The sequence below is a fragment of the Channa argus genome, chromosome 22, assembly GCF_033026475.1.
Source record: "Channa argus isolate prfri chromosome 22, Channa argus male v1.0, whole genome shotgun sequence".
Lineage (NCBI taxonomy): Eukaryota > Metazoa > Chordata > Actinopteri > Anabantiformes > Channidae > Channa > Channa argus.
In genome coordinates this window covers 1329505-1593911 of record NC_090218.1, presented here as the reverse complement: position 1 = coordinate 1593911, position 264407 = coordinate 1329505, and the positions used below count along the sequence as shown (strand labels likewise).

At 39.2% G+C, this 264407-nt stretch overlaps 19 protein-coding genes across 40 annotated transcripts; 11 read left to right on the top strand and 8 right to left on the bottom strand.

Moving 5' to 3' along the window:
- The first annotated feature begins 2863 nt into the window (after positions 1–2863).
- LOC137107636 (transcriptional regulator ATRX-like) lies at positions 2864–24439 on the top strand. Of its 3 annotated transcripts, none has more exons than XM_067491397.1 (35): positions 2864–3055; positions 4731–4837; positions 4933–4988; positions 5792–5820; positions 6328–6449; positions 6792–6908; positions 7124–7233; positions 8060–8127; positions 8590–10355; positions 11103–11169; positions 15189–15337; positions 15544–15702; positions 15790–15892; positions 16749–16836; positions 16944–17129; positions 17363–17507; positions 17685–17794; positions 17959–18102; positions 18214–18391; positions 18485–18622; positions 19006–19181; positions 19273–19390; positions 19764–19894; positions 19976–20049; positions 20435–20529; positions 20614–20770; positions 20881–20972; positions 21053–21158; positions 21244–21421; positions 22243–22434; positions 22564–22707; positions 22797–22868; positions 22954–23049; positions 23747–23875; positions 23958–24439. In XM_067491397.1, the coding sequence occupies exons 1-35, from the start codon at positions 3036–3038 to the stop codon at positions 24048–24050; spliced, it is 5715 nt and encodes a 1904-aa protein (XP_067347498.1). In that variant the 5' UTR covers positions 2864–3035; the 3' UTR covers positions 24051–24439. The 3 variants fall into 3 exon arrangements, with proteins under 3 accessions (XP_067347498.1, XP_067347499.1, XP_067347497.1); XM_067491398.1 differs by having other exon boundaries at positions 20432–20529; positions 21056–21158; XM_067491396.1 differs by having other exon boundaries at positions 20432–20529.
- A 382-nt stretch (positions 24440–24821) lies between these two features.
- On the bottom strand, positions 24822–31328 carry ccdc61 (coiled-coil domain containing 61). 5 transcript variants are annotated; one of them, XM_067491405.1, is made up of 13 exons: positions 31109–31328; positions 29936–30093; positions 29759–29841; positions 29081–29241; positions 28814–28966; positions 28523–28730; positions 28319–28419; positions 27980–28200; positions 27757–27835; positions 27468–27614; positions 27331–27376; positions 26163–26229; positions 24822–26065 (listed from the first exon to the last, which is right to left on the bottom strand). In XM_067491405.1, exons 2-13 carry the CDS (start codon positions 30081–30083, stop codon positions 25971–25973), a joined length of 1509 nt encoding a protein of 502 aa, XP_067347506.1. In that variant the 5' UTR covers positions 30084–30093; positions 31109–31328; the 3' UTR covers positions 24822–25970. The 5 variants fall into 5 exon arrangements, with proteins under 5 accessions (XP_067347506.1, XP_067347502.1, XP_067347503.1 ...); XM_067491401.1 differs by having other exon boundaries at positions 27468–27665; positions 31109–31327; XM_067491402.1 differs by having other exon boundaries at positions 27343–27376; positions 27468–27665; positions 31109–31325.
- Positions 30119–37265, top strand: itpkca (inositol-trisphosphate 3-kinase Ca). Its single transcript, XM_067491406.1, has 7 exons — positions 30119–30677; positions 31766–32032; positions 32150–32363; positions 32601–32805; positions 32970–33071; positions 33143–33214; positions 33492–37265. Exons 2-7 carry the CDS (start codon positions 31984–31986, stop codon positions 33696–33698), a joined length of 849 nt encoding a protein of 282 aa, XP_067347507.1. The 5' UTR covers positions 30119–30677; positions 31766–31983; the 3' UTR covers positions 33699–37265.
- Positions 37266–38511: 1246 nt separating this feature from the next.
- On the top strand, positions 38512–40993 carry kcnk12l (potassium channel, subfamily K, member 12 like). The gene is made up of 2 exons (XM_067492481.1): positions 38512–38990; positions 39133–40993. The coding sequence occupies exons 1-2, from the start codon at positions 38645–38647 to the stop codon at positions 40140–40142; spliced, it is 1356 nt and encodes a 451-aa protein (XP_067348582.1). The 5' UTR covers positions 38512–38644; the 3' UTR covers positions 40143–40993.
- A 135-nt stretch (positions 40994–41128) lies between these two features.
- On the bottom strand, positions 41129–46141 carry ppm1nb (protein phosphatase, Mg2+/Mn2+ dependent, 1Nb (putative)). Its single transcript, XM_067492482.1, has 6 exons — positions 45366–46141; positions 44495–45066; positions 42917–43034; positions 42374–42488; positions 42225–42288; positions 41129–42132 (listed from the first exon to the last, which is right to left on the bottom strand). The coding sequence occupies exons 1-6, from the start codon at positions 45769–45771 to the stop codon at positions 42115–42117; spliced, it is 1293 nt and encodes a 430-aa protein (XP_067348583.1). The 5' UTR covers positions 45772–46141; the 3' UTR covers positions 41129–42114.
- Positions 46142–47971: 1830 nt separating this feature from the next.
- On the top strand, positions 47972–53262 carry rtn2b (reticulon 2b). The gene is made up of 7 exons (XM_067492301.1): positions 47972–48101; positions 49181–49388; positions 49569–49707; positions 49944–50013; positions 50326–50372; positions 50539–50597; positions 50736–53262. The coding sequence occupies exons 1-7, from the start codon at positions 48089–48091 to the stop codon at positions 50839–50841; spliced, it is 642 nt and encodes a 213-aa protein (XP_067348402.1). The 5' UTR covers positions 47972–48088; the 3' UTR covers positions 50842–53262.
- Positions 53263–54377: 1115 nt separating this feature from the next.
- Positions 54378–75060, bottom strand: nectin3b (nectin cell adhesion molecule 3b). 2 transcript variants are annotated; one of them, XM_067492300.1, is made up of 8 exons: positions 74769–75060; positions 69088–69435; positions 67619–67918; positions 66909–67026; positions 66619–66770; positions 57094–57238; positions 55774–55876; positions 54378–55478 (listed from the first exon to the last, which is right to left on the bottom strand). In XM_067492300.1, exons 1-8 carry the CDS (start codon positions 74845–74847, stop codon positions 55326–55328), a joined length of 1398 nt encoding a protein of 465 aa, XP_067348401.1. In that variant the 5' UTR covers positions 74848–75060; the 3' UTR covers positions 54378–55325. The 2 variants fall into 2 exon arrangements, with proteins under 2 accessions (XP_067348401.1, XP_067348400.1); XM_067492299.1 differs by lacking the exons at positions 54378–55478; positions 55774–55876; positions 57094–57238 and adding an exon at positions 60581–64665 and having other exon boundaries at positions 74769–75053.
- Positions 75061–78779: 3719 nt separating this feature from the next.
- ppme1 (protein phosphatase methylesterase 1) lies at positions 78780–84146 on the bottom strand. The gene is made up of 14 exons (XM_067491433.1): positions 83878–84146; positions 82852–82945; positions 82624–82716; positions 82422–82479; positions 81730–81781; positions 81158–81312; positions 80711–80801; positions 80429–80494; positions 80220–80346; positions 79985–80114; positions 79729–79773; positions 79533–79597; positions 79338–79405; positions 78780–79124 (listed from the first exon to the last, which is right to left on the bottom strand). Exons 1-14 carry the CDS (start codon positions 83961–83963, stop codon positions 79121–79123), a joined length of 1134 nt encoding a protein of 377 aa, XP_067347534.1. The 5' UTR covers positions 83964–84146; the 3' UTR covers positions 78780–79120.
- A 183-nt stretch (positions 84147–84329) lies between these two features.
- Positions 84330–90311, top strand: LOC137107652 (dicarboxylate carrier UCP2-like). Its single transcript, XM_067491434.1, has 8 exons — positions 84330–87807; positions 87914–88045; positions 88192–88381; positions 88477–88684; positions 88760–88957; positions 89068–89169; positions 89245–89425; positions 89515–90311. Exons 3-8 carry the CDS (start codon positions 88256–88258, stop codon positions 89627–89629), a joined length of 930 nt encoding a protein of 309 aa, XP_067347535.1. The 5' UTR covers positions 84330–87807; positions 87914–88045; positions 88192–88255; the 3' UTR covers positions 89630–90311.
- A 767-nt stretch (positions 90312–91078) lies between these two features.
- LOC137107650 (dicarboxylate carrier UCP2-like) lies at positions 91079–97650 on the top strand. 4 transcript variants are annotated; one of them, XR_010912074.1, is made up of 11 exons: positions 91079–91798; positions 92048–92252; positions 92394–92610; positions 92689–92892; positions 92984–93085; positions 93185–93365; positions 93518–93628; positions 95156–95250; positions 95610–95695; positions 95795–95946; positions 97133–97216. XR_010912074.1 is itself a non-coding variant. In XM_067491432.1 (11 exons), exons 2-10 carry the CDS (start codon positions 92127–92129, stop codon positions 95864–95866), a joined length of 1194 nt encoding a protein of 397 aa, XP_067347533.1. In that variant the 5' UTR covers positions 91079–91798; positions 92048–92126; the 3' UTR covers positions 95867–95906; positions 97133–97220. The 4 variants fall into 4 exon arrangements, 3 of the variants coding, with proteins under 3 accessions (XP_067347533.1, XP_067347531.1, XP_067347532.1); XM_067491432.1 differs by having other exon boundaries at positions 95795–95906; positions 97133–97220; XM_067491430.1 differs by lacking the exon at positions 95795–95946 and having other exon boundaries at positions 95610–95733; positions 97133–97650.
- A 576-nt stretch (positions 97651–98226) lies between these two features.
- Positions 98227–106654, bottom strand: LOC137107653 (ras-related protein Rab-6A). Of its 4 annotated transcripts, none has more exons than XM_067491438.1 (9): positions 106281–106653; positions 105671–105819; positions 104648–104706; positions 104474–104527; positions 103737–103842; positions 103320–103431; positions 101846–101939; positions 101024–101090; positions 98227–99790 (listed from the first exon to the last, which is right to left on the bottom strand). In XM_067491438.1, exons 3-9 carry the CDS (start codon positions 104675–104677, stop codon positions 99726–99728), a joined length of 528 nt encoding a protein of 175 aa, XP_067347539.1. In that variant the 5' UTR covers positions 104678–104706; positions 105671–105819; positions 106281–106653; the 3' UTR covers positions 98227–99725. The 4 variants fall into 4 exon arrangements, with proteins under 4 accessions (XP_067347539.1, XP_067347538.1, XP_067347537.1 ...); XM_067491437.1 differs by having other exon boundaries at positions 105671–105816; XM_067491436.1 differs by lacking the exons at positions 101846–101939; positions 105671–105819 and adding an exon at positions 102514–102607 and having other exon boundaries at positions 106281–106654.
- A 2659-nt stretch (positions 106655–109313) lies between these two features.
- Positions 109314–143433, top strand: LOC137108179 (gap junction delta-2 protein-like). Its single transcript, XM_067492539.1, has 8 exons — positions 109314–110475; positions 112035–112091; positions 125926–126784; positions 137678–137883; positions 141484–141670; positions 141772–141943; positions 142109–142211; positions 142338–143433. Exons 1-8 carry the CDS (start codon positions 110405–110407, stop codon positions 142486–142488), a joined length of 1806 nt encoding a protein of 601 aa, XP_067348640.1. The 5' UTR covers positions 109314–110404; the 3' UTR covers positions 142489–143433.
- A 6689-nt stretch (positions 143434–150122) lies between these two features.
- On the bottom strand, positions 150123–156779 carry pafah1b2 (platelet-activating factor acetylhydrolase 1b, catalytic subunit 2). Its single transcript, XM_067492240.1, has 6 exons — positions 155960–156779; positions 155461–155542; positions 154096–154185; positions 153833–153949; positions 153499–153621; positions 150123–153071 (listed from the first exon to the last, which is right to left on the bottom strand). The coding sequence occupies exons 2-6, from the start codon at positions 155539–155541 to the stop codon at positions 152793–152795; spliced, it is 690 nt and encodes a 229-aa protein (XP_067348341.1). The 5' UTR covers position 155542; positions 155960–156779; the 3' UTR covers positions 150123–152792.
- Positions 156780–162757: 5978 nt separating this feature from the next.
- On the top strand, positions 162758–167696 carry mpzl2b (myelin protein zero-like 2b). The gene is made up of 4 exons (XM_067492342.1): positions 162758–162980; positions 164287–164456; positions 165269–165476; positions 165718–167696. Exons 1-4 carry the CDS (start codon positions 162923–162925, stop codon positions 165879–165881), a joined length of 600 nt encoding a protein of 199 aa, XP_067348443.1. The 5' UTR covers positions 162758–162922; the 3' UTR covers positions 165882–167696.
- Positions 167697–171031: 3335 nt separating this feature from the next.
- scn4bb (sodium channel, voltage-gated, type IV, beta b) lies at positions 171032–178918 on the top strand. Of its 3 annotated transcripts, XM_067492471.1 has the most exons (7): positions 171032–171371; positions 171616–171727; positions 171812–171907; positions 175724–175887; positions 175977–176196; positions 177083–177212; positions 177439–178918. In XM_067492471.1, exons 3-7 carry the CDS (start codon positions 171823–171825, stop codon positions 177533–177535), a joined length of 696 nt encoding a protein of 231 aa, XP_067348572.1. In that variant the 5' UTR covers positions 171032–171371; positions 171616–171727; positions 171812–171822; the 3' UTR covers positions 177536–178918. The 3 variants fall into 3 exon arrangements, with proteins under 3 accessions (XP_067348572.1, XP_067348571.1, XP_067348570.1); XM_067492470.1 differs by having other exon boundaries at positions 171721–171907; XM_067492469.1 differs by having other exon boundaries at positions 171616–171907.
- Positions 178919–183212: 4294 nt separating this feature from the next.
- Positions 183213–231786, top strand: LOC137107606 (cell adhesion molecule DSCAML1-like). Of its 6 annotated transcripts, none has more exons than XM_067491330.1 (34): positions 183289–183968; positions 191970–192290; positions 194854–195000; positions 210170–210316; positions 210408–210686; positions 211718–211993; positions 212111–212407; positions 212818–213090; positions 213877–214161; positions 214335–214454; positions 214550–214726; positions 215271–215470; positions 215763–215859; positions 216000–216128; positions 216215–216382; positions 216510–216580; positions 216774–217014; positions 219080–219226; positions 219726–219881; positions 221493–221632; positions 224830–224983; positions 225559–225676; positions 225824–225987; positions 226093–226191; positions 226526–226714; positions 227022–227309; positions 227407–227562; positions 227701–227731; positions 227876–227994; positions 228119–228271; positions 228508–228708; positions 229067–229378; positions 229473–229490; positions 229751–231786. In XM_067491330.1, the coding sequence occupies exons 1-34, from the start codon at positions 183758–183760 to the stop codon at positions 230182–230184; spliced, it is 6318 nt and encodes a 2105-aa protein (XP_067347431.1). In that variant the 5' UTR covers positions 183289–183757; the 3' UTR covers positions 230185–231786. The 6 variants fall into 6 exon arrangements, with proteins under 6 accessions (XP_067347434.1, XP_067347433.1, XP_067347431.1 ...); XM_067491328.1 differs by having other exon boundaries at positions 219080–219265; XM_067491331.1 differs by lacking the exon at positions 229473–229490 and having other exon boundaries at positions 183292–183968.
- Positions 231787–234725: 2939 nt separating this feature from the next.
- Positions 234726–245431, bottom strand: arhgap35b (Rho GTPase activating protein 35b). Its single transcript, XM_067491335.1, has 8 exons — positions 245037–245431; positions 244228–244306; positions 239107–243017; positions 238697–238838; positions 238199–238276; positions 237882–238013; positions 237555–237660; positions 234726–237433 (listed from the first exon to the last, which is right to left on the bottom strand). The coding sequence occupies exons 3-8, from the start codon at positions 242824–242826 to the stop codon at positions 237022–237024; spliced, it is 4590 nt and encodes a 1529-aa protein (XP_067347436.1). The 5' UTR covers positions 242827–243017; positions 244228–244306; positions 245037–245431; the 3' UTR covers positions 234726–237021.
- Positions 245432–245593: 162 nt separating this feature from the next.
- On the top strand, positions 245594–261647 carry myo1ca (myosin Ic, paralog a). Of its 2 annotated transcripts, none has more exons than XM_067491337.1 (33): positions 245594–245727; positions 250580–250808; positions 253638–253796; positions 253896–254011; positions 254120–254318; positions 254522–254602; positions 254711–254890; positions 254991–255089; positions 255708–255821; positions 255917–255988; positions 256085–256204; positions 256316–256398; positions 256519–256624; positions 256741–256821; positions 256917–257008; positions 257129–257223; positions 257388–257434; positions 257576–257656; positions 257782–257887; positions 258143–258260; positions 258358–258471; positions 258644–258720; positions 259013–259081; positions 259181–259265; positions 259353–259512; positions 259627–259710; positions 259814–259907; positions 260019–260074; positions 260195–260330; positions 260723–260793; positions 260872–260969; positions 261064–261163; positions 261273–261647. In XM_067491337.1, the coding sequence occupies exons 2-33, from the start codon at positions 250791–250793 to the stop codon at positions 261297–261299; spliced, it is 3138 nt and encodes a 1045-aa protein (XP_067347438.1). In that variant the 5' UTR covers positions 245594–245727; positions 250580–250790; the 3' UTR covers positions 261300–261647. The 2 variants fall into 2 exon arrangements, with proteins under 2 accessions (XP_067347438.1, XP_067347437.1); XM_067491336.1 differs by lacking the exon at positions 245594–245727 and adding an exon at positions 246925–247075.
- A 10-nt stretch (positions 261648–261657) lies between these two features.
- Positions 261658–264006, bottom strand: LOC137107610 (uncharacterized). Its single transcript, XM_067491339.1, has 5 exons — positions 263952–264006; positions 263037–263189; positions 262817–262918; positions 262335–262517; positions 261658–262231 (listed from the first exon to the last, which is right to left on the bottom strand). The coding sequence occupies exons 2-5, from the start codon at positions 263187–263189 to the stop codon at positions 262043–262045; spliced, it is 627 nt and encodes a 208-aa protein (XP_067347440.1). The 5' UTR covers positions 263952–264006; the 3' UTR covers positions 261658–262042.
- Positions 264007–264407: the final 401 nt, after the last annotated feature.

The window sequence follows — 264407 nt, the reverse complement described above, 5'->3', positions numbered from 1 at the left end:
ATTGTACCATCCAAATTTCTTTGCACCTAAATCTATTACTTACCATTCATAGTTTGACAGCTTGGTTAGACACAGATTTCAGCTCCCCTTACCACTTTCTTGCTTTTTTTTCTACTCTTCCTCTTGTTTTTCTTTTATTTCTCTCCCAGATTGATAAATCCTCTTCATTTTCATTTGCGGGTTTTTGTTGTTACATTGGACCTGTTTGTTTACACTAGGTTAGAAAGGATCCAGTTTGAATGGGACAATAGGAAAGGACAAATTAAAATCTTTACAAATTTCAGTATTTTATAATTGTTTTATAGTCATTTGTAAGTAATGTTTCAGCTGTACATATAGAAATATACCTGTGTCACATGGTTAGTAGTGCAAATATGCCACCTATTGGTAGGAAAAGACTCTGGATGGCGGTGTGCATTCTTGTCTTGTAAGTATTTTCTTGTAGTCTCTTCACTATAGTGTGTATGTGTAGTGTAAATTTTGTTTTAAAAGAAATGTGTTAGAAAATTTCTCAGATTTGATCTTTTTATTTGCTTACTTTTCATTTAATTCCACTTTTCATCATAGTAGTCACCATAACAATATCAGATGTATTGGTAATATCATTATGTTAAACTACCAGTGATTTCAGTTTGTTCTTTTTATTCATTGTTTTCCTTTCTATTTGCCTCTGTAGAACCGCACGTATATAAACACCACACAACCTCCCAAAGTTTTACAAGTTCATCTGTCCTCTTCATCATCATCCTCCGACACTCAGCGGCGAGCATCAATATTAATCATGCGCTCCTTGCAACCGACTGAGACTCGGGGCCCTCTTCGGGAGGTCTCCGACTGGTAGTGTCATTGCAAACTTCGCACACAGCCAATGCTGTATGTAGTTTAACTTTTGTCAGTCCTCTCGTGCCCCCAACTGGCCTGGTGCCCCAAGCTGTTGCCTGCCTTACTGCTGGTAAGAATCACCCCATGTGGTTGCCACAATTATCACATTCACACCAAAATTCCCTCCACATTCATGTGCATGTGTAATTGGTTTCGAAATATTTACTACCTCTGACAAATTGACCCGCCTTTCTTTGCATCACCACTGTGTCTGCTGTCACTCTGTCAGTCTGCCCACCCCTAAAAAAATGGTCAAGAACTTCCACTGCTCCACAGTAAAAACATATAAATTCTAAATAGAATTCATAGTCAGGATGTTTGAATATGTGACCTTCTAGCTATGATGCAGGAGGGCTAATGACTTCTCCTCTGTGTCACCCTGCGGCTCCATATTTTGCATAATACATGTCTATGGTGGTAGTGTTATTGTTGTATATATATAATTATTTAAATTTCAATTCACAAAGGTGTCATCTCAGGGCACTTTACATAATAAAGTCAAAACTATACAGATATGGTAAATGGCCAGTAGCTGCACACTGGAAACACACACATGCAAAGCCAGGGATACTTGCACAAAGGTACAGAGAGAGAGAGAGAGAGAGAGAGAGAGAGAGAGAGAGAGAGAGACAAAGAAAAGGGGAAGGACAACTGCGGGACAAACAAAGCACAAAGTTAATGTCATGCAGCCTGGTTCACATGGAGGTTACTTCCCTTAAAGGAAGTTTTTCCTCTTTACTGTTGCCTAGGGCTTGCTCAAGGGGGATTTGTTGGGTTTTCTCTACGTATCTGTATAGTCTTGACTTCATGATGTAAAGTGCCTTGAGATGACTTTGTTGTGAGTTGTAAATAAAGTTGAATTGAATATAAATGGAGAAGTGGGAGAGGGGAGGAGCTCACTGCACTTGAGGGGGTCTCCAGAAGTCTAATCCTATAGCAGCATAACTGAAAACTACTCCATAGTGGCTGAGCAACTCTAATGATAAGCTTAATCAAAAAGAAAAATTTCAAAGTAAAAAGGGTGTATGTATATGTAATATATCAACAAGATACATTTGTTCTATTTAAATATTGGTTTAACAATAATAATAATAATAAAGACAACAGAGAGCCAAAGTTGACCATTTTCAAGTTAGTTTTTTTGTTGTTGCATGCTCTGTGTTGCTTTTATAGTCTTCAAGCTCTTCAAGGTTACTTCCAAGTCCAAAAAGGCTGTAAATTCATATATACAGCCATAGTCAGACAAGTTCATCAAAAGCTGTGTTGGGTTAGTTTACCTAAACCGGGTCAACAATAACAAAAAATAAATAAATAAAAATCAACAAAAACTACTGATATCTTTTTTCCACCTGATTATCGGGGGAAAAATTGCTGCTGGAACTTCAGAGTCAAACGTCCCACTTGTCTTCCTACCATACTGTATCCTGCAAGAACAAACAAGCAAAGCACACTCACCCAGCAAACCCCATAAAGGAAAACTACATGCAATTTATCAGACCAAGTCACCTTTATTGGTGCTTTTGGTGGTAGACACAGCCCATGGGGACACAGCATGCGGACCCTGACTCAAGTCTTCTAACCATCACAATTGGCTCAAAACCATGAAATGATTGGAGAGAGTATTCTCTATTACACTGCCTTCCTTAATCGACCACCACCAGTTTGCTTATAGACCAAACCTATCCATGGAGGACGCCATTACACTTCACAGTATGCTGAGTCATTTGGAGAACATGACATTGAAACGTCACGTGAGGAATAAATAAACAAAGGGGACTGCTGCTCTCTGGATGATAGTTTCAGAGGTCGTGAAAAGCAGTTTGTACTTTTTTATGTTTGTTTATCTTATGCTACCTTTTCTTTGGTTTCAGCAGCTCTTAGTTTTACGTCCGGTGCGAGGCACAGTTGGCAGGGAGGGGAAAACAAATCCGATCCATACTCCAGGGCAGCAGGTGGCGGCAAAGCGCGATATGTTAACGTTGAGGAAAACGTGCATTAAAAATACTGAAAAAGAGACAAGGCGAAGTCACTGGTTGTCATCTTTACTGTTTCTTATATCTTTGCTAATGGGATGCGGAGCGCATGTTGACCGCCATATTTCTGACAGACTAATGTGTTATCATGAGACGATAAGCATTTGAGATCTTCGCGATATGTGTGCAGCGATGCTCAGGTAAAAACAGCAGACTGAAATGTGTTCGTTTGCTAGCGATTCTAACGAATTAGCCTAGCAACAGGCTAGCCGGGTTAGCTAACAGCTAAGTTACGGGATAATAGACAAAGATAAGCCTATGCCGTTTCTCAATCAAACAATCGTAAGTGCTAGTTTAGCTTTAGGTAACATTAGCCACTAACTAGAATTAAGTAACGTGGGTATTAAGGGTGTAGAGTACGCGAAGTCATGTATTTGTTTTCAATACGTGCGTTTATGGCTTTTTTTTTTTCTTAAAGCAAATTAGCGTTATTTGTGGATCTAGCTAAATAAAAAGATGTATAGGCGCTGAACTGTTAAATAACGTTAGCGTTGCGCGCTACCAAGTTGCCAGTTACGTTAACTTTATGTTTAGTTTAACTAATCAGCCATCTAACGTTACCTTTGGGAAGATTACTTTGATGATGCAATGAACATAAACATCATTTCTAACTATTTTTAAATGACCCCAAAAGAGAATGAGCACGAAGTAAAGATTGAGCCAGTACCTATTTTGTCGTGACATGCTGCATAGTTTTTTCTTCAAATTTTAAGTCAGGTACGGCAAAGGTTGCCCTAAAATGCAAACAAAGCGCTACCACTTATTATGTCTGAGTTTATACTATAATCTGGTATAGTTTAATGCACCCCATGATTGATTGCGGGTAAGACTGTTCTAGTATTAATGGTAAACAAATACATAAAACTCTTAGTTTCCCTAATGTCCAGTGATTAACACATTCAGGTTAATTATAAGGAAAAACATTAAAGTTAATGCCTGGCTTCTGTTTTTGTCTGCTGTAATGGCTCTTATAAATCATGGGATCTGTAAATGTAAGGACAGATTAAATGAAACACAAAAATGTGGTACTCATATATTTTGAGAAACTGTTAACAAACTTATAGTTGCTTGTTTTCTGTAAATTAGGTCAAATCTGCACTGTTTGGCTGCATATGTAAAAGCTTTTGAAATGTAACAATCTTATCAGTGACTGCATTTACATGGACTTTTGTAAGCAAAGTTACAGTCGGCTGTCTTGGGAAAGCTGGTTTCCGAAATTGGGGCATTAGGGAAACCTGGTTTGCCCAGTTACTTTTCTGCCGTAGAACGCCCATTACTTTGCCATGTATATGCATAACCAGGTCAGCTTTACCAACTGCACATGTGCCAAACACATGCAGAGAGGGGGGGAGAAAAGTGAAAAAGCAGCATTTTCTGTCATTATACAGTTGAAATCTGAGGCCAGGCTTCTAAATAAAGTCAGAGTTCGAGGGGAAATCAGGTTAATCTCTGCTGCATGTATACATGGATTTTCCTTAACCAGGTTACTTAAGTGCAAACACCGTTTCCTGATTATCTGAGAAAGCTAGGTACCCCGGTACCTAGAGAACTTGAACAGTAGAGAACTAGAGAACTTCCTTCTAAAGAGAAGAAGTGCTATGACTGCCGCTCTTATGGTGCAATTGCAGATGTAATTGAGCAACTTTTGGCCCACTCACCTGTGGGTGTGGACTCTACTGCTTAAGTAGGAGCAATAAGCACAGGGATTAGTCCATTATGCTGCAGCCAGAGGCCCAGCAACAATGGAAATACAAACATTAATCAACTAGCTATTTGTAACACGTTTACTATAATGCTTTTCTGTCTTTACTGTAGCAATGCCCCTAGCAAGTTAAATGTTCTGGTCAACAAGCTGCACGAGTACATAGCTCACTCCAGTATTGAGGACAGCAGTGGGCCCCCAACCTCACGGGATGTTGATGGTACAGCTTTTCATTAATCTAATCATGGTTGCTGGGAAGTGGTGGGGATCTTGTCATGTGTACATGCTTAACAAACATTTATCTTCTGATAACAGGTCTGGCAAAGAGGCGCTGTTCTGTGGGAAACGTCACTGCTCAAACCACGACAGAGGTGTGTAAACATCTTGGTGTTTATTGTTTTAATAAGTATCAACCCTTTTTAATAAATGAGCTATTTGTTGCCAACAACACCAGTGAATAACATTATTTTCAGTTGCTGCAGATTTAATCCAGTGTTTACAAGGCTGAAATTTATTACCACGTTAAGAGTCTTTCTAAACTTGTTTTTAAGTTTGACAACTTGATACATAGAGAGCCTAAAGGAGTTGGGGCATTAATGTGGAAACAATTCAGAGAAGTGTAAAGATTGTTATCTATATACATAGCAGTCCAGTTTATGCAGAGTGAGTGTTGGAAACAATGACACCCTTGACCTGTAGCTGTGGTGAATGACATGATTTTTGTTTTCTTAACTTTCTGGGGTGCATCCATCCATAAAAAAATATTCCAAAAGTGCACTGCAAATACCTCTAAAGATTATTTAGCCACTTTAGCCTCACGCCACATTTTTTAGTTGGTGGGATTCCAATCCAACATGGTCTTTTGATGCTGCAAACTCTTTCTTAAAGAACCATATGAGCTCCATCTGCATGTCACTGTTGTATTTTTACATATCGTCTGACATCTGTCTTGTCAGTGTTCAATAGTCTCCTCCATCTACTCAGCGATTAGTGTTTGCTTTCTGAATTATTATATATTATATATAGATTATATTTTTGATCCCTAATGTTTTATTTACATGACTCATGGTCTCCTAGGAAGCAGTTTACATATCAAATTAGGTACTAGCTGCTGAGTATGCATTGCAAATTATTACCAGTTACACCTTAACTAACACACAGTCTTGCTTTGCAGGTAGGAGTGGATACTAAAAACTCAAGGAGGTGAGTTGTGAGTATGCTGCAAGCTTGAATTAAAAGCTACGGAATTGCACAGGGAAAAACACAAATGTAAACCTTCTGTAGATGTGCTACATAGTACATGAAATTTAGATATTTTTTGATACATAATATTTTGCTTCAAGTTGTATTCGTCTACAGCATGTAGGAATCAGAGGTGTGAGAAAAAACTTGAATGTTAACATTGTCATTATAATGGATCTCTGTGGAAAGCATACATCACCAGCAGCATGCTTACCTCACAGATTCACCTTAAAACGAGGAGCAAACAAATTACGCACATACACTGTAATTTAACTTTCAAACTATACCGCAGAACTGTGTCCTCCATATTGGGAGTTTCTTAAACAGTAACCAAAACGAGAGGAGGCTGACAAATTGTACCTACGTCCATATGCACAGAGCTGGTTGTCTCAAGGATGCATTGCTGTTTCCCATCATGCAGTAGCATTCCAAGTATTGTTGTCCATTTCCTATTCATTGATATTTCAGAAAACCATCTGTTGTTATAAAGCACTCTGGACTGGATGAATCTGGGGACTCAAATGCAAGTGAGGACATAGATTTACCAGTTAATGCAAATGGTCACCTTGATATCTCGAGACTGCCGAAAGGTAGGCTGCAACTTTTCTCAGCACAATAAATTACAATTACGTGTAAATTTTGTACAAGTTGAGGTGCATATAATGTAAATTGGAGGTTGGTTTTTGTTTATTTATGTACAGTGTTGCATGCTAGAACACTTATCGTCTACCCTTAGTCAAGTTTAATGTTAATTTATCTTTCCTTAGTTCTTCAAACCCTGTATGTGCTACATTCTGATTGCAAGTTAAAAAATACATTAACGGTTGATACAGTTCAGTCAATATGAATGAGTTGTTACAATTTATTATATCAGTGTAATTATATACTTATTATTGTTGTTTTAATTAAATATTGGTCTTTTTTTTATGCAGGCACTGTATTGGTCAGACCTGAACCTGTTGATAATGGAAGAGATGAATTTAGGGGCCCTGAGTTTCGCAGTCGTAAAGCGAATGTACTGCGGAAAGAGTTCTCAAGAAGACGTGGAGGTTAGTCGCTACTGGTTTGTCGTGAAGTTTAAGTTTAAGCTGCCTCAAAAGCTTCGGTTCCATTCTGCCCTGCTAACAGCAAGTTTCATTGGTCTTGTTTAGGGCCATCTTACAGGAAACATTTAAGTAGAGTTTAAACCAGATCTGTGGTAATCAGTCCCTCAAACCATATTTATAACTAAGTCATTGTAATGAAAAGTGCTGTGCTTTTGTAGGAGCTGAACACATGGGAATCGTCAGTTGCACCGCTTGCGGCCGACAAGTCAACCACTTTCAGAGAGATTCCTTCTATCGACATCCAGTTCTAAAAGTACTTATTTGTAAGGTCAGTTTGCTTGCTGATGCATCGGGAACATATTTTTGACATTTTATTCTGATTAATTTGTATTGAATTCTCATCGTTCCATTGGTACTTATGAAGATTTACAATTTTTCAAAATTCAGAAACCTTGAAAAACTGCCTGAATGTTTAGTGTCAGATGTAGAAGTGTGGCGTTTTTATTGAATTTATTGAATTTTGTTGAATAAAATGATAGTGACAACATTTTTGCACCCAGGAAAAAGTATCCATGCATTATGAGTAGAGCAGCTCCATAGCCACATAAATGGAATCACCAATTAATACTATACTTCTCTGTTTTGGACTTGGAGGGATGTTATTATTTTGACAAGAAGGGATATGAACTGTAGGTTAAAGAGTACATTATCTGGCTTCCCTTTTCAAAAATGATATTGTTAAAAATAGGGAAGTTACATAACTGAATGACTAAGGTGCATGCCCACTAGTTTAAGCTGTTTTCTTCCGAACCATTCAGTGGATAATTTAATTTAAACTAAAAAAATTAACATTAACAACCATGGTGGTTCAGTGTTTAGCCCTACTGCCAAACTTGTGACTTGTCCAGAGTGTACCCCATCTCTCACCCAATGGCAGCTGAGATTCCAGCCCCCCGCAACCCTGAACAGGATAAGTGGTTAAGATAATGGATGGATAGAATATTAACAAAAGGCAAAACATTTAAAAATGTGATTTCTGCATTGGAAATGTATGGAATTTAAAGTAAATTAGTAGTGATTTGCAAAGATTCCTTGCATTGCTCTTATTATAATTGTTTTCATCCAGACTGTAATTTGATGTTTTGTTTTGTCAGTCTTGCTACAAATATTATCTAAGTGATGACATCAGTAAGGATGGAGATGGAATGGATGAGCAATGCAGGTAAGTTTGTTATAGACCAATCAGGCATAACATTGTAACCACCTTTGAAATTTAATACAATCCAATACAGGGGCTCTCCCATGAATTCCACTTTTACAAGGTTATAATTTCTTATTTTTTAGGTTGAAACTGTCAGTAAGGTGATAATTCTACTGGGTTTATTATTGATGTCAAAGTGGGTAGTGGAGTCGAATTGGAGTGCATTATAAGAATCAGTGGTTCTAAAGTTTTGACTACCTTATTCATTTTAGAGTATCCAAAACATTATTATAATGCATATATATTTTTTAAAAGTAGAATTCATGGCAGATCCACTGTATAGGATTATATTAAATTGCACTAGTGGTCATAATGTTATGCCTGATTGGTTGAAGTGGAATTTAAACATGTTTTTACTTTATGAATTTCTTTGTCTGGAGCTTTTGCTGACTTTTACAACTGGTATATTTTTCTCTCATGCAGATGGTGTGCTGAAGGAGGCAACTTGATCTGTTGTGACTACTGTAGTAATGCCTTCTGCAAGAAGTGTATCCTTAGAAATTTGGGAAGGAAAGAGCTGTCTGGCATCTTGGAGAGCAAATGGTACTGCTATGTTTGTAGCCCGGAACCACTTTTTGACCTTGTGATGGCCTGCAATAATGTGCTCCAGAACATGGAGCAACTGTGGCAGCAACAGCGCAAGAGGAATCGAGGGGAGCTGGATAAATCTGGACTTTATGATTCACTGCCACACTTACCACAAAACATTCCTTTGGATAAATGGGATCACACTGGCATGGATGGCAGCGTGGTCTTTAATTATAACACTCTGCAGATTTCCAAAGACATTACCAAAAAGGCCAAACATTTAGTGGACTCCACAAACTCCTTAAACAAAACATTTGTCAATTTTATTCATACAGTGACAACAAGCAAGCAAACCACTGGTGTTCGCCAGCTGTATCTGAAGTCTTTTCTGGCGGTAGTTAAAGGCCTGCGAAAATCACTTATCGCACTCGAGGAAAGCCTTAAGGAGGAATTTAGTGACTTGGATGTTTTCAGCTTTTGGGAAAGGTTCTTCAATGATGACTTTGATACACAGGCAGTAACAGGAGCAGACACTGAGCTGGATGTATCTGATGAAAGATGCTTGAAAGACCTGCAGAAACTGGCAGGTGAACATTTTGAAGATGAGGACTCAGACTCAAAGGGCTTTACAGAGAGGATAACATCACACATCTGCCCTAGGGATGAAATGGATTCAGATTCACATGAAGAGAGAGAGGGGACACAAAAGACTGGCCTGAAGCTCTCTCAAAGTGGAGTCAACATGACAAAAAAATTAGTAGTGAAACTTACACCAGTACCTATGGAGCAGGAGCCTTTTTCTCATGCCTTGAAGATAGAGGAGGACATCCCCATAAAGCATACAAAGTCAGATGGAAAAGATATACCAAAAGAAAGAGAGAGTATATGTGCTAAAGCTGACAGAAAAAGCAACAATAACTCTAGTGCATGTCTACACTTAGAAGAAGAACAAGGCAATAGACGGTCTCCTCGTGTGAAAACGACACCTTTGCGTCGACCGAGTGATGTCAAAGTGAAGATGTCTTCTTCAGTAGCAGACAGCGACTGTGACTCTGACCCAGAGGAAACTCCCACTACAGTTCCAGCCAAAAAAAATGAAGAAAAAAGTCTGACCAGAGCAAGAGACGACTCGGACTCGGACGAAGTCCCTTCTGCTCTGCTTGAGCGAGCAGCTATGACACATAGCTCTGATGAACCCCAGAGTGATGAGGATGATGGAAAAGCATCAACTAATGTGGCCAAGAAATGTCTCTTTTGGCTAAATAAGAACACGCCCTTACGCTGCAAACGTAAGATTTTAGACTGCTCTCCCACGTCTGACTCAAGTGAAAGAAGAGTCAAACCTCGAAGGGAAAGTGGGACCGATTCCTCTAGTGATGATCAAGACTCACAGAAAAAAATACAACACTCTCATATGGTGAGGTCAATAGGGAAGCCTCACCTTGTCAAACGAAAAGAGAAAAGTGGGGCTAGAAAGCAGGGTAGGATACAGGCTGGGAAGTCAAAGACTAAGTCTAGTCAGGAAAAGATGGAGTCATCATACTCTTCAAGCGAAGATGAACGTGATGATGATTTGGGAAGTGACGGAAGTGAACAGAAGATGAAGCCCATCACTGAAGATGTGGCCTTACTGGGGGCAGCAGCATTCCATCACTCATCGGGTGAGATTTCCATTTAGAATTATCTTTCAAGGTCCATGACAATGGTTCTTTTGAATGTGGAGTGAAAATTTGATTTTTTTCCATCTTATTCATCACATGCAATTGTTACACATACTATAATCACTATTTTCAATGGTATCAATAAGTATCAATGAAAATGGGGCACTTTTTATAGATTTTCCGTTCAGTGTTGTTCATTGGCCTGAAATTTTTTTTGTTCACTGAAAAAAAATACGAAAGCTTAAAAACTCCACTACAAACTACCTGCTCAGCACCAAACAGCAGATAAACACAGAGCAACAAACTGGTGAAAATCATGGTGTATTCAGCAGCTGAAGAGCCAGGCATTAACCTCAGGTTTTGGTGGCCACCAAAGACAGCTACAAGAGTTAATCAAGGAACCGTTGTCTTACGCACAGTGTGTCTGTGGGGAATTTGTCTGCACAAAATGTTTTTCTTAAGTTAGACAGAGGCTACACTGTGAATATGCTGTATATACAGTAACAATTCAATTCAATTTTATTTATATAGTGCCAATTCACAACAAAGTCATCTCAAAGCACTTTACAGAATAAAGTCAAGACCATAAAGATGTATAGAGAGAACCCAACAATTCCCCCCTTGAGCAAGCCCTAGGCAACAGTGGAGAGGAAAAAACCCCTTTAACTACTACCAGCAATATACATTTTTATGAGGTAGTTTGTCTTTGTCCTTTAATAATTTTAATAACATCTTTTGTTTTTGCAGGAGATGAGGAGCAATCTGGGCCCTCATGGGCAGCAGCAGCAGAAGAAGATGATGATCCAGAAAATAGGTATGGTTCAAAAAGCCCAGATGTAGAGTTTGTAAAACACCCTAGATGTGGACGAAAGGCTGCAACTTCAAATCCTGACCTCTGTGCAAAAACTAGCAACACCCATGTCATTAAAACTCAGTTGCAGTCTATTCAGACACGACCAAAACGTAGCTGCAGTAGAACCCCAACAATCAAATACACATTTTAAGAGGCACAGTGTGAAGCAGTGAGACTGACGCTTGTTTAGAAAAAGCTGTTGAAGGAAAAGCAACACACTGCTCTCTGTGTTTTACGGAGAACTCAGTATACATGTAAATGCCAGACATATGTGTTCAACAAGTTGAAATCTAATTTGTATTATTATTTCTTATACTTGCATTCTATACTTGGCAATTAAGCTTGTATTGTATGGAAACTTGGCAAACGACCGACTTTTGCTTGCACAGGTCCCATCATACATTTCAACGATGACGCTTATTTTGCCTCACAGCTAATTTTAATGTATTACAGGCATGTTTTCAGTGGTAGTCCTTCATATTTGAAGAGTTTTGAATTGCATTGTACGTTGTTGTTATTACAGAATGTACAAGTACCTCCACTGAGCAGGAGTGTTAACTTAAATATTCTTATTTACTGGTGAAGTATAAAGTTTGAAGCTTTGCCTGCCAGAGAAATTACGCACATGTACTTACCAAATACATTTAAAACAAGTGTTTTTGTTTTGTTTTCCATGGACTGTTCAATTTTGAGCAATGTTTTGTGTTAATATACTGGAGGCAAGGCTGACTAAGTTGTGTAAACATGTGCATAAGATTTGTCACCTCGAAAATCCTTTTTGTGATTTTCTGCTCTAAAATTATTCCTAAATTGATCACATATATGGCTGTGCAAATGTACTCTATTCCCATTTTTATGCTTTTTTGGTGGGGGTGGGTGGCACAAAGGTAAACTTTAAAGTCTAATTTGATGTCACAAAATATATTTAATAATGATTTTATTATTATTATTATTATATTACAGTTATGTCAGTTTCACAAATGTTCCTGCGTTAGATACTGGTGTTCATGCATTATATCAGTCTGCTGAATAACTGTACTTTGAAAAAATTAAATATAAATATATTTAAATCTCAGGATTTGTTATAACCTGGCATGTACTTTCTTTTCTTGAAAGATTGGGAGGACATGCAAGCTACTAATGGAGTAGATAATATTAAAAAAAAGTTTATTACTGAAGCTCCAGAATCTGGTACTATATAACAACACTGCTGGGTCACTGACACTCTACAGTCACACCCCAAATCAGGCTTTACAGCAGGGTGACACTCATTAGATGTGAGTGCTCTGTTGTAGGACTGAATAAAGCTAGAGCATGTGATCGATGTATTCATCTGGCACTCAAAGTATTTTACTGGCTTACTGGCTTATCATATCAAAACTCTGATTTCCCTAAATCATCTCAATGCCAGTATAGTCTATTGGACTACGATAGGTGGAGCTGTCATTCAGCTTTCCTGTCTGTTTATTTGTATTATCATTTTGCTGTTAGTGTATAAACACACACTTATGCAGCACTGACCTTAGATCTTGTCTGAATATTAAGTGTCTGGTCAGTGCTGCTATCACATGTGAACATATATGTTTGCATACAGAAATATGTTGTATTATATAAATAAGTTTACATTTATTTTTCAGATTTCTTTTATTTTTTAATATTCATGTCATTTACCAAAATCTTTTCTCACTGACATTGGTGCTTTCACAGAGATTCTTTTAATGTCTTGGCACATTCAAATTATAAAGCTTTTTCACTACTGTATCTCTAGTAGTATGTCTCCATACACACAGTTTTATATTTTGGGCTCTGAGATTTGTGACTCAACCCCAGTATAGTGGAGGATAATACAATTCTGTTATTACTGCTTGGGGCCTGGGTCTGAAGAACAAATTAAGGTGTGTTTAGAGACCTCAGTGTTGAAATTGAAGGTTATGTGATTTCCTCTGACCCAGAAAGCCTCTACAAAAGGTTACACAAGATACACCTGTAAAACGGAAACAACTAAAGAAGAAAATCCACCAATTACCTGCATTCAGAAATTCCATTGTTTCCTTACATTGAGGCTATTGGTGGCAAAAAGTTTTGAAAAGCTGCATCAACATGCAGTTTGTTTTCTTATAGATCATGTTTGAGCAACTGACCAGCTGAGAAAGAAAAACCTTGATTGTATTTTTGCTATAATGTATGTATGTGTCCAGTGAGATGCTTTAATTGGTAATTGTGTGTCCTGTCCTCCCTGGGCATCCATACTCAAAGCACATTTGATAAACATTTCTGTCAAAGACACAAGTGTCTTGGTAATTTTGCAGACCTTACCGTAAGCATTGTTCTTCAGAACCATCACAGTATTTCAGTATGATTTACCCCACTTTCTATGCACAAAGTACACATATCTGCTGACCATTTTCTAAAGCACACTGTAGCTTCATAAACTTAAACTGATCAATGAATTTGCTGAGACTTAGACCGCACTTGACAGAAACTAGCTTGTTAACGAGGCTCCCAGTTCAGTGCTCCTTAATGTTAATGTAGACATTGTATATCTGAGATTTAATGGTGGACTTTAGAACTACATCAGTATAATGAAAAAGTGACCAAATTTACATTACGCCTTTAAATGATACCCATGTGTGTTTCTGATATTTTTTTCCAGGTCGGATTTTCTGACAGTACAACAATGAATGCAGTGCTTTTAGACTGCAGTCACTTAAATCTCGGACATTGTCACCTCCTATTGGTGCTAAGTTTTTTTTTTTTTCTTCCCCCTTTGTAAAGGTTAAACTGCAGCGACATCACAAATTTGTCTTTAGGTAAATGGTCAGCAGAAATGTAAAGTTTACACTTTTTATAGTTAGTGCGCTGCAATACACAAATGACTGTTACTTTGTTTTGAAAACCTCACAATCTGATTACTGATGGCAGCAAAGCCAAATTCCTATGTGACCCTATATTCGTTGAAACCTGGTAAATTACATCGTAGACTCATACTGATCGGTTACTGCTGCTGTCTTAAAGCACCTTCATAAATTATAATGCAACAAAGCCTCACAAGATGTTGCATTTAATTTCAGTAAAAATGACCTAAGTTCAGTGACCTGTACTATAGGATCAGTCCTGTATGTGCAGCCCTTATGTCCCATATAAGTCTTTTTATCCTCAATTATCTTAGGATGTTACAGGTCAGCCTGCACTAGGAACTGTGCATTGAGCATAGGTAGATGTAGAAAAGGCATATATATAAATATTATATTTAATATTGAGTGACTGATAGACAAAACTTTAGGTGCTCTTTTTTTTTTTTAAGTGTTTTCATGAACTATCGTTATGTGCAGCATATTTATTTACACACTTTTTTTTTAGTAATTTGTTGTTTCTGTAAGCATATTATTCTCCATCTTTAAGACAAGCATGTATATCTTTACTGCTAACTGCCATGATTGGATGAACTACGCAACAGTATATATATATATTTTTTTTTACGAACAAATGCCTGTTGGACATGAGGAAGCAAAAATCTATGTAGGAAAAAAGTAATCCGTCCCTGTTCCCAAAAGAAGAAAAACATTTAGAATGTCCCTCTGTTTTGATTTTTGTGAAGAATACATGTTTGTTGTAATAAATTCTTACTCAAAAAGTCTCCGTCTCCTTGTTATCTCATTTCCCCCCCCCCTGCGGTTATAGTAAATATGACTTTGAGACCGTTTATTTTAATTGGTCCGTGACTTGACTAGTAGAGGTTTAGGTTTTGACACAAAATGTTTGACAAGAAGTGACTCACTACAAAGATTTCAACAGCTCATAGATTTTTGGCACCTAATCAGCACTTCAAGAATTATTTTTGTTAAATATTATATTCAACTGTCATTAAAGAGATTTTGATCTTGCCTTGTAACAAGTATAACAATATCAAGCTGAAGATAATGTAACTGATGATTAAATGAACTTCAGGCACCTTTTCCTTCTTTTCTACCTTTTGAAAGAATCGCTAAGAAAATGCTATTGGCCCAAATCAAAGCCAACTACTCCAGTGATGATATCTCGTCGGATGAGGAAACACAAGATGAGTCTGAGTCGGAGGGTGACAGGGAGTTCAATCAAGACAATGAAGATAATGGAACAGATGACAGCGGTAAGTAATTTTATTTTTTTTAAATTAGCACTATTTAGATTTAACACTTTTTTTTTCTTGTGCATCTTTTTTTTATAAGCACAAGTGTTAATTTCTGATTTTAGTCTTAATAAGTCAACAACTGAATTGGATCTTTGTACTTTTAATCAGTTGTATTTTGTGGATAACACAAGGAGAGATGATAATATAACATATTTTTGCTGCAGAAGAAGATGTTGCTTCAAATTCGTCTGACGCCATGTCTGATGGTCCCAACTTGAGGCACCATCTTCTTCGTCTCAAACTAACCTTAGAAGAGAAAACATCGCAGAATGAAGTAGGAAAGTGCAAGAGTAAGACAAGAGCCAGCAGCAAACACCTGAACTGTAAGGACACCTCTAACATTATACACCTAGTCTGCCTGAACAGGGAATACCTACCTTTCTCTAATGTCTGTTTTGATTTTTGTCAAGCTGACCATGAGAGTGAGAGTGTTGAGTCTGCGCTGGATAACCTTGGGATGAGTGAGGAGCTAAGTCAGTCAGAGGATGAGGCTAGTGAAAAAAAGAGCCAAAGGTACACTATATTTCAACAACAGCAAAGTAGTACAATTTGAATTCTTTCAAATTTTGATTTTGATTTTGATTTTGTTATACATGCTACAAGTAGCAGCGATTGAATAATGGCAACTAATGAAACTGCGTAATAATAGCACAAGTAAGCGAGGTTTACAACCTCAGCAAAGGGACTTGGTCATGTCTGTTAGCAATATCTCACAAAATGCTTGACAAGACGGTATACCAGCAAATCCCCCCTTAGTTTACTGAGTCAAGATGCAGGTGGGTTTTAATTGATACAAATTTAGGGTTTCATTCATGAATGCCATCTTTTTTAAGATGTAATATAACTAACTAACTAACTAAATTGATATGTATATATATGAGAAAATAATTTGAAAAAAAGAGGTGGACGTACTGAATTGTCGAGACCTGATCCAGATTTTAATTTAAATTATGGCACAATATGAGGTTGCTTTAGACTGTAGGGTGTTGATTATAGAGTTAAATGCATCCTCCTATTTGAAATAAAAAGAGTAAAACAAAAACATTTTTTCCATCAACACAAAAGTATAAATGGAATGCAAACTTTTGCATTGATATAGTTATTTTTGCATCAACTTACATTGGAATGGCTATAATGGGATGCAGACTAGAACCTTAACATAATATTATTGATAAATGTCTAAAAATTAGGTTTAATTTGTTTCCGATAAAATAATTTGCATTTGCATTGTTAACATCCAAGTTCAGAGTTATGAATACTCTGTATACACAACTTACTGTTGTGTACATATACTGTTCTTTATACAGACTTCAGTGTATACTGAGTAGGTGTAATACATGAAATTTAATTTCTCTTTCCTCCTTTCTAGCTCCAGCTTACTTAACAAATCACAAGATGGTTATGAACAGACAAAACAAGTGCCCTGTATTTGGTTGTCTGATTCCAGCAATGAAAAGGTAGTTGTTTACCAACCCGATCTGTATCTGCCCTTCTCTAATAATTTAAAAATTGAGTTGTCTTTGATGTATAATTGTCATATTGCTTGATGGAACTTTTTGTGAAGAGTGACCAAGAGTTGGAAGATGAGAGCATCAGTGATAGCAAGGGAACTCCCAAAGGACGCAAAAAGATCCGCAAAATACTGGACGATGTGAGTCTTTGTGCTGAGACCCAGGAAGCTCTGAGAGAGGAGGAGGAGAGATGCAAACGGTTGGCAACCAGGGAGCAGCAGATGGAGGACAGGCGAGAGGTACTGCATACACCGCAAGCCAAACAGGCTAATCAACTCTTAAACTTAAACTTTACAGTAGATTAATGTTCAGCTTTCTACTGCTAGGCCTGCTCTTAAGATACTCTGTGCCTAATGATGAATACACAATACATAAAGGTTTTATTGCACAATGGCACTTCTGATAGGATGTTTTCTAAAAGAAGGAGCAAAAGGACAAAATGCTGACTCTCGTTATCGGCTTCACTTTTCAGATAAAAGTTATAGAGGATGAGCTGTCTCAAGTAGTGTGTCCAATCACCACCAAGCTGATCCTAGATCAGGATGAGGAGACCAAGGAGCCTCTTGTTCAGGTGCACAGTAACCTGGTGACGAGGCTGAAGCCTCACCAGGTGGATGGTTAGTTTGTGCTCTTTTTACTAATGTTGCTTTAATATTATACACAGTAAAGGTATGTAAATGGAAAAACTAACATTATTTAATTAGTTACCTGTAGCCTGTGCTATTAGTGGTGCATTTCCACACTTCAGTACATTTTTGTGTTCAGCCAAAGCTTTACTCTTTATTCTCCTACAGGTGTTCAATTTATTTGGGACAGTTGTTGTGAATCTGTGAAGAAGGCCAACTCTTCTTCTGGTTCAGGGTGTATACTGGCACACTGCATGGGCCTGGGGAAGACTCTGCAGGTGAAGACATACACATGCACCAGTAGTATTATTGTTTGCTTTTATTAGACAATGAATACCCAACCATTTAGAGTTACTTTACTTTCTTATAAGTCACATCAAAATTGGACATGATGATCACATAAGAGATGGACAGTGTCCTTAACTTTCTTGATCATCTATAGGTGGTAACGTTCCTCCACACGGTGCTGCTTTCAACAAACTTGAAATTTAAAACTGCCCTAGTTGTGTGTCCACTTAACACCATCCTCAATTGGATCAGCGAGTTCAAGAAATGGCAGGACAACATGGGAGAGGATAAAGTCAAGGTATTCAACACACGCAATGTGGTAAATCATAAATAAACGATAGTACATTTTTATGCTTCAGATGTGCTCAAACACATGTCCATTTGTCGTTATTGGCTCAACATGTTACAGGTTACGGAACTGGCTACAAAAAAGAACTTTTCCGAAAGACTAAGAGCTCTGCAGAGGTGGCAGAGAGATGGAGGTGTTATGATAATGGGTTATGAGATGTACCGCATGCTGTCCCTAGGGCAGAAAATCAATGATGAGGGGTGCAAGAAAGAGTTACAGAGCATACTGGTGGATCCAGGTACAGTAACTTTGTAGAATAATCATTTGTAAAACTTTTGTGTCATTCCTTTCCTCAGCTAATTGATTGTGATCTGTAACTGATTTTCTTTAGGTGCGGACTTTGTGGTTTGTGATGAGGGGCACATCCTGCGCAACGTCTCATCAAATATCTCCAAAGCTATGAATGCCATTAAGACCCAACGTAGAGTGATCCTGACTGGCACACCATTGCAAAATAACCTGGTTGAGTGTAAGTCTGCACTGCAACATCATATTTGATGTATCAAAGGAGGGCAGATTTTTTTGTTGTTGAACCAATGTGATTTTTTTTTCAATTAGCTGTTGACAGATTTTTTTATGCATTTCTTTTTTCTACTTCCTGAGTATTTGTTGAAAATGCAGCACAGCTGAATCTTGGTTCACTGTTAGTCATATTTACATATAAAATGGCCTATTGGCATTTGGAGAAAGCTTTGTTCACTGAAATATGTTAACCTACATAATGAATGTTTAAGTGAGACCAGTAACAAACTGTTACATTTACTAACATTGCAAATCTTATAGAGTAAAAAATGAATGTGTGTATGTATATTTCATTTAAAAATATTTATGTAGCATATCGTGTTCACACAGATCACTGCATGGTCAGTTTCATCAAGAGAAATCTTTTGGGCTCACTGAGTGAGTTTCGAAACCGCTTTATCAACCCTATAGCAAATGGCCAGTGTGCGGACTCCACGCTGAAAGACGTCCGAATCATGAAGAACCGAGCTCATGTACTTCATGCTATGTTGGCTGGTTGTGTGCAGGTAAACAAACAATATTGCCAGATGCACAGTTTCAGTACAGTGTGGTTTTCTATTCCAACTCTTACAACAGTTTGTTTATCTTTCTTTCCAGAGAAGAGATTACTCAGAGTTGACCCAGTTTCTTCCTCGCAAACATGAGTATGTGCTGGCTGTGAGGGTTTCCCCTCTTCAGTATAAGTTGTACCAGTACTACCTAAACCATGTCACTGGTAAGATGTAAAGAAACTCAAACTAAATAAGAGACCACACCTATCTTTTGTGATTTCCATTAAGAAGTATTAAATGATTTATTTGCTGTGACAACTTAACTGAAATCTATGTATTTAGTGACTACTTTCCTCCATGTTGTAGTTAATTTATAGAAAAATATAGGAGTCCCTAGATATGTACTATAAGGAACTATGTATAGAGATAATTCTAATAAAATTAAGACTTAATGAAGTCACTCGTTTCACTGATTCATCAAGGCATGTATTTATGTTCCTTCTCAAGAATTATAAATACATCGTGTCATTTTGTTTTGGTGATTTCATTCAAATTTGCGTTCAACCATCTAAAGTATAATCATGCTTGTTTTACCAGGTGTGGGTTTCATGAAGACCAGAGCAGCGCACAGGACTGGAGCAAATCTGTTTAAGGACTTTCAGGTACTGAGCCGAATTTGGACTCATCCTTGGTGCCTTGAGCTAAACTACATCAGGAAAAAAAACAAGGTACCTCGAGCACACATTCATGCCTGAGATAATGTTGAATGTTAAAAATTTTATTTCACACTTCAGTGGATTTTTATACAGGGACATTTTGAAAAGAAGAATCAAGTGAAAGGAGCTGCTCTGCTGAGAAATGAAGAAAATATTCTGTCTGAGAAGTAAGGTCTACTACGATAATTTCACACTCAACATGTTACTGTCAGATCATTTGTTTCTCATCTGCACCAATCCTGGTTTATTAAAACAGACTTTGGGACCTTTACTGTCTGTTTGGAAGCTATGTTCAGTTAGGTCGGGGTTTCTCTAGTGATATCAAAGGAAATTCATGTACTGTAAACAGCTTTATATACAGTTTAACTGCAACTCTGCAATAAATATGGAAAACATGTCATAGACTAGGTATTGTATACAGACTAATGGCAGTAAATACTTTTTTTAATAATTAAATTATAAAAGTTAAACAAACAGAGAGTAGCAGGTACTTCTACCCACTTCTCAACCTGATTTTATAATTTACATTTCTTTCTTTTCTGCCGGGAGAAGTAGACTGAGATCCAACAATGAAAAAGACGGGAATAACCCCAATGACTGCACATTGCTTACTGTTGATGTATCCAAAGATGTCCCGGCAGTGGAAGGTATATAAGCACCATGGGTCACTAATATGCTAACTCGGCAACCTGGATGCTAATATAGTTTGTTTTGTGTTATATTATGTGTAGGAGAGAAAGCAACCCACAGCCCCAGGCCTCAGAGTCCATATGAAGACTGGTACAAGCATTTTCTGACTGAAGCGGACACCAAGATCCCTGAACACTCAGGGAAGATGGTGCTGTTGTTTGAGATCCTCAGAATGGCTGAAGACCTGGGGGATAAAGTGTCAGTTATCATCTGGACTGAAACAAATTTAAACACAAATACACTGTAAGGGGTTCTGTCAGTATTCTGACTGGTGATCATATCTAATCAAATCCATTTTTATGTTTTAGGCTTGTGTTCAGTCAGTCCTTGATCTCATTAGACCTGATTGAGGATTTTCTTGAGGCATCTCACCGTGCCAGAGACCAATTATCATGCAAAGGTATTATTCCGTTTATAATATTGCATTTAAAAATGTCTGACTTCGTGGTGCTCAAATTTTGTTCTTTTTTGGTCTAAAAGCAGGCAGCTGGATTAAAGATGTTGATTATTATCGTCTTGATGGCTCCACCAGTGCCGTGTTAAGGAAGAAATGGGCAGATGAGTTTAACAATGCTGACAATATCCGGTACGGCTCCTCTCACTTGTTACAGATGGTGAGATCAAAGCAGAATGTTTCACAGTTTGAACCACATATTATCGACTTATTTCAGTGGGCGATTGTTTATCATCTCAACAAGAGCTGGATCGCTCGGCATCAACCTCGTGTCTGCCAACAGAGTCATCATCTTTGACGCCTCATGGAATCCTTCGTATGACATACAGAGCATTTACAGGGTGTACCGCTTCGGTCAGCTAAAACATGTGTTTGTTTACCGCTTCTTGGCTCAGGTAAGCTCACTGGTTACTTTGATTTAGAGTATAATGTGTTCAGTCAGATAATTTGATAATGTTGAACATCAAACAAAATCACTGTAACGTGGACAATCTTCAGTTTGGAAGGCACTGGCTGCATGGTTTCAGAAAAATGTTATTATGTTTTAGTGTTGTCCATCCTTCCCATTGTTGTTAACATGGTATCACACAAATGCCTTGATAGAACTTCTAAATATTAAGTACAAGCATCCACTAAGGGTGAACTGGTAAGAGTTTGGTGGTCAAAGGTCAGGGTCATTATAACCTCACATCCATCACATTCTCGTGAAAGCAATATAACAATTGTATTACATCTGGCACAAACTTTCATTTTTACTCATGAATGAGCTCATTAGACTATGACTCTGGACACGCATGCATATAAACTGCAACTTGACTGATTTGCAGCACATTATACTGGGATGCTGTATTTCTAGTTTATTTTGTTATATTTAAATATACAGTGATTTCAATCAATATATTATCTATTGTCCAAATTCCCAGTAAACAAGACTTCATGGTAGCATTTTGTCTTTTGGGACAAAATGTAAGGCTTGTTGCTGGGCTGCATTATAAATGGGAAAATATAAATATAAAATGGAAAGAAGGTTGCAGATTGAGAGGATTTTTTTATTTTGTTGTTTTGATGCTAAATTGCCTTTAAATTGAAATGAACAAACATTAGTTTAGTAGGCACAGCCAAAAAAGTGCTGTGTATGGATTTCCTGGGGGTGCTATATTTTCACTTAAAAAGCATTTTGTCTTGCTTATTAATGCTGTAATATTTTTATCTCTAGGGGACCATGGAGGAGAAGATCTACGATCGTCAGGTGACCAAGCAGTCTTTGTCCTATCGAGTGGTGGATCAACAGCAGATTGAGCGGCACTTCACCCTTTCTGAACTAACTGAGCTTTACAATTTTGAGCCAGACCTGCTGGATGACCCAAACTCAAAGACAAGCAAGAGAACAACTTCTGTTTTGCCAAAAGTGATGCCACTGTCTTTATTTTCCAGTTTCTGTTTTAATGTCCTGAAAATATGACACACAGTTCTCTGACAAACACAACAAATTGAGGCCTAAAATTATTGATTTATTTTTTGTTTCTTTCTTTGTCAGGATACAGTCCTGGCACGGTTATTAGAAACCTGTAAAAAACATATAGTATCGTACCACGAGCACGAATCTCTGCTGGACCATAAACAAGAGGAGGAGCTCAGTGAAGCAGAACGCAAAGCTGCCTGGGCTGAATACGAGGCTGAGGTAAATAGCTGCACACTGCTAAGCATAAACTGTCATGAGCGGGAGCACGAAGGGCTTACTTTGTCTACATAAATGTGTCTTTTCCTCAGTCAAATACAGCAAACACTTCAGGCAGCTTGAGCCACGACACCTTGAATATGAAGACCAATGAGCAGCTATTGGTATAAATATAATCTTCTAAAACCTTTCAATAGATATTACTGCTGGTTATTTTGTATAAGATGTGACTTAAAAATGTGTTGGCAGGAATTACTCAACAAGGCCAGAGCCAATGTATCACTGGCCTTCCATTCACTGCAGGGAATGATGTCTTACACGATTCAGGACTACATGTTAAAAGTGGTAAGTGACCTTGGCATTAAAATGGTATATTTAATATTATAAAATAAGGCTCCATTTAACTAATGAAGTTTCATTTTATGACATTACGTTTTAGCTTTAATGCAAATTTGATACACTAACTTCAAATTCAGGATACATTAATGAATAAATTCCAGTATTTACATAAATCGTTGAATTGCAGCACACCCACAAAGGTCTAATATATCCATAGATGCTAATGCTAGGATAACTGTATATCATCTTACAGTACCATCTAATTCCCCAAATCTGCCTTCTGCAATGACGAAAATCAGAAAAGAATCACCAGATTTTCAGAACATAGAACAAGCAAAGCATTCTTAAATAAATGTGTCACACATTAAGTACCCTTTTTATAAAAAAAAATAAAAAAAGCTGGTAAAGTCTAAATGTTTTTAATGTTGTTAAAAAAAGATAATAGAATTATGTTTAAAGATAATAAAACCTGTGTTGAGTATTTTTTCTCCGTTGAAGTCCAAGGCGTGCTGTTACCTGCAGATTAGCTTGGTTTACCTGTGCACCGACACACAAAGCCGAATTTAAAATAATGTATGACATAAGAAGATGGCTGATAACAGGATGCAAATTGCACATAATACAAAACCCTAGGTTCACATAAGTTGTTTGGAATAGTCTTTTATAGCTAATGTGTATGAGCACTTATTTGTTTATGTTGCAGCGACAACAGTACCCTGACCTCTCTGACGACCACATTAAGATCAAGGCTCAGCTTTGGAATATGTATGATGAGAAGGAGCAGGAACGTAGACAGGCCCTTTATCGAGATGCTCTTGCACAGCAACAATCGGTAAATCATTTTACACGTATGTCTTTACATACTGTCTACATAAAAGTAGCAAATTTCAGTTTTCTATTATGTCTCTCTTTAGCTCACACTCAGCATTCAGACCATACTGAGCAGTCGAAGAAATCCAGCTTTGCAGATGATTGTGGACTCTGTGAACCAGCTTGGACAGACTTAAACCTAAATATTGTAGTAGCGGGAAAAAAGTGGTGCCTTTGTTATCCATCATATCACAGAGACCTTTTTAAACATTGCTTTGCCAGTGAACTGAATGTATGTTTTTAATATATTTTTTGAAAAGAATTAAAATTTAAGTGTTGGATTTTACAATAACATTGCTCAGGTACACTGACAGTATAGTTTGCAACATTTTGGGCACTTTAACTTATGCGTATCAATAAATTATATAAATGTGCTTTATAATTGACAGAAACTTGGTTATTCTTCAGCTGCTTTATACCAGAAAAATACCAAAAACTTTTTTGCTGTTTATCCTTAAGGGATTATCTGTTGACTTATGTTTATTACAATCTTTCTGCTGTAAGATTAATAAACAAAATTAGCTCTTATTGTGTTACTATTTATATTTTTTGTGAATCTAGAATGCCATCTCACATCAGCAGCTTGATAAAAACCTCTTGATAAAACCACAACATAAGGCAATCATATCGCTCTGCTTAAGAAGAAACCAGAAGAAACAGAGCAGCTGTTCACTGAGTAGGTCCCAAGAGAGTAAGGCTCCTCACTCTGAAGTTTATTTGTTAATTACTGATTCTTAGCCAGCTGCAGTGTTGAAAAAGCTTCAAAGTTCCCCTCAGGCTCCACCTCAGCTGATGCCAGTGCAAAGAGCAGTGTATATAAAAACCTGTACAGGCCTGGAAAAGAATGTTTTGAAAAACTTATTTACACACTTTTTTTTAATCATCTATATTTTAGATGGTATAAAATGTTTACTAGGAAATAAAGTAACACTCTTTGCAAATGCACATTCCATCCAAGATTAGGCAGTTTCAGTTCTTAAACAATGTCCGTTTTGTCAACTTGCATGCACTACTGCCATAAAAGGCATAGATTTGTGTAGATGTAAATAGCATACCCAGTCTGTGCACGACAAATACACAAATGTATGAAAGACATTTTAGTTTGGGATTTCACATCAAAGGAAGATTAGGCTTAGGTTTAAAATGCTACATTTTAATTCACTATGGATTAACAAGCTAAAGGTCTTGTCAACTAGAATGATGTGAAATACAGCGTGCAGTCACACAGTTCATCTGCTTGATTATGTTTCAGGGTACAGCAGCTGCTGTGTAGCCCAGCATGTGCTGGGAGGAAGAAACAATGGTGTATCAAACGTTTAACAGTCCGCTCTTAACATTTTCACTATTACACAATTGCATTTGCACCCATTGATATCTTAAGTAAAATGTGTTTCTAAAGGTTCTGATTATGTGTATACACTCACACACTGAAAGCTAAAACAATTCAACATAGGTTTTCAACTTAAAACTGACAATCTTGTTTTTTTTTGTTTTGCGTTGTCTATTAGTTTTTCCAAAATCACAAATATTGTTTTACCTTAATAATGAAAACACCTTTTAGCTTTAATCCAGAAAATGTCACCAGAAATGAACATAGATGTGCTATTAGATAAAAAAAGTCGACCGACTTTACTTACCCCATGTTAAGAAATGCTTTACTAAAAAGTTTAAATAATGCAATATATATTAAAAAAATATGAGCAAAGGATGATAGTAAATGATTTATAAATTGTCAAAATTAACTTGCTGGTACTACAACATTTAGCTACTAGTTGGCAGTTGGTTTGATGCGGTGTAAAAGGAAAGAATAAGATTACACTCAGCACAGTTGTCTTTTCACTCAATTGAAACAAGTATATAAAAATAATTTAATCCACAAAAAGGTAGTCCTTCACAGTGATGGCAATAGTTTCCTGAAGTCTTGGACCCTCCAACGAGAGTTTTAGTGTCTTAGATCAACACATATACACTGCAAAACTCATCATGCATGCTTGGAGCTTTATGTGGTCCTCAAGTCTTTGCACAATTAAAATAAAGAGTCTGGAGCTCATGCTAAATCAGTGTCCTGTATCCAGGTCCCTCATGTATTCCTGAAGTGCCTGCAGCCTGGCATCAATCTCAGACAGCTCAGCACCTGAATCTAAAGAGCTCTCTTAGAGATGGAGATGAAGAAATGATTAGAACTTGTATGGTCCTTAGATATATTCTCTGGTTATTTTACACACTGCAGCAAGAATTTTATGAATCACCTTTGTCTTTCATTCTATGTGATGGAGTACTGCATAATGGCTTCCTGGTTACAAGGCCTCCTCTTGACTAGAAACAAATACCACATTAAACAGAATTAAGGTGCTGTATTCTCTTATTGTCACCAAATCCAATAAAAATACAAAAACAAGTAAAGCCTGTGTAGTCAAAGCTTGAGAAAGACTATCATATTACTCATATTGCACCATAAAGCCCCATTGCTGTGCATAAACATAATTCTTAACTCAATCCTGCACATGCTGTAAATATTCACTATTGCACAAACTATGTGTAAATCCACAGCTGAAAACAATCTAATATTGCACTGTTTAGCCTTTTTTTAAAATTCTGCTGACAATACAGTGTCATCAGTCAAGCCATTTTAGAAAATTATTGAAGTTCGTTAAAAAATCTGTTTTAAAGATTTAGATCTTCAGAAGGAAGAAACTGAGTTGGCCAGATGGAAGCTTTAACGTTTTGAGGCAAAGTTGTAATTTTAAAATGCCTTTTAAAGGCTATTTTGGCTGTTAGATATGAATCTGTTTGATATTTTACTCTTCAAGTTCACTAGGATAGGTTCTCATCCCTGATCCTCAAATACTCCAGTTCTGCTTGTTTTCCAACTACCCAGTGCTGAGTACCTGCATCAGGTGTTTTCAGTAAATCAGAAGCTGGAAGATGCCATCCTAGATTAGGACTAAGTAGGGAAACACAAAGCGAATTGGTATCTTCCAGTTTCTATTTGGCTGAACTAACCCAGAGTTGGCTGGAAAACTGGGTCTCTGAGGACCAGGATTGAGAAATCGTTGAGACAGGAGTCATCATTCCAACTAAAAGAATGCTACAGATAGCTCCTTTGTTCTCATTTGAAGTAGAAGATGAGAAATACTAGCACTGTGCATTTTTGTACACACAGCATATTATTTTACAATTAATTCAGTACACATAGGTAAAACTAATGTAGTATTATACATCAACCCTGCAATAAACCCTTCCAACTTTGAGGATTATGTTTTCTTTTCTTTTGGAATTACACACCAATTGGTCTGACACTAAGTGTTGTTTTTTTGGTCTTTTCAGGGGATTTGTTGAAAGTAAAGAAAATATAGAAAAACCCCAAGCTTATAGAAATGGCAGAACAGCAATAAACAGTGCAGAACATTGAATTACCCTGTCACTCACCATGCCAGGTCCATTGTAGGCTGGTTTTCTTCCTCTATAAGCAAAAAAAAAAAATTATACATAGATGTTAAAATAGCCACCCGAAGCAACAGATTTCACAAAACCTAGGAAGGTGATCCTGGCACCTGAATAGAGTTTTGGCCATTTCATCTATATCCACTAATGAGCCTTCAGATGAGTTCCTGCTCCCTCTCCGCTCCAAAGATAAACTTCTCCCTCTACTGCCAGACCGGGCCATCTGAGGATAGGCCTCTCTGGAACGCGAACGCCCCCTTTCAGGGACAATGGGAGATGTCAACATGTCCCTTCGTGCCTTCCTCAGTCTGACACAGAAAACAGGATTAAAACTACAGACACAAGCAGCCACAAAAGTAAATAATGTACTGTTTAAAAGGAAAATGTACATAAACCTACTTTTTAAGTTCTGCCTCTTTCTGTCTGCGCTGCCTGTCCTGGATATAAGCAGTTGGGTCAAAGCGTGGTACCCGTAACCCTGTAATATAATGCGTGGGAAAAAAAAAAAAAAAGTCCGCTCAGTTTTATCAGTGTGGCTTTAAAATCACTCAAAAAATAAGAGATGCCATGAGTATATAAATGAATAAATAAATTCAAGAACAAATAAACAATTTGCCATTACCAGTAGGAGAAGGTGATGGCCTGGGTATGCGAGCACGTTGTCCTGTAGAGTCTGCTCTCCTTCCTCTTTCCTCTGACCTTTGGCCTCTGTTCTCTCTTCGTTCTCTGGATCCTGAGCGAGCTCTTACCGTCCCATAACCTGGCTTCCTCTCGTGCGACAGAGAACGATAGACTTCCCCATCAGTTTGAGAGCTGATGTGACCAGACACAGGAGTAATTCTTCTGCAGACACACATAAAGGGGGTGAATGCTAAGAAGATAAACAGAAGTTTAATTTCAAATCGTTCAGTCCAGAATGTAAGTCGATTAATGAAAGAGAGAGAAAGTAAAGATATAGTACGCGCTTAGATTGTCTAACCCTCTCCGTAGTAACGCCAGCTCATTCGTGAGACTCTTGACACGAACACGGAGAGCACACTCTGATGCCCTCAACTCCTCCAACTAGCCAGGACAGGGGAAAACAAGATCAAATCAGATTTGAATAACAAAGTAAACAACATTGATGTTTTTCTGTTGACTATTTTGAGAAGCAGAAAAGGTTCACCTGCTCCATTAAGAGCTGCTGCTCATGGCATCTCTTGCTTGCCGAGCGTTGACTTTTCACCCTCTCCTTGACAAGCTGTTCCTCTAGTGCCCTCACCACATCTCGGACCCCCCAGTCCCCTCGCCCAGGAGTAGATTCACTTGCACGGATCTGTAGTTGCTCCAGAACTTTAGCCATGGCCTCCTTCTCCTCCTTCACCCGAGCCAGACTTACAGTAGAAAACATAAAACAAAATGTTCCACTTCCATTCATACTATGTACAATCTGTGACGAAGAATAAATGCAACATACTCTGCTCGTAGCCGCTGTATTTCTAGTTCTGCAGATTTGTTAACTCCATGAGAGGTGAGGGCGCTGAGCTCGGCCCTGAGGGATCTGACTTCTTTCTGCAGGGCAGCCGGATCAGGTTTACCCACATAGGGCAAAGGTAAAGGGTAATGTATCCTATAAACACAACTTAATATATAATACTCCGCCTGGACCTGTTACCATTTGATGTCATTAGGAAATACAATTATGTGATGTGAATATGAAAATGATTCATAGAAAGACACAAACCTATCAAACTCCACAGTGTATATAAGGATTAGATATCTTTTGGAAGTGAGAGCAGATGACTGCTGATGGCCACGAGGACGACTGACCACTCCTGCTTTTCTGTTGCGCAGCAACTCCAGGTCAGCATATGTCAGGAGGTCGAGGGTAACAGAATCACTTGTCTGAGGGAAAGAAAAGCCTCAGTTTTTATGTAACATCAGAAATGCATCCAGTTATATCATTTAAATACACAAAAATAACAATGGGTCATTTTCTTCTAAGCATTATGAATTAAAGAGATAGCATGGTGATACAACATGCAGCACATGTTTGTTTCACTGTCTTTGCACAACTTTGACTGGCTGCTTGTTTGTATTGTGCATGTATAAAACCTTCAGATGAAAGCAATTTCTAAATGTCCCTAATATTCCCACTCTTACTTTCTTGCAGCGCTTCTCTTTTGGGCCCTTGTGCCTGCACATTAATGAAAAGCAGAGAGGGTATGAGACAGCTCGGGATAACAGTGTATTTTTCGGTCAAGTGGAAATACTGAACTCAACTGACTGACTCTCGCCTCAGCTCACACTGCCTCCAGCCAATGTGTGTCGGTTCACATCTTTCTATTGACTTTGTATGCATATTAAATGTTTTGCATCTCTGTATTTTTTCCATTCTTTCTAAGTTAAACTTCAAACATACCTTTCTAACAGCTGATTCCAGCATATTGCAGAAAATGGGAAACTGTTTGAAATTGCCAGTTTTGCGAGTTAGATCCTCAATGTCTGGGGGGAGAATAAATAAATAAATACAAAATGTAATATGAGTGGCACTATTTGTGTCTATAATAACAATCTATGATAAATGTCTGCAACTTACATGCTGGATCAAATTCTCCTCTCCACTGATCTGCCGTTGTGGAGTCTGAGATTTCGACTATGAGCAAACCTTTGTCCACCTCTATCTTCACAGAAAACGCTGCCCCTCGAAATACAACATCCTCCATCACCTCAGAGCCTTCCTCCATTGCTCTGGGTCTGGGCAGAAGAAATACATTTCTCAAAATTAAAAGCAACTGGGGCTAACACGTGATGTTAATGGTCATTTTACAAGATTGTGGTTTGTTGCCATGACACAAAGCTACAAATATCTGATGCCAGAGACTACAGGATCTAAATAGTTATCATAACACAAAGCTAACTATAAACTTTAACAAGGAAACTTGGAAAGCCAGAGACAACTGCAACCGTGGCTTCGTAGAAAATACGCAAATGCTACAAAGGAGAAAGTCTGTCTTGTCCTGTTTACTAATCAGCAGATTGTGGAAACTTTGCAGAATTGCTTTAACTTTGAGATAAACTAAAAACACTAACATTATATTAAATATTTGTTGGGCTGTGCTAAACTTACATAATTGTAGTTATTTTAAACGTATACACATTATTACTGTGGCTCGGACATCCACACTTGCTTACACAGTCCGTTTTCTTCACAAAACACCGCAAGGGACGGTAGAGAGCCGAGCGATTCTATTTTAAAACGTGTCATTTAATTTTAAAAAAGTTCTGGTTGGTGGACATTTCAATTGTCGAGCACAATGTCTTAAGTCATGTTTTATGAGGTAAGTTACTGCGTATCTAGCTACTTTACAACACTGTTGGTAAAACTGTGTTAACGTTATATAAACACAAAACATCATAGACAGTAGAGCAATTGGTTGTTTCGCGAAATTACAACAATGATGTTATTTTCAGCGTTGGGTGAATGAAATGAATGGCTGAGGACCTCTAGATTAATAACAATAAGCTAACTTACGCCGAATACGATTCTGACAATGACTCAGTTAACGAGGGTTAACATCTCCGCACGGTTACGGCAACTGACCTACGTTAGCTATGGTTATCTAGCCTGAAAAGTGTGGTTAGTTAACACTAGATAGCTGTGTAAGCGCCGAGTTAATTTAATATTGACTCGCTGTTAGCTAAAGTTAAACGAACTACCTGACGCTATCTGTATTGTTATCAAGTGTGCTAACAAACAAAGTAATATTACCTTTGGTTACACTAACGCAGTGATCCTTTATTGGACTGTTGTCAACACATAACTGCGTGTTGGGGGGAAAAAAAACAGCGGTAATCAGCTAGTTGAAACACGACTGGCCGCTTAACAGCATTTGTACTCGGGTCCAAAACAAACTAAACCACCGTGGAGCCTGAAGCGGTTCAACAACCGGGAACCGTTAAATTCTTCTTCGTCACTCTGCTCTATCCTCGCCGCCTCTTCCTCTGCCTAAAATCAGACAGATGGTAGACGCCCCTCGGGCGGAGCACTGCCCTCCACAGGCGATGAATAGTCACTACAATGACGGTACTGCAAAAGAGGATACTGGTATATACTTCAATGCTACTTCAGCTTTAGTCTAAAACCAGTAGGTAAGGTAGAGATACACGTTTCATGGCTTATCAGTTAAGTTAATGATTAATGTGCTCTTAAGCTCGTGTAGACTGTGGTGAAGTGGTGAATCTGTTTTTAAATTTTGTAACTGCCTACCAAGTTTTTTTTGATGATAATTGTTAACATTTGTGTGTATTCCCCTTTCCCACCTGATTAGGACATTAATTGCAAGCAGTACCTCTTGTAAATGTTTGATTACCTGTTGCAAAACATCAGAGCTGACTCTGCCTTCTTCATGTCTTCATTCAATCTTAGTAAAGTGGAGACATTATCCATAAGGCAAAAAGTCAAGTGACCTGAGTCTAAAGTCTGAGATCCTTGTAGCCTGTCTTCAAAGACGATTGAAATACACATGACACAGGCAACACAGCAGAGACCTGCAGACTGTGTGTGCTGAAATTACCAACTGAGGTGCTGTATGCAGAACTCTGCATGGAAGAAACAAACATTTTAGGACTTAATATCTCATTCCCATGACACCTAAGAAACACCAACAGTGGCTGCAAGTGGTCGGACATGCAGGTTTGTTTATCTGGCCTCAGTTGTCTTTCATTTTGCTCCATAGTGAGTCTAATGCCAGTCCACAATGGAAATGAAGAAACCTCTTTTGTGCCTTCTTTTCTTTGCTTGTCTTCACAGGGAACTTTCATGTTGGAGATTATGGTACATTGCTGAAGAGGTTTTGTAAAGAGGAGCAACAATGCTATCTGAGGCTGATGGAGGACAATTTAAAGCCTTTTGTTCCAGCCTACCATGGGGTGGTACAGCAGGACAAGCAGGACTACAATGTGATAGATAACTTGCTGCCCCATTTCGACTCACCTGCGATCATGGACTGCAAATTGGGCAGTCGGTAAGCAGCACTAATCACTATAAGGCCTTAAGGTTTTTGATATATCCCATATATACCAACAGTAATTTATGGAGAATAACAGTTTATTTATAAAAGCACATTTCCTTTTATTAGGTTTATATTATTTCGTTTATATGTGAATGGAGTTTTGTGTATGTAGTTACTGTGTAAAATAAGACCTTTATACAATAAAATGCTTCAGTCATTATAAAGACAGAGAGGCACTGTCTCTAACAGCACATACCTTGAGGAGGAGCTGTTGGTGGCTCGAGAACGGCCCCAGCCTAGAAAAGACATGTATGAAAAGATGATAACTTTGGACCCAGAGGCCCCAACTAACCAGGAACGAGCCCAGAAGGCAGTGCTAAAAACAAGGTACATGCAGTGGAGGGAGACGCTGAGCTCCACGACAACTCTGGGTTTCCGCATAGAAGGGTTCACGGTAAGTTCTTGTTGTAGATGGTTGTGTCAAGTTATTTGTTCCTCTCAATAGATACTGAGAAAATGTTGTCAATCTTACAAAAATTACAGATTACAAAATGTATATTTTTGTTGTCTAATTGCCTCATTGCACTATAATGCTGTGATTCTATGTTTCCTGGACAGAAGGCAAATGGAGAATGTCTTACAAACTTCAAAAGGACGAAAAGTAGAGAACAAGTAATGGAAGCACTTGATAACTTTGTTGGGTCCAGTACTCAAATTGTGGTGAGTGTGACTTTCATTTATTTGATCAGTTTTTCTTTCCACCCTTGTAAATCTTGTATCTTTGCTATCAGTGGGGCTATCTGACACGTTTGAAACAGTTGAGGGAGGCGCTGGAAACATCAGACTTCTTCAGAACACATGAGGTTTGCTGTTTTATGGTTTTGTTGAACAAAGTGGTACTATAGTTGTATATGTACGGTGTGTTTTAACATATACATGGATCAGCCACAACAATAATACCCGAATAGTGTCATGGAGGACAAGGTTCAGCATAGCCACTCAAAGCAGTCTGCTACCACCAGGTGGTATTATTGTTGTGGCTAATTGGTGTATTTCTTGGCTTTTGTTGGCGGCTCAGGTTGATAATACACACTATACTTAGTATATTTGTCAGTTTCCTTAAGAGCTGTGTCCTTGTAGGTTGTAGGCAGTTCCTTGTTGTTTGTGCATGACTGGAAAGGCAGAACAGGAGTCTGGATGATCGACTTTGGAAAGGCAGCACCTTTGCCACCGCACCTCACCTGTGACCACCGCGCTCCCTGGGTAGAAGGCAATCGAGAAGATGGTTATCTGTGGGGTCTGGACAACCTCATTGATACACTACTCAACATGCTGCAACTGACCTGAATGTCAGTCTAAAATGTGTAAACCTTACTCTCAAACCTCACCACTCAGAGACAGAGGTTGTTAGAACTGCGAGAATAATACAGTAAAAAACATGACTATGATAACTATGTGGCTGATCACAATAATAACAATTTCTCCACTAGTCATTTACATTATCAGGCAAACACTCTTCACTACGGATTGAAAGGATCATGGGTGATGAATAGCATCCCTGCACAACCTAAGCCACGTAAAGTCAATAGAAACAGATTGGATTCTGAGGACTACATTTTCACGTATCTGTACCTATATAGATTTAATTATTAAATCTACTATAACCTTTACTCCACTACATCTAAAAGCAAGTATCCACTATTTACTCAACTACATTTAAAGTTATGGTACATGTTACAACCACATTACTTTACACATTTACACATTTCATAATATACCACTTTTTTATGAAAACAAATCCAGATTGTGAGAGGCGCATCTTAATTAAAAGACATTTTGACATAGGCAGTGCACAAACTGAGCCGGTATGCAGTAATTTTACTCTTTGGCGTGTTGTGCTGAATTTGACCTGTCTGCTGAGATCTGCATTCACTGCACAGCAGCGCACAGAGCCCCTGGACTTAAGGTCTATTTTTAGACATAAAGCCTACAGAATTCATGGTAGAACGTGCTTTCACTTGTCAAAGCTCAAACACTATAATGACCAGCGTGCCAAAGATTTCCTGAATGTGAACTGTTGCTGACCTGACTCCTGATAAGGAGTTAATTGTGTTACTGCGCTAGGAACTGGGATAGAGCAATCCCTGCAGATTCATACATTAACATGATTTAGTGACTGAAGTGATTTTTTGTTCTATTTCCTAAGTTGCTTGCCCTCTGGCTGTAGCATAATCAACCAATCTCTGTGCGCACTGTGCCAACTGAAGCTTCATAGTCCACATAGTTCATAGTTTGAGTGGGTCAAAAGTAGCTACTTTATCACTCTCATGGTGCGCTCAACAAGCCAGCTAACTCAAGGCTCCAGTTTCCACCTTTGCCCTCATGACTAAGGTGAAGGATCTCACTGAAGACAGCTTTCCACCAGTCCCAACCCTAGAACTGAGCCTCGCTGCTCTCTTCGGCATAAAATGCATCCTCGGAGCTGGCCGACGCCCTACTCCATCCTCTCCTAAGGATGTTTGGACAACCCACCTCACTGACCGCTCACATCAGTGTGCATTTCAGTCTGCGGCAGCAGCTAACACCATCTTTGCTTTAGCCAATGGCATCTCCGAGCTGGCTCTGCTACCTGACCTGACGCTGAAGACATCAGCAACCTCTCCAGCACGATCCTTGCCATGTGTACCCCAGGATGATCTACAGTCCAATTCTGCTTCAGCGCCTGTGGATCTGGCCCCTGAGAGGGAGTGCCTAGGTGACCAGTGTTTTTTACCCCGGGTGGAAGCTACCATTCAGGGGGCAAGAGCAGCTTCCACCACTTCCTCTTATGTTGCCAAGTAGTCATCATTTAAGCAATAGTGCTTGGATAGGTTTGTGTCTACCCCAAGACCTCTTCCTCAGGTTCTTTCCTTACTTCAGTCCCTCGTGGACAAGGGCTTACTGTTTAGCATGGTAAAGACATACGCTGCTGTGATCTCCTCCTGCTATGAGGGATTTGCAGACAGGTCTGTTTTTAGTCATCCCCTATTCGAACGTTCCTTACGGGGTGTGAAGCGACAGCGTCCTCTTTCATGTACCCTGGCCCCTCCCTGGGATCTTTCTCTGGTCCTTGGTGTCGTGGTGGCACCCCTCTTCTGGATCAGGTCTCTCTTAGGCTCCTGTCATGGAAGACAGTCATGAAGACAATTGAAGAAGTGAAAGGCTTAGTGCAGCTGTGGAGGCACACGGTTTCTTAACAAGTTCTGTGGATTCAGACATAGTTTGAAAAACGGGTTCTGTGGGTTTAGCCATACTTTGAGAAACTTGTTTAATGAAACTGTTCGTGAACGTGTTTGTGAGATTACTGTTCCCAAACTTGTACATACAATTAATCAGTTGTCAGCTAAGTTGAGAAACAAATACTTCACAGAGTGAAGTAATTGCTGGACAATCAGATACGAGTAAGATCGCCCCAATAACGATAAAGTGGTAACTTTTGGCTCATTCACCAGTGGGCATGGAGAATGCTGCTTCAGTTGGCGGAACACGCACAGGGATTGGTTCATTATGCTACTGCAAGAGGGCTGCCCAACATAGTCATAGAAGCTAGGGGTTACAATATGTAACCATCCTTCCGCTCTCCTTCTGAAAAAAGACAGCCACATGTGCTAGTGCACAGTGGGGTTCCTCCTGACCATGCACTGTGCTAACTAATAATGCTACAAGATAACCACAAACCTTTACACTTATATTTTCTCCTTGTAATATCATTCTTATCTAATATGGTTTCAATGCTTTGTTTGAAGACATTATACGCAGTGCTGCTGCCACACAGAACCTCAGTTCCAGACATAATGTACAGTAGTGATAACATCCTAATAAAAGTGAACACATAAAAGTCTCTGAGTTTGTAAAGTGAATAAATTCCATTGTTAAGAAAATGTTTCAACCTTTGCACATAGTGGTTTATGGGGTTGATGTTGTTTAATAGGTTATGGAGTTTGTAACTTTTACATTTTAGAGGATATTATTTTTAGTAATTTTGCTTTTAAAATTGATTGGATAAAGATCTGGAAAATGGCTTTACCATGCTGACAGTGGGGTCGTCCATATAAGGATGGCAGTATCTCTTGGTCAGTCCATCAGAGTGAAACACTGAAACACTGACACATGGTATGAAATTTAGTAGAAATCCAAGGTCCCTTGAGAATAATTGCTTGCGACATTGTATTCCCTGACTTATCCTCCTGCACCACCATGCGGATAACCTTCTTCTTTTTCTTTCGGCTGTTCCCTTTCAGTGGGGGCCACAGTGAATCCTCTGCTTCATCTAACCCTATCCTCTGTTTCCTCTTCTCTCACACCAACTAACTTCGTGTCCTCTCTCACTACATCCATAAATCTCCTCTTTGGTCTTCCTCTAGACCTCCTGCCTGGCAGCTACAACCTCAGCATCCTTCCAATGATATATTCACAATCTCTACTCTCTACCAAACCTCAATCTGGCCTCTCTGATTTTATCTCCAAAACCTCTAACATGAGCTGTCCCTCTGATGTACTCATTCCTGTTCCTGTCCATCCTCATCACTCCCAAAGAGAACCTCAACATCTTAAGCTCTGCTACCTCCAGCTCTGCCTCCTGTCTTTTCTTCAGTGCCACTTTCTCTAAGCCGAACAATCCACGAACAATCTCCAATAATTTAAACCCGCAGAATGAAAATCAACCTCAACTGCACGTAGTATTTACTGCAAATTATCTATGCTAAGTTAACATTGTGAAAACGGTAAACATTACACATCCTAAATATTAAATAATAGCTGATACCAGCAGCTCTGGTTAAATGTTATACCGGTTTTTGGTCCTGGTAAATGCAGAATTCTCAGCTGCACTCTATTTAACACCATCTGAGGGACAATGGTTGATAGACGTTTTTACTGTCCACTGAAAACCAATGTAAATCTGGATTTTTTTTTTCATTTCAGCTTGCAAACATGTCAGCTTATATTTGACAGTCAAAATAAAAACTAACCAGAAAAATAAATAAATAAATAAATATGGAGATTATTATGTTTTAAGATTGGCTGAGAGTATTTGAAAACAAAAGTGATTATTTTGATAAAAGTATAAAAGTAATAATTTTGTAGCAGTGTCATGTGGTAATGTAATGCATTGATGAATTCATGGAAATTGTTGTGCTTACCCATATACAGTTTTAAAAACATCACATAAAGGTGAATGATAAGCAGCACTATAAACCTGATAAGATCAGAATATGAATCAAACTCTAAGGTTCAACACCTGATACTGGCCAACGGATGAGATGAAGGCAGATGTGCTCTCTCTCATCCACACCTGTCCACTACTGCAGACAGCAGGCAGAGAAAACCCCTGCCCTTACCTGCGGCACCAAACAAGATTAAAGGGATGAACAGATAGAAACTGAGTCACTTTTAACGCATCCTCCCACACAGTCTGCAGCAACCAGAACACTCTCAGATGGACTGGAAGCTGCACTATACAGACACAGACTGATGTAGTGGCTACAAAGCAGTTTGGAATTCAGTGGCTTGCTCAAGGGCACCCCAATGGGGGTAAGGACAGAGACTGAAACTTCCCATATCCGGTTTCTGCCAAGTTCCTGTTGATTGTGCTCTTTGTACTTTGAACTATCAGGTCTTAATATTCCTTAAGTCTGTTCTTGGTAGATGTTACTAGTTAAAGGTCCAATTAGAAAAAGCAAAGACGTTGTTAATTGAACCTGTATCAGGACAAGTGGACCTGTGATGAAGGATGGTGCTTTTAAAATGAGGAGATGACTGCACCAATCAGTGCTTGATGATAGAGAGGTAGGGCAAGCCAGTGATGATGTCACTGTCAGATGTAACATCAGACAGCCACTCTGTTTTAAAAAAAACTTAAGGAGCCTGCTGTCACTGTTCATTGTTCAGCAGATTCCTGGAACAACCAGAGCAGACCAGCAACGCTCAGGAAAAAGCCATTGCCATCAGCGAGATCAGGTATTTTTTTAATCTTTTGAATGTATCTAGTGCTGAATAAAATAATGATTTTCATTTCACTAAACATACTACTAACATATATGTGTATATATATATATATATATATATATATATATATATATATAGTAATGTGGTTTTGTTTTGTTACAGCTAACTCTCTTCAGTTGAATTATTATCTCATAAACGATCAAAGCAACCCTCATTAATCTCCTCCAAAAGATGTTTTTTCATCCTGTGCAACGTTAACGCAGGGGGAGGCGTTGCATGTTTTGCAGTGGTGTATCTGTGTTGTGCTCATGGCTCAGAGGAGGGCTGCTGGTAGCTGCTGCTGTCCCAGGGCACCTTTGAATGAAGACAATGCCCGTTTCTGCCTGTTGGCCGGGCTCATCCTGCTCTACTTATTGTGTGGAGCGGCTATCTTCTCAGCCCTGGAACATCCCTTTGAGCTGCGTGCCCGTCGCCTCTGGAAACAGCAGCTGCAAAATTTCACCCACAGATATAGGGTCAACCTGGGTGCCCTGCACACTCTGCTGCGGCAATACGAAGAGGCAAATGGTGCTGGGATCCGAGTGGATACGTTGAGGCCCCGTTGGGATTTTTCTGGAGCTTTCTACTTTGTCGGCACAGTGGTCTCTACTATCGGTAAGTCTGAAGTTTTATGTCAAACTTAATCCTTCTTAACATTTCTTCAGAAGTTTCTGCATGTTGCTTATTAGATACCAACTGCACCAAACTGTACTGTTTGTGTACCATGGCCTTTGAATCTTTAATTTTATATTTCTAGGCTTTGGTATGACCACACCAGCAACCATAGCTGGAAAAATATTTTTAATCTTTTATGGTCTCATTGGCTGTGCTGCCACCATCCTCTTCTTTAACCTTTTCCTGGAGAGGATTATCACCATGTTAGCCTACATCATGCGCTGGTGCCATGAGCGGCGACTAAGGTGTGCAGGGGATGGGGTAATGTCAAGCAGGGAGGAGACGTCAGTTGAGGAAGACAGCCTGGAAGGCTGGAAACCATCAGTCTATTATGTGATGCTGATCCTAGGAATGGCATCGATTGTGATTGCATGCAGTGCCTCTACTCTATACAGCTCTATGGAGAACTGGAGCTATGTGGACTCCCTCTATTTCTGCTTCGTGGCCTTCAGCACAATTGGCTTTGGGGATTTGGTGAGCAGTCAGAGACAGCATTATGAGTCTCAGGAGGCCTACCGGCTCGGGAACTGCCTTTTCATCTTAATGGGAGTGTGTTGTATCTACTCACTTTTCAATGTTATTTCTATTGTCATCAAGCAAACTCTCAACTGGATCCTGGGTAAGCTGGTCTGCTCAGGGAAGCATCAGCTCCGCTCATGCTCCACGCGTGGGTGCTGGGGACTCTGCTGCCCCTGTCTCCAAAACAAAAATAACAACCAGAGGCACCTACCTGCTCACCTCAGGCAGAAACGTTTAAAACGCAACACTGTGCAACCCATGCCATCCCACTGCTCCACAGGAAAACACCGCTACACGGACGGCTCAGTGGAGACAGTGTGTGACAGTGAGACGGAAGTAGGGGCAGTGCATGATGGGGTACATGGAGGACGGCGTCTGTCAGAAGAGATGATCTGTGTCAATGAATTTATGGTGTCCAATAAGGTGTCTCTGGCACTGCTGCAGAAGCAGCTGAGTGAAACAGCTCATCTTGGCCCACGGCAGAGCTACGGCCATCAGAATGGATTCTCTGGTGGTGTGGGGGCCTTGGCCATTATGAATAATCGCCTGCAAGAAACCAGTCTGGATAGGTAGCACCACAAATTACATTCTTATGTGCATTAATTGACCTTCTTGAGTGATGCCAAGGAAGAGAATAATTTGTCCTCTCAGTGTGGCAAAACCAAATTGTGAGAGTGGAATAATTTAATTAACACCTTTTCAGTGTCTCTCTGAGCAATTTCAGTGGCGGTCTATTCAGATAATTGCAAACCTCCGGCACTGTTTCTGGACAAATAATTGTTAACACATTGCCCTGTGAGTACAAAGACAGCAACAGGCTGATTTTAAAGAACTCAACATCACTGTGAAGAGGGGTCTGATATCCTGAAGTGATTGGCTCAAAGAAAAAGCAATCAGATGAAAGAAACAGTGAAGGACCACTTAAAGCAGGCTGCTGATTTAAAGTGCTGCACATGTCCCCATGAACGCTTTTACTGACATGGGCATATGTGAGGCAATAGTCAGTGTTAGTTAACATACAAAGATGAAGAGAATATCTACTCTCTCCTCTTGGATACATAATTGTATCTGTTTTGACTTAAACAGAGTTTCTCTAGCACACTGCAGGATCAGTTAAAAATAAGCTTTTTAATTTGTTGATTGCTTACAAGTCACCTATCCTGTTTCATCAACACGTCATTAAAATTCATAGGAATCGAGAAGGAGCAGTAAGATCCAAGCTTTTCAATAGAGCACATCTAATCAAACATGGCCTGTAGAGGACATCCTTGTGTCAATAAGTGCTGCACAGATAGTCACAGGATCACATTAAAAGAGCTGAGAGCAGGCTCTCCTTGGCATGCTGGAGGAGATCCTTTCCTATGCAAGCAAACCCAGTTTATTTCTGTGTCAGTCTGCATCATCTGTGCGACAGAGTTTCGTCAGTGTTTAAAGAGATTAATGTGAGAGGAGAAAAGCTTATTCCTTAGAAAGAGGTATGAATCCCCCTTTTTCCTGTAGTGGTCACATTCAGTGATATGTCTTTCCTGTTGTTAATTTTAGAACAATAAGAAAAAGGATGTAAGTCAAATATTCTTTATTTAAGTTTTAAACAATCATGAGTCTTTAATATGTTATGTCTATACATAGATAACTTCTCACTGAAATAATTTAATAACGCAATATGTTGCAGATAAAATGATCCATCCTGAGACTGACTCAATCTGTTGCTGTTTCCTTTATCAGTACAAATTATGAATAAGGCAGGGAAATACATATAATCAGAATTATGAAATATTTCACAAACACTAAACTAAAGAATGTATTTAGAAAGAGAATACAATGTACTGATGTAGAATTTATCCTTGTAAAATACACATTTTATTGATTGGTCACCAAATATAGATTTTAGGAGATTTGGCCAATTGTACTGTTTTAGTCCAGTTTTAAACACGTGTTTGATTGTAATCTGCATTGAGATTTCATGAGTAAAATGAAACATTTAATCGCTGATAATATGTCTGTCACTGTCAGTCGTAAAGGCAAAAGACATTTGTGCATTTCCACCAGCTGCCCAGCTGTTAGCAGCTGAATTTACAGTGTTAGCTGCATGTTAGCTTTGACCAGCACTCAGAGGAAATGTAAACCGAATTTCTTTTATTAGAGTAATTCTTAAACCACCCTCTTAAAAACACAATCCTTCATGTACTGACATTACGCATTTGATCCAATGACCATGTACAGATTTACGGTTTCATCGTTTTACAGGCTGTTCATCTGCACTTTCTTTTCACTGAATAGGAGGCAGAGATTCGTTACTGGGTCCGTGTCTCTGACTAACTTTTACAAAATGTCCTTCTTCATGTAGAACAATATCATGTATCAGGCTTTGTTAAATAAATTTTTGCATTACTTGTCATAACAAGTTGCTGCTTATGATGTAAACAAACATCCCTGTCTATTCCTTGTTTCTCATTTTGTGAAACTGCACACATAAAGAACAGTTGAATATTGATTTTTATTACAGTCCCTCCATGGATCTAAAGGCCAGGTCCAGCTGAGCTTCTCAGGAATCTCCCGGGCCCTGGACATGTGATGGAGGGAATAGGAGTGGATTTAGTGTCCACGGTGAAGGTCTAATGATAAGACTGGGACAAATATCATGTATTTACTCACATATGGAACTGTGGGCTTGTGTGTCTCTCTCTGTTGATAGTAAGCAGAAATAATACAGTTCCTCCTGTAACACACAAAAGTAACATTTTATACATTTCCAAGTAACCTGGGCGTCCACACAGCCACAGAAATATTTTGTGCTGCCTTACTTGCTCTGTATGCCTCCACCTGGTGGTAATCCAGGGATGACAGTGGATGCAAGGACTGTGAGGACAGAGAGTAGGTCAGGTTCCTCCCCTCTTGCACATATTTCAGCATAAATCTCTGTCAGGTAACAAAGACAAGAAAAAAAGAAAGAAAAAGAGACAGGGCATTTCAAAACTGTAAGGCTGTTGTCAACAATTTGCCAAATATTTAACGAACAAAACCAACATTTGCTACTCCAATTCTGACAATTTCTGACTTATTTTGTGGCACGCAGTCCCAACCCTGATGGTATAAAAAAGTTACACTTGTTTATTTATTTTTTACCTTTTAAATGCTACAACACAGTAATAAGTAATTTGCCTGAACATCTAGCTTTTAGAAAACGTTAATCTTGTTCATCAGGTGGGGATTACTTTCAGATGTGGATCAATACACATTTGTTGTGCTGGTGAGTGGAGTATGGAACATGACACCCAGTGCTATAGGTCTCCATATGACAGTACATTGCCCACAGCATCCTTTGCATATGATTTATACTGACAGACCTGCTACTTTGGACTCCAACAGGTCCTCCAGTTCAGCCTCCTGGTGTAACGCCTCTGCTGACAGCTGGGGGGCTCCAGGGAAGCACAGCAGGATGATGCTGATGTTGTCCAGACTGCCCTGTGAAGCATCAGCTGATGTTAGTATTGATGGATGACCTCATAAACATCAACATGTTAAGCAGGATTTCATCCTGGGTGAACAATTTTAGAGAAAGATTATTTTCACTTCAGGGTCAGACAGGAGCAGTGGAGCTGGAGAAATGTGGAGTCTGAAAGAAGCTGTGACACTTTGAGGTCATTGGCCAAATGTAAACTGAAACCCTATTACATAACACAGTGGCATGATGGACAAGATTGATGAAGATGCTGTTAGGATGTGGATGTGTGGCCCACATATATCCTGATGCAAACTCAATGAAAATACAATAAAATATGCATCTACTTCAATTAAGTTTACAGCATCATGCAATAAAGCTTTTCAGCTAGAAAGCCTTCTCTTAACCAGCTTTTTTTCTTTGTTTACAGATTAGTTATTTAATTATTCATGAAACATATTCTTCATTAATCACCCTTAAATCTAGTAGCTATAATGTGAGTAGAGCTGGCTGTAGTGGAATAATTACCCTCCTTGAAAGTACTCTTAATGTACAAGAACAGTACAATAGGCCATTCTTTGCTCTTGAACATCAACCTTCAAATGTCCACACTCTTGCGGTGTGAGAGTGGTTGAAATGAGCCCTCAGAGGAACCAACAATAGTCCCACGTAACCGGTTCTGACACTGCTGCAGTCTATTTTAAGGTGGTATGTCACAGTATTGTACCAACAGCAGCCACAGCGTAAAAGAGACAGAACCAAAGCATGAGTCAGTGTTGTTTTTTTGTTTTTTCTGAATGAATGCTATTAGAACTAAGTGTTATTCTCTGTGTCATTTTTAGATCTCCCCCTCTATATGGGAATAGCTAGGTTTATGTGCTATATTTTAACCAATCTTAAGAGGGCCAGTTTTTGGATTTTTTAAAATCTTAGAATCATTTGCGAATGGTATTTATAGAAATTACCATTTTTAAAAGTTTTAAATGTATGTGCAGATTCAGCACATTTTCTTTTGAAAGTTCAACCCCACCCAGCAGTACTCCAAACAATAAGTATTCGTTTAAGCAGAAAATTACAGTGATCAGCATCTGCCCATCAATTTACCTGTTTAAAGCTTCTGGACAGAAAGATTAAATATGAGAAAAGTAGAAACTAGAGTGTGTTGTTGCAAAGATTGGTTGCAACTGATTACATGTAAAGTATTAAATACAAACTGTTCCCAAGTAACCCGTAAAATGATAATCGCTTGTACCGCCAAAATGGAAAGACATTATCACCCATCAGATTATGCTGAATCAATTCAGCACAGTTTAAGGGATTATGCTATTACATAAAACCACCCATTAAAATTGTGTAACTCGGTTTAAACCTGAAACTGTGTTTACAATCGGTTAAAGGGATTTGACAATTAAACTGCGGAACATGCAGCAAAAGGAGCTGGATCACAGTGTAATTACTATAGACTCAAGCATCAGGTTCTGACCTTATAGAGACAGAGGTCAATGACTTGAGAGCAGACGTCCCTCAGGTCATTGCAGACATGCAGCCGGTTGTGGATGAAGGCGCACAGGTCCTCGTTGCTGATAGTGTCCCACACACCGTCGCAGGCGAGCACCAGAAACTCATCCGCTAGTGAGCGCTCCACCACACACACCTCTGGCTCTGGTGACACCATCTGCTCGCTGGGTGTCCGGTTTTCTGCCCCCTTGTAGCTGAAGTCCCCCAGAGCACGAGACACTGCCAGGGAACCATTGATCCGTTGGACGGACACAGTGCCACCTGCACTCTCAATGCGCTCTTTCTCAAGAGGGTTGTAAGGTTTATGGTCCTCAGTGGAGAAGCAAACCTGGCCAGACCGGCACAGCATGGCCCTTGAGTCACCACAGTTAGCAAAATATATGCAATAGGGTGAGATGAGAGTGGCCACCACAGTGGTGCCTCCCCTCTCCCAGCCTTCTCGGCGCGCCACAGAGTGTAAGTGCTTGTCTGTCTGCAGGAAGCCCTGGATGATGGCTCCTTTTACCCTTTGAGGGTCATCCTCTGGTCCAATTCCACCTGTGTGCACACAGAGTTGCAGCATTTAGAGATTTCTGACACAAACATCTCATAAAAAAAAAACACCATTACATAGAATGGAATGGATGTTTGCAGAACACAGTGAGAAATGATCATACTTATAATACAGATGTTTGATGTCTTACACTCTTAACAGAAACTTTTCAGTTTAATCATTAACACCTGAGTAAATCACTCCAGTAAATCATTAATTTGGATTCCTTTAGAAAGTTGGTAACACTTCAGAATATATTTTAAATTGCTATATTCATTTCATGATTTTTATTTAATTCTTTCACCTGTGGCCAGGATGTGACCCAGAAGGTGCTGAGAGCAGTACTGTGCCACCGTGCTGCCCGCATGACCATCAAACACAGCGAAGAAGCTCCATCCAGCCAGATGTACACTCAGCTGTGGCACACAGTTGTGGAAGTCTTCCATGTTGGCCCTCCAGCCTTGCATGCTTCCAAGGGCATAGGTCATACCCCAACGGGTGCAGCCTTCCTCTGTTAGCTTGTCCAGGACTGGACGGTCTAGGTAAGGGCTGGGGATGACCTCCTCGTTCTCCCCCTCCCCTTGCTGCTCTCCTTCTGCTGATCCTCCACGGCCCCCCTTAAAAAAAGAGCTGACTCTCCTCTCCGTCTCTTTCACCAGCTGCCGCACAAATGCTGGTATCTCCACGCTGCCTTTCCTGGCTGTCCTCATAGCTCCTATGCACAGCTGATGTGTGGGGAATCTTCTCTTACGGTGCCTGTGGCTGGAACGGAAGACTGAGCTGGGCTTGACGCTGGGCCCGCGTAGTGTGTGCTTAGCCCTGCTGCTCCAGGGCTGATGGATGTTCTCCGTACTGGCTGCTCACCCCCGTTTCCCTGCTCATCTCCTTCCTCTTTTCTCTCCTTTTCCTCTTGGGAGACCTCACTGATCAGTGCTCTGTGCTCCACTAATCCTTCCTCTCCTTGTTTTGTGTCTCCTCTTTGCTGCTGTCTTTCACCTTCTCCCTCGCTTTTTCATAGCTCTTCCGTCTTTCACCAACTCTCCCCTTGCATTGTTATTTTCCCTGCCTCTGCTGTGATTGGCTTGCTATTTGTATGCACCAATCCTGGCTTGGCTTCCATCCCCACTGTCATGTTTGAGCTCACTCTGTGTCACTGTCCTCACAAGTGCAGCTCTGTCCCTCCCACATCTTTGGTAATCTCAACCTTTGCACAGGGATTATGGGCTTCGACTGCTGTGGATTACGGGACTATCGGGCATTTATTACACAGTGTGACTGACTTCGTGAAGAAGCGACACGGGGGAAAACATAGGCTTTTTCATTCTGCACACTGATCCTTTTAAAACCATCACTTTTATACATCCAGTGTAGTGCGTGAACTGTACCTATCGGAAAGGATTCATAACCGATCATTCACTTTTAAAGATGAAATCTGAGCTGCTTTCTTGCTCTATTTCTGAGTTGATTTGATGTTTTGTAGGCAAACACAAACCAAGTATCCCATCCCTACTGATTGTTTATATATTTCTCTTGTCTTGAATATGTTGGCTGGTATTTAGTTCATACTCTTGACTCATACTACTCATACGCATGACTATTTATTCTAAATATAAAATATATATCTTTGGCTTTGTATGTTTATGTAGTCCCTAAACCACAGCTTTCATCTGGAAAGTAAGCCAGGATGAAATTGCAACGTTTCAAAATTCCCAATGCACTTTGATTCCAGGATAGACTCTGTACTACTGCAGCCAGACAGCAAAGGGTGGTCAGCCTGTTTAGGTGTTTAATCATAAACTCATTGAAGTAGTGTTTAACTAAACAAACCTCTTACTTTGTGTGTGCTTCAAATACTACTTGTTTTACCTAAGTGTTTTACTTATTTTACTCAAGTGTAGTGGCAAATATGCAAATTAATATTTCTATTTATAACTCCAAAATAAAACTTTAAGGAGCATAAAAATAAAAGATCTGGAGGAATTTTAGCAAATAAATGTGAAAGACATGACATGTTCATACACTTAGTGCTCTGTCTGCCTCATGCTGTAGCCTACTTAATGCCCATAGATTGAAATTATAATAATTTGGATATAATTATAACAAACAGTAGGCAAATCAGTATCAATATTTGCTCGTAAATTAATTGATACATTAACCTTAATGCTGCACATATGTTGCACTGAATACTAGTTACAGTAGTTACATACCCATACATTGCTTTAAATAATGTATTACACTATATAATAATGCTGTTCAATAAAAAATATTGATATATTGTGTAGTAAATGTGTAATGCATATATTGCTCAGTACATTGTAAGCAAAATGTTAAATTTTTATGTTCTTATTATTATTTTGATCTTAAAAACAGAAGACCTTTATAACTATAAAGTGTATTATATTTTATATAGTCTCCAGATTTTTAAATGGCTTCAGACTTTTGTCAGACTACCTCTAACAATGTTATCAGAGACACTTATCTAAATATAATATAGTATGTGTCTTAGTATGATTCAGACTGAATCATAAATTAATTAGTTTTAGGACTTGGTATTCCCAATGCTACCCATGCTCTAAAAATAGATAGATAGATAGATAGATAGATAGATAGATAGATAGATAGATAGATAGATAGATAGATAGATAGACAGATAGACAGACAGACAGGCAGACAGGCAGGCAGGCAGACAGACAGATAGATCGGTGTGCAAGACAGCCACCAACTAGCTAAGGAACCATGACAGCCACCGAAAGCTGAGGGGACATGTACATACTGATGTCTCAGGTTCCTGATTTCAGTGTGTGTGTGTGTGTGTGTGTGTGTGTGTATGTGTGTGTGTGTGTGTGTGTGTGTGTGTGGGTGTGTTTGTGTGTGTGAATCCAAACAGGGGTTATCCAATACAGGATAAAATTAGGCCAGCCAGGCCTTATATTGCTGACTGAGATGGTGTAGCCAAAAAAAGCCTGGAGTGAAAGGCAACAGTTGAAGCGCAAGGAAAAGAGGAAAGCAAGCAGGATCGCAGCTGAAATGGCCACCAAACGTAAGGAAATACACTGTGACAGCTTTAAGTAAAGTGAATCAGAGCAGACAGGGACTGATTAGAGTCCAGATGGAAGAGGAAGAGAGAATTTATTTTTTTCTCCTATGTTGGGCAGGTGTGAATACAGACAGGATGGCAAGTTGAATACTGAGACCAGCGTGTCTTTCATTTGGTGGACAGATGGACTGATGGGACACCATTAAATGAGACTCTGTTGTTGATTGAATGTTTTTGTTTGTTCCATTCCAAGGTCCAAGTTGTCCCCTAAGAAAAAACGATTAATGCGTTTTCTTGTCAGGCTTTGTTACTTTAGTTAATATTAATATTATAACTATCAGTAGTTTCAGTCCTAATAATAATGAATTGAAGTTATGGCTGTGTGTAGCTTGAAAAACCCTTCATAGATATAACAGCATACGTGTCTCTGCCTTTATAACTTTGATATTAAATACAAAAATCTGAAATGTGCACACTTATAAGCTTCTCTGGAACCTGATTATAAAAATGGCAGCTGGTTGTTGGTATCGTGATCATATATTAATATGCTGTCACACACTGTGTTACTCCCACAAACTGTATGCACTGCAAGAGATAATATGTTTCATCTGTATCAAGTATGCTGCTGCCATATTTATTGAGTTGCTTGCTCATCTTTAGCCTTTTCCACTTTCCTACAAATATTGAACCTTTGATTTGGCTGTCATATAATTAAAGAGAGGGAGAGACTGATTTGTTACATTCCCATATATACAGAATATATATATATATATATATATATATATATATATGTATATGTATAGACAATAGATAAACTGGGATGTTTGAAATTGTGTCTCTTTCACAGAATAAAAAAATAAACAAAATTTAATCTAAAATCACAAAAAAGTCAGTCCACAGGCTTCACCTGTGCCTCAGGGCACTTTACCCTGCTCAAGGAATCTTTACTTTTTATCTCCACTGATTCTGTTTTTGTCAAGTAGTCATCAGTGTGTGTGTGTATGCGTGTATGTGTGTGTTTGAAACAGGTGATTTATAACCAGTATCAAAACTAGGAAATTACTGCTTCTGCCGTTTTTCAGTTGTAGATCTGGTGTATTGGCGGAACATGACGAGGACCGGAGTGGTGTTCACGGGGCTGGTGATCAGTCTGGTCAGCTTGTTTCAGCTCAGTGCCATCACCGTGCTCTCCCACATCTGTCTGGGTATCATGTGTATCACCTTTCCCCTCCGCCTCTATTATAAGCTGCTGGAACTGCTGCGCTGGAACCCAGGGGTCCACCCCTTCCAGTGAGTCTGTCCATTAAAACATTCGATTTTTGATTTTCCACTTTCCTACACACACACACACACACACACACACACACTGGTTCATCTGTGGCAGAAAGATGCTGCTGCTGCTGCACTACTCTCTCTTGATTAAAACATTCACTTAACTTGGACTTTTCCTAATTGTGAGTTTATTCCCAGGTCATGTCTGGATTATGACAGCTCTCTGACAGACAAGGAGACAGTGATGCTGGTAGAGGAGGTGGTGCTACTGATTGCGTTTGCTGTCACAGAGATCAAACGCCTCCTCTTTATTGACAGCATGATCGACTCCATTAAGGTCTGACTGAAGTTAATGTGTAAACAGCAATTGATACATGAAACTTTTCTTTGAGAATGAGAAGAGACACTATTAGAGATTGTTTGCGAGGACAGTCAAAATCAAAACTATGACCTGAATGCAGCCACATTAGGCAGTTGACTCTCAGTTGGATGGGTGGTATCAACCCTGTCACAATACAGGGACTAATCACTGTAAATCACCAAATCACACACTTTCTCTGCTCTTTCTCTCAGTTTGTGGCGCTTCTGTATATGCTGACATATGTAGGTGTCCTAACCAATGGACTGACTCTGGTGATAACGGGTGAGTTGGACCCATTCTCACATTCACTCAGGTTGCTAAGGGTTCTCCATGTTGAGTGGTCTTAATGCCAAAAGTTTGTGCTGCAATCTGTCCAATCCTTAACCTTTTCACATGATGAAGAGTCTGAATGTGATGTGGCATCCAAACTGATCAAAAACGTCACAGTACCAATTATGATTTCTTACTAAATAACTTACTTAGAAAAGCCTTTTATTGTAATGGAAATAACATTTTTAACTTATTTTAGGCTTGTTTTTAAAGTGGTAAATGCAAAGCATTTTCAATTATTCCACTTTTGTCCTTGTTTTACAGCTGTGATTGCTGTTTTCTCCCTTCCTCTGTTGTACAAAAAGCAGCAGGTGAGACTATGTGCAGTAATCCAAGTTTAATTTTTTATTACAATATAAATTAGGTTACATACATTACAAAATTTCACATCTTTGCTCAAGCAAGGGAGCTGTACTGTATGTGGATATTGGGTGTGAGAAAAAAAAGTGATTAAACACTGTCCAATGTTGACGACAGGTGCGGATACGGAAAGTGGTGAGAGCAGTCAGGGCTTTCGTAAAGAGAATCAAAAAGCTGTAAGTAACCTGCTCTTTCTGTAATGCTCATTCACATTCACTCAATTCTTTGAATTGTACAAAAAACAGCCTTCAGTGGACATTTCATTGCTTAAAACTAGAATCTTCAATGTAATGTGGTGCTTCTGTTTGCTGCAGGTGCCTCGGTGTTTATGAGTCAGTGAGGCCTCCTCCTTCAGCAAATGCTCCCAAACCTGCGCTTGCAGCAGCACCTGCACTCAGACAGAAAGCCAAGTCGAAGTAACTTTTCAGTCGCGTGTTGGAAGCACCCTGGTTTTGAAAAATTTTGGAATGGCACATACTCTGTGGGGCCACCGGAGGGGCTCACTTCCATTCCTGCACCATGATGTTTGTTTATGGGAGCAAGATTTAATTGATCCTGACAGCTGATACAAAGATGCCATTCATTAGAGGAAGTTTATGAGAAAAAGAATTGTATTTACAAAGATAAGTTCTGTGGGTGGTGTTTAATATAACCAGTTCACACAGTCATCTACTCCAAGTGGGGACAGCAGAGAATGTCACAGCTTGTTTTTTATTGAGGACGTCTATTTTTACTTAACTAGTGAGCAGAGTGTTCCTGTTGAGTTGCAGAATTATTCATTATAGAGCAATGAAGCATTATTGATGCTATTATTATTTATTGTCATTTATTTTAAGTAGGATACAGTTGACATAAACCCACCTTGCCATTAATTACCATTCTGGATATGTGCTTGCTTTTAGCAGAAGCTGTTGCTTCTGCTACAACTTTTATAAAACTTATGTGAGAACTAACTCACATAAGAACTGTTTTTCGTGCTAATTGCATATAATCAGGTACAAACGATGACTGTTTTGCTCACAGGACAGTTTAGTCGCCCTGAACTGCGCTGTGGTAAATGTAACTGAATTTAGATTTAATAATGGTACAAAACTCAAGAGCTTTCCAGCAAAGAAACTGCTTTTATTACTTAAAAGACAAATCTGCAATAGCTGATTATTAGAAAGAACTTGAGAGCACAACACTGACCTGCTTTGTTGTGTTATCACCTTTCAAGGTGGTTGAATTCTTAGCAAATAAATGTTTACACTTTCTTCACACATCCTGCAGACTTTGAGCAGTAATATTAATTTGGCTTAATTTGTTTCTGGAAAACTACTGAATACTTACTCTTCATTAGCTCTTTATTATCTACCAACAGGGAAACCTCTGGCTCTGCAGCTGCTTAATGCTCCTCTGATTTCATGAGCTAACTGTTAACTTTGTCTGAACTATGTGTGACTGCTTCCACAAACAAGAAATAATGTGATCTGTGTAAAAATACAGATTCCTTATTCTGAAGATTCAAGGAGCTGATGTACCTTAAATTTAGCTTTTTGTTTTTCACATGTGTTTTCTATTGCCAACCTTCTAATGAGTTGTACACCATACTGATTTACTAAATCCAACAAGTAACTGTATCTTCACAAGGAAACAGCTCTAAGCTGTTTCAGTTGCATGATTGTGTGAACTGGTTATACGAAAAAACAAAAAAACAAAAACAACATTTCACTTCTTAAAACTAGAATCTACAAATTTTATACTGTTTGTAAAATACTCATCCTCATGAAAAAAAAGTGAGTTACTTAAGTGAGGGACTGAGACCCAAAATAGACTGTAAGGACCTCACACCTGTCAGACAATGTCTCACTTCCAAAAAGCAAATTAACGAATTAACCATCATTAGGCAGATGCCCCCGGCAGCTTGAGAAAGAAAATGTGCTTGAAAGGGTGGTTTGACAAGAAAGGGAAGGCAAACACCAAAATGTATATTCATTTTAGGAAGTCATTAAATTTCATACTCGTACCTCCTCCAGTGTTTTACGTAGTTCAATACACAGTTGAAAATGTGTACTTGCTTCAAAATATTTCTAGTACACAATTTTACTTCCAAGGAGGAGCTGATGATTGTCTGTCCATTTAGTTGACTGCATGTCAACATTTTCCAAATCTACCAATGTATTTTAGAATTTGTTCATTTGTACTAAGTTTGTGTTGATTTGGAGAGTTACAGTGGTTACTGTAAATCAGAAACCTGACGGGAAATGTTGCACTTGTTTGTGTAAATTGAGGACATGTGAAACTTCACATCCCTTAAGATGATAAGGCCAACAAATTGGGCTGGATTAAAAAGTTATTAAAACATTCTACAGTTCTTTAATTGACATAATGGAGGATGAAAATGATCAAAATTGTCAAATTTTGGCTGTACATCTCCTTTAGCCTAACAGCTGCATGGTTTAAGCTGCAAAACCTGAGCCGGTAATGTGTAAGCAGTTTTTCAGTGTAGCTGTTTTCAATCTACCATTAGCATTTTAAGTTAAGGCTCATGCTAATGGTCTGTGTATCAGAAGTTAGAAATGAAGCTCCACACACACTAACATGTCTTAATGAAGGTGAGCAAATTAGTTTCCTGTTTTGACCCTGCTAATATGATGGAGGTCAAAGAGGACAGAGAGTAGAGAGTAGCTGCTTAAAAAACATAAAGCTCTATTGATGTGCCTGACTAACATTAACTTTCATGTTTCATGATTTACCTTCATGTTATAGAAGTGTAACTGTGGTCTAAAAAAGCCTGTTGACTAAAGATAGGCATGACTTCTTATGATCTTGTTTACTTTATTTTTACACAATATGTAATTTTTTAATTTACTGTTATTTTGCTCCCCAATAAAAAAAGTTACTGTATTTATTGAAATAAAGGTGAGTCTAGCATCTCTGCAGTCTCAAATTAAATGTTAAACACTTTGTTTTTACCTGCACTGACTTTGGTCACAATGATTACACATCTATATTTACTGTATTGCTGTCTTTTTTTTTAATCGTGACATATTGTTTGCACTACAAAGCTTTTATTATCAGATATCTCTGATGGTATCTTAAATGCCACCTGGCAGTAATGCTCCATATAATCCCTGCAGCCCAGTGTGACAGGTATCAACTACTGTAGAACCAAGTAGCAAAGGGTCATATTCACTTTGATGTCATTGAGTGATGTTGCGCTGACAAATGTGACCACTAGGTGTTGCTCTTGTAAAGTGTCAGCTACGCCTCTTCTTAAGTCAGCACAGAAACCTGGAGGAGTGACTGAATAAAACACATAAAGGAACCCTGACAAAGATTTTCACCTTCAGTGATGTGTAGTGTTAATTCTATGTGCACTTAGTCTCCACAAACACAAACGTCATCAACACAAAAGGTCCATGGTAATAAAAAGACGTTTTTTTCCCCACTGCAACTAGAATCACAGAGGATACAATGTGACTGTGACCTTGAGATGATTTTTTTTTCAAAACCCCCACACGTCCATTCAAACTGTTGAATGAATTCTTCTCTCGTTTTTATATGTAATGACTCAGAGCTTCCATCTCATAAACTGTTGGACAGTTACTGAAGATTGGTTTCTCTGTTTTCTTTCTTCTCGTCTCTTCTGCAAAAAATGTCATGTTATTTTTACAGTGGATTTTGGTGGTTCGATGGCAGTTTTATACACTTGCATTTTAATTTAGAAAATCAAACGATACAACAATCAAATATCAACTATACAAGAGCTCATGACAATCTAGTCAGAATACTAAATGGGAAATATTCCTAAATGTCAATATGGCACTAAAACTGCTCTCCAGATCTTTACAAAAGGTCAGACACATTTTACAGGAGTCTGAACTTTTGAGATATTCCTTAATTTACACATGCGTGCATGTCTTTTTCTGCAGTACATATAAAAATCACTAATCTTAATATTCTGTTACCTTGTACCTTATTAACAGGAGGTTACAACCCTACATAATTATCCTGACAGAGAGGCTCCTCTTACAAATCTACATTTTCTATTTCCAGAAAACAATGTCATAACGTTAAACCAGCAAATCACAGAACTGAGACAGGAAAACACCCTAATTAATCCCTTTATGGTCTGTGTTGCAGTTAGTACATTTGGTCTCAATGGACCTCAGCTGTTTGGATCCAGTGTGGTTTGGTCTTGTGGAGTATCTGACAATACAGAGTATCAGACTGGTGCTTTGTGGTAGCCTCTCTGACAGATGAAAAATTAAAATAGTGTTGGTGAATGACTACGACATTCAGCTAATATTTATCCAAATCTACTTGTGTGTATGTGCACAAGTTGATTAGGGGACAGATATTGTGTGTTTTGCTAAAGCATCATCTTGAATTCAATGGTATGGTGAATATTAAACAATGATGATAAAATATAATAATTTGCAAAATACAAATAACAAACAACAACTATATTAACAGTTTCACAATAAGGTAAATGCACCTATTCGTTATATTATGAAGAGTTAGATGACATTAAGATCACCTTCATGTTAGTGCACTAATTGTCTAATTGAAAGACTGGAAGCCCAGGGAAAGTTGAGAAAAGTGATCATATTGATTGACTGATTCAAAGGTGGTGATGGAGACTTTTGATTCAGTAGGACAGTTTGTCGTCAGATTGAGCAGATTGAACAACAAATAAAAGAAAAGCGCTCCAGAAAAATGCTAAAGTTTTCCTTTAAGTCGTGGCATTTTTAAGGCAAGGAGTACTAGTTAAGTGGGATGACTATGGCCTGTCTGAAAAGAGGAAATTTCCCCTCCGATGCTGCCAGCAGTTTCCTCTTCTGAACCTCATTGAATCAAGGGAAGCTGGTACCCTCAGTGTTGTTCAGACACAGTGACTAAATACCAGGTGCAGATGACTGTCACACATAGTGCTCACGGTGGTTGATGTACACCCGGTCTGTCCCAGTCTGATGGCAAACCCACTCCAGATGAGACTGCTGTTGAGTGGGGCTTCGTGTTGTGGGTCGGTGCTGCCTGTCAGCGGCCACGTTCCTGCGCTCCGCCCTGCGAGTCTACAGATTTAGGAAATTATCACAAATACTGTGGCGTCCTTCATATTAAGCTGCTGCCTTTTATGACACACAAAAAAAAAAAAATTATGAAAGTTATGAAAATTTGAGCTGGGATGAGAGCACAAATTAAAATGTCTTACATGTTAAATAACTACAGCTATTAGGCCTCTGGTTTAATTAAAAAGAGATGATGTTATTACTTCCTGTTATGAATCAGTGCTTGTTATCACAGCTAACCAACTCTTGATACGTGATGATTCAGCTACAGCTTCTGGCATGAGGTGGTGGCGTTTACCTGACAGAGCCAGGCCACTTGTGACGCATGGACACCGAGAGGAACAGCCGGTGCTCTCTCAGAGTAGGGGGGAGGCGGCTTGTGTGTCGGAGGAAGATCAATCCTTCAGACAAAAGAGAAAGAAAAAAGAAGAAAAAAAATTTCATTTTCCAACATCGTTTATAACCTGATGCTGCATTTCCTTTTCATACTGCAATGAGAAACAGGGAGAGACACATTTAGTGACCTGCTGCTCTACACTTATGTGTGTGCATAATAAAGGACGGGGCCTGCGTCCATCTGCCCTCACATCATTCCACTGGGACTTCAGGCCACGGTCATGCTTAAGATGCTAAGTTTATCGTGGCATTGACCTCACTCAAGATACACAGTCCTGAAGTGTAAGTAGTTTGATGCAGGGCCCACTCTATGGTGCAAATCTTGAGCATTTTATCCTAATTTTAGTGCAGTTTCCTGCTGACAGTCAGCAGTTATTGTAGGTGAGTTATTTTCACCCATGTTATGCAATCAGAGTCAGTTTGAAACCCTGAAGCATGCTCAGTAAGTGCCTTTCAAATCTCCCTGAAGAGGGCACTGTCTCTGAAATTAGGATGCTACATTTTAAACAGGTGAACACGTTTTGAGTAAATGATCAAATTCACTGCAATTGATGAGGTGAATTTGCTTGTACTTAGTACAATAAAAAAGAGGAAAAAATAAATATAATTAATGAAACAATTTGAAGCAATATTAATCAGTGGATTAAATATTATTATTAACAGGTGTGGATGAGGCCATCAAAAAGCTGCTCCAAAGATTCACAATAAAGGATAGTATGTAGATATGTACTAGACACATAAAGTGTGTTTGCTTTAATAAACCTATCTTTGTCCACTATGAACACATAATATCCTGTAATTCTGTCCCACAAAGTTATTTAGATTATACACAACAAAGGGTGCACACACGCACGCACGCACACACACACACACACACACAAATGTTTTGTCAGTCACAGGACCCTGGCAGAGCGTGACCTGCTTTCTGGGTAAATAATTTAACCTCTAAGTCATAGCTCTTGCTTTAGCATGCGGGCTAGTGCACTATAGGAACAGAATGAACAAAATAGAACAAGGGCTTCCTGCCAAGACAGCAATTATCTGCCACCCCTCAACCTTGTCCCTCAGCCTCCCTCCTCCAGGGTGTGCACCACAGCAGCACTCTCCACAGGAATAAGGAGCAACTCCCTGAACCTGCTGATGGACTTCAGTTAACCTGGCAAGGCACTACATCATTTAATAACAGCCAAGCATGTTATGCAGCATGAATTATTAGACTTACACTTTGTCAGTGAAGGCTCGTGGTGGGGCCTTGCGAGCAGTGAGGATCACAGTGATGAAGACGGCAATGAGGAAGAGAGCCAGTACTGCACCCATCACAGCGCCGGCCACAGCGATGGAGTTTGACCTCTCTGCTTGAGACTGGACTGAAACAGAACAGTCTTTCAGTACAACACAAACATAATACATGCAACATCAAAATGAGGAAGGACAAGGGAAGAGCTGCTGTAAATCAGATGAAGCTAATAATGTTGAGTTTAGGGTCAGATGTGTTTATTTAGTTATTCCATTAACAAGGACGTACAAGGCAAGTTCAAGTTCAGCTTGTGCCAATTACTGGTAAAAAACGTTGCGACTGATAACCTGAAATAACTTCTGGACCATTCTGCTTTACTAAGTAGACATCCACCCTGGTACTGCACCTGAAAATGTATCTTCCTAGTCCATAGGCAGCAAAGCAGACCCACATCATGGCATCACATGGTGAAATGTGAGGGCGTTCATATACAGTAAGCATATAAAGTGCCTATTCAACCTTACTTCTATTTGTCTACGAAAAATAGTGGCAGAACGTGCTGTGATGTTGTTTTGGAGAGCAGAAGCTTTCTCCATGATATCCTGTCGTGGGCACCACGCTCCAAACAAATGCTCCTAATTATTTCATACTTGTTACTACTCTGGATTTTTTTAAAATCTCACTGAGCATTCTGTGTTATGCCTCAGCTCCATTTATAGATTGATGAGTATTTAAACCCTTTGAGGTGGCTTTGTCGTTGCCTTCCATGATCTCCGTTTATCGCGAGGCATGGCTCACATCAGCAGATGAATCCTGTGGATTGTAAACTCACACCATTAGACTAGTTCACATACTTTCTTCATCCTGTACTATAAATGTTAGATAACAGCAATATCATTTGTGTGCTATATGTTTATTCATAATTGTAAGTTCCTTAAAGATTAACTCACTTTTTTGCTACTCCATGTTTGGTTAAAATTAGATTTATATAATAGGGATAAAGTGACTGCAGTTTTTCTAAGCTTATTTTGGGCTCATGCAGCAGCTTTAAACTTTAAAACTATTTCATTCTTTTTGTTATTTGCATAGAGTTCTAGACGCTGTTCTATTGTCCGTTGAATTAGCTTTGTTAGGCCATATGCTTGTCTGTCCCCCATGTTGTCCGCTGAGGGGATTAGGCTTAATTGTGATTATGATGCATTAAACTCACAGAACAGCAAGCTTTGGTCAATCAGCATGTGTCAAACTGATTGTGAGACACTGAAGGAACTGGAGCACAAAAGGTGACAGTAGAGTTGAACTGTTTAGGTGAGAAACAATCAATAATGTTCTGAGATGAGAATCCTAAATAACAGTTCAATTATAATTCAGATTAAACAAGTGGGACTTTTTAACTCGCCCCTGAAAGCCACTTCTTCCTCCTCTGTTTCACCTCCCCTTCCCTCCCCCCTGCTGTCTTCATGCTGTCCTCCATCAGTTATTAACCATTCAATTATCTTTGATGGCTGCTGAACTATGACAAGAACCTTCTGAGTTAATCAAAATGCCTTTAAAAATGTAGTTGACCTAGCTGCCTGCTTTAATGCCTGTGACAGACATTTTCTGTGTCATTCATAATGTAACAAGGAAGAAAAACTGCTTTAAACAAACTTTACCTGAACAACCTTCAGGAGTCTGTAAAGTTTAATCTAACATGAGTATAATTTGATGTGTTTACGATATGAATGTCTTGTGCATCAACAAAACCCAGATATGCAGCTTGTAAAAATACATTATAAATCATTTACAGACTTCTAACATTTAGAAGTCATTCAGCTAAATATAATATTTTGGGGAATTATATGCATGAATACATTATGAATGTTCTAACTTTTATTAATCTCTAAAAACATTTCATTGGTTCAAATACCATCCATTCTTGAGGGGTTTGGACTAGTTGTGTTAGTGGTGGATCAACTGTCCCCATACTGGGATCTGGCTCCAGTGCAAGTCTCTTTTTTTGTCTCCTTCATTTTAGCACTTTATCTCTCTCTGTCATGTGGGCGTGTGCGCGCACACACACAGACACACCAACACGCACACAAGCTATGATGCTAGGCAATGTGCAAAGTGATGATCGTTGAGGTCATTTTAGTGGAGAGGCTCATCCTGAATTAAGAACAGCAGACCTTGGTGGCCTAAGAAGAGAGTGATTGATGGCAAGGCAAACACTCGTCCTAAAACCTTAAAGGTGGGGTCATGCTATTTCCCAGGCAAGAGATTTTGCTGAGAGCAGATCACAATCTAGAAGAAGAGGGAGGTAAAAGGTGGGAAGAGTAAGCGGAGGGTTTCTCTCTAAGATGTCTATTTCAATATTTTAAGCTCAATGATGGTGGCAATTTGATATGACCTCTACTATTGAAGTTAATATCAAAGAGTGTCGCATATACAGGCATCAATGTTGCATCCATCTATAATGCCTGAGACATTGTAAAAGTATGGGAACTGTTTTGTCCCACAGCTAAAACTCAAATTCACTGATCTTCTTCAGAAGCATTTCAAACTAAACTCAAGCATTGGTGGTTGACAATGTTAGTGCTCTTCAGCTACTCCACAAAGCATTTTCAGACCGAGCATGTTAGCTTCAAGGTCAGAATGACAACTGCTGTGACCATAAAAAGGTCTGCACAAGACGAAGAGGTCAGCTGTAATGACTTTTGGGGCAAATGCAGCCATCAGGTAGACTTGGGGTCTAGACTTAATCTCAACATCACATTTACATCTCTACACTTACAGGAGCTATTTGTGGTGCAATGGGGTGTAGTGGTTAATTTTATTTGTAGTATCTAATTCTCTTTTGCTGATCTTGCCTTTTGCAGCACCACAGTTAACCTCTCAGCTCCATGCAGTGCCCTGCATCCCTTCTCTTTTCATTTTTTGTGACCAGGTAGAGCTTTCAGCAAGACTGCCTCCATCAGTAGCTCCAGATGAGCTTGTTGCCATGGGGACAGTCAATGGGCTGAAGAGTGGGGTCTTTTGGGCCAGACACAAACACTCTGCGGTTAATTTTACCAGCTGGTAGACAGTGGGAGAAAGACACAGGGTGGTGAATCCACAAAGGAGAGGAGCTGTAAGGGAGAGAGAGGGCCTTTCTCTACAGAAACAAAGCAAACTAGGACTAGTGAAGAATGAACAGAGAGAGGGAAGGACTGGATCTCCCACCTATGAAACATTAATTGAGTAACAAAAGCAATAAATTAACCTCCTAAAGCATCCCTGGATAGTAATGAGTAATAGAGAGAAGGTGAAGTGAGGACATGATTTTGAATTACGTCATGTGCGGCGTCCCACGTGTGCATACTGGATTTGGGGGCTGGTTGATGCAGCATTATGTGTTAGGGAGCTAGAGATGATGTCATTTATAGAAACACAAAAGGAGCTAAGAAGAGCTGTTTGAATGATGGCAACCTCAAAACCCTCCAGAGAAAATAACTCACAGGTGCTAAGGTGCTTTATTGAACTGAAGTATTTTAAAAAGATTTGACAAAATAATGGTCCACTGTTGTCACTAACATATTTTTCCTTCTTCCAGAAACTTACATTTTCCTTTGTATAAACAAAACATGACCACAAGGTGCATTTCATTGACAATGCAAGATTATTTCTTTAGTCTTTTGAACAACAGTGATTCTACAAAACACAAGTCCCAAATATCGGTGAAGCAGAAATTATTTTTACAACAAAAGTCATTCAAGCTTTTGTGTGCATTGTAATGCCTCAAGGTTCACAAGTGTACTGTGTCATTAACGGTCATAGTGACAAGGGCAGAAAAGTGAATATGGCACTACAGACTCCTCTTAACTCACAGTATGGAGTGATAATATTTTAAAAAAGGCCATAAATAAAACTCAGCAAGAAATTAGGTTTTTACACCCACATGTAAACAATAAGAAAACATTTCTTCTTCTAGGTATCTAAGGCACTAGTCATATTTCTCAACCAAAACTGATGATTTGTTTAGGTAAACAAAACTCATGACTGAATATATAAAATGTCACAGTACAAAATAAATTCATTATTCCAGGTGCAAGGCTCCAAACTAAAGAGTCAACCCAAAATATTCTATTGATTAGTGGAATTTTACATCTTTGTGCATAGAAGCAAGCGGAAGATGGGGTTTAGGCTGCTGTGCTTCCAGCGGTATTCGGCATTCACGTAAAGGTGATCAGAAATGCACAGAGTACAACTCAAACCAGTAATTTCCAACAACATACTTTTCTTCGTTGAACTACATAAGATGCCATTATTCACAAACTGCCAAATAAACTTTTCAGTCAGCTCACCCAAATTACAAGTATTGGTATCTAAAAACTCATATCTTTGAACTTATATACACAGATTTTGAGATCTCTGAGGTTTCAATCGGCATCATAAATGGTGGATTTCATTTTGTTTGTGGTGCTCATAGTTTTGGAAAATTGCATTTAAGGAAAGAGCAACATACTTTTACAGAAACATTGCCCCTGATACTTTTATTTATCCACACTGTTTTTTTTTTGTTTTTTTTTAAAGTGGGAACTAGACTCTACCAAAGCCCATATGAAAATATTTGACAGTGTTCTGTAGTTAATGCAGTGTTTTTTGGCAAGAAACATGTAATCTCAAAATCAATGCAAATCAAACCTTTCTGTATAGCCTTGATAAGTGAAGAACTATACTGATTTGAAAGGGAGTGAACGGGAACCTAAAGTAGTTATTGGGATGCTAACCTTGGAGTCTACTGTACTGCGGTGTTGCAAACAAATGATTTGCAGTGTAGGGGTCCAAGTGTCTGCTTTCAAATTACAGTGGCACATTATCTAATCTCACAATGAGAACTGCAGCCCATTTACTCCACAGAATTTATACCCTGGCAATATGTATTAGTAAAGGTTCATAACGATCTAACAATTCCCACTGTGACCACTCTGGAGTATTACAGTGGCTCAAAGCATATTTTCATTTCTATGTCAAGCTACACAACCCAGTATATAACAGTGATATGTTCGTCATTTACTGCATATTAGCTAATCATCCATTGCTATCTATTCAATACTTATGTGAGACACAGTCATCATCATATCTATATACACATGTTCAACAAATATTTGGCATCTGGCAGCAAATATTGTAAAAGTAACCATACTTGTTGGTATGTATTCACAAACACTAGTGTACAGGAAGATACTGTTGGATCTCTTCCATGCAGTCTGGTAAACCGATGCAAAAACACTTTACATTTTGTCTGTACCTGATCATATACAAATACTGAAACGTATCTTTAAATCCATGATAAATGTATCTAGGTTTTCTAATTATTAGTCTTCTATAGCCCAATGGCACTGAATTAATCACAGTATTTATGATATCCTGCAATGCTTGACCTTCTCCATTAGCAAGAAATGTGGCTGGTTACAAATGAATACAGATTTAATTGTGAATCCAGGATGAAATCCTTATTACACTGCATTATTTTAAATGTAAAATGTAATAATCAGGATGCTTTGAATGAAATGCTGAGTCCACATTTTGATATATGTGAATAAATTACCCAAATTATCCACATATGTATGTTTTACTGTGAAAGTACATGTAATAACAACAGCAATATATGCCTATGTTAAAAATAATAGGTTAGCATTATTAGAGTGGGCTGTTGCATACATGGGTAAGCTTCACTAAGCCTGTTTGTGGCTCAGATTTTAACTGTCTTGTTTCTACAGATTAGGCAAGCAGTGAAATTAGACCATGACTGGTTACTTGGGGTGACTGGTTAATACTTTGTGACAGAGGCCAGTACATGGTGGCTGCCATAATATTGCCTGCTGATAGCATTCATGAATTGAACAGAGCTCTGGTTTGGTTGAATGAGATATTTTGTTTGTTTAGGCTAATTGAAAAGTGCAACTCATCTGAAAACAATAAAAGTCAATCTACACAAATGTTACATTTAGGTAAGGAATTTTCAAACTTATTTAAAAGGGACGACAATTTTACATATCCTTGATAGAATGACAGACCCAGACTCTTTTTACATTGGAGAATGCTTCACTCATGCGATCCTCCCTGCCTACTCTCTTTGTCTTTATCCCAGGTAAGATAAAGCAGAGCAGAAGACATACTAAAAAAGTGCTCTGAAGTTTCTGATTTTAAGTGATTCATTTTAGAGGATAATGCAAGACAAACAGTAAACAAGACCTCAAGCTTGGAAGTCTGTGATTATGGCAATGAAGGTAGTTATTTAAGAGGACAACAAGCTGATGATCTGGTTGTCTTTTAGATTTTGCAAGACCGTGTAATACTATTTATGACCACGAGTATGAGGAGATCAGAGCGGGATCGGCTGCTGCATCCTACAGAATTTACAGAAAAGGAGCTGTCACCATCAGACTTTCAGGGATTTACTTTTTACTTGGGTTATGAGCTCTGTATCATTCTTGAATCAGCCAATTATATTTAGAGACCCGAGGTCATTTAAACTAATAAATGAAAGAGTCATATAGTCCAAGAAGGCGGATTTTGTAGAAACAAACAAAATAACTGAGCCAACCATGTCTTCTTGAAGCCACCAGGGCTTCCACCTAACTAAGTGATTACATTAGTAATGCTACATCAATTGGCAGTACATGGAGTAAGGCAGAGGCAGCACATGCATCATGATATCTCATCTCTACACAAACAAACTAGTGCTGTCCACATCAAGAAAAATCATGTCAAGTGTCAACAAGGACACGTGAACAAACTGAGGCAGTTACAGAACTGAGATTAATAGGAGTATGCATGTGTGTACATCATATACAAAGTGTTTTTCCTTAAATGAAAAAAATATTTCTGTTGCATTTTTGCTCCTTCACAACTAGGTAGCCTGTCAAACATACCACTCCCTACGTGAGATGACTGAGCCGTCTGTATGGGAGACATAGTCACCCTCAGGCCCACTATCATAGCAGTCATCTGACATGTAGGGGGAACCATTTCCATGTGGTTTAGGTGAACGAGGGTATCTGGCACATCTGGCCTGCTGTGGACTAGAATACTGTGTGTGTTCACGGTGCTGATTCTGCTGATGGCTGTGGAGAGTGCTCTCCCTCATTGCCCTAGTGTAGCCATTAGATGGATACTCCTCTCTGTTATAGGAGGTATGGTGACTGTGGTCACGCTCATGTTTGAGCTGGCGGTCGCCCCACTCCTCTCGGTCGTGGTCCCGATGGTAGGAATTGTTGCCAGCTTTGGTGGGTTGGAGCTCATGCTGTGTGGGGGCTTTCTGGAGGTCATTGGGACCCAGGCACTGCTTGGTGTAGTAGTTCCCGTGGAAGGTCTGGTGTTTCCGTAGATAATACACACCAACCACAGTTAGCAGCAGTAGCAGGAACAAGGCACCGCCCACAGCCCCACCCACTATGGAACCAAGATTACTCTCAGGTAGGGCTTCAAGAGTTGGGGAGCTGAGGAGCACGTGACCATTATCACCCACAAAGGTGGAGGAGGCAGAGCCAGATAGGACAGGAGCAGTGATGGTGGAAGGCAGGGTGGGTGGATCTAATGGAGGGAAGGAGGGTGAGAGGGGAGTGGAGGGTGGAAGGGTAGGATGAATAGACAGAGAGAGAATGTCAAACTACATCAGCAATTTACTAAGTGGGGACAGGTTAACAACATCATCTACTAAACTACCACATATACTAAACAATGGAGTACATGCATGCATCAGTGTCATATTTGCACTGCTTTTTTAATGGACCTTGAGGGTGCAGTCTAATTAGTAAACAATGATTAGTAAGTAAACCATATGGATATATTAGAAGATGGGCAAATGACAAAGTTTGTCATGAGATTCGAAACACTGCATTCATTATAATAAAGAACACTAAATACATTTATAAGAAACAGCACCACATGTCTAGAAGTGTTTTTTTCCAAGCGTCTAATAGATTCTTAAAAATTATAGCAACCAGTTGCAGTAATTTAAGATTGAGAAAGGCTCAAGCTGGTATTTCTTTAAAATGCTAACAAAAGGTATTTTTTCATTTTAATGTATGACATCTTTTACACAGTTGCAGAAATGTTTTAATACAGGTGCAGATTTTAAAGAGTTGGGGGGCCTGGTGCTCAGTGGTAGAGCATTGGGTTGGGATGCAGAAGGCAGCCAGTTCGAATCCCACCCCACCAGGCATGGCCCTGCCCACCAAGAAGGAAAATAGGAGGGTGCGGAACATGTCTCGCTGTGGCAAAAGCTGAAAGCCATTGATTTTAGGTGTAAAAGTCAGGACACACTGGAAAAGACAAATACACCAACACATTGAGTAAACCCATGCAATACAATTTAAGGTTTATATATAAACAGGTTTACAGCCAATTAATTGTTTATCGATTGGAAGAAGTTTGGATTTGCTCCAATTTCTTTTATAAGTAGAAATTCCAAAAAGTATCAGGGATCTCCCTATATTTACTGACCATGGTGTTACCAATTTGCATAGGAGTGAATAACTAAATTATGTTGTATTCTGCATGCCTGCTACATGTGGAGAACCGATCTTCCCCAAGCATAACACTATGCCTAATTTCACATCGCCACTGGTATTACGCCAACTTTAAAACAAAAATCAAAACAAAAGTTAGAAAACAAAAAAGCCAAAATCAGTAGGAGCTGAAGTAATGGAGTAGTGTAAAAGCTTTAATACTGCTGTAATACTCAGTGTTAACATAGATGTGAGGCAAAGATTAAAATCTTAGAGAGGAGCAACATTAAAACAAAGGTTTGTAGTCTCCAAGTGTATGAGTAGTCCAACTCCATGCAGAAGCAGCAAACTGACATATGTGAGCATAGTTACAGCAGGACACAACCAAGGGTACACGAACATGTGTAAGCTTGAGCACACCCGTACAGGTCCTCTCAAAGGAAAATTAAATATGGATGATTAATAATAAATAGGAGTTGAAAAGAACTAGTTAATGTTTTATGAATCTGGGACATCTCACAGTCAGACTGCAGACTTCTGCCTTTTACTGCATGGCACATGCAGAAAAAAGAGAAACACAGAAAAGAAGTAAAAGAGACATAAAAGAAAAAAACACATAATCAGAACTTCATTCAGAAAGAGTACTACAGACAAGATGGATTTTAAGAAACCAGAGGAACATGCTCATGATACATAACAAACACACTAAGATGCCAAGCTTACATGACAGAGCAGAGGCAATGTCTGAAGAGGCCTTAAATATATGCAGCGGTTTGGCACAAAGCCTTTTTTTGAACATTTGGAGACATAACGTTAAAGTCATTGAGTATACAATTAGGACTAAATCTTATATTACAGTGCCAACATACTGTTGTGTACCATGGGTGATTGCTTGACCGTCAGTATGTACAGAAAGGGTAAAAGTGATAGTGTCACATTTCAGCTTGAAGGGCAACATCACAGGCAGCTATATTCTATGACACGGTTCCTAAGGGAAGAGAAGTCAGCTATATTCTGGTGTGTATGCTCTACTTACCTTGTATGAGAATGCGCACATCCCGACTGCGGAGGTTGATGTCATTGGCAACTTCACACCTGTAAACGCCCGAGTCATTCCGCTGGAGGGGACGCAGGAAGAGCAAAGTGCTGTTGATTATTTCCACCCCTTCTGGCATTTCACTGTCCAATCTGGTATGTACAAGAGATACAAACATTTGGACAAACTTACAATGAATTCTAATGTAATATTACATGTGAAATTTTATTTCAAACACCATTTCTCAGTAACCTACAAAAGACTGGAAAGGGATAATACATTACACATACCTGATCCATCGAAAATGATGAGCTGGTGGGTTTGCATTGGCTTTGCATGTCATTTGAACATTTTCCCGGCCCACATACCAGTCTCCATCATAGCCCACTACAGAGATATCAGGAGCAACTACAGAATGACAAAAAATAACAATTGAGAAATCACAATAACCTAATTTACAAAACAAAAAGACCCATCTGTACTTTGTGGGGCATAAAGTACAGATATATGCTGTACCATCTATGGGTGTTTATTGATACCCATCTATCTATATATTTTAACATATTTACAGTAGGATTCTCTCAGCTGTTAAAGGGCAACTTCATCAATTTTCAACTTGCTCACTATGGCTTCAGTGGAGGGTGTAAATGTACTTTAATGATTTTAAACTTGCCTCTGACTTTCCTACATTAAAATATTTCTCTGTTTCTAGACAAATATCTCTTCTTAGTAGAAGTTCAGATGATGTGATCTGGAGGCAGGCTGACCATCATTACAAAATTAACAATATGAGCAACAAGATGACATAATCTAAACTGAAGGTTCCTTTCAAGTGATGTCATCTGGAGGCATTTTTCAGCTGGAAGTAGAGGTATTTTAATGTAGGGAAGTCAGAGGTGAGTTTAATGGCATTTATATACATGTACTACCAGAACTAGAACCAAAAGAAGCAAGTTCAACTTCAGTCCTTTAATATAATTGCCCATCATAAGGCACCCACACTGCACATTGAGTTGGTAGGGGATCCTGAAGTCATTCTGCAAAGCTGGATGGCGGACCACACAGGTGAGCGCTTGGCCTTGGACATGACGTGTGGGTTGCCAGAGGTAGCGCACTTGTGTGCTGGTGGTGCCGTTGACTTCATCAAATAGTTGAACCTCTGACTGGCCAAAAACATTGGACTCCCAAGACACCTCAGCAGGGGGGCGGGCTCGCTCAGCAATACAGGTGGCTACCACAGTTTCGTTGCCCCCATCGATTAGGGCAGTTGAACCTGCAGACACGTAGACCTTTGGCTCGACTGCGATTAAGAGAAGAAACACATAAGAAAAGACTTCACACACAAAAAAGAAACCTTTCTGAGGTTATATAATGGCAATGAGTACTTTCAGAGTCTACAATCATGTTAACAGAAATGCAAACTGGCCTACACAATATGAATACAGCATTAGAAACATGTGCTGACCAATAACTGTATATTATCAGTACCCCATAATGACAAAGTGAAAGCTGAATTTTAGAAATGTCTGTAAATTTATTTAGCCAATTATTAATCTTACATGATTCTGTAAATTCTTACATTCAAGACAAAAAAAAAAAACTCTTGTTAAGTACATGAGTGATTAATTTCCAGATAGTTTAGTCACTTACAGTATTCTTAAATGTAGGAAAATAAAGTAAAATGTAGATTAATAAGAAATATTCAAAAAAATGTTTGTCTAAACATCTCGTTCTGTCCAACTAACAGTCTAAAAGCCAAAATATTCAATTTAACATTGGGACAACATATTTTTCTGATTTTCATGTAAACAATACTGAAATGACTTACAGGAACAGATATTCAGAAATAGCTGGACTAGTTACACACTGGTGAAGTTATGTTCAACAATACTGTTCTTTTCAGGCTTGTGGGTGGGAAAGAAGCAATCCAAGTCCTATTTAAGAGCTGTTCTTTTTTAAGTTGTGCCCAAATTTCAATACTATAATTAATATTTTGATATTTTTGCACAGCTGTTATGTTCTAAAACAATACTAAACAGACCACCAAACTATCTTGCAGGACAGATATTGTCTGAATGCAACTGAAATGCATCCTTCTATCTGCACCTCTGTGACCTCTTTGCTCTGTGTAGCTCAAGGTCATACAGACAGACAGACTTGAAGATGACATTAGGTCTTGTTAAAGGTTAAACAGATCTAAATTACTCCAAGTCAACACATATGCAAAATTAAATTGTATCGATGGGAGGTTAAGTTTGACACTTATAAAACGTTTACTCAGCATATCAATTGTCTTAGTGATCATCTAGATAGGTCCAATAACCCCCTGCCCCACAATAAGAAAATGGGCATTATATTTTTTAAACAGCTCTTGGAAAGACACTGAATCCTAAAAAGGCTTTACCACTAAAAGAGCTATGAGCCCCATCTCTATTACACAGAAACACATTTTTAAATTTAAATACTTACCAAGAACATTGACAGTGGTTGAAGCTTGAGTGTTTCCCAGAGGAAATGTAGCAACCTTACAGGTATAGATCCCAACATCAGCAAAACCCACGTTTTCCAGTATGATGGTGGCATCATGAGAGGAGGGTGACCGAAAATGCAAGCGGTGACCAAATTCTGGCGGGATGGAGATGCCAAACTGTGGGTTGTAGACAGCCACAGTAACAGAACCCGAAGGCAGACGGCGCTCCCAGGAACTCTGAGTAAGAGTAAGGTTTGAGCCAACTTCTACCCTGCACTCCAGTGACACATTCTTCCCCAGCACAGCACTCACCCTCTGAGGCACCACCACCTGACTGCCCCACACACCTGCCAAATGAGAAACAAAACACACACACACACACACACACACCTGTAATCACATATTCCTTTGTCAGTTTGAAACATTAATTTAACACCATTTATCAACAGCTGGATAAATAAAAAAATAAAATTAAAATAAACTTTACTTTTAAATGATACCAACATCAATACCTACTTTGATTATTTTACATTTAAAAACCTTTTGAGTTCTAGGCCAATCTGACTAAAGACAGTCTCGAAGAACTTGTGACAGAGCTCTTTCATAGACTAAACTATGATGAACAGATACAACTATAGTGCTTCATTACACACAATGGCACAGATATAATTTTATATAAAAAAATTATTTTTAGACAAAATGATTAGACCGGACAAGTCATTCTAACTTAAAAAAAAAAAACACACAATAGAATTAATGGCTATTACTGGTTTTGTCTAATGTCAATTATGCCTTTCAACAAATAATACACTACTAACTGTAACAGTGATCCACAGGAAAAAAAATGCTTTCTCTCTATAGCTTTCCTCCTTCTGACCTGAATTGAGGAATTAAAGAAGGCTGTCTCTATGCCCTTTGTCCAAATATAGCTAAACCCCGTAGTCTGTCACCTACACTTGTCAAAAATTTGGTATGTTAAAGTCAAAGGCACATGAAAAGAACAGAGTGTGACTGACACAAAAGGGGAAGAGTTATGCTAACACACGATGACATCATTGCTAAGAGAAAAAGGAGTCTGAGTGAGGATAGTCGAGAGTCGCATAGAAAAATTAAGTGAGAGGAAATGTATCACCAGGATGCCAGTAAACAAAAAGAAAAAAAAATTTAATTACTGATTTTGAAAAGAAAATATAACACTGCTAAAGCCTTCAACTAGATCACTAATTGCAACAAGCTGCCAGCAGGAAGAAATCATATATCGCAACCTGCTGCACTGCTTGGCAACTGACTTGTTCTTTGGCCAAAAATTAAGCTGTTTTTGGCCAATCTCCCTCTGAAACAACAATGACCTCACATATTAATACTGTAGAGGGAAATGTCTGCTAAAGTATGACACACAAATGTCTATTTTCTTTTGTCTTTAATTTTACTGCCACTGGAATAGGGTGAGAATTTATAAGAACACCAGTTAGTTATTTGACAATACTTTTCAGCAGATTGCACCAGATAATTTGCTAAACCAATTACAATGTGATTAATTTGCCAAATTTGGGAATAAATATTTAAGACAGCAAGTCCATTCAGCACTTCACACATTTTCTGTTGGATCAGAAAGTAATATCAATAAATATCTAAAATATAGTCTATAGAGAATGTTAGACTGGAAAACTTTTTTTTTTTTGACAGAGCAGTGATGAGTCACTGTATTGCTTGTATGGAGAAAGGGCAGCAGATATGTTCAAAAGCTACTGCTTTCTAGAACAATGCATCTTGTTTTTCAGATGGGCGTTATTAAAATACCGGAATTATGAAAATGTAATTTTGTTGTCATCTACAGTACACAGCTTTAAATTGAGTTTTTAAAAAAATACTATGCGTCAAAAAGAATTTGGAAAAATATTAGGGTCCTTTTGAAAGCCACAAGCAAAGCTGTTTTATTAGTAACTGGTCAGCGCTTTTGTACCTTATTGACAATTAAAGCATTTCTTTCACCAATTCATACCCACAATCAAACATATACACTGACGGAGGAGGAACTGTCATTCCAGCTGGCCTAACACATGTAGCGCACCTAGCCTGAGGTTAAGTGCCCAAGAAAACATTGACATATGACAGGAGGAGTTGGGAATCCAATCACCAACCCTGCGATTGGTGGACAACTGCTCTTCCTCTTGAGCCACACTCACCCCTGATTGTGCATGTATAAACCAAACTATTTCTAGAATTGAAATTTTGTAAAGCTATGACTTAATCCACAACACAAGTCTATCTGGTTAAGCAATGATCAATTTCACGTCCACTACCGAATCCAAAAGTAAGCACACTTAAAGTAAGGCATAGTAGGGATTACTCTTTTTGAAACAGACTGAAATTGCTAAAGATGTGTTAAATACTGCACAAGGCGCTTAAGAGAAAACCTAAATGCTTGATTGCTTGCATCACTGAATATTAATCAACTATTAGAGATAGGCAAATTTACTCTCACATTAGTGGGGGTGCACCATTGGTGTTATGGTGCAACCCCAGCTACTATCTGAGGTGTACTTGACAGGTCAAACAAGACAAGGCTGCACCTTGTTGTGGCTGAACTAAGCTGTATCTACTTTAATTAATCAAAAGTGGGGCCACTTGGTATAGAAGTGGAAATAATTACACGTTTCATTTTGTTTTTCATTCTCTTGAATAGAAAACAAACATACCTTTTTAAACATATAGAATCCTATATTCCCAAATCCCAAAATTTCACAATGTATGCAGCTTAATTTACTCCAGGGAGTACTGAAGTTGTTCTGATCATACGAGAATAAAAAAGAAACAAAAGGGAGGTAAGGAGACAGGGAGAACCAATTAAACATTCTGGTAGTTGACTACACAAAGTGTGTATGTCCGCACTTATGTCCCGCAGCAAATTACCCTCTTAAAAATATAAACCACAAAAAGTAGAAACATCTGAATATTCTTAAGAAGAATCCAGAATCCTTCTCCTTACCTAAATTTAAGTAGTTTGTATATAATTTGCTATGAAAAATATGAAACCTTAATTTAGATAGCTACTGTACACTAAACTCTGTTGTCCACAAGCAGAAAACCAATTTACAATGCATTACTGCATTTAATAGGTAATCGATAAAACTACACTGAAATAATAACTGTCCAGTTCAGAGAAAATCATGCACTGAATACGTAATAAAAGGAGGTATAGCAACTGTATAAAATTTTTAGTGGCTACATGAAAACAACCTTACATAAGCTTGTCCTCATTTTCTCCAACTCTGTATAAAAAGTGATGGGAATAAGAGCAAATCCTGCTCAATCTTATATTCAGCCCATCATATTTCTTCGTGTTCTCCACAGAGACAACAAAAATAGAAATCTTTAATTTCCTGCTATCCTTATATCCTCAAAAAGAACAACTACGCTAGAAACTGAAACTGGTTTGCAAATTGAAGTAACTCTCTCTCCCCCTCTGTCACACACACACGCGCGCACACACACACGCGCGCACACACGTGCACACGCACACACAAACACACACACACTAGATATGCTGGCATCAAGGACACTTTGCTCTCTGGGGACACCCTGCAGCTCATTCTCACTTTAGTCAATATTACCTTCTCATGCACCACATATGTGGCAGCAAGTGTATTAATATGTGTGTTTTGCCAGAGGGCGGTGTTTCTTGTTAAAAGTAAAAATCTGAACATAAATGGTGATGATGTTAGGAAGTGGCACAGCCAGCTGCGCAAACCTGGACAGGAAAAAATTGAATTTGACATTTTCATTCGTCAGATTGATTTTATCTGACCTTCAATATATGGAAAAGCTTTTAAATCAATAGAAACTGAACAAAGAGTAATAAACTGCACAAAATTAACTGAAAATGAGTAACAATTATGATTTTAAGTGCAAAAACTTGATTATGTTCTGTATTTATCTTTCATTCATTCTGCCTTTTTACCAATGTTCTCCCATTTTTATTGCTCCACGACTTCACACAAAGGCTGCAGGGGGATTCCAACCAAAGACCACCTAGCTGTAAAGCAGGACTAACCCCTCCACCACTGTGCTTTCCAATTTAAATATATTAAAAAAAAAAAAGTGATTATAACAATCACATCATATTTTTAGCATTAACAAACATGTTGCAGCTCACATACACCAGATAAATCTTATACTATACTCAAATTAGTAGATCTTGCCCAAAGCCACTAGAAAAACAGTATTTGTAGTTATTAGTTTTTCCAAATGCTGTTCCTTGCTTTTGCGATTAGATTTATCAGGGTGGAGTTTCTTTTCTTCCTCTTCCTCTTTGCCCATTTCTATCCAATTTGAATATTTTAAACAACTTTTTAACTAAACAAAATATATGCTGCCACAGTAGCAGACACAGGTAAACAGACAACATAGATCACAAGATGACACCCTTGTCGCCCCATCAGTAAACGCAGTGTGACATAACTTCACGTTCTATATTATTTGCTAACATGTTATCTATGTCAACTCCAGAAGGTCCCCCACCTTCTGGAGTGGGAGGGTAGCTGTGGGAGGGTAGCTGACTCAAAACTACAGTGATGTTTGCATGCAGTTTGCAGTGGTGTTGGATTGAACACCCATACATTTATATGTTCATTCAGCAAAAGTGTGTAGGAGAAACAGATGATGTACCATTTGGTCTGCTTCGCTACCAAATCAGTTAGAATTTATGCTTAGTAGCCAAGCTGGGACAATAAAGTATGGGCACAGTTAGTTTGGTATGGCGTTCATTTTAATAAAAGATATTTTGTTCACCGAATTTGATTTCGATTAAAGCTAGTTGTCGCATTGTATTCAAGTTCATAATAATTAGCCACATTTTATTTTTATAAAACGCCTTACGTTGGATTATGGTTATTACACATCATGTGACATATTCACCCCTGCACCTTTATTGTAAACACATAGTGTACCAATCGGAGAGCAGGTATGTGGACACTTTGTAAATAGTACTGACCTTTTGATTTTTGAATACAGCACTACTACAGAAGTGGGCATAAAGTTAGCCTATATCAGGGTGGAGTTAGGAAATGTCCCACCCCTTAATTAAACCATAATAAGCTCCACTGATGGCACATGCGTGATGTGGCTGACCCCCATTCCAACCTACGGAGACAATGAGCATTGTCTTCTCTGGTGACACAAATGTAACGTTAAGTTGCGGAGCATTTTTGCAAAAGCAGCCGCGGTGACATAGCATAGCATCGTTCAACTTTACCAGAAAATATTTCAGGAGCTAATATAGCTTCCACTTACTACAATGACAAAGTGTAGGTTGGGTGAGGGTATATACAGCTGAATATCACTGCCTATGCTCCTCGACGGTTTCTATGGCAGCCTCGGGTCGCACAGTCACCCGCGTTGGTGGCGCTGGCTCACTACCTCTCCGAAATGTTTAAGTGAAGTTGTAGCCAAGTTTCCTTTAATTTTAAGATGACACCTGCTAAACTTGCTAAACTCATAACTTTAAATATTTTTTGTATTTAGGCACATGGTAGTCTCCAGTTTCGTAGACTCGTTCGCTGAGATTTCTGCATTAACGTTATGCGCGAGGCAGTCGGCTCGCTCAGAAAACTTATGTGTTACCTTTAAGTAAAACAAACAAACCACAAAAAAAAACTACCACGATAAATTCGGGACTCACCTGTAATGCCGCACAAAAGGTGAAATAATGCAACCCTGCACTGCTGACCAGTGTAACTCCGGTGAAGAAACGGTAACATTGTTAGAAAACGGCAGCTTCCTGCTGTAGGACCCCAGCGTAGGCTGACTGCCAATTTAACGGTATGTGCTTAACGGAGGAACCTCCTCAGCAACAACTCCGAACTGCATGTGGACTGTACCATCTCCACAGCACCGAGCGGTGGGACCGGGAGCTCACCTGATGGTGGGAGTAAACCATCATTTGTCGCCGTTCCACAGCAACATCCCTCTGGAGGAAGGATCCATTAGTATACACATTACGTCACCTCTGTTGATAACCCGACAACCACTGATTCATTTTATGACTTTATTCTTTGCATTGTTTGTACGATACTTAATGAAGACTCATTTAGCTATGTATTTTAAACGGCGTATGTGATGAAAGTTCCTCTGTTTTTCAGTCATCATGATATTATCAAATTACTGTACGGATTTTATAAAAATGTCGAAAGTTATGCCAGTTATTTGAAAATTGACCAATAATGATGCAACAACGTTCTTGCGTTTAACCTTTAACTATTCAATAAACCAGATCGTGTTCTACATGTGATTGTTTTTCTCCATTTTAAATCTTTCGCAAAAATGCTTTTCTTCACCACTGGATTGATTGATCCTGTGTTTGTTACACCATCTGTGCATAACAAATTTGACTGACTCTTTAAAAATTACTCATGTATTTTTTTTTTTTTTTTTTTTGGCGGATTTAATTCTGTGCATTTTTCTACCAAAAAGAGGTTTTGAAGTGACACTTTTGGTTTATTAAGTTTTTAAGACTGTTTTTTGTCGTTTGTTATGACTGTATGGCTCCATCGTATGCAGATATATACTCATCAGCTATAAAATTAAATCCACCTGGTCGTTTTTGTTGTCGTGGACATGGGTCACTATTGGCTTGTCTTTGGCTTCCGACCTCATATGCAGCAAGCAGTGATTTAGTGTGTGTTATGACACCTGTCGATCATGACCATCATTACAACCACCATGTGGATTTATTGTTGTGGCTGCTCAGTGTACATAGTTTTCCCCATTGTTCGTTTAGTCAACAAGTTCATTTTTGCAAAATGGGTGGGAATTGCATCGAGCACCCCCTCCTGCCGACAGCTAACCAGGTCAGCGCTTTAATTTCAATTTCAGTGCTATTCTCTGGAGAGCCACCAGGGATACAATTACTCTTCTACTGCCTCATTCATCTGCAACTTCACAGTGCAAATGTTTGTGCATGTGCCACTCTTTTTAAAAATCTATTTTAAAGTGGATGAAATGGGTGCATTAATATTTCCCATTCTTATGTTCAGTCAGCATGAAAGCTGTATGTTACTTTAACAAAGAATCTGTGTTGAGGGACAGAGAAATACAGTCTGCAGCTCTACACAACTTATTGTAGGGCTTCACAGCTTTTTTATGTAATAAAGGTTCGCAGTGATTTTTTTCCCACAATGCTTACTCACAGAGCAGTAGACATATTCATTATTCTACTGCATTTGTTAAAGGTCAAGTTTTATCTAATCTTATTAATAGGCTGTGGTCTTATTGTGCACCCAGGTATATTACAGTACCCAGAGGAAACACCAACACTACTACAGTGAAGAGACATTTAACCAGTGTGATCAATATGAAAACTGCGCCTGGTTTAATCAAACTAGGCGGTATTAAACAAATGCCAGGCAATCCATGTTCTTAGAGGAGGATGTGGAGGATTTCTTGATCGTTTTAACAACCTCTTCCTTGCTGCTCTCCCTCTAAACTAAAGCTGTTCTCGGTCACCCGGTACTTTCTCTCTCTGGAATGTTTTTCAACCCTTCAAGTGCTCTTTCAGGGAGGCCAGAGAGGTATTGAGAGGGCTTTAGGATTGTGGCAGAGTAAAGATCGCTTAAAGAAGTCCACCTCCCGCTCAGATGCTTCTTTTATTCTGGGGATCGGTACTTCCCTCCATCTTTATATACAGAAATTGGTCTCTCTGTGTCCTGCCTCTTCTTACTCCTATACAAGTGTCCATCTGGACTGTGAGAAACAGGTGGCTGCAGGAATGTTCTCTATATCAGCAGTACCTAACTTATTTTTCATTACATCATAGAAATTTGATTGTATGGCATATGCTTCTAACTTCTGTCTACAATTAAAGGGCTGCAGGTGGAGCCACAGTAGCTGTGGAACCATGTACAAAGCAAAGGTGACATCTGCTGGCTTATAGATGAGGTGCTTACAAGCAGATTCACACAATTTTATGGTATCACTCTTTTGAGCCAAACATAAAAGCAATAACTTTTTTAAATTACTGACTGATGAAATGTTTTTATATTTAGAACATTTTCTACAAGACAAAATACACACGTTTAAAGAACCCATTTGTTTTTATTCTCAATAGGGCTATATGATAAAAGCTGGACTGGACAGCTTTGGCTGGTTTGCTGGATTCACATTGTTCAAGTTGAAAATTTTTTATAGACATATATAATTTGTGTATATACAATACTACTAAAATGTAGGGTTAATCGACTTTCGTGTGAAATTTCAGAATGCACCTAAAATATACTATAATCTTTACATGGGAACTTTGTCATTGTTCTTCTATAAAGGCTTGAATGCACATGTCTAACTGTTCAATGTTTCAGCACTTATTGCATAACATGCTGTTTTCTAACAAGGTGATTAACCACAAAAACGGATCATGTCTGAACCTGGAATCCACCACTAAATGTTCTGGTTCAATGACAGTCCTCTTCATCAAGCTGTTCACATTTTCACATCATGAGACCAAGATGACACCTAACAATTGACAAGTTATTGAGACATTAAATTTTTTTTTTGTGGTATTCCCACCACTGTTGTTAGCTTTTGTTTAAATAAATTGTTTGAAATGAAATTACCATTGCATGCTTCTACTTAAATGTCCTACTTTTATGATACAATATCACTGTATCATAAACTTAACATTGACATGACATTTTCCATAAATTTCAGCCAAAAGTCTTATCCTGAACTTTTTGTGAGTAGTGTAATTCTGTGTGGAGTTGTAAATGCATATAGCTACCGCATCAGAAATGACAGTAAGACATTGTGGGTTGCAGTGCACAAAGACAAAAATATATGTAAATATACATTGATTCTTGTTTTATCTTTTTTATTTATTTATTTTTTACATTTTTCAACCTGTTATCTGTTATGTAAAAGCATTTCCAGAAACAGGGGCTGCAAATTAGCTTCTGCTATATGCCCTATTTGCATGGCATTGATTGTTTAGTTGTACTATATGTAAGTGCAGACCATTTATTATTCTTGTAAGAATAAATAAAACAAAAATATGTTTATTATAAACACAGGTATTTCTAATTAACTTTATGGCCCGAAACAACCCTTTGTAAAACAAAGTTTTTATACCATCATATATTTTAGCTCATTTTAAGTCTTGACCAATTTTTTCACAAATTATCAAAAATAAAATGTGGTTATTAATTTTGCAAACATATATAAGAATTCTAGTGGCTATATACTGAAGAAGTATTAAGTTGCTAAATTATCTTTGGAAACAATTTCTAAGGTCATACTGGGCCAACATTTCCCTCATTCCTACTTCACTTTTCCACCAATGGGACGTGAGGAGTATAACTCAAATACAGTACGTGCTGCCATCCTACCATCAGACAAGAAGTTTAGGCTTGGGTTTTAGCTCTTTCTTCAGACATATAAATGGTGTTTTTCCCACCCAAGTGTGATCAGGAGAGTTTCATTCTGTATTGCTTAATTTCTTGTGTAGCAAATATGAATTTTATCACTATACAGTGATACAATTAAATTTGAATTCATTCTCATAGCATTCTCACCATGGATGTGCCACTTATTCTAAATACCAGTTACATTTATATTGAGACCTGATGACCTGATGCCTCATGCTAATGAAACAAACACATCTAAAGTTATGTCCTTGTGTTTTAAGGCACAGGCATGGGTGACATTGTTTTCTGCATCCATCTTTATTTATTGTTTGAATTCAAATATTACAAACACATTAACAAGGATGCAATCACTCAAAACATGAAACAAGGAGGGCATTACAATTCTGAAATTAAAAAAGTACTGTAAAGGAAAAGTACAATCAAACCTCAGTGTTTTAAAAATAAAAATAAGGCAAAGCTGGAAGGCAAAGTATCTACATACCAAAACCAACATAATAATAACAATAATAATAATGCTTGTTCTGTTTTCTTTAATTTGCTGTTAAACTGTACGATGATGCAGATGAATGTTGAAACATTTCTTCTATGGTTGCTGGCTACTTGGACTGAAAACTGTAAATTAGCTGTAGGCAAAAAAGAGTGAAAACCAGGGATTGTTCAAAGACAATGTAAACAATAACTTTTTTCCTTTTGTGCAACATTTGATTTTTCTTTATTCAACCAAAAAAAAACTTTGGCAGCATGCTTGTTAAGCTAGATACAATCAATCACCTATCTAATTCTAATGCTCTAATGTGTATATGAGTATAACATACTTTGGTACGAGATTCACTTACCACAGGTATCCCTCTTTAAACTCAGTGAATTTGTGCCGGACCATAAACGTTGCAAGAGCATCTGCTACCTAAAAACAGATCAAGGAAAAAACAAAAGAAAACATAGAAATTGCCTGAATCTGCAGTGAACCGAAGATGCAAAGGTATACATGCAAACAGAACCAAACAATTGCAGGACAACATGTTACTGCTTACTTTTTCAGGTGCATCCTCATGAACAGCATGGCCACACTGAGGGAGGACCTGCATCTGAAACTTCCCTGTGGACAAACAGTGACATCATGAATATGACAAGCAGTCTGTGTGCTATGTATTCACAGAGTATATGACAACTGTCGAACATGAATTAAACTGGAAACTATGCATAAAAATCACCATTTGTCTTCCTTACCTTGCATCTGTCCAATAGTAAGGTCTTTGTCAAGTCTGTCCACCCCTGTACAATGGAATAAGTCAGGGGTGAAATTGTGCAGTCAATGGCAAAATAGCTGAGAAAGAAACCCTTGAATTATTTGTACTCATTTAAACCAGTGAAACAGCCCTGAATATCCTGCAACTCTCTCTCCACTGTAGACTTGGATACTTTTTATGTTTAGAGAGACAAATAATAATCCAAGTCCATTCAGAGAAACTGTGAGAGGTCTAACCTGCAAGCAGAAGCAGTTTTGGCACAGGGCAGGTGAGAAAGAGAGCAGACAGGCCTCTGAACCAACCATCCCAGTATTTTTCTGTCTTTGACAGCTCCACTCGCCAAGTGAAGATTCTTTCTTTTTTTATCTGTATGAAAGAAATCAATCATTTTAAATCCTTTGCAACACACTCACACACATGCTGTAAATACATACTGAAAAAAAAAAAAAAAACAGGACAGAGAGAATAAACCTCTTGATCTTCCTTCATTCTTTTCTTGTTAGCTACTACTTCTGCTTCTTCTTCCTCATCCTCTTCTATTATACCTTCCTCAATGCTATTAGAAACACCTGCTGGTGTGCTGGTAGGTTCCTCACATCTGTAAATATCAGTAACAGTTGGAAATAAATCTTGCAAACTGGTATCTCACTCAACATACAGACGAGAGAAAGCAGACTTACCCTTTCACTTGGCCTCCCATTGACACCCGTGCGGATTCAATGTTTCGGATCTGACCACTCTTCACACTGCCAGCACAGGAAAAGTTTTAGTTTTAGTTTTAGGCAGAAGGAGACCAGTCTGAGTGGAAGGAGGGTCTTAAAGTAAAGCTCAAAATATGTTAACTTATTTTAACAAGGCTCCTACTGGTTTTAGTAAATTATGTTTATGACATCAGTTGATCTCAGTAACTAGAGTGCTAAATAATATTATGTCATGGACATCACTAACGGTTTCAGGTTTACCTCCACTCAATGGCATTCTCCAGTGATTTAAACGTCTTTGGCCGACTTCTGAGGAAATTCTGCATACTGTTCAGAGCATCCATTGCTGTACCTGAATGCAATAACAATCTGTATTAGGTGTTGAGACAGTATGGCTGGTAAAACTGTACTGAACTTGTAATTATTTTTAATTCAATTTATTATGAATAAGGGTGAGGCTTTGGATCAGCTGGTATAGCATTCCACAAAACAATAGGTCAGTAGTTCAACTCCTCTCTCCTTTTGGCTACATGTCCTTGGGAAGGACCTTAAACCTTAAGTTAATTGTAAGTCGAGTAGGATACAAGCAACTGTTAAACGACTAATTGTAATTGTATCAGATTATTGCTAAGTGTTCCAGAATCAGCATGCATTTTTCTCTAAATAAAAAATATCTATCTATGAATCTCCTTTTTGAGAAAGACTTACCTTCCACAACATCAATGACACAGAGGCCGAGCAGGGATGGTATATGATTGGCATTGGCTGTGTGAACTGCAATTGCCCCACCCATACTGTGTCCAATAATCATGATTGGAGGAGGGCTCTCTCCATAGAGTGCCTCCACCACTTTGCCGATATCCCTTTTGGAAGATAAATGTGGATAATTGGTTAACAGTGAAAATCACACTAACACCACACTTTGATATCTTTCTATTAAAAAAAATTCAAAAGATTAATAAAATGAACAGAGGTGGTGTGCAGAGCAGTGAACAGTAATCGTAAAAATGCACAACTAATTATAATGATGAACAAAAGCTGGATGTAAGCATGTGAGGATGATGACAATAGTAAGTTAACAATGAAACAACCAGAATAAACTGCAGTTGCAATGTTATACAATGAGGGAAAAGAAAAGAAAACACACAGACGTGGTTTTGTTATTTAACTTCCCAAGCTTGTAGGATCATTGCTACTCTCTTTGTTTCCCATGTTTATCTGTGATTCAATGCCAAGTTGTTTAAAATATGTCTGCCCTCAATCCACACACAGAAACATACTTAGCCATTGTGTCTGCAGACAGATCATCAGGATTTTTCACTCTGGTGTCCCCTGCAGATTAAGAAAAAAGAAAATTGAATCTAAACCGAATATCAATACAAATAAATCAATTCACAGAGGACCAGGAACGTGATCAAGCTACTCTGATGAAGCAGTTTGATGGTTTAATGACTTCTGGTACTGGAGTTACATTTCAACATGCTAGCTAAATCTAGTAACCCTCCATCTGACGCTATTTCGTTGTACACCTTATATGTATAATAATAAATAAAGCACTTTACCTTTATCATACTTTACCCTTTTTATTATTTTGTGACTACTGCTAAATTTAAACTACATTCTTGCATTTTTAAAGAAAAATTAAGTCAACTGTTAATCATATATAACATTATGCCATAATGCAATTAATAAGCCAAATAGTGATGTGCAAAACCAACATTTTTTATGTTTTTTTTCTCGCCAAAATGAGAGGTACCATAGATTTTTCTATTTAATTACAATCCACTGCATTTTATGAATAAAAAGACAATATCATTGGATGTCGACACATACATATTTCCCATACATATTTATGTAAACCATTAAGAATTACTACTTCACAGTACTCTCTGACTAAACTGATGAAATCTCAACAAAGACTTTCTAAATTATGACAAAAATATCTAACTAATGTCCTAAAACTACTGTTTACCATGAGCTCTAAGGTCCATAGCCACCACCCTGCAGTTGATCCTGCTGCATATCACAGCCTGCAAAAACACATTCGTAACACCATTCTCATCAATAGTGCATATTAAATACACTGAAATAAAAGAACTTGAATATTTTGACTATGTGCACTTTTCTGCAGAGTTAGTAAGCTACAGATCCTTTGTAATAGTTTTAAAGCTCACAGTGAACACTGCCCAGGAAAGTGCAGAGTGGCCTCCTCCATGAAGCAGGAGCAGAACAGGACCATGGGAACCGCTGCAGTAAATTCTGAAAATGTTCAAAGCAGTCAAGGAAACACATCATAACTCAAAGAGAGCAGATGCTGCTCAAATGAGACACAAACATTAACTCTTTTAACCATTCTTAAAATGGTCTATTTTACAGTGAGATTACAGATCGACCAAGGATATATCTTTGCCATTCTCACTTTCCACCTCAACGTCTTCCATGGTCTCAAAGTAATGACTCCAGGGCAGGGGGGAGAAATCCTTCTTTCGTCCAGGCCTGTAAAAAGTTAATGTGTGTCTGACATGACTGTACACAACTGCAGGGTTGTTGATATGCATAGGAAAACAAACATGCAATTGCATGAGATAGACATAGCTCTTTGTTTGCTTTTTATACCTAGTCACATATTTACACATTAAAAAGAAAAATAAATGCTTTTAAAAAATAAAAAAAGATTACAGGCAACATATGAAACCTGTGTTGCTAAGGCTGAAAGCTATTGAAATTGACAATGGACGATCAGTGCTCAGACTCTAAACAAAGCAAGTATATTCTACTGTACTGCAGTAAATGAATTTAATTAGTAAACTTTGCAACAAGACACATGAAATAAGGCAGCAATGCCATGCCATGCCAAATCCAAATACTTGTTTATACAATTAGTGTAACACTGTAATGTAAACAGTCTGCTCACTTTTACCCTAACATAACATAGCTGATGATAATTAGGATGCTGCAAGATTGAACTAGATTTTACCTAACACATATAGAACAATTGAGCAACTAGCTATAACAAAAATTGTCATACAAGGAAATTAAGACAGCTGACTTACAGCCCGTCAACAGATAATAAGCAACAAATCTGTTATGACTATCTTATCATTGCACAAGAGCAGATAACCTCTAATCACCCATCATGCAATCCCTCTTTCACTGCCGTCTGGATGAGATGTAGGGTGGGTGATCCTACAACCTATATGTTTTAGCGATGTTAGGGGTACAGGTCGGGTCGGGTCCAATTTATTTTTCAGAGATATTCATAGCTAAGGTTCATAGCTAAAACTGGAGCCAGTAGAACTGCCTCGTCAGACTCTTAATTTAAGGACTTTAATAACGGAGGAAAACGAAAGGATAGCAGACCGTATTGCAATTAACGTTAATAAGCAAACACGTCTAACAGCATGCTAATAAGTTGTTAGCTAACTCACCCCATTTTCATCTTGGAGCTGGACTGAAAACCACCTGCCATCGGAGGTCTGGAAGCTAACAAATTCAAATGCAACTGTTTCTCCATGTTGTCGAAAGCGGGGTCGGTCTGTGTCAGGGACTGTTTAATATGGCCTCCCCTCTCTTTCGCAGCATATGATTTTCTTCGATACCTGTACCGCACTAGCCAGGCATTGGATAAATTTCAGCTTACGGTAACTACGTTTGTATGACAAGCTAAGTAAAGCTAACACCTAGCGCTGCTCTTCTTCTTCGGCTGCTGCTGCTGTGATTATTGTCATTTTGAGACTCTTTTCTTCTTTATTTTTTTCTAACAAGTTAAAATGTTGTACACTTTAGAGCATTACCGCCCTCTACTGAGCACCAGCTCACTTACAATAGCAGTTCATAATTTTCAAGATTTCCATAGTTCAGTCACGTTTTTCATCTGATATTTTTTATCTGGAGGATTTTTAAAGTAATTGTTTAGACACAGTTTAGGAAAAGTGGAAAAGTGAAAATTATTTTATGAAAATGAGACCTGTTTCTTTTTTCTTTTTCTTTTTTGAATTGGGCTTTAATTTGAAAACCTATATTTGTTTTGAAGCACTTGGCATTAGCCAGGAACAGTTTTTTCCTCATGTTTTGATGTTAATAGTGCTTCAGTTCCATCATTACAGACCCAAAGTCTCACAAGCTGGCACATATCAGCAAATGTATCAAGTTTAAATTTGAATCAAAATCTTTACTCAAAATTTAGAAAAGAAAAAACTAATAAAGGCACAAATAAAACTGTACGTTTGACAAAAAGTTTAATTCAAAAAATGGTTAGTTTGACATATTTTAATAACATTTTGTCAACCGATAGCTGGAAATTGCACGTAATTGTCTAAGAAACAAATTTACATAAGAACATAAGACGTTATGCGGAAAGAGATTGTACATCCTTTAAAAAGTTTTTTTTTTCATCTGATGCTCTCTGAATTAACTAAATGACAGCACAACTTCATGTTACATCTTCTAGCCTGCAATATCTTTGAGGAAAAGTGGTAGCAAAGTATACTTTACCCAAGAATTAGAAAGAAGTGGTTGTAAAAGCTGGAAAGATGTCGGTGGCCAACAAAGCAACGCAGGTGATGAAAGACACCATTAAACCACATCATGGGAAATGTATTTTTGTAAAATGGTCTAAATAGTCTGCACTTATATACCATTCGGCACTTAAAGAGCTTCACACTGCTTCTTATTCACCCATTCGCACGCACACTCACCAATGGGGGAGCAGGAACAACTAAGTTGGGGGGTTGTCTTGCTCAAGGAACCCTTGCCATGTAATTGGGGGAGCTGGGGATTGAACCAACAACTAGGGGATTAGTGGACAACCATTTTACCTTCCTGTGCTACAGTAGAACTTAATCATGAAATAAGCAAAAATTCGGGATGTCTTAGCCTCTGCTGCTTTTAGTTAATCACAAAATCAATAAAACCTGTTCGGACTGATAACAAACCATCTGCAGGCATTAAAGTATGAGTCAGTGTTAATGAGACATATTTGAATCTTAAATACAGTTACATAAAGTATAGGCCATGCTATGCCAGCTGATTTGAGAAGACTAGATGAGGTGAAAGTGAATAAACATATATACTAGCTTCATACAGTTTTCATTTAAAAATTGTGTCTTCTTATTTGCTTACAGTATATTATTTAGAAGATGCTTTTATCCGAAGCGACTTACAACTAAGTAGCAGACGCTAGGGACAACTTTAGCGTTTAGTGTCTTGCAAAGAGACACTTTGACATGTAGCCAGGACAACTGCTCTACCAACTGAGCTACAGCCACCCAGAAATTACTGACAATTCTATGAGAAAGTCTAATTAATTATCAAACAGCTTTGTCATCACAGTGACATAGTTATCTTTTCGTGTTTATATGGCAAAATTATTTTCCAAAAGCTTTTGACAAGCTCAATTACAGGTCTTATAAATAGCTTGAGTCACCAATGGCTCAATTTTGTATCTATGTAGTACATTTTTATGAAACTCACCCACCTGTCTTATTGCTTCACAGTAAAAGAAATGACTATGTTCATTGCAGTTATTATTCATAACCCATTACATATTAAAATCTACAGCCCACAGGCATTTGAAAGATAATTAGCAATTAGTTCAAATGAAGTTTACCAGCAAGCAGATGTGTGAATGAAGAAAACATGCACAGTGGGACATACTGCTCTCTGTCCTACTAACCTTTAAGGGATGGAGTGTTTATTTATAGTGTAGTGGTTTTTATAGTGTTAGAGAGATTAGTCATTTCACGGCAAGGACTCATGGTTCGTGGTATTTAAAACACAGGGGAATCACGGTGGTGATGGCAGTCTGCCTGCTCAGTTTCATTTTCGGGGAGCTGTAGGAGAGGTCACTGCCGGCTGGTTGAAGCCGGACCAGCGAGTTGTTTACTGGTCTGTCTGTGTGTTCAAAGGTTATTCACGCTATATCCCCAGGGATCTGTTTTAGCGTCTGCCAAAGAAAGCAATTGATGCTGCTTTCCCCCCTTGATTTATTTGGCTGGTGCTAGAGATCTTTTCTCATCCCTTTATAAAGGGTTCTAGATTTACACTTGAACTATTTCCATTCTTTGTCTTGCAAATTATATAAAAAAACAAAACAAAATAAAGACAAGAACAGAAGAATTTAATTGTAACTGAAATAAATTTAAAATGTATGTCACCCCCCAAAAAAAGAGGCCCCAAAAAGGTCCTCATTAAACAAACATTACCTTTTTGACCAATTTAATGGTTGGAATTTCTGTAAGCAGTGGAAATGTGTAGGTAATGGGTCCGTCCTTTTTTTCAGCCTTGTTTACAAAAACATCACAAGCAGCAAACGTGTAAAACTGGATATGAAGACATCAGTAATGACTGTAAAATAAATACTTAGAAAAAGACATAAATCAACAGTATATGTGGAAAACACTGGTAAGATTAGATAGATAGTTAAGGCAGATTTGCAGGGTAGGCTGCATAACTTTATGTACATTTGCTGGTCTTATGATGTAGAGCTGCTTGGGAAAGTCACATTTATAGAGGTGTGTACACTCAGGACAAAGTGTCCCATCCTCTCTAACTCTTTCCATTCAGTATCTATTCCTCTCTTTGGGCACTTCTAGTTTGCTTGAATGATTGCACACAGATGCTACGTTCATCCTCCCACTTGTAGTTCATTCTGTGGATTGGCTGAGGAGCATAATGGGTCATTAGCCTGGAACATTTCACAACTTTATTTCTTGCAAGTAGGAGGAGCCAGGAAATGCAGCTAACACAGTGAACTCTTGGCAGGCCATTAAATGATTTCTCAGCCAGTCAAATGCCCCATAAAAGCACGTAGGGAATTCAGACAGGCCTCTCTATGTGATTGGCTGCACACAGCATATCAACCCACAGTTACATTGAATGTGATGTCAGCTGATAAACTCATATTTTAAAACTGAAATGTTGTATCCACTCCAGAATCAAATAAACACAATGTTTATATGATTCTGAATCTTATTGCAAAAGTAGTTGTGAAACGACATACAAAATGTTCAAAATATTCTTTCTGCTCATGCCAGATGCTACTGTAGCACCACTGAAGCCCCATTGATGTCCATACAAGGCTACCTTAATGACGCTGATACGAGCAGATCAACAAGTGCTCAAATGTCCATCACTGTGTCACAGAGTCTGGTAAACATGAGCTTGACAGAACAGGTGTGTATAACTTGTCAGGGTGCCACACAGCCACGTGCAAAAAGGTTCCTATAAATTTGCGGTCTCCTTAGCTTAAACAGTACTACGGCAGTGTGAGACCAGAACACTATTAGGAACTAACTACCCAAAGGATTATATATTTTCACCACCGTGCAGGATTGTAACTTTCTTGGAACACTATTCAGGTAAACACTAATTTCTTTTTTTAAATCACACACAAGTTTCAGCCTCTATAAACTATTTATATGCAAACTCTTCTCTTTCATTAAATAATGAATGCTTGTTTTTTAGTGAATAGTGATATGCTGACTGCTTCACTTCAAAAAGAGTATATGGCCCAAAGTGTTCCCAGAACAGAACCACATCCAAAGAGAAGTTTAATTCTTGAGAAAACTTGAAGTTTTTTTTTACCATCACTTAAAGGTAAATATTGCATGATATAGTGCACGTTATTGACTCATTTAGGATATTACTAGTCCAGCTACTATTTTGACGAGTTTTACCACGTCTGTCTTCCTGAGCTGTGTAATATTTTGATGTCTTTGGTGTGTGTGGTGTGATATTCACAGAGGCTTCAGGCAAGTGCCATTAAGACCAACGTTTTCCACGTGTTTCCTCAACCTAAGTGCAGAAATGGTCGGCATAAAACCCACAGATATGGTTCCCTCAGCAGCAGTTAAGTTTTTTGGAGCAGGCACTGCAGCCTGCATTGCTGACCTTCTCACCTTTCCATTGGATACCGCTAAAGTCAGGCTACAGGTTAGACAGACAATAATTCAGAAGGTTTCAGACATGTCATTTTAATCCTTATTAACCTATTGCTAAGAATCCCTCAATGTCATCATATTCTCCAGATTCAGGGAGAATCTCAGAAAGCTAAAGGAGTCAGTGCAACAAAGTATCGTGGTGTGTTTGGCACCATCACCACCATGGTGCGCACAGAGGGTCCCAGAAGTCTTTACAATGGACTCGTGGCAGGACTGCAGAGGCAGATGAGCTTTGCCTCTGTCCGAATTGGACTCTACGACTCCATGAAGCAGTTCTACAATCGAGGGACAGAGAGTAAGATTCATAACTTGAGCAATTTTGTGTTTCTTTTCAAAGCATTCTTGTGACTGACATATACATGTTGCACAGGTGCTGGCATCGTTACTCGGCTCATGGCTGGCTGTACCACAGGAGCCATGGCTGTGGCTTTTGCACAACCTACAGATGTGGTGAAAGTTCGTTTCCAAGCCCAGGTACCACTTGCTGATGGTGGGAGGAGATACAACAGCACCCTTGGTGCCTACAAGACAATTGCCAGAGATGAGGGAGTACGGGGCCTTTGGAAAGGTGCTTCCTATTTTGACTTTAAAACAATTTTAATTGTTTTAATTTATTTTCTTATTACATACTATAAAAACACTTCCACCGGTTTTTAAACTACCCTTTCATCCTTCCAGGCTGCATGCCCAACATCACACGTAATGCTATTGTAAACTGTGCCGAATTGGTGACCTATGACATTATCAAAGAACTCATCCTGAAGTATGACCTAATGACAGGTGCGTACAAACAAATTCACGTGGCACTATATCGAATACTGAGAAGGATTTGACTTTGCTTCTGCTCTCCCACAGACAACCTGCCGTGCCACTTCACAGCTGCCTTTGGTGCAGGCTTCTGCACAACAGTTGTAGCTTCTCCTGTGGATGTAGTCAAGACACGGTTCATGAACTCAGGGTCAGGCCAATATAGCAGTGCCATCAACTGTGCTCTCACCATGGTGAAAAATGAAGGGCCAACAGCTTTCTATAAAGGGTAAATGCACCCTCACATAACATTGAAGAAAATAACAGTAGAATCACCTGTTTGTTATATTTCCTTACTTTTTCTTGTGTCTCATTTAGATTTATGCCTTCTTTCTTGAGACTGGGGTCTTGGAACATTGTGATGTTTGTGACATATGAACAAATTAAGCGTGGTATGACCAGGGCACAGCAGTACTGGGAGTCACCATTTTGACCTCCGCTTGTTTCTCTGGACATGGCTGCACATACACAGTCACCTGGCGTCTACCACTATTCAGTGGTCACTCGTGACTGGAAAAAGAGGGCTGTAAATGGAGGTGCACAAGAGAGCTCAAGTGGTCTGGAGGCCCATGGTTGCATTGACAGTGGGGCTCACAGGTGGACTTGCGTTGTAAGAGCTCATTTTAATAAATACCTATGGCAGGAAGCCACTGGCCTTTGATTTCCTGAATTATGATTGAGACTGTGAACACCATTGTAATTCCTTGTAAGGATTTAGCTATAAAGAGACATTATGGATTAAGGGTGAGCACCTTTCACCATCAACCTTACTTATTCAGGTGCCAAAGACAAATGTGAAATGGGAATTCCAACTAAACAGTAAACAACAACCATGAAAGGATATCGGTCACTTTGACTTACAAGATGGATTTCCTTGTTATGTAAATTAACTGTAATGTGGTATAGACAGAAGGAGTTTGGAAGCACAGACCTACACAATGACCATTTCTATGTCCCTTATTCTTCTGTTTTGCATTTTGTTTACAATGTTTATCCTTACCATGTGTGTAAAAATGCATCTATGTGTTGCCTTTTGTGAATAGTATGATTTATTGCTGGCCGATAAGTCAGAGATTTGTTGTACAAAAATAATAAAATGCCAGTTTTTAACTTTGTCAATTGCATGTGAATCATGTTGGGGTTAAAGACAGAGAGTGTTCAGTATTCATGATATTTAAGTTTCATTATTTCCAAAGGTATTCAGGCAAATATAACACATAGGTTTTACTGGACAATTTGTAGAATGATGAATATAGTTTGTCTCCAAACATTTTTTTTTACTGTTTTACAGAATTTTACAGTAAACAAAACAAAAATAAGAAACAGAAAATGAGCAGTATGTGTCTTTACTATGTGCCTATGATTGTGCATGGGTAAATATTATACATTTTGTGACTTTAAATGTAAAACATAGCTTCAAAATGTTTGTTTTTCATGCAGTTATATTTTTTTATAACCCTGTTTCCAAATAACACAAGTAACAAGCAGCTACTGTTAGAATTTGAAAAGGTGGAAAAGGTGGACATATGTGTTCACAAGGGAAAGCAGCGGATAACAAATGGGAATCTCAGCAGGTGGTGCCCTGAATATAGACATGTGAAATGCGATAACTTCTGATAGAAATTAAGGTTTTTCTTTTGCATCAGGTTTCTCAATAATATATTTTTAGAGCGTCTTTGTTGGGCACGGAATATTGCCAGAATGACTACACTGGCCCTTTACCTCAAACTGCTGCCCTGTTTTTGACAGCCCTATCAAGAAAACTCCACAATGTTCAGATATCCTACAACACACAACATGCTTGGGAAATTTTGTCAAGGTTTTCAAGGTTCAGCATTTTTAATTAGTGCAGAAACAACAAGAGATGGAACACAATATTCTTACCAAAAAGCTATGGTGAGATGTTAACAAGCTGGTACATGTGGATGTAATTTGTTGGGTAATGTATTTTTTTGTACTTTCAGCATGACTCAGCATTTCCTCTGCAGGTCTTTGCTCTGTACATATAACACTATGTATAATGTTCTATATAGATAAGACTTGGTCTGAGGAGACTATGGTGAGGAAGCCTGATTGTGAGGTCAAGAACGCACAGGGACGGAGTATCTGTAAAAAGATTTCAAATCAGAAAAAGACAAGCACTACTGTAGGCTGTTCGTCATACAGGCAGCTTGTAACTGATCAGCATGCAGGAACAGATACAGCAGGGGTGGGTGGAGCCTCACAGAAACATGCCATGACATCATGTAACATGGTAGTATTTATAGAGGGGTCTCTCTACCCCACAATGCTCCACCCTGTCCATTCAACCAATTTATTTAGTTTTGTCACTTGAAGAGGCATTTTCTAGGGCATTTTAACCAAACAATTTAACATTTGGTGTTTAGATACCAGAATTATTGTTAATACTTATAATATCCAAAACTTAAAAAAAAAAAGCTTTTCCAGGATTTGGAGTATGAATTTAAGATTCATCGCTCTAGAAAATTATTCTATGGAAAAACAGGGAAACCAATTTATAGCTGGGACCAAGTTCAGCCAAAGGGACACTTTTAGGGAATCCGGATCTCTGATGTTTCTGCCCTTAACCGCTCCCGTAAAGGTAGGAAATTACAACAGAAGTTCAGACTGCAATGAGATGATGTGGAGTAAAATGACACTAGACTTGCACGTTTTTCTAGCAACCTTTCACTGTTATTTGAAAGAAAGAAAGTTGTTAAATGGGTTGCAATTCTTCTCTTGCCAGGTTTTGATTTTAATAAATTAATTTGCATTAACTTCACTTTGTGGAGGTATAATTTTGCATGAAACTCTTCATCATTTTTGTTTGTGATATGTTGTATCTTTACAGATTTGGGAGGAGCCCATTGTGTTGTCCACATTAACAAGCCAATATTAAATCCTTATACTGATCAAAATAACTCTGGATAATGGTTGGACTTGGACCTGCAGATGTTCCTCCGTCAGCAGCTGTTAAGTTTGTCGGAGCAGGAACTGCCGCCTGCATCGCTGACCTTCTCACCTTTCCCCTTGACACTGCCAAAGTGCGACTGCAGGTGAAAGATTGATACAAAAAGTAAAGTTTATTCCACATGAACACAGAGTGTTAGTAGTATTTATAGTATTTTTATAGAGGCTAAAACACAGTGCAGCTACTGTAGTTACCTGAACCTCTATTTACCTTTTATCTTGCACAGATCCAAGGGGAGGGTAAAGCAAAAGCTAGTGCAGGGAAAGGTTCTGCATTGAGATACCAAGGAGTATATGGCACCATCATCACCATGGTGCGGACAGAGGGGCCCAGGAGTCTATACAATGGACTGGTGGCAGGACTACAGAGGCAGATGAGCTTTGCCTCTGTCCGAATTGGCCTCTACGACTCTGTAAAACAGTTCTACACCAAATGCTCTGATCGTGAGTAAATGCATTGAAATTGTTGATCTAGTTGAGAGAATCCTGTACCAATCAGGCCTGACTCTCCCCTCTTCTCAGGTTCAGATATTGGGATCGGTACTCGGCTACTTGCAGGATGCACCACTGGTGCCATGGCGGTCGCTTTTGCCCAGCCCACAGATGTGGTGAAAGTTCGCTTTCAAGCACAGGCCAGGTCCTCTGCACATGCTAGATGCTACTGTAGCACTATTGATGCCTACAAAACTATTGCCAAAGAAGAAGGCATTCGTGGACTGTGGAAAGGTAGCTTAATAATAAGAATAAGTAAGCGCTTGAAGGTCATCCGTTCTCTTATGATGTAATTTCTATGTCCTTATATTATGCTATCTCACAGGTACAGCTCCAAACATTGCACGTAATGCAATTGTTAACTGCACAGAACTGGTGACATATGATTTCATCAAGGATACACTTCTTAAATCCACTCCCATGACAGGTAAAACAATGGCTACAGTCCAACATGATCTAAAGGGTGTGATATAAAACTGAGGTGTTTTTCTTCCTGGAGTGATTACTTTAGGCCTTCATCCCACAGACAATCTGCCCTGCCACCTTTTATCAGCCTTTGGTGCAGGGTTGTGCACAACAGTGATTGCATCTCCCGTTGATGTGATCAAGACAAGATATATGAACTCTGCTCCTGGCCAGTACAGCAGTGTCCTTGATTGTGCTGCTGCCATGATGAACAAAGAGGGACCCCTTGCCTTTTATAAGGGGTAAGCACTGACTGCATTGATTGAATGATTAATGAGGATATAAATAAACAATAATAGAGGAAGGTTAGGAGACCAGTATCTGTAAACAAAACAGCTATAAATACGAATGGATTGCAGTGGATCATGGTGCTTTCTGTTTCTTTGCGCTTTAGGTTTATGCCGTCCTTCTTACGTCTCGGCTCCTGGAATGTGGTGATGTTTGTAACATACGAGCAGCTGAAACGAGCCATGATGTCAGCAAATCACAACTGCACAACTATACTGTAATCAATGCTGTCTGTCAGAGGGTTGGTGGTGTAGTAGTGGTGCTGTTTATACATTCCTTATCTTTGTAAAATTGATTTGAACTCAAAATATCTGTAGATGTAACAACTGTATTTATACTGATGATGACAAAAGATGCAATTGCAATAATCATTAGCAGTAGTATGGCATTTGAAATCCAATCAATATTTAGGAGCTAAAGCTTGTTTGATGAGCTGCTTTTTCTCAGCTGAAAGCTTCTCCGGAAATTGGATGTCAAAAGTTATGATGAGATTTCCTCTCTGGGCAGGATCACGGGACAGTGGCATTCCCTCTCCAGTCACCATTTTTTTGTACGTAGGGCTTATAAGAAACAATTCAGAAACAGGAAAATAGTAACTAATGCGGATGATGCACACACTCAAAACAAATTCTTCTAAAAATGTTTCAGTTTAGATGTAATAGCTAATATAACTTCCTTTCCTTATGATGATATGTCATTCATTCATTTAGTTTTTGCAATATGTGACACTAAGGGCAAACTTATTTACAACATACAGTATTATACAGTAGTATTGCCCGAATAAAGAATAGCACTTACTGCACAATGTCATTGATAGGAATGCAGAGTAGCCTGCCATCTAGTGTCTCCACATCAACAGAGAAGCCACTTAAGGCCTGTGGAGAAAGGATGGTGCTTCAGTGTTTATTGTACTGAATCCAAATATTTAATCCTTAATGAAACTATGTGTACTGTATCATGGCTCACCATCTCCAGAGAAATCTGGGCCCTGTAGATCAGGTCATTGTGTTGTCTTACGAACAGAGGATGAACCTTCTGTCGCACTATAAATACAATATCTGCAGGAATTCTGTTTGGGCCCTAAAGGTAAAATACAGCAAAACAAATAAGATAATAAAGTTACAAAGTTTGTCATTGCAACTTGAAAGAGGTTGGCTAAGGCCAATTGTGGAAGTTGTGCAGAGTCAGTGAAACACCCCATAACCAATTTATTAAATGCATTTTGAGAATTTCCAAAAAAATACGTTTACTCATCCAGTAATATTAAACCCCAAGTTCTATGCAAACTAATAACTGCCTTATGATTCATTCCATACCATACTAAGCAATTACTCTTCTTTAACATGCTTTTGTGTATTTCCTATAATCCAACATCAATTTTAAAATATCTGCAAAACATTATAGAATAATATTTTACACGCAAACCTTTGAAAACCAGGAATATGTTTAATATTTTTAAATTCATAATTCACATACGGTTACTGTTTATTCCCTGTATATACTGTATGTCACTTGTATTGCAAACCAAAAGCCAAAACTCGGGACATAACACACATTCCAATGGGAAATTTTCCATTAGCCTCTACTGTTACTTTATTGAACTAATAAAATAACAGTAGAGGCTCACAACCAAAGCTTGTTTCTAAAACCTTGCTTTTAGCCTAAATAACTCATCCTAACCTGAGATGAAACAAGTGATACTATCCTCAACCATATCACAGTGTATCAGCTGTTTTTCTTACAGAAGCAGTTATTTGTCAGTAGAGGAATGGGAACAAGCACAACAACAAGAATTGAGTTCGGTTGTGTTCACTCTTCATATCAAATCACACTGGATGGGTGAGTCTTTAGTGACCAGTATAGTTGTCCTAAATCCCCATAGAAAATCTGTTTTGTTTTTTACCTGGTCTCCTTCTTTGGAAAAAATTACTTTTGTCCCTTCTTTCCATCCAGGTTTTACATCTATAGTCAGTATTTTGTCTTTTATACTGGATGTGTATCCATCCTCATTCATTACCTGTGAACAAATAATCCAAAGAAGAGAAATATTTTTTTCTTGTTGTTTGTTACATCTAAATAAGACTGTGTAAAGTATGTTGAGACAGCAGGCTCACAGGCTACCAAATGAATGAAAAGATCTCTACAATAGCTCTTACCCTGCGTGATATCTTAATCTTTTTTGTGCATCCATGGAACAGATCATCCAGGGACAAGTGAAGGTCTCTCTCTATTGGAGGATCTTGTGTTTTCACCACTCCTGGTTGAAGGCCACCAAATTGAAGTGGTATCTCATTTGTATAAAAGTCTGCCACAAAAGCAAAGGTGATGAGTGCAGGTGGTATTAAATCTATAAAAGCAAATTCATGCTTCTTTTTTGTTTCAGTTTTTCCCACCTGCAAATGGGTTGTCACCTCCGAAAAACCGTCTGAATGTTTTGTCTGGATTCCTATGGTAGACATATTTAGATGACCAAGCCCCACTGCTTCCAAACTCAGGTGGGATTCCACCCTTCAGGCCCTCTTCACCAAACTTGTCGTAGGTTGCCTTTTTTCGAGCTATCACAATGAAAACAGATAAACTGCCAGCCTGTAGCCTAATATTAACATATTGATAAAGCTAGAATGTAGATAATGTTCTAAAAGATCGATAATTTAGTAAAAACTAAGTATGTGCCAGAGGACTGTAGTGTAAGTTAGTCTATAGTTATTGTGCACATTTTGCTCAGATAAACGTTTAATATATATGAATCAAACAAGCTTTCCTTCCCTTGTTGCTGTTGAAGAAACCTAATTTTGAATATTAACCTCAACATTGCCAGGGTCCCCTACTTGTTACAAACCTAACGTTATCAGCTCTAGAACGAACTGGATTTGGCACTAACGATGCAGCACTTAACACACTAAGGCCTCCAGCTTCTTCCACTTACGGTCGCTTAAAACCTCGTAGGCTTCACCCAGCTGACTGAACTTCTCGGAGCTTCCAGGTTCTTTGTTGCTGTTCGGGTGAAACTTCAACGCGAGGCGTCGATATCTGGGGAGATGGAGGAAGTTATAATAATAAAGTCATCACATAACGGATGATATGAAACGTCTATGTGAAACTTTAGGTTCCACTTAAGGTGGGTTACTTACGCCCGTTTGATCTCTGCGTCTGTTGCATTTCTGTTTATTTCCAACGTCTGGTAATAATCGAAGCTCATTTTAGAGTTTAACGTTAGTGGTTAAATCTAACTTTTAAAAAAGCAACTATGGCTCAGTGCGTCAGCATTGACAATAATTAATAAACGATAATCTAGTTAGCCAAAAAAACAAAACAAAACAATGAGCTGAAGTTGTTTACAATTGTTTCTATGGTAACAGCTGTTTGGGGAACTCTCGCGGGACTTCAACCGGAACATTTCGTCTTGCATGGTGTTTGAGTTTATAGTTTATCGATTCGATGTCAATATATTCCAGTCTTTCCAAAGATTGTATCATTAACAAAGCATCAAGCTAAATGTATTTTGCAGTGAGGTAGTAATAATACATTTTAGAATGTATTATGAGTCTATATTAAATTGTCATAACAATAATGCGAAAGGATCACATCAACCATGTTCTGGAAACGTTTAACTATGAAAAGGATAATCCTAAAGATAATCCGATAATCCTATAACATTAATTTAATTAATTATAATTAATATTATGCAAATGGTTGTCTGTCTGTCTGTGTGTCTCTGTAGCCCTGAGAGAGACCTGTCCAGGATGTACCCCACCTCTAGGATATTCTCCAGGCCCCTCTCCCGATCCAAATATTATAAGCTGTGATAATTACATGGATAATTTATATTATCATCATTACTATAATTTGTTACATATTATACATATTATTAATAACACATTGAGCTAATTAGCTACTCTTTTAGAGATGCAGCTTTTCAATACAAAATCTAATCAACATTATCAATCAACTACCAATGAATATTGCAGATTTTAATGGCTGTTAAATTAAATATTAGCTCCACCTAGAAAACCGAGCTGATGTCTCCACAGTCCACACCAAGTCTTACTAAATGTTTTCTTTGCATTTCTTCCTGTACTTTTCACCTTTAAATGTTTGTTTACATTACAGAACATGAACTGTATCCACAATAAACATTTTGTCCTTTTCAAAGTTTGCATTTCTTCGGGGTGTAGCCCTAAACATTTTTTTTTTATATAACTACTAAATGGTCATGTTGTTAATAAAAAAAAAAAAACAAAAAAAAAACTTTTTAAACGAAATTGTCAGATATTTGGTTTGTCTTATAAAAGACAATCACATTAGGCAGTAATGGAGCGGCCAACTTACTTGATACTGTACATTTCCCATTATTTTTGCTAACTCCTATTAATGTGCATATTATCTGTGACTGACATTCAGTGAACCTTGGGCTTATAACTCCCCTAAATTAATAACTTGTACCACCCCGCACTCTAGCAGACATTTGTTTAATTGCAATGGCTGGATCCTACTTGGGTGTTTCAGTTGATGCAAAGGCACAGCAGGAAGCCATCATTACCATAGTGGCTTCTACTGTGACCTTCTTAAAATGGCAAGACTGTCTCCTGTGGCATAAGTCCATTCTTACTGGTGTGTTATTTTGGACCTGGCTCAGTACTGAGTTACTTAGTTCATAATATTCAGACCTTGCTGTTAATAGTGCAGTCACTAATGAGTTGATCTGTTCCTGTGGTTTGCAACGGTCTACAGAGATCACAGTACAGATATTAAAATGAGCATGCAAGTCACAGAATCAAAACTACAACTGTCAGTAAAACACTAATGAATTCTAGCAGCAGTGACAAGTGTGTTTTTAATTCTTTCATTCAAAACCATTCCAGACAGAAATGTTAACAAATACTATTGTATAGAAAACGGACTGTACTCCATAAGTTCACTCAAAAATTGCACATTATTATCAATATTATCAAATTGCCATTTATAAGCTGGTAGAGTGAACAGCACATGCTCTCTTCTGATTCTATTAAAGGTGGTTCAGATGGATGCATATTTTAATAGCGATTCAGGACTGAAATACTATCTGCTATAAAAAAGAAACGTGAATCCAACTGAAATAAATACTACATGTGATTGTGGATTAAAAATCACATGTAGAATAATCACTAACAAAAAGATCAATGTCAAAAATAAAAAAAAAGCAAACAGTCTTTAAAATGTTCTTAAAACATCATTGCAAACTTGGCTATATAAACCCAAAGCCATGGAAGCCCTATACAATTTAAATCCAAACAGGATATCCCTATTAGCTAATGTCCATGGTGGGTTTTATGATTATGACTTAATAAGAAAATTCTCATCAAACGCTTTCATCAAATGTTATTAATCTACAATTCCCGCAGTCTTTAGAAAAAAAAAAAAAAAGATATCCAAATAAGGTCATAGACAATGAAAGCAAAGGTAAAAAGAACCCATCTCTAGGGCAAGTACGTAGAAGAGAGAGCAAGGACGGTAATGTGGACTAGTGTAGTGACAGTAATGCTCCTGTAGTCTGTGTCATGCTTGTGTTAGTTTGTGACCATGGGATTGATGCCATGTGTCTATGGTTTGTGTGTGTGGACTTGCATGTTAAAAGAACAGTGAATCTACTGGTACAATCACCTCAAAGCACACTCAGTTTAAATATGCTGTTGGTGGCAACATCAAACTGCAGCTAAGTCGTGGGTGTACAGTTGTGAACAATATGAGGTTTCAAATAAAACTCTTATGTGTCATGTCAGTTTAAAAAGAGTCTGTTAATAGCACATATCCCAAGCAAGTTTTGGCCAATCAATGGTCACCAAACAACTATGTTAACTGGTGCACACACACAGACACAGGATGTGCTAATTATTAAGCTTAAAGCTATTGATAATTTTTTTTAAAGAATCTTCTCACTCTTGCACACATAACCTTATTTCAATGTCTAAAATACATCTATCTTCTTTCAATGTGGTTCTATATATCATCTTTACACACAAACTGAAGAGATGTGACTAGTTGCTTTACTGCCAACCATGTTAGACTGAAGAGAGACACCAGCAGCCCAGCAAATAGGGCTGAGCTCCAGTTGTAAATATGGTTATGTGTGTCACAGTACAAATATTCAATTTAAATTATTTATGACTTTAAGAGCACCCCAATGAGCAAGCAGGTTTCCTCAATGGCAAGGATAACAGTAGTGTTTTCTTTTAGGCTGGGAAACAGAAGAGTGTAGTAAAAGGTACATATACCGAAAAAAATTGGCTTGAGAAAAAAACAGTAAGGGAAATATTTAGCGATGACACAGGCTGCCATTAGCAAGAACAGCCTCCTTCACTTGCAGGTTGCTCTGGTGGCTTCTCAAGCTTAATGTCAATCACTGAAGGGTTTAGGAGTTAAGGAACATCAGTCTGAGGAAAATGCAACTCTAAAATATATACAATAAGTTGTCAGCCCTGAAACCAAAACAGGAAAGTGCTCTGCAGAACTAAGTGAACTGAAATAACACTTTAAAGTGTTATAGAATAGTTTTCATATATTACATGGGACATTTTTTTTTATAGTCAGAGTCATAAATAAATCTGTGAACCATGCTTCCAAACAATGGCAAAGATGTAGGAAGAATCTGATTTCCATGACTTTACAGTGTATGTAGACTCATTTGTTGATGATGTGACATCTTTCTTTGAGTAACCTGATTTACATAAGTGCATAGACACAGTGAGAAACAAACTAATTTAGAAGATTTGTTAGCATCTGTAAGTAAAGAATAGTGACTTAAATTATATTGTGGCCTTTATCAATGACAGGCTTATATGAAAAAACAAGCAGCAAAAAAAATAAAAATAAAACTCTGCTGCATCTGCTAAGCATTTCACAGCCAGCATTAAGGCATAACTTTGGTCATTTTCTAAATTAATTGTCAACAATCACCAAACAGATAATAAAACTAACTCACGTTTGGTTAGCTGTCAGCCTGTGCTCTGGATTCTCTTGTTTGTTGATGCCATAGACTTCTGTTGTCCAAAAACATTAAAAACACATCAGTCACCAGCAAGTGTTTCTTTATTATGGAAACCAAGACCTTTGTTCACACTCTTTATCTCTGTAATTACACCTTATAAATAGAAATATTTCCATTTTTCTCAATGAAGAAATGTGTCACTCAGGGGACAACATGTCTGGCTGATGTGTTTTGAATAGTTTTTTGACAATAATATAAGTTCATGACATCAAAAGGATGAGCGAATCCAGGCTGGAGGACGGAAACTAACCAAATGCGAGTTAGAGAACATTTATAGTTGACTTTAATAGCCGTACAGGGATTGTGAAAAATATGATTAATTTAGAAAATGCCCAAAGTTATACCTTAAAACATCTGACAATGAAACAAAGACTTCGGACCTTTGAGATTATAGCCAAGGAAATAGTGAGTTGATGAACAATCTGTCCCTTATAGGTAAAGTAAATCCAAAAGGACACATTGACAATGACAGCTGTCACAGTGCTGCACCCAATTTTACTTGTGGCAGCTGTCAAGATAAAGAGAGAACAAGGCCAGTTTCTGAGTCACTATTGTCATGTCAGACACTGTCATGTACACCAAGGATACTGTCCTCTCTACTCTTGTCCTGTGTAGTGTCCATGCCAGGCAGGGCAGCTGCAACACGTCGGAAAAGCTGTAGGGGAAAGACAAAAAAAAAAAAAAACAGATGCATTATTTCAGACCAGGAAATGCACTCACAGCATAACAAAAACACAAAAGTCAAGACTGTGCTGTGTATAGTCCCATGACCTGATCTACCCCCCCAAAAAACCCCAAAGAAGTCCACTGAAAGCTCAGAGGAAGACAAACAGAGCTGTTCCAAATCTAACATGAATTCATAAGAATGTGCTTGAGCAACAGCAAAGCCAATTTTCTGCAATGCAGATGTAGCTTGAGAGGTGGATGTAACTGGGCCTTACCAAGACCTTCTACTGATAGAGCTGAGAGGACTTTAGGTGACTGATTGGTTTATGATTTGTTTTTTTAAAGCGATGATGATGATGATGATGATGCTGCTTTATGCTCCTATCCTTCTAAATAGCATCACCGAGGGCTTGAGTTTATTCCATGCAGATTTCAAATCACCAAAAATACTGTTACTGTGCTAATCAGGGGCTTGGGAAGCATTGCTTTGCAAACTCTGCCCCACCTGTGATGATGTATAATCAAAGGTTGGCCAGTACACATCATTACTTCTAGCAGGTGGGAGAAAGGTTGCAACACAAATTGACACACCTCACTTATGAGCAGAGGAAGCCAATGTTTAAAGCACACCTTTATGCATGCATGCGTGTGTGAAATAGAAGCCAATCACAAGACAGCATGAGCACTATGAAGACACACACACACACACACACACACACACACAAAGAGGTGCACACGCTCTACCTGTTTGACATTGTAGCCTGTCTTTGCACTTGTTTCAATAAAAAGAACATTCATCTCTTTCGCTTTCTGTTCTCCCTCCTCTGTGGTTATCTGTCTGCAATGAGCCACAAGTCACAACACACAAACACCCACAGGGACACACACACACACACACACACACACACACACCACCACAGACGTCGACAAGACAGGGGGAGGGAAAAATACAGACTGTGATTATGTTGAAGTGGATTAATAAGTCGTGCTCCTTCCTGCTGCTCCTACTGCCACCCATGCTCGAGACCAAAAGTGGTCCAGTAGACACCAAGGCTATTCTGTGTGTTCGCTGACCTCCAAAATCAGGAGAGAAGGAGTTTTTGGAAAATAAATAAAGACTAAAAAAAAAGACTGATTTTGAAGGAATCTCTCTTAGCATATTTAACAATTACAGGGAACAACAAGGTATGAAAAGCCAGTGTTACACACACTTTATTTCTTCAAGTAAACAGTTATCAAATATGATTGCATTTGTGATTATGTGTTAAGTGAAAAAGTCTATTCAAGTGAAGTGTTTTTTTTTCCCCATCCAACTCCAACCATGTCTGATTTGGTAGATGACCTTTGGAGGTGGAGCCAAGGTAGCAGCATCTGCAGCAGGACTACAGAGCACGACTCACACACACCCTTACCTGCTTTACATTGTAGCCTGCTTTTGCACTAGTCTCAATAAACATTACATTTAGTTCTTTGGCTTTCCGCTCACCCTCTTCAATAGATACTTGCCTGTGGTAGATAAGGGGGGTTAAAAGGTGCACAACAAAAGACAAGAGACAGTCAATACACAGAAGAGTCTTACAGGTCAGTAATTATTACATATCACCATTGGCAACTATCACTTTGCACAGAGTTGCACAATGTGGAGTAAAACAAATTGACAGCATAAAAAAAGTCAATTCCAGCTTTGACACCCACAAAAGACAGATAACACATTCTGATCTAATTCTGCATGAGGAAAGAATGAGGAACTGGGTATTGAAGGGCCTGTGTTAACAATCAATTAGTGTGTTTACATCGACTTAAGTAACTAGGTTACAGTTGGCTCTCCCAGGAAAGCTGATTTCTTAACTGTCATAAAATGGAAAGCTTGTTTCAGATATCAGACTGGGGGATAGGGAAACCTGACTTCCCCAGGTAAATTTATCATGGAGAAAACAGATTTCTCTGCCATGCAATGCATAACCATATTTCTAATCAACTTTCTCTAAAAAGTTGATGTGCATTACAAAGAGTTTCGGATGAGAATAAACAGCTGAGTAAAAGGAAAAACAAAACAATGCCACCTCACTTGAAAACACAGTCTGTCAGTCTGTCTAAAGTCTGAGAGAAAAATTTAAGTAGCACAATTGACTCCATTAGTATGCTCCTAAGGGAGGCAGTCCGCTTTCACAGAGAGAGAAGGGATAAAGAAAAAAATAAAGGAGGGAGGAAAGGGTACCTTTTGTCTGCAAGGTCTGTCTTGTTTCCCACCAACATGATAATGACATCACTTCCTCTCTCCGTTCTCACATCATCAATCCATTTTGTGGTTTGCTGGAAGGAGTTAACATCTGAAAAAGAGACAAGTGACAAACATGAAGCAGAACATCAGTATTCAAGAAAAATTAAAAAACGGGCACATTTGTGACGGGAAGACTGAGGAGACAGGATTACAAGTTGCACACGTCTTCGAGTCTCATTAGGAATTAGACAATTTTTTAAAAATTAAACTAAATGTGCCTCACATTAGGCAACAACTATTTACCAACTATAGTTTGCAGTGAAGTGAAGTTGAACCCATTTGTTTCAAAACATCGAACAGTACACATAATAGAGCCAAATGTGGCACATTCAAAAAAAGAGGTAATCCTCCTACTTGTGATGTCATACACTACGACAGCCGCAGCAGAGTCTCTAATGTAACTTGGGATCAGACTACGAAATCGCTCTTGCCCTGCTGTGTCCCACAGCTGCAACCGAATCTGTGGGGTAGGAAGGGGAAGGGGATGGGTCGAGAAATAAACGGAGAGAAAAACAAAAAGGAAAAAAAAGATGAAGATAAAAATAAGAAAAACTTAGGTCAGAAAATGATGATACGTTATGGTGGCAAACAATTAAATGAAAGAAAACCGACAAACGGAGGACAAACAGAGGACATACAAAATGTAGTGTCTGCAGGTAGTGAATGACCACAAAGAGCAAGCTGTTTGGGTTGGGGAAATAAATACAAAATCACCCTTCACTTGTCATCAGCACTCCTCTCTTGATCAAGTAAGGGGTTAAATTTCAAAACAGGAAGGAGAAGAAAAGATGGAAGGGATGAAATGAGAGAAGGAAAATTTGTATTGAAGGTGGAAACCAACAGAAAAAGAAGAAAAGGGCCAGAGAGTACACCATCCAGCTCACACTGGGAGGGCAGTAGTACAAGTGTTATGTGTGTTCATTCTAAATATAAAATGTTAGAGAAAGAAAAAAAAAAAAAAGAAAAAATTACAATATCATGTGTTAGTATCTCATTGCTCCTTGGTTTTTACTTGCATCAAAACAATCAGTACAAAAACAAGAACAGTAAACAACAAAGAGGTCAATAAAAGTGATGGAAATAAAACTTACAGTTCTGTCTTCAAGGTACATGGTTTTTGACAGGAAATCTATTCCTATTGTGGCCTGAAAATAGATGAAAAAAACATTTAAATATTAATAGCCCTCTTCAGTCCTTAACCTTTGATTTTAGGAGAAGACAGGACAGAATTATGAATGGTGATTTAATCAGGAGGTCAGTCTCACTTGGTAAGTGTTGTCGAAGCTGTCGTACATGAACCTGGTGATCAGCGAAGTCTTTCCCACTTAAAAACAAAACAAAAAGTACTGTAAGTGAAATTTTTTGTCAGTTTGAAAATAATAAGTTCCCTTTCAATAACCTATATATTGTGTAGCTATCATGAGTTGTGACTTATGTTTGAAAATTGCGATTTAAAAAAAATTAATTACTCATTTAAAAAAAGTTAGAAAATTGTGAAAATGCTTTTTACAGATTTTCAGAGTCTGAAGGGACATCATCTAAACAAGAAATGAAATCCACAGAAGCCAGTCCAGCTTTGTCCCCAACTGTCTGAATGTGATAATAGCATGTTTTACAATTCCTGCTTCTCTCTGAAAGTTCTTCTTCAATACAAATAATTGTGCACCACGTTAATGATCTGAAAAGGTATGGACAAAAAGGCTGAGAGTGCCAATTGTTGAGAGAGGAGTAGGGTAGGGAACCAGCCTCCCCATTTCCAGAGACACTCGTGCTTGATTTGTTTAGCTAAACAGTGCTCCCCACTACTGCTCAAATTACAGTAGGTTATCAGTTACGCTGTGCACCAAGCGATGATGACATGGCCAAAGCCAGCACTGCTGTTTACAAGGCTTCCGGAAAGCACGGTCTGATAAGCAAGTCTGTTTTATTTTGACGGGAGTGGAGAGTCACATTACCGGACACAAAATCTGTAGAAAAGGGGAATATTTAGCTTTATCACACCACATTATTCTGTTTCCAATCCTGTTTTAAAATATCAATCAAATCAGCTGTATCTGTATCCGTGCCAACCTTAGAATGCAGACCAAATGCAGTTGGGTATACTGGAACAAATTTAGAATGCAAGAGTACTAATGGAAGAGATGTAGTTTGAATAAACAAATATCCCAGTGCTGAATGAAACCCCAAATTCATCCTACACAGTGTCCTTTGTGTTGGCCTGATAAACAAACCCCTGAAAGCAGTGGATGTGCTGTAATGGAATACTGTTTGTAATGTAAACCTCACACCTTATCCTTTTGGAAGTAGACTCTTCATTGTTAATCATGGGTCAATACTTGGCAACGTCCTCCACGTTTTCTTCACCAGTACAAAGTGCACACTGTGTTAAGTCAAGCTGGAAAAGGGGGGATTGTGCTGGGAGAGTCCAGGAATGCTACTGGGCAGGTTTGGAGACAAGGACACATCGCCTTTTTATGAAAGTCCCTTCGGGTTAGTTGGAATGATACAAAATAATTAAACAAGTGCTAGCCACTGTGTGTATAAACCATTGCATAATTGTTATTTGTAACTCTATAGCTTACTAGCTTCGCCCACCCCCGTTAATGGTGTGTTATCACTACTCACCACCCAAGTTTGCTAACAGCCAATTACAGCCAACAGTGTATTTCCACACACATAACTTTTAATTGCTCTAACCTGAAGTCTGCGTGGGCTAGAAGTTAGTAACGTTAACGAGGACTTACGGTGTCGCAATGCTACGACGTAACGCAGCTTATGTTAATACAGCTAGCTACGTTGTTAATGTTAACCACAGGTGCAATCCATGACAGACTAGTGTTAGCCACATCTCCTCCAAGAGCATATTTCATTTTCTACATCCAAAAGAGTCGAACTCACCACTTTGTTCTCCGAGAAAGACCAATTTAAATTTTCTCAAAGGATTTCCGAAGTCTCCGGCCGAAGACATGACTGTATGAAACAAGCCCTGACGGTACTTTTCGGGTGCTCCCCAGCTAGCCAGCTAATGCTAGCTAACCAGTTGTTGTCAGATAACGAAGTTCGGGATGCGTAACGTTTCGCCGGCTTACCAACCCTCTTTAAAGGGCCAGCTGGCAAAGTTTTGTGCTATAAAATGACTCCTTTAGGCTTCAAGACACTTTTGGATAACTATAACTAATGTCACTGCAGTTAGCCTTACAGACTTGTCTCTGACACGTCTAAATCACTAGCAGCTAACTTATCCACACTGGGCGACTTTGCTTCTTCTTCATTTACTATTTTACACTGCGCGGCATGTCAGACTCGTTGTTATGCTGCTCCCTACAGGCACAGAAGAGTATTCTTGTAGGCACAGTACAGAGTCGCAAGGGTTGAGCGCTATACGCTGCTACTGGCTAAAGTCTAGCTCAAACCCCACATATTCTAAGCCATTTATAACAATACCAATCTATCTATCTAGAAGTCAAAAATTAACTTGATATACGTGCATTCCCACCTGATCTCTAAGCAATACTAATGATGTATAATTCTTATAGGCTATGACAATTGTATACAACCAACACTTGGAATGACAAAATGCACACAAACACGGATAAGAAAAAATGTTCACTGACTGTTACGGCAGCATATAGGGCAGGAAGAAACTGCTGAAATGCATTTATGAATTAAAATACTTGGGATGATGTCAATGGATGGATTCAGGTGGATGCACGTTCACACCTGAACACGTGTTTTCAGTCAATCAGAAGTTGGAAGATCCCAAATTTGCATTGTCTTTCTCCAACCCACCCTTATCTATGGCGGTATATTGTGACTTCTGATTAACTAAACACACCTCATCCAGTTAATCAGCAGTGGGTAGTGCAGGGATAGAAAACTATTAGGGCATTGTTCCCTAAGGGCCAGGGTTGGGGATTCCTGTGTTAATGTACTATCAAATCTGCATTTGTTTGAATGATAAACCACCATTCATTATAGCCATACCTAAAATCATAGTCACTTCTAATTTCTGTATTTTATTCACTGCTCTTTACGTAAGGGTAACTCCACTCTTACAGCATGCTTGCAAATGTTACATATTATAAATATTATCTAGATATGTAGATATAGATATGTGCAGCAAACACAGTACAGATATACAGGCGAATATTTACACAGGCATCTTTATGGGATTTAACATTAGCTTAAACTGAAAAATACATTCAAATGCTGGATCTCTACAGAATGCAAAGATATTACGTGAAACAAATTTGACTCCCTTCTGTAGGACACTCAATCTTCCGGCATCATTATGATATTTTAATACATTAATGTAAGTGTACGTGGTGATTTAGTATGTTTTCGGAGTATAGTATATGTGTTTGTGCCTGCTTGAGTTGTCTGTTCTAGGTCACTGACGACACACCTGCGTCTTTCTCTCGTATTCTCTCTCTCTCTTTTTCACCCATTCTGTCTCACACACGTACTCATGTGCCATCCAGCTCTTAAGTCTCTTCTCAGAGAACTGACTGGCTGATGACAGTGGTTATGCTGCTCTGTTTGTGACCCAAGTCTCACAAGACTACAGGCATGATACTGTACAACAGCACATCTATATCGTTCGTCCTCGGTAAGAGAAAGACCCTAAGTTTCCTTGCTGAATATTTTACTGCTGATGCTGAACTGACAAAATTTTCTTTTGTTCAGTCTTCACCACTCAGTTTTTTTTTTCCGCACACATAAGCAGAGGGATTTTGCATGTGTGCATGCATGTGAATACCAATCTCAAGTGCATGTGCACTGTAAAGGTTGTGGGAAAGGGCTTTATTTGTGAATTTGTTCATTTTTCAGCAGTTTTTTTTTTTTTTTTGCTTTATTTAAGGAACACAGTGGATTTAAGCATGTTAAGATGGTACTAACATTAGCAAAGTGCCCTAAAGGCACACACCTTAAACTAGAACAAATAAACTTTCAACTAGAAATAACATTTAATCTAAAACCAAAGACAGGTAACAAAAATGAAATGCAGTTAATTTAACTTGTCACGTCAAACCATGACAAATTTTTCTGTTCTCCTGTCATGCCACTGGATCATTTAATTCTGCAAAAGTTGACTCACTGTTTATCTTCCTATTTACTATATCTATTACTCTCTTGTAGAAAAAAGGGTGCACATATATTTTTAGGGCTTCTAATACTGTAGGTGTGTTAGCATGTTCATTACATGCCAAGTTGCCCATATCAGTTACAATAGAGGGTAAACGTCCCCTTTCACACTACCTTAAAATAAATCTAATGAGTGCAGTTTTCAATGTCACAGCAAAGTACACCGTGGCACTCATCTCTCCTGAGAGGGAGCAAAAGTACAGAGGTTGCAATGGAGGAAGGTGGAATGGACAGGATGAGCAACACGGAGAGAAGATAGGGAGAGAAAATATGAAAAGGGCATAAGGGCTGGGTCAGGATAAAATAGGTGTGCTGACATCACTAGTACAGTAAAATAAAGAAAGGGAGGAGATAGATGGGGGATGGGGTGGAGCAGAGTGCAATTGTGTCCTCCTCCTGGAAGCAGGGCTGGATGATGTGTAAAGAGAGGAAGAGAGCATTTCAGTATGAGAACCACCGCTGAGATTTCAGACTGGAACAAAGGATCGGAATGAAAGAGGCACGGTTCCATCTAGAATCTATTTTTTCTGTGCAACATCAGGCAGGGACAGACACAGCAGTACGGTGGGAGGTGTATTTTTAAGCATAAGTGAAGCAGCGATCAGGGTAGCAATTCAAGCACATTTACCAGAGGAGGGAGGGTGATCCGTGAGAGGAGGAGGGGGAGTTGTTGCATGCTCACAGAATGTGAGAGAGATAGAGCGATTCCACGAGCAAGAAAGAGACACAGAGACAGAGAGGGAGAGCACAGAGCAGAGATGGGGACTGAAGACTGAGGCAGAGATAGTTGGCAGGACTCAGATCTCAGAGAAAGGAAGGGAGAGAGGAACAGAGTACAGGCTGAAGGAAAGCAGGAGGAAAGGGAAGGATACAAGATGATCTAGCCCAGAAATAGGCTCCACAGGACAGCTTTTCATCCTGCAGCAGACATGACTCTAGGCATTGGACTGTGCTGTAATTAGCCAAAGGGACAACACAGGACAGCAGGTCTGCAGTGCACTGCCTTGGTTCAGCCGCACTGGATGCAGCAAGGCAGCTGATTTATTACTGAGCGACTGGGTGGCACTGTGTTTCTGTGTGCTGCTCTGAGTGTGTGTGTGTTTGTGTGTATGCAGGCTTTTATGGGTCCTTGTAGTGCTTGGAGCTGTGGGAGCGACAATTCCTCCAGTTGTAAAATGACATTCGGCAGGCAGGAGCTTTGTGTGCTGGTGTGTATCTGCAGTCCTTAGTAAGAAGTAGGGAAGTTGGATTAGAGCTGTCATTGGGTGCAAGTGTGTATGTTTATTGTGCTGTTTGCTGAGGTGAGTCAAGTGTGTGTGTTTAGGTTAGAGTAGCAAGGGTGCTGCAAAGGCAGGGATCCTACACAATGCAAGGATGAAGGCAAAGCATTATTTCATGGAAGGGAGTGCAGCTAAAGTAAAAAGAGTGCCTTGGGGGTAAGGTGGAGGACGAAGGCAGGGACAGAAGAGGAAGGGGCAAAAAGAGGAAGGGGACAAAGAGAGCCAAGCAGAACAGAGAGGGTGATTATGGCTGACATACAGTGAGCTATAGCATATGCTGTAGTGCAGAACAGAGTGGTGCGGCAGGGGGAGGACAAGCATCACTGCACAGGGAAAGAGACTAAGGGAAAGAGGAGGGGGAGGCAATCAGCTCAGCATCTCTCCTCCACCAGGAAGAGAAGCACAGCGGGACAGGCCCAGGAGAAGACACTCACTCTTACACACACACAGTTTAAGACACACTGATGAGCAGTTAGGTCAACGTGTAGAGGTCAAAAAGGAACTGGTGTGGGACGGGGTTCTGTGTGTGTCCCCACTGGCCAGCAGGTCGACAAAAAGTCCCGTTTCAGCTGATAAACCTGCCAATTTCCTATCATCATGGGGGAATGGACCATCTTGGAGAGGCTGCTGGAGGCAGCTGTCCAGCAGCACTCTACTATGATTGGAAGGTAAGTCACTTATCGATTTTGTGGGTAAAAGGTTTTATTTTTCAGTTGTGTATATGTGGTTTATTTGTAATGATGATATGGGTGTTTATGTAGAGAAAATGTTATTCTAACAACCTTATGGAAACCCCCTTTCAAACTGTCCCAGAGCCCTCTGTTCTACAGTTTCCCACAGTCATCCCTGCCTCCCACATTCTTTCCTCTTCCCTGCTCTTCTATTCTCCACACCCATCATTATTTAAGAATAAACTAATTGAACATATTTAATAGCAGGGTTTACTGAGAATTATGGCTAATTTCGGGAGATTCTTGTGTTTATATTAACTAATAGCCATCCATTCATATATAATGCTCAATGCTGTTGGCCACAGACCAAAAGGACAGAAGGAGGAGAGGGGAGTGGGAGTGAGAGGAGAGCAGAGGTGCAGAAGATGAAAGGATGGTGAGCAAGCAGGTGTGGAAGGTAAAATCAAAGGGAAGATAAATGGCTCTGAACTCTGCGTGAACTTGAGGCTGAGAAATGAAAAGAAAAGCAAATTAATTTAGAATTTTTTTCTCATTAATAGACATCTATTTGCATCATAGCCAAAGTGTGATTAGATCAGTTCCCATAGTTTGTGTGAGAATGGCTTGTCGTTGAGGATTGAACAGGTGAGCTTTTAGTTTTATTAGAAAAGCAGACATGCTGTAAAATCTTTGTGAAAAATGTGCCACACATCATCTCTGTGAGATTAATTAAAAGTGGAATTTTCTACCCATTAAACTCAATCTAAATGTCATGCTGTGATGCTCATTTAAAAAAAAGAGTATACACACCTGTGAAACTTGGACACATGGATTTTTAATATGACAATGACTTTACAGAGGATTAAATGTTATAAACACTATAAATCATTAAATCAATATACTGTATATGCTTATTATCCCAGACCACAGGTCTGCAAAAATAGCATAGTCTCTGCTGCAGTGGGGTTTCTATTGGTGTGTGAATGTGTGTGTGTTGCCCTGTGTTTGGTAAAGGATTGAAAGTTTACTCATGCTTTCATTGACCACACTATGCACTGTGTGCACTGTTAACTGCATCAGAGCAACAGAGATGATGTGAGCCGCATTACACCAAAACATCTATTGATCAGGGATCTGAAGCCATGTGAGACAGGGGTTTTCCTAACTATGCTAAATCATATAAGTGATGGCTAATCACCTGGTTGACTCCTCAGATGTAAAGAAATGTTAAAAGAAATATTGTCAGAGCATGTTGACTTGATTAAAAGATGCATTAAGCAATTTTGTGTATTACTAAATCATATGACTCCCTTCTGCTTATGGAATTGCTATAATTGCCAAGACCATTGAGACTTTGACACTTTGAAGTCCTACAGCTTTGAGCCATTTTCAGCTCATTGTTTTGCAAAAGTCACAAGAGCAAAAGTCACAAGAGCCGAAGCAACTGTTGAAGGAAATCACAAATTTATCAAGCCTAAAAGAGGCCAAATTTTGTCATAAGCTGGAAGACCAAACAAGAGCTAAACGCCAGTGAATATTGGGATTACATTCAACAGGTGGCCAGAAAAAGGAGACCAAAGGGATGTCCGTGTTGCTCTGTTTCTTCTGGATGTGTAAGTAGGCAACTGTTTGCTAACATGATAGCCATAACAATGTCAGAAGCTAATCGCTAACTGTTGTGAACTTGTCCTGGAGTCTTTCTGCCCCCTAGTGGTCAAAAATTACTTAATGCAGCTTTAAAATCCAGCACTGGCAGGTGAATCAGTAAAACCCTGTGAGTACAGCGTTCAAAAATTTGTTGGATATTTTTGGATGATTGTCTGTAAGCCACCTAAAGTTCTTCAGAGGCACGGAAGCAAATCTCAATTGTCTGCTACTTTCCTCTAAAGTTAAAATGAATACTCTGAGGATGTTTTTGTTCATGATATTTGGAGCTATTTGTTGATCATGCACTTCACTGGCTGAACAATATACAGGGTTCCTTGAAATACATAAAAAACAAGTATAAATAGCCCTTTATGCAACAGATTTTCTTTATATGATAGAGTATAGTAACTCAATTGACCCCCGTTAAAATTAAACTACATTAAATACAGTAGATGAATCATAGTATGAACTAGTAGGAAAATGATTAATAGTTTGTATGATGCCCACAGCCATGTGTTACCATGCTGAATACAGTGTTATGCTTTGTAAATGATCTCTATGTGTTGTGGCTTCCCTCAGACTGTGTTTGGCCTGCAAGTCTCTGTAACTGACCCTAGGGCATTAACTGTAACATTAGCTGCTTTCCACTGAGGATTCCTCCTTCTACTCTGCTTGTCTATGCCACAGGAACCAAGAAAGATGGTTTGGGAAGCATTTTACATAGTATTTTGTGAGTATTTTAGTCTGTAGGTACATGTATTTTTCTTTCTACCCATGCCAAAATAAAATGAATTTTTCCGTTTTCAGCCAGCTTGTTTGCAGATTATTTAAAAATGTATTGGACTTATGCAGTTTGGTGAGCAAGGAGACCTCGAGTTAGGTTGTAGCTATTTATTATTAAGTGGTGGTTTGGATCTCTCTTTTCCTGTAGACAGGCATTTTTAGACATTATCAGACAATCGTAGCAATAACACAAAAACTGCTAGATAATGATGTGATTCTTAATCCTAAGCATGTGTCTGCATGGTCAGGAAATCAGTGATACTTTCTATTTAAATGATGAGAATGATGTTGTACCAGCAAGTTGGAGAATTGTTCACTACTAGCACAGATTTGTGCAGTAAAGGTGCCTCCTAGACTGTTTCTGAGCAACTCCACACTATAATCATGTATGGAGTCAAAATTGTTGCATTGACCTCTATGGGTTGAAAGGTTCAAGTCTGTTGTCCCACTGACCACACCCAACTGTGTTGTTGGGTGTGGTCAGGTGTGATGTGTCGCACTTGTGAACATAACCAACTGTGATGCACTGGTGTGCATTGTGAAGTCCAGCACTTCACAGCGTGTGTCCATAGCATGCAGCAAGTGCTAGATGGCATCATAAGTAGGATGTTGAGCCTGTGTTTAGTTTGTTATAATGGACTTTGCATGTATGTGCTTGCAGTTCAAAGGATGCAGTTCCAAAGTACAGAACATTTGATGTCTCCCCCTTGCTGAAAAGTCTCCCCTGCATCAAAACTTTGGAACATGGTTGCATGTCCATTATCTGTTTTAATGTGAGGATGTAGTTAGATAGCATTGTTGTATGTCTAGACGGTCTAATCCAGCTACAATTAAGCTTCTTCTTAATTGTAGACTTTAAGCTAACCTATGTCCTGACATAGGATAGATAATTAGTGTAGGAATAGAGAACAGCAATATAAATAGAAACAGACCAACTCTACACAGCGGCATAGGTTAGCTTAATGATGGTCTTTGAAAGAGAGAGACAAATGAAGAGTTGCTTCTGTGCCTCTGACTAACCACAGGTGGCTTGCACAATATGACTCATTGAAAAATTAATGTTGTATATTATGATTTCCATAAGCCTGACTTCTAACTGGGTAATGGGCAATGTGAGCATGGATGAAGAAAATCATTGTCAGGGCTGCATTTATAAAAATCAAACTTACTGTACAGTATATTACTGTGATGCAGTTTTTAAAAGCATGAAATAACTGACAATTCACTCACTCAATTCTCACTCTGCGTGCAACTTAAATGAATTAGGTTTCTGCTTTGATGGGCAAGAGTAGTATACAGACATTTACACAATTTTTATTTGTGCAAATGAAAAATGTGATTAAAATAAACTCTCATCAGAGTTTTCAATAAAAATTTGTAGTGTGCAAATATTCTTCCAGGAATAATCTGCAAAAACTGTGATATTTAGAAGCAGCTTGTTTCTGCAGAGCAGCTTCAGATTGCCAAGCTGTCTACAACCCTCTATCTGATTTTGTTACAGAAATACGTGATTGTGTTGATAAGCTGATGATATACTGTACAGCTGCATTTGTGTAAAATGTGATACCAGCAGCCTTGATAATGTTTGCAGTTCTTTTATATCTCTGAAAGTGCTGTCATTTACACTTAGTATAGTAAATAAAAAACAACAGACATAAAAACAACAAAAACATTTGCAGCTAATTTGTTAATTTTTCAGATATACAGTATGTCTGACTTGATGTAGCACTATACAATAAAAATATTATCTTACTTATTACCCTCTTTACTTGCTTATCAGCCAACATTTAAACACCTTCACATTATACATGCAAATAATGCATGTTTATTTCGGTGGGACAAAAAACTGCTTGTGTGCTTTGCAGATCACTGTGCAGATCTGACCACACAACACCACAAACACCTGACTGTGGCTATTGTGTATCATTTATGGGCTGTCTTTCTTTGTGAACTCTATCTTTTATGTGTGACATCTAAACATAATTCTATATTGCATACTTCTAAGAGTGTATTTTAAAAATAAATCATGGAAATACACATTTTTTTACACACTTTTTTAAATGTGGTGCTTGGATGTTTTTGTAGACCACAGGTATGGTTTTTGTAGGGAAAGGTTCTGTCTTTAAAGCACAAGGCCTTTAGGTTTTAGCGGCACACTTTGCAGCTAGGAAGAAGAGAAACAAAGTGTTTTGATGCATCTTCCCTGCAATGCTGTAGTGAGTTCAGTGCCAACGAACTCACTACAGCAGAGCAAAAGAAAAAAAAAAGAGAGAGAAAGAGAGATAGTGGAGAACTTGATTGATCTGAGGAAGATAAAATAATAAAGGTTGCCGGATGGAGGGATAGAGAAGAGAGTATATGAGGCAGAACAAAATAGGTACAGAGGGGGTGGGAAGGAGACAGAGGAAGGAAGAGAAGTTTCCCTCTGCAAGGGTTTAATAGTGAGAATCTGTGTCATAGCTACTTCTTCTGAAGCTGCTGACTGCCCCCTCTACACACACACACACACACACACACACACAAACTCAATGTGTGTCCTCTGCACTGATGAGATTTTCTGAAAATACACAAGATCATTTATGTATTGTTTTTTTCACATTTACCTGAATGTAATATTTGTACAGTCGATCTTGTAAAAAATGGGGACGTTCCATTCTGAGAGAAATAACATGCAATATTCACCATCAAACCCAAACACAGCATTGCAGCTTTGGCTGAATAAACAGCACCTAAAATAAGAGACAGATACTCTGGTGAAGCAAATAAACTCATTGTGTATTTTGCATTACATTTAATTTTCTTTATATCAATCTGAGTTAGATATTTTTATTCTGTTTATATTTTATAAATTATGTACTTGAGAGTGTAGAGTTTCTATATCCGTTTACCTTTTACTTATTTACCCCTGTGTAACTGTTTATTATTTAACATCTATCACCCTCTCCCTTGAGCATTATGAATAATTTATAAAATCTTAATAAATATTATGTGACCCTTGTTGCAAACTGCAACTATTGTCAAGTCATTCATTAAAAATGTATGTAGATATCATCAGCCTTTTAGTGTAATGGATAAAGAGTTGGGTAAAGCACTTTGTTGCTCTTTGACTCTTTTTATATGCTAAGAAAAACCCTGAATGGACAGTCTGGAAATATTTGATGATACCAAATGTATCTACATCCTTTTTTACAGGCTCTAAAAGCACAATACAGATGCATTTCTCTTTGCCCCAAAACTGTTCACTCCTGTAGATTTTTTTCCACACATTTGCGTCCTCTCTCCTCTTTTCCTAAATAGGTCAGGATATCCACTAAAAGGAGGTACCCTACATTGAGAAGGGCACTCTATTTATCCCAGAATAATTTGAGATTTAGGAATAATCTAAATGAGGGCAGCATCCTGTCTAAAAAACAAAACAAAACAAAACAAAAAAAAGAATATATTTTATGCATTGTATATTTTATGTTATTGGTCATCCTTGTGGATAAAACTATAATGCTAAAGAATATTGTATTTCAAAGCACAGTGAGGGTAGCAATATCTCACTTTTTGGCAGAATTAGCAATCCATCATCCTGTAGTGAAGAGTAAGAGTGCTTTTCAAATTTAAAGCATTTTTCTGCACGTGTAGGTGTCATTAGTTTATTTGTGCAGCAGTACCTAATGTTGGATGCTATTGATTATACTGTTCAATGGGGGGTTTCGGCAGTAAAGCTGAGCTCAGCTTCCATTCAGCGCATGCTATTATTTAATTCAACACATCACTTGCGTGTCTATATGAGATTCACTAGGTATGCAATGTTTCCCTTTACAATGTATAAATCCACCTTACTTCCATATGGTGACAATCCCTAAAGAAATTAGACTATGCTTTTTTTTACGTGAACTTCTTTTTATATACCAAAAACTCCTTGGCCCCCTTATTAATTTTAAATAGGGAGGGCAAAATAGAACCACTTTTTAATATAATTCACTTCAGTATGACCCTACCACCACTGTTCTCAATAATAAACACATGGGAGAACTATCACCTTTCTGAGAGTTTCAACACAAAAACTGAGAAAGTATAACCTTTTAAAGGGCCAGTTTTATTTCACTGTCCTTGAATCCTTCATTTTTGACTATACACTAGTTGGCCAAGTGTATATTTCTGAGGTTTCAGTTCTTTCCCATATGCTTCTGGTTAAATGATGTCAAATTGAGTTTATTCAGAAACATAAGAACAGTTTAAGAAAGCTGGGATGCTTGTTTCTTTTGTTAGCCCAAAACCATACCTCATATAACATGTGAATTCATCAATACCTGAAGTGGATTTACCAAACTGGGGTTAGCCATGTAATCCAAGTCAACCTGTACTGTATATACTAACCTACAAACTTGACTTTTGGAACATTTTTTTTACACCATCTTTAGAATAATTCAGATGTATATACTTTTCATATGAGCACCTTTTTATTATTATTATTTTTCCTGCAGCTATATTTAAAACAATTGCTCACAGGACAGGTCCACATAAAGCCAATGGATGCCGGGGATTTTCTATCAACACTAGTGATAAAAAGCACTTTTTAAAATCTGAGTTATTTCCCTGTAAATACTGCATACAGAGTAACTTCTGCAAGTGTGGGTCTACTTGCATGCGTGGTTACAAGGGTAGACATAGTGAGCTAAAATGACTTACCGTTATAAAATGAGCTGTACGATGAAGTCAGCAAGTGAGATTAAGCCCAATTTCATTAGTTTTGCTGAAAAAATAAAAGAATCATGAATAATTATTTGACATTATCACATTGTGCACAAGACAATGTAGAGTCTTTGCACTTGACCAAACCCCAATTCCCTTCTTTTCTATTTTTATTTTCCTTTTAAACCTACCTATCCAAAATATTATTTATGGAATAAAATAATCTTTGTGGGTGTTTAGGCTTGAAGACTTGTGCAAATTGATGCAATTAGCAAAATGCACCAGTTACAAAGCAAAATGCTAGTGTTATTCCCTTAAAGGTTTTTAACTTTCAAGTTTTTTAGATAGACACACGTCAGCATAATGATAACCTCTTTATAGCGTGAATCAAGATGAAAGAGTTATTTTAATTGGTATAAAAACTGACAAAGGCTACATCTGGTTCATCATCATGCGTGGCTGCACTGTGCAATGAGTTGATTGTAGAGACTCACATTATTTATTTGATTCAACCAAAGAGTTTTATTTGAGCAGAAAACTACAGTTAAGAAACCTATGCGGGTGAAGTTTTTTTCCTTTTGTATAAGGCATTTCTGACATATTAATTTTCATGTATTATAATAACTTGTTTCAAATCTTGTTTATATCTACCTCAGCTTTGCTATAATTGATGAGCTTACCTGTAGTCTCCCCTAATTAACTTTCTCTGTTTCCTTCCTTCCCTGAGAAACAGCTGGAAGTCATATTCTTCAGTTGTTAAATGAGCAAGTGACATTTCATTTCTGCATGTGTCGACTCTAAGCCTAACTCTGAGTCCTTCATAATTTTTGTCTAAAATTGCGAATATTAAAGACGAATATTTTTAAATAGCTTACTTATCATCACTGATAAGAATTTAAAGCGGATACCAGAAATAGGTGAACCTCCACAGCTGAAGGCACATAAGTTTAGCTTGAATTAATGTATTCGTCACACTTGACTCTTAGTAGCACCTCAGGCGGTCATGCACATTTGCTTGATATGTGGGCAAGACCTAAAACTATTAAAACACTTAGAGAGAGGAACACTAGATGGGGAGGCTGAAACAAAAGAAATGTCTTCATTCTAACAATTACACTACCAGATTTGACTGCCTGGTAACATCTTTATTAATTATTTGCTACCATCGACAATCAGTGGAGCTCATTATTGAGAATGTAGGGGTGGGAAGGTTATTTTACTTAGGGTTTCTCTACAGATAAAACTGCTATTTTTCATAATTTTTACAATTGTCTGTGCACCTACATGTATATCTGCAGATTTACACCCCCTGTTGTTGGTTACCAGAATTTAATTAAATACAGTAAATAGTGATTTATATTCACTATGGGTGTCTATGCATTAGAGTGAAGTATATGTGTGTGTGTTTGTTTATGTGTATGTGTGTGTTTGTTTATGTGTATGTGTGTGTTTGTGGTGTGTTTTTGTTTGTTTCCTGATGCATCTGCTACAGTGCTCAGGGCCATTTATGTCCCTGGAGGCCGACGGCAGCAGCTGCTGTATGAATGAATGTATGTGTGTGTGTATGTGTGCATATATGGGGGTGTGTCTGTGTGTGAGTGAGCATGTATGTGTGTTTAAAAGCCTCTGGGAAACAAAGACGCTACATGTCCAGCCAACACACCAGCTCAAGAGCAGTATAATCTTACAGGTCAATCAGCTGCCAGCGGATCAGATTCTGGAGTTAGAGAGCAGTGATGTATCAAATGTATTGGTTTTTTCTTCTCTCATCATTGCTCTTGACATTAACGTTAGCTTGTCGTAAATGCCAGCTGTTGTTAATAAAGTAAAGAACAATAAACATTCGGAAATTGTCATTGTCCAACCAAGGGACATGGACACATTTTTAAAAACATCTGGTGCAGTGTCTTCAAAATTGCTTTATTAGCCTCAGATAAAAGGAGGTCTCCAGGATGCAGGCAGCTAAATTAGGGGATGAGTAGTCACTGATAGGAAAGAGAATTAGGAGAGAAATGACTCTTTCTGGAGAAACTGTGTGATCGAAGGTGCAATGATTTTGAGCCTAAATCTTTAATGTTTGCCTTTTTTTTAAATTGACTAAGCAAGTGGCTTTATAATAACACTCAGCCCCTTTGCTTTGAGATGCTGAAAATTCTAAAATCTTTTTCATAAATTATGAGGGGCCTCAGGGCCTCAGGGCTGTCTTGTTCCAATCTGCTCTAACGTACAGTATTGGCTTGTAACTCTGCAGGACTTAAAACACTGATGTTTGCAGATAACCTTCGTACACATACTTTCTGCTAATGCAGCAATCTGCCCCATGCTGATTATCCTGTTATCCAGCAGTAGAGTATATACACACACACACCCACACACATGCACGCACACACAAATAAACACACACCTGCAAACACTCACAGCACAACACAAAATACTTGCATTGCAAGTCTTTGCATTTTTTGATGACATAAAACTGCCCAACAAACAAGTATAAAGACTGATATCTGCAATATGGTACCACAAGCGTGCAATGCCTGCTTAAGAAAATCAATCTCTATGATTTTGGGAGGTGAACAAAGCTGCACTGAGCAAAACACTAGTCACAGGATGAGTTGCATTTCAGGTGAACACAAAAGGTTTATTCTTTGTAGTTCGTGTTATTGCCCCAGTCAGCTATTTGTGCTGCATTCAATCAGTTCTCAACAACTCATGCATTTAGACCCAGCCTTTTTAATTCAGGTGTAAACATATTATATTTAGTCATCGAGGACACCGAAAAATGTAAAGGAGGCTTGCGTTTGTTCTTAAACAGCTTTTATACGTTTTTAATTCCGCATCGGCTGTGACAATCGCTACACTAATTACAGTAGAGAAACTATAGTTAAACATTCATGACTAATCTTGTTAAACGTTTTAGTTTAACAGCTGAAGTAAAACAAAAACTGAATTGTGTACCCATATTCCATTTTACAGTAAGTTAGACTAATAGCTGAGTTTGTACTGAAAAAGTGCATGTGAGATAATCTAATGCTTAAAAGGTGCTAAACAAAAATGAATGTAATAACTCAGCAAAAATTATCCTGGAGGGTGCAGACTGCAACTGAAATATTTGCTATTTATTTCCAACTGGTATTTTGTAGGCCTTTTATTCTGGAGGGATTCCATAACCGCAATAGTATTCAGAATATTTAAGAGAATATATTAAAAGGTTTTATTTTATTCAGGGTAATTTCACTGGCATAGAGCAACTTATTGGCTACAAGCTTCCTTCTTTAGCCAATGGGCTGCATCTGCTCACAGTTGTAATCTTCCATAATTGAAAAGTACAAACGACATATTTCCGAGAAATATGAGTTTGTTTCACTATACAGAGATGTAGGTACCAGAAAGACCTAGTGACATTCAGTTAATGCTATTATGATGTAATAATTATCACTGACATTAAAAGAAGCAAACCTTGAAAACAAATAAGTGAAGACAGAGCTGCTGTGAGCTGCTACCCTGTCACATTGTTGTAAATGAGAAGTCAACTCTGGAAATTCTCACACTTAACGTGAGCTAGCTTCTCAATTTGTATGTTATTTAAACATCTAGTTTCATATAAATGAGCAGCATTTACGACATATTACTGTCTCAGAGAGCAGCATGCTTCCAGCGTGACTCCTTGCGGTGCAGAGAGCCATCAATAACACATCAACCGCTGTCAAGTGGCCAATGAAGGGAGACATACCCAGGTCACAGCAAAGGATCACTGGAGTATGACCACAGGATCACACTGCATTTGACTTCTTAATGACCAAAGGTGGAGAGAAGCCTTATTCTGTTAGATTTCCAAAAAACTAAAAAACCAACAACAACAACAAAAAAAAAACACTGAAAGTCAGTGTAGCGTATCTGCGTGCAGCTGCTCTGAACACAGACGGTTGGACATGTTTGCCATTTTGCACAAGTTATACAGATGGCTGACTCTCCCTCTTTCTCTCTGTGTCTGTCTGTCTTTCTCACAAAAAATAAAATAATAAATAAATAAAATAGAAAATAGTGGCATCCACTCACAGGTGGAGCAAGAACAGTCCTGCAGCGGCACTCTGCTCTATTTTAAGTCTGTTTCACGCTAACACGTGCTCCTCTCTTATACCTTTCTTTTACTTTCAGCTCTGCTTTCATGAGCTGTCACCTCAATCGCCTCTCTCAAAGATACTTGTTTTTAATCTCCCCAAGGACACAAATGTAATTTTTCATGTGTTTCTCACAATTTTGAGATCTTTTTTTAGCCCCACTTCTGCATCCACACCCATCTTGTCTCCCTGAACTCATTCTTCACCTTTTACTAATTAGCTAGTTGCTGTGGTAACAGGCCATGGAAGGAGGGTGTGGGCATTTTTGAGTCATCATTAAAAGATATTATGGAGTGTTATTTGACATGCAGATAAAAAATATCAAGTTTTATTCCATATCACAGGAACCATGTGATATTATATCACCTGCACTTTTTGTGATTGTAATTAAATTAAGGATGTTCTAACTGGCTTCTTTAAAATGGGAAAATGCACACCCACTGCAATGTGGCATAACTACCAGGGATCCCTATGTGCAGGCTTTTCTCGCTCATTAGAAATAGCTGACAATGCACGCCTTAAGACCCAGTCCTCCTCCGCAGTGCCCATGCTTTATCGACACCAGAAGATAGCAGTACAGCACACCAGTCTTTCATAGGCGTTAAAAAGTAGTTGCACTGCTCTGTAGAGCCTCAGTGCACAGTTTTCCTTAAATGCAGGACTCCACTAATGATGCTCGATGGGAAGTCCCTCCAGTTGTTAAAGGGCTTTGTTTGAATACACAATTCAGCACAAAGTTCCTCATGAATGCTGCTCATACTGTATAGCTTACTCTATTTTGGCAGATTTGATGTAACTGACTTTTTCAGTGTCATTAAGCTCCATAAACAGATGCACCCCCTAAAGGCTTTGCAACTGTGATGCTCGTTGACCCATAAATATGGTGCCATCTCTTCCTTTACTTGGTGCTCAAGTCATTTGTCATTCGTACAGCACTATAATATTTATTAAAGAGCTTTGCAACAACCAAGAGACAATCCAGCCCCTTTTCAGAGTTTTTGATTGAATTTTCAGATTTTCTATGCTTAATGTGCTTAATACAGATAAAGTCATCATAGTGGTTGACTTTTACATTAACGTAGATGCTGACAGTGACTGCCTCAACACTGCATTTAATTCATTATAAGATTCAATTGTTTTTTCCTAACATGTAAATAAGCCCACTAATTGTTTTAGTCACACCCTAGACCTTACATGGCACTGAAACAGTATTTCCTCATAATTCTCTTTGGTCTGACAATTTTCTAATATCATTTGAATTTACAATAATGAGTCGATTATACAGCAGTCAGAAAAAAATTTCAGTTTAGCAGGTGCTTAAATGAAAATGTTGGGACCGAATTTAAAGAAATTATTCTTTCATCATTTGCTTCACCACGTGTCAATACAGTGGAGAGTAGCCACCTTAACTTTACTCCTGTACAAGTTGATTATCTTGTTGATAATTGTGCAGCCTGACTACGTACAATACTCGATACTGATGCCCCTCTAAAAAAGAAGGCTGTAAACCAGAAGAGGTGATCTCTATGGTATACCTCACAAACACACTACTTAAAGCAGGCAACACGAAAGTTAGAAAGGAAATGGCGTTCCCCTAACAGTTTAAAAAACAAGGACAAACCCTGTGTATGAGCCAACCAGGGTTTCCTCTGTTGTTTGTTTATGTTGGGTATTAAGGTTAATTGGATTAAGAGGTATAGGCGTACTGATGATGTCATTAGTAACATCATATGGCTTTGATGATTGCCTTTATAGTGTGCCTTTGTAGTTTATTGTTGTACAGTTGTCAAGTAAACAACAGATAGCAAGGATTTTGCAACAAGAGAGTTCAGTTCGGCTAAGCTATTGAAATGAACAGACGAGGTTGTACAAGAGAGATGGTAACTGGAGCAAAGGAATTGACTACAAGGTGGTGTCGAACGCAATAAGGTAGAAGTGAAAGGTTCATTGTGTAGCTGCGGGGGCACACGCTTTCTTAACAAGTTCTGTGTAACAAGTTCCATACTTTGAGAAACTTGTTTGATGAAACTTTGTGAATGTGTTTGTGAGATTACTATTCATAGACTTGTATGTACAATTAGTTCGTTATCAACTAGGTTGAGAAACAAATACAATAAATGTTCAATGTTCCTCATGCAATTATCTCTGGAGTGAAGTACTTGTTGGACCATCAGATACGAGTAAGATCGACACTACATCCTGGTTTCTTTTCAGCACTGTAGCCAGGCTGACTAAGAGCCATAGTTCTTTTGAGGTTAGTATTTCCTTAACTTAGAGCAGCAATGAGTTCATGACTTTCTTTATGAATAAAATTGTATCTATTAGAGAAAGAATTCACCAGATCCTCTCCCCAAATATTACAGATAGAGCGTCATGTACAACACTGCTAGAATCCTCAATAAGGCCCAGATCCCTCTTAGACTGCTTTTACCCATAGATCTCGCCAACTTCAACAAATCATCACCTTATCTCACCTATCAACCTGTCCGCGAGACCCTATTCTAACTGGACTGCTCAAGGAAGCTTTACCCTTAATAGATATGTTTGTATTAGCTATCATCAATCTATCTTTAGAAACACACTATGTACCACAGGCAGATAAGATAGCTGTAATTAAACTACTAAAAAAAAACCTGTCTTGACCCAGGTGTTTTAGCTAATTACAGACCAATATCCAATCTCCCCTTTATTTCTAGAATCCCTGAAAAAGTAGTTGCAAAGCAATTTGTGAGCACCTGTACATGAATAATTTGAAGACTTTCAGTCAGGAGTTAGAGTTCATCATAGTACAGAAACAGCACTGATAAAAATCATTTTTTGTTTTTGACTAATCCTCCATGCACACAAGTTAGTTATGGAGTTCCACAAGACTCTGTGTTAGGACCAATACTTCTTACTTTATTTATGTCTCATTTAGGCAACATTATTAGAAAAAACTCCATAAACTTCATTGCCACGGTGATAATACCCAGCTATATCTATCTATGGAACCAGATGAAAACAATCAATTGATCAAATTTCAAGCATGGCTACAAGACATAAAGGCCTGGATGTCCAATAATTTCCTACTTCTACGTAAACTCAAACAAAACTGAAGTCAAAGTATTTGGGCCAGAAATCTCAGAAATATGCTGTCCAACCATATCACTACTCTATATGACTCTGACCTCCAGTACTACTGCAAGGAACCTTGAAGTTATTTTTGACCAGGATTTGTCCTTTATCTCACATGTAAAACAAATCTCTATACCAGCCTCCTCCCAAATATTACCAAAATTAGGAGCATCCTGTCTCAGAGTAATGCCAAAAGCTAGTCCATTAATTTGTTACTTCTAGGTTGGACTACTGTAATTCCCTACTTTCAGGATGTCCCAGTAACTCGCTAAAAAGCCTGCAATTAATCCAAAATGCTGCAGCAAGAGTGCTGACTGGAATTAGCAAGAGAGATCATATTTCACCTTCACTAGCTTCTCTACATTGGCTTCCCATAAAATCTAGAATAGAATTTAATACCCTGCTTCTTACATATAAAGCTCTGAACGGTCAAGGCCCAATATATATAACACCTCATAGTACCATATAATCCCAGTAGAATTGAAACCACTTTGATTATGTTCCCAGAATTTCCAACGGAAGAATGGGAGGCAAAGCTTTAGATATCAAGCTCCTCTCCTGTGGAACCATACTACTATATTTACTACTATAGAACTATTCTATAACAATAAACAGTTTAGCAGTTATTTAAAACTCTTAAATCAGTGAATGCATAAATCAGTCAGTGTTTTTAGCATGTATTTTGAGTCACATGTTGATGTCACTGAATGTGAGTTTTTATTGCAAGAAGAACGCGAAATCACCTTCAGTTTTTGAAACCTGTTATGACCTCTTGTTATCAGTGAGTTCAAATGTGAATGTTTTGTAAAATGCAACTCCACAATCCTACATTGTTTGCTATAGCATTGGCGTGCAAACAAAACAAAGGAGAACTTTTTTTGTCTGTTGCTCTGAAATGGTTTTAAGGTATTAAGTATTGTTATTCTACTACTAAAACAATCTCATCACCAATTACTGTAGAGTCACAATCATTACATAGTCAGGATCATACCCAAATATTTCCTGAACCTGTGTGCATTTCCTCCACATTAACTTACACTGTCTTTCTTGTTTTCACCCCCTTCCCATCCCACTCTTTCCTTCTCCTGCTGTCTCTCTGTAGGATCCTGCTGACTGTGGTGGTGATTTTCCGTATCCTAATAGTAGGAATAGTGGGAGAAAAGGTTTATGAAGATGAGCAAATCATGTTCATCTGTAATACAATGCAGCCTGGCTGCAACCAGGCTTGTTATGACAAGGCCTTTCCCATCTCACACATCCGCTACTGGGTCTTTCAGATCATCTTGGTGTGCACACCCAGCTTGTGCTTCATCACATATTCTGTTCACCAGTCTGCCAAAGCACGAGACCGAAGCTACTCCCTCCTGCATCCTCATATGGATCACCATGGTCACGGTCACCACGGTCGCCATCATGACCATCATGCTCGCAAGCTCCACTCTCGCAACATTAATGGCATCCTGGTGCACCCTGAAAGCAGTAAGGAGGACCATGACTGCCTGGAGGTAAAGGAGATCCCTAATGGACCGCGGGGACTTCCTCAAACTCACAAAAGTTCTAAAGTGCGACGGCAAGAAGGCATCTCCCGTTTCTATGTCATTCAGGTGGTGTTCCGCAACGCACTGGAGATTGGCTTCTTGGCAGGCCAGTATTTCCTGTATGGCTTCAATGTGCCAGGGATGTTCGAGTGTGATCGCTACCCATGTGTGAAGGAGGTAGAGTGTTATGTGTCTCGTCCCACAGAAAAGACAGTGTTCTTGGTTTTCATGTTTGCAGTCAGTGGCATATGTGTGCTGCTCAACCTGGCCGAGCTCAACCACCTTGGCTGGAGGAAGATAAAGACAGCCATCCGAGGGGTGCAGGCCCGGAGGAAGTCTATCTGTGAGGTGCGCAAGAAGGATGTTTCACACCTGTCCCAGGCCCCCAACTTGGGCAGGACCCAGTCTAGTGAGTCAGCCTACGTCTGACAGAGGCTTCTCTGCCTGGGGGCTTCAGGGTCGAGATTATCCCTGGCCAAAGACCCCCGAACATTACGGCAAAACATTCACCACTCCATTATTATTCAGGAGCACATACAGACTCTGCCTAGTCACGATGAAGCATCAATTCACAAAGAAGAGACTTGGACACTTAAAAAGAGAAGCATCACTTTCCTGAAAAGGCAACTGTGTTGATTTAACAAAGCTCACACCTGAAGCTTACACGATGGAGAGTTCTGCTCTGCCTAGGTGACACAGGTGCCTTTAAAGAACCCAACTGATAAAACAGAACAATGACTATTAATATTAAAATATTGTAAAAATAGTATGAGGTGGAATTATCAGATTTTTTTCAATATTTGCCTTTGCTGTAGGTCAGAAATAATCCCCTCAATTTTCAATTATGTGTGTATGTGCAAGAGCTTAAGCGTGTGCATGCATACGTGTGTCTTAAAGCAAGACTTTAAGTAAAGAAATGGAATGCTATGCTAGTCTGAGCTACTGAGAGAAAGGTAATTGTTTTTCATTGTCCATAATCTTTGAGATAAGTCACTCAACAGAAAACCAAGCACCTTTCTAGACACATTCTAAGAAACTTACACAAAGTATAAGACACAAAATCAACAGCAAGGTTGTTTCTTAAAAATGGTCACTATTCGTCATATCCGTTGTTGCATTATGGGCCAGTCAGAGCACAGACTGACTTTGCCAGTGAACATTTCTCAAAGTGAGTCTCGTGAATCATTGAAGATGAGTTAGATTTACTTTAAACACTGTGTTATGCACTGCAGTGCACACTGTTTACTCTCAGCACCCACTGAAATACGTATGTGTTTCCACTTTGACTTGTAAGTGTGTCTGCTGTCCAAAGGGTATGAATGAAGTTGCATAAAGATTTTTTCAATGAAAAAACAAAAAGGTATTGTAGTCACAAATATATTACCATGTAACCTCAAGCTTTTTCACAAGCAGATTTGGTGCCATATTTCACAGTTACTGTACATAGATGAAATGTAATAATGAACTACACTTAGCCTTCTCCCTATGCTGTATAGAGTTTTGTTCACTTGGATGGGGGAACAGGAGTGGGTGGAAATAAAGATTAATCATAGATTGCCAGCTTTAACAATATGTATTATTAATGTGCTGTTTGTTAAGCCTTCACCCTATAATGGAGAACAAATGTTTCAAAGTGTTTTCTCCCCATGGACATTGAAAAAGGCATGTTACTGAAGCATTAATAGAATGAATAGATTTCGACATGTACTTAGAAAGAGTCTGTTTAATTTATTTGCATCCCGCTCCTGTGAAATGTATACCCAGCATGCATGAAGATGAAATATATAGAGATATGAACATAGAATTCAATCGTGGGAATATTGAAAGTGAAACACCGAGAGGCTCCTGAACTGCAGCAATAATAATAATATATAGTATGTGAAAACAATATGTGAATAAATTATTATGCAACAGTGATTTTGGCTGAGCCGTGTTTAACAAACAAATGACCGTTGAGTTTTTCAGGATGCTGTGATATAAATGTAAAATAATCTACACAATCTGAAGAAAATAATCACGAGTAGATGACCCACATTCAAACTCCTACCTAAAGAAAATGTAGAAAGATATTTCTAAAATATTATAATTCATTTTGTTAGTGTAATAATATTGAAGCATTAATGAGCAAAAAACCTTTTACAGTTTAAGCTGTTTCCTGCACAGCTACATTACATTTATCTACTTCACATACTATTAACCTATAAAAATAACAATTGTTTTTGTTGTTTTTACAAAATTACTTATAACTAGTAAATGAAAATAAAGTATGAAAATTATAACATTTCATACAAAAAATGCAGTGGAACAGAAACTTTAAAATGGAAAATGGAAATAGTTAATATCTCTAACATTATCAGTAAATGTATTTCTTTACCTTTCATCACCGAAAAAGGGCATGTGTACTATTACTTGAAATAAATACATTAATGAGAAATTCATGAGATTAACTCTATTTACTTCCATCATATAAAATCTTGACAAAAGTCAGTGTAGTATTATTACGGGATATGCAAGAATTTGTGGTTTGCTCCTTAACCCTGACAACATCTATAATTAGGGATGAAGGAGTAACATTTTTCTCAGTAGACATTTCTGATATAGTGAAGTTTCGCAGGTTCAACATGACTTATAAGTTATAGCGTGGACCAGATCATTTCAGTAATGAGTGAGGTTACTGAGGGAGAGAACAGGGAGGTACAAACCTTTTAGTATTATTAAAACCTTCAGTCAAAAAAAATAATAATAATGGGACTGGGCATAATGGGACTAGAGAGACGTGGAACAAGGGTAAGTTGTGTTACTAAAGTTGATTGTCTGACAGGATGAAAAGTCATAAATGTTGCAGTGATTCATTCACTGAAAGGCCACACTTTGTTCTTATTGACATGGAGATAACTGTGATTGACTGTCTTCTGTATGTAATATGTATTCACATCATATATATTCACATCAGCAAGCATTGAAGACACACACAGACACACGCACACTGAACAAAAGCTTTGCTGAGGATGTAGCCACATCAGTTGCTGTGGTGACAGGAGGGCAGTAATGATGTTAAGCATGACAGAAACTATAGTAATGAAGAGCAGAAACAGCACTGCATCATCTTACCTGCCATTTTACCAGCAAGGCAACCTACAGAGCACGCTCAGCTATAGACTTATTCATGGTGAAAATTAGAAACTCACTGGGCTCTGGTGCAATCTGTAGCACCACAGCTGCAGCAGAAGTATGAGCCAAATAACACGTTAGTGCGATAATTACCTGCTAAAGATATCTGCAGTCATAACGATGACTCACAAGTACAATTTAGTGTAAAAACAAACGGATGACTGGACAGAACTATAAGAGTTCAAAATTCACATCTGTAATATAGTACAGTATCACCATTAGATCACCAGTTAACACAGGAAAGGCTTTTAAAGTGAATTTCAGCATTCACAACACTTTTCTAAAGGTATGTAAATTCTACTCTCAGTGCAGAACTGAAAGAGTCATAAATTGCTAAGCCAAAGTAAAATAATCTAATGCAGTAGAGTTTATTTTACATTTCACACAATTAGAGAAGCACTTTTATTACTGGTTGCCCTATCTCTCCCCCTTGAGCCATAAATGTTGACTGTGTACTGTACTGGTAGTTCTCTGGATACAGCGAGAGACCGACTGCACTGCCAACAAGAAGAGATTTGCAGGCGTTTTTATATGCTTTGTTCATCAGTATGAACAGAGCTGCCATTCAGCACCCTGAAGCAAATTTGTGACTTCAGTATGGTCCATTACATATAACAAAATGGTAAAATGAAGCAGTTAATGCTCACTGCTTTCTCATGAATCAAAGCATGTAATTGAGTGGTTTGCCTCATTGTTAGTGGTGCTGCAGGGTTATGAATTGTGAATTTTATACAGAGTACTAAAATCCTAGACCACAAACACAAAACTGGAGCATGAACTTAATTTAACAAGATGCCTAGAGACATAACCTGCTGTGTACTCTTTTTAAAAAAAAGGCCAATGTGTGTTGTCCATGGATTATGGAACGGGTAAGATGCAGCAACCCACCCGATGAGCTGTACACGCTTCAACTCTAATAATGTTACTGTAGTGTATTATGGAATATAATTAACCAAGTTATGAGCTGGAAGAGTCACTTTGAAGCACCCTATAGATTTCTATTTTGTAGATTTTATTTTGCTGTACACTGAACTGCTACTGAACTGATGTATCACGACCATGATCACCAGTTATATTTTACTGTAAATGTAGATCATTGTAAACCTCGACAAGCCCTTTATCTGTTGTTGTTACTACCGTAAATAGATCCAATATCTAAATATGTAGACATGTATCATTTTCCTCTGTAATTAATGTAATTGACATTGACTCACAGTTTACAGACATTCACTGTTGCCTCCTCATCAAATTTTCATCTGCTGTGTGACCCACTCTTCACAGCTGATTTATTATTAGCCCAGTGGTAAGACAGCACAGTCAGAAGAATCATTTCATTACTCCTCTCCTGTGTTCCTCGGATGGCTCCCTGTCTGCCTCTTCACTCATTCATAAAGATGAAATTGGAGTTGGCCTGTTCCTCTGGAGCCTGCTCCCCTTGTACCCTCTTAATGTCTTGGACCATCAACTTCTGTCAGTCTCCATTCTGCTTCTACAAGTGACTTGGTCTCCTTTTGTGATGCCCCTGCTTGGCACATTCTCTCTGCCCTTCCTCTCTATGTGTCTCCATCTGCTCCTCTCCTCCTCCACCTGACTCATTGCTTTCTCGTTCCACTGCTACTTCCACATTTTATTTTGCCCTCCTGCTTTCCTGTGACCTTCTCTGTCCTCCTTTGTGTAACTTTGTTCTCTGCTTTTCCAGGTCTCACTATAATAAAACATTCATTGCAATACTGTCTTTTCTTTCAGTGCTAAAGAAAAACTGTATGGCCTGTATTCCTCCTTTTTCTCTCACTACAAAGCATCTCTGTGTCTTTGTCTAAGTAATAACTGACAAAAACTGATACTTTTAAGCATTCACCAGCTTTCATTATCTCCTCATTAACTCCAATGATCCATCCCTCCACTCTCCCTGGTTTATAATCCTTGATGATGTATATGGAGCATTTAAAATGTATATTGTGTGAGTATTTAAAGCTTCTAAGCCATTAGGCTTACAAATTCAATCATAACTGTTCTGGCTTCTCATGTGATTATTTCTTCAGGCTGACCCCCCCAAACAAAAGCTGTAGTGTAGGATTTCACAGATTTAAAAGGATAGAGATGCACACACATCTTACAAGTAGAAGTACTTTACATGTCTGTCATGCTTAAGATCACCAATTCTCCACCGGAGCCTAAACTGGCCACTGTATCAATTAACTCCACCTCTGTTGAGTTTTTGTACCAGTACTTTAGCATCACATCATGACCTTTCATAAAATACTGATGATGCAAGAAGCCATTGGTCAGTTGAGTCAGATTTTCTCTCTTGTTTCTATTTTTGACACTAAATACAGGAAGTAGAACAGTTATACTTGTACATGATCCTACCTTGGTCCCAGTATATTGCTGTTTTCTTCTAGAGACTTATTTAAGAGTGAGGCTTCTCTACCTGAGCAAATGAGATGTCGGCATCAATTTCTTATACAGAGCTGGCAATGGACCCTTGACTCACTTAACTCACACACTCTCTCTCTACCACCCACCCATGCATCTCTGCTCCCTGAATCAATAAACAGAGGTCACATAAATTAAGTGGAAATCTAACCTTATAAAGTAATTGCAGCAGATAGCACGTAGTTAGGCTCAATCAGTGTTTGCAATAAAGTCAAGCAGCAGAATAGCAGATGATGCAGAGGTTCTTCAAAATGTGACATTTACCAAACCTGTGCAGTCACATTTCTGGGATAGGGAACATTTAATTTGGCCTGGAATAAAACCAATTCAGTTTATAATTAGTTTTGTAAATGACAAACACAAATCTCCACCTTGCATTTCCCTTGCAGAAGCTGACCTTTTTGTTCTGTGTAGCTGATCACCATCTTATAGCATTACAAAGGGTGGGGGTTGAGGGCTGGTGAGCAGGAGATTTATATGGACATTTAGAAGGTACAGTTTAGAGGCTCAGTGTCAAAAGAGGGAAACACTTGTTTATTGTTTTGCCGTCAAACTGAAAGACAGCGCCTTCAAGAGGACTAAATTACACACTACATCTCTCATTTAAAAACAAGTGTGTTAACACTGTTTCTTCTCTGCATTTAGGAGCATACCTATATCAGTCACCTCACCACTCAGATATTACAATATTATTTTCTACTGTATGAGCTGTTCGGATTGTTTTTCACGCACACTTCAAGAAGAGAAAATGCCTTTTAAGTGGCCACCTGGCACAGACTCACACACTGAAAGTGGAATACATTTTATTAATAAACAGGTTTTGCCTGCTGTGAATGCTGATAATTTGTCCGAGAGCTTCAGGCACAGTCAGACCACCTGCAGCCTTAATCTAGACTTCTTTATCCATCCACATATCTCATTATTACACCTCCCACAGCTCACTGATCTGGAGTTGCGTGCATGAAATGTCTAGAGAAAGGAGCTATCCTGCGAAACAATTCAAAATGTTGTCTTTTTTTATACAGTATATTGTTAGTGTGAACTCTAGACACTGTGCAAGAGCATGTCCTTATCATTTGTTCTGCTGGTTGCTTATCCACTGCCTGGCACTCAAATTATAGCAGGAATGCACACTGTATGCTTTACATTTTAAACAAGACAGAAGCTGAACTAATCATAATAACTGACCACTTTGTACACAGAGATCCAGTTCTGACATACAGTCACAATAACATTAAGTTTCAATCTGGGATTTGGTCACCAAAGTCATTACAGAAATAAGCTAATATAATCAGGACTAATACATGAAATAATGGGAATACAGTACCGCAGGTTTAAAGATTAAGTGTATTATTGGCTTACAGCCAAAAATGAAAACTGAACGATTTATTATCTTGACAAATGCAGGTGATGCTTCAACTACAACAAACAACATGCACATGTTTATTAATATCAGCATTATGTCATTGTAAGCTTAAAGACAAAGCCAAAGTTGCTTTGTTGCACAAATCACATTGTCCACATATGGTGTTGTAAAAAATAATCTTCACAGCACAGCAATAGAAAATCATAATTAGATAGAGATTTTTGTTGAGGAACAGCTATGTAATACTGTATATGGAAGATGTTAAGCGGGTTGTCTATTAATCACAAAGCTGGCAGTTTAATCCCTGGCTCCTCCGGTCCACATATCAGTGTGTCCTTGTGCAAGACACTGAACCAAAAGGTCTTGGTGTTGGACTGTTTTTCTCAGTCTTTCAGTCTAGACATTTCAGTGGTTGACAAACAATCTGTCCGACCATTTGGAATGTCCAGCGACTGACAAAGAGCCTGATGTGCATACAGCTGCTGGCATAGCTGAAAACTATAAAGGGCTCTAGTCTCTGAAAATGTTCTGTGCTGTGTCAGGCTAAAAAGACAACATGCTAAAATCTTATTTATTTATTGACCAAAGAGAGTCCACTGGGACAGATTTCATGAAACATTAGATATTACTTTCATTTTCACACTCAAAATAGCTGCATTATTCCTTCTGAGGCTTAAAACAACAACAAATTGGTGTGCTCTTCTGTGACAGTCACTGCTGTTGCTGATTTATTTTTCTCTGTTGATTTCCTTTTTTGTTTTTTTCAACAGCTTCACATTTTAGGATTTGATGACATCAGGTTGTGTCCACCAGGCAGCACGTTTTCAATTAGCAGCTCTCAGCCGGGCATCAACACCCAGCAGTGGGTCGTCCTGAAATAAAGTACAGCTGTTAAATCTGTTCCTAGGACAAGGTTGACGCTAGAGGACAACGAGTATAATACAGCAAATTTCCTTCCATTGAGCAAAATCCCACTGACAACTTTGCTTGCTTAACATAGAATAACTTATTTCAGTTATTATGCAGGGAAAGAAACCATGATGCCAGGGTTAAAAAAAAGTCAGAAAGGAGGAATTGGCTTCACTTTAGCTTAAGATAATTCTCACAGTGAAACAAAGACACGTGAAATGTGTTTTGCCCCTCGTTCGAACTCACTCACATGTGGAATTTCACATATACCTGAATTTACATCATTTACAGGTTTGCTGGATGTTTCTCATGTTCCTACAAACACAAAGTAAGTTGTCATTTAGTTGAACCTGAGCAGTAACACCACTCTACTCACAATCTGTCCATGTAGAAAATATAATTTCTTTATTTAATTCAACTTGTACTGTTTATAGGATAGTGCACCCACCTTGTGAACGGGTCACCAAATTGTTTTAGACCTTTAAAAATCGTAGAAGAAGTACTCAGATTAACAATTCATGTTATCAGTCAACAAAGTACCAAGCAACAGAATATGAAAAGTAAATGTATTCACTTTGCAGAATGGCCTTATTCTGAGCGTTGTATAATTGTCACTAGTATTAAATTATTAGGGATATGTGTACATGTATAAGCAGTCATTTTATGTTGTATCTGTTATGTTATGTTGTTTATGCACTATGGGTTAATTTTCTACAAACATAAATAAAACAGTTTATCTAATTTATTAGTTTATCTAATATCTGTATAAGGAACACATGACCAGTCTCAAATTAAGACATTCTTTTAACTAACTAAATGAGAGTTATTCCCTGTGATGTGAATTTCCTATCCCACATTAAGACAAATCACAACATAGTAAATAAGGTGAGGAGGCATTCTTGCATTTCAGTGTGATCCGGTAGGGGGCAGCATTAACTGACTTAAGACAAGGAACCATTTTATTCATCCATTCATTAGCCGGCTGTTCAGGGTCGTGGGGGGCTGGAGAGACATACACAGACAGACAATACATTCACCTTTACACCTATGGGGAATTTAGAGTCACCAATTAACCAAATATGCATTTCTCTGGACTGTAGGAACAAATCGAAGAACCTGGAGGAAACAGAAGTCAGGTACATAGGTAGCTTAAGATCAGAGGCACATTTACTTGAAAACTGACCATAAAGTACAGGCAAAACAACGGAGGCTTTTGGGGCCAAGGCAAGTCAGTGAGGTCAATTGATGACAGGGGACAGATAGGAAATAGGCAGCCTATTGAGCCTCTTGAGCAAAACCGTCCAACCTTTTCCTGGAGAGACAGGAGCGAGATCTCGTCTCTGATGGAGCAGGAGAAGGGGACCTGAAGGAGCGTGGTGGACAGAGCAGTAGTGACCCGGTCCTGAATGGCTTTTGTAGCTCCAACAGCCCTATTACTGAGCTGCTTGGAGGACACGTTGAAACAGGTTTTTGGAGGAGGCAAACAGAAAAGCTGCAGAACCTTTGAAACTACCTCCATCACCGCCTCCACTGGGCCCAGCAGTTTGGAGCTGGGAGCCTCCTGTTGCTGTTCTGTCAGGCTCCTGGCAAACTTCTGAGCCTGGCTGATAATCTTGGGATATCTTTAGTTTACAATCAATGAAAGTTAGTTTTCAAAAACTTCAGAAGAGAACAGATACACTATAACCTCAGCACACAAACTGATGATAAATGTGCCAATGTGACTCACTAAAACTGATGAGGAATGGAATGGTCTCTGCTAAGTTAAGCAGCTGTCTGTCTTCAAACTCAGTGTCCCTCATCTTCATGCTGGTGTTCACCTCCCACACCTGAAATAATGAATGGAACATGAAGAACACAATGGACACATTGACAGAAAACACATTCACAGGTCATGGAACCACTGAGTCAAAATATAGTCGATAGTCGATTAAATTTCAGTTTAATTGATATCATTAGCCAGTGTCACAGTGTACAATATTTAAGACAAGACTTATATTTTCACAATGCACAAATTTTCCACATTTCTTACAACGTGCTGTTGCTTCTCCGACATGGTCAAAAAGTTTGTCTCTCCATGACCAGCAATCAACCCTGCACACAAATCATTAACTAAATGATTAATTAAATAAACAAGTGGTCAGAGATACAGAACTTACAATATACAGAAAGAACTGAAAATGGCTCCTACAAAAGGGATGAAGAGAGAGGGAGAAACCCTGGAGGTAGGTCATTTGTACAAGCAGGAAAAAACAACCATCTCAACAATATAAATGTGTTTACACATAAAAATTTGTAAAAGTGAAGCAAAACCACAACATTTTAATGCACAATCAGTTTTATTTACTGCCTAACCAAATTTAGCGCTAATGTATTGTTTTTGCTGTTTAAGGTGTGTTTGTGTCAGTAAAGGTTGTAGTCTCATCAGTGAAATCAGTTTAGTTTCAGTTCTGACTACATGACACACATTGATGCTCTTCAAGGTCTATAGTTTAAACTGGTTAGTGTGTATGTCCTCATATTATCACCTTTTGAAGATGAAAAATTTGATTATGAAACTAAAATCAATTTTGGCAGCTTTTGACTTTTGCTACTGAACTTTCAAGCAAATAAGGCATTAGTGTGCAGGAAAGCGGAAATACACTACTGCAACAAAACCACATACAAGTTAACCCTGTAGATACCCAGTGATTCAATATCCAGTGGTTGACACAAAAAATAACAAAATGCATGAATGTGTCTCAGCCTCTTTTATCACCTTTGGTTTCATGACCTGGGGGCTCAGTCGATGACTTCACACACTGCCAACTCATCACAGTGTTATCACGTCTGATGTAATTGTTATCTCCAAGCCCCTGCAGGTCTGGACTTGCTTCTGTCGACATGGTTCAAATGCCTTGGAGGGAGTGTCTCTCCTTTTTGTCATAGAAGTCACCATAGAATACGTCTGCAATACTCAAAGTATACCCAAAGCCAGGAACCACTTGTGTTAGGATTTACATTTTCAGATCTTAGCTTTTCCTTCCTCTTTATTGTGCCTTGACATGAAACTCAACAGAGAATACGGATTTAAATTCCGCAGCTGCCTGCTGCAAGTTTCTGTTTCAGACAGATTTGATAGATCACAAACATCAATAGTTTGAATCCAGGCATTAAACAATCTCCCACATGTGCTACACTGCTCTCTAATCACTCCCTTCCTAGCTCCCTCAAACGTCACCGTACTTGAGGATTTTCATCATCCCTCTCTCCTTTTTGCTTAATCACATCTTGTTCTTTGGAGGTAGAGAGAGAAATTTGGAGAATTCCTTTCATGACCACACCAATTTGTCCAGTCACATGCCTTTTTTCCTCTTCCCATACTTCTCCTAAATAAGGAATTACACTTTGAGTGAAGAAACAGAGAAAGAGCAAAGGGGCGGGTCATGGTGTGAAATAGGAAGACTTGTAGGCGTTTCTCTCTTTTCTCCCTCTTTCTGCTGAATGTGGTGAAGTCATATATTTCAGACAGGGCTGCTTGCCGTATTTATTCTGGCAGTCTTTTTCAGCGCACTCTGCTCTGTGTTATAAGGAAGAAGAGCGTGAACACAGCGACACAAGCCCAAACCCACAGGTGCTCATCTATAAGCTTCTACACAAAGTAAGTAAGCACTTCTGTCTTTGCCTCACCCTCAATCTCAGTTTCCTGGTTTCTCTTTGGCAGCTGAACCATTTTAAGTTTGTGGCTAACACTGTAAAGAAAACATAAAAAAGAAGTATATTGTATAACACACTCCACCCTAGCTCTGTGTGTTCTTTCGTGTTGCTCATGTTGGTTATTCACACACTGAGGCAAAATGCACACTTAACGTTAAGTTCCTTCTGTGGTGATTACATGTGTTTTGAATGACGCACTAGTCTGTAGATTCTTTAGTTATAAAATCCTCTTTCTTACCTACTGTTGTTCTCAGCTCATACATTTCTCATACATTTATGTTAAACTTTAAGCGTCAGATCTTTGGGGAATGTTAAAGTTTGTAGCCACTACTGTCCATTAAAACATGTGTATGCTCTAAAGGCAACATGGGCAGTTCAGGATATGGCAGTTACACTCTGTATGTGTCTGTTACATATGTCATCACATTTATGGAGTGTGGTAGAGTTTTATATGCAAACGAGGGCTGTGGACCATGAAATAACTTCTGTGACACTAGTTGAGTTTGCTGGGCTGCTTTCCTTTCTGCCGTGATCAGGTAAAATAAAACCAAAAAATAGCAGTTTGGTTCAGCAGACTGTTCAAGGTAAAGGGAAACATGATCATGTGCTCTTTCATAAAATAATCTTGTGAACTTCATCCCTTTAGATCAATTTTATTCACATCACATAGATTTCAGAACAACCTTTTAGCCTTATTGCACAACTAAATGAGTCACTGATCAAACAATAATATGTTAACAATAGATGTGTTAAACTGACTCAGAAGTATTTACTTATGATGCAGTTGGAGCACGGTTGCATGCAGCTCTGTTGCAATAGTCAGAGAGGATTGGAACAGAGTGTAAGGGATGACTGAAAGTACTATGATAGAAAAGTTTAAGAATTTGGGCGGGGAATTAACTAACAAGTATAACAATAAGAACTGGAGCTGCAGAAGTAAGGCACTTAACCCTCAAATGGCACATCCGAGCTGTAAGGTTACAGAATTTTAATTTATCAAATCAGTAATCATAATGCAGTATTTCGTTCATCAACTACTATTGAATTATTGACTATTTATACAAGACATGTCAGTGTATACATTCATCTTGTAAGTTTCATAAGATCTAAAATCCAGAAAGCTAATAGTGTATGAATTAAAAAAAAGTCAACGAAGCACAAAGCTAAGGGCGACTGTGGCGCAGGAAGGTAGAGCGGTTGTCCACCAATCTCACAGCTGTTGGTTCAATCCCCGGCTCCTTCGGTCACATGTCGAAGTGTCCTTGAGCAAGACACTGAACCCCAACTTAGTTGCTCCTGGTGAGTGTTGGCCAGCTGCATAGCAGCTCCCCCATCGGTGTATGAATGTGTGTGTGATTGTGAGTGTGAATGGGTAAATAAGAAGCAGTGTAAAGCGCTGTGAGTGCCAATAGGTAGAAAAGCGCTATATAAGTGCAGACCATTTACCATTAAGGTTTATTCATGAAAACTGTAGAACAAAAACCTAATTATCTATATTCAAACTTGTTTTGAATCCCAGGACAGACCAAACTAATTAAATGTTATTTAATAACATAATTAAGTATATTGATTTAAAAAGAAACCTGAACTAACAGAGTACTTTTGAGGAATGAAGTCTTTCTTTATTCTTTCTTCTCATCTACCATTTATAGAAATCACCTCAATAACCTCAGTACCACACATCCTGGTTTGTGGGGGTTGTAGCTATAACTCTGTGATTACAAGCTGTTCCCAAGAACAACTACGCCACTCCCAGTTGACTTGTAAAATGCAAAGACATGCTTGAGCACACTGCAAAGTGCAGACTGACAGTGCAGGTTAGAGTGTTGATCTGCAAGACTAGACTCTGACTTCATCACCTTTCATCATTCACAGCATGCAAAGATAAGTCCTGATGTTTCCAACTGCTGGATGTTGTCTGGGGCGTGCCAAGACATGACAGCCGAAATAAGAAAGAGACTGTTCAAGAGTTTGGATGTTTAGATAATTAGTTTACCCCTTTGGTTTTGGACTAATTCAGCAGACAGGAAAATGCTTCTTCACCACATGCCAACAAAACCACGGCAACCTCACACAACAAAGAGAGACACAAGTGTGATCTGTGGGAGCTACGATTCCAGTGTGGAGCTGTTGGACACAATTATGTTTTGTCAAACTCTCAACACATATTATGTAAGACTGACAAGTCTCTATTTTGCAAAGGGTGTAATAGGTGTGGCTTTCTGCCTGCAAGAGACCATTGCACTTTATGGTGCATATTAAACTCAGTTTGCTAACAAAAATAAAGTTTTCTGGTTTATCACAGCTGATAAAACACAGATTCATATAAATGCACATGCAATCCTACAGATCTCCAGTTTCTTTACAGTGCAAAATGTGCAGCTTCCATATACACACGCAGAACATATTTATACCCAAGCCCAACTATGTGCAAATGGGACTATGGGTGAAATAAAGAGAAAACAGGACACCACTCATATCAGTTATAAACATCTCTATATGATATCTGCCTTCCTAGAAATATAACTGAAAACGTGTAACTCTGTGACTCAGATCTGTAAAAGCCCAATGCTAAACTCTAGCATGGGGTAAACACTTAAGTGTCATACTTTAATGATTTAACAGGCTCAACGAAGTCTGTTTCCATAGTGATGAGTGTGTTGTCCTTTGTCATGGAGAAAGGAAGGAAGTGACAGCTGAATGAGCAAACAGGATGCAGGGAGTGGGGCTGTTTAGCTGAAACTAACAGGAAGCTCATACTGCATTAATAGGTGTGATAAGCCACTACAATTACTTACACACAGGCTGCAAATTCTCAAGACATTTAGTGTTTCTAATTTCCAAAGAAGAAATGCAAAATAATGCAGAAATTGTGCACAGTATATTATTGAGTAAAAATATAATTATTGTCTTTCCGATGGACTGTAAAATGTCTATCTGTACCCTCCTGTTTCCAGTATTTATACTAACTAACATAACTAGGGACTGGTTATAGCTGCATATTTAACATATAGATATGAAAGTAGTATTGAAACTATACTATGCTGGAGAGGTGTTTTCTTTCCAACAGACTCACAGAACTGCACTGGTAGTGGTTCTAGCCAATCAAAGAACATTAAACCTGGTGCATTGTATGCCAACGCAAAAGGGTAACTTACATGTATGCATGAAAAGCAACAGCCTTTGACACTGCATCAATACTTGGCAACCTGAATAGATTGCTTTTGAGCCTCGTGCTAAAGCTAATGTGATTTACAAAAGTTGCATATTGTAGCTTTGATTAATTAGCTGTGTGAGATCTCACAAAAACAAAAATAAACAGAAACACATTATTGCACACATGCACGTATCAGGAAGGGAGTGACTAAAATCCTATTTGTTCTGATTAAGGGCCAGTTGTAGGGTGTGAGCAGGGCAGGGATTTTAAAGTGAATGTTGTTACAATTATTAAATATCCATATTGAAAAGCAGACAATACAACTCCAAGGAGTAAAGTTTGCAAAGCTGTTTGACTATTTACATGTTAAACTTTCCCTCCCAACAGAATCAACATGGCAAACAAAGGTCCTTCCTATGGTCTGAGCCGCGAGGTTCAGAGTAAGATCGATAAGAAGTATGATCCAGAGCTGGAGGAAAAGCTGGTGGAGTGGATTATCGCTCAGTGTGGCTCTGGAGTTGGCCGGCCTGGATCTGGCAAGACTGGCTTCCAAAATTGGCTCAAGGATGGATGTGTGAGTGTTAGGTTTGCTTGAAAGTAAATGTCTATATAGATGGACCATTCTAGTTTGTATCATGTTCAGTATTTTTAAATGAATCTACTGTTTGTCTCCAGGTTCTGAGTGAACTCATCAACAGTCTGTATAGAACCAACAAGCCGATCAAGAATGTCAAGAGCTCCAGCATGGCATTTAAGCAAATGGAGCAAATCTCCTTGTTCCTCAAAGCTGCAGAAAACTATGGAATCACCAAGACTGACATGTTTCAGACTGTAGACCTCTTTGAAGGCAAGCCAACTAGTAAAACTAATCTACAACCCTACAACTGTGTTGCTATTCAGATTTATCTCAGTATAAAGGAGGAAATGAAGTCGTATTTAGTGGTAAAGATTACTGTCACTTCCCTGTATTTGTTGTGGGCTTTATTCATTTGAGATTGTTGCATGTCTTCAGGGAAAGACCTGGCTGCTGTTCAGAGGACCCTGCTGGCTCTGGGTAGTTTGGCAGTCACAAAGGATGATGGGAGTTACAGAGGAGACCCCAGCTGGTTCCCTAAGTGAGTATAAGCATTTCTCCTCACATATAAACTAGTGTTTGGAACTTTGGTAAAACAAAGGACTTTTGAGTTAAGTGCAGAGGAAAGACATTGTGCGCTGAGAGTTGTGTGTTTATGTGTGTGCAGGAAGTCCCAAGAGAACAGGAGAGGCTTCTCAGAGGAACAGCTGAGTGAAGGCAGAAATGTCATTGGCCTGCAAATGGGAACAAATAAAGGAGCATCTCAAGCTGGCATGACGGGCTATGGACGGCCCAGGCAAATCATCAACAACCCATGAGCCTGAGCAGTGTTTAAATCCTCCCCTGATACAATCCACCTTCTGTTCTCTAAAAGGCCACTCAGCGAGGATGGAGAAACTCTGACTCTTCTCTTGGCCATTAGGAGACATGTGACCTGACTGCTTTCAAGAATAACTGGACCAAAACAGGGATCAACAAGAGTGTGTACACATATGAAGCACACATTCACGTTGAGCAAACACACATAAAGAAGTACTGCTTGTAAATAATAGCTTAAATGGGTCATTTCAGTTGTTTTGCATGTTTTATTCACTGCCTTAAAATCAAGTGCTTTGCATTACTGCAAAACATAACAAGAGATTTCTTGTTTTTCAGACAGGTTTAACTTCTTTTCAGCTAACTATAGAAATCAACCTGCAAATAAGGTCCTTGTTTGCATTTGTTTGCCAGTGTTGCTGTTCAGACAATTCTTGTACATTGACATGCCCCTCAAAAGCAATACCCACTGTCGGTCAATTATAAAGATGTTCCCTGCCCTCAACTGAAGAACAATACAGCTACTGTGCAACAAAAATTAATAATAAAGAACAAATTGAGCAAGTTGTTCAAGGTGATAGTTTAAGCATGTTTCAAGCTTCTGATCATTGTGTATTGAAAAAGCAGACTGGATGTGTTTGTGGTCCTGTGGTTTACAATAAACATAAGCAAAGAAATCGACTTGTATAATCATGTGCAGGTAAAAATTTGAAAGATTTTTAGGTAGGTGATAAAATACAGTTATATGTGTTTTACCAGCATCATAAAATCTACAGTTCACTCATTATCAAGGCATTGGACTTTTTAGAGTTTAGAACATTATATAAAATGTAACATTTTTTAAATAAAGTTGGATTGAACTGTAAAACAAACAAATGTGATTTATAGATTCACAGAGAAGATATTAAATTGGTTGACTGACTTCTGATAAAACTATTAATCACACATTGTGCTCTTTGGTTCTCAAATTCTTCGTATTAGATTAAATCCTCTGCATAGCAACTTATAATAATCATGTTGTTTCTTCAGGTAACTACAGTATGTACCTAAACATGTTTGCTTTAGACCTGATCTGTTCCCCACACAGAGATAAGCAGATGCGATAAAAATCTGGTGACAACAGAAGATTAGGAGGTCAGAAATTAATGTGACATACTAAGATGGGTGTGGATATGGACATGTTCATATGGAGAATCCTTCTCACAATAGAGGTGGAGGCCCATTTATTAAGGTTAAGAGAACTTCACACATTCACCAGGGAGGCCACACCCTTTCAGGATGGGTGAGAAACAAAAGACCACCCTGGTTGAAATAACTGGGCCCCCTTGCCAACTTTCCCTGACTGAAGAAGCCATTGTGAATGGGGTCAATGACAGTATAGGTCAGGACAAAACAGGACTTGAGAAACCAGTGAGGAATTCCAAAAAAGGAGTGTTCATTGCAGAGGGAAACACAAAGACCTTGTCCCCTTCCTTTTTAAACTTGGTCTGCTAACAGGAAACAGTTTGTATAAAGTGTTGGTAAATCAGTGCATTGTAAATTCATGAGAAACCAGTATGCATATACACCTTGTGCATTACAGTGAAGATGCAGTTTGTTCATGTGGTGACAGACAGCACTTTTATGTTCCCATTCTTATTTTGTTTTCACAGTAAAAGCATTAGATCCTTGTGCTCTTGTACATGCTTTGATCAATGTGCTGAATTTTTATAGTAAATACGTTGTTTTGACTGAATGAGCTCATTTACTCATAATGTCCTCAATATCATAGGGGCGGCTGTAGCTCAGTTGGTAAGGCAGTCATCCATGGACCAAAGGGTCAGAAAAAATTGGGGAGGGTTGCGTCAGGAAGGGCATCCGGCGTAAAAACTGTGCCAAATCAACATGCGGACAATGATTCGCTGTGGGGACCCTGAACTTACGGGACAAGCGGAAAGGACAAAAAAACAAAAAAAAAAAAACAAAAAAACAAAAACCAAATAAAGAGTCTGGAAGTAAAATATGTGTTTAAGAAATGTTGTTCACTGTTACCATCTTTCATCTCTGAGAAGATAGAGGTGGATGTGGTGAGAAATGTGACTTCCTGATTTAATAATGAATTGAGTCAGGAACACTGACTTTAATTTCATCATCTGTCGATTAATTGAACTAACAACCTCTAGCAGAAATCCGTCCTTCCAGGATTTCTGGCGTTTTCCTGATTGTTGCAGACTAAAATGCTTGATTTCGTGACAGTTTTTCAAAAAAAGATTGTAATGTGCAGCCATTGTTAATAATGTGCAGCATGTTAATAAAAAATAATTTTATGATGTTAAAAATTGCAAGGGCATGTAGAATTCCTTTAAGACTGAAAAACTGAGCTACCTCATTCCCAAAGCAAGCTAGAACAAATTTCATATACTTATATAATGGTCTTAGTGTTTTTATTGTAGCAGTTCAACAGCTACGTTTTAGCAGAGAAGTGATGCCTAGCCTCTCTGACACCTTAGCATTTTTTTCATTCTATCAGGGTTTTAATGAAAGCATGGAAACATCAGCACATCACTAACCTCACTGCAGTGGAATGTACTTAGCTGCCATACAGGGGTGTAACGGAGCCGACGACAGCTTTGAGGTTTCAGAATTTCCCTTCTGACTGGATGGATGCCAGTTCAAATCTTCTGGGTGCCTGGGAAAATATGAAAAGGGGAGATCTTCTGCTACCATTGTGATTTTGAGCAAGACAAGGAGAGCAGCCTTAACTGCTTGAATAGCTACATATAAGCTCTCACTCCATTTACTGTACATCCAAAGGTCATTTGAGTGTCATTTCAAAATTCAGGAACCATATCTCTTCAAGTTCTCTAAATTAGAAAGGAAGTACAAAAGTTGCATAAAAAGTGTTGAGGGTCAAATTTGATCTGGTCAGGCTAAACGAAGGTAGCCTTGTCCAGAACTCTGCAGTGGACATTTAGTCTGATTATCAGGCTGGAACTAATTCCACAGTTAGCGGAGTCAATAAAGCCTGTTTCACACATGAACTCTGGACAAAGTCAGGGAAAATCAGGCTTGGACATTGTGCTGTGTGTCACACATGATTGTCCAATTAAGAAATGTCCTCACTGGAGAAACTCAATTTGATTTCAGTGCACAGTCACCGTGCAAAGGAGGCACAAGATGATAGGAATCTTAGGCTGTGGGAAACAATGTGTTGTGCTCGCGAAAGGGGCTTAATCTGGTGTTACAATGGATGTCTAACAATAGATGAGAGGGGAATCAAAATTTTGTTGTGTTGGTTTTGTACACAATGACAGGAAGAAATGCTATGGCTGGGGTACAAGTGACCACCCTTTTATAAATAGTCATAATGCTAGGGAATAAATCGTACAACAAAAGGAGGAGGACAAGTGAGAGGAGTTATGGAATGTAAGAAAACAGATAATAATAGCTAATATGTAAAATCCTACAGATCAACAGGATAGTGAAATTCTATTGGTTGCAGCTCTGAAATGAGTTTCCCAGTCCAAAGGGTAAATTACTGGAGAAAATTTGAGCCTGCATCTGCATTTAAACATCAAACATTCTGTGGATCTATGAGAGAAATGTACATGCGTTAGATATTAGGCAGCAGTATGTAGTCAATCCAAAGTCATTAAGTGATGCCACACAAGCCTGCAGTCAAGATGTGATGACCCTCAGTAACAGAGAGGCTGACCCCAACCTGAGAGCTGCCATTTCAGCTTTAGGATAAAAATAACTAATGAAAAGCACAAAAAATAAATAATAGGGTATAAAATAATTTCAATGACCTGGTTGTGGATTAGAAAGACCCACAGGAATTCCTCTGGATTATTTAAGTGGAGCTGAGATGATATGCAAGCACTACTGGATATAAAACAGCTCCTTTTGCAGCTACAGTGACAAAATATGAACCAGATTTTATGACAGTGGTTTCATGGAGCTGTAGTTTGCATTTGGACTCATTCATTTACATCTCCATTTACTCCCTAGGGTAATCAGGACCTCTGTCTAGATACTGTTGGATGTTACAAGGTCTCAATTTAATATCAGAGGGAATATTTGTGTTAATAGTTCAGAAACTATGGAACAGTCTTACTTTCCATATTAGAGCTGCACCTAAAAGTTCTGGCTAAAAACCTCTTAAATCTAGTTGAAATATCTTCTATTTCTCTTTATTATTTGCAGTGTGGTTTTCTAAAGGGTGACGTACAACTGTGAATAGTTAAGCACAGTGTCCTAGCAAATTCAATAAACACAGCTCCCAAAAATTTAAGTCAACAATACAACAGTGTGTGTGTGTGTGTGCATGTGTGCTTGTGTGTGTGCTTGTGTATGTGTGAATGACGCATGGGCATGAATAAGGTTGATTAGTGACCGCAGAGGAAGGTGCAGTAGCATGACCCTGTCTTTCATTAGCTCCTCATGTGGCACCATTGAATAATAAGAGTGAGAACAAAGCAGGTCACAGGAATATCAGGTGTAAAAGGTGGGTAATGTGAATCAGGAAGCAGGTGTTTCCCCTCACAACTCTTGGTTTAAGGCCAACTGAAAGGTATGACAACAATTGAGTCACCATGAGAGGGAGACAAAGATGCTGAAATAGAGTGATAAATTGAAAATGTAGATCATTGAAAACGTGTGTAACTAAACATTCACTCCCATCCTCTGCACTTTCTGCACTCTCACCTAATCATCCAGTGAATGCAGTTTTACACCTTATCAGCTGCAGCAGCAAAGCTGTTACTATTTGCAGAGAAGGAGGAGCTCTTTCATGAAAGAATCACAAAACTCATGGTTGGATTTAAAATTTACCTTTGATTGCTTTAGTGTGCAAAATTTAGTTTTCTATTTTGATATTATAATTCTTAACCAAAGCTAAACCTAATGATGTACAAATATAATGCTAACAGACCTCTCTTTACTGCATTTAACTGAGCTCATGAAGGCCCTCACCTGGTTGATACAGGTTAGTGCACAGCCAGAAGCCTAGTTCAAACAACTCATAAAAAGCCCCTGTCTCTTGTTGACAGCAAATACACACTGTAAAATATTTGCTCCTCTGCTAAACATAAAAACAAAAATTGCATAGGCGCTACAAGATAAAGGTTTATGGTTTCTCAAAGTTGTGCTTTAGAAGTGACATTGACTTCTGCATTTCGCTTCCTCTAACCTTATTCCTGTGTAATACAATTATGAAATTTGGACACATGTCATCATGACATCACAAACATCAGTTCGTATGATGACTATAATTGACACAACTTCCCTTTTTCTGGCTCTGTATGTCTCCACAATGTGTCGAACTGCAACAACTGAAATGTGGTTTAAATGTAGTGAGCTGGAATTTGAGGGTTTAGTCTTGGTTACCTGTGGTTTTGCCTTTACGTTAGATGACTGACATAGTCATTGCCGAACATTCCACTTTTTACGTGAAATAAATACACTAGTGACTGCAGGGACGCAAGCCAAAGTGTGGTGATGACAAAACAATGATTGTCCTCATGAACAAAAAGCCCTTCACAACAGTGGGCCAGATCATAAACACCCCACAGGAGATAGACATACGTTATCTGTGCGAAAGTCAAAAGTCAGAGTAATAACAAAGGGCTTGTAACAAGATGAAAACTGCTGATCAATCTCAAACAATCAATCAAAAACATCGCATGGACATGTCACCTTGTACCCGAATGATGAGAACAGAGGAAACTGCTCATAATTTGAAGATTCCACCTTATCGGTAGGGCGTGGTTGGATGTAGTGTTAGCCTGACAAAACATGTGGCTCCCTTGTATTCACTGATGGTGTGACTGAGGGCAAAAGCAGAAGGAGAAATTTAAAAGGAGCTACTCTATATTATTCCAAATTCCAGATTCCAAATATGTAAAATCTTACCAGACAGTGCTTCATAGTGCACATAACCATATGCACAACATAAAAGCAGAGCAGGGCATTTTAAGGCAAAGTCACCAGACCTAAGTCCAATTGACAAAATGGCCCAAAACAAGCAGGAAATGAAGACAGGTGAATAACGGCCTGGCAGAGCATCACCAAGAAAGAAACCCAGCATCTGTTATACCTGGAGCTTGGAATGTTGCCTATGTGAGAGTTTTGAAGGGAAAAATATTTGCAGTCTGGAGTTATATTTACAATCTTACATTCATAAATATAATGAAGTAATTGACAGGTCATGTGGTAACTAGCTCAAATTTTTGCCAAAAAGATAGCCACAAAATTACAAAAAAAAAAGAAAAAGGAAATGACTGAGTTTGAATTGCAATTTGAATATTCTAGGACTGTATGACACATATTTATACCAAGAAATAAGAAAAAGTGTATATGAAAGTGAACTTAAACACAAAACATTGTAATTTTGTATGAATATTTTTGAGAGAACAATCATAAATGATGCACATTTGACTTTAATATAGTCAATTAAACAATACTGTGTCAAGTGAAAGAACTAGGACAGACATTGTATATAATTCTTTAGAGTACTTGAATGTACTGCATTTTAACATTTTACCAATCTGGACCAAATGCTTAATAATCTGAAGGTGTAATCTTGTGTCGCTGAAGCCTTTAATGAGCAAAGGTTTCAATATCCTGTCAGATTCCCAGCGAAAATGTGGAGCATCTGCAGCAGATGACATATAGGTCTAATAGACAGCTGCTTACTGTAACCACTGCACCATTTATCACACTTGGCAGGATATTACAAACCCTGGGCACACTGCTTTGAACATAAAGTAAACTGTTAATGTCTGGTGATTCACACAAGGCCTTCAGGTAAGTGATGCACACTGCTGTCACTGCTCAGCCTTTTAAGACTAAACAAAATTCAAACAGGTTATTAAAACATGAACAGAAGACAATACAAATGTCGTTTTTTTTCAGGGTGTAGCTCATCTGATGCCTTGGGTAACGTTTAGAAAGTTATCATTTCCCATTTACACAACGTGTGCACAGAAGAAGTCAAATGTCTACATGGCTCGTTTTAAGATTTATTGCAGTACGTTTTATTATTTGAAAGGTCCTATCAACTTTTTTACGATTTCAGTAAATCCAGATTTAATCCAGATTAATGTAAGGAAAACTGTGTTTTCTTCAAAAAAAAAAAAAAAATAACAGCTTTGATTCCTGAATCATTTAGGTATCAAGGTTCCACTCAGTGAAAACAGCTGGCAGTGCAGGCATTCAGATGGAACTACTTTAGCTATGCTTCGACAGTTTTGGGTCACACCTAAAGTGCATGAGAGCAAAATCCAAATTGAGCAAATGGTTTATTAACTACAGTAGGTATTGTACAACTACTCAAATACAACTCCAGTGCCCAACTTAATGTTTAAAGAGGATGTTTTAACATGAGTCTACACGGTCTCTGACTGTGGCCGGTGAATTAGTGCAACATTAGGAAGATAAAGTTGGTAAAAGCAAAGAAATGTCCGGGTAAGACAGAGGAGGCATGGAATGTGCAGGGAGTGTTTTTTACGGTTCAATTATCTGATGGAATAGTTCCCTCTGTTGGTATGTTAGAAACACACAGCCCTAAAATTAGAAACCAAACTGAGTTTTATACCTTTTTAAAACCTGTACGCAATGAACAAAAACGTACAAACCAGAAAAAACACGATGAGGACTTTGTTTTTGTTTTTAATTGGAATGCTTTACCTTAACAATGGGACAAGCCAAAACTGTGCAAATACTGTATAACACCAAACACAGACTGCCACAGTATGACCCCCCCTCCCCCAAAACAATACATCTTTATTTACAGCTAGAGCCACATCTAGACACTCACACATCCAACCTACACAATCCAGTACCAGACAAACTGTACACAACCATCCACATGAACACTTAAGGCACACATCCACATATATACTAGTTATATTTAGACAGCAGTAATGTCAAGTAATCGGATGCTCGACAGGAGACACCAGCCACACTTTGAACAGAAATAAAGCCATAAAAAAAACAGTTACAGTGTAAGTGCACAGACAAATGGATTTTCTTTACATGACCTGTGGCTGCTTTTAGTATAGTGTGATAGTATTCAGTATAGCTGACATTTTATTCCTAAAGGTATTTATTACCTCTACAATGTAGTGAGATCTGTTTCTGTATTAGCAGGGGTCAACTACAGTCAACTACAAATACAACACAGACAGAAATTGTGAGGAGTTAAGCAACAGGATAAAGATGTGCATCTAAACAAACATAAAAAAAAAAAACAAAACAAAACAAAACACCGTATGGTAGTTTAAGGAGGGAGAGAAAGAGAGAACCTGTACTAGGTTGAGTGACTGACCATTATTACTTTGAAGTACAGACATATAGGCAGAATCTGTGCCACATAACACTGTACAGTTGTGAGCAAAGTCTGGCATCCCCTTATTTTAGAATGGAGAAAAAGAGAAAAAAGTATTTTTTATCAACCTAATATTTAATGCACAATGAGCTCATACAAATTTTCTTTTATTAGAAATTAAATTTAAATTTGAATTAATCTATCAAAGGGGATGCAAACTTTTGCACTTATATAATTATTATTATTATTTTGCTATACTTTTTTTGTACACTTTCACCATTTGTGATATGTCTGATGGTAAAATAACATTTGTAGCTGAAGTGCAATATTACTTCGTTGATATTATGGTTAAGTTTGCATCCCTTTATATGCTATTTTAATGCAAGGGGATGTAAATGTATTTTTAATTACTTTATACATTTGAAAATAGTTTGTTTTACTCTTTTTGTCATTTCAAAATTTGGGGAGGCGAACACTTGCACCCAACTATATTTCATACATGTAAAATGATTGAACCTAATGTGTCTTGACTACATTATACTTTCAAAAAGTAACATTTCAATGCTACTGGAAAAACATTTGCATGCACAATAATCAAGAAACTGGAATATTATGGCCTGTAGTGATGTGCTAATGTGGTTTTGCTTCTACTCAAAAATGTGCTTTAGCAGGTAAGAAATCAAACTTAACATTCAGTTTATTCACATTAACAATAAATGATGTGTAAGTCTTACTTAGGCCATAAGAGTGAAATTTTACAAATAAAATGGAAAACTTTCTTAATCTGATTGACGTTTTGCATGTGAGCAGCAGGGTCACGGGTGAAGACTTATGCAGATAATCAGACAAGCCAGATGCAGCAGCGTAACATCACTGATTGATATGTATGAGTACATGATTATGACTGATATTTACTACATAAGCATTGGCTGACTTCTGCACCAAAGCCAAAACTTGCATTAAAACGTGTCAGAGTTGAACATTTGGTTCAGTTATGGTTTTAGCTGACACAGGAAGTGATCTACTGTGGGTTTCCCCTGATATCAACTAAGTTTATTTTATATATATTAACCATTTGCAAAGATGTTACACAATTAGTTCAGAAGTAAACCTTTAGTAAAGTAAGTGCTCCTTATCCAAGTATATAAAAGTGCACATTAAGAACTTGACTGACAAAAATATCAAAATAAATCTGTTACTTATTTTATGTTATTTGTATCACAGCACAACGTGCAAGTTTTATAGCGCTGATCATTTTGTGTATCTAGGCAGCAGCCCCTTTGTAGCAGCAGTTCCCAAACTTTTTAAGCCTTGAGGATAAACATTTCACAGCGAAGAGTGATTTCCACTTTTCTTATTGTTTTACTGGATTATTTGAAGAGTAAAGAGGTTTAAGTATCGAGTGTTTTTTGTTTCACGAGGAAAAAAGGCAGAAAATAAGGAATATTTAAAATAAAGTAAATACAGTTTTGTGTTACATAAAATAGCTCCTTTTCTTTTAAATGATCTTATAAATTTAGATTATTCATGGTTCCCCTTACTTTATGTTTGAGGGGAGGCAGATTGGAGACTTTAAACAAAACAAGAAAAAAAATGAAATTGTGTTTTTCCTCTTCTGTCTTTGTGGTAAGGGGAATTTTATTCACCTGTCAAGATTAATCTTTGTGTGTGTGTCTGTATGTGTGTGCCACTGGAGTCCCATGTGATCTCAGTGTATCTGTCTATGGTTCAGATTAGTCTGACTGGCAATAAAATCTATTACTGCAATCACAGTGTCTACATCTGTAGTGAGGTCACTCTCTCTCTCTCTTCAGCACCTCTCGACACCCAACCCTCCACACATGAATGTCAGCCCTTCTTGGGGCAACTCACATCAGGCTACGTCTCCCACTACGAATGAGCCCTCCCTTCTCCAGATACCAGTGGCATGTCTCCCACATCTTCCACAGGAGTGAGTGAGACATGGCTCTGGATAAATACGCTGCCTGACAATGGCCCTCAAACCAACGATGCCCGTCTTTCCTCTGGCATCTCCTCCAGTATTTGAAGCAGCAGGTCACTGAGGGGCTTGGCTACGTTACGGTAACCTGTTGACGTCAGGTGAAGGAAGTCAAACATGTCCTGTGGGATGATAGTTCCATCAGAGTGGACAAACTCTCCACTCACATCCAGGAACTGAGCCTGGCCCAGCTTTGGCAGCCAAGAGTGCAAGTAACCGTTAACAGCGGCGTTCTTCTCCCTCAGAGGGTTGGGATGTTCACCTCGAGGAAGCAAACCCTGAGTACCAAAAAAAGGTTTATGAATCATTTATAAAGATCAATGTATTAAGAGTTTATCGTTGATATTTAGAATTTAAGCTGATTGTTTAATTTAAATCCTAGAGGGTAAAAGTCTCTAAATGTAACTCTAAATCTGCTATATTGTTTGTTAGCACTTCACATGGAAACCCAGAAACAAGGATTATCTGTAAGGCCCTCTTGATAAACTGACTCAGTATTTAATAATCTAGCATTTCAGGTTAGCATTTTAGTACTTATTACATACAAATGCATTTCTTTTAGAATTTATTTCTGCAATTAATTTTAATTTTATTTCTGTTAATTAGTCTTTATTGCACACTTGCCTTTTAGCACAGCATTAGAAGTATACGACCCTGCATTTCACAGGATAACCTGATTAATCAATTTGACAGATTACAACATACCAGTACAACTATCTTTGCCCTGGGGAGGCAGGAGGTGAGCAGTTCTGCAATAGCAAGGATTCCTCCTGCAACTTGTTCTGCTGTGTGTTCGTAATTGTTGGTTCCAACCCACAACACCACCACCTGGACAAAAACCACAGACATATAGGTGTTGTTCACTTCCACTCCATACAAGAAGAACCATAAGACCACCTTCTCCTGCTACGTTCAGCAGGATGAGGGACGGCTACATACATGTTCGCGGCAAGAGGCATAGAGTATTGTATGCACATGGTGTTTTGTGAAAAGCAGCTTTTTTCACCTTTTTCTTAAGATTGAGGCAGGCTTGTCTCACCTTAGGACGAATGTTCTCAAGCTCTCCATTCTGCAGCCTCCACAGCACATTGCAGGTGGTGTCCCCCCCAATGCCAAAGTTAAGTGCATGAAGAGGAGAGAACAACTCCCTCCAGACCTTGGGACAGAAATTCATAGATCTTTGATTTATATGAATAGTTTGGTGACTACTGATACCAACAGCAAAGTATGCCAATTAGTCCCAAGTCACATAGCAACACTGGCCACAACAGAACTTTTATAGAACAAAATATCTTGTCTTACCTCATACTGCTGCATTAACTGTACCATAGAATCCCCTACAAAAAGCACATCGGGTTCAGCATCCTTACACTCCTGCACAAATCTTGTGTGCTGTAAACAATACACAAACTTGTCAGAGCTTGTGATGTTGGTCATATTTTTTGAGAAATAACGACGTATTAAAAAAATGCAAAGAAGACAATACAGTTTGAGTTGACCAAGTGTACGCGCTTTCAACTCAGTTTCCACTTTAAAGTAAAATTACAAAAAGAGCGTTTTTACAGCACTCATTACTTACATTTATGCTAAATTTTAATGCAGGCCGATCATATATAGCGCTGCAAAGTTGTGCTTGGTATCCTGTTATGTGTATGAAGTTCAGGGTCCCCTCAGAAATTCTGAGAGGTTTTGAGTCACTTCCGGGTGAGTATATTTGCATTGGGTTTAGTTAAGTAGTTTATTGAAATTGTTAATCCACTTTTTTTTTATTTTACACTTACATTATCCTTATTAATCTGGTTAGGCATAAGACTGACTCTGATGGACCTAATGGTTAAACTTATCCTAATACATATATGTTGTTTTTTTATCTGAGCTAGAGGACAATAATATTCATTAGCCTTTCATGTGAGTCAACATTGTGCAAGTTCATCAAGGCATGTCTGGTGCTTCCTCTGATAGATTGCAAGCGTGCAATAAACCAGAGGGTCTCTGCCCTATTACCTATGGAGGATTAACCCTATATAGATTAACCAGGAAAGGCTACTAAATAGGCTCGATAGTGCTATGCTGTACTGTAATAAATGCATGGTTATCTGAGTATGGAAAACTTATTTAATGATCCACATTCATCCAGAACAAACTTAATGACATACTTGTAATTATAGAGAATATCAAGAAAAATGTAAAAGTCTCATAGCCCAATCCTAAACATTAGTGTTAAGAATCCAGTACCACATTTAATGTACTGCTGCCTTGTGTAGTAATTGGGGACAAATGAACAAGGACATCAAGGAATGAGGAAAGAAAGTCTAATAAAGGGTGGTGATAACACAAGTCAACGGCTTTTGGCTTATCCCTTCAGGGTTCGCCACAGCAGAACATGTTCTGCACGTTGATTTGGCATGCATTTTTTTCACACCAGATGCCCTTCCTGCTGCAACCCTCACATTTTTTTTTATCTAGGCTCAGGACTGGCACCCTGGTTGCCCTTGGTGGATGGGTGGGGCCACACCTGGTGGTGTGGGGTTCAAACCTGCAGCCTTCTGCATCCCAACATAATGCTCTACCACTGGGCCTCTAATAACATAAGTCATCCTCTAATAACCACTTAGAGTGATGACATGAAATGCCAAATTATCTAGACTAACAATAAAAAACACCAACCTGGGAGATCCACCGTCCATCTCCATGTACATCTTTTACTGGCTGAGGAACTGCAGCAGGGTTCGGTTCATCGCCACTCATCCTACAGGAGACATCAACGCTTATTCACATATACATAAAACTATACACAGTTAACGCTATAGAAGACATACTAAGGTTATCGTAGTTATATAAGAGGAAGGATGTTTCGCGTTATTTTCCAGTGTGGGAGGAAAGCATCAGCACCAGCTAGCTAACAGAAACCATAGCTGTGATACAGCAGCTTAAACCAGGAGCAGAAACACTGATCTATTACGGATGAAGCGTTAAGCTACTTTCGATTTCAAGACGAGAGTTTGCACATCTCAGAGCAAATTGCTTTAAAGCCCCTAGTTTATCTGACGTTAGCTTGTAAGTTAACCATTAGCCATCTCAATGACTGGAGACTGTTAATGACTAGCGTTCCGTCTACGACACTAACCTAACATAGACTCAGTTGTCTATGTAGAGCAAAACATACCTGACCAGGTGCTGGCCGTCACCTCTTCGCTCACTCGGTATCTTCTCCTACGACCTGACTTCCCGGCTGTCGGGCAGTCGATGTGTTTGATGCTTGCTAGAAACCGTTAGCTGATTGTGGCTGGATGAGACAACAAAAGGTGTGTCAAGAGGCACTCCGCAGAGACTCTTTCCGGGGGAGAGTCCCAGCCGTAACACCGCTGCCGGACACTGCAGTTAATAAATGATGGCGCTTCTAACGCTGACAGTTTGTTTTGCAGCTATTTCTTGCAGACTGCTTACAATCTCAGCTATAAAAGAGCTATCTTAAGGAATACACTTCTAGGTTTTCTTTCCAAAGAAGTCAAAAACAGGGTAATGAGGGGCTCAGTGCACCGCAATGAATCATGGGTCGTTGGTGGTCTAAAAACACTTTATTTCAGAGTCCCAAACAGCGACAAACTCAAATACTTTGAAATTATTTGAGTTGGATTCGAACAATAATAACTATTCAATGAAATGTCTTTAACTAAGACGGTGGGTTTTAGCGAAGACAATGCCGCCATTTTTCCTGTGAGAAACGCTGTATACCCTCTCACTTCCAGTCGTGACCCATCTCTCACGTCTGAGCCATCAGCTGATCGCAATGGCTCATGGTCACGTTGGGGGAAACGCGGCAAACAGAGGAAGGGTCTGCGAATGGAGAGTAATTCATTATTCAGTTGCAACACGGCTAATCGGTCTCGTAGCATGATAATGTCTTTTAATGCTGTGTTCAGTTGAAGAAACTCGGTAAAAACGGACGCTTTCTTCCTTCTCCGGCTCCCCAATGAAAAGTCAAGGAAAAGTCAACGAAATGAGAAAGAAGGAAACCGGGGGGCGGGACCTGTCCCCGGACTTTCACATTAAACCCCCTCACGCAAAACATGGAAAATTCTCAGTGTCTCTTTTTTCCTGTCTTGTGTAGTTGTTCTGCTATATCTCATAGTGTTTGTTTTCACACGTTTTACTACTGAATTCAAAGCTTCTTTGTCTCATGCTTCAGGTCGTCCTGAAGCCATTGAGCCTGCTCAAAGTGTATGTTATGGAGATTTCAGCTTGGTCACCAGTGAAGACAGTGTGGAATTTAGAAAGTGCACGTTACTTGAGAGATGTTAATATAAGCCCTTGTTTTCCCCAAGTGCATCATATCACTTGAAGTTCTGGCGAAGTACAGCTCATGTGGCAGAGTGTGCATAAGAAAGACTGCTGCATCAAGAAAGCATGTTTGGACAGAAAAACCCTGGAGAGGACATCAGTCCTGGACCAGTTGGCCAGTTCTACACAGAGGCACAGTGTGTCACCTGTCAGCACACCTAGTGCAGCAAGAGCAACCAAGCTTGACTGAAAACACTAAGCTTCAGCGTTCATTACATGTATATAAAGGAAACATTTAATGATGAGATAATATTCCACTTTTAGCCAAGAAACATCAATGTTAACAACAAAACAGCTAATACTTAGGTTTATTGTTTGTCTGGCTGTTATGTTGTGCCCTTCAAAACTGAGTAATTTAAAGTCAGTGTTTGATGAATGAGTACATAAAATATTCAGTTCCACTTTTTAGGTGACCTTTTCCTTTAAGGAAAACACACCTTACCCTTTTAATGTTATTTTTCTTTGTTAAACACAGGTATTTAGTTTATTTCTTAGTTTAGAAAAGCAAAAAATCTGACAAATGAACATTAAAAAAGTCATTTTCTGATAAGCACCTTAGCTTACATTCTTATGTGAACCCTGTGGGTTTAAATAGAAGCAAGCAATCTAAAAAGAACCACCCCCCCCCCCCCCCCCCCACCCCCCCCCGAGTGCAGTGCTTAGCATAGTCCAACAGTAGGATGGTTTGTAGCATATTAATGTTTTATTAAACTACTAATATTACTGTAATAAAACTGTAAGTATTTTTTTTCCTAACGTTTTGTGACTGGCGATGAATTGTCTGCAGCATCTAAACACCAGTTTGATATGTTTTAATTTAGAAATGCTGCGTTTGATTTTTTTTTTTAAACTGGCATAGATTTATTCACAATGTTGTGTGTCTCAAAATCTAATTTATAGTGTGTTAACAGTTTAGTCAGTTTTATGTGTAGTGCACTGAACTACATTGCATCAGATTGAAACAAAGATTTCTGACAGTGATCATCATCACTGTCTGAAGCTGATGTGTGATGCATCTCATCAAACAGTTTTCAGAGATTTTGTTAGCTATTGCACTTCTTCTGATTAAAAGTGGCTCATAGTGTTTTCCTGAGTCTCAGACTCCAACTTTTTCATACAGTAACAGTGTAATATGTCATATCATAATCTGTCATTATCATTATTATAACTCTGTGATCAGTGTGTTAAGTCATGACAATCTGTGTATATTCATCATGGGATGATAATGATAACACTGCCAGTACTTTTCCCACTGTAAATGTGCAGACAGGACCTAATCGTTCAGTCCAATGAGAGACACTTTTATTGGCTTAATGCCGCTTTACTCATAGGTACTGCAAAAGTATATGTTCACTTTAGTTTCCCTTTTCCTACCGCTTAGCAGGAGAACGTATTCCACTTACGCCTGTAGAGAGATGTTTGTTTAACTTACTGTGCACACAAAACTGTTGTTTTTTTTGTTCATGCATGTAAAAAAAAAAAAAAATCCTTTTAGGCTGATCTGTGTTATTTGTCAAACACATGCAGTGCCAATTCACTCGTCTGAACTTTGTACACTCCCATCAATCATTAACCAGAGATAAAAAGAGAGTATTAGCGAAAATACAGAAAACAAAAATGCTCACAGCGTTGTCGATTCATTATAAAATGTGTCCAAATGTGGCTTCATAAAGATGTTAAATGGCAAAGCTTATCAGCTGATTTAAAACAGCAGGCACAAAGAACGGCAAAGCTCACAATTTATAGCTACTGATAGAAACACTGAAAAAGTTGAGCCTCTTTATGCCTGTCAAGTGGCAAAGCCATTCTGTGATCATTTTGAACAGTTACACGGGTTTGGGGGCTAAGGCCTAAGAGTCTCATGCATAATAAGTTCTTTGAGGGTGTTTGTTGCTTCTTAATGGTTGCAATAAGTCAGTGGGATTTTGATGTGCACCCCAGTCAGCAGACAGATGTGAGACTGGTGTGTATGTCCACATCCTGTAATTCAGTGCCAATTAATGACTTAGAGGGTTTAGATGTTGACAAATTGTTGTTGTTTTATTTGTTTATTTTAGTTGCTCTTCTAATGCAACTGCAAGGGGGCACGAGCCAGTGTCTTCTTGTGCCAGTCCCAAGTCTGGATAAATGCAGAGGGTTGTGGCAGGAAGGGCATCCGACGTAAAACACATGCCAAATCAAACATGCGAATCGTGACAAAGACTTCCATACCGGATCGGTCGGGGCCCGGGTTAACAACGACCGCCACCGGTGCTGTTGACCTACAGGGTACCGGTGGAAATTGGACTACTGTTGGTCGAAGTCGAAGAAGGAGAGGAGGAAGGTGTGTTCGTAGGCAGAGAGAGAAGAGGAAAGCTAAGAATGTAGGACTGACAGTAGGGACTTTGAATGTTGGTACTATGACAGGGAAGGCTAGGGAGTTGATCGACATGATGCAGAGAAGGAAGGTGGACATACTGTGTGTCCAGGAGACCAGGTGGAAAGGTAGCAAGGCTAGAAGCTTAGGAGCAGGGTAGGAAGAGAAATGGAGTAGGAGTTATCCTGAGAGAGGAGTTGGTGAGGAATGTTCTAGAGGTGATTAGAGTATCAGACAGGTTGATGAGTCTGAAGCTGGAAATTGAAGGGGTGATGTTTAATGTTGTGAGTGGTTATGCCCCACAGGTAGGATGTGAATTAGAAGAGAAGGAGAAATTCTGGAGTGAGTTAGCTGAAGTGATGCAGAGCATCTCCAGAGGTGAGAGAGTGATCATTTGTGCAGATTTCAATGGGCATGTAGGTGAAGGGAACAGAGGTGATGAGACTGTGATGGGCAGTTTTGGTCTTCAGGACAGGAACGCAGAAGGTCAGATGGTTGATGACTTTGCAAAGAGGATGGAAATGGCTGTAGTGAACACTTTCTTCCAGAAGAGGCAGGTACATAGGGTGACGTATAAGAGCGGAGGTAGAAGCACTCAGGTGGACTACATCTCGTGTCGATGTTGTAATCTGAAAGAGATCAGTGACTGTAAAGCATTGGTAGGGGAGATTGTAGCCAGACAACACAGGATGGTGGTGTGTAAAATGACTCTGGTGGTGTGGAAGATGAAGAGGACTAAGGCATAGCAGAGGACGAAGTGGTGGAAGTTGAAAAAGGAAGAATGTCGCTTAGTTTTCAGGAAGGAGCTGAGACAGACTCTGGGTGGTTTGGAGGTGCTTCCAGATGACTGGACCACTACAGCTAATTTGATCAGGGAGACAGGTGGGAGGGTACTCGGTGTGTCATCTGGAAAAAGGAAAGTGGACAAGGAGACTTGGTGGTGGAACGAGGAAGTTCAGGAGTGTATACAGGGAAAGAGGTTAGCTAAGAAGAAGTGGGACACTGAGAGGACTGAAGAGAGTAGACAGGAGTACAGGGAGATACAGCGTAAGGTGAAAGTAGAGGTGGCAAAGGCCAAACAAAGAGCATATGAGGACTTGTATTACTAGGTTGGATACTAAAGAGGGAGAGGTGGATTTGTACAGGTTGGCCAGACAAAGAGATAGAGATGTGAAGGATGTGCAGCAGGTTAGTGTGATTAAAGATAAGGATGGAAATGTACTGACAGGTGCCAGGGGTGTGATGGGAAGATGGAAGGAGAACTTTGAAGAGTAAGAGTACAGAGTGGCAGAGAAGTATGTTAGAGTGGTGCAGGACATATGAAAGCATATGAAAGGACGTATGAAAGCTGTAAGACCATGGTGAGGTGTGGTGTAGGTGTGACAGAGGAGTTCAAGGTGGAGGTGGGTCTGCATCAAGGATCAGCTCTGAGCCCCTTCTTGTTTGCTCTGGTGATGGAAAGGCTGACAGATGAGGTTAGACAGGAATCTCTGTGGACTATGATGTTTCCAGAGGACATTATGATTTGTAGTGAAAGCAGGGAGCAGGTGGAGGAAAATCTAGAGAGGTGGAGGTCTGCTCTGGAAAACAAGGAATGAAACATTAGCCGGAGCAAGACTGAATACACGTATGTGAATGAGAGGGACCCAGGGGGAACGGTAAGGTTACAGGGAGTAGAGGTGAAGAAGGTGCAGGACTTTAAGTACTTAAGGTCAACGGTTCAGAGCAACGGAGAGTGTGGAAAAGAGGTGAAGAGGCAAATGGTCTGCACTTATTTTCTACCTATTGGCACTCAAGGCACTTTACACTGCTTCTTATTCACCCATTCACACTCACAATCACACACACATTCATACACCGATGGGGGAGCTGCTATGCAGCTGGCCAACACTCACCGGGAGCAGCTAAGTTGGGGTTCAGTGTCTTGCTCAAGGACACTTCGACATGTGACCGGAGGAGCCGGGGATTGAACCAACAACCGCTCTACCTTCCTGCGCCACAGTCGCCCACGAGTGCAATCAGGTTGGAACGGGTGGAGAAAGTGTCAGGTGTGTTGTGTGACAAAAGAGTATCAGCGAGAATGAAAGGAAAGGTGTTCAAGACGGTGGTGAGACCAGCGATGTTGTTCGGCTTAGAGACAGTGGCACTGAAGAAAAGACAGGAGGCAGAGCTGGAGGTAGCAGAGCTTAAGATGTTGAGGTTCTCTTTGGGAGTGACGAGGATGCACTTAAATCTTTAATATTAAAAAAAAAAAAAAAACAACCTTTCTGCTCTCTTGCACTTCTTTCTCGTGAACTGTGAACACTTTTCTGATAGGACCTTGCTTTGATGTTTTCTCCTTGACTTAGATTTTTGCTTGCCTTGTACCTCACTTGTAAGTCGCTTTGGATAAAAGCGTCTGCTAAATGACTAAATGTAAATGTAAATGTAAATGGATGGACAGGGTCAGGAATGAGGACTTCAGAGGGACAGCTCATGTTAGATGTTTTGGAGATAAAATCAGAGAGGCCAGATTGAGGTTTGGTAGAGAGTAGAGATTATGAATATATCATTAGATGGATGCTGAGGTTGTAGCTGCCAGGCAGGAGGTCTAGAGGAAGACCAAAGAGGAGATTTATGGATGTAATGAGAGAGGATATGAAGTTAGTTGGTGTGAGTGAAGAGGATGCAGAGGACAGGGTTAGATGGAGGCACATGATTCGCTGTGGCGACCCCTGAAAGGGAATAGCCAAAAGGAAAACACATGCAGACTGTTCAGAGACTACTGGAATCCCCACATCTTTTCTTTTTTCCTTTGCAGGTTTTGAACCATCTGACTGGCTCATTACTTTGTTTGATTCTGCTAGTTCAGGGGTTTGAGCAGAGTTATTTGAGTTGTTAGGAGCTTAGACTTTTCTGTTCATATATTTGATTGTAAGAGCTGCTGGAACTAGAAAATTTGCACAAGGACAAAATGATAAGTCTGGTATGTATTGTAAGTGTTGTGTGACACATTCTTGTACCTGACTGCAACACAATGTCTAACGAATGACTCATTTTCGTTTGATTTTCATATTTTGCCACAAGATGGTACCAGTGAGCAGTGGACTGACTTTGTGCTTAAAATTGATCTTCACACACTTATTACTATCATCACTGATCACAACCTGTATCATCATGTTGTCAGACTGTATGAGATGATACATTTGCCAAAAGAAAAAAAAGTATATGCCTCTCGGTGTAGAGGCAGGTGGAATGAGCAGGTGAACTGTTACGTGTTACGCAAGAAAAGAGACGCCGCCCCATCAGGTGTTGGCGAGTTAGTTTTCTACAGCGACGTATATAGTCACAAAACTGTCCCAAAGTCTGTGACATTTACGTCCATGACTTGCCATAATAAACCTACATGAAGGGAGTTCTGCAAAGGAATTAATCGGAGTTGAGGCAGTACAAATGTTTTATCCCATGTATCGGATATGGCTTCTTCTTCTCCTGGTAGCGCTGGTGCCAGGTGAGTTTGACTTCCTGGAGATCGTTCACATGATAAAAGGGCAGTTTTACTACGCAAAAACGAATTACAAGTCTTATAATCAATTAAAACGTCTTTCTGGACAGGTAAGAATGACTTCAGTTGAAGTTGTCCCGGATTTGCCATCAAACCAGCCTGACTGTTTAACACGGGCACAGTGTTTGAGCACAAAGTGCCTCCTGAAGGACCATGCAGCCAAATTAACACCTCGCACAAACGGTGGCAGCAAAAATTGAACATTATTTTTGCGAAGAGAAAACTGATTGCTCTACAGTTGTGGCAGATTGCAGTAGTTTCTGCTTTGTAAACCTATTAATTGCTAATAGTTTGTGTTACAATTCGATGTCTTACTCATTTGATTTTGACAACTGTTGTCAACAGAAAGTTAACAGTGGCAGTGAAGAAATCAAAGTTTACCATCGACGATTTTTCATAAAGCAAAGAAGGCAAAGCAAACTACTTTCCCATTTAATAGTAGAAATCATAGCATGGTTACTACATCTCTCGCGTACACACACACACACACACACGGTTCACTTTGAGATAATTTAGGAATTGCTGAATGACACATGTCCCTTTAGGTTCTTCATACAGCCACACATGTCCTAATAAATCTGTTTACATTTTACATTTAATATTCATTTACCTTGAGCTTCTTGACTCCATGTTCAGGATTACAGAACATTCTTGACCGCTGCTTCTTCTTCTGTGCTTCATTAAAAGAAATGTTTAATCTTCAGGACCACTCTGCAGGTCAGCCCATCAGTAGGGCTGACAGTGTGATTTGGATTTAATTTAACAAAACCCTTCAGGAAGCCAAACCGTTGTGGAATTGCATTTACTTTAGTATTTTAAACTAGTGTTTCACTACTAGTGAGATTTGTTTTTGATGCAGAATTAAGGTTAACCAGGCTTTTTTCATGCATTTCCTCAATGTTATTTTAACTTCCTGTACCTAAATCATGCAACAATTAACCAAATGTTAAAGGTTAAATTAATTAGTCTTAAATGATGAGTACTTAAATGCTGTCACATAGAAAAGTGGAAAGTCAGGTCTTACTCAAGCAGAAGCTGTAGCAAACATCATGGGCAGTTGCTTTGTTTTCAAGGGTTCACATAAGCAGTAATAATCACATTTGGTGATTGGTGAAGAGCTCTGCTCTTTTTTAGATGGTTAATTTACTTAAACCTAAGGAACAAAATAACAAACCTGCATCAGTTATTGCGGGTGTGTGTGTATACATATTTACATATTGATGACTGTTCTTTCTCCCATGGTCTTTTACAGGGGTGCGAGTTGTCAGTGGAATAGATATTTACACTCCCGGTGAGATTGAAGTGGTTAATGGGACGGATGTGAAACTGAAGTGCACTTTCAGCTCCCGCCAACCAGTGACACTTCAGACCGTCACAGTGTCCTGGAACTTTCGCGGGATTAATTCCCAATCAGATGAGTCGGTGTGTACAAACTGTATACTTTGAATATGTGTTAATATTAGAAAAAACATCAATGGGCTTTCAATGTCTTTTTTGTTTCCATTCTTGTATCATTCAGTTAGTACATTTGCCCTCATTCTCAGCTGAGTCTCTTTCTGTGTTGGTGGTTGGCTGTGATCAGCAAAATTCAAATTGGCCCAGTTATGCCAAGGATAAAAAAATGCTTTGCACTGTATATGTCCAAAATCCAGAATAGGAAGAGCTGGAGTCTGATCTGCTCCTTGCTGACTTTCACACATACATACAGTACATTATTTGTCTTTTATATGCAGCATAGGATGCACATCTCATGCTATCTTGTCCAGCACTGCAGTAATCATGATGTGTTTTCCTTTTAAAAGGCTGACAACTTGATGAATGGCATGAAATAATGTGATAATATGACTTGTGATGGCTATGATATATGCTGTACTGTACCTATGCAATATATGAAATTGTGATTTTTTTTTTTTTTTGAGAAATTTCAGAATTTGTTAATTGCTCAGTTAATGTTTTAAGGCTTAATAGAGGTTTCATTTCATGACAATGTAAAACTATTTGTCTGGGTGTCAGAGCAGCATGTCACTATTAGTGTTACTGAGGCCACTACAGCACAATCCCTGCACACCTCAGTTACTGCTCCAAGCTGAGCTATCATCAATTGCGGGCTATATCAGCTAACACATTTTTATTTGATGAATTTTGTATAACCAAGTTTTTTTTTCATGGTTGAGAGTGTGTTTTAATTTCTCTGTCTGTCTCTCTCTTACTGTCTGTGTGCGTGTGTGTCTCAGGTGTTTTACTTCCATGAGGAAGCATTCCCTCCGGATGGTCGGTTTAAAGACCGTGTGGTGTGGTCAGGAGACGTTATGAAACAAGACGCTTCCATCACCCTGCAAAAGGTGCAGCCATCTTTTAATGGTACCTACATCTGCCAGGTGCGCAACCGGCCAGATGTGCATGGCAATAATGGAGAGATTGTCCTACGAGTCGTCAACAAAGGTTAGACTGGCAGCATTGCGTGCTCAGAAGACTCAGTAACTTCTCAGAAGATACAAAGTTTGTCATATTTATGCGGCAACATATGTGCTATAGCATAAGAAAATATACCTTTTAACTTTAGTTCTGCTTGATATTTAATCCATGGGGTTTTAGTATGTTTTTAGGAACTTATTTGTTTTTAAAATAATTTTTGCTGTTTTAACCCACATATGTCACGGATTTTGGGTCTGATTACCTCTAGTTTCCCTCTCTGAGATTGGAATACTGGCAGCTGCAGTTGGAGGTGCCTGTGCTGTAATCCTGATCCTCCTGGGTATATTTGTGGCTGTGAGGTTGTACAGGAGAAGACAACTGGAAAACGACATGGAGCTGCACCAACAGGAGCAGGTGAAGACTGTGTGGTGAGAACCAGAGAGCCAGAGCACCTCTGCTGCTCTGCTCCTCTGGAATGCTGTGCAGACAGGTTGGTTGGCCGTTTGGGTGGAAAGCCATCTTTTACTTCCATGTTTGCTCATAAAGTGTGACACTCTAGGCTGTTACTGTAGTTAAATGACTTTAGTATTACAGAAATAATGTACTATCCTTACATTTTATTGCAAACACATAAGAAATGTCTTTATACACTTTATAAAGTTTTTTAAACTTGTCGTTGGTTGTAACTGCTACCTTAATTAGAGATTTTAAACTGTAGATTTAGAGATGTAAATATGGATGTGAGCGCATTTCTTCCAACGTTATTTGTTTATTTTTATTAACTCACTCACTTCACAGCAGCATTTCCAACATATTATTTTTATATTTTTGCTTTTTCTCGTTACTTTATCACGTAACCATGAAATGACCCTTAAAAACTGTATTATTTTTAAAACCATTTTCTTGTGCTTTATAGCGTTTTATCAGCTTTCAGTGAATCTTTACATAAAACATAACATTTGTTATATCCCTAACGAGTACAACAGCTATGGAAGATAGAAAAATATTACTTTTTCTCTGTCTGCAGCCGAAGCAGAAAAAAACTGCTGCTTCACTGTGTGTTTCACTCCAAGGCTAATTTTCATATTTCCTATTTCAACAATCCCCAAGCACAAAACCAACAATGAATCCAATTCGTCTGTGCCATTGACCTCCATTGTTAACCAAAACAAATTAAGAACAATTCAGCCAGGGACACCGCTCACCTGTGTACAGTATTTCTTTATTCTAAAAAAATGCTCTAATCACCACGATTCCACCAGAGTTCCCACGCATACATCGTTAACGGGCTTAGTTCAGACGGCTGTACGAAGTTACTGTATGTTAATTCTGATCATTTAGGGCAAACATTTTTTAACATTTTCTCAACTTCTCATTTTGAAAAAACAATAGTTAAAACAAAGCATCAGATGATGCATCAGAGATACTTATTCCACACATTTTTCGTCTTGTGAAAACCTGATATCTTCTTTACCCACAATTTTGCAATGAATGTTTGGGTACTAGTAGGTGCAAATGTTGCGTGGAGCTTCTACCCTCAAGCAGGAATGAGTAGCAAGCTATAGAGGTCTAGCAAACTATACCAGCAGATTGTTTCCTCCTTTTCAAACTTGTAGTTTTCATCTCATCATCAACTAAGAACAATTTTTGGCTGTATGCAGATCCATATGAAGCACTTTTTACACACCCAAGCGCCTTAAACAACAGTTAAGTTCTGGAGTTTCCTAAAGTTTTGCTTGTGAATGGATATTTTTGTGTCTTATAACTATTAATATTTTTGTGTCTTATAACTTTTTTTTTTTGTACTGGCTGCAGCTGTTAATGCATTGCTTTAGATTAATGCTGTGAAAATTCATGGATTTATGTGTAAAATAAGAGTTTTAAAATTTAATTCTGCTTATTGTTAACACACCAATGCAGATAGTGTTCCATTCACTTTCAAAAATCTCTTGTGAATTGAAAAAACAAAACATATGAGTAAGAAAAATGTTTTTACTCTGTAAAATGTCAGACGGCTTTTAATGTTGTTGGTAAAGAAACAACCAAAAAGGAGCTTTCATTTAATTTGGTTTCAACAGAAAAATTCTACCATGAGATTTGAATGACAAACAACTTGACTTGCCAACAGTGCACAAGTGATTTTGTACATTGATTTTGTAGATTACATTAATGAAAACCGTTTTTATGTTCTGTAACGTCACATTTTCTGTTTAACAACTTTGAAATAAAGAAAAGTTTTTTAAATTATTAAGTAGCATGAGGTGTATTTTTTGATCAAATTTAGATCAGATAAGGTGAACAGGTTGAGTAGGTGTGTGGGAAATACCAGCCACTCCTGTTCTGTCACACGTGAAAATGGGTCTATCTTCAACAGCACTTCCTGGCTCTAAAACAAAAAGTAAAGTTACACTTAATTTGAAGTGTGCACAAAATATCCTTCTTGATATTGTGTCTTCACATGAGTTCATTTGTATTTGAAGCACAGAAACACCAACTTAACATTAATAAGAATAGCACAGGAATTAAAGTTAAATCACTCATTCCCAGCAGTCTGAGTGCCTTTCCAGTGCAGTGATTGAAGCAAAAAAAATCACAAAAAGCAAAGAGGCATATGGGACCCTTCACTTCTGATGGTCATCAGAAACTCTTTACTCTTTATTTTCTTTACACCCATTTTTTGCTTTTCTGGTTCTGCTCTTGAAATTGTTAAAAAAAGCTCGGGTGTTGTTAACAGTTATTGAGTCAGGGTGGAGATTTACAATGACATGTGGGAACCTGTATGTGACTACACAGCTTGTCATAATCCAAACTGTTTTTCTCATTTGTATGGGATGAAAACATTCCCAGTTCGACAGGTTCCTTCTTTCTTTTAATTGGTTAAAGGTTGTTGCCATTTTTGAGAAACAGGGCCTGACATCGTTTTAAGACCTTTTTACTGAGGATTCATTTGTTTGAAGGAAAATGAGCAGATAAAAAATACAAAAAACTCGGGCCCTCCATACAAAGAAGTACAACAGTTTGGTTAGTCCATTTAACATAAAAGCTGGGTTTACCTATCTTTATGTGTGTGTGTGTGTGTGTGTGTGTGCGCGCGCGCAAGGGAAAGGCACAAAAAAAAATAGAGTATTATTCTGTATTAAAACGAATTGTGTACTCAATTTCCTTTTCATTTTCATGTATTTGTAATTCAACATTTCTTTTTTCTACAACTGCACAGTTTTCTGACAGGGTCATTACTTGATTAAGATTTTACTTTAAAATTTAGGATTAGTATAGGATTAAACCATTTGACCTGTTTAGCCCCATTTCATGTTGATCGTTCCACAAAAGTGAAATTTGACCTCTAAACTTCAAAGAAGATCCTGAGCCTTAAAAAGGTAAAATAGTCCATTATTCTAAATATAAATTTAGAGGAGGAGTAAAAAACACATTTAATCTCAGATCAAAATCTTGTATTGATGTGAGCACTGTTGCACTGATTTGAATAACATCATGTGTCACTGGGGTGTAAAAAGAGCACTTTTTGCTTATAATGTATCTGTACAACTTTGACCTAAATGCATTTTAGCACTGGATTTTTGTTGTAAACCAAAACACTCACATATTGCGCCAACTCACCAGTGACCAGTAAGATGTGTGTGCTCGTCTCCTTCCATTGAAGCAACGCACATTTTGCTGCAGTAAGAGTAAATAACACCTATGTGCTTTTCAGGCTGACCTGCACCTACATGCCAACTAGAAAAAGCAATATAGGACAAACAAATAAATATATTTACAGTACATAGCATGTGGTCCTGATTATCTTTGGATCTATATGATTACAGTCTGGCTGCACAAGTCTGCAGCTGCACCCTGCTTCTGCAGCAGAAAGCGGTTTTTTTTTTTTTTTTCTTTTCTTATTGCAGTTCTGGAAGAGTTCCCACTGCTGCTGCATTGATACTCCAGTGGAGGGAGCGGGGGAGAGAGAGAGAGAGAGAGCAGTGAGCCGGCAGCCCAGGCACATTATACCTCACTCAGAGCCCTACACTCATGTAGCAACGCCACTCTGCCTTCTTAGCCCTCACATCTACATGTATGTGCCCATCAAACAACCCTGAACCAGATTAGTGGTCCGGGTCCTTTTAACTTCTGGCTGCTGTTATTTCATTTCTTGCATGTGACGACTGACGCCAATCTCATGTTGTCTAATCAAATGCAGGGAGTTCCTTAACCCCTTAACTTCATTCTGCAACCTGTGATAATTTAATTCTTAAATTTTATTTTGTGAGAGGTTCCAAAGCTGATAATTAGTTGAGTTTGAGGCATCCTTCAGACTCTAACGTTAGCCTGTTACTGTAATAATAGATTCCAGTAAAATACTTTTTGCATTTTATGGTCAGATGTCTTACTGGTGTAACTGAAGTGTAATGTCCAGAGTAAATTTAGGTCCTAGAGAGATGAAACACTTTTGCAAGCAGAAACAAAACAACCAGGAGGTTCAGTCCTAACTGAATAAGCAGTTGTCCCTGTGTCCTCTGCCTGCGTAACTATGCCTCAGCTCAGATGACACACTCTGTCACATGGTGTATGTTGTATCATTCTCCTTTGATGCAACTCTAGTTCATCTTTTACAACCATTTTACCTAACAAAAAAACTGCTAACAAGCCATTTTTACCGTATAGTCACTTTTTATTTCCTTTAATCAATAGGCTTTACAGGCTTTATAGTCTTAACTGGAATGGAATGCAGTGTTAGTCAGGTCTAAAACTGACTAATCAAATCTGGAAGCTCTGAGCTAAGCACTTCGTCCTTAATGTCCTGCAGTGAACAGTGCAGACACAAGGCACTGGTCAGCTGCTGTTGACTGACCTATCCCATTTTTGGGAAATGGGTCCACGTTATGGTTAATAACTAAACTAACATGTATCATAATGCACTTGCAGCCACATAACACTAATCACAAGAGTAATGAATCCCTCATGATATATAAGTTTGACCTTGTTGGCACACACATACCCACACACGTACATATGTCACTGTAGGAGGTTGATAATCCAGAGCCATGGAAATACGAACCCTACCCTGCCTTTCAGTAAAAGAGAGGACAGCCATGGAAACCTAAATTCTGTCAATCAGGGAAATGAGGAGGGTGAAAGAAAACAAAATCAAGGACAAGATTTTAAACATAATGCAGTTAAAATATTTTTTTAAAATTGTGTTAGACTATAAGTAGTTTGCTTCTGCCACTTCCTGTGCATGTTGAGTTTTGATACGGTCAAGGTAATATAAGTGAAAGAATGTGTCTATCATGAGTGAGGTATCTCAATAAGGGACTGTGTGTCAGGCCCGGTCCTGGGGCTGCATTACACAATTTCCTCAACCTGCACTGCAGAACTTTTCTCTGATCTTTACAAACACTCTGACAAAAGTGCCTGAGTCTGCATACACGCCCCGAGTCAGGAGATGGGGAGGAGGGTGAGGAAGAGCTGGGGGAAGCAACTAGAGGAGGAGTGAAGAGGAGTGATGGAGGAGAGAAAGAGAACAAGGCAGGTGAGGGAGGGGAAACAGAGGGATGAGGGGAGAGAGGGAGGTGGCATGTAGCCAACAGACAGGACAGGGAAAAGTTGTGAAATGGCCAGGGGGACAGAGAGGGAGAAGATTTAGGTATAGTGGGGCTCTGCTCAAAAACCCAGTCCATCTGTCTCTCTACATTTCTGTCTGTCCTTCCACGTGTCTCCCCTATCTCCTCTCTAATTGTCTTGCATCCTGGCTGGCACTGCAACGTGGCTGTCTCTGCAGTGAAAGTGTTGGCTGGTGGATTCTCCTTGACTGAACCCTGACTGCGCAGTGAGAGTTTGCTACTCCACTGCTGTCCTGACCACACTGACTCAGCGTTGCAGGCAGCCTGCCGGCCCCTGAGAGAACACTGGTAGTGGGAGCAGGTAGGAAAGACAAAACTTTAACTGCATGTGCCATCAAATATATTTTTATCCAGTTTACATTTAGGGAAAAACAAATAGTATGTGCAGACATGGTGAAATCCCTGTATAACTTTTTACTGTGCAGTCTGTGGTTTTGTATGACTCAGTGTCCTGGTCTGAGATTATCAGTTCATGAACTTCTTCACTTTCTCTGTTTCTCTCTCCCCCTCCTCCCCCCCTCCTCTGCCCTCTGTCTACCCTACAGTCTCTTTCACACGAGTGCTGTTGAGGCTGATAACTGGGCTCACTTGGACTTCTGCAGGTGCAATACTGGAACATCATTTTTAAATCTGGTTTACATTATTTTCAGGATACTGGTGAGCCAGAGGTTTGCTCAAGGATATTCGTCTAGCTATTCAGATACAGGGCTGGATCCTGAAGCACTATTTGTTTTGGAGCAGATCTGGCTGCCATGGAGGTCCAGTGTGTTGGGGCTGAACCCCTGAGACTGGGCCCTCCACACAAAGCTGTCGGCCTGATCTTCTCTGTGTTGCTAGGTAATGTCTATTTCAATTTTTTTTCTCTGCATCACATATTCTTTGTTTGTACTATACTGTGGTCATTATGCCACAGCTCCACAGTTTCTCCTCACAAGTTTGTATTTAAGTCTTCATGCAGAGCAGTTACACATTCCATTTACAGATCTGACATTTGCAACTCTATCCACTGCAGGTGTCATTACAGTAAGTTGAGCAAAATGTGTGAAAGGGCAATGTTTCATGAAAAAAGCTGTTCTTGTTTAACATATTGTGTGTAGTTAGTAAAGTAAATATTGTCGTAATCTAACTGTTTGCATTCTCTGATTTATTTTGGTTTTGGGACCCTGTGATGGAAAAGCTGTGGTTGAGGAACTCAAGGCCTGTATATCAAAATATGCTGGACTGGATGTGCATCTGCAGTAATAAAGCGACAGAATCCGTCAGTTCAGTAAGCCACCTTTTTGGTTGAGTCACAGACCTCCGAATGATAATATTGACAGTGAGGAGTATTTTAGCATTGAATGTAAAGTACCAGTAGAGTACCGCAGGTGAATAGATGTGACACTACTGTGGGTAAAGTCATATGCACTTTTGAGACAGATGTGTTAGCCTCTTACCATGCGAGTAACATTAATACACAGCAAAATATGCCGATGACAGATTATGTTAACTTTAGATGAAACCTAACTCAGCATCTCAAAGATGTGATTTCTTAACCTTTCTTAAGAAAAACACAGTAAAGCATCCCATTAAAATCCAGTTTCAGTCATAGCTGGCAGCTGAGCCTATTTTGAGTAAAACAAATCTGTAGTGTATTATGTCTAATTCCCCGATTCATCACTTTATTGCCTGTTGATTAAATTAAGTGTTCGTAAAAAATTTAAATTTGATTTTTTTTCCCAGTTAATGAGAAATACAGTACTTCCCACTGTGATGGAGAGACTGAACTTTTCAGGGTGCTGCTGTCTATACATTATTTGTTCTCTTATGTTTCAAAACAAAAGCAGGTTTTTGTTAAACCCAGATTTTGTATGTATTCATAAATAAAACCTGTCCACCTGCAACAAAAACTGCACGGTAGACTTAATGAGCAAACACAGGTGGTGAAGAAGGGAAGAAATAGATGCGTCATTGTGATGTGCTGAATAAACGTTTTTGTTTTTGCTAGATATTGTCTTATAGGTAGTTAAGAAGGTCGCTCTTTGCACATTATATTACTGAACCCTAGACTAACTGGTCAATTCACATTAATATATACAGCTACATGTATATATTGATAATACAATTTTAATTTATAAATTAAAGTATTATAGCTATGGACTGTGAGAGCACTGAAGGATGTTTATATCTGAGACTGAGACCAATTCTATAGGACAGTAGTGATCTTATTATGTGTCTCTGCATTTTGGCCTCCAGTATAGCCCAGTTCTAGCTCATTAAGCTAGAAAACAAATATTTTTCCACATAAATGATGTTGCTCTTGTTTATTAGAAGTGATTCATTCGTTCAATCATTTATACTTTCATAAACCTTTCTTTTGAGTCTTTACAATCAAATAAACTTTTATCATATACAGCATTGCACCTTTGTGCAATTTACAGTCAGTGCCCAAATATATGATGATTGATGTTGTCTCAAATGACAGGGAGTAGGTTTATTTTTAAGCTTTCCCTCTACTAAAATATGTGTCTCCAAACTTATGATCTCAAATAAATATCTAGTGGCTTTAGTATGAGCTCTGCCTTTGCATTGTGCTTTTTTAATTTTACCATTTTACCAATACAATTTTTTTAAACTGTACACACACACACACCCACACACACACACACACACACACACACACACACACACATATATATATATATATATATATATATATATATATATATATATATATATATATATATATATATATATATATACTAAAGTTGACTTATGTAGGCTAGAAACTGGAACACCACTGTTCTACTTTAATCTAAAGCTGTGAGACAAGGCAAAAGAGAACTTTAATTGAAACCGTTGATTAGAATTTTATAAAAGGACAATGTATAGTACACTAATTATTAATGGTATGCATTTGTCAGAGACATAACAAAGATGATCAAGGTTCTTAAAAGAGAATATTCACTTTATTATTGTATTTATAGTTGTTTTCTTAGTCTCTTATCAGCAGCTTCAGTACAGAAACGGAAGCAGTCTGGAAAACAAATACTTAAGGAAACACAGGGTCACAGAGCAGAAGCTGAAAACAATTAAATATTATACAAATATTGTTAAAAAACCCTAAGTGATAGTAAAAACGTGCTTGTGATGCTGTTTTTGCAAGCTCACTCTGCTGCATTGGACCAACCAAAGAAAAGATTAGAGACAGTAAGTTTGCAAGATAGCAAGAGTGAAATGAGAATGAATCAATAACAGTCCCACATACAGTGTGCCCTTCTTTGCTAACAGTCCTATTCTTTGCTATTAGTCCTATTTGTGGCTGTCATACACTGACCTTGACTCCATGTTATCCACCAAGTGTAACACACAGTGCACACAACAGAGACCAGGATCATGGGAATAATATGAAAGTGCATAAAATGTTGAAGCTCTTCTGTGGGTAGCAATTATATTTAGTTAAATGTTTTCTGGTATAACCGGTGCATCTGCATACTGTTGAAGTTCAGGAGAGCACCTTGTTTGCATGCAGTTTACTTATCCCTCACTAGATGGAAGCACAATGTGCTTAAACGCCTCTTGAGTCTGCCCTCCACCTGCTGAAATTATACACAGCAGCTATTTGCTGCTTGTGACCTTGAAACATGCCTGACAACAGTCGGCAGTGCAATGAAAGTGTGGAATACCCTCTAGGTCTATGTTCACGAGGAAAAAGAAATCACCTTCAATAATCAAAACAAGCTTGTTTTTGTGACTGTTGGTGATGCCTAGCTGTGGTTCTTAGTGTACAGTTACAGTTTTCGCAAGGAGCACAGCAAGGACTTTGTGGTGTTATGTTACTGAGGGGTCGACTCTGCAATGGCCAATAATAGGCGCAGTATTTAAAAATGATTTTAAAATTAAGAAAATGTTATATAGTTTTTTTTAAACAATCACTTTTACTACATGTTACTGAAAGCAGTGCATGTATTTTGTGCTTTACTGAGCAGGAGGTTTTGCAGTGAGAATTTGCATTTTGGCGTGAATCAGGCAGGTTAATAATTTAAATTTTCTTATTGTTAACTGATAAACAGACCAGACTGATGTGACATACTGCTGATAGATGTTGTGCTTTAAACTGTTTATAAGCTAAGATAACTGGCTGCTGGCTGTGGACATGTATTTAAAGGACAGGCACAATACTAACATCAGACTACTCGTCGAAATAAAAACAGTATACATATTTTCAGTAGCAGATGCCTCTCAGTCACACAGCAGTGCTGTCTGTGGGGTTGGTTCTTTCTCTGCGCAGTCTTTCATCCGTCCATTATCTGTAACCACTTCTCTTGTGTTGGGTCCCGGGGGGCTGGAGCCTTCCCCAGCTGTCAGAGTGGGAGAGGAGGGGTACACCCTGGACAGGTTGCCAGTTTATCTCAGGGCCAACAAAGAGAGACATACACAGATAGACAACCCTTCACACTTACATTCACACCTAAAGGCAATTGAGAGTCACCAATTAACCAAGCATTTCTATCTTTGGATGTAGGAGGAAACTGGAGTGTGCAGAGGAAACCCACGCAAGCCCGGGGAGAACATGAAAACTCCACACAGAAAGGCCACGGTTGGTCGGGGACACAAACCTGCAACTTCTGCACAGTCTTATCTTGTGTTTTTTTTATTCTGCTTCCTTTTTAGGGGTGTGGTATTCTCAGGCACTTGAGATGTCTGTGGGGAAGGTTCCTTCGCTGGAGGCAGTGAATGGCAGCACTGTCATGCTGCCTTGCACATACTCAAGCTGCATTGGCATCAAGAACCTCTACTTCAACTGGCAGTTCAATGAAAATGGCACCATGCAGAAAGTAAGGCCTGAGAGACAAGGGTTATGAGCAAGTCTTGGTAATTTATAAGTGGAAGTTTTGGATGATTGACAACTTTCTGCTTCATCCAGGTGTGTGATTCCGTGATACCCACAGAGGGTGTGGAGCCAGAAGTAACTATATATAGAGAGCGGGTGGAGTTTGTGGGCAAAAATCATGACAACAACATTTCCATCTTGCTGTGGAACATCACCTTCGAGGACGCAGGGCAGTACACTTGTTTTGGACGCAACCCAAAAGAGAAGGACAAAAACCACAGCGCCATTTTTGTCCTCACTGTGGTGGATGAGTGTGAGTAGTTAAAGCATATACTAGTTTCCTGATATGTCTTATTTATTTCCCTATACTTATTCACATACATGCACCGCAGTATACATCATTTTTAAAACCTTGAAGGGATCTTTTAGAAGTCCATTGTTCATTTTCCTGCTCAGTAATCTTTCTGCCTCTTTCTGCTGCTCACCTAAAATAAGCTCAGTTATGTGGAAAACAGCCCAATCTGAAAACCCAGGCCCATCGATATGACTAATTTAACCACATCACAAATGTGCGAAAACTTATTGGGGCTCACTTGATGGTATGGAATTTATATTGTAGTGGGAAAAAACATGCATTAATGCATGCACGTCAATCATGCAATTAAAATAAGATAAATCAGGCCACGTAAAAAGATAGAAAAAAATAATCCTGCACTACATAAAAAAAAAAGACAGGAAAATATCAAACACATAAATTACATTAATTAATGACTTTTTGTGCAGATTTTATTTAGTCAGCTTGATATTTTTTTAAATATTATGCTTCATTTTGCATTTTGTAAGCGAAAGCTATAGCTTTATTCATGAAATTTTTGTTTATCTCTTTAAAGAGACTGCTTTAAAATATGTTTCATATCATATCTTGCAAGAACATTAAAACTAAATAGGTCAAAAGGGACCAAAGATGATGAGAAATCTGTTCATCCTGTATCAGGCATTAGGAGACAGTAGCAGACAGGGCCAAATAACAGCTCTAATCTCATGATAAGGCACCAAATTGTCTCGAGTTAGAAGGCAGTCTTATATTACAGATAATGCAGGGCTTCCTCTCTGCACAGCATTATGATGCATTAAACTTAATCTTAAACTGCATGTGGTCCTGTGGTCTCCTTTCTGTGGTCTTTCTTTAATGCCTGCAGTGAGGGTGGTGGACAACACACTGACCATCATCATAGCCTCAGCTGTGGGTGGAGGCATCGCATTGCTGATGGGCTTCATGTTGCTCAAGAACTTCACCCTCTTTGTTCTTTCCAAGCTTGAGGAGAAAAAGTGAGTTGTCACAAGCACTGGGATATTTGTCAGCAATGCAAGTATTTCATAATGTTTCAACATTGTTGCTACTTGGCAGCATGTTCTAATAGCTCAGATACTGAAATACTGATGTAGTTGTTAAATAAGGCAAGTTTGAAATGTTCATTTGAGCTACCGAGCGTCTAGAGTTTTGAGTCACTAAAGTCATGTAACTGTCTTCTCTTCTCCTCTAATAACCCATCAGTAAGGAGTGCCTTGTAAGTTCATCAGGGATCGACAACACAGAAAATGGCCTCTCGGGATCCAAAGGTGATTCAAAACCAACACCAAAAAAGAAATGAGAAAGTGCATGTGAACAGAGCCACAGGAATACTCATTTATGTACCTTCTTTGCATATATTTGTATATGCACAAGTGTTTGGACACATGCAAATTCATTTAGTTAGTAAATTAGGATTGTCAAACCTCTGTCTGGCTGTGGGAATATACATGTATGCATGTCTGCACACACTGCATGTGCAGATGACATACAACTAACAAATGTGCAAATCATGAGTGCACATAATTATTTACACTGAACCCATGATTTAGTAAGTTACATCTACAAGACAGTTGTACCTACCAGAGACACTTGGATTGAAGTCCTACCTCAGTTCTACCACCTTTTGTCTACATATCTATCTCTGTTGCCTACGCTGGTTAGTACATTACCATAAAAAAACACATTAAAGGTCTTATCTTTGTTTTATTTTAATGCAAGCAGAAGTGTACCAGTAACCAGTAATTATTTTAAAAAATAGCCTGATGTCACAAATCCAAAATGTTCATACCTCTATCTATGTGAAAATAATTCTTTCCAAGTCGTCCCTGCTTAGACTGTGGGACCGAGAGTTCATCACAGACTGTAACAAAAAAAAAACAAAAAACACTGCTCTTGCAAAAGCAGTGAAGAAAGCAATCATAATATAGTAAATATTAAATTTTTAAAAACCTTATTTTCATATTGTTAAAAGATATCGTACAACGTTGATTAAACTAACTGAACCAAATTGTTTGTACATACAGAGTCTGTGATAACTGTGGGGATCACACTTATCACAGACTCTGTATTTACAAACAATTTGAATTAAATAAATGGATCTCTAGCAGTTTCGAGCAGTTAAGTAAAATAAAATTATTTTCTTCAATTTTATGTTTGTTATGTTGATCAGCAAATATCACTTTAAATACATACTCACAGCACATACAGCGATTATGAGTATAAGTTAAGTGAACAAGCTGTAAGAGCTATATCTCTCCTGGATTTGATCTCATTAAAAAAAAAAAACTTTGTGCACATTTTATTGTGTTATCAGGACTTTTTAACCTTTGTGGGTTCATCATTGAAGTGGGTAAAATGGTTGTATGTCATTGCACAGCTTTGCACTGTCCAAGGTACTTTTTTCCCTTGAATCGATGAATGTCTGTTGCCACAACCAGAGAAAATGTAAAAAATAACTGACGGTTTTTCATCTGAAATCAAAACAAAAATGTTTGTTTTGGTGCTTGAAACAGAAAATAATGCGATGTAGTAACCACTGGGCTGAATTCTTTTACTAATAAAATCAACACATCATGAATTCACTAAATTCAATGAAATGATGAATTTAATCAAAATCATACACAAGCAGCTCTTTCTGAAAGAGCTACTACTAATTTGTTGCTACTTTACACAAAATGCCCAGTATATCATTAGATTTTTTAAAAGTGTATAAAAAAATATTAAAAAATTAAAACAAGGGAGATTTATGTTGTAATATATATTGACAGAATATTGCAGGATTCAGCCCAGTTCTTCATTTAGAACCTTCTCTTTGTTGGATATAAAACCCATGTGCCTGTTAGTGCTTCAAAGCTCCTCTGTCTATGGAGACAACAACATGTTGCAACACAGTTTATACAAGTCAGCAAAATATAATAATACAATGAGCTTCTGAATGAAATGATATACAAACCCCTGAAACAGTCTCCCCACCCTGTAGAACAATTAATGACCCTCTGATGATTCTGCTTTGAGGATAAATAACAAATACATTTCTAAGCATGTGCAACATAGGGCAGATTTAGACACTGTGCTTTAACAACAGACATTTTGGACTGATATGTTTTAATATATTAACACTGGCAGCATCAGCTCTGAGGTAAACTGTAAAATTTTATTGAATGCCACGCTAATTTCATTGTGCTAACCCTGCCTTAGGCTAAGCACTATTTTCAGATGTGGCCCTGGATACTCTGTGTCTGGATTCAAGATTTTACCTTTGCTTGGTATGTGCTTTTTCATGGAAATGATTTGTTTCTCCTAAACACAGATAAACATTCAATTGGTCAGTGCTTCACATCTTGCAGTAAATAAGTTTACCGGCTGCACTGAAGTGAAAAAGATAAACCTGGCTGCCCTGGCCATGCATACTGTAGATGATCCATAAATTCATCTTTCAAATTGGCTCAGGTCTAAGACAGCAGGCTGAGTGGGGGGCTGTAGTTCAAGTATAAACTTTCTGTAAGCATGAAGTATGTGAAATGATGTTCAGTGTAGTCCAGTGACTATACCAAAGATGGATGATTTCAACAGAGCATCACATTAGGAAATTAACCTATCTGCATCAAAGGGAAAGACTGACGTAAGATTTTTAAACCACATTTACAATCTGCATCTATTGCACATTCAAGACACTGAATGTCAGGTTTTTAAAAAATACCTCTGGAGAGTGAGCCAGATGTGTGAGCAAAAACTATGTCAGGTCAGATATAAATGTACCTCTGTAGTTGTGACAGGTGTTAAATGAGCCCACTGTACAGTCAAGAGTAAATTTCTGGTGGTTGTGAGAAACTCTCTGTTCTGTTAATATTGATGCGCCTCCAGCCTTTAATCACTGGCTTGAAGCAATAATAGAGGTGTGTTGGTTAATTTTGTATGTCGACTAATAATCATCAGTGTTTGTCACATTGTTCGTCCAAGTCAGATGAGAAGAAGCCATCTGAGGAATTAGTCTGAGTCATCTGATTCTTTAATGCCTCACGAAATAGTATCGGTTGTTCCATTATAGTGTTTTTCTGGTGGAAACAATATGATGGATCAATCTTAAAGGAATGGTATAACATTTTTGGAAATAAGCTGTTAGGTTGTTCATTCTTGCCAAGGGTTACAGTGGATATGAAAGTCTGACACCAATCTCTATGTCTGTTGAATAGGAAGCTATGGTCATAGGAGATTTAGCTTTATGGCAGCCTCTCATCCTTAAATTTAGTAAAACGATGTGAAACAGGTCGATCACCTAAAGTAGCTGCACAAAGATAGGAAGTATCCACCTACTAGCATCTCAAACTTACTATAAAACATGTTATATGTTGTTTGTTTAATCTAAAACCTGTTTTTTAAAAGCACCACAGTGAGAAGATATGGGACTACTTCTATGCTGGGAGCAGTGACTTCTTTTAGTTGTCCTTGTTACGGTAATGACAATACTACTTGAATTAAACAGGTAAGATTTAACATGATGCAATGTGTTCATTAATCAGCTTTAGAGCTGCTAGTACTTTGTAAGTATTTGACAGAGCTTCACTAGCTGCTTCCTCCTGTTTCCAGTCTTTATATTAAAGTAACAGCCGGTAGCTCCGCAGCACACTATAGCCTGCAGACTTTAGAGTAATGTTGATCTTTGCATCTAACTTTTGGCAAGAAGATAAATAAATGTATTTTGCAATCTGGTTCCTTTATGTATGAGTCATTAGGCTACTATGCGACAGATATGAACTGGTGAAAGTGCAGTTTCTTTATGACTCTATTATTTTTCATGGGATTTTTGAGAAAGATAGTACAGATACATGTTGTGTGAGAAATATTGTGGGTGATTTTGTCATACGCATGTTTGGTTTGTTTCTTGTTTGACTTTGAAGAGAAAAACACCCTTGATTTGGACTATAAATGTTATTATCAAGACATTAGATTTTCACTTTTGGGCTGTTTTGACTTCAGAAACACAAGGACAAAGTTTTCCAGGAGCATGAAGTCATAGAACTTAATTGCAATAACTTAATTTCAAAGTAAAAGAATGTGTTATCTCTGAGTGGACGGACAAGTGACTTGTTAGACATTACCATCTCACTGAATCAATACAGAAAACAAAACCTTAGCTTTAATGTTGAGATTGTATCAATGAAGGCCTTATGGTGACAAACAACTCTATGCAAAACACACAGTTTGTGAATAGTTTGTCACACTGCACCTTTGACATACTGTGATGATTTTGTAAGTAATGCAGGGTGAATGGAGCATGGAGTGGACTGGAGCCCCTGTACTCAATCAGAACCTGCGGAGCGTTTCAACTCATAATCAATTGCTGCTGTCTGCACACAAATGTACAATTCTAATGCTCGTGCATTGCCTCAAATGATATCTCCATTTGTAAAACTCTCATCTGTGCGTATCAGCTCTTAATGTCTTTATTATAGAAACTTGAACTCTAATAAAGTTTTGAGTAAAAAAAAAAAAATCTTTCCTGTCGTGCTTTTTTGTGCATGTTCATGCATACAGTATAAAGTGTTACACTGGGCATTTGACAGCACTGCCTCCTCTCGGCCAAAAGGAGGAAGGAAAATTAAAGCGGTTAGAAATTAAACTTTATTCTTAAAGGGACCCTGATTTATCAGCTGTCTTCTGACGATCTGGAGAAGCCTAGTCAACTCTGAGATCTTGGTGTCATCAAGATCCACCTCAATTTTAAATGGTATCCCTGTATTACAAACTACAGGAAGCTAGAAAAGCATAGGTATTTGTAGACAGGTATGGTCCTGAAGAAATTGCAATATGGGAAGTGTGTGGTTAAGGAGTTGCCCACATACACATACAGCACCTGCAACATGAGTTTGTTTGGTTGCACTGTAAACACAACACCAGTTGCTCTTTTGAAATATTCCTGGTTGGACTTTTTAAATCGTTGTGTTCCTCTGTGTAAATATAAAGAGATTTTGCACAAAGGAATAAGTATAATCCATATACGTTGTTCTATTTTGATTCACTCTTCCCAACATATGAATATTTTGATAAACATTAGGAAATGGTGATGGTCAATTTTAAGCAGTGGTATTTTTTTTTTAATAAATGCACCGCATTGTGTTACAGTACCGTTATTATTGGGGATGTTTCTGCTTTGACTTTTACTTCTACAAATGCCACTTCAGAATAGAGAACCGCGTCTACAAGGTCATCCCAAATCATTTTGCTGAGAGGTGCGTAAGAGGTGCTCAGTTGCATTGCTTCTTTAAGTTCAACCACTAGATGTCAGCAGTGACCTACATGTGGAATTAAAGGTTTGGACCTCGGGACAGTTCAGACAGTGGGTGGTACAGTCAGAGACGGTGCTGCAGACCTTTTCTTAAAGTTGGTAAAGTTTAGACAGGATCAGATTTTCAGAGAGTGACCTTTGAACACCATCTATACGTGTACATTTTTGCTAATATTCCTCTATGAGGTATTTCTGTCTTTACATATGGACAGGATGTGAAAACATCACATTGTGAGCATTGTCTGACATATTAAAAGGTTACATATAATAAAGTTTACATATACTTGTAAAATACACAACTCATCACCTTCTGAAAACCACACAGTTGCTAGCCTCAAAGTGCCTGTTGTGTAAAGTCTTAGTATGTCTGAGTCATATAATTAAATACATGTTAAACTAACCAAAAGTTAAATCTACATACATTCAATAAAGACAGTAATAGACTTTTTGAAATTGCGGCAGTAACAGAAGTCATCTCATCGTTTTTTCTTTTTACATCCGGGGTTTGTGCAGAGCACTTGAATCTGCAGCGGCTGTTGAAAGGATCACTCTTCAGATGTGCCGCTGGCATCCGCCGTGACTTTAAATATTCAATGAACTGGGAGTGCCCTGCTACTTTGCGTTAATTTTATGCTTATGCAGAGGAGCTTTTCACATCAAGCGCAACAGAGAAGCCGAACAATGGGAACTAGCAATATGGAAAGTTATTCACTGTTATTTATGATTGAATTAAAATTATATTATAATGGGTTTGGGTTTTACCTGATGTTTGTAATTCATACCCCACACTTCGTTAACACTTTCTTTCTCTCCCCCTCTGTCTCTATCTGCAGTGCATTTCTGTGCGCAAATGTCTATGCGCACGTTTCGTGGCTCCGAAAGACAAAGAAATGCACTTTTTACGCTGGCGTGTAGCTTCACATCCCCATCACTGAAACATCAACTTAGAGGAAATCATTTGAATACATTTTTACAGTCTAGGCTGCTTTTATAGATCCACATTGTGCAAAGAAACGGGTCATCAGGGGCGCACAGGTGGGCGCGCTTTCCAAGGTGCCAACAGATCGGACTGCGCCGCTCCTCCGCTCACATAGCCGGACAATTTGGTCACAACCGGACCAAATTCCACTTTCAGCTGAAATCGACCCTCGGCTTTCTGTGAGCTATCGTTCCGCCGTGGTTGATTAGGAAGGATGGACTTGCAAACACGATAGTCTTGAGAAGAGAGGAGGGGACATGGGCGGGGCCGAGGCGCCTCTCATTTCCCCTCCATGCTTAACGGGGCAGCAGGGCTGGAGAGACCTCCGGGGAGCACAGTCGCCAGTCCAGCACGGCCAAAAAAACGCGCCTCACACTTGCCAGGATTGCCAGATATTCCTGAGAAATATACCTGCTATTTATGGCATGTGGCTTGTAACTTTACTCCTGCTGTACTCTCTCCAAGAAGGTAAGAGAAAAAAAGCTTGGAACATTTTACACACTGTGCACTGCGTGAGGGAGGCTTAATGTGTTTGAGTTGAACGAAAAGTGACAATTAAAAACATTTATTTGAACCTTTTGAGGATTTCTGTGGCTCCTGCTTTGATGTATCATCGTTTGCTTTTTGATGGGGAAAATGTTGAAAAATATTCATTTCATCAAAATTTATATTCAAGCTGCAGCTGAACAGGTAAAAAATAATGTGAAACTAAATACGCAAAGTGTTTGTTTGTGAATTTTTTAAATTGGCCCTCAGTGCCTCAGATGGTACTGAGAGCACGGATTGTTTTCGCATTACCAACTCCAGTTATGAATATGTAAAATGGCTGAATAGGGAGAATGAGGTGCAAATACATAGGGAGGGTGCCAAAGAAACGAAGACATGTATCGGCCTCCAATTATATCTATTGATTGTCAATTTTGGAAAAAAAAAACTCAAAAAGGCTGCGTAAAGTTTTGAGGGGGATTCTTGTGTATTTTGATGTCTTGATGTTCTCATTGTGTAGCCTTCGCTAATTGCAGCTGTTTTCACGGATTGTGTTTGACACGCGTGCTCCAGCCTTATTTCACAGAATGAAATATTAAGGGTTTTTTTATTCTTTTTTTTCCTGTGTGGTGACAAATTGTTGCTGTTTTAAAGTGGACGACAAATAAAAGGCCCTTTCTCCCTCACAACGGCCCTATTAGTTTAATAGGTCTACACCCACATAAAGGCCATAATTAGTGCATTCAGATTTGCCCTCCTTATTTAATTCATTGGTCTTTTCATTTATATCTTTTGTTTGTTATTTATAAATGTAAAAGGCGGTCTATTTGTTTAAATGAACTGAATCTTTATTCTTGTTCCCTATATGCAGCAAATCCCTGACCCTATTGCAAAGTTGATCTTCTGCTTTTGCAATGCATTATAATAATCCTGAAAAAAAAAAAACAGAAATTGAACACTATTGCTGCGTGAGATTTTCCAGGTCTTTGTGTACAGTAAGATAAGCTGCCAATTTGATTGGAAATTGTTTTGTCCTTATTAGCAGAGGCCCTGAAAATGTGCAGATTATATTTATCAAACAGTCTGAGATGAATTGGCTGGAAGGAGGAACATGGTTGTTTTCAGTGCAAACGAGCTGATCAACACAGGCCATTAGGTCCATTTGCCATTTAAAGTTGTAACATTTTCTTTTTGGATATATTTGTTTTACATAAGAAAATATTACTTAGCAATCAGCCCTATATTTGCTGCTTGTGTTTATTAGGCTGCTTGATTGTCAAATGTTTGCTGCTGGTTTCTTTCAGTTATTGAAAATGTGATTTCAGCACCTCTCTGGGATCTGCGGAATCATATTAATATGCACAGATTTATTTCACTCCAGGGGCGTGGGTGCAGATTATAGACTTGCCCGGTCATGTTCCTCACTAATAGCGCACCTGGACCCCGCAGACGCGTTCGAGTGCGTGTACCAGCGCGTGCGTCACGGCTCATGTATGTGTATGTGTACGAATGAGTGTGTATGTGTGTGTGCTGGCGGTGACAGGGGACAGTCCTCGTGGTTTTGGACACTTTTGGATGTTATTTTAGCAGCATCCAAACTGGAAGTTCAGTTTTCTCGACAAGGGTCTTTAGAATTTCTTCACGAATTATGTTAAAACATGTGGCCAAATTATGTCAAACAGAAGACTTCCAAAGGCTTGGTTAATTAGCCGATCCTTGAAAATAATGATTGAAATTTAGTTAATTATATAACAATGCCGTTTGTCAGTAATACCAAATATTATACCCGTTTGAAGGGGGATTTGCTGACATTTTTAATTTGTACTTTGTCTACAAACACATAGCATTTCAAATAAATTTTACAACCAGCTTTTGCTGTAATTGTGCATTAATTAGCACCGAATAAATACAAATAGGGGCCTGCTTAAGGCCTATTTGAACATTGAATTCTTTCAAAGAAATGTTAAAAATTATCTCTGCAATTTTCCAATTCAACTTATATTTACTTTGAGGTGTGTACAGATAAGGTTATCACCTCACCCTGGCACACTCTTGTCCGATCCACTGCTAAAACCCCATTAGAAGAAATATGCAAAAATCCTCCCTTTTCTCCTCAGTCTAATTCCCTGGGCTGCTTTTGCAAGGCTGCACAATTAAAGCTACGTTTTGAGATATAGGTACTACTGAATGACAGAGCTGCGTGATCTTGGCACCAAGGCCTTCATTTTTTTTTTTTTACCAGCTCAAGCCTGGCATTCTTTAATTTAATACTTAAGAATGCAAAAACACTTATTTTAAAAAACATTAAAGCAGAAAAACAATGTAAAGGAGCTCATGTTAATTCAAAGTTGTTCGTTTTAAGAGCTGGGCCAGGATGTATTATTTTTAAATATAGAAATAATACTTTTAAAATCTCTGACCATTAAAAAAAATTATCAAGATCTAATGACTATCAAACAACTTGACTTAACATTCTCTGCACTTTTAACTCTAAAACCAGCAATTTCTGTGATCCTTTAGATATTAATAAAGAAAAGATATTAAAATTTTGATCAGTGTTGTTGGTGGGTAAAGTACGCTGGTGTGATACTGTCAGCAGGGAAACCGAGCTGATTGCACTTCCCAGTTCACCAATAGGATGTCACAGCTCTGTCACTGGCATCCCTGCTCTCCCATTCATCCCTAAATCTATTGTAAATCCCAATGAGATTATGAATAAGAACTAATCATTAAAACGACAACTGGGAAAAATATGCAAATCAACACCATAGACAGTGAGCAATTCTTTTTTCCCCAGCAAGAACTCCATGTAACACTACAGTGATGCTAAATTCAGCCAGACCTCCTCCGAATTTTATTGGATGCTGGAGCTGCACATTTTCGGAAGGAGGGTGCGTTTCAGCAAATGTCAAATCTCTGAAGCAAGTAGTTGTTTTTTTTGGATCTCTCTCTCTCTCTACATCTCTCTCTCCATCTCTCCCTCCCTCCATAGCTTCCTCTCTCAGTAACTCCCCTCCCTCTCTCTCCCTCATCACTAGGCAGAATTAAAGGCTGGGGGAGGGGCAGTTTATGCAGACTGTGCTGGGACTTGTGATCCACAGATTTGATATTCACATTAAGAGAGAAACTGGCTGCTTTGATGTGAGGGAGAGCAGGTCCCAGGGGACAACTGAAGTAGCACACTTTTTTTTTTTTTTTTACTGACACAGCACAGGCCAAAGGGGGATTGTTAGTGGTGGATCGGGTGGGGAGCAGTTGTTGGGGACAGGGTCTACAGAAAGACAGTGAGTAAGGAGCAGCGATCCCCCTTCTTGATTAGATGCAACCCCACCAACCTTCCCCTCCTTACTTATGCCAGACCCCTGAGGATTGTCCATAGGCGTACACCTATCTTTGTCCCCCCCGCGTGCCACCAATATTCACTTCACACCCCTTTCCACAGTGCGTCTCCCCCCACTTCCTCTTCCACTGCTGTGTTTCCATACACACTTTCAATCTGCAATCCTCCTTATCAGAAACACAATTCACAACTTTCTATCCCCTACACACCTGAAGGACGAATGTCACACAGATTGTAGGACAGAATTAAAGTCAACAGCGGACTTAAAGTATCAGCTGGAAGCTGTTTCCAAAATACCAAGTCCTAAAGGGAGAGCAGGGAGAGATTTTTTAACAGATCGCAAGGCTGATGTGCACATCATGCCTCTGTCAAGTTGAGTTCTATATTGTTGACCTGACCATTAAAATCAATGTTGAAATTCTGTAAAAATAATTATGTCTCACAAAAGAGATGGAAGTATAAATGAGAGAAGCAGATAGCGAAGAGGAAAAATAGTGTTTGAGTGCATAGATCTCTGTGTGTGAGAAACTCTATAAGTGAAACATTGGGGGTACTAGGGTTTGTTTACCTGGTTATCACAATTCAGTTTGGAGTGTTGAGAGAGTGTTTGGTGTGTGTGTACACTACTGTGCATAGTCACATCCTGGAGAGGTGTAGCTCAGTTGCATTATGCATGATGAAACCTTGCATAGGTTATGACTTCTCCCTTGCTGACATACATATTCATGCATGGCTCTCTGGCAGGATCTATAAAAAAAGTGGCTGCAACACTGACAGCCTAAGCTTTAGGTCCAGAAGTTCCGTCAGTGCTTCAGCACTTTCCAGTGAGGGCTGGTTTTCTCTGTGGTGCTGTGTCTGAACACAGTTGATGAAGCCTCCTGGGTGCAGGTAACCTGCAGCAGCAGCAGCAGCAGCACCAACACAGGGACCCCACAGCTTTGGCCAATACTGCCATCAGAGTGCTGATCGCTGCTTGGATTGGATCTTTGTGCAGATGCATCACCTCTGAGCCAGGAGGTGTCACCAAAATAAACAGGGAATGTGTTTGACATATAGCTGCTGTTAAAACCTGCAGGTTTCATATATGTACTGTAGGCAACTTTTCATGAAAAAAAACTATATCAAGCAATTTTTAGGAAAAAATCTGTTTACAGACTCTTGGGATTCAGTGGAAAACCTTTGCATTTTGGACTGTTGACTGGACAAAACATGATGTGTTAAAGTCCTCCTCCTGTGTACTGGGAGCTTAAGATCCACATTTCATATTATTTTCTGACACTGTAAATCTAAGAGGTTGATTAATTAATAAAAAAAAATTAAAAAATAATTATGCATGAGGTAGTGGATGCCATAGATTAGTATAGGAATGAGACCTAGCGGTACCGTAACAAAAGCAAGGAAAAGACTTTTTCAGTAATCACTTTCACTGCTTTTGTGAATTTATTGGAACCACAGTGAGTTGAAGTGTCTAATATTGGTGTTATTTTACCAAATAACAAAGAAAACATATAATTTACCATTACAATTGTGATTGGTTGTAACTCTTGAAGTTTGACAGGATGCTATGTAATAACACAACATTCTTTTTTGCTATTTCACTGTTAATTATGTGAAATAGCATACATTATGTAATACATTATGGTGGGAATTAAACTTCAATGTTTAGCCCATTACCCAAACCTTAAATTCAGACTCTAGTGGAATAATCTGGAGTAGATGTGGTTGTTCCTGTGGTTGAGGATATGTTCTTCTAAGGTTTCACTCTAAATATATAAATGTATTTGTAGAACTTTATGTCTGACAATGGCAATATTGTAGTTTCAGACACGACTAGTCTCTGTTGTGTACCTTAATGTTGGTACATGGGGCATTTTGTTTTCTTGCCACACAAGCTGTCTGTACAGGTTGGCACAGGTGGCATGTGATGTTTTGTCTGCTGGTTTTAAATGAAGTGGAAACTCTGCCAGTCTGGCAGAAATCTGGACCGTGCCCGTTGAATTCCGTGAAGCACCAGTGATGTTGTTGTTTAGACCACACCTAACCAAAATGTTTCTTATTTTCATCTTGTCATTGACTGGCTTGGGTGCTGCTGTTATATCATTTATGATTCTTTCAAATTAATACTGTTGTGTTTGTTCATTTCAACTTTTCAGTGTGTTCTGTTTTTACAACTCCTGGACAGAGTGACAGAGTTTTTGTTAATTTGAAGTTTCTAAATTTAGATTATTCAGTGGGTCACAGTTGTTGGGTTAAATTGTCGCATTGTTTTTTATTCAGTAACAGCTTTCAAGTGCCACCGCCACCATGGCAACCCACTCTGTCTCCTCCTAGTGTGACTGAGCGCTGAGAGCTGCTTTTGGAGTGAGTGTGTGTATGTTTTGTGTATCTGTGTGTGTGTGTGTGTGTGTGTGTGTGTGCTGGATGAGTGCATGTGTGCTTTGCCTGGTTTTGACAGGCTCCGAGTGGTGGGAGTTTGCTCTGATCCCCTTTCTATTCCAGTCCCTGCTCCATCAGTCCCCAATACTCCCAGCCCCCCAGTGTCCAGGCCCTCAGGACATATAATCTACTGTATGAGAGGCTGTCCTTCTGCCCAATCCCCCCCAACCTCTCTGGGTGACTCCTCACTTCTCCACTTTAGTCCTGTCCCCCCATTGGGAGATTATAGATATTGCAATCTTTAATATAGGGTTTATGCTCAGGGGCCATTATCGGTAATCTGCAGAGGGGAGGGAGTCTGACCTGGTTTTTGCAGCCCACTACTGGACTGCCAGACACATTTTGTATACCATCTGTAACATGCTATCCAGTTTTTTCAATTTCTATAGGGACAGCAGGAACTGGAATATTAACGATTTCGAGATGCCAGCACAGTGTCACTGTTGATGGTCCTGATTGACTTGATGATGAGTGTATCTGAGTGCAGCTGTGATTGGTCTGCTGTGTGTTTCCTGCAGTGATGCTATTTAAAATGTGCTCAACAGTTACCTGCTGTTGTGACAAAATGTTGCTGGGTATCCACTCATAGCATTCCTATGGTGGGTTTTAGCCAAAGAACAGATTCAAAAGTTGAAACAATTAATTCAGTAGTGATCAATAAAACAATTGTGTCAAACTATTTAAATAATAACTTAATTGTTTCTTTAATTGCATACCTGCTTCATTTTTCAAAGAAAAAGGCCATGCCATTCCCGGGTTGTAGAAACTCTGTCATGACAATTTGTTGTTTTGATAAATTCACATGTTAAAAAGTTGAATAACCTACAATATTACCAATTAGCCATGGAGCCTAATACATTTTGGCTTTAGGAAACTGATTATTCTGATAATGTACAGACCAAAATAATTACATCATTTCCCTGAAACAAACACATATATTTATAAGTAATCTTATCATTAGTAGCAGTCCCACTGTTTACTTCATGGTAAAACTAGTAATAAATATGTATTTTCCATTTTGAATATAGAAAATACAAATATGAGGGTGTTTCTATTGCTCCTTTTCACATTACTTTAACATTTTCTGCAAAAACAATTTTACAAAATGTTCTCAGAATAGAATAATCAGATCTGCTTGATTACTAGACTACAAACTCATTTGAACTCCATGAAATGAAGTAATGATCCTTAATACAGGTTGTGTATAAAAGCAGAGACCATCTCATTATAAAAGATGTGACCTTCAAGGCACCTGGTGCTTTGTCAAAAGTAATTTGTTACACTAGAGTTAATCATTTGGCAGTTGATTAACTAATTAATATGTTACATATTTAATGTAAAATCATTAAATAAGTTTTAAATTTCAAAATTGTGTAAAATTCTAAATTGTAGATACCACCAAAATGCCTTTTTAAAAAATCAGTTACATATATAGTAATTTGTAAATGTTGACTATGATGAGTTTATGAGTTCTGAAAAAAGTCAGAATTCTGACATTGATCTCAGAACAATTCTTTTTTCCAGAATTCAGCATTCTGAAATAAAAAAGCTAGTGTGTATATATATATATATATATATATATATATATATATATATATATATCTCACTACCTGTGAGTGTCTTACTGGTTGTATTGAAGACTTTCTACATATTCATTCTTTCATTTCCACATATTCAGTGCACTGCACTGAATATGTGTGTATGTGTGTGTGTGCATATGTGTTAAATATGTAAGGAGATTAAATAGACTTAAATCTCTGCGTCTGGCATAGAAATTTCAATCACATAACCTATCAGCGTGTCCTCCCTCCTACCAGCCTCTGTCTGTCTTTGTTTGTGTATCTGTGCACACACTGTACGGAGGTAACAGGCTCCTCCTCCCTTCGATCCACCTAAACCACCACATGCTTTAGCCCAAATCCCTGGCTTTCTGTGTCACATGACTGATGTTTGCAGCTGGACATTTGACATACATTTGTTATGATTATTTTGCTACACATTTGAAGGACATTCCCACTCTGTCTTTCTCTTGTCCATTAATGTGATGCTGATTGCTTTAAATCAATGCCAGTGGAATCCTATAAGCTTGTGTTCATACTTTTGTGTGTTTACATGATGTATACAGCGCATAACAGGTGCTCACTGATGGCCTCTCACCTCCACATCAGCCTGTTAAGTGATGTTGTTTTGTCTGTTTCCCCCTGCAGTACACAGTGAGGATGTGGGCTCTATCAGGCTGTACTTTGTGAATGCCTCCCTGCAGAGGGTTACCTACTCTAGCTCTGTGGGGGTGTCCCTGCCCTGTCCAGCAGGGGGCACCCCCAGTGCCATACTGCGCTGGTACCTGGCCACTGGCGACGACATCTACGACGTGCCCCACATCCGCCATGTGCACGCCAATGGCACCCTACAACTCTACCCCTTTTCACCTTCCGCCTACAACAGCTACATCCATGACAATGACTACTTCTGCACTGCTGAAAACCAGGCTGGCAAGATCCGCAGCCCCAACATCCGCATCAAAGCTGGTAAGTTGGACAGTTCATCAGGAAGGGATCGGGTCTAGGCTGGGATAAGGTGGGAGAATTATTGGGCAAAGGGTCAAGAGAAATGGAGGACGTTGTGGATGCATAAAGTAGAGCAGATGTGACTGGCAGCTGCAAAAAGCCCAACCCCACCTAGAAGCACCTGCCCTAAAATATCCCCTGTCATCCTCAACACAGATTGACCTAGAACACAGTCTACAGAGGGAACATCTGCATCACATACTACACCAGGATTTGGCCTTCGCTCATACCTATTTAACTGAACTGGTGGTGAACCACTGCACTTTACACTGACATAACCCCCTTAGCTTCATCTACAGCATGGTACCCTCTGGTAGGATAAAATCCAAAATAAAAAGCCCTTTCCACACTTAAAGTTTGGTGGCAATATGATAGAATGATAGAACCAGACCAGACAAAGAAGGAAACGTTATATCAGGTTATATCATGTTACTAGCTCATACTTGTGGCCATCTGAACTTCAATCACTTTGATGTTTTTAAGCAACCACTTTTTCAACAAAGTTTTGCATGACGTGAAAAGCAACTCACCATCTTGTATTGAGGAAATGTGGCCTTAGGCGTCACCATTTTTATGCACTACAAATGTATTTAGAAACATTTGTTTCTGAGTACACAGTTACTGTACATAAATATATCTCCAGCTTTTTTTTCTCAGAAGAAATTTGTTATTGTAAAAGTACATATGTCAATAAGGAATAGTTGTGGGTGGTCTATTTTTGGATATTCTGACCAGAAGCAGCCTCTGTTGCCATCATATTTTCAGCTCTGTCCTCCTTCTCCCTCCCCCTTAGTTCTTCAAACTGTCCTCTTGTGCCAGACTAAATATAGGCACAGCACACTTCTTTAATTATCTCTCATTAACAAACCTAATTGGTGCTTTCCATTGATTAGACTGTGTAACGCTGCTTTAATAAGCGAAACCTCATCTAAAGTAAAACAGTACGTCTGGGGGTTTGGGTTCCTTTAGCTCTTTAACAAGGAGAGACACAGAAACAAAATTTTACTGTACCTAACAGATCGTTACATTAACTACAGCGGGAACAAAGCTACAGCTAGGTGATCCTTACTGTACATTGCAACCATTGTCCCACCCCTCCCTCATACAGGCCATTTGGTCCCACCCCCATTCCCCCATTGCCATCAACATCTGTTTTCATATTCTGCCTCCCAACACCGACCTGAACAAATACTCATATTCATTCTACTAATACTAGCGCCAAGTTGAGGATTTGAGCCAGGACCCTGAGCTGCATGCCAGCCGGTCGCTGCCTTCATTCCCACATGACCCAAAAGCCTGGCCTCAGGAGACGAGGGATTAGCTTGAACCAAACAACCTACAGCCAGCAGCCTCTGTCAGGCCCTGGCAGCTCTGGAGCACAGGTTACAGTTGTGTGGACATTTTAGTTTGTGGCTCAGTCACAAAGCTATGGTTTTGTTCGTGTCCTTAATTTTCCTTTCGAACTTGACTTCTTCACGGCTACCATCAACATCTATGCACGTTCACTTTAGACGTCGTTCATTTTAGATCAGTTTTATTAGAAGATGTAAATTTACATGCACTTGCTTGCGATTCCCTCTTGCAGCAGGAATGTATGCACACTGTCATCGTGTCTGTTACCAGGGAAGGGATTCCAAACCAGTTTCTTAGCAACCTTCAGATATATCCTAGCTTTCATGTGATTTTGCTAATGAGTCTCCGCTCATTCAACAGAGTGTAAAATATTGCATGAAGCTGCAGAAAACTGAAACAGCAATAACGTTTCGGTTTACTTTGCTACTGACTCTGCTGTTTGCCACAAACATTGTGGACAAAGTACAGTTAAGTGTTTCATTTTGATGTCACGCCAATGCTAGAAAATAATTTCCATGATTATCCTGCTTAATGTTGGCTTCGTTGCATTTGCGGTGAAACCAAAGGCAGGATTAGAGGGGTTCAAACAATAAACACAAGAGTACCCCAGTCATTTCCAATGAATAAATCTGAAGTGCTGTGGTAATTGATGAAGGGGTGTTTTGCTCTGGAGTGTTAATGTGTTGTTTTGATGATGTAAATACAAGCAGATTATTGTTTTTTTTTCTCAAACAGTACATTGTAATAAAATCTCTGTGATGTTCAGCCACCGTCACACATCTTCAACACAGGTGACACAGTTTTGCCTACACAGTTAATATCTTGAAAGTTGGCCTTTGTTGTTAGATGTATTGATTTTAGCTGGAAAAGTCCCTCAGGCAGAATTCAGTCCATCATTTACTGGTAGCAAAATACCCTCCAATAACACCTGGTTGTTTTAATGTCGTGACTGATCAGGAGTCAGCATGGATAAAAAAATGTTGGCCATAAGTGACAGGTGTAACGAGCTTACTGCTTATAAGGCTGCATAGTCCCAGACCAGTCAAAGTGCCAGTGCTGACCCTTGTCAACCACAACATTAAAACCACAGTTTGGATTTAATGGCAGGGCTCATTGGTGCAATTCTGCCCTAGATATCACATGTCTTAATATTGGCTGTATTTTTGCGAAGTTTTCAGGGAGCCCTACACTGTGCGGGTGGCGGACCAGCGCTCGATGCGGGGCAATGTAGCTGTGTTCAAGTGCCTCATCCCCGCTGCTGTGCAGGAGTACGTCAGTGTTGTGTCCTGGGAGAGAGACACTGTTTCCATCACTCCAGGTAAGACATGATATGAATGAATCTTTTTTGTCCTGGTCTGGGCAGGTTGATTGATTTCACAGGTTTTAGTTGTGTGTGTGTGTGTGTGTGTGTGTGTGTGTGTGTGTGTGTGTTTGTGTGTGTGTGGGCGGGCAGTTGATGCACCGCTACACTCTATGTTTCACCGAACTCTTAACTCATGTCTTCTGTCTGTTCACTGATCTGGATCACTGATCTGGTCGGCCCCTCCCTGCTCCTCATCGTCCTCTTCTTCATTTTCCTACTCAGGCATTTGCCTCTTTCTCCCTCCACTGTGTTTACTGTCTTCATCTGGTCCAATAAATTTTTTCCAATTTTTTGTCAAATCCTGCCTCTAATTGTGACTGACACTAAGTGACATGAATACTTTACATTTTTCTCCTCATCAGATCTATTTCTGTCCTCTCCCTGCTTGTCTTTCCACCTTGTCCTTGAGAAACAGGGCCACAATTAGAGACGCAGGATGTCAATAGGACTGTGCCCCCACATTCATCTTCATTAACCTCATTTGTGTGTGTGTGTGTGTGTGTGTGTGTGTGTGTGTGTGTGCGTGTGTGCGTGTGCGTGTGTGTGCGTGTGTGTGTGTGCAAGAAAGAAAAGAAAGAGAAACTGAGCATTTAAAGTGTTTGTAGTAATGTAGCAAAGGGTGATGAAGGAAAGAGGATAAAAACAGAACCAGGGGAAGAGAAGCAAGGAGGGTAGTAGGGCAAGAATGGCCCCAGGTCGTGGCAGATGGCATTTTATATTATATGTATGCAAAACACACAGACACTGTGTCACACAGACAGATTCACCAAGGTTTGGTACTTTCAGACCTTTCTGTTTATTAGTATTAGCTCATTTTCACAATCATGCACAGCATTCTAGTGCTTTACTGTACTTTGCATGAATTATTTTTATGTGATGTTAAGCTGCCACAGTACAATATCACAGTAAAAACTCTGATTCATGAACTATGTGTTATTAAGATCTAGTGTGTTCTGCTCCAGCACAAACATAATTTTGAAATTAAAAAAAAAAAAAAAATCAAATTTTAATATGTAGTTGGACTAGATGTGATGTTTTTCTGCATACTACCTTAATTTTATTTTAGCCAAACATATAGAGACAGTATGTACATTACACTGTGCAGGCACAATAACCAGAACGTTTTTTGTAGAAATGTTTCAGTAAATTTTTTAAATTTATACAAAATTTTACTATCCAAGTAACGTAAAAATCTACTCAACCTTCATAATTTTCCATCATATCATTTTTTTAATCAGTTTTACCTTCACTCTGTTTATTCATCATGACAAAATGACTCCTATGATTCCTAAGGATAAACAGAAATGATCTAATTTGGATGTCAGTCAGTCTTCTGTGTGTATATTTATGGTTTCTGTGGATGGGGTGTTGCTGTTTATACCGTCATGAGGCTACTGTGTGTAATTAGGGGTATATAGGTCAGCTGATGAGCAGGGAGTGTGAGGATCAGATGTTGAACATGACGAACTGCTCGCTGAACTCAGTGTTCATTTTCCCTATGACAGCAGCACACAAAAACGCAGCACTCGCAATGTGAGTTTGCTCATCCTTGACCCTGACCTCCCTGCTAATCAACACAGTGACCTCATCATCCTTACAACCATTCACAGGATTCACCTCTCACTGAAACAAAACACGTCTGTGGAATAGCTTATAATATGAAAATAATGAATGCATCCTTTCGTGGATACACAAAAAATGCAACCATGCACACAGCTGCATACAGTGAATGTGTAGTTGCATACAGTAGATACATGTGATTATATAAACACTGGATGCTAATCTCTAGTCCTTAACATCACTGATGAAACTGTATTTTCTGCTGGTCTCTCCACTACTTGGCCAGCAATGGACTGTCTATATTGGTCTAATGAAGATGTGAAAATTAAAATTGATTTTGTGACTGAAATCTCTCTGCATGTGAGTGAGTGGGTGGTGTTCTGTTTTACCTGTCACTGTTACTTGTGCTTGCAATAAGAAACACTGCTGTTGAATTGGAGTCAGTAAATCCATACGTGTTTTCAGGACGATGCACACTGTTTGCCTTTTTTAATCAGAGACACCCTCTTCATCATTTTATTTCTTGTGTGGACCCATTGAGGAACATGAGAAGCAGATGGCAGCAAACACTTTGGACTTTTTCCAGTTGAGCACAGGTATTAGATAGTTCCACCCCTGTAACCTTCTCATGTCTTGGTTTTTTGTCTCGATTTTATTTTTTATTTTTTGGAATTGACTTCTGTTAAAGCTAGTGTTGTATTTACTTGTGGCCATGTGTGTAAACTGTGTGTAAACTCTGATCAGTAGCATGAAGACATATTTGTCTCAAGGTTAAGTTGGTGACTTAACACAATGCAGTCATGCCCTCTGAACCCCAACAGGTTCCATTTTCACGTACACGCATGTTATCCATCTGGAGCCGTGTGTGTGTGTGTGTCCTTGCCTGCCCCACTTTCCTGTACAGCCAGGACAGTGAGGGGCTTTTATAGAGGAGGGGTGCAGGCAGACTGACCTATTTCCCGCTCACTTCCCTGCCCCATACATCCCTCTAGTTAAGCTGTGTGTGTGTGTGTGTGTGTGTGTGTGTGTGTGTGTGTGTGTGTGTGTGTGTGTGTGTGTGTGTGTGTGTGTGTGTGTGTGTGTGTGTGTGTGTGTGTGTGTGTGTGTGTGTGTGTGTGTGTGTGTGTGTGTGTGTGTGTGTGTGTGTGTGTGTGTGTGTGTGTGTGTGTGTGTGTGTGTGTGTGTCACAATGGAGGGCTGCTGGTCTGAGCTGCGATCTGAAGAAAAAGAGCTGGGTTAGAGTCAGAGAGATGAAGAGTTTGTGGACAGGAATAAAAACAACATTGGGACAGAGAGAGGGTTTAGTTTGCAGACTGAATCTGTCAGTCCAACCAGCAGAAAGCTAATGAGTGGCTCCGATGAATAAAGACTGGACCAGCAGATGGCTGCAGCCATATGGTGGACCACAGAAGATGCTAAACCATACTCAATCTAATTCACCTGCCACAGTTTGGTTTTGTTTATGTATTTGCATTTTAATTTGTTAAAAACGGCCGTAAAACTCAGCGTTAGAAAGAGGCAAATAAACACAAAAACAAGATTCAACAAGTCATGTTTGATTGGTTTCTGCTTGTACTCTTTATACTTTCAAAACCTAATTTTCAAATTCAGTGACACTGTCTCCTTCTAATACCACAAAGTGTAAGTGTTTATGAGCTGCTGATTTAGTTTACCACAGACACCGATTGCACTAAAGGTTTCCATTAAACTGCGCAATGAAAAGAGACATTCAATCAGGCATGTCAGCTTGTTGTTAAAAGGATGGTTGATTTATCCTTTATTTAACCTTTTTAGTGTGTAAATGCTGAGTTATCAGACCTTAATGTGAGTTATCAGGCCACCGGGTGGTGAGGTCATTTACAGGCTATGTTACAGATCAATCCTCTGCCCCTGAGGACCCTGCTGGGAGTCAGGCAGTTCAACAGAGATGCAGCAAAACCCAACCATGTACACACGCATGCACACACAGATAATTGGGAACACCTGGAAAATTTGTTTTACTTTGCTGATTATTTGCTTGATAAAAGCAATATCACGGAATTTTTTCTGCAGTTTTAGAAGTGATTTGCTCTATAACTCCATAATATATAGAAGTAAATATCTTTGTACCTACAGATGTTAATTCAGAGATATTCACTTCTAATATTTAATATATATTTACCATTTTAAACCAATCACAAAAGGTCAAACCCCATGCACTACATGGGAAAGTATCTGAGCGAAGCCACAGCTTTGACACAGCATCAGTATTTAACACCTTGAGTAAACTGAGTTCAATTTCCATGCTAGAGCTTGTCCCAAAATATGCATATTGTACCTTTTAACTGTTATATCTCAAAATGATGAGGAAGTTCTTTAAATGCATTACAAAGTTTGGCATACAGTATTTACTTTTTTATTAACGATTATGAGTGAGTGATTATAACATTTCTGTCAGTAGATTAATCTAACTGTATTGTATATGTCTTCAAAGTGTACCTGTATAAATGGTGCCTATTTATCTACACATGCAAAATACAGCTCTTCTGCCTTGTAATTAAAAAGTTAATGTCATAAGGCTCCACACAGGTGCAGCAGGACAGAGGTGACAAAGGCAGAAGGGACCTCATGGAGAGCAGTGGTGTGTTAGGACACGATGTCTGTAAATCTGTGCTTGTGCACTCAGAGCAGGAATACATTAATAGATACACTTGTCCCAGACACCACAGACACTTGTAAACATCGCTCTGACACACACTCTCTTCCAAAGAGTACAAATGTACAAACCGTTCCCGTACACACACCCACACACGCCCCCCTCAAAAGTAACACAATAAATCCATTTTCAGATTTTGCCTGAACCTGCATGAATATGGAGCACTCATTAAACATTAAACATTAAACATTAACATTAAGACTGCAGTCTGCGTGGCTCTGCTCTCCTCTGCTGTGTGACGGCTGTCCTGTTGTTGTGCTCGGACTTGCCTGGGTGCAGCAGGACACAGTGTGACACAGGAGGACTTGGAGCACGTGGCATCCCCAGGGCTCATAAAACATAACATAACTGTCGCCCTCTGTCACCCCCACCCTCAGCTTTCACCCACCCCCTTTCTCACCTCATCTTCCCTTGCTCCTGCCTCTGTCCCATGTGGCACACAGCAGGCCATGTGGCGTTAGTGGGAGACTAAATCATGCAGCTGATGGTGCAGCTATTATGCACATATGTATGTAAAGACCCTAACTTAATAATGAGCAGCAGTGTGCAAAATATACAAGAAATTAAATATATGGTAAACGCCTTAAGCTTCCAGATCAACTAAAAATTTCCGTTTCTTAACTCCTGTTTTTATTGTTTCTCTGGATATTTTTGCCCCTCTCAGATTTACCCCAGTGTGCTGACAGTGAATAAGAACAGGGCAGGAACAGATGGGGTGCTGGCAGCCATCTTTTACTCAGTTAGGTTGAGTAGGCACATGGGTGGGTGTGTTAATTAGCACAACCAAGTGTGTGTACGTGTGTGTGTGTGTATGTGTGCGTGTGTGTGTGTGTGTGTGTGTGTGTGTGTGTGTGTCTGTACATGTGAGTGCAAGGGGTACAATAGGCATAATTACCTCTGCTTGAGAGGCCCAGTTATAGGGGGCTTGGCACAGAGAGGCGGAGATCAACAATGGCCCAACTACGGGCTTTGTGTGTACAGAGCAGAGGGCTGACAAGTGTCTGCTATTATTGACTATTTACACACTGCTACACACGCCTGCTCACGTGCACTTAACACAGAGATGTACACACTCTAACGCTACTGCCACTCACCTCCCATGCCTTTTTTTCTCTTTGTCTCCATAACACACACACACACACACACACACACACACACACACACACACACACACACACACACACACACACACACACACACATACACTCACACAGTATGAGCATGTTTACAGTGCACCAGTGTATCAGTGTCAATCAGCATAAGAGGAAGAGATGGGAAAGCCCCTGCAAGCACATCACTCTGACAGAAACCTGGCCACTATCTCACCCTTGAAGCAAGGCTGAGATATAGACCGAGCGATAGATTTACATTTACAAATGTATAATGTGGCTAAAAAGATAATTACAGTTTATTAGAAGTGGATTTTTTTTTTTTTCACAGCTTTGGAAGAATGATGTTGTCACAAATAACTTTTCCAACAGCTGAGAGACAAAGTCTGATGAGGCAAATGAAAATTATTAAATTAATTAAATAATTTATAAAGTTATAATGTAGGAGTTAAACATTTTAATTCATGTTGGTGCGCTGTGAAGAAATAAACCTAAGAACTGTCTGGAACACAACATAAATTACGTAACTACAGAATGAGACTGTGTCAGCCTCAGTAGCTTCATGTACTAACACCTGGCTCCTAAACTTTCTTGTTCTGATGGTAATTTAAAGTCATATAACAAAACTTTTAAGATATTAGGCTAGAAGTTTTATTTTTTGTGTCTTATTGGTTGAAAATTTATATTTTCACTGGGTCTGTGTAGGATAGGTGTTAATCTGCACTTCTAATCACATCCAAAGTCATTTAGAAAAGCAGGAAGGCTTGTGTCAAGGCTTAGTGAAAAAGAGTTGGAGGTTTTATTTGGCCTGGATCGGGTTAAGAAATAGGATTTGAATAAAGACGTTTTTACCCCTTTTCTCCTGCTTTCTTCCACTCTTTTGTTTAGACGAGGGAAAGGGGGATTATTGTGAGGAGATTACAGCAGACTCTACTAAGAAACTGTGTTTAAAGAAATGCTTATTTACTTAACAGCTCATCGAAGTGGAGAGAAGTTTGAGTCTGATCATCTGTACTGAGTTTTTCCCATTATTAAAGGCTAGTACCTTTTCTCTTTTGGCCATAAATGTCCATTTGTTCAAAAATGGACCAAAAGAAATTGTTATACACATTTCAATCTGGTGTCCTGGGATTATTAGGTGTGAATAACAAAAATATCAGTATGTATTTGTTTCATGTGTAAGAACTATTTTATTTTCAAATAAGAAATTTAAGATGGTATAAGGGAGATATTTAGTAGACACTGAAAGCGTATGCTCGAATCTGACATTCCTAATAAAGCCCAAAATACATACACTATGCATTTCTATTTATTCTGATAAAGTGTTACAGATTTCACAGTAAAACAATTCTGATGGAGAGATTTGCTTTTAATGGTGGCTGGTTGTTTGGGGTACATGAGGAGACATGATCAGGGATCAAATAAAATCCTTTGTGATCCTCAAGTGACATGTTCCTACATGACCTCTCAATCAGACCTATTGATCCACCTTCGTATTGGCTGTGTGAACACACATCAACACAGGATCAACGCATCGCAGGACCTGACTGACTGCAGTGGGCAGATGCTTGTTGGCACTGTGGATTAGTGTATACACAATACATTATATAGAAAGAGCCTCCACTTTTTTATAGATCTACAACCGCAATTCAAAAAAAGTAGGGGCTGATTTGTAAAATGTAAATAAAAACAGAATGCAATTATTTGCAGATCTCATCAACTTATATTTTATTCACAATAGAACATAAACAACATATCAGATGTTGAAACTGAGACATTTTACTATTTCATGGAAAATACTAGCTCATTTTGAATTTTTTAACTCCAAAAGTTAGTCAAATGTATTGATGGAATGGAGTGGCATTACTTGTCTTTATTAATATTTGTGTATTTTCTATAGAATCTGTGTACAGCCAGCATCATATGCAGTGTAATAGAATATTAAAAAGTAGAAAATTTAGCGGACAGCTGTGGATCAGCTCATCATGCATGCACCACAGGGTCAGTGGTTCGGTCGCTGGTACTTGCTGACATGCTTTAACGTATGTGTCTGGTGCACCAAAATGTACACAGCATTAATTGTATAACTGTTTATGTTTGAATTGATTGATCATTAGTTTGTATCATTAGTTCGATCATTAGTCTGTATTTCAATTTTGGTAACGAATCATAGTATTGTATAGTAATTTCAGGGATTTCAACCATGCTTCCTGGTAAACATTATAAATATGTACGTGTGTCTGTGTAGCAGTAAAACCCTCTCATTCTCTTCTCTCCCTCCGCTGGCCAGTGACACTCCTCTGCCACCAGCACTCTAATAGGGAGGGACCAGGCAGCTCACTCAGTGCCACTAATGCAGCTCACTGCCCCAGGCCATTGGATAAGCTGGAGTACACTGCATCTCAAACACACGCAGACTCACACACTTGATGGCAGACGCACACAATCTATCCAGCTCTATGCAGCTAAATCAAAACAAGGTGTAGGGGTAAGACCTTTATGCTGCTGGATGTTTACTTTTACTGAGTGACATTTTTATAAAGAACTGAGTTACTTCAGTGTTTTAGCCTTAGTGCATGTGGTTCAATAGGGGGTAATGGGATATCCGGTGGGGGTTAGGTGTTTGGACAATGCTGGCACACTTCTTTAAGGTGCAGTGCATCGGGATTTGTGTGTGTGTGTGTGTATGTGGTTTCTCTCTCCCGGGACTCTCATTATCACTGCTGTCCCAGATGTCACCGAGCACATGAAACACACGTCATGAATAATGGAGTCCTCTTTCTACATCTCTCCCCATTTCAGTCCTGTCCTCCCACCCTCATTCATTCCCCTCCATCCCCCGTTTTGTCTGATGCTTCTACTGATGCTTAATCTCCTCAGTGCTGCCTCCATCTGAGATGGTCCATTTAGCTTTATGCAGCCAGTGTGCTTAGGATGGCTTTATAGGGTGGGGACAGCATCTCTGCAGCCTCGTGTTGAGTTATATCTATACACAAACAACGTCTTTTGCATACGGTGGGTTTTACTTCTGTCTCTGAGGGTTCATTCAGACACTTGATAGGCCTCCCGACTTCTCTGCATTGTCCCCTCCCCCAGTGTTTACTGTTTAAAGTCACACAGGGCAAATTGGGACAGAGCAGTCAGTGGAGCAGAAAAGACGTGGTCCAATCGCAGAGAAAACTGGACTCTGTTTTCTCTCTCTCCGTCTACTCTGTCTCATCATTCTTTCTTTTCTCAACTTCCACCTCTGTCTATTCCTCACCTCTGTCCCCCCAACTTTATTTACTGGAAGACAGTGTGCAACACAGCACAGCAGCAAGGGTCAGGCTGTAGAGAAGATGATTGAAAAAGGAGGTAAAGCAGTCAGAATTGGTTAGGAGAAGGGACAGCAGTTTGGATTAGACAGTGAAGCGTGGCTTTTTAATGAAAACAAGACGGAGCCGCAGCTTCTTCATTGTCCTTTTGCCCTCTTCTTCCAGAAAATGAGCAGGCAACAGAGAAGAATTGAGAAGGAAAAAAGAGAGAGAACTGAATGCTGAGATGCCGATATTTCTCATGTAGAGTTAGTCCTAACTGGCAGCCTGACTCCTGCTCCGTCTGGACAGTTTGGTCATGTTAACAAAGTCTCTTTTATAGAGGACATACAGCGGGTTGGCCTGCCATTGCACAATTAGTTGTTACCCTTCAGTTGTGCCAATAAAACCTGCTTTGAATGTGAATTGAAAGGAGTTAAGAGGACACCATTCATAGATCTTAAGTAAGTGCACCCCAGAATAAAAGCCAGAAAAGTGTATATATTTAATTGACTGACACCTGCTTCTACTTGGGCTTTTTATGTCCAGTACACAGCAGAGAGTGGGGGAGAGCAAAGGGAGAATGGAGCGGGTTCTAGCTTTGAATACAGATACACCCCTTTTTTGCATCCATACCCTCCATGCTTCTCTTAGGTTTTCCTATTTTTACTGTCCTTTTTTCTCCTTCTGTCTCCTTCCTCGTTTCTCTCCAAATTAAGTCATTCAGTCCATGGTGTTGGTTTTCTTCTTTAACACACTCTTTAACACTGCTGCAAAACTGGACTAATGCCATTCACTGACTCCATGGTGCTAATTTTACCACATAGTTTATTATCTATTTGTTGTTGTTGTTGCTATTCCAGCAGGGAAATATTTTTTGTCCTATTTTAAGACTGGTAGGTGTTTCTGTGTGTGTGTGTGCCTGGCATGTCTTCATTTGTGAGCACCAAGCATATCCCAGCACCACAGAGAATATCTCCAGAATATGTTTTTTTTTTTTCCCTTCTGTGACAGTCACAAGCCTTTGATCCCCTCCTCCAGTTCTCGGTCTTCTCACCTCTCAAATTCTTCTCTGAAAGTTGCTGTTGAGAGCGAAAAGTATAAGGCGAATGCACAGAAGGCAGAACACCACCCATTTTTTTTCAACAATTTTGAAATCAATCATTCACAGGGAGCAAATTACAATAGCTAACTAAACCTTGACGCTCATGTGTCATAGGAGCTGATTTGAAATTGTACATTCTGTACATTTGTGTAGTGATTTGGTCATGTTTTGATCTCAAACCAAACTACTCAGACAGAAAATGCATTTTCTCCCATTTTTGTTTTTAGTTTACCTACTGGTGAAATAGGTCAGCTTATCAGGCAATAATTCTTTGAATCAATGGCTGCTTTCTTTAAATTGTAGTTGCTTTTATGAAACGTTTTAATGGAAAAACTCGAAAAAAACACAACAGATTAGCAATTCACAACAAACCATGCGTCTGTATAATGAAACACATGGTGTGTATTGTTTTATATTAAAGTCTCAAGTAAGCAGACATTTCATGTGGAGATTGAAAAGCACTTTCCTGTTTTTGCTCAAGTAGAAGCTTAAAGTTAGCCGGTTTTAAAACTGATTACTATATGCATTTGCCAGTTTGTGGAAAACCTAAGACCCCCAGTTACTCAACCTAAGACCCCCAGTTACTGCAATGGCAAGGAACCGCTACCTTTGGCCATCAGCAGGTCAGGAGTCCTGAGATCCCATTGTAGTTATCATCCGGAAAGAAAATAGTGGTGTGTGTTTTAAAGCTCATTATACTGTTTTATACATCCCTCCCTCCCTTGGGAATACCAGTGTTTTTACTATAATGTTGAGTTTATGTTTTGTTTTGTAGCAAAAGCTATTTAATGGACAGGTTAGTGTCATAAGATAATTCTCCTCTGCTTGGGAGGAAAAACATAATCTACTAAAACAGACTAATTTCTTAAATCTCAGTCCTAAAGGTTCTAAACTAAATACCTTTATTTTAGTTTAGTTTTAGTTTAGTTTTAGGGGTTTAGTTGACAATTCTCCCAGTAAATGGTAAATCAAAAAAAAATTGAAAACATGCTATGTTGCATCTTTTGGTAAAATAATTTGCAATTGGATACAAATGTATGGTGCATCTGAAAAGCTATATTTAGCAACTTCACACTGTTGCTATTTTTATTTTCATTAATTTAACTCAACTTGGACCAATAGTTCTCCATTGTGAGGTTTTGCTGTCACTGTTTTGTCCTAGATGAATAAAAACACACTGTGCTTTAATAATTGCTAAAGAAATTCACCAAATTTGTAACAGGATGGCAGTGAGAAGACCCTAGCAACAGCGAGAGCATGAGGAAAGCATGAGAGTGGGAGGGATGGGGAAAGATGCAGAACATCAATAAATAATGGCCCCACTGAGGAGGTGGAAATATGGGCCTCGTTATCTTTGCACCGACGCCTTCATTTGCATTTGAGAAAATGAGGCTGCTACTAACTCACACACACGGCACACTCACAAAGACTCTCTTGGACCCACACAGGCAACAGTATATATCCTATTTATAGACTCTGTCTTGTTTTTATATTAATTTTTCAATTAACTTTTGTACATTTTGACTTCCTTTGTTTCACTTTTTTCTTAACAAATAAAACAAAACAAAACCTTTAATACACATGTGAGGTTTGCTAAGGACATATAGTATGAGAAATCTGAATAATAATTCACATTATAGTGCATATAGATGACAGCCACACACATTCTCAGGTTGGCTGCCCAGTCACTTGACACACACTAGTTTTATAAAAAAAAAACAGACTTTATAGCAACTATCACTGACAATGAACCCTGTTACCCCTCACACCAGGAATTCCCCACAACACCCTGATTTTTCTTGCACAGTGTGAACCCAGGATGCAGGATATGTAGTGCTACTTAAGCTGTAAAACTACCAAGAGACTGTGAATCAATCCACTCTGCTTCACCCAGCAATACCACTACCTGCTCTGCTGTGATCTGCTACACTCTGTTGCACTCAGCGCAGCTCTTCCCGTTATCTTCATTAAGAAATTTTAAATAAATGTTTACTATTTATCAGCAATGCTAACTTACATTGCCTAGTAAGTCCACTGTTGCAATTACCATTTTTTTGCTTGTTGTGTCATGGGTGTTTTCCATTTTGTGTACTTGGAGTGTTTTACAGTCAAATCTAAGCCAAAGTGTTGGACTGTATTGCTGCAGCATGTGACACATCTGACTGCTCAACACACCGGAACCCTTCAAGATCAGCTATAGTAGTCAGTGAGAGGGAGAAAGTAAGAAGGAAAACTCCAGTTACTGTGCTCATTATGTTGCTGTATGTCTGTATTGTTCTACATTGTTAGTATTACAATTATATATTTTGGTATGGGTTGACAAGATACTAAATTTACATTCAACATATTTTTTGTCACATACGACTTAGTCCCGCCCTTCTTTCTGATGGTCAAAGCCTCTAAAACTTTAATAGTTTCAGTTTTCCTTATCAAAAATACATATCAAGTTCCTGATTTAACATTAAAATAAAAATTTCAATCGTTCTCTCTGGTCCCCATCTATACAATATTGTGCTTTTTTTTTCCATTAATGTTTTGCATTGAAACTCTGATTAAACTCATTCAAGATCCAACAATGTGGCCATCCTCTAGGCAGTGCAGCTTTTTTCAAAGAGCCACTTTCTTGGTGAAAGGGCTCTTTAGAGTAGATAGAAAAACATTTGACCTCTAAACATTGGCATCAGTGGTTGTTTTCGTCTAGTGCTGTGCATAACCAAAAAAATCTTTCATGATGGTTTTAGCTATTAAAAGATCACTATTATAATATTCACCGATCAGGCATAACATTATGACTACCCATGCAATTTGATGCGATCCAATGCAGTGGCTCTGCCAGGAATTCTACTTTTGCAAGGTTAGAATTTCTCAGTTTTTAGGTGAAGTGCATTACAGGCAGGCACCTTGGTTCTAAAGTTTTGGCCACAATATTTAAAATGAATGAGGGGCGTAAACAGAACCACCTCTTCTTATAATGCACTCCAGTACAACTCCACTACCCACTTTGACCTCAATAATAAACATGGAGTAGAATTATCACCTTTCTGACGGTTTTAACCTAAAAACTGAGAAATTATCTCATTGTAAAAGTAGAATCGTTTGTCCGATCAGAATAAATCAAATGATGGTTTCTGTAAACGTGCCATATCCTTTATATCACATGAAGGTGACCCAACTCCAAAAGAATTATAAAATTATGCAACATCAATTGCTGCACCCCTTTTTGTATCCCTGCATGCATGCATATCTGCATGTTTTGCCGCAGATGGGTGTGTGCATATGTGTGCGTGTGTGTGATGCACATTGGCTCTGTTTCTCATTATCTAGTCAAGTCAGCATGAATAAAAGCTGAGGGAGCACAGTGATTTAGTAATTAATATTTTAGTCTGTCTGCCACTCTGCTTAGAGACTGAGAGGATGAGGCTGAGAGAGAAAAGACATAGGGTGAGATAGACAATGAGAGGATTCACACAAAGAGATAAAGAGAATCAAATCAAGTTAACCTGGACAAATTCTGGAGAAACTAATGTAGTGTGTATTGTGCAATTATTTTTGTTTCAGAGGCTGCAGAATGGATGAATTCAGTCCCTTGCTGAAGACAAAAAGTGTGGCTTTGACAAATCCAGATGACTCTTTCTCTCTTTCTCTGTCTTTTTCTGTTTCCCCTGCCTATGTCAGAGTGTTGTGACAGGCATGTTGTTGTGTTGTTGGAGTAGCAGATAAGTGTTCATTATCCTGTAAGGCTTCATTCAGGGAGGCAAACAAAGACTGCTGTGAAATTACAGCCTGTGCCTCCTTTCGGGTCATACAGAACTCAGTCCATAACTGCTACCATCAGTATACTTGCTGAACCTCTCTACAAGATCCCAACAAACACAGAGATTAAAGATAAAAAGTTGAAACAGAGAAACACACAGATGCATGAGGCAAATCCAGCTTTTGGACTGTGGGTGGGATCCTAAATGGGACAATGTATCTAGAGCTAACATACCTGAGCCAACCTTAGTCTGCGCAGTCCTTTTGAAAATGTTAAAAATGTGTCATGTTCGATCTGGAAGACTATTATGTGAGGTCATCAACAACGTTACACTTATGTTTTCAGGTAGCAGCCATTTTCTGTGATAACAAATGCCTGAATTTATCTTAATGTATAAATGTATTGTATTTTTTTTCTAGAGTAATTTTTTACATTCTTTTATATGAAGATTTAGATCTGTGTGTGTGTGTGTGTGTGTGTGTGTGTGTGTGTGTGTGTGTGTGTGTATACCTGAATGCATGACTAAATATGCCATATTAGTACTATTTGAACTCACAGGATAAGCTGAAAGGACAAAAAAAAAAAAAAAAAGAAAATAGTAGTACTTGGCTATAAAGACCAATGCTCATTAGCAAAATAAAAATGTCTCTCTGCCTCTTTCTCCATCATTGGGCACTGAATTAAAACATTGGGTTCTTTGAATAACATGTCGTGTTAGACACAAATCAAATGGTATGAAGGGCAACATGCAGCTCCCATCACACACTTGGCACACTTGAACTTTAGAGCAGGGGTGCCCAATACGTCGATCGCGATGTACCAGTCGATCGCAAAGGTACTGTGGGTAGATCACATTGAATTAACAAACTAGACATCATCCTATCATACGTCCTCACTATGAAATGTGTCACTATATTGACGTACAAATTGATTGTAAAACTGTAGCAAGCTAGCGGGATAGCCTCCAATTTAGTTCTTTTAAACTTAAAAAAGGGTATAAAAATGAGTGCAGGAGCTGGACAAAGTAAGAAGTCAAAAACTTACCACTTCCATACGCTTTTTTCTTACTGTGATTTTCAAAGTGCGTTTGCCTCATCTGCCAGTCTGTTATTCTTTATACCGAAGAAGGGAAATGATGAGCGGCATTGGGTATATGTAGTTATGCAAGCTACACCAACATATATTGAGCATATAAAGAATTTTCAATATATTCATAAATAAATATATGTTTTTTATTTTTATAGTAGGTAGATCATTTTGACTTGGTCATTTTATAAGTAGCACATAAGCCAAAAAAGTGTGGGCACCCCTGTTGTAGAGGGACAGTAAATCTTTCTCTGCTTTGTGTATGGGTACTGCAAATAACCGCTATGTGTCCTGTAGGCCTTGAAAGAGTGCCAGGTTTTGGAAAGCAACATTATCAGGCAGGTATTGCCAACTGTTCGGGCAGCTGTTTGTTTTTAGTACATTGTGTTTTTACAATGAGCACAATGGATTTGTACCAGAGTGATCATCTTAGAGCAGGTTTTTTTAAGGGATGCTTCTGTCTGTCAGCAGTTTTGTTTTGGAAAAACTAATGTTCAGCTTTATTTTTTATTTTTTCCTCAGGTAACAGGTTTTCGCTGACCTCCTTTGGGGCTCTTTACATCTCTGATGTTCAGAAGGAAGATGCCCTCTCCACATATCGCTGTATCACCAAGCATAAGTACAGCGGTGAGACTCGGCAAAGTAATGGAGCCAGGCTCTCCGTAATGGGTGAGCTGATTGCCATTGCCAGTCTATTCATTCTGGTTTGACATCCAGCATTATATTGTCAAAAACAAAAATCCCTACATCTGCCCTCTAGACCCCAGTGAGTCTTCACCCACCATCCTGGACAGTTTCCAAGCAGGGGAGGTGTATGCAGGCCAGAGCATTGAGCTCCCTTGCATAGCGGGAGGTTACCCCAGCCCCACCGTTCGCTGGCTAAAAGATGGTCGCCCACTACCATCAGATGCTCACTGGACACGGCGTTTGACAGGGCTGACCATCAGTGACCTAAGGCAAGAGGACAGTGGCAGCTACGCCTGCGAGGTCACCAACAGTTTTGGCTCAAAGGAGGTGTCTGGACAGCTTCATGTTATAGGTGTGTGAACACAACTACACACTCACACATTCACAGCCTGACAGACTCCCATGCTGTCTTCTTAGTGAACCATCCTGGCAGACGGACACATTCACAAACTCCCTTTTTTGGGGGGAGTTTCAGGCACACATACCGGATAAGCTTCACATGGAGTGTGTCTATGGCAAACATGTGTGTGAGCAGTCATATCAGCTCTCAAAAAGAGAGACACGACAGTAATTCACTGAGACTGAACCCATAACACAGCTGCCAGCACCATTCACCATCAGAGGGAAGGAGGGTGAGGAAGACAGAGAAAAAGACAAGGGGTCCATCAAGACATGATCCAGACATTCAGACAGTGCTGTTATGACATTATCTTTAATGTAATAACAACTTATTAAGAGGGGCTGAAATAAATTTAGTGTAAAGTATACAAAGAAACAAAGAGCAGGACGAGGCAAAACAGAGTGAGACTAGAGAGGCAGTAGGCTTTGCCAGTGGGCACATCATGGCAGCATAGTCTGTGACTCTGACAGGGTGAGGGGGGTTGAGATGCACAGTGATGGCCCCCAGCATACACCACCAGCTGCCTTATTGCTCACTGACATTTGCACACACACACACACACACACACACACACACACAAACACACATACACATAAACACTTTCTTATACACACACACAACCACACACCCACATGCAGACACACTTACACACCCAAGTGGACAGAGATGTGAAGAGATATCTCCAGCTGCTTTTTTAATGAGTCCGTCAAACTGATTGAGTCACCACCATGTTTGTACCCTTTCCCTTTCTATTGGTGTTTGTGAAAGTGTGACACATTTTGCTATCCACTATTTATCTTTTCTGAAATATTAATACATATTTGTAGCAGTTCTGTTTTATAGCTGTCTTACTAATGAAGATGCTAATTGCTTTATGGTCAAACATACAAAAAATTTCTAAACTTCATATGATGAATTTTTTCTGAAATTTGTTGAAACAAACAGGCAGAAATCTTTTCTGACTCCCTTCATTCGTTTCTCAGATCCACTACGAGTGACCTTATCGCCTAAGAATCTGAAAACAGGCATCAGCAGCACACTGTTCTTCACCTGCACTGTGGAGGGCTCTCCAGAATACACCATCACTTGGTACAGAAACACAGAGCCCATCATCCCTGACCAGCATATCTCAATCCAGGGACAACACAACGACACTCTGCAGATCACTGCAGCACAGAAGTTCCACTCGGGAGCCTACCAGTGCTTCGCCTCCCGAAAGGGCCACACTGCTCAGGACTTTTCAATTATTCTTCTAGAGGGTATGCCATTAGAGAAGTACAAATATTGTATGAGCAGGGATGGAGTTGGTGTATTTTATTTTAATGTTTTATTGTATCTCAACAGAAAAATGACTCTTTCTCTTTTTCTCCCCTTAGATGGTACTCCTCGTATTGTGTCTTCCTTCAGCGAGCGCGTGGTGAATACCGGCGAGCCTTTCTCCCTCATGTGTGCAGCCAAAGGAGCACCTCCTCCCTCAATCACCTGGACACTGGATGACGAGCCCGTGGTGCGAGACTCCACCTACAAGACCAGCCAGTACACGCTGTCAGACGGCCTGACTGTGTCACATGTCAACGTCAGCAGCCCACTTATTCGAGATGGGGGAGTGTACCGTTGCGTCGCACGCAACTCGGCCGGTAGCGCCGAGTACCAAGCGCGCATAAACGTAAGAGGTGCCTGTCTGTTTTTCAATATAAATGCACTCTACACCTAAATATGCAAATACACAGGGGCTAATCAGTAGTATAGATCACTTTGCATTTGACACAAATCTATTTATCAATCTAGATATCTATCAATCTAGCTGAAGGTAATTTAGGGAAATACACTCACTTAGATACAATATCTGATTAGCCTACATTATACTACAATTATATTTTAGCAAAGGGAGCACAACTAACCTCCCTCTCCACCTGTCAACTTGCCCCAATCACCATCCACCTTTATCTCCTCACCTCCTGTCTCTGTGGCTGCTCCCCTACTCTGCCATGACCTCCTTCACCTCATCTGTTCCTCTCTCCAACCTCTGTGTCTCTCTCTGTCTCCTCCCTCCATCCCCGAACTCTGTTCCCTGTGTCTCCAGGTCCACCTCGAATTAGACCCATGCGGGACATCACCGCAGTGGCGGGCAGGAATACATACATAACGTGCCGTGTTATTGGATACCCGTATTACTCCATCAAGTGGCTGAAGGACGGCATGCAGCTGCCTGATAATCACCGTCAAGTGGTGTTTGAGAATGGCACACTGAGGCTGACGGATGTGCAGAAAGGCGCGGATGAAGGCACCTACTTGTGTAGCGTTCTGATCCAGCCCCAGGTGTCAATCAACCAGACCGTCCATGTCACTGTCAAAGGTGCGGGAAGACTGAATTCAAATGGAAAAAACTACAATGGCAGTGTTTTATGTGAAAATATGCAAGTATAACCAGTCCAAATTATGGAGTGTGGCTGCAGTAGAGACAGTGACCCATAAACCTTATTACGTTGTAGCTACTGTGTCTTTACCCTGTTCTTCCAAAACAAAAATTCCTCATTTAATGGGCATGTCTATGTGAGTAACCAAAATACAACACGTACAACAAGTAAAATGTTGGATAAGGGGAAAAAAATACCTGTGATAGATGTAGTTTACAACTGCTAAAAATGTAAAACAAATATGTTACAAGTTTTAGGGGAATATTTTATGACAGAGGTCGATGGTGCTTTAGGATAGATTTATGTTTCAGTTTGCCTCTATTTTGTTTAGTCAGTGAGTGTTGTAATGATGGTAGCAGGGCAGCTGCAGAGGTGTTTAAGGGTGTGTGCATGTGCCTGCGTGTGTCTCTGATTTAATTAGATGAATAATAATGAAGCCTAGATTAAATCCCCCAGATGTCTCAGCTGTAGTACCCCCACCCCAACCTTCATTACTATGGCAATGGAAAGACTTCCTCTTGCCAATTGGACTCTAACCAGAGTAGCTATTATGAGCTGCAAGACATAGGGGTGGGGTGGGGGTGGGGGGGGTATAGCAGAGAGCCCCACTGGCCAATGACCTTCTCTCTCTCTCAGAATTTCTCCAGATGGCCACAGTGCTTCTCTTCCACATTTATTTCCGCCTGTATTCCACTGACTCCCTGCACTTTTCCTCTCTCTTTTAGTGCCACCGCTCATCCAGCCCTTTGATATCCCCTCTACCTCAGTGGGGAAGCTCATGTACATCGCCTGTGTGGTGTCATCTGGGGACATGCCCATACGCATCACCTGGCACAAAGACGGCCAGCTCATCGTGCCAGGATCTGCCTCTGGCGTCGCAATAGAGACCAAAGAGTTCATGAGTTCCCTGCAAATCTCCAAGGTGACACTGAAGCACAATGGAAACTACACCTGCATCGCCAGTAATGCTGCTGCCACCGTCAGCTGGGAAAGACAGTTGATTGTTACTGGTGAGGGACTTAGCAAAGGGAGGATGGCATAATAATGAAGTAGGCCAGATGAGTTACAGCATTAGATATCACATCTCATCTGGCCTGAGCCTAAAAATTCCTTTTTCTGACTTTACTGAAACACTTAATTTGAGTTCCTCCATTTAGGTTAATCACATGTCTTTGTTTCTTAGTACCACCACGTTTTGTGGTGCAGCCGAACAACCAGGATTGCATTTATGGCAAAGCTGGTGTGCTCAACTGCTCTGTGGAAGGTTACCCACCTCCAAAAGTCATGTGGAAACATGCCAAAGGTAAAATCCAGACCTCATCATTACTGTATTACAGTAACAGGACCATGTGAATAACGGAAACTGCAGACAGTGATGTGTTTTGTCGTGTGTTGCAGGTGTAGGAAACCCTCAGCAGTATCACCCAGTCCCTCTAACTGGCCGTATCCAGATTATGTCGAATGGCTCTCTGCTCATCCGACACGTGCTTGAGGATGACCGAGGGTACTACCTCTGTCAGGCCTCCAATGGAGTCGGCTCAGACATCAGTAAGAGCATGATCCTCACCGTCAAGAGTAAGTGTCAATCATTCTCTCTTTGCCTGGAAGTCACTTTCCTTTAATAACTACATCTCCTGGATTGTACACACTGTATACACAGAGATAGCCTTCACTTTTTGGTGGGGAAACTGCTCTTCTAAGAAGCACTTTTGCCCCAGGCTAGACTGAACCAAGCAAAACCTTGTCTTTGCTATTGATTGATGTGTTCCCACTGCCTGTCCATGTGCTCTTGAATCTTTGTTGGGGAAGAGGGTTGATGAATAAGTAATGAAAACAAAACCGCAGGAATCCCTTCAATCAATAATCTTAGGTCTGAGAAAGAAGGTGGACAAAAGAAGAGAAGAAGAAGAGAAGAAGCAGGAGGCAGACAGGGAGGAGGTAGTGTAGGAGGATCAACGAGGCTTGAAGCGTGAAATGAAAATGGAGAACTAGAGGGAAGAAATAGAGATGTCTATACATCTGTAATGTCGTTTCCCAATATCACATCCCCATTCCCCTCATCTCATTACTCCATATAATACTATTTGTCACACTGACATGTGTCTGTGATTCTGTTCAGTTCCCGCCATGATCACCAGCCACCCCAACACCACCATGGCGAGGAAGGGTCAGACAAAGGAGTTGAACTGCACAGCACGTGGAGAGCAGCCCATCATTATTCGCTGGGAGAGAGGTGACACTGTCATCGACGCTGAGAGAAACCCGCGTTACTCCATAACCATCAACAAGAAAGGAGATGAAGTCATCTCCACCCTAAAGGTCAGACACAGAATACAACACTGAGCTAACCCTAAATTCAAAAACAAAGTGGTTAAAGTTATAATGAGGAGAAAATTGAGTAAAGTTAAATGAAGTTTGTTTCCTCATATGTTGAACTATTCCCATAGTTGAGTAACTAACTACATAGTTTAGTTTACGGATATTTTATTAAAAAGAAATGAAATTACCTTTTTTGATTCAGGTTAAAATACAATATGGATTTAGATGTATTATAGCTAAAGAATATATATATTTTAGGCACATTGTTACCTTTTTGTGTTGATGCTCACAGCTGAACCCAGCCGAGCGAGGAGATTCTGTCTTTTTCTCCTGCCATGCCATCAACTCTTACGGAGAGGGTCGAGGGCTCATCCAGCTCACTGTGCAAGGTTTCTATGCAACATACTACACAGTTACTTTTCCAAAGCTTCAAGACTTATGTGGTTATATATAACCAACTCAGTGGTGAAACACGGAACCTGATTTGACTGCGGAAAGCTCTCACCTCCTTTTTTTCTCACCTGCACAGAGCCACCAGATCCGCCTGAGCTGGAAGTTAGAGAGGTGAAGGACAGGAGTATGAATCTCCGCTGGATCCAAAGATTTGATGGAAACAGCATCATCACCAGCTATGACATAGAATACAAGAACAAGTCAGGTGTGTATATCAAATTATAGGATGCACACTAACTTCATGTGACATATTTAGAATATACAGTACATTAATTACTTTATATTTGACAGATTCCTGGGATCACATGTACACAACTAGGAACATCTCGCCCACCAACAACCAGGCTAACATTGTAGAACTCCACCCTGCCTGTGTGTACAGCATCCGCATGTACTCCTACAATAAGATCGGCCGCAGTCTTCCCAGTAAAGAGCTTACAATCAGCACTGAAGAAGCACGTAAGTGATTGCTTTCTCAAGTAAATATTTCTCTGGTCTGTATTCTTCACACTTTTTTCTACTATTTCTCTTTATATATTGGGCTAAAAGTATTATGAGTCAGACATTGTTGGGCATGTTTCAACAGCACCTGACGGGCCACCAATGGATGTAATACTCCAGCCGATGACATCCCAGAGCATACGGGTTACATGGAGGGTAAAGTCACTATTGTTATTATTTTATTAAATAATAATTAGACAATTCTCATTTCTGATAAGATGAGTCCCAGTGTGGATTACTATAAAACTCCTGTGTTCTGTTTGTATTTTGCTGCTGTTGCTCTACATATTACTTCCCAAAACATAAAACTTACTATAACTTACTCTAACTATCCCCACATGTTTTTCAGTCTCCTAAGAAGGAGTTGCAGAATGGGGTGATCCGAGGCTATCAGATTGGTTACAGAGAGAATGGTCCTGGCAGCAATGGCCAGTACAGCATAGTGGAGATGAAAGCTACAGGGGACAGTGAAGTGTACACCTTGGACAACCTAAAGAAGTTTGCCCAGTATGGGGTTGTGGTCCAGGCCTTTAACAGAGCTGGGACTGGCCCATCGAGTACTGAGATCAACGCTACCACACTGGAAGATGGTAAGAAAAGTAAATGGTTGTTGCAGATTGTTGGCCCATTGAGACAAATTTGTGATTAGGGAATAGCACAATCACTGTGCAAAGTAGCCCAGAATCTGGAAGTTATTCAGCCTAGATACTTTTAAATATGACCCAATTTATGATTAAATTCCTGTTGTATACTTTCCGATCACGACATTCCATCACACATCATATCTAGAGCATATTGTTTCTGGGGATTGCGACCACTTTGATTTGTTTGACTTGACTCATATATTTAATTTCACACATATCGTAATCTTGATGTCAAAATGTTTTATTATATCGTTTCAACTCATATTTGCTAATACCTAAAACACATTTACACCAGTAGTATTCAAGGACTAATATTTCATTAGTAATCCTATGGCCGATTTGTAAAGATACAATTGAAATGTGAACTGTGGATACTCTTTAGATATAAATATAAATCTGCATTGTACACATCAAATCTCCAGATTGGAATTTATGATAATGAACCCTGTAGTTAAAATATTTAACATGACTCTTGTCACATTTTAAATCCCACACACAACACATTTCTGTCTCACCTTGTATCTGTTAAATCTAGAAAGTAGTGGACTTTTAGTGGATATATATATATATATATATATATATATATATATATATATATATATATATATATATATATATATATATATATATATATATATATATATATAAGTCTGACTGGCTACTATTTTGAAACTGAGAAGAAAAGGGGTTTAAACAATAGTACTAGGAAACACTTCATACGTTGTGGCACATGGCTAAGCTACTCTGCAGGTCTACAGTATTACCTCTGTGGATATATCCTATTTCACCATATATGTTTGTTAACTGGTTTAAATATGCAACATATTTTGCCATCAAAATTCTGAGCCTAGATATACAAATATAAGACATGAAGGCATATTTTTTTTTAAATTCATGTGCAACATTAGATGTAGCGGCATGCTGTATATCACATGAGACCCATATTGACTCATATTTACATTTACATGTATTTGGCAGACGTGTTTATCCAAGTAAGGTATAGGGTTCATACACCTTTTAAAAAGCCAAAATTTGTCAAGCACTTTTACAGTGCACACAGAAAAATTCCTCTGATATGCTTCAAATATGGTCCAGAATCTTAGTGGAATAAAGGGAAAGAAAGTAGAGGGGAGAGTAAAAAACCACAAGGGAGGATGGGAAAAAAAAGAAATTAAATATCCGTAGCTTGGATCTATTTGATTTGTCAAAAAGAAATAGTTAAGTGTAATGTGATGGAGGATAAATAACTTAACAAAGCTAACATACATAAATAGACACCCATTCTCAAACAAAATGGTAGAAATTACTTTGCAGCACATCCCCCATTATTCTTACTACTTTAATTAGCACCGTTATTAGGCTGGTGGAGAGCAAGAGAGGAACAAGGAACCCTATTACTCTCTCAATGTCTGCTCACAGACTTACCTCCTTTTTCTCCTCCTCTCCTTTTTTACAGTCTTACTTGTCCACCAGTGGGTTGCTTCTTCATCCTTTCTCTATTTTAAATCATTTTGTTTCTTAAATTTTTCTATGGAACATGACTTTCTGTATGAACCATAATAGTATGCCTGTCCCTAAATCTTAGGACACAGTAGTAGTATGATGTCCAATCTGATGCTGCCCCTAAAACTGCAGTTATTTTAAAAGTGAACAGTGTCTACTTTCAGATGTGATCCATCTCAGCTCATCCCATCTTCCTCATCTGCATTTTAACTTATGGTGTAGCTATTAGACTATTCTTGTTGCTCACTCTCAATGTCCTTCTCTACTTTGGGTTCTAAAAGCTAGCAGTGAACAAGGAGCTATCAAGGAGCTATAGAGATCTGATTTGATCTTATTTGACCGATTTATTTCTGCAGAGATTAGCTGTGGGTTGTGCTGTTGAGTAGTTATTCATTTTCAGTGGTTCAGCTGCCATACTATTAGCTCTTAATGACAGAAACAACAAAGGATTTATTTCCAATATAAATCATTAAAACAGCACTAACATTTGCCCTTCCACTCTCCCCAGTGCCCAGTGAACCTCCACAGAATGTGCGCGCTATATCTGTGACGTCGGACGAGGCGGTGATTACATGGGCAGAGCCTCCACGGCTGACACTGCACGGTGTGCTGAAAGGCTACCGCGTTGTGTTTTGGTCCCTCTTCCCTGATGGAGGTGGGTGCTGTGGGGGCCAGGCCCAGTGGCCAATGCAGAGTAATTATCACCTATCTCATTCTAAATGTCAACAACCCCAACCTCCCATCCACCCATCACTCTGTCAGTGTTGTCAGTCAGACTCTGTCAGTCTGTGTCTGTAGCTTTCTCATAAAAACACTTATTCATCCTGTGTCTATTCTTTTTGTGCACTGTGGAGCAAAACAGGTTGCATTGATTTATCCAAATTGTTTTCAAATTTGTTTTACCAAAACCGCAGTCTTTGTTAAACCTTAACTAAGTGCATTAGTAGTCTATAAACCTAACAGCACACAAATCCGAGTCTTAATTTTTTGGGCTTTGCACAACCAACCATCCACCTTGGCATCCTTCCTGCACCTTCTCCCCACAGCTGCCTTGTAATCTGGGCAGTGATCACATTTCCTCTAAAACATGCCTTTCCTATAAATAAAAACCAGTGCTCTCTGAAACCTTTTTTTTGCCTCCTGGCCTCCCTCAGAATGGGGAGAGATGCAGAATATCACCACCACTCGTGAACAGGTGGAGCTGCGAGGGCTGGAGAAGTTTACCAACTACAGTGTTCAGGTGCTGGCTTACACACAAGCTGGAGATGGTGTCCGCAGCAACGTGTTGTACATACAAACCCGCGAGGACCGTGAGTATACACACAACAAAAGCTTAGAACAAAAATATATTTTATATATTTGTTTATATATTTAAGTAGTGAAAAGTGTACACATCTGTTGAGAACAAGGCGACTTGAATGGACAGATAAAAAAGGGTGCTAGGCTGTATCTCAAACCCCTGACGAAAGCTCATTTATGCTGAGAAGTTCCATTAGCAGTGCTAATGAGAATTAAGAGGCTTTGGGGCCATAGCTCAGAGCTGAGGGAGGGCTGGTGGGAGACAGTGAGGGGAGAAGCAGGGTGCTCTCTCTGAGAATATATATCCAGGAGTTAGGCATCAGCCTCAGTCTTCATCCTTTCCACAGGGCCTTTTGCCATAGGCAAAGGGATTAACTCTTCTTGGATTAGAGAGAATTAATTTTGTGCTTACACCATTGGAGGCGGGATTACAGCCAGATCCATGTCTCTTTATAGAGGAGAGCAAGGAGGAGGGGCCTGTGGTTTGAAGATGGAAAGATAGAGAGGTGACCACACAGCTTATTCTTGGCTAAGAGACGGAATCACGTATGTAATGTAATGTAATGTAAATGTCATAGCAAAAATATAAGCTAATTTACTAACGGGCCATTACTGAGACATATCCTCCTCTGACTGGAGGAGCCTGTTCGTCCTCATCATAACACAGCCCTTTCTGGCTGAGTGGCTGACTCTCTGTGTGTCAGTCTGTCTGGCATCATGGGCAGATTTTGGGCACCAGATGGGACTTAACGTCCCCCCCGCGCACTACCGCTCCTACTTTGACACGAAGGTCTAGTTATGATAATGTAGACTGGCTCCTATGCCCTTCCCAACTGCCCCCACCTCCATCATCTCTCCCCCAGGAACTGTACCCACAGGTCTCGCTATTCTTTCATCCCCACCTCCCTTATTTGAAACCTGCCTCGCTGGGTTTGTGTTGTTTTTATCCATGCTTGTGTAAGCTGCAGGACTCGGATGGCATGGACCAAATGGGGGGCCTCACATACAGGATAAAGAAGAATTCAGGCATAGGTTTAGAAGGCTTGGAGCTTACACCGTGGTAGCCTCTTTCTGTAGACCCCAGATGAGGCACACTGTCAAGAGAAAGTTATATTTATGTTGGGGACTGAATAGGCTTCCCTGCTTACTGTGAGGCCAATGTAACAAAAGCATCATTGTTCACCTTTGGGTATCAAGTATCCTGATGTGTTTTCTTTTTTAGTGGTGATGGTCGTGGTGGTTGGGGTGGGTGTCTTTGATTTGTAGTAAGAGTATTAGGCAGTGTCCAGTGTCAAGCTGAAGTGGCTAGCGGAGGATCAGACACTTTTGTCTAATCTGTTTGTTGGTTGCAGAGTTAAGAGTTTGCTGGGTGTCAGAGAGTCAGAAATGCTGACCAATGTCTAAATGAACATATGTCGCAGCTGTTCACCCAATGGGTGCTCCTACAAGCCCTTTTAGAGCGGCTTAATGCAGGATAAGACTACCAATCTACAAACAAGCCAGCTCAATTTAATAGGAATCCAACACCCTCCATGTATACATGCAAAAGAAACATACACAGAACCGTTGTGTACATGTACACATTTTCCTCTATTTATTTGTATGTTTGTTTGTTTTGCCAGTTCCTGGTCCACCTGCTGGCATCAAGGCAGTTCCGTCTTCTCCAAGTAGTGTGGTTGTATCCTGGTTGCCTCCTCATAAGCCAAATGGTGTTATCAGAAAATACACTATCTACTGCTCAAGTCCAGGGTCTGGACAACCGGTGAGTCTTTCCTCTTTGGATGTGGATAAGAAGAAGCCACTAGAAAATGTTTCTGATTATTAAAGTTTCTCTCAGTTTCCTTGGTACATTCTTACAATTATTGACCTGCAAAATTCAAAATTCTTTGTTTCTATCTTAATAGTAAATATTTAGGCCAATAAACATGTCAAACATGTCCCTGTGTCACTTATGACAAACAGGATAGTCAGAATACCTTGTCATTTTGTCAAAAGAACAGTGTACTAAGCATTTTTAGATAAAAACTGAGGTTCATGGGGTTTCATGATTGAAAAAAGCTGCACTTTTTATGTATGGTATATACCAAAAAATACGGTCCGTTTGACAAGCACAAGCCAATGTGTTAAAGGTGGGGGGATGGGACAGTTGAGTTCAGAAAAGGTACACCAATGTACTATTGTACTCTGTTATGGAGGTACACAAATCCACCAAACCTCATTCTTCCTGCCAGTTGATGCTGTATATTTCCTTGTATTGAATTATCAGAAACGGTAACATTGCGTTTTGTCTACAGTATATATATTTTTGCCAATTGAGGCATAAGTGATATGCCATATACCATCTTCAACTATTTTGCATATATATACTTCTGCAGTGAAATACTTTCTATAGGTTTTAGGGGTTAAAGACAATTTGATCATAAATGCACACAAGTAACAAGGTGATGTGGAGGTTGGACAAGTATTTTTGAAAATTTCAGTTCTTATCTGAGAAATGCACTAAAAGAGACTGAGAAAAACTGTAAGAAAGAAGTCATGTGTAAAGTTGATATAAATCTCTCAATTTAAATAATGAATTTGTAACCACTTTTATTAATTGAACCTGTAAGTGTGTGTGTGTGTGTGTGTGTGTGTTTCACTGTGTTTGCACCATCGCTTTATTTCCTGCCCTCCCAGATGAACAGATGAGGTTGTCTTGGCAACGTGATGAGACGTAGATATGCAAATGAGGCAGAGAACAAGCTCACATATGCACACTGCCGCATCAGAAACACACAAACATAGAGACATCACGTTTTAATATTTTCTATTTATACACATATGTGCGGTATTTCAGTTGTGGTTAGATCATGTGCACCACAAACATCAGCACAAGGTGAAATCTGATATCAGGCTAGGATCTCACTTTCTTATTATTCACAAATACTCCTCCATCTCTGTGCATGAGTGCCATGTAAATGAGCACGGGCAGGGAGGAGAAAGGGCGGGGGGTGGAGGGGGGAAGAAAGAGACACCCCATTAGAGGTAGGGAGAGGCCGGGGGGAAATGAGGGAAAAAGTGAGGGATGAGGGGAGAAAAAAAGGGGGAAAAGAATGAGACAGGCAGGGGAGAAGGAAAGAGCGAAGGAGGGTATCAGTCACATCGAGATGAGAGTGCTTTTGTCCATCTTTTCATTATCTCCCTGTATCACTCCCTGGATCACCACAACACCGTCACTATGCTGGAGGAATGTTCGAATGTAGCCCCTGCATTCACACAGACACACACACACAGACACACACACACACGTCCTCCCTCCCCCTGTCCCTCCATCCTCTTCTCTCCATTGAGCTAGACAGAGCTGAGCTAGAAAGAGGAAAAAGAGGGAAAAGCAAACGGTGAAGCAACTGAAGATGAACAGATTAAAGAGAGAGATCGAATTGAGAGATAACAGTGTTTCTGTGTATGTGTGTGTCTGCAGGTGTGAGTGAGTGTCTTCTGAAAGATTTGTCAGAAAAATGTACACTTGAAAATGATTTAGTCAAGTATTGTGGTTTCAATTATTGTTTTTCTTTTCATGGCTCACTGAAAAAATATAAGAATGTGATGTGAACTAATTTAATTTATGTCCCATTTATTTGGACTGGTGAAGTGATGTGCCTTGTTTTGTTTTTTCCCAAATAGTAAAGAAATGGGGGAGGGACACATTGAATCTTGATGTATTTTCTCAGTTGATGTCTAGAAGTGTGTGTAACGCATACATTGATATTGTAAACAGCTACATTTACAAAACAATAACGTAACAAAATAACACACTCCTGCCATAATTCATTGATTAAGTCTATCCTCCAATGATCATTGTTGCTTGTCTGTTTCAGGATTTTTTTGTTGTTGTTGTTGTTTTTTTGTTTTTTGCAAAAGGCCCTTATTCTGATAATCATCAGTGACCAATATGGAAACGGAGTTCAAATTACAAAAAAGAAATATCTGGATGCTTAAAATCAAATATGCAATTAAGTTACAAGAGAAAATGAACTTGTGCTGTAGTCTCTCACAGTTACACAGACACTACAGTACAGTAGTCTACAGCATTTAAGGTCAACCAAAGATAGCACAATCAATTCTAAATAGGTGTATATGTGTAAAATAATATATGTATTTTTGCGCCTGCTGCCTCACAGCTAGAAGATCCCCAGGTCAAATCCCAGCCGGCTGTAGCGTTACTGTCTGGAGTATCCATGTTAGGTTAAATGGTGACACTAAATTTCCTGCAGGTGTGAATGTGAGTGTGAATGGTTGTCTGTCTGTGTACGTCTCTCTGTGCTGGCCCTGAGATAGACTGATGACCTGTCCAGGGTGTACCCTGCCTCTCACCCTATGACAGCTGGGATAGGCTTCAGCCCCCCATGACCTGGAGATGTATAAGAGGTGACAGATGATGGTTCAATGTCAAAATCACAGGCAGAAATGTAACTTTGTGTGTGTGGATATATCTCCACTAGTGTTGGAGTTTCTGTGTTATGCTGGCTTTAGTGAAAGACGTAACTATAATTATGCACTACATATTTATAGTTTTAGGCTTTTATTTTGAAGAAGGCAACATTTGCTCATGTCTTGATCTATAGATTCTAAAATGTAAGTTTTGGGCTTTTGATTTCTTAGATGTCTTTCCCTCCAGTGAGAGAATGAGAATGAGTGAAGAATAAGAGTTTTTCTTTTGTCTTGAAAATGCTAAAATTAATGATGGCTTAATTTCATTAGGTCAGTCCCCTTGCGTCCCTGAACAGGATAAGTGATTACAGAAAATGGATGGATTGATTTTGGCCACATGTTCAATCCTTTTTTCCTGACTCTTGACTTTACAAGCTCTATCAGTTGTTTGGTTTAGTAGAAATTACAGCCCACAAGATGGCACCAGACCTGTCATGTCACTCTATTATCACAGTTTCCTAATACAACATTGTGTGCCCTCTATTCCAGGCGCCAAGCGAGTATGAGGCCAATCCAGAGATGTTGTTCTACCGTATCACGCATCTTACCCGTGGTAAACAATACCACATCTGGGCTGCAGCTGTGACAACTGCCGGCCGAGGCAACATCAGCGCAAAGGTCACAGTGGAGCCTGCTGGGAAAGGTGGGTCCTCTGGGCGAGCTTGTAGTGGAGGGGAAGGCTAAAGAGTTTTTGTAAAGGTTATGAAGAAGAGGCATGAAACTGCAACATGATCTCCTGTACACGGATCACTTTCATCACGCTCTCTTTCTCTTTCTTTCTGGACCCTCTGCAATTGATTGACAGCCCTAGTATTGATTGAGTAGCGGCTGCATTGCAAGAAAAGCTGTTGTTAATTATGTGGTAATGAACAGCGTCTATCTATTGAAATTACCCCTGGGGAGAGACCTATTGACAAGAATCAATACAGAGGAAGATCAACAAAGAAAAGAACCTCTAAGAGGTTAGAGGAGGGGCGATGCTTAAACACTACACCACAGCTTTTTCTGATTCAATAAGTAAAGACTTTTCCCTACAGCCAAACTTTACAACTGACACAAGCAGCTTCCTCTACTGTCTAATAGGAAGGAACAAATTTGTGTAATTTTTGGTTATCATTGGTTTATGTTTAAATGACAGTGCAAGTGTTTTTCAAAGTTTGAAGTTAATGATTTTATTGTTTTTTCTTTATGTTTGTATGTGTGTGGATTGGTGTGCAGTCCCAGCTAAGATCCTGTCCTTTGGGGGCACAGTGACCACACCCTGGATGAAGGAAGTGCGTCTGCCCTGCAGCTCAGTGGGAGAACCCGCTCCCACAATTAAATGGACCAAAGACAGGTCAGAGCTCATCCTCTAACATTTATATGTCAGCATCGTGAATTACCCAGATAGATACTGCTGCTTGTTAGTGGAAATCACAGTTAAAAATAACTCACCTTACTCTGGGATGAAGTTAATATCTGTAACCTGTCTGCACTTGCACAGCGAGGACTCAGCCATTCCAGTGACAGCTGACAGTCAGCGGCAGATCTTATCTAACGGCACACTGGTGCTGCGTTCAGTGAAAGCCGAGGATTCTGGGTACTACACCTGCACAGCCACTAACACCCTGGGCTTTGACACTATCATAGTCAATCTTGTGGTGCAAGGTAAGTAAAAAAACAGAAGCTGCGGTTGATTGGAAACTGACTTGTCAAGAATGTTTTTGACTTTCTGCTCAATTGTTAACTCACTGTATCCATGCGTATGCCCAGTTCCTCCCGACCAGCCTCGCCTGATTGTCTCCACTACCTCCACCTCCTCCATCACTTTGGCTTGGATTCCTGGGGACAATGGTGGGAGCTCCATCAGAGGTGTGTTACTGACTAGAGTTTCTGTGATCAAAGAAACACCTTGCACCTCCCTCACTGACCATATAGGTTTGTTTTTTTGTGACAGGTCCTTTTTGATATACTTCACCCTCTTGGTATCAGCTGTACCAATGCTGCATCATAACAGTGTCAACAATGATCTTAATGTTTCTGTGGAAGTAGGAGGCAAACCAGAGTTGATTGTAGCTGATTGTTGCCCCCTGGTGTCTAAAAGATGTAGCAGCGGCAGCTGGGATCCTTCACAGCAACACATTATTTATTATAAAATGTTGTTTTAAAGGAATTGTATTTGACATAAAGCTTTGTGATTCTGCAGGATTTGTGTTACAATATTCCGTGGACAACACAGAAGAATGGAGAGATGTGTTCATCAGCTCTAGTGAACGTTCATTCCGGTTGGATAATCTGCGCTGCGGAACCTGGTACAAGGTCAAGTTGGCCGCCAAAAACAGTGTGGGCTCGGGGCGCATCAGTGAAATCATTGAGGCAAAGACCCATGGAAGAGGTGAGGGGTGGAAACGTTTGTAGCAATGCAGCGAGAAACAAACAAAAACGTCAAACTATTTTGCAAAACAAAAACATATATATAAATTTAAAAAGTTTCAAAATGTAACTTTAACATTTAAAATCTATATATCTAATTTAGTTTTTTAAAAAACTAAATTGTTGTATACGGCTGTATCACAGTAGGTTTCCCGGATTTTAGGTATGTAATAAATAAAAAGCAGTACAAGGAAATTCAGCTGTACATTATAATTTTGTTGGCATAACTACCTTCTTTCCAACTTCCTGTTGTTCCGTCTCCTCTACAGAACCAGTGTTCAATAAGGACCAACCACTGCTCACACACATAAACTCCACTCATGCAGGACTCAACCTGCAGGGCTGGACCAGTGGCGGCTGTCCCATCACTGACCTGATGTTGGACTTCAGACCAAAAGGTACCTGGGCCTGGCAGACTGTCAAAGCCAACTCCACCTCTCAGCTCTTCCTTAGTGAGCTGCATGAGGCAACCTGGTACGAGCTCAAAATGAAGGCTTGTAACAGCGCTGGGTGTGGGAACCAGAGCTCACAGTTTGCCACAACTGACTATGATGGCAGTAAGTAAATCGGGCGTCTTTTTCATTCTGTCCATCACTCTTCTTTCATCTCTACCTCTTGCACCTAAGTGACTGTATTGATTTTGTTTGTCCACAGGTACTATACCTCCCATTAAATCAGCTCGTGGAGAAGGTGATGATGTTAAAAAGCTTTTCTCAATTGGCTCTCCTGTCATCCTGGTTACTCTGGGTGTCGCGTTGCTCTTCATTATCCGCAAGAAACGCAAGGAGAAACGACTTAAACGTCTCAGAGGTGAGAGGAAGGGGGAAAAAAAGTTCAGAGAGAGAGAGATCAGTAGTTTTTTTAATAGATTAATAGTTACAAGTTAGTTACAAGTTGAAATTATTATCTTCACAACTAAGTGAAACTTAAGAAATTGTCTCCTTATAGATGCTAAGAGCCTTGCTGAGATGCTTATCAGGTAAGAGCCTCCTCACATAAGCATAGGTTATTTTTTATGACAACTGTAAAGGTGGGAATATTTTACATAGGTCAACCTCATATTAAAACTTTACAAGTGACACCAGCTTGATGATAAGTGTGATTTCCATGTGTGGATTTCCAGCAAGAACAATCGGAGTATAGACACTCCTGTGAAGGGCCCTCCTCAAGGACCGAGGCTTCATATTGATATCCCACGTGTGCAACTACTTATTGAGGACAAGGAAGGCATTAAACAGATAGGTACGTTGCTGAACTCGACAACAAGACAAACTACACTATCATTTATATATGTGTGATACATGTATCTGTGTGATTGATCCTTCTTATAGCTTAAATCAAATAATTTTACATTTTTGTGCAATAGGAGAAGACAAGGCAGCAGTGCCGGTGACTGATACGGAGTTTAGCCAATCAGTGAATCCGCAGAACTTCTGCACAGGAGTGTCTCTACACCACCAAGCTCTTATCCAGAATTCAGGGCCTTTGATCGACATGTCAGACATCCGTCCAGGCACAAGTGAGTGTGGTTTTCTTTAAAGATATTTTATTTTCCTAAAAATGTCACAGCTACTAAGTTGACTACACATGACAAAGGTATGTAGGTGAAAGCTTTGGTCTTTAATTGCATTGCATGCTCACTTACACTACTTTAGTTATGTAAAAAAATAAAGACACTATGTAGTTTATGACAATACAGGAACAAGCAGCCTCTGTACTACTGAGTTCTTCTCTGATCACTGTGATTTCCCTCAGACCCTGTGTCCAGGAAGAGTATTAAATCAGCCCACAGCTCCAGGAACAGATACTCCAGCCAGTGGACACTGAGCCGACCCAGTCAGAGCCAGTCAACAGCCTCTGCACGAACTCTGACCTCAGACTGGAGGACAATGGGCTCTCATGGCATCACCGCCACTGAGAGCGACAGCTACAGCGCCAGCCTCTCCCAAGACACAGGTGGGTCAGTCCCAGCCAGTAGCACTGAGACCATGCCACTACTCATAAGCTAGAGTCAATTTTTTGCTTTGTCTCACTGTTATGTTTACACATAGCAGTGGTTCTTTAAGGGTAAATTACTAGCTTTTAATTTTAATTCTATCACTACTAAATACATACTTTATTAATATTTTGTAAATCTTTCATTAAAACATGTAGGTTGTCAGTAAAAGCAAAAGTTGTTGAACATATATTAGAATATTATCATGCTATCTAACCACGTGGCCGCAAGTGTGAGTACGTTATGTCTTAAATAAGCTCTTATCTCATGAAGCATATGCTTTTGCTTACTGAATAAACTTTTTTTTTTTCTTTCAAGATAAGGGTCGCAACAGCATGGTGTCAACAGAGAGCGCCTCCTCCACCTATGAGGAGCTGGCGAGGGCCTACGAGCACGCAAAGCTGGAAGAGCACCTGCAGCATGCCAAGTTCACCATTACAGAGTGTTTCATCTCTGACAGCTCATCTGACCAAATGACCACAGGTACCAATGACCCGGCAGACAGCATGACCTCCCTCAGTACACCATCGGAACCAGGCATCTGTCGCTTCACCGCCTCACCACCCAAACCACAGGACTATGATCGCGGTAAAAATGTGGCTGTGCCCATTCCACACCGCGCCAATAAAAGTAAGTATGAAAGATGTAGGGACAGGTATGCAACAATTTTCCTTTTCTTGTTTAGCACCTTTGACAATGGGTTTTGCTCTTAATTCCCATGTAGCACTTCATATTGTTACAGGTAAGAAACCAACTGCAGATTCTCACTTCTTCTATTGAAATCTGACATATAATAGTGAGAGTACGTGGAACCACAGACTGCTGAACAGTGACGTCAAATGTCTTTTCTTTACTAAAGGGACCAAAAAAAGAATGAAAGCTAAAGTGTTTTGACTATTGAATCAACAATTGTTTGGCATCACCCAATATTTCCCTGTATCTGCTAAAAATTGATTGGAAAGACTCAGTGTTTGTTCTTGTTTTGACACTTGTGTTTTTCAGGTGAATTCTGCAACCTACCACTCTACATGAAGACAGACCCATTCTTTCGCAAGCAAGGGGAGTTGCACGATCCATGCCCAGCTGTGCCACCACGGGAAGCTTCAATTCGCAGCCTTACACAGCGAGCATGTCACACCCAGGGCCGTCACAAGACTCTAGATCCTGCCAAACAGCAGGCCCTGACGCTGGGCCATTCTGGGTTGGGCAGCTTGGGTTCAAGCTCAGGCACTGCCACCTTGCCCCAAAGAACTCTCACCATGCCCAGTTCTAACACTGCAGCCACGGCTTCCACTTCCAGCACGAGCAGCAACCCCATCAACAGCAACAAGGTGGGTGGCTCCAGAGACTCACTGCTTGAGAGCAGCTCCTCTGCTCTGGGGAGACTGCAGAAACAGAGTGTGGGGGCCTACTCCAAGTCATACACACTGGTGTAGTCTTTTCTCTTGCACAGGCTTGCACTGCAATCCTACTTCTGAGCCAGTGGCACTCTGGTACTGTTCAGTCTGGGCCAGAAAGGGCACGCAACCATCTTTCTGTAAACCCAACTAATGGTGGACTGCCCAGTGTCCTGTCTAATTTTCCTCGGGATATGTGTTCTCCCAGACAGAGACCCAGCTAACCCTACTTTTCATGTTCACCTGGGACTCTGTAAAAGAACTTCTAACTAACAGTTCAAGACTGCTGGTGCTCAGCTTCGCACAGTCACAGGAGCTGCACAGCAAAAACCAGGAAGTGATTCTGTGGTCATTTGGAAATATTGACTATAACTGAGGAATTAAAAGCTCTGTGTCTATGATGATGAAGACTACGATAGCCAGTATGGAGCTGTGTGGGAATCCTGTCTCATACGCACACGCATACTGTCCTCCATAGTTTGAGTATTATTGTCACTTTGCAGGACATGCTGTTGAGTTCCCTCTTTTTACTGTATCTTTCACCCTCTATGTGTCTCTTAAAGTCCCATATACCTATTGGCAGATTTTCTCTTAATGGTGATTCCAAAATTAAATTATACTTGTTCATTACCCAGAAGGATAAAATATGTATCACATTATTTTCCCCAACAAATCTCTCTCCAGATGAACAGTGTTTCTAAACAAATCACGACAACCAAAATAAACCAGCTACAGTATCATTTCTCACATTATAAATAGAGACTATTTGGTATTATAAAGAATTAACATATATATTTCTATGTAGGTATATTACTGACATTTAAGTGAAACTATGACAAAGTACTGTATAAACTGTATGTACTACAATAGTGGTGTAATGGTAAATACAAAAATTTAATGTCAAATTTAAGAATAAGACAATCGCTCAATCATGAAATTTTAAAAGAAGAAATTTTAAAAAAGGTTGGACTAAATAAAGAAAAAGTTAAATATATACAAAGGATCTTCTGTATGTTACTGTATGTAGAGCGACCAAGAAAAACGTGTTTCCCTTCTGAGTGACCCTTTCCAAGCCACATGTTTAGATGGGAAAAGCAAGGTAGACCACTTTGATTTTGCTTCAGTTCCTGTAAAGGCAGGCAGCCTGGATGGACAGATAATATCCTTCCTGGTTTGCATCAACTACTTTCATGTGTGTGTTTGGTGGAAATGATCATGGCAGAAAACCTTCTGTAGTCTTATTTAAGTGTGCTCATGAGGATATAATAGAGGCTTGATGTGTTGGTAAATACAATAACATTCAGAAACCAAAATCAGTGTCACGGATGATCTCCAAATAAGATATGTGGTAGGAAGAACGATTGTTGCAAGGTGGTTACAGGCTTGCATTATGTATGACACAGTATAAAGGCCTCTGTTTGTGGTGTGGACAAACATTCAGAAATATAGGAATATGCCCCACCAACCTCACAGTCAGCCTTTAGTGCCAGCGAGCCAACCTTTGCTCTTCAAGGCAAGATAGACTAGCTGAAGGAATCCCAGTCATGATGTGAATGAAGTTAAATAATATAATGTTGAGAGATGCTATATTGTATGTCAGGGAGTTCTGTTTTGAAAAATATATAATAATTACACAATTGATATATTTGTTGTTGCCCTGTTTAAAGTACTGTATATGTCTTGCTTTCTTTATCTCCATCCCCACCATTTTGTGCTAATGTACATTCACACAACAACCTACTGGAATGTCTTTTATAAGCATCTCCATGATAGTGTTTTGTGGCTTATATTTATTTATCTATTTACTTTGTTTGTTTGTTTATTTAGGAGAGGGGGTCTTTGATTTTCAGTCATAATAATAATTTGAATCTTTTTGGGGTTTAGTCAAAATTTTGCTTACAAAGGTCACATAGTACTAAGTTCAGCCAGTGAATTCAGGGACTTGTAGCTCTTTTGGTCACACCAACTACTAGTGTAATGTGTATATACAGGGCTGGAGTCAGTCCTGAAGCAGTCAGAGTCTTGTCTTTTTCCCCTGTTAAAATAAATCAAAGTAAGGATTCACCACCCTAAACATATAGACCATCATCTCTACCTTTGTCAGTGCTGTTTATAGACTAAGTCTTGTACATAAAAACAGTTTTGTATGAAGAGCTATTTTCGTCAGAATAAATCAGGGGACACATCAGGGTTGAATGCCCCAATTTCAAAATTGAAATGGTATCAAAAATAAAATATTTTACATCTGCAATGGGCAAAAAAATGTCTTTCCCTTTATGTTTTTGATACTAATTTGTTGAATTTTTATTCTTTTTTAAGGTCTTTTGATGTTGTCATTTGTCCTATTTACTTTTTTTAATAATCCTTATTTTGTATTTTGTTCATCCTCATAAAGTGTCATTGCATGCTTGCAAAAAGGGAAAAACTGAAGGAAAAAATGTATGAAAATTAAAAATTAAAAAAATGTTGAGGGTATCCCAAACATTTCTTTGAGTTGCTTGTTATAGCAATTGCTTGTGTTCAAAAGTACATTTTCTATGAAAAGAAAGCAAAAACTAAAAAGATCATTCTAACACCTTGTGCAATAAAGCTATCTTTCATACATAATGTCTTCTGTCATTCTCAACAGGTTTGTTTGTTTATTATCTGAAAAGTTTTGAACTGACATTTATATTGGATTAACAGATAAACAGCTGAAGGATGTTGGCATTTACGGTGGCAGGGGCCTGAGATGAGATGAGAAGAGTGCAAGTCCATCAAATGAGTGTGTGACATAGTTGGGGAGTCATTGGGCCAACATGTCATGGGTTGACATTACACCCAAATCGACATTAAATCTAGGGTTACATCAAAAAATAGAGACAAATCTAAACAAACAGTTTGCTAATGATAATAGTGGAAAACAAATAAACTATACTTTCATCCAAACCAACATACTAGTAAGGCACACAATAGCAGTGTCTAAAGACGTGCTCAGTAGGGACAAAGAATCTAATTACTAAAAGTGTGGTTCCTAGACGTCTGAGCCACAGCTGAATACTAGTAAATAATCTAGTTAATATACTTACATATCAAGTATAAAATTAGGCAGGCTCATTGGTTTACGAACAGATAAACGTGTAACTACTGTACATCAGCACTGATTTGAAGTGATAATCCAGCAATTTAGTATCACATTCATAGGATTTGGGAACTTGTGAGATACACGTTTTTGTATTTTAGATGTATATTTTATATTCTAAAATCAAAGTAGAAGATGCTGGGATGCTGATTTGTAGCCTCTAGTGTAAGTCAAGCCTGAAAAACAGTGCATCATACAGTTTCGAAAATACAACTCACTCCCAGAAAACATCAGGATGTGGACCACTTCTGACAAAGACATGCCTCTGCTTGCTTGCAACATAATACACGTGGTGAACATATAAAATGTCATACTTTAGTCAAACAGGATGTAAGTAAGTGGACCACCTGGTAAATGTGGATATGGCCCATATGTATATGTTTACATTAAGTTTGGCCTACATGCTTTTGGTAACTTTTGAACCACATCCACATCTTAAAATGTGTGCCACTTAACTTCTCAATCAAACATTTTTAAAGGTCACATAGTCAAGCAGTGTTTGTAGCTGATGTATTTTTAATTGGCTCTGTACAACAAATAAGGTAAATCGGTGTCTGTTTGGGAGTTGTGAAAAATAGGATCTATTTAGAAAATGACCAAAGCTACTGTATCCTTAGCAGGTTCACAATGTTAGACATCTTCAGCACATAATAATGTGTATTTACTATAAAGTTATAATAAGTGCAAGTAAAAAACTGTGGGTAGTGAAAGTGTATCTTAGTTAAGCTGAGTTGGACAAATAACTCGATCAAATGAGTTGGCCAGCTGTCATTCAGGTGGAGGCTGATGATGCACTGCAGTTGCTCACCATTATTCACCACTCACTATGTTTGTGGCACTAGAGGAACCTCTCCACCAAATTTGCATTAAAGTAAATGAAGAAATGGTTGAATCTGAAGTCTAAACAATAAAGTTTAATGAGCCTACACATTCTAAAGAATTGATACTATTTATAATGACATGTGGAGTAAACGCAAACATCATCTTAGCTCTAAACCCATGCAACCACAAGATGGAGTCCTATCATTATAATGTCTGACACCCTGCACTGAGGTTAACAGATACTGTGACAAAGTAACCCAGAGAAAGAGTGCAGTCATTCGTGATGGATATACTGTGAATAATTTATGTTTTTCAGAGTCACCGGCACATTTGCCAAAATACCATTGGTCCTAGTTACTAAAGCAGATCTTTTTGTGTGAAAACGAAGCTTATTCATTAGTAGATGTTTTAAGGAAAATCTGTTGTCATTTTCATTTAAGATTATCTCATAATTAAATAACATATAGATGAAGCAGCAGATATACAACATATGCATGGAATTTCTGCCTTTAGCAAGTTCCCTATCAGGAAAATAGCTTGAGCCACATTCCCCAGTGGACATTGTAGAAAATAATAATTATAATAAATAATTATGAAAAGAACAATGAAGCACACACAAACACACACAGAGGCACCCTAAAAAGACAATTTTACAAGATTTCATTTATTAACTATTATACAGTTCACATAAGGCCTTCATCTTCAAACACTATTCTCAGTCAGATTCCATGGTTTGCTCTTGGTGCACAGTACATAACTTTCACGTTTTAGCTATTTCACTTTGACATTTGTCTTGTTCCTATATTAATTTCATGTTTTAAAACAAGAGAATTTTTTCGTCCTTCTCCCTTGGTGTGTTTTTAAATCATGCACTAAACTTAAGTGGCCTTGAACCATTCACAAAAATTGTAAAAACTGACTTTCAATCATTGAAATACACACTAGAAATGTTTTCTACCATTGACTAAGGGGTGGTGTTCCCCAACATACAAATAAACAACCATTATAGAGTAGTTTGCACTCAATTTTTGCTCATTGAAAGACAGATTTGCCAAGTTTGTAACAGAAGTGATGCAGTAAGATTATATACTCCCAGTTATTATGATACCATTACTTTGTGGTTTTATGCCAGTCTTAATGTTACAGCTTAAAACTCTGAGCAGTATGAGAAGAGCCCTCAGTTTAGTCTGATAAACACATAAAATTACTGACTCCCAACAGTGTTGCAACTCTAAAAGTACCAGAATTGATGATCCCAAATATTAATACAACCAATAATCTAGCAAGTCTGGTCTTGAAACCAAGAGCCATAGCACAGCCACAATCATCCAGAACTTGTAAGCCTGTGTTTCACCCGGTTCTATTAAACAGACAATAGTTTGTCTCATAAAAGTTAAAATGATCAGGTCTTTCTTAACTTCATTTCAGTGCTGCCACTGAAAATGTGCTGCCTGTTTTTAAAAGGAATGCTAATATACCAGCACAAAACTAATACACTAGAGCAGGTAAACGGCTGTTGGTGCTTCCTGAATGTGTCTCATTCACAAATATTTAACTTCTACTGGTTGTTGTATTGTAAAGCAGGACAAGCAGTAACAGTGCGTTGAGAATACTAAACCTTCTGAGTTAAAAGGTCCTTAATATTAGATGAATACAAAGAGCTTGGTTTGATAGACAGCCACAGCAAAACATCCAACACCCTATCATGTTTCAAGCATTAGGCTTCCATGGACACAAGATGGCAATGTAGAGTTGTGTTACGGTATGATTAGGTTACACATTCAAAAATGGCATAATTTCTCCTTCACTTGACTAATGTTTGAGATCATAATTGTCTAATTAAACCAAATGTCCCTACACATCCACTCCGATTAACCAACAGCTACACAGAAGACAAACTCTAAAAGAAAAACTATTTTTCACTTGGCTGGATGAATGAGGAATTTGAGCAGATTCAGATTTCCCATTTAACTAAAACTGGACCTCTGGATCCACTTAAAGAACTTAAGTTTTTACAAAATGATCTTGTTACACAAGCCGGCTTGGATGCCACACTCAACCACTAACCAAACAATATGGACAATTATTCAATGTGGCATTTCTTCAGATTCAACACTACACTATCAAAAAGTGCTTCAGATATGTTTGTGGATACAAAAACAAGTTTGATGTAAACAAAGTTTGATCTGTCAGAACTCTGTAGAGGCAATGGGTATGGCTGTTTGAGCTGTGAAATTAAAAACAGACAAGAAAACAGCATGTCAACAAAACAAACCCTTTTGAGGGGAAAACAACATTGATCATTAAAGTGCATCCCTGGATGTGTACCCACCCCTTCCCTTTCCTTCCACATACTGACCCCTCAATTACAACCAATGAGAGAAATCCCAAAGGCAGACAGAGGAACCTCTGCTATATGGAGCAAACTGCTGCCCAAAGGACCTACAGAGGGACAATCTATAAATCCAGTGGTATTACTTTCATGAATGAAATAAACTAAAACAGTCTTACACAGATAAAAACATGGTGGTCAGAAATCATTTCTTCCAGCTTGGCATAGACATTTCTTTTTCTTGGTATTGTAAGATAAGTGGTCGCCGTTGACAGAAGAGAGGCTTGCTTTGACAGTGTCCTCTATCCTCCACTTTGACCCTGATGTCAAAATACAGGAAATCAGGGCTCACACAGCAGAGAACGAGTGACTGCTGGTAGCGTGCCATGATGCAAACAATTATGGATACAAATGACAGGGGTAGTTTCTCAGACACTTCCCATCTCTACTCTTCATAACATTGTTGTCCATGATCAAAAATGTAGTGTGCAAGTGCACGTTTGCTTTCTTTTTCTTTTCTTTTTTTTTTTTTTAATTAAGTGTGTGTTGGTGATAAGGTCCAGCATCATCATGGGCACACGTGGTTTAATTTCATTGTCTCTCACAGTGTCTCTTGTTCAGCAGGAGAATGATGGGAGTGGGGGTGCTGGTGAAGGGGAGGGAGCAGTGACTGCAGGGGAGACTGGGGTGTGGTTGGGGGGGACTGCTGCAGGGGGCTGAAGTGTGTGGTGGTGTGGGAAGGAGAGGAGCGGTAACAGGAGTAGGCAGAGCTCCCACTGAGGGTGGTGGTGGGTGAGGCAGGAAGGCCTGCTAGGCCAGTGGGAGAGTCGAGGAGAGGCTGGTTGTAAAAGAAGAATGCACACTGGTGGATGAAAGTCTCGATGATTGTCTGATAGGTGCGTGTGGCTGTCAGGGCATCCATAGTGGAGAAATCTGGCCTCATGAGGGTGGGCCAGAAACAGATGGACAAGTTTTCACTGGTCATCAAGTTCAGCCTGCTCAGCTGGCTCACCCTTGGAAAAACACACAATCACACACCATTCCTATCATAGAGTGCAGAAAATATGATGTGTGTTTACCACAGAAAAACAACAAATCTACCAAAGTGATTTAAACGGCAGAAACAGAACTTACTTGTGTAAGTGGGTTACTACATATTTGAAGACCTCATAATTCTCCCTGGGAAACTTCCTCAGGACATCCTTCATGGTATATAGCCGCTGTTCTCGATCATTAATTTCTATACACAAAAAGGTTACAGTTAAACTGGCAAATCACTGACCTGTAATTTGTACCTGAAGTGTCTCAACACTACCAGGAAAATTGTTCTTGTAAACAGTAAAATACCTAAAACTGATTTAAAGCCAATCTGCCAAAACTATCCCTACCCTCTTCCCTCCTACAGAAATAATTGTTTTATGTTCTAGTAAAGACCCTCCCAAACCAGGAGTGTTTGCTTACTGAAAGCATCCAGTAGGTCCACCTGTAGAGCACAAGGCACCAGGGGCTCAGGCAGCTCAGAGAAGAAGCTTTTGAGGGCTCCAGCCACAGTGTTTATTGAAAAGTCTTTCTCCACCAAGTCTAATCCGTGGTCTGCACAAGAAGAATGAGAGAGTTAATATGGACCAGAGAAAATAAACCCAATAAAACTAACATTCATCAAACCCAAACAAATAGTTGCATGTCACTTTCCTTTGGTAACTGTTTATGTTTTGATTAGACAGCCACATAATTACATGTTAAACAGCTGGTTCAAACATGTCTGATGAGCAACTCACCCTGTTCAAACTGCCTCTGCATGCTTTCCATCTCTGACTTGTTCCCACTTACACGATACAAACCCTCTGTATTCAGGCCTGAAGGGGGAAAAAAGAAGAAAAAAAAGAGAGCAGCAGAGAGAAGGGGGAAGATTCAGGGTGGCACAGTGGGAAACGAGCAAAGCACAAACACTTCATTAGCTCCACAAAAACACGTGACAATACAGATACTGGCAGAACTACTTTACTAAAAAACAACTCTGTGGTCTTGAACAGGTGCACTGATTTTGGAGTCTAGTGACTAATCAATTGCGTAAAGGATATCTCTTGATAAATGAACATTGACTGTACTCCTCCGAATACCATTTCTACTATTATTTGTTTAGTGTCGAACAATCAGTTGCATGTCACATTCCTCTGGTAATTATTGAGGATTTAATTAGATTAGCCAGAACCATAATTACATGTCAAACAGAATGAAACATGATAGTGAAATAAGCTAGAAGACAAACAACTTACCTGTTGTCTCAATGAAGCGGACACACTTCTCGATGAAGAGTGGGATTGGTCTGTCTGGGGATACCACACTCAGTAGGGGAACCCCGAAGTAATTGCTCTCCAGGGGCTTGGGAATAGCTGGACGTGGCTTTTGTCTTGTTTTCTGTGACAAAACAAAGACATAGGACTCCATGTGTCTCAAACAGGGATAACTGTGTTGATAGTTGTGACACTCCTTGGTTAACGAAACAAAATGCACCCCAATACACAGCAAATCAGAAAACTGTCACATTCATACAAAGTTTGACAAAGTGTCTAGATCATCCCCAAGGCTTTCAATTGACAAACAATACATATTTTAATACAATAATTACCTATTTTATAAACATATGACTATGGACACATAAATTAAAATGAGCTATAATACACACCTTAGCTGTTCGTCGCAGGCTTTTCAGAATGTTTCTCTTCTTTGGGTCCTCACTCTCCTCATTAACAAGGCTTTCACCTTTCAGAGTCCCAAAGTCATCTTCCTTGGACTTTGTAAGAGCTCCCATCTCATCATCACTTCCTATAAAGCTTGTGCGGAAACTGCTAAATTTGCCAAGCCGCTTGGAGCGGTCACGATACAGACGAGGCTTCACCCCGACTGCTGAGAACTTCCTTCTTCGCTCCAGAGAGCTGCTGTCTGCTTCACTGTCTGAGCCATTACCATTGGAGTGCATCCTATTGGAGTTGCGAATAGTGATGATTTTGCCTTGTGTGCTGTCATGTGGCACAGAGTAGATGATCTCTTCATTACTAGGGCGGGGTTTTGAAACAGCATCCATGGGTTCGGCATAGTCTGAGGGATCGTAGCCCACATCCCCACCAGGAACCCAAGTTACAGCAGAGGGTAGGGAGCGACGATGTCCTAGAGTATCCATATATGGGTTACGGGTCATCTTCCTGAAGTCAAAAGTGACACCCGGTTTAACCCTCACTTGGGGAGGTACTTTGTTGTTGAGTTTGTTTTCGAAGTCTCTTATATCGGATATTACAGAGATGTCACTGGAATCTAAATCAGGTAGGTTGAAACCCCCACTATGGGAAGTGAGTGTGCCATCATAGTATGGCGGTGAAGGATCTACATCATCTTCTGAATCCAGGTACATAGTGACCAGACTGGGAGAACTGCAGCGTGGGGAGTACACATTTTCATTGGTGCATGCTTCAGCAACATTGTCATACATGTGTGTGGCCTCCACAATGTTGCGTTTCTCTACTACCTCCATCAGAAAAGAATGAAACATTTCTATCCTGTGAAGGCCTCCCACCACTCCCCCGGATCCACAAACCACACTGTTGAATCGACCCTCAATCTCATGGGCTAGCTCCTCCCCCTGGATCAGCTGTTCACAGGCAAAGTCACTGTCAGTGAGCTCTACCTGACTATCTCCCACTGCCAACAGCTGAATTGGTATAATGTCCTGAACCTCACACAAGAAAGCACACAGGGTTTCCAGGGAGGCTTTTCGGGAGACTGAGTACACAGCCATGTATCCGTGTACTAACCTGCTCTTCCGCAGAGTGAAAGAGGCATGGTATGAAAGCAAAGACAGCTCTATAGCCAGCTTGTGTCCACCAATTGTCTGCTCAAGCAATACAGAGGTGCCACTATTGGACATGGGCCTGCAGTGCTGATGCATCAGGAAAGGGGCCAGGAGCTGCTCAATGTCGTAGCAGTCTCCACACATTAAGCACATGACAATGCGAAGGTCTGCCTCTGAGACTGGCTGTTGAGGAGAGTCTCTGAGACCTGGAGGCTCAGTGAGCAGAGGTGGGGAGCTATTACTAAAGGATGTGCTCCTCCTAATATCCAGAAGGCCCCTCAGCACTTGGTTTATTTGAGTCTCATTAACATTATGACCATAGCCCACACCAGGGGAGGCAGGATCTAAAAAGCTACACTGCAGTCTTCTTGCTACTTGCTGTCCCTGTGTAATTAAGTTTAAGGCAGTTTCTCGACCTATATCCACATACGATCCTACACCTCTTTTAGTGACTAAAAGCAGTGATGTTGGTAACTGTGCTAGCTGGCTATCCTTCCGACCTAGAGTTGATTCCCTAAGTCGCTCAAGGCTTTCAACAACATAGGAAAGTGACTCTTTTGAATTATACAGACACAGGCATCCATGAGGGGTGAAAGTGGGGGTGTGAAAGGAATTTACAGGAAGACGTACATTTCCCTCTATGGGGCGGAGTGTTAATTCATACATCTTCCCATCCAAAACATACCAGTCATCATTTGTGCAGAGAGCCCTAATCTCATTGGCAAATTCTCTGGCCAACCCATCCTTCCCTAGTATGACAAGGTTAATTCTGTCAGCCTTCGTGTCCCCAAAATGAGCTTTCACATCAAAAAAGGGATAACATGTAGGAAAACGTGAAGCTAAAAGCTGCTCAATCTTAGAGTCTACACAGTGTGGACTGCTAGGGCAGGTCTCCTTGGTAGGATGATAGACAAAGTGGATATGCTTCAATACCAGAGCATCTCGTTCAGCTGGAAGCTTTTGTAGCGCCTTGAACCGCTGTTCCTCCCCCAAAACCTCCTGGATTGCCCCCATCTTCTCCTTGCTGGGCTTGGCATCCACCTCAAGCTCATAGAAAAGCTCAGAGTACTCCAGTAAGAGCTCCTGGAAGTCTTCTTTAGCACGGTCTATGATCTCTTTCTGATGGCGGTTGTACAGGTCCAAGTACTCTGGTTCCTCAAGCCATTGGTAGAACTCTTCATTCATGATAAAGCTGCGTGCCTCCTCCCACGGTTTACCAGGTGTGACAAAGGGAGAGGACACTAACCTTTTTTTAAACTCCAGCCTCATCTCTGTCCGTCTACACTCATTGCGCAGATGTTCTAGGTGGGCAATAAATATTTCTTCTGCTTCAGCAGTCTCCAGTAGGTCTGAAGGGATTCTCTCATCTTCCATGTTATCAATATGAGATGTATCCTCCCATGGGGAGTCCTCAAGAACAACAAACCAGTGCCCAAAGTGCTGCTTGGACTCTAGGACCTTTTGTACCCCAGACCAGCTCAGCTGATCTATCTCATCGAGGTCAGGCACCAAAGAGCTAAGTGCTAAAGGAAGAGTGCTTAAGTATATTTTACGGCGCCTCTCAATATGTTCTTGTTTCAGACGGTAGACATGCTGTTGAAAAAGCTTTTTGCACTTAGCCGTTCCCTCCAAGAAGACATATTCTTTGTACTCTGGGGAGTTGTTTATGTGTCGACTTGTGTTTAGCCAGGTTTCATTATGATTCTTAACTTTACAGTTGATAAGCCATTCATAGCGATCCTTGGCTGAAGCTATCTGCTGACTCTGCAGCTTGAGGGCTTCAAAATAAGGAATGATCTTGGGCTTGCCCCTGCTCTTATCAATAAGTTGAACCAAAGTGAGGAAGGCAAGATCAACATTTATGTTTGAGCGCGCAGATGTCTCAACTACTGGTAGACTCTTTTTTGTTATAGCAAAAGTATGTGCATCTTTGATGTAGCGTTCTACTCCTTCATCACATTTGGTGAGGACCAGCACAATAGGCTTCTTAGTTTTGCTTAGTTGACCATACAGATTTGTGACAAATTTCAGCTGGTCGTCAAAATTGCGGTTCATGCCCCGGCTGACATCAACACAAAGCAGGAAGCCATCAACCTGCAGTTTGCCCTCAGGCATTTGTTTTTGCTCAAAGTCTTGCTCCAGTCCCAGCTGATCTGTGCAGAAGTACATTAGCTTCTCTGCTGAAGCCAGCTTGGTTCCAGCTGCTCGTTTGATGTAGGGCTGCATAGCAGTGCTACGGTGTGGCTGAAATGTCTGGTCATCAATGAACTCAGTTTGCTCCACAACATGCATTCTGCACTCTGGTCCCTCCTCCAGAACCCGTGATACCTCTCCCCAAAACAGAAAGTGATCATTATTTACAACTCGACCCCCAAAGTCACTGGTGCTCAACACTGATGTGTGGTCCAAGTAGAAGTCATCAGCACTAGGCCGCACATACCTATTACACAAGCAGGATTTGCCAACGCCACATTGCCCTTTTTCTTTCTCTGTTCCTGACAAACCCACCACAATGAGATTGTAAATGGGTGATCGGGCATCTTGCTTTTTCGCCATCATAGTCTGCTGACGCTCATCCTGCCATAAACAGGCACTATATAAATGAGTTCACTTGAATCTTTGTCCATAAAGTTGTTGATCCACACGGGAGATCAGATCTTCCTTGCTTCTGTGTGGCTTTGTTTAAATGAATAGCAGTGCAGTAAAAGCAGCAGAAGGTTCTTTCATTCAATCCCTAAGTGAATCAGATCCTGTCAAAAAACAAGGAAAAAAAAATTCAGACCAAATGTGCAATTGACAAAAAAATTTGTTTGAAGTAAAAGGGGGGGGAAAAGAAAAATATATATACTTGGGCCAATGACCTATTAACCAATTTTGATATTATAAAAAAATATAATTGTAAAAAAATATATAATTGTATAATTGTCAGAAAGTACTACTTTATGGGATAATAGTGTTACTGACAAAAATCTTTCTTACAAAATGTTTACTGTACCTTTTGACAAAGTCTGTCAACTTGTATATGGAATTTTTATATTTCTATCCTTCCTTATACTTGATCTCAAAACATAACTGAACGAGAGAATGACAATAAAATTTATAGAATTTTGTGTCAATTTTCTTTGAATACCAAGTAATATTAAACAAATATTAAAAGGCCAGGTATGATGTTTAAGCTGTTTATTAGAGTATAGTTAGTCTCTATGATTATGTCTATGGCTTTGATCACATAACAAGTCCCATTGTTTGTTGAAAATAACAAATTGTAACATGTGAAATTACCGCATTAATATTTTTACTGTACAAACCAAGTTCTTATCAAACACTGCTGTATTTTTTGCCAGCTTAACAATAGCATAAGCATGACGAGGACAGTGTTACAGGACCAGTAATGGAAAGCATTTACAATGTGTGCTGATAGGGGACAAAAAAAGAAAATATAGTTTAAAATTAAATTGTGATCCTTCTGCAAATTTCATTAGTCAGGCAGATTTATTTTACACTCTAGAGGCTGTGACTATTATTCTTGCTTTATTTTGTATTTCAAAACTTTTGATTAACAACTTGTTTTTTTTTAAAATCCTAACACCTCCATCAGTTTTTGATTCCAAGGTGAAATCTTCAAATTATTTGTACTAAGGTAAAACCCTAAACCTAAAAGATATTCAACTTACTAGAACAGAAAACCAAGATGGCAAATATTCCCATGTAAGAAATTAGATTTTCATTTTCTGACATTTGTGCTTTGAATATCGCACATCATTTTTAATTTTGGTTTATCCAAACTCTTGCCAGTTAACACTAGCTGCCACTAACTAAGTGATTAATAAACTCTTTTTACCTCTGATCTACTTACTTCAAAATCAAACTAGGCTCAGAATGATTTCATTAAAGCCATGAGAAAACATATTGGGAGTGGCACTCTAAATGACAATGTCAGCTGATCAGTGAGTGACTTACTGTATTCACCTCAGTCTCTATTTGTTCAGTCTTAATGAAGACTTTTTTAATCTAATGATCCAGCAGCTATCAACAGCATCTGCAAAGAGAAATCACTGAATGAATGAAGAAACATGCAAGCAATGCTTACGAGACACTGAACTTGTTTGGTAAACAGATTACAATTATTAGCATTGATTAAGGCTTAGATATTAAAATTCCTATAGAATTTATATAGAAGGTCAAAAATGAGTACATAGGACTTTCATTGGTGTGCATATAATTCAGTGGAGCCTTTCATCATCATCACAAAAAAGGGATCCCTGGCTTGCAATAAAACGGATGAACTGTCACATTAAGTGACCTCACATTAGAAAGAAAAAAAAAACGGGTCAGAAGCATCTATGGGAAGTCTATGCAGCTCAGCTGAGCTAGGCCTGATATCCAAATGAACAGATAAGTTGTTTGCAAATACTAACAACTAAAAGGGCCCAATCGTCATCAAATACATAGTTTACTAAAGTGCACCTTCAAACAAATGAATTTCCATAACCAAATTATTTAGATAAGATCTTGTAACGTTATTTGTTTTTGCAAAGGATTAACAGTTACCATGGGCTTTACAGTGCACAGAAAGGGGATGACCACGCCAGGCCTGTCGTCTACATAATGAAATTGCAGAACCGAAATCAGGGTTTGCCGACCTTCTCCACGCCGACTGTGCATGTTTAAAGGGAATTTTCTTAACCCAGCTGTTCAGGGTGTAGCACTACAGAGATTCACTAGGACACTGCACATAAAGAGGAGAAGAGAGCATGTAGACTACATACCATCGCATTTCTCCCTTTCTCCTCTTGCATCTGTCAGGCCAGCGCTTGCCGCAGACCTCGCCGCCTGATGTGCATAAGCATAAAGCCGCAGAATGTACTATGGCTCGTATTGATTCACGGACGATACTAATAATGTTACAACTTGTGCGAAGGGGTAATTTCATTCAAACATCCATTTATCCATGTCTGGATTCTCTTGTTTGGCATCGCTGTTTTCGTTTGCAATTTACCACCAGCAATGAAGAAATAAATATCACATATAATCGAGCAATGCGGTTGAGCTCCTGCAAAGTGCGTGTCCTCATGAGGAGATTCCGACGTATAAAGGTTTGCTTAGCCGTCTTCTTCTCGGTTCACCACGTTGCTTTTTCTCAATAATTATTCTGTCCATTGTTGTGCCCACATAATGCTGGGTCGGTGGCGCACACGAGACAACGGTGAGTTTGTAGCGATCGCCGCGATGATTCGTCTGAAATATGCCTCCACTGCAACAGAAATTGTTCATGTCCTGGTCAATTTATGAGCAGACTGCGTGTGTGAAAGTGGTGTTCTGTCTGCTTTCCGATAATGGCGGCGGCTCTCCTCCCCGAACCTAGTCCCTCTCTTCTTTTCTTTGGGAAAAGGGAGCTGTGGAGACAGAAGAAGCGGAGAGAGGGACTCACCCAGCGGCGCCCTCACACAACTGCAGCAGGTCGGTTCCCTAACTCGCCAGTGTTAACATTACTGCTGCTGCATGTGTAGCGCTCGTTACTACTGAAGTAACGCCGTTTTGTCTGCTTTCGGCACGTTTGTCAAAAGTATTAACGCTGGCGAAGTTATTGGTCCACATTCGCCTGAAATAAGTTAGTATCTGTTCCACTACACTGGATACATGTGGCTGTATCTTCTCCTGGGGCCTTTTATGTCTCTGTGTGTTTTTGCAAATGGAATCAACAGCGTTACATCAATCGATTCCTGTGACCTTTTTGGTCCAGTTATGCAGAAAACTCATTGTTAGCTCATGTTCACTAGATTTTAAATGTTCGCCGAGAAGGACTAGCTGCACGAAGGCCCACGGTTTAAATCCGGTTTAGCTAACCAACTTGTAAGCTAAGTTACGTTAACTAAAAAACTAAGTAAACATTAGTGTTGTTTTATGTGATCACTGCACCGTAAAACACAATAAACTGACTTAAGTTTCTGTTGGAGGTATAAGGATGACACTTACATACAAGCTGGGGTTAGCAAAAAGTGATACTCTAGAATTTATTTTATTTTAATTCTAGCTGGCTTCTTGATTAACTCACGCTAATGGTTGCTAAGGCAGTGACTACAGGTACGTTCACGGGACAAATGCATGTTTTTGGTTTTATTTATTTATTTATTTTAAATGACAATACCTGAACGCAGTAACTATTAACGCGCCGTACTTTAGCCTTACTTCTAAGTTACTAAGCATCAACTTTAGTAGACAACGTTAGCTGTTAGTTTAAGACCCCAACACTATATTTACTTTAAGTGTGATAGTCCTGAGTAATTATATGGTACATGACGAGCATAATCGGCGTAGGCCACACGTAAATTAATATAAAGTAAACCGATAACAGCTAGAGGGAAATGGGACTGCAGTATATACCAGAACATTGAGAAAATGGAAACAAAATATGTTTCCAAAAGCAGCTGGACAGCGTTTTAAGACTACTTATGACCCGTCCAGTGTGTTCACAATACGGTGCTCTACCATTCACCTAATCTACCTTAACAGATGCTGGCATCAGTCATCAGCATCATATCTGATTACTTTTGGCAGACAGTTAACTTTAGCGTTGCTGCCTCCTAGTGGAATTCGAGACTAAAAATCTCCCTAAAAATGTATCATATTTGCGTTTGAGGCTTAATGAGGTTCTTGTCTTTGCACTCATTTTTTTCTTGTCGTTTCTCCGCTGTCTGGGTTTACGGCTTCCAACTAAGACTAATTTTAGTCTAGGCTGATAGAAAAAGAGCCTGAACGTGGATAGTAGACCTACTATACCTGGATCTTCAACTGGAACACAACTTGAGTGAGGCTGTTCATGATATTTGATTAAGAGATGGTAGTTTGTTTATTTTTATGTACTGCACAGTATGCATGTATTTCATTTTTATATAAGAGAGGAATGCATGTTCTTTACATGATTGAGTTGTTTTACAGTTAAATGAATCAGTTTTGTTCTACAGTAGTGAAATTAGTATCCTTTCGGTAAACTGTAAAACTTATGAGGAAAATCCCGCATGCAGGCATTTTAGTTTTGATGTTTTTTATTATCTTGTCATAAACTTAAAGACTGGATATGTTCACCTTTTGGAGCAAGTAAAGCAGTCATATAATTTATTATGATTCATAGTTTAAGAACCTAAAGCTAATGTTTATCCTTACTTTTCACAAAAATAGAGGCTGCTGTAGGAGCCATTTTGGTGCAATTGGTATTGTTACCACTAGGCGGAGCCCTCACTCTTTCTATCAAAATATCAACATGAGTTGATTTAGTTTCAAGCTCATGACTGTTGGCCTATTCATGCAGGGGAATTTTTATTGCCCTTTTCTTCATCTCGGTGTTGGCTGAAAACGGATTTAAGTTTAACTCTATGTTCCTAATATTATAAATATTATATTATAAATATAATATAAATATTTCATCCTTTTGTTTTAAATCATATGCCAATACAGTGCTAAAAACGTGTTCCCACTGCTTGTTGACTCACCTCCATCATTAAAGGGCAGTGTGGTGTAACGGGGATCTGGGGGAATAGATGCAGAAGAGCTGAGAATGGCGCGAAGGGGACAGCAGATGGAAGCTGAGGGAGGTCAACACAGATAGACAATAGGGAAACTAAGGTAGCACACAGTTCAAATATACACTGATCAGGCATAACATTTTGACCACCTGTGCAATTTAATGCAATCCAATACAGTGGCTCTGCAATGAATTCTACTTTTACAAGGTTAGAATTTCTCAGTTTTTAGGTTGAAACTGTCAGAAAGGTGATAATTCTACTATGTTCCTATTATTGAGGTCAAAGTGGGTAGAAGAGTTGTACTGGAGTGTGTTGCTCCAGAAGAGGTTGTCTTGGCCCCCTCGTTCATTTTAAATAGGGTGACCAAAACATTCAAACGACCTCTTTTAAACTTGTAAAAGTAGAATTCATGGCAGAGCCACTACATTGAATTGCACAGGTGGTCATAATGCTATGCCGGATCGGTGTATATACACAAGTGGGTGTAGAAATTTCCACACCCTTTTATTTTTGACAGATTTCTTTTTATTAACAAAGCATTTAATTCACATTCAGCTTGTACAAAGCTTCTTTCATCATAAAAGATATTTAATATGTCATGTAAATAATTTTTACAAAAGGTTATAAAAATTACCTGTTGCTGTGTGTGTATGTGTTGCCCCACCCAAAGAAGTCATTACTCATCTGTGATTCATTATTACATTACATTACAAAATATTAGCAATTTAAATACAAAATACAGGAAAGCCATTAATATATCTTAGTCTCAAATGCTGTACAGTCATTGTCAGAGTGGAAGGTTTTGGATTTCTTCCATATGTCAGATGTTAAGAATTAGTTGTCGAGGTTTTCATGTAATTATCTGAAATTGAAGTCAGGCAGAGTATTGTGTGCAAAAACAGAAGTCTTTAATAAACGGGAGAGCTATGCTTGATTTCCTGATGATACACCACTCCATTTGTCATGGTGAGTAAATGGGCATACGCTTTAGAGGACATTATTTTAAATCAATCGTTTCAATCTTAGCACAACACACTTGGTTTTTAAAAGAACAGTAGATAAATATAGGAGATTAAGAAAATGTAGACAGATATAATTTAAATTAGAATCTGTTGTAAACAAATGCTTATGGCGGAAGATCCTGAAGATCGGGAAGCTGCTAGGAAGGAAGTCCTTCTTACAGGAACCGCAAAACAAACATAGGAACACTGATTGAAAAAAAACTCAGCTGACATATCATGCAGCTTAGGTGGTGCAGTTGGACTTTACAGTAAAACAGATTTTGATTCACTTTAGTGTCCTTTTAGTTTTAGTGGCAGTAAGCTTTGTACTATATTCTGGGATGTGTAATGTGTGCCAAGCCAGATGTGTTAGAAGAGTACGCTCATGTCTTACATATGTGTGTGGTTGCATATGACATCGAGTGGATGAGTCAGAAATTCTGCCAGTAGTTTATCTGCTTTTTATTCTGTCTGCCTGACTTTTGATGGCTCGAAAAGAGTAAGAAAGTCTTTTAAACTAGCCAGAGATAATCTACTGTTAATTTCTGAAACCAAGGTCCTTGCCAATTTTTTTTTGCAGTTGCTCACAATTGAGCAACTGATTGTAAAACATGGACACAAGGTCAGTTAACCTCATATCTAGAGTATTTCCTCACTGCACTGTTTGGTCCTGTTAGGTGAACACAACAATACCTACCATTCATCTATAGTCAATCCGTAGGTGCCAACACAATGATCAAATATCATCTCATTATGAGTTTCTTTTGATTTTTTTTTTTTTGCATCCTCTACAAAATTTATCCTACAGTGAGTGATTGTTTAAGAGGAAAAGCAGTGACATCACAAGTTTTAGAAAGAAAAGTTGTCAGGGAGCAGAAGCTGAATTGAGGAAAAAGAAGTCTTCAGATTCCTCAGTGTTAAATATTTGATTATGCTGGCAAAGGAAGGAGAGTGAGGTATGGAGACAAAGTGGAAGAAAATAGAGTGAAAGGAAAGATAAAGGGAGGTAATCCAAAGTGAGCGTGCTGTTCTTTGATAGAGATAGGGTGGCCTTTACTGCACTGTCCAAAAATGCCTAAAATGGTAAAAAAATTTAAGGAGAGAAATATAATTATCCACATAGACAATGCAATATTTATCTAACGGTAAAAATGAAAATATTTGCTGTGTTCTGAATATGGCCAAGAAAACCTGTTGGTGGAATATCACAAATTAATGTAATCTAGAAGATTAATAACATGCTCCCAGATATATGCACAATGGTATTTACGTGGTGGTGCAAGTCATTTTATCAACAGTGGAACACAGCCATAAAGAGACAGGCTTCCTTGCTGGTTAAACACTTCCATAACTCACATCCCATGTGAATCTGTCTCAGCTTGTGGGAGAAAAGGGAGGGAACAAACTAAACAGGGAGGGAAGGAAAGAAAGAATGTACTGAGATCTCATCATGTGTCTGTTTTTTCCCTTTTTATAGCTGCACAGTTATTGCATGTTTGCAGATCGGGGCTCTTAGCAAAATTTTCCAAACACTCAAAGCTCTCTGTTTCTCTGGCTGCTTTCTGTATTATTCAACAGCATACTTTCCCTTAACTTTTTTTCTGTCCAGTTGTGACGTGTGAGTGGAGTTCCTGCCCTTGTTTCATGCAGTATAGTTTAGAGGGAAGGAGAAGGGCTCATAGAGAGGCAGACATTAACTCTGACCTATCAAAAGGAGGATGAATTGAAGGTATAAACAAGAGAAGCTGTTGGCGTTTTGGCCTGAGTACATGTACTTCGTCCTCACAGGGGAGCCAGATGAAGTGGAGAAGAGACGGGAAAGACAACAAGGCCAAGAGAAAGTGAGAAAGTGACCGAGGTGGAGGAGAAAGAAGGAGATACCTAATTCTGGTGCTTGTGGGCAAAGGTGGATGAGATAAGCACTCCGACAGAGGAGGAGGAGCACTAGCCTCGGTGGGGAACTGCCAATTCAGCTTTCTTCCAGATAAAAAAGTACAGGATGAGGTACCAAGGCAGGGTAAGATCATGACTGCCATGATGCTGTTTGTTGTGTTTTAATGTTTAGTGCTGCATGCTGATTGGATTAAATATGTGTGTGTGTGAGTGTATGTCTGTGCATTATCTGATCCACTAGGTTACTGCCTCACTAATGGAGGGAGAAGCAAAACAGAACAATGACTCACTTAAATGCGCATGAGTCAGTGTGTGTTTTGGTTTTTGTATAAGCTTTAACCCAAGCAGCCAAAGAGGGTAAACTTGGTATTTTTCCACCATGTCCATTACTTGCACGCCAGTGGTGCAATGGTGGGGCGCCTGCTGTGGTACCACAGCAGCTCAGCCTGGGACAGGGTGGTGGGATATGCCTTATAAGGAAGACAATCCAAATGGGGTCGGCCCAGTAGAGCTTAGTCATGAGGCCTAAAGCCAAGTCCCACTGTTAGGGTAGTGTCCTCTCTTGTTGTCACTGCAGCTGCACATTCAAACCTGTAGATTTTACTGAGGTTCACTGAGTTAAATCCTACAATAAGCACTCAACCCCTGCTGACAGGTGTTAAACCAGACTCTCATTGTTAAAACAAGCTAGCTGCAGGTCAGTTCAAACAAAGCTGCAATGATTATACTATATTGTGGCCAACGCCCTCCCATCTTCAAAAAAGCATTTTTGTACCCTGTAAGATTTCCTCCTTTCCGTATTATGGCAGTAATAATCCCAAGACAAAAGTTAAACACTATTGAGACATCTCTGAAAACAAGAATTAGTTGGACTATAAATTGCATTTTTGCCTTGTGGGTATCACGAATGGAAGTCCAGTTCTTTTGTAACCCAGGCATGCCAAATTCATCATTCTTACCATGTTTGGAGCATGAAACATTGCTGAAAAAGAGGACAGAAACATTTAGTGACATCCACTGAACACCTGCCACATGTATGACCCTAATATTTATTCCTTAAGAATGTGTGACTCTGACCTGAAATCTTTAGGAAACCCACCTGCAGGAGTTGAAGGAACAATACTCTAAGGTGAAGCAGAAAGGAGGTGCTGCAGAGGACGTGCACAGAGACTTTGCTCCTTTGCTCTTGATTCTTGGCTATCTTCCACTCTTGTCCTCTTGTTTTTTTTTTTAAGGATTTTCCTGCATCTAATGTTCGGATTTAGTGACCTTCTACAGGCTTTAACCAGCCAAATGAGACCCTTGAGACCCATTTGGCATGCAAGAAAAGCAGACGTCCTGTGGAAGTCTACTCCCTTTGTTCCACTTTTTTTTTCTTTTATAAATATTTAAAGAAAAACAGCAGGCTTCTCTCATAAACGTATTGTTGTTACTAAAGGTCCAGTGCCGCTGATTGAGCTGGCGTGTAGTTTATTAATTACACACCATCCTATCAAGTCTGTCTGGATATTTGTAACTATTGAGAATTCGCTTTTTTATCTCTTTGTCTTTTGTGTATGTGCATTGTGTACGTAAGATCAAACTTTAGGGCTTATCTACTGCACCGGAGTTGATATGTACACACATCTTCCTAGTCACATTGGTCAAAACCCATCTAGTGATATTGAATTGTGTGTAGTGTACATACATCATAATACACTATCTCCCTCGCATACAACAGAGGAATCTATCCTGACTGTTTGTCATTGGGATTCTTTAAATGTCTTCGTTGTTTAATCTTGGCAAAGCTTAGTGGAACTGTTCTTACTTTCTGTGTTTACAGAGTGTTGTTTTGGTGATGTGCGGAGCAAGTCTTGAGACATTCACTCTAACAATTTGAAGATATTTTTGAAATCAACAGTCTGTTTTCATAAATAGATTTGGTCTGGTAATATGTTATGTGGCAATATTTGCAATATTGAGCACCAGATGTTTTTTCCCGTAACTAAGTGTATATAAAGTGCATCAGAAGAGTTAGGAATAGACCGTGTGCGCCCCCTGCTTGTCATCAGTGCGTAACTACATCAGTTGGAAGGTTATCGATAAGAACATATACTCCCTGGCCACTTTATTAGGTACTGTATAATCTGATCCAATCCAAAACAGCAGCTTTGCCATGAATTCTACTTTTACAATGTTATAATTTCTCAGTTTTTAAGTTGAAACTGTTATAAAGGTGAAAATTGTACTCACCTTTAATTATTGAGATCATAGTGGATAGATGAGTTATACTGGAGAACATTATATTAAGTGATAAATGGTAAATTGCCAGCACTTATATAGTGCTTTTCCACTCAAAGCGCTTTTTTTAGTGCTTCTCATTCACCCATTTGCACTCAGAATCACACACACACAGTCACACACCGTTGGGCTCACGCTCACCGTGAGCAATTAAGTTTACAATGTTAAGGTTCATTGTCTTGCTCAAGGACACTTCAACGTGTGCCGGGAGGAGCTGGGGATCAAACCGGCGACTGGGGAATTGATGGACAACTGCTCTTACACCTTTACAACTACCTATTCTTATAATGCATTCCAGTACGCACATGGTAGAATTATTATTCTGATTTTTTTTTCTGACTGTTTCAACCAAAAAAATTAGAAATTATAACCTTGTAAAAGTAGAATTCATATCAGAGCCACTGTATTGGATTGCAATAAATTGCACAGTTAGTCATAATGTTATGCCTGATCAGTGTAAACGTCCTCTTCATTTTTAAAATGGGAAGTGATTCGAAGGGACCCGGGGAATAACTGAAATTCATTCATTCACTCTAATAATTTTCCACTTTATCCCATACAGACTGTTAAAGATCAGGATATATACATTTAAAAGCCTCTGTGCAGAACTGCTGTTCATCTCTGGTGAACTTTGATGAGACCTACCTCCCTCTCTGTCTCCCTCTTTTTGTAGGAGGTGGATGTGGAAGGGAGAGTGCGTCTAGTGATGGAGAGTGCCCTGACTGCCCGAGACAGGGTTGGGGTGCAGGACTTTGTCTTGCTGGAAAATTACAACAGTGAGGCGGCCTTCATAGAGAATCTACGGAGACGCTTTAAAGAAAATCTAATCTATGTAATGAAGCTAAATTTCCTCATATGTTCCGAAGCATTTCAGTCATTGTGGTGTTACATACTTGAATGTGCTCTCTATTCTTCTTGACTTTTGGACCAGACCTATATTGGCTCAGTGTTGGTGTCAGTAAACCCTTACAAAGAGCTAGAGATTTACTCAAAGCAACAAATGGAACGTTACAGAGGGGTCAGCTTCTATGAAATATCGCCTCACATGTGAGTCCCACAAGTGTATTGTATTGTGTGCACAACTGTATTCCATTGCAAAAGTTTAACTGTGTTGGTCTGTAGCTGATGATGCTTTGATGATGCCGTTTCCCTTAGCTACGCATTGTCAGACAACACTTACAGGGCCATGCGAACTGCGAGGAAGGATCAATGTATTCTCATATCAGGTGAGAGTGGAACAGGTAAAACAGAGGCCTCCAAGAAGATCCTCCTTTACTACGCTGTCACCTGCCCCACTAATGAGCACATGGCTGCCCTTGGTGACCGCCTACTGCAGTCTAACCCCGTTCTGGAGGTATTTGATATTTCAATCCGAAAAGCCAGTATCGAAATTAAAAGCACTGTAAATTCAGACTTTTCTCTTTGTCCTTTCACAGTGAAGTTTGCTATAATCTGATGCACCCCTCAGCTTTCTCTTTATACTTTGATTTTGTTAATGTGTCGTCACACTTCTATCACTTTGTCCCTCTAAAGTCCTTCCTTTCTTGCTTTGTGCAGGCATTTGGCAATGCTAAAACACTGAGAAATGATAACTCCAGCCGCTTTGGGAAGTACATGGATATCCAGTTTGATTTTAGGGTAAACTCTTCGTTTTTTGCTTTCTCCTTCTCATGCGCTTACTTTAAAAAATGCCAAACCTACTCTGCACCATTGTGATCTGCTTCCATCTTTGTCACCTGCACCCAGGGGACACCAGTGGGCGGACACATCCTGAACTATCTCCTGGAGAAATCGCGTGTGGTACACCAGAATCATGGTGAGAGGAACTTCCACATCTTCTATCAGCTTCTGGATGGGGGTGATGATGACTTGCTCAGCAATCTGGACCTGGAAAGAAATGCCCATTACTATCATTATCTGGTCAAGGTGCGTGTGGTACAGAAGTCTGATCTTTTAATTTTAATTTCAAACTGATGTCTATGCAATTTTATTACAGTTGTGTACTAATTGTAAATGTTCCTTTTAGGGTAATTCTCCCAGAGTCAGCTCCATTAGTGACAAGAATAATTGGAAAGTTGTAATGAAGGCCCTGCTGGTTATTGGCTTCAATGAGGACGAAGTGCAGGTGAGTTTTGGATGAATGTTGCCCACTTTTTAAAGTGGTTTCTACTTTCTCAAACATTTGCAAGAAGGTTTTGTGCCCCAGCCCCCGGGTTTTCTTTGTGGAGTTTGCATGTTCTCCCTGTGCTTGCCTGGGTTTCCTTCAGGTACTTTGGTTTCCTCCTACAGACCAAAAACATGCATGTAAGGTAATTGGTGAATCTAAAATTTCCCGTAGGTGTGAATGTGAGTGCGAATTGTTGTCTGTCTGTGTATGTCTCTCTGTGGCCCTGTGATAGACTGGTGACCTGTCCAGGGTGTACCCCGCCTCTCACCCGATGACAGCTGGGATAGGCTCCAGCCCCCCACCCCCACCCCCACCCCCACCCCAACAATCCAAATAGGATAAACAGCGACAAATAATGGATGGATGGATAGAAACAATTGCAAAGTCTTCTTTGCTTACATCAACTTGCTGCCTCAAGCATTTTGTGATAACCTTTTAAATATGAACTGTTTAAAAATTTGTATTTTCGCTTGTATTTCTGAATGTATATTAATGATAATATTGTCAAGTGTGTCTTACATTAACTGCTCATATATCTATTTGGTTTAAAAAAGTTTTTCCTGTGTCTGACCTCAGAAACTGCTGAAGATCATTGCTAGTGTTCTCCATCTGGGAAACATTCAGTTTGGGGAAGGGGAAGAAGGAGAAACTTATATCACCACTGAGACCCCGATAGCAAATCTCGCAAAGGTCAGAACAAACCCAATAGTTTTACTGAATGTTCAAATATGCACAAACAGCTACAAAAAGGCATTGCTAAGAAAAGATGTGTTGTTGTTTTGCAGCTGCTGGGTGTTGATGGCTCAGCCCTTAGAGAGGCGCTCACTCATAAGAAACTCACTGCCAAAGGAGAGGAGGTGAGAGCCTTTTTGTTCTTTTTTAAATGTTTGCCGGTATTTGTGATTGTGATTTTTTATTTTTTTTTAATTCTGTATTTTTATTTGTCATTGCAGATGATCAGCCCACTAAATTTCGAGCAGGCAATGTCTGCCCGTGATGCCTTAGCCAAAGCTGTGTATAGTCGGACCTTCACTTTCTTGGTGGAGAAGATCAACAAGTCCCTGGTTCTGAAGGTGAAGTAATAGCTCTGATAACCGCTCAAGACAGGGGTGGAAATTAATATTGTGTGGCTGTTGCTGTGTTTTACTCTTTAACTCCATGACATGACTTGATTTGTTATGCAGGATGAAATCTACCACAATAGTAAGGACTCCTCAGTTATAGGGCTTCTAGATATCTATGGCTTTGAGGTTCTACAGCACAATAGGTATGAATTAATCAGTATTCATCTGGCTCCTAGTGTCAAATTGTTTGTCATTAGTTTTACTCTAATGTGCATAGCCTTTGAATGGATTTGTCCTCATTTACCTGATAATTCTGTCTACAGTTTTGAGCAGTTCTGCATCAACTACTGCAATGAGAAGCTCCAGCAGCTTTTCATCGAGCTCACCCTCAGATCTGAGCAGGAAGAGTATGAGACAGAGGGAATTGCTGTGAGTTCATTAGTTGGTTGGTAGTAAAAACAAAGATGCTTGATGTATTTATTGATATTTATATTTCTCTGCTGATACAAGACTGTTTTCCTTCAAATGTTTCTGTCTGATTTTAGTGGGAGACAGTGCAGTACTTTGACAATAAGATCATTTGCGACCTGATAGAGGAGAAGCACAAAGGCATCATCTCCATTCTGGTGTGCAAAACAACTCTTACTGTATGCTTGTCTTTTGCATTTGATCCTGTCTATCTCTCTATCATGGTAGGTAAATGATTGTGACTCTCTTTCAGGATGAAGAGTGTCTGAGACCAGGAGAGACTTGCGATGTGTCCTTTTTAGAAAAGTTGGAGGACACACTGGGTAGTCATCCCCATTTTGTTACGTAAGTATCATCCTTCATTAAATGTTGAGATACAGTGCAAAAACTCTTCTGACTACAGCTCCTTTATATCTGCAGACCAATGTATGTTTCTAAATCTCCATGTGTGTGCATGTCTTTCAGCCACAAGCTGGCAAATGGAAAAACTCGCAGGGTAATGAGTAGGGAGGAGTTCAGGCTGGTGCATTATGCTGGAGAGGTCAACTACAATGTCAATGGTACACTTAGCTGTAATTCATTGCTAGATCAACCAGTAGGCAAATTTTTTATTATATTTTTTTTACAGATTACTCTTGTAATGAGCAACACATATTACAGAGCATTGCCCCACAACAAACCATTCCATAATGACAAACTGCAGAGTTTTGTTTTTCTCATTCAGGTTTCCTCGACAAAAACAATGACTCACTGAACAGGAACCTGAAAGAGGTGAGAAAAATAAAAATCAATAAGGTAGATCCTCACCAAAACTTTCAGAAACCCCTGTCCCCCTTAATATTGCCAATGGGAGTAGTGAAGAGGAGAGCATGCTAGGTTTTGATGTGGTTATGTGGTTTGTTCTACGTTCAGGTCATGTGCCAGTCAGAGAACCAGATCCTAAATCAGTGCTTCCGCAGAGAGGAAGTGATAGACCAGAGACGCTCTGAGATGGTAAGAATTATCTCACTTTCTCTATCTCTCTATGTCTCTGTATCACTCTATTTTTCAAAGACTGACACATAAGCACAACATTTCTGATTTTTCCTTAGTTTCATGGTTTCTAATTTCTCTTTTAGGCTGCTACTCAGTTTAAAAACAGCCTGATGAAACTAATGGAGATCCTCATGTCTAAAGAGCCATCTTATGTGCGTTGTATCAAACCTAATGATGCCAAGCAGCCAGGTAAACTTTCACGTAGCTAATATGCATATTAAAGTTTGGCATACTTGGGCAGAGTTTGGCACACTATTTATTAAACAGAGAGTAGAATTATCACAGTCCAAATTAAAAACTGAGAAATTATAACATTATAAAAGTAAAATTCATGGCAGAGGTGCTGTGATGGATTGCATTAGATTGTACAGGTGTACCTAATAAAGTGCCAGTGAGTGTATTATATTATTATATATTTTATAGAGCCATCATCTCTCCCTGCAGGAAAGTTTGATGAAGTTCTGGTCAGACACCAGGTGAAGTACTTGGGTCTGATGGAAAGCCTGAGGGTCAGGAGAGCTGGCTTTGCCTATCGACGTTGCTTTGAAGCCTTTCTCCAAAGGTGACTGACCTCTTTGAATGACTTACAACCCGTGGGACTGTTAATTGTGTATAATTTGTGTTCAGCTGTCTGTTATAATCATTTTAAAAACCCCTAGGTATAAACCCCTGTGCCCTGACACGTGGCCTAACTGGCATGGTAGACTTGTAGATGGTGTGTCCACGCTGGTCAACCACCTGGGCTACAAGCCAGAAGAGTACAAACTGGGCAGGTAATGCCTTGTTGAAAAGAAAGGACCAAGTAACAACATTTCGCCAACACTGTTACAATTTGATCATGACTCCACGTGCTAATTGAAGCATTGCATATATCCAAGCTATTAGTTCTCATCAAATTCAGTATCATCTTTGTGGTGATTACACTGTGTTGTCTACTTTCTGCAGATCAAAAATCTTCATTCGTTTCCCAAAAACCCTCTTCAACACTGAAGATGCACTTGAAGCAAAAAAGCCAGAGATAGGTGAGGAAGAGTGGTTAGAAATATAAACACTGTGGTGACACAATAGATGAATACATGACGATCAACTATTACCTTTACAAAGTACAAAAATAAAGTGTGAATATTGTGACATGTTCATATTATTGTGCCAAATAATGTCCTCACACAATAAACTGGTTTCAAAGAAACCCTTTCAACAAGGTCTTTTAACACACAATACATTTAACCAGTGGATTATATTCTACATTTAACTACGAATGAGTTCCACAGCAAAACCTACGTGTAAATCAGCATTTAATCTCTTGTGTTCCAGCTTTGGCCCTGCAGACATCATGGAGAGGCTACAGGGAGAGATCCAAGTACCAACGTATCAGACATGCAGGTCAGAGCATGTCCCACTGGTTAGCTACCACTAACATAGAACTACTCAGGCTCACTTTTGTATGTTTTATGTTTCTGATGTTAATATGTTTATGTATAGTGATAGTGATCCAATCTGGTTGGCGAGGGATGAAAGCACGCAGGAGGGCTAGGAGACGTCGACAGGCTGCCGAGTTAATACGCAGGTGCTTGAATGATACTTTGTTTCTGTTTATTTCTGACTGTATTTTTAAGACAGACGTTTGCATGTCTAGTAAATTTGCTACTTTCAGATTCATAAAAGGCTTCATCTACCGTCATGAGGAATACTGCCCTGAAAATGAGTATTTCCTTGATCATGTACGCTACTCCTTCCTCAAGAATCTACGTAAAAACCTGCCCAAGAATGTTTTGGACAAAAACTGGCCAACACCTCCTCCCTCCCTTGTTGAAGTACGCACAGAGGCTCAGTCTTCTGACAGACCTCATTACACGCATTTGAAAAAACACAAATATTTGAGTAATACCCTGTAGTTATTAATTTAATTTCTACATTGTGTCCTACAGGCCTCAGAGCACCTGCGGAGGCTGCACATGAGAAACATGGTCATGAAGTACTGCAAGAGGGTCCAGCCTGAATGGAAGAAGCAGGTACACTGCCTACGGAAGACATGGCCTTACCTCTTATTTTAAAATTTAAAAATCTGCAAATTCTCCACATTTGTAAACTTGCTTAATGTTTTTTTATAACTAGATGATGCAGAAGGTTGTAGCCAGTGAGATCTTTAAGGATCAGAAAGACAGCTACCCTCAGAGTGTTGGCACACTGTTTTTAGACTCAAGACTTGGTACATGTTCATACATGCATTTACTACATTTATACATGCTCAACAACTTATAGTTTAGATTACAAAATAATGTACAACATTAACCAAGGTTTTCTCCACTCCTTTGCATAGAATGTGAGCAAATCAATCTTAAAGTCACCCAGATCCTTGGCAACGACAAAGTGCAGGTGGGACTAAACTTTTATTTATATATATATATATATATATATATATATATATAATGAGGAAGATGATGATGTTGATGTTGAGTGCTGCCTCTTAGTGATGTGCCTCCTTGTCCTTCTCAGTATGGTGTTTCAGTCATAAAGTATGACAGGAGGGGTTACAAGCCTCGTCCTCGCCAGTTTCTCCTCACTAACACCTTTGCTGTGTTGGTGGACAGGACCAAGATCAAGCAGAGGATTGACTATACAGCTCTGAGAGGTGAAAACAAGCCCTGTGGCTTATGTTAAAATATTTGGTAGTGTCTATAAATCCATTTGTCACATTCATATTTCTTTTCTTGAGAATTTGCTGTTTTACAGTCTTTAGAATTTTATTTTATTTTCAGTGACTTTCAAGAGTCATAATATCTCAATTTCTGTGGTCACAAAGTGGTGATTGTGTACAAAGCTGCCAAATATCATTTGTAATTAATCCAAATCTATATATAGGCACATATCTTTTCGATATTGATTTCTCTATTTTTTTTAAATTGGTGTTACAAATATTGAACCAGGAATTAGTACTCGTTACCGTCTAAAATTTTACTGCTGAATTTATTGAGATTGTGCTCCTCAGTTCATTGTGTGCAAGCCTGTTTTCTCCTTAAACAGCTATCTCTGTGAGCTCTCTCAGCGATGGGATGTTTGTTGTCCACATGCCCAGTGAGGACAATAAACAGAAGGTACAGCAGGACACAGAAGTCACAACTGTTGAATATAAAACCAGGAAGCCGCTCTAAATCCAGCTGTGTCTCCCTCAGGGTGATGTTGTCCTGCACTGCAATCATGTGATTGAGCTGGTGACAAAACTAGCTATGATGGCCAACAAGACCAACTACGTCAACATCAGCCCGGGCAGGTGAGTCCTATGCCAGCACAAGTCCAGTTGTAACCAGTCCAATGATTCTCATGTATTCCTACCTTTTATTTGTTACTTCCTGTGTGACATGCAGCATTAAGTTTGCCGTGGCACGAGACAAGGAAGGAATCATTGATTTTGTCAGGGGCTTAGAGCTGAAGATAGCCAAGGGCAAACGAGGACATCTGCTAGTGGTGAGTCAGCAGCTGGTCAGATGTCATGTGGAGAGCCTGCAGGGAGATTTTTTTTTTCTGAAAAACATTTCAGCTAGCTGACTGTGTTCAATCTAATTTCACTCTGCAGACTGCCCCACGGATCAACATCACATGAAGAAACAGCTAACACCAACCATGCTAACGGTAATCCTTTTATCAAACTGGAGGATTGGATTCCCACCTATTATTGTTGGTTTGCTGTAAACAGAATCATAGCACAAGCATAGACAAAATACTCAACAGAAGGAAGATCCCGTATTGATTCATGTTATTACAAGAATGTTTTCAATATTGCATTTAAAAAAAAAAGAAAATCAAAAAGTTGTCATAGTTTCAAATGCTTTGTTTCTTTATTGTCACACATACACAAATATATTTATCTATCAAATATAAAGTAAAATGACTTGTGTAAACTATGTATCTCTACATTATAAGAAAAATAAAACAATCTGCTTTAAATAAATAGCGTGTTAATAAATATGTCAATAAATAGTAAATAAATCTTTGGAAAGTCCAGTAGATCAAGGGTTACAGTGAAAAACAGGATGTAGGGAAGTGCTCTGTCTGCCCTGTGAGCTTGTAGCTGCTGCAAGTTACAGTTAAAGCTAAGACAGAAACTGTGGGAAATACCCAAGAAAACCCTTAAATATACAGTAATACATGTAAAAAAAGAACAGGAAATACTTAAATTAACTCCATGTAAAATTGTTCACAATACCATCATATCACTTATAATTACTGTTATTCAAATTTCACGGTATGTGCTAGTTGTCAATGAAGCTTTTACTTCCTACTACGACTTTTGTCTTTGCGTGCATGTGGGTGGTTGGGGTTACAACATTGTTATTAAATTCTGAGTCATAAGTGTGTTTTTGAAGCAAGCAGGAGGAAGTCTCTTGCCAGCTTGGTTAGGTAAAGGTCTAGGTCCCTCAGAATGACATAGCACTCAACACGTCTGTCCCAAACTATTTTGGAGCTGGCATCCAGGTTGAAGGACTGTATTGTAGGCAATGTGGGCTTAACCCAAGAGCTGTTGATGTTACTCATCTGGGGATCAAAGAAAAACAAACTTTATCAGCCTTGGCATGATTTTCTTCAAAATCTTTTTGTGGGCTAATAAGGGGACAAAGTAGGTGGAGACTGTGGATACCTGACTGCTGACTTGGTTTATCAGGTCCCTCAGGTCGTGCTGAATATGCTTAAAGCTCTTAAGTAAAGTAGATTGGACTGCTGGCCTCCTTCTCTCCTCTTTCTCCATTTGTTTCCTCTGCCACTCCAGCTTATTCCAGTAGACCTGCATGTCCCGAAAAGCAGTATGTAGGCGCTCCCAGTCCTAAACATACGGCAAATGACAACCACATAATTGAATAATCAAATGTTGCACCAACCCCTTTTTCCAACTGTGATATTTTAAAAGGGGAACTCCACTGTAAAGTTTACAAGTTTTTCATTCTGCAAAAGTAGACTTTCTGTCTTATGTCATCAAGTTTCGTTTTGTTCTCCCCCCTAATTGGAAAAAAGTTGTCAAAACATTGGAAGAAAATTTCACAATACTTTGAGTCTGTGTGTTTGGTATAATAATATCCAGAAAATGAATTGACACATTTGTAAAACATACAGGCAGATACTAACCGTCAGGTTTAGCCAGCTGTAGAAATCTGTAGAAAGTAATGGCAGGCCCTTTAGCTGTCGGCCTCTGTCCTCAAAATGCTTATTTTCCAAATACTGCTCCTTCTATTAACAAAACAATGATGAAAAAGGTAGAATTAGGGAAGGGTAGAGGTGGACGTGTAAAAAGCTAGATAGGAATTTCACGGCAAAATAGGAAAACGGAGCTTTTTTGTGCACTCACATATTTCTTCAGCAGCAGCTGGACGCGGGTTCGGGTGAATCGTGTCAAAAGAAATGAGTTGTTATATTCCTTCCTCTGAAGGACTGGTGCAAGAGACTCCACATAGTTCAGCAAAAAGCAAAGCAGGATGATAGTTTGCCACCAAACAGTCATCTGAAACACACACATAGACACTTACAATTAAATGCTGCTTTGATCAGCTGTTTCTGGCTAAGATTACACAACAGGAAGGGGTTACAGAAGGAAAAATATTGCTTACATGATCACTTGCAACATACACTAGTGTTATTTTTACATAGAAATACTCTTTCTATTTATGGGGAGTACTCCAATACAAAGAATCTGACAAAAAGTCCACTAATGTTTATGCCACAACCTTCAACCAGCCACCACAGCATTCTTAAGTAATTTAATAACAGTACATTTGGTCAGGTTTATCTTGATTACTTTAAATGATTTCAGTTTGGATAGAAACATTATTTCACTGTTTCACCCTTAAATGTATTTGCAAACTCCTGAGGCACTACAGTTTACTGTAGGTTGCCTACTGCTTCTGTCACAATTGGTCTGTAGAACAAATAGCAAATCCTCTTCATTTGGTCACTTTATTCCCATGCGTCATTTATTCTTCATGGGCATTGATTGCATGAAAGCTTAAAAGTTCTCCCCCAGTGATTGATAACAAAAGTGCACTCATTTCTAAATAAGTAGGTACACAAACATGACTGGAACTAAAATGATTATTAAATAACTTGACCTCATCAAGCATACAAGCAGCTGTAAGTGTGTCCTATTTATGCCATTAATAGCATGTCTGTCTCATTTTATACATGTTCACATAATAGTACAGTCAATTATGAATAGTTAACATAATGTGATAAGTCATTAAATTAACTGTTTTTAAGGTAGGCTTACCTTGGAGGAGCAGTTAATGTCAGTCTGCGCAAGATACCTTCATGCTCTGTTGACACTCATGGACTTATATATTGTGTTATGCTTTCGGTTTTTGACTGGAGTTTTTTTCTTTTTCCTCTCGCCCTTTCTTTCTTAGTCATTGTTTCAGCATCTTGCGGCTAACCATTTTCACTATGGCAAGTGAGGAAGTTACACTACCTTAAATAGAATTATGAATTGCTCTCTTTAGCAGACCCTAATTCAATTGAAACTCATTTATCCTCCCCTTTTAAGTGAAATACAAACCATAGATGTGTATTCAAGATGCCTCACTTCTTTTACTGTTGCTTTGCATGCTTATATTCAGTTTTAATCCTTAATTCCTTTGGATGGTGACACTCCAGTGGATTCCCACCAATGTACTAATATGTACTGCCCCTATTGAATAAAACATTGAATGAATTTCTGCAGAGTTTC

What these genes read in the sequence shown, in the direction of transcription:
- LOC137107636 (XM_067491396.1), top strand. Translation starts at nt 3,036, where the DNA reads ATGTGTGCAGCGATGCTCAG. An exon ending in CTGATTCCAGCAATGAAAAG is followed by an intron (nt 16,837 to 16,943) that starts GTAGTTGTTTAC and finishes CTTTTTGTGAAG; the next exon opens with AGTGACCAAGAGTTGGAAGA. An exon ending in AACAATGCTGACAATATCCG is followed by an intron (nt 21,159 to 21,243) that starts GTACGGCTCCTC and finishes GACTTATTTCAG; the next exon opens with TGGGCGATTGTTTATCATCT.
- ccdc61 (XM_067491401.1), bottom strand. Translation starts at nt 30,083, where the DNA reads ATGGAGGAAGGCTCTGAGGTGATGGAGGATGTTGTATTTCGAGGGGCA. An exon ending in AAAGAGGCAGAACTTAAAAA is followed by an intron (nt 27,666 to 27,756) that starts GTAGGTTTATGT and finishes TTTCTGTGTCAG; the next exon opens with ACTGAGGAAGGCACGAAGGG. An exon ending in ACATAGAATGAAAGACAAAG is followed by an intron (nt 26,066 to 26,162) that starts GTGATTCATAAA and finishes TCCATCTCTAAG; the next exon opens with AGAGCTCTTTAGATTCAGGT.
- itpkca (XM_067491406.1), top strand. Translation starts at nt 31,984, where the DNA reads ATGACACCTAAGAAACACCAACAGTGGCTGCAAGTGGTCGGACATGCA. An exon ending in TCCGCATAGAAGGGTTCACG is followed by an intron (nt 32,806 to 32,969) that starts GTAAGTTCTTGT and finishes TTTCCTGGACAG; the next exon opens with AAGGCAAATGGAGAATGTCT. An exon ending in ACTTCTTCAGAACACATGAG is followed by an intron (nt 33,215 to 33,491) that starts GTTTGCTGTTTT and finishes GTGTCCTTGTAG; the next exon opens with GTTGTAGGCAGTTCCTTGTT.
- kcnk12l (XM_067492481.1), top strand. Translation starts at nt 38,645, where the DNA reads ATGGCTCAGAGGAGGGCTGCTGGTAGCTGCTGCTGTCCCAGGGCACCT. An exon ending in CACAGTGGTCTCTACTATCG is followed by an intron (nt 38,991 to 39,132) that starts GTAAGTCTGAAG and finishes TTATATTTCTAG; the next exon opens with GCTTTGGTATGACCACACCA.
- ppm1nb (XM_067492482.1), bottom strand. Translation starts at nt 45,771, where the DNA reads ATGAGGACAGCCAGGAAAGGCAGCGTGGAGATACCAGCATTTGTGCGG. An exon ending in GGGTCACATCCTGGCCACAG is followed by an intron (nt 45,067 to 45,365) that starts GTGAAAGAATTA and finishes GTGTGCACACAG; the next exon opens with GTGGAATTGGACCAGAGGAT. An exon ending in GGTGGAGGCATACAGAGCAA is followed by an intron (nt 42,289 to 42,373) that starts GTAAGGCAGCAC and finishes TGTGTGTTACAG; the next exon opens with GAGGAACTGTATTATTTCTG.
- rtn2b (XM_067492301.1), top strand. An exon ending in ACTGACTCTGGTGATAACGG is followed by an intron (nt 50,014 to 50,325) that starts GTGAGTTGGACC and finishes CTTGTTTTACAG; the next exon opens with CTGTGATTGCTGTTTTCTCC. An exon ending in TGTTGTACAAAAAGCAGCAG is followed by an intron (nt 50,373 to 50,538) that starts GTGAGACTATGT and finishes TGTTGACGACAG; the next exon opens with GTGCGGATACGGAAAGTGGT.
- nectin3b (XM_067492299.1), bottom strand. Translation starts at nt 74,847, where the DNA reads ATGTTACCGTTTCTTCACCGGAGTTACACTGGTCAGCAGTGCAGGGTT. An exon ending in CCTTTTGTGCGGCATTACAG is followed by an intron (nt 69,436 to 74,768) that starts GTGAGTCCCGAA and finishes CTCATTTGGCAG; the next exon opens with GTGTGTGGGGCAGTCAGGTG. An exon ending in TGTGCGCATTCTCATACAAG is followed by an intron (nt 64,666 to 66,618) that starts GTAAGTAGAGCA and finishes TCCCTCCATTAG; the next exon opens with ATCCACCCACCCTGCCTTCC.
- ppme1 (XM_067491433.1), bottom strand. Translation starts at nt 83,963, where the DNA reads ATGGAGAAACAGTTGCATTTGAATTTGTTAGCTTCCAGACCTCCGATG. An exon ending in AGCTCCAAGATGAAAATGGG is followed by an intron (nt 82,946 to 83,877) that starts GTGAGTTAGCTA and finishes AACTTTTTACAG; the next exon opens with GCCTGGACGAAAGAAGGATT. An exon ending in AAAGTGAGAATGGCAAAGAT is followed by an intron (nt 82,717 to 82,851) that starts ATATCCTTGGTC and finishes ACTGCTTTGAAC; the next exon opens with ATTTTCAGAATTTACTGCAG.
- LOC137107652 (XM_067491434.1), top strand. Translation starts at nt 88,256, where the DNA reads ATGGTCGGCATAAAACCCACAGATATGGTTCCCTCAGCAGCAGTTAAG. An exon ending in GAAGTATGACCTAATGACAG is followed by an intron (nt 89,170 to 89,244) that starts GTGCGTACAAAC and finishes GCTCTCCCACAG; the next exon opens with ACAACCTGCCGTGCCACTTC. An exon ending in CCAACAGCTTTCTATAAAGG is followed by an intron (nt 89,426 to 89,514) that starts GTAAATGCACCC and finishes TGTCTCATTTAG; the next exon opens with ATTTATGCCTTCTTTCTTGA.
- LOC137107650 (XM_067491430.1), top strand. Translation starts at nt 92,127, where the DNA reads ATGGTTGGACTTGGACCTGCAGATGTTCCTCCGTCAGCAGCTGTTAAG. An exon ending in TAAATCCACTCCCATGACAG is followed by an intron (nt 93,086 to 93,184) that starts GTAAAACAATGG and finishes TTCATCCCACAG; the next exon opens with ACAATCTGCCCTGCCACCTT. An exon ending in AGTCTGCCACAAAAGCAAAG is followed by an intron (nt 95,734 to 97,132) that starts GTGATGAGTGCA and finishes GTGTCTCTGTAG; the next exon opens with CCCTGAGAGAGACCTGTCCA.
- LOC137107653 (XM_067491436.1), bottom strand. Translation starts at nt 106,350, where the DNA reads ATGTCTTCGGCCGGAGACTTCGGAAATCCTTTGAGAAAATTTAAATTG. An exon ending in CTTTCTCGGAGAACAAAGTG is followed by an intron (nt 104,707 to 106,280) that starts GTGAGTTCGACT and finishes TTTGTTTTTAAG; the next exon opens with TGGGAAAGACTTCGCTGATC. An exon ending in TGTACCTTGAAGACAGAACT is followed by an intron (nt 103,843 to 104,473) that starts GTAAGTTTTATT and finishes CCTACCCCACAG; the next exon opens with ATTCGGTTGCAGCTGTGGGA.
- LOC137108179 (XM_067492539.1), top strand. Translation starts at nt 110,405, where the DNA reads ATGGGGGAATGGACCATCTTGGAGAGGCTGCTGGAGGCAGCTGTCCAG. An exon ending in CACTCTACTATGATTGGAAG is followed by an intron (nt 110,476 to 112,034) that starts GTAAGTCACTTA and finishes TACATTCAACAG; the next exon opens with GTGGCCAGAAAAAGGAGACC. An exon ending in ATTGGCTCAAGGATGGATGT is followed by an intron (nt 141,671 to 141,771) that starts GTGAGTGTTAGG and finishes GTTTGTCTCCAG; the next exon opens with GTTCTGAGTGAACTCATCAA.
- pafah1b2 (XM_067492240.1), bottom strand. Translation starts at nt 155,541, where the DNA reads ATGAGTGGCGATGAACCGAACCCTGCTGCAGTTCCTCAGCCAGTAAAA. An exon ending in AGTTAATGCAGCAGTATGAG is followed by an intron (nt 153,950 to 154,095) that starts GTAAGACAAGAT and finishes TTCTGTCCCAAG; the next exon opens with GTCTGGAGGGAGTTGTTCTC. An exon ending in TTGAGAACATTCGTCCTAAG is followed by an intron (nt 153,622 to 153,832) that starts GTGAGACAAGCC and finishes GTTTTTGTCCAG; the next exon opens with GTGGTGGTGTTGTGGGTTGG.
- mpzl2b (XM_067492342.1), top strand. Translation starts at nt 162,923, where the DNA reads ATGTTTTATCCCATGTATCGGATATGGCTTCTTCTTCTCCTGGTAGCG. An exon ending in ATTCCCAATCAGATGAGTCG is followed by an intron (nt 164,457 to 165,268) that starts GTGTGTACAAAC and finishes TGTGTGTCTCAG; the next exon opens with GTGTTTTACTTCCATGAGGA. An exon ending in CCTACGAGTCGTCAACAAAG is followed by an intron (nt 165,477 to 165,717) that starts GTTAGACTGGCA and finishes GATTACCTCTAG; the next exon opens with TTTCCCTCTCTGAGATTGGA.
- scn4bb (XM_067492470.1), top strand. Translation starts at nt 171,823, where the DNA reads ATGGAGGTCCAGTGTGTTGGGGCTGAACCCCTGAGACTGGGCCCTCCA. An exon ending in CCTCACTGTGGTGGATGAGT is followed by an intron (nt 176,197 to 177,082) that starts GTGAGTAGTTAA and finishes TAATGCCTGCAG; the next exon opens with TGAGGGTGGTGGACAACACA. An exon ending in TCCAAGCTTGAGGAGAAAAA is followed by an intron (nt 177,213 to 177,438) that starts GTGAGTTGTCAC and finishes ATAACCCATCAG; the next exon opens with TAAGGAGTGCCTTGTAAGTT.
- LOC137107606 (XM_067491328.1), top strand. Translation starts at nt 183,758, where the DNA reads ATGGGCGGGGCCGAGGCGCCTCTCATTTCCCCTCCATGCTTAACGGGG. An exon ending in CATGATCCTCACCGTCAAGA is followed by an intron (nt 214,727 to 215,270) that starts GTAAGTGTCAAT and finishes GATTCTGTTCAG; the next exon opens with TTCCCGCCATGATCACCAGC. An exon ending in CGCTACCACACTGGAAGATG is followed by an intron (nt 217,015 to 219,079) that starts GTAAGAAAAGTA and finishes CACTCTCCCCAG; the next exon opens with TGCCCAGTGAACCTCCACAG.
- arhgap35b (XM_067491335.1), bottom strand. Translation starts at nt 242,826, where the DNA reads ATGATGGCGAAAAAGCAAGATGCCCGATCACCCATTTACAATCTCATT. An exon ending in GCAGAGGCAGTTTGAACAGG is followed by an intron (nt 238,014 to 238,198) that starts GTGAGTTGCTCA and finishes CTTCTTGTGCAG; the next exon opens with ACCACGGATTAGACTTGGTG. An exon ending in GTAGTAACCCACTTACACAA is followed by an intron (nt 237,434 to 237,554) that starts GTAAGTTCTGTT and finishes TGTTTTTCCAAG; the next exon opens with GGTGAGCCAGCTGAGCAGGC.
- myo1ca (XM_067491337.1), top strand. An exon ending in CGATAGCAAATCTCGCAAAG is followed by an intron (nt 255,822 to 255,916) that starts GTCAGAACAAAC and finishes GTTGTTTTGCAG; the next exon opens with CTGCTGGGTGTTGATGGCTC. An exon ending in ATGAGACAGAGGGAATTGCT is followed by an intron (nt 256,625 to 256,740) that starts GTGAGTTCATTA and finishes GTCTGATTTTAG; the next exon opens with TGGGAGACAGTGCAGTACTT.
- LOC137107610 (XM_067491339.1), bottom strand. Translation starts at nt 263,189, where the DNA reads ATGACTGTTTGGTGGCAAACTATCATCCTGCTTTGCTTTTTGCTGAAC. An exon ending in AGCTGCTGCTGAAGAAATAT is followed by an intron (nt 262,919 to 263,036) that starts GTGAGTGCACAA and finishes TTTTGTTAATAG; the next exon opens with AAGGAGCAGTATTTGGAAAA. An exon ending in TAAACCAAGTCAGCAGTCAG is followed by an intron (nt 262,232 to 262,334) that starts GTATCCACAGTC and finishes TTTGATCCCCAG; the next exon opens with ATGAGTAACATCAACAGCTC.